Source organism: Bufo gargarizans, chromosome 3 (assembly GCF_014858855.1).
Source record: "Bufo gargarizans isolate SCDJY-AF-19 chromosome 3, ASM1485885v1, whole genome shotgun sequence".
Taxonomy (NCBI): domain Eukaryota; kingdom Metazoa; phylum Chordata; class Amphibia; order Anura; family Bufonidae; genus Bufo; species Bufo gargarizans.
Genome location: NC_058082.1, coordinates 160,412,430 through 160,700,787, shown reverse-complemented (window position 1 = coordinate 160,700,787; position 288,358 = coordinate 160,412,430). Strand labels below are relative to the sequence as shown.

The 288,358-nt window shown below is 43.5% G+C and overlaps 1 protein-coding gene across 1 annotated transcript; it reads right to left on the bottom strand.

Annotated features, from left to right (window-relative positions):
- Positions 1-85,798: 85,798 nt before the first annotated feature.
- C1QL4 (complement C1q like 4) lies at positions 85,799-224,784 on the bottom strand. The gene is made up of 2 exons (XM_044286386.1): positions 223,699-224,784; positions 85,799-86,538 (listed from the first exon to the last, which is right to left on the bottom strand). The coding sequence occupies exons 1-2, from the start codon at positions 224,254-224,256 to the stop codon at positions 86,359-86,361; spliced, it is 738 nt and encodes a 245-aa protein (XP_044142321.1). The 5' UTR covers positions 224,257-224,784; the 3' UTR covers positions 85,799-86,358.
- Between the last annotated feature and the right edge of the window lie 63,574 nt (positions 224,785-288,358).

Sequence of the window (288,358 nt, the reverse complement as noted above, 5' to 3'; positions counted from 1 at the left end):
AAATAAAAAATTCTAGGAACTCGCCGTGCCCCTCACGGAATACCTTGGGGTGTCTTCTTTCCAAAATGGGGTCACTTGTGGCGTAGTTATACTGCCCTGGCAATTTAGGGGCCCAAATGTGTGAGAAGTACCTTGCAATCAAAATGTGTAAAAAATGGCCTGCGAAATCCGAAAGGTGCACTTTGGAATATGTGCCCCTTTGCCCACCTTGGCTGCAAAAAAGTGTCACACATCTGGCATCGCTGTACTCAGGAGAAGTTGGGGAATGTGTTTTGGGGTGTCATTTTACATATACCCATGCTGGGTGAGAGAAATATCTTGGCAAAAGACAACTTTTCCAATTTTTTTATACAAAGTTGGCATTTGACCAAGATATTTTTCTCACCCAGCATGGGTATATGTAAAATGACACCACAAAACACATTCCCCAACTTCTCCTGAGTACGGCGATACCAGATGTGTGACACTTTTGCAGCCTAGATGCGCAAAGGTGCCCAAATTCCTTTTAGGAGGGCATTTTTAGGATTAGGATCCCAGACTTCTTCTCACACTTTCGGGCCCCTAAAAAGCCAGGGCAGTATAAATACCCCACATGTAACCCCACTTTGGAAAGAAGACACCCCAAGGTATTCAATGAGGGGCCTGGCGAGTTCATAGAATTTTTTTTTTTTTGCATAAGTTAGCGGAAATTGATTTTTTTTTTGTTTTTTTCTCACAAAGTCTCACTTTCCGCTAACTTAGGACAAAAATTTCAATCTTTCATGGACTCAATATGCCCCTCACGGAATACCTTGGGGTGTCTTCTTTCCGAAATGGGGTCACATGTGGGGTATTTATACTGCCCTGGCTTTTTAGGGGCCCTAAAGCGTGAGAAGAAGTCTGGAATATAAATGTCTAAAAATGTTTACGCATTTGGATTCCGTGAGGGGTATGGTGAGTTCATGTGAGATTTTATTTTTTGACACAAGTTAGTGGAATATGAGAGTCTGTAAGAAAAAACAAACAAAAAAAATATATATATTTCCGCTAACTTGGGCCAAAAAAATGTCTGAATGGAGCCTTACAGGGGGGTTGATCAATGACAGGGGGGTGATCACCCATATAGACTCCCTGATCACCTCCATCATTGATCACCCCCCTGTAAGGCTCCATTCAGACGTCCGCATGTGTTTTACGGATCCGATCCATGTATCCATGGATCCGTAAAAATCATACGGACGTCTGAATGGAGCCTTACCAGGGGGGTGATCAATGACAGGGGGGGTGATCACCCATATAGACTCCCTGATCACCCCCCTGTCATTTATCACCCCCCTGGTAAGGCTCCATTCAGATGTCCGTATGATTTTTACGGATCCATGGATACATGGATCGGATCCGCAAAACACATGCGGACGTCTGAATGGAGCCTTACAGGGGGGTGATCAATGACAGGGGGTGATCAGGGAGTGTATATGGGTGATCACCCCCCTGTCATTGATCACGCCCCTGGTAAGGCTCCATTCAGACGTCCGTATGATTTTTACGGATCCATGGATACATGGATCGGATCCGCAAAACGCATGCGGACGTCTGAATGGAGCCTTACAGGGGGGTGATCAATGACAGGGGGGTCATCAGGGAGTGTATATGGGTGATCACCCGCCTGTCATTGATCACCCCCCTGTAAGGCTCCATTCAGACGTCCGTATGTGTTTTGCGGATCCGATCCATGTATCTGTGGATCCGTAAAAATCATACGGACGTCTGAACGGAGCCTGACAGGGGGGTGATCAATGACAGGGGGGTGATCAATGACAGGGGGGTGATCAATGACAGGGGGGTGATCAGGGAGTTTATATGGGGTGATCATGGGTTTATAAGGGGTTAATAAGTGACGGGAAGGGGGGGTGTAGTGTAGTGTGGTGTTTGGTGCGACTTTACTGACCTACCTGTGTCCTCTGGTGGTCGATCCTAACAAAAGGGACCACCAGAGGAGCAGGTAGCAGGTATATTAGACGCTGTTATCAAAACCTGTTAGGGGTTAAAAAAAATCACATCTCCAGCCTGCCAGCGAGCGATCGCCACTGGCAGGCTGGAGATCCACTCGCTTACCTTCTGTTCCTGTGAGCGCGCGCGCCTGCGTGCGCGCGTTCACAGGAAATCTCGGGTATCGCGAGATGACACGCCGATGCGTCCAGGAGGAGTAAATCAACCACCTCCTGGACGCATCGGCGCGTTAGGCGGTCGGGAGGTGGTTAAAGGGATTCCATCACCCTTATTTTGGGCTATTATCTATATTAATACATGCATAGTACTGCAGATAAGGAGTCAAGATCAGGGAGTTCTACAACTACCATCATTGTTGTTACCTCTACAATACTACAAAGAGAAGATTGCATGTTTATATTCTTTTGAACAGTGCCTTTGATGCTGTATGCTGCTCCCAGGCAGGAGCTCCAATACCAGAGTGTGCCCCGAGGGAAGAAAGGGTGCACCCTCTATTCACTGTGCATAGCCCAGAGAGTGCCAAACTGAAGATTGCGATCATTTTCTCTTATTGTGTCCATACACTTTCAATATCTGTCAGGAAACTGCTCATTATGCTTACAACTATCTCTCCTGACTCCCCCATACACATATACATACAGGTCCTTCTAAAAAAATTAGCATATTGTGATAAAGTTCATTATTTTCTGTAATGTACTGATAAACATTAGACTTTCATATATTTTAGATTCATTACACACAACTGAAGTAGTTCAAGCCTTTTATTGTTTTAATATTGATGATTTTGGCATACAGCTCATGAAAACCCAAATTTCCTATCTAAAAAAATTAGCATATTTCATCCGACCAATAAAAAATACAAAAAAAGTCAACCTTCAAATAATTATGTTCAGTTATGCACTCAATACTTGATCGGGAATCCTTTTGCAGAAATGACTGCTTCAATGCGGCGTGGCATGGAGGCAATCAGCCTGTGGCACTGCTGAGGTGTTATGGAGGCCCAGGATGCTTCGATAGCGGCCTTAAGCTCATCCAGAGTGTTGGGTCTTGCGTCTCTCAACTTTCTCTTCCCAATATCCCACAGATTCTCTATGGGGTTCAGGTCAGGAGAGTTGGCAGGCCAATTGAGCACAGTAATACCATGGTCAGTAAACCATTTACCAGTGGTTTTGGCACTGTGAGCAGGTGCCAGGTCGTGCTGAAAAATGAAATCTTCATCTCCATAAAGCTTTTCAGCAGATGGAAGCATGAAGTGCTCCAAAATCTCCTGATAGCTAGCTGCATTGACCCTGCCCTTGATAAAACACAGTGGACCAACACCAGCAGCTGACATGGCACCCCAGACCATCACTGACTGTGGGTACTTGACACTGGACTTCAGGCATTTCGGCATTTCCCTCTCCCCAGTCTTCCTCCAGACTCTGGCACCTTGATTTCCGAATGACATGCAACAGTCCAGTTCTGCTTCTCTGTAGCCCAGGTCAGGCGCTTCTGCCGCTGTTTCTGGTTCAAAAGTGGCTTGACCTGGGGAATGCGGCACCTGTAGCCCATTTCCTGCACACGCCTGTACACGGTGGCTCTGGATGTTTCTACTCCAGACTCAGTCCACTGCTTCCGCAGGTCCCCCAAGATCTGGAATCGGTCCTTCTCCACAATCTTCCTGAGGGTCCGGTCACCTCTTCTCGTTGTGCGGCGTTTTCTGCCACACTTTTTCCTTCCCACAGACTTCCCACTGAGGTGCCTTGATACAGCACTCTGGGAACAGCCTATTCGTTCAGAAATTTCTTTCTGTGTCTTACCCTCTTGCTTGAGGGTGTCAATGATGGCCTTCTGGACAGCAGTCAGGTCGGCAGTCTTACCCATGATTGCGGTTTTGAGTAATGAACCAGGCTGGGAGTTTTTAAAAGCCTCAGGAATCTTTTGCAGGTGTTTAGAGTAAATTAGTTGATTCAGATGATTAGGTTAATAGCTCGTTTAGAGAACCTTTTCATGATATGCTAATTTTTTTAGATAGGAATTTTGGGTTTTCATGAGCTGTATGCCAAAATCATCAATATTAAAAAAATAAAAGGCTTGAACTACTTCAGTTGGTGTGTAATGAATCTAAAATATATGAAAGTCTAATGTTTATCAGTACATTACAGAAAATAATGAACTTTATCACAATATGCTAATTTTTTTAGAAGGACCTGTATATGTGTTTTTAATGTAGATAAAGACATCTCCTAAGAGAATTATATGATTGGGCAATAAAATTCAACACTCTCGATCCTCGTGACTCACCTGCAATATCATCTGTCGGGGAAAAGTCAAGAGCTTCACAAACACATTATATTATCGTGGTAGGTTCTACCAAAAGTACTTTAATGTGTATGGGGGCCTTTAGAAATGAATGGACTAACCACCTCCTAGGATGCTCGTGTGGGTTTTCTAGTGAGCAAATAAAATAGGTATAGAAAGCATAGGGAATAAGCTGTGAGAGGCAGGGAGAAAAAGGTGAATAAGGAAACATCTGTTTCTTTGCATGCAAGGTATATTTCATGTGAGATCATGTTTCCACTCTGACACTGTCCCTGCTGATTGGACAGTGTCAGAATAATGAAGATGACTATCTCAAGTGAAGACTCATGATAGCGGCCCCTTGACAAATCCCTAACAAATTACATATAGGGCACTAGAGGTAATGGAGACAATATGGCAGTATTGTGGGAGAGGGTGGGCAGATAATTTCGAGTGTAGTTTGTGGTTCTGTTTTTTGGACTTGACAGGTGCATATCCATGAAGCAAACATAATTACAAAAAAACTAAATGGCTGCACACCATTATATATGCAAACAACAGAGCTAAGGAATGGGGGTCATTCTAGTTAAAAGTGGTACAATATCGACTATAAAAGAGTAATGGAAGCTCTTAGCGCACATACGTGTCGGGCCCACCTACTAAGCGTCAAGGTGGCTTCCGCAGATGGGTCCCTATCACTAAAGATACTGCCTCTTGCAATATATTGGGGGTGGCACCCCTTTTAGACTGGACACTCCCATCTACCTGGGACTTCTGAGCAGAGTACTTTTGTAGCTGGTTCCTACACAGCCCTGAATATTGGAGACATTAGTAAGTCCAAAGTGAGGCAGTATCTTTAGTGATAGGGACCCATCTGCGGAAGCCACCTTGACGCTTGGTAGGTGGGCCCGACATGTATGTGCGCTAAGAGCTTCCATTACTCATTTATAGTCGTATTGTACCACTTTTAACTAGAATGACCCCCATTCCTTAGCTCTGTTGTTTGCATATATAATGGTGTGCAGCCATTTTGTTTTTTTGTAATTCTGTTTTTTTTGGACTACCATCTGCTCAGCTAACAATGGATAGAAATAGCACTATTATATTTGCTGAAAAAGGCCGCATAACTGACAGGGTTCTTTCATAGCTACATAGGTTGAAAATAGACATGGGTCCATGGGTCCATGACCAACCTTTCCCAATTAATAATACAACAATAATTGTTAGACTAATTATAACCATCACTGCCATTTGCTATTAGATAAGCTGGTATAGTATCTGCCATTACTTCCTCTTAAGAAAGAACTTTTCATGGTTTGACTGCTGTAGCTGTAAAGAACCTGTCACAGTGTAGGGGGAGGGGAGGAACACCAGAATGACAACAGAAGGAAAATGACCAGGAACTAGGCCTCAAGGCTAGCGAAAGGGAAAAGGTAACCGCCTATGAAAACCGTAAACCTAGCCCTGACACCTGTCAGTATGAATAGACTCTGAAGGTGGGAATAGTCATACACTGTAAACCTTGTAACCCTGAAAATCCCTAGGAGTAGTGACAGGGTCTGAGACTACTGGTTCCTTCCCAGATGAACGAACCAGTGTCTCCCTGAGGCCTAGTAAACAACAAGCAAATGGGAACAACAAAATAGTAAGAGAGGTACTCTTATCTTCAATAGAAAATGGAAGAGCAGGAACTCAGATCAGGACCACACACCAGCTCTTCAAACTCCAGGCAGAGAATATCAATTGCATGTAAATAGAGGAGCAGTAATGACCACAAGCTGCACCTGAGACAAGAGGTGTGGTCATTACCAACAACAACACTGCAACACGTGAAAACAGAGAGACTGTCACATAACCTCACGTGCAGCCAGTCTCTTAGATCTTCTAACCTCTGTCATGGGAGGGATCGTGACAGTACCTCCCCCTTCTACTGGTGACCTCCGGACTCCCAGGACCGACCATATCTGGATGATCCCTGTGAAAGGCTTTCACAAGGCGACTAGCATTAACGTCGGCCGCTGGAACCCACATTCTCTCCTCTGGACTGTAACCCTTCCAGTGAACGAGATCCTGAAGGGATCTACAGAGAATTTGTGAGTCCACTACCCTGGCGATCTGAAATTCAAGATTATCGTCCACCATGACAGGAGCGGGAGGCAAGTAGACGGTTCAGCAGGTTCGACATATCTCTTCAGCATTGATTTGTGGAAAACATAATGAATTTTTAAAGCCTGCAGAAGTTCAAGATGAAAGGCTACCAGGTTAATAATGGCAGAGATCTTATATGGACCAATAAACCTTGGACCCAGCATCCAAGAATGTACCTTCAACTTAATGTTTCTTGTGGACAGCCACACAGAATCACCCACTCTCAGGTCCGGACCACTCATACGTCTCTTGTCAGCCATACATTTATACTTGCTGCCTATTTTTTTAAAAATGTTTTACATTTTCCGCCAAATAGATGACAAAGAAGATCTTTCCTCTTCAGGTATACCAGAAGTCTCAGTACCAGAAAATGTGCCAAACTGCGGATGGAACCCATATGCCCTAATAAACAGCGACTTATCAGTGGACTCTTGCATATGGTTATTTATGGCAAACTCGGCCAAATACAAAAATGAAGACCACTCCTCCTGATTCTCCAAGACAAACATGTCAAATAAGTGTCCAGATTCTGGTTAGTGCGTTCAGTCTGCCCGTTCGACTGAGGATGAAAGGCTGAAGACAAGGACAATTGTACCCCCAGGCGAGTACAGAACGCCTTCCAGAATCTGGAAACAAACTGAGTCCCCATATCCGACACCACATCAGAGGGAATACCATGTAGCTTCACGATGTTATCGACAAACACTTGTGCAAGAGTTTTAGCATTAGGTAGACCTGATAATGCTATAAAGTGCAACATCTTGCTGAAGCGATCAACAACCACCAGAATCACAGCAAATCTATGATAAAGTCCATGGATAAATGAGTCCAAGGTCGGGACGGGATAGACAACAGAAGTAGAGATCCTGAAGGCCGAGTATGTGTCATCTTGGCATGTGCACAAGTCTCACAAGCTGACACATAGCCCTCAACACATTTACGCAACCCAAGACACCAGAATCTACGAGAAATGATATTGACTGTGTATCTGCTCCCAGGGTGTCCTGTAAGAACTGTACGGTGATGTTCCTCAAACACCTTGTGCCATAATTCAGAAGGAACAAGCAACTTCCCCGGGGGAGAGGAATCCGGGGCTACTCCCTGGGCCTCCAACACCTCTGCCTCAAGTTCGGGATAAAGGGCGGATATTACCAACCTTCCAGTTAATATCAGACCAGGATCTTACGAATCACCCCCCGAGGAAAGCTACGCCACAAAGCATCCGCCTTGACGTTCTTAACCCCAGGGCGATAGGTGACAACGAAATTAAATCTGGTTTAAAACAACGACCATCTGGCCTGCCTTGGGTTCAGACATTTAGCTGACTCAAGGTAAGACAGATTTTTATGATCGGTAATTACCGTAATGGGATGAATCACTCCTTCCAACCAATGACTCCATTCTTCGAAAGCCAACTTAATGGCCAGCAACTCTCTATTACCTACGTCATAATTTTTTTTCAGCAGTTAAGAGCTTCTTAGAGAAGAAAGCATGGGCGCCATTTACTAGGCAAAGGACCCTGCAACAAGATTGCTCCTACCCCCACCTCGGATGTGTCAACTTCCACAATAAATGGCTGTGACACATCAGGTTGCACCAGTATAGGAGCAGAAGCAAAACATTTCTTCACAGCTGAAAAGGCTTGTAATGCCTCATCAGACCAGACAGATATCCGAACCTAGTCATGTCCGTTAAAGGTTTAACAACAGTAGAGTAGTTCAAAATAAATTTACGGTAGTAGTTGGTGAACCCCCAATTTTTTTATTTTTTTTTATCGCATAAGCACTTTCAGATTTTCGGGTCGATCTCAGTCCAATACAGCCAGAACCTTTTCAGGATCCATACGAAAACCTGAAGATGAGAGTAGGTAACCCAGGAATTGCACTTCCGGAACTGCAAATAAATGCTTCTCCATCTTAGCATACAGTTTATTCTCTCTTAGGATCTGTAACACTTGTCTCACGGGATCCTGATGCGTCTTCATGTCAGGAGAATAAATTAGAATATCATCCAGATACACAACAAACCTGCCCACCTGCCCACCAAACCTGACCATATTCTCAAAATGACCTTCAGGGGTATGAAAGGCCATCTTCCATTCGTCCCCTTCTTGATCCATAAAAGATTATATGCCCCCTCAAATCCAACTTAGAGAATACCTTGGCACCGACAATCTGAACAAATCCAGGATCAAAGGAAGGGGATAAGGATCACGAACAGTAATGCGATTAAGTTCATGGAAGTCTAAACATGGCCTAACAGTTCCGTCTTTTTTCTTAACAAAGAAGAACCCTGCATCCACTGGTGATTTGGATGGTCTAATATGACTTTTAGCCAAACTCTTGGTGATATATTCTCACATGGCTGCTCTTTCGGGTTCACAAAGATTATACAACCGAGACTTGTGCAACCGGGCTCCGGGAATAAGGTTGACAAGGCAATCATACTCCCGATGTGGAGGTAACTCCCGGTCTCCACTTTCAGAAAAATCTGAAATAAACAAAGGTACAACTTTTGTGGTTACAACAAAAAGCGACGTGCTAAGACAGTTGTCTATGCAATAATCTCTCCAATCAAGAATCTGTCTCGCTTGCCAATCAATGGTAGGATTATGTTTGCTTAACCATGCTAAACCTAGCACCAAGAGAGCAGGAAGACCCTCCAGCACAAAACACGAAATGGATTCTTGATGAAAATCACACAACTTTAAATGAATGTCCTGCACCATTTGTGACAAACATTTCTGTGAAGCGGAATCAATTGCAAACACCAAAATATTTTTGTCTAATGCACTTGTTGTCAACCCATGCATACGGACGAACTGACCATCAACTAGGTTAACCCCTGCCCCACTGTCAATAAAACACTTCAATTCTCACAGTTTTGGAATCTAGCGCCACCTCGGCAGGCAGGAGAAATAGGTTTTACCGGCAAATCACAAAAGTAAATTCTCAGATTCCCCACCCCCACCAAGATGAGGACAAAACATATTTTTTTTTCTTTTTCACCTTGACGCTGAACATAAGGACATATGTTTACAAAATGTCCCCTTTTTCCACAGAAAAAGCAAAGTCTCTTCTTAAGCCTAAAGTTCTTATCACCAGGTCCAGGGGTAGATCCCCCCAGCTGCATTGGCTTGTCACCAGACATGAGCTCAAGTGTCTCTCTACCTAAAGTGTTGGAGGAGGCCGCCACCCCATATAATAGTACGTCCTGAGTGTGAGGAACCTTAGATCTCCCTCAGCCATCTATCAATACGTACAGCAAGAGACGGCTGCTTCCAATGACTCAGAATATTCATGAAATGCCAACGCGTCCTTCAGGCTCTCGGATAACCCTTGACAGAATTTACTACGGAGAGCTGGGTCATTCCACTCCATATCCAATCTCCTAAATTGAGAGCAATAGGTCTCCCTGCCATAGGCCACGCAACTTAGTCTCGGCCAGGGAGATCCGATTTGGGTCATCATAGATAAGCTCTGAAAAATTCATCTACCGACCGGAGGGACTGTGATCCGGTTGGCAACGAAAAAGCCCAAGGCTGAGAATCACCTTTAAGTAACAAAATGATTATACCCATTCTTTGACTCTCGTCCCCAGAAGAGTTAGGATGTAGTTTAAAATATAATTTGCACGACTCCCTGAACCGAATAAAGTTGTCACTTCCCCTGGAAAATCTATCAGGGAGAGCGACCTTAGGTTCAGGACAGGTCTGGTTCCCGCTGCCGGAACCAGACGTCTGTGGATCTAGATCTGTGAGACGGTCGTGCGGAGGTCAGCTACCTCCAAAGACAGCCTCTGCAGTTGTCCGACCAATACAGAAATAGTATCTATCGCTGCACTGACACAAACAAAATGGCGTTTTTTTTGGGCGGTTGATAATGTCACAGTGTAGGGGGAGGGGAGGAACACCAGAATGAAAATGACCAGGAACTAGGCCTCAAAGCTAGGGAAAGGGAAAAGGTAACAACCTATATAAACCCTAAACCTAGCCCTGACACCTGTCAGTATGAATAGACCCTGAAGGTGGAAATATTCATACACTGTAAACCTAGGCCCTAGTAACCATTAAAATCACTAGGAGTAGTGACAGGGTCTGAGACTACTAGTTCCTTCCCAGACAAACGAACCAGCGTCTCTCTGAGGCCTAGTAAACAACAAGCAAAGGGGGACAAAATACAAAGAGAAGTACACTTATCTTCAATAGAAAATGGAAGAGCAGGAACTCAGATGAGGCCCACACACCAGCACTTTCAACTCCAGGCAGAGAATATCAACCGCATACTATGAAGTGTGAGTCAAGACTAAATAGAGGAGCAGTAATGACCACAAGCTGCACCTGAGACAAGAGGTGTGTTCATTACCAACAACAACACTGCAACAAGTGAAAACAGAGAGAGACTGTCAGATATCCTCACGTGCAGCCAGTCTCTCAGATCTTCTAACCTTTGTCATGGGAGGGAGCGTGACAGAACCCTTTCTTGTATTGATGGCTAAATCACCTCTACTCCACATGTTCTCCATCCATATTTCAGTACCAACCAAACTGATATCTATCATGTGCTGTACATATAACTGATTTTAGGTGCACAATGACCATTTTATTGTGTAGATGGTGGACCACATGTCCAGTTTGGTGGCTATAGACTTTTCAGTAAATTAGTTTTGAATGTTAAAAAACACAAGCCTTGTAATGTGGAAAAATAGGTCAGGAAAATAACGTGGGGGCAAGATGTCCTGTCCTGTGGGTATGAGTATGATGATATAGAGCAGTACTTGAAAGTCATATCATTTTTAGCTTTGCTATTGGGCTTCGTGTCCTCAGTGTAAGCCACCTGTAAAGCATTGTGTAACATTGGAAGGCAGTAGAGCCCATACTATTACAACACAACAGACTTCTGCTTCATCTTCCTCTTGTTAGGCTTGTCTGAATCTCTTTCCATCCTCTACTTTCTTTATGTGTGGTGGTCACTCTTATCTGTCACTGTCTTTTTTCTGCACGCTGTATCGAAAGACTGTGACTTTGCAGTGACATAGCCCTCAGATCAGAGAAGTGTTCCTGCATTTCTTATCCGTAATCAACATGAGCATATTGAGTTACAGACTCGTTGTTTCAGATAGCATAGCAGCCACAGTGAATCTCCCCATTATACAATACCCTTCTTCCCAGTCTCCAATTATTTAATCCTTTGTTGTGGCTAAAGGGTTAAGTGCTCCTGTTATGTTAAATATATTAATGGAGGTCATGTCTTTTCTTTGGCGTGACTTATTCTGTACATTTTCTTTCATGGACCAATTGATCTTCATTACCCATTGATTTTTATAAATCAATGCATTATAAAGCAATGCATGCTCATACAGCTTTACTATGGAACAAGAGTCCGGAAAATCCTCAGGTTGCAACCTGTCCTAATAACCTGGATATTTTCTTTGCTGGCTTGAATATTGTTGGTGGAGAATGAACAAGATTTTTATCCCAGTCACAGTTTTCACTAAGCCTTTGTTGCTGTTTTAAAATCATTGCAGGGAAAAAAAATGTAATTAATAATTAGACACAATTCTTGCGGACTAAGCTTTTCAGTTTCATTGGTGCAGAAATGCTATTTTTTTTAGAACGTTTGTTCCTGGCCTGACCCAAAATATCAGTATCATCAGAAAAAGTTTCACTGACTATATTTCTGTAGGGTCAAACTGGCTTTACTGTACATGGGAGGATTTGCGTTTTCTATATTCACTTCTATAGTATGGTCATAGAAAATAACACACTAATACAATAGATGAAAACACTATAAATGGACTAAGCCCTGACTCTGATATGATAAAATCTGAGACTCTCAGCCAATTTATTTTGATCAAAACACATCTGTGCCCGCCTACCAGCACCAAGGTGGTCTCAGTCAGGCAGGTCCTACTCTAAACCTATCTATATCTACATTCAGAAGAGCAGACCCTGCAGCCCACTATATGTCTCAGTCCTGCCTGACTGAGACCACCTTGGTGCTGGTAGGTGGGCACAAAATATTTTGACTGAGAGTCTCAGATTTTATCATATCAGAATTAGCGCTTAGTCCATTTATAATGTTTGCATCTATTGTGTTAGTGCATTATTTTCTGTGATTTTTCTTATATAAATGTAGCCATGCACATCCGCATATTAATTATTAACATTTTTGATCAAAATTGTGTCTGACCCATCTACCAACGGCAAGGTGACTTCTGTAGATGGGACCTACACTAACAGACTTGCCTCTTCTGGGCCTAGGCTGAGATACAAAAGCAAATAAACACTATATGAACCAGCAGCGGCCTCTCTGTACAAGGCTTTTTATTTTTCCATTGATAGACCCCCAGCTCCTGCTTCTGATCTTATGGGTTTAGTGGTAGTAGCTGTGAGATCACCATGACATACAGATCAGTCACAAGGCACAAAAAGCAGACCTTGCTCATGACCATATATATATATATATATGTGATGGAGTGTGAAGGCTTTAATAGAAGTGTCCCCCTACAGTAAGGCGTTTGCACTGGTGCCTCTTTGCTGGGTTTCTGGACAAGTTCAGTGTATGTGCTGGAAGTAACTACCAGTGCATTCATTCAACGTGCACACCAAACGCAGTATGAACATAGCCTTATTGAGTATTTGAAAATAGTCGTTCTAAACAAGAGATTTATAAATATGGTTTGGCGTTTATCCAATGAGATCAATATTTTTAATTTGGGGGCAAATGAAACCATAAATTATTATGATTTTTTTTTGCCTTTATCAACAAGGGTAAACAAGGATTCTTTTTTTCTGTAACACCCCTCCCCAGTCCTGACTGAATGCGAGGAACATGTGTTTTTTTTTTTTTCATTTTATCTGTCATGCCATCTGTCAGGACAATATTACACTGCCGTATACAGTCCCTTCAATCAATTAGTTTTCACATACTGTCAGATAATGTGTGTATTTAGTTGATGTTACCCAGAAGTAAGTAACACTGCAGCTATTTATTGCTCTAAAAGGCATTGTGGCACAGTCAAGCAAATAACAAATGGTTCCTTTTTTAATGAGAGAATTCTATATAGTGCAATAGTAATGGAGAGGAGGAAGAGAGTGGTCGTAGTGGCAGGTCTTAACCATGGTGGAAATCTTACCCACGGGGGTGGCAGTACCTCTCCAACAGCATTCTGGGGCCTTATAGTGAAGAGAGAGTGTACCTGTCTCCCCTGGGGCACACCTTGGTTTGGGAGTCACCTGCCTGTTGGGAGGTGGTGTGCTCTTGATGTAGCATGTTGGTGAGATGCTAGGCAGGAAATGACCGAAGATAGAAATGGAAAATGGAGGCTCAAGCAAATTGTGCAATTCAACACAGTTTTTTACAGAAGAAACAGCAATTTTCCACATACACTCTCTTTTAAATAGGTACACTTAAACATTGACAATCAATTACTAGGTCAATCTAGAGAATTAGTTCCATGTACCCCATCCAGATTCATTTTCTTTTATAAAGCTATGCTTCACTCTAGTCCAGCCTGGAAGTGCAATGCTCACAAAAATCTTGGTTTCTACAATGCCCAGTGTAGATCCTAAAACAGACCTGTAACCTGTCTTTCTGATATAACTGGGGACCTGAGACTGTTAAAACCCAGCCAAAAAGAGTCTAATAGCAAACACACAAGCGTTACCTCCACAGTCTGTTCCCTCGCACCTTTCAATTTGGCTGCATAGCCTTCAGAATAATAATCATTTTCTTCACTCAGTCTGGTAGGTTTGTGGAGCTCCTCTCTGAGTCACAAAATCTGACTGTAGATGCTCACAGGCTGCTCACATCCACTAACTACAGACTCTCTGCTTACACACACACAAGAAGCAGCCAGTTCCAGGGGGTTGGGTCCACCCCTGCCAGGTGATAGTTACCAAGGTTCTGGATCTGGAGTTAACTTTCTGTTTCAGCCATGACTTAAATAACATTGCAATAACATAGTGGTATACCTAACCATAAATTAGAAAACATTAGCAAAACTCTTATTACCAGTAGACTATGGGTCACTGCAAGAGTAATATAAAGCAAAAGTTTCAACATTTCTTGAAATCCCCCGAACATGTAAAGTGTTACTGCAACAAGTCTCAGTGTAGTCCAATTCCAGAAATCGAGAATAGAGATACCTATGTTATGTACTTTTATGCATAGTAACCTTTAGATAAGGAGATGCTTGTCACCAGCACTTCCAGTGCACTCCATATAATTTAGGGTATACAGACTTCTTCTTAGAGTAACTGTCAGTCTTTCTGGCAGGACTGGTACTGTCATCCTATGCTCAGTGTTTAGAGAGACACACTTCAGTGCTTCTTTCTGTTCCAGCAGACAAAAGTGATAGCTCAAATAAGAAATGTTAGTCATCTGCCTGCAAGCACCCGGCATGGAAGAATGGGGATGTAGGGATAGGAAAATTGTCAGGCTAGTTGTGAGTAACGGTCAGACATTAAGTCTTGCACCCCTTACTAGCCTGTCTGTCCCATAGTCTAAGTTTAATTAGTGTAAGTATAAAGCTGTAGCCTGCTCTCCCTGCATTCACTGGAAGCCTTTTAGCACCAGGAGAGGTATAGAGTGGGCTCTCATTGCATTCATTGGAAGCCGTCTGGCACCAGGAGAGGCATAGAGTGGGCTCAGCATGCATGTTGGTACCTGCATCCCTTGAATTTAATGGAGGCCATTTTGACACCAAAAATAAAAAAAGAAGAGTGGAGCCAGCATGCATGTGGAACCTGCACTCCCTGAATTTTATGGTGGTCGTTATGGCACATAACAGGTAGCATTTAGGGTTAGGTTCCCGTCTTACAGAGATCACCTTGGCATGTGGCAGACGGGTCCAAATAATTTTGTACAAAATGTATTTGCAAAGAATCTCAAATTTACAAAATAAGCGTACCATTAGCACCAGAATATTTTTTTATTACTATGGCATTATTCTACTTTATTTGGTTTGCAGAGTGCTGTTGCATTTTTTTTTTCTAATGGTCAGATATGTCATAATAGCTGAGGGGAAACATGACTGAAGAGAAATCCAAAATGGTGCCATGACTTTCCTCTAGGGCAGGTACGCCAAAAAATTAGAAGCGGCCATGAGGCTAGGGCTGCATGGCCAGGGACGGACTGGCCGTAGACCCTACAGGGAATTTTTCTGGTGGGCCGATGCCCCACAGGGCCAGTCGAGTCCTCCTCACTGCCACTGGCTAGGTTCAGTACATACTATTGGGGGCACTATAGGGGTCATTATTAGAGGAAATCCAGGCAGCATGTAAAAGTAGGGCTGGCTTAGTGCTGTGGAACACATCTTACCTCCTAGGCCCCCTGCTACATAACTTAGGAGGAGGAGGAGGAGGGGGACAGAATGTGGCAGCTATTAATGACCACCATATATGGACAAGCTTCTGGGGAGGTATTTTATGCTGCACTGTGGTATTCGGTTCTTTAGGATGGTATTCTGTGCTGCACTATGGTAGTGCTGACCCAGCCAACTTGCATTGGCCCGATCTACTTGTGTTGCCCCGCCAGCCAATTTGGATGCACCTACAACATTTGGGCCACTTTATGTTCCCAGTCCGCCCTTGTGTATGGCAACTTTGGGCACATGTTCCTATGCCATAAGTAGACAAGCCTGGAACATGCAAGTCAACAGAAAGACATATCTGCTGGATTTGAAACATCGATTACAAGGAAACGAAAACCAAATATGATGTATAATGGTGCAATAGTAAGTTCCAACAATAAAATCAAGAAGACATCAATCCCTAAAACAGGTCATGTAAGAATATAGTAAAACATATAGAAGGTATAGCTCCATCAGGGCATTACCTTTTCATATGTCTTGTCAAAGGGGTATTCCCATCTTATACATTGGGGGCATATAGCTAGGATATGCCCCCAATGACCGATGGATGCGGGTCTCCCATTCGTTCTTGGATATTTTTGGAAGTCCAATTAAAATTAATTGGTAGCACACCGCACAAGCAAGGCCCTGCTACTTTGGCTTCTGTGTGGCCTATTGAAATAGCTGTGCCAGCGCTTGGCTATTCTTGGCAGTCCCATAGAAATGAATTGAGGGCGGCCGTGCATGCGCAATGTGTCCTCCGGCACTTTGTGGACTCCTAGTGATATATCCCCAGTGTCCAAGATGGGAATACCCCTTTAAGGCTTATCTACAGCTTGTGTTCAAACACGAGACACGCTGCAAAGATTGAATCCTGTTCTGATGAACTCGACACAACCATGTTAGAAATGCCGGACCAATGACCATTCATTGTCCAACTTCATTTTAAGAAACAAAATCATATTGTTCTATAATATACTGTATAGGCAACCAGTCCAGTGACGTGGAGACATTGGAGTAGTGGCTAGACAGATAGGAGAGATTGAAGAGGGGAGAGTTTAGTGAGGGGGAGACCTATTAACAATGACTAGTCAAGATGAGAACGGGTCAGGAAAACAGAGTTTTTGCTGTTTCCACAGTAAGAAAAGGATGAATTCTAGAGCTGTTTTTGAGGTGTAGGCGGCATGAGTGGGCAAGCAATAAAAAAATGGTGGTGAAGGAAAGATCAATGTCAAACATGACACAGACAGCTGGTGTGCTTCCCAGGAGTTATAGTAGTGCCACACACACACACACACACACACACACACACACACACTGAGAGGGGGTTATTAGGTTTAGGTAAGTTAGTAGATGGAACAAACACAAGTAGTTCAGTTTTACAAAGATTCAGTTTCAGATAGAGAAAGGACATGATATTAGAGACACGTGCAGCAAGGCAATAAAGGCCAATAAAAGCAAGGGAGATTAAAACATTCATTACCAGGTGGCTTTCCTAGAATTCTTCCAAAAACCACCAGACTTCTCAGTTTTGGTTTTAAATTGGTAACTCATAGCATGTTTCAATATAAAAAAATCCTCCAGACGACCGGTCTGATCAGATTAGATCCAGCTCTGACTGCCTTTAGAATCATTTCATTATATTAGATATTACAAAGGATTTCTGTTGGGAATTCAGAGACTTTTATGCAGGAGTAGAACAAACAAACAAGTTGATATTCATTTTATATACAGTCTTTTGCGCTTGTTTTTGTGAATTTATGATGTACCTCAGGAGATTTAATTATTATAAGTACAACAATTTATTAACCTGTAGCTTTTCACAGTTCATAGGAACAGATTTTATCTAAATTTAAAAAATCTGTATTTGGAATTTTCCAGACAAAGTAGCTAACTATCATGTTTATATAATATAACAAAAACAAAGACAGGTGCACTCTGCGGTCTTACTAAGACCTCAAACTGGTGTTAAAATTGAGAGATTAGCCAACATGTCCTACGTGGCTATCATGTGTGCTCTGGACTAGATATATACCTATAGTCAAAGTAAGCCTGTGCCTATAGGCAAAACTATTGGGGGAGGGGGGGGGGGGGGTGCCAGCTGAAGATATGACAGTGTGTGTTCATATGAAAATATGTATTATGTGTTATATATTGTTGAACTGCATCTCATGCGCAGGTACTCTCTTTTTATATTTCCTGGCTTCTGCACATGCCCCTCACGTCCTTTCTTGGACTGCGGATACTCTTGACTGAACTGGTCCCAGTCATGGTCGTGTCCTGACCCTTTCTCTTTTGCTTTGGGGGCTCTTTAAGCAGAGCAGGTTTCTTACGACTTGCTCCTTTTCCACGCATCTGGACCACTTTCCCATTATTCTTAGCAGGGGTTTCTTCAAGGTTTGGGGCCAGCTTCAGAGTCTTCAGTGGCTTTTCCCACTTCGGCAGTCGCTCCTTTCGCCCTAACCTTGGTTTTTGGAACATCCAAGGATTTCTCCCATTTCAAGAACTCGGCCTTAGCTTCTTCGTCCTCTATTTCTTTGGAGTCTCCATTTACTTTATTAGCCTTTTTATCCTTCACGGACATGGCATCATATCCTTGCCTTCTTAACTCCTCCTTTTCATCAAGGTTGGAGGCACTGGGGACATCAGGATCTTCACCAGACTCGTTGCCTTTTGGCAAACCTTCCAGAGGTTCACTCAGGATATTGTTCCCTAATCGTTTAGGCTCTAGGAGAGCCATCTCACAGTAGTAGACACCATCTGCATTCTGGTCATCTGTCTCCTGGTATTTCTTCTCCAGCAGACGCTATCTTTCTGTAAGGCGCTAATGGCATAGGGAACATCTTTCATGACCAGGTCCTGGCTACTCATTGCCACAAGTCTCTTGGCCTCTGCATTCACATCAGCCCTATCAGCGGGCTCAGCAGAAAGATCTTCCGTCTTCTCCGCCTCGGTCGGCACCACCATCTCCAGACCCATTCTTAACAGGCTCTGGCTTAAACTTGTTCAACTCATAGACGTTCTTCCCGACATCATCCTTTGAGCTCATGAGATCTTCCATCCCTGCTCCGAGTTGCTTGTTCAGCCTCTCATATTCATCTAGCTCCTCAAGCGCTTCTTCAAGGGATCGAGCCAAGGAGAGGGCCTCCTGTTCCAGATGCTCTTCATTCTGCTCCGCTGCAGCCGATGTAGGAGTATCACCATTCTCTTTCGGCCGCCCTGTGGGGGTTCCACCCCGGGTCCCTTAAAACACTTTGTTTGTGTCTACTGCAGTCTTCTTCGGTGACTCTGTGAAGACAGCTAGTCCCTTCTCTATCATATCTAGGGACTGTGTGGAGAGAGAAAAATCTTCAGGATTGCAGCTGTTCTGACGTGTCAGGTCATCTACCCCTGCCTGGGTATGGGTCTCAGACACTAGGCTGCAGTCTCCCTACTCAGCTCTCGTCACGTCATGTATAACTGTCTGGTCGGTACTAGTGACCGCCTGAATTTCGCAATACCTTGACCTGGTAGCTTCCCTCTCGGAGTTGCTAATGGTCACAGCACATACATCGCCTATGTCACTCGTGTCATTATTAACGCTGACCTATAGGGGCACTGTGAAGTTAATTCCTACATGGGACATTACTTTATTGACCATAAAACACTGTGGAGACTGCATGTCCACTTCTGGTACGTGTGATACACCCTCTAGGACTGCTACCCTTTCTTGCACGTTCATCAGCGTAGGATTGCTCCACTCAGTGCTCACGACATTTATCTGCACTTCTGCATCCTTCACATGTTTTCCACCCGGGGGCGCTATTCCCCTGACTATATCCTGCAATGGAAAATGCATGTCATCATCACATATGTCATCTGTCATCACCTTTTCATTATGGCTTTCCGCAAACTTGGCACAATCGCTTTGCACCTTATCAGCACCATTGTTTTCAATAGGCAATATTCTTTCCCAATGGTGGCAAGTACAGGTTCTGCAGGAGTTTCGTCACTATCTGCAGAAGTGTCTACCTTACCCCACAACAACGAAACAATATCACAGCCCAACATCACATCATATATGAACATATTTGTAACAACAGGTCCACAAGACCCAGTTCTCACTGGAGACTCCCCCTCAGTGAGAACCACCTGAACTTGCTCAGGCTCTCTTTTAGATGCCTGGTTCACATTATAGGTCACACCACTTTCATCTATCTTGCACCCAAGCTCACTAACCATAGAACCCTGTTGAGACTGCTTATTTGTACCTAGTACATGTGGTACCACTTCTAGCATTGCTTAATTTTCCTGTACGTTTATCACAGGGGGTGCCTTCACCATCAATCAACATCCCTACCACATATACAATGAAACCAGCAGGGGTAGATTTTTTCCTGATCACAGCCTGCAAAGGAAAAGGAGTGTCATCCTTATCACCTAGGTTACATAACTTCACATTTTCATTAGGCAATGCAGGTAACTTGGCAACATTGGTTCTAGTTGTCACCATAGTCTCACGTCCGGTGGGAACTATCTGACAGTCCTTTATAATCACATGTCTGTCCAGCATATTTACCATTATACCAGTCTTAGTTTTCAGCATCGTGCTACTCCTTACCCGGACTAGCATAGGGTCTCTAACTTTCACGACCCCAAGCCTAGCCTTGGTCACGGGCATTTTGGGCCTTACAATACCCTTCTTCCCTGCGGATTTCCGCGAGGGAGCAACCGCAACAGGCTTACCCGCCTGTTCAGATGCTGTGGTTTCCACAGAGACACATCCCCTTGTGACAGTTCCTTGCCTCTGGTACTTACCACTTGCCGGCCCAGCAGGTAGCAACTGTCGTCGGCGTACTGTCCTGGGGTCTGCCAGCTCAATAAATACAGGAACGTTCTTACCGCATGACCTCGCGGATTCGGTAGTCTCTGGAGATGAAGATATTCCAAGATCACCTCTACCGAGATCTCCAGCCTTCTCTGGGTTCCTGGTACCACGACCACTGGCAGACTCCTCACTGCAACCGTTGATACCGAAAACCACATGGCCTGGAGTCCGGACCTCTCCCGGATGGTCACTCCAGGCGCACCCTTTAGGACAGGCACTCCTAAGAGCCGCACCACTCCCCACCTCTTTATCTTCCTGACGGTTGCCCTTGGCAACAGCATATATCCACTTTTCCTCCGGCACTCCACTCTCAGCCCAGTTCAGAGCAGCCTCTCCAAGTACCGCACTCAGCTTCCTCAACAAGGAATTAGTTTCCCGCACCAGCTGCACTATTACTTCCTTTGTGGCCTTGGTTGTCGCCAAACCAGGCCACCTTTTACCCCGGTCACCATTTTGACCAAGAAAAATTCCACAGGTCAGTCTCTTTTACTCGGCTACTGGCCCTTAAAATCCTTCATCGTTTGCACCACAGAAAAATAAAATCCAGATTATCACCAGCAGGCTTCTGTGTGCAGTCATTGCTCTCAACAACCACTTTGCCTCTTTTCAGCCGGGACTCTTGTCCAATTGTGGGGGGTTAGCTCTTCTCCGGGGGTCATTCACACGAGTATCGTCGCCAGACACCAAGTTTAAGGTCCAAGCATCTCTTTTACAACAGTATCTCTGATAAAACGCATAAAACAATAGTATGCACACTTCGGTATCCCCCGACCCGGGTTTCGCTGTCACGCTTTGTCAGGAGGAATGCAATATCCCTACAGGAGCTACTCTGAGGTGTTCACTCCTCAACAGTCAGCCATTAACTCCAGAATCTTCCTACTAGAGAGGAAGGATGGAGCCATCCCTGTCTAGACCCATGGGACCTCCAACTCCCTATTCAACCTTATGGGATTTATAGTACATGCACATAATACATGAAATACAATGAGATTAAAACTTTCAATGCTTTGCAGTGTATGTTATGATGCTGCAACAGTAGTATAGGATATACGATACGGTCATGTAGTTAGTCACTTCCTGTACATTTTCCCTATGCTTTTCTGTCAATGTGGACTCTCCTAACCCATTTTCACCATGTTAACCAATCATTGTGGTTTGATTCCATCCTGTGTGTAGCACTTCCTGTTGCTGTATCCAACCAATCCCATAGTGCATTTTCTCTGCTGATTTATAGCTCCTCCCACCCAGCTAGTTACAAAGACACTCCCCTATCACTGTCCCTATCTATGCCCAGCTAGTTTATAGCCCCTCCCACACAGCTAGTTACATAGTCATTCACCTCTGTTGCTCTTTTGGGACATAACATCACAAGAAACGAGAAAGAGCTGTATTGACATGGTTCGGAAACAAAAAAGATAGGAGCAATAAAGTAAAAAACAAAACAAAAAAAATTACAAAATTATGGCTACCCTTATAAAAGATTATTATAAAGGACATTGATGCAAACTGCAGTTGTGACCTGCTTGATGGGTGGAGACTAGGACACCTATAGATCCTTGATATGTAAATCTGGTACAGGATGTGGTTGACTTGCAGTCTTCCACATGAGCTGTACTGTGATCAGTCCCAGTGTCCACTGTACAGTATAAATTCCTAATTAACCTATCAGTATGATATTTGGACCCCAGTGCTGCTAGAACTGTTCTAACCACTAAGCCGACATGCTGCCTAGATTGTAGATGTAAGCAAAGACTGCTGCCCCTACAGTCACTGTCCCTAAAAGTTATTTGCAGTCTGTATGAGGGATTCATGACCTGTCCTCAGGATAGGCCACCAATATCAGATCAGTGGTGGCAGACACCAAGCACTCCACCTATCAGAAGTCCCTGAGTAGCTCCAGCATGACCTTATCACATTTACAACCATTGTGCAATAGATTTAGCCAGTTCCTATTCACTTAAATGGGAGCAGTGCTGCAGTAACCATTTCCGACCACTACACATTCCGACCACTACACAGTGGATGTAGCTGTGTAGAGCTTATCCTAAGGATATGGCATCAATATCAAAATATTGTAAAACTCTTTTAACCCTTAGGATACCAGAGGCTTTTTTTTTTTTTTGTTTTCATTTTTTGTTCCTATCTGCCTTGAGCCATAATTTTTATTTATATTTTCATTCACATAGCGTATGATGGCTTTTTTTTTTGCGGGACATTTTCTCTCTTTCTAATGCCTTCATTTATTATGGCATACAATGTAGTGGGAAGCGGTAAAAAAATTCCAAATGGGGTTTCCTTTACCGTTTTACGGGTTTGGTTCCAACGGAGTTACGTTTGTGGAAAAAAAATGACCCATGCCCCTCCTTCTCTGGGTCAGTATAATTAAAACAATATTCCATATGTATATTTTTTTTTTAATGTCTAAATAGTGTAAAAATAAATGTAAACCATATTCTGACCCCCATAACTATTTTATAGTTATATCTACCGAGTTGTGTGGGGCTCATTTTAATGCGGGACAAACTGTAGTTTTTATTGATATCATTTTGGAGTGTGTGTAACTTTTTGATCACATTTTTTAAAATTTCTTTTGGGTAAGAGAAGCAATGAAAAAAATGGCAAATTGACCATTTTTACACTTTTTTCTGTTACGCCATTCACCATATTGGAAAAATATTTGTATATTTTAATAGTATGGGCGTTTCTAGTCACATGGATACCCATGATGTTTATATTTTTTGTTATTTATGTATTTATTTTTTTATTATACAGGAAGGGGTGTGATTTTTAACATATATTTTTTACATTTTTTATATTCTTTTTACTTTTTTGTTATTATTTTGAAGCTTGTATTTGAGCGTACAAAATCCAATTTTTATTTTTTAATTCTGAACAATCTTGGATTTTTAAAATCCAGTTATTATTGCTTATTCCTTATGTTGGCCTGCTACCTGGTGGCCAAAATAAGAATTGCAGCTTTAATGCCCTAAGAAGCCTCTTCAGGAAGGCTGAGTGTATTAAAATCAATTACCGGCATCCTCAATGGCCTCAGAGGATGCCGGTAAGAAGCCTAGAAGTGCGAGCTTCCGGGTTTTACATTCTTTAGATCACTTGATCACGGCATCTAAAGGCTTTAATCGGCATTATTGCTGGTTGCGGTAATTAGCCGCGGGTCTCAACAGAGACCCGCTGGCCATGATGCCCACTGCACGTGCAAGCGCGTTCAATGTTTACCCATCGCTCCAGCGCTGTACATGTACGGTGCTGGTAGCGAAAGGGCTGTGAGTAATTAATAGCCCTAATTATAAAAAAATAAATTTTTTTGTCAAAAGTAGAAAGTTATGACAAAAAGAACCTGACATTTGTTGACTTTTAATTCAACCAGTATTTTATTGCAGTCTCTCTCTTATCCCAAGGCACCTAAGTCTGAAAACTCTTTTCAGATTTTTCATATACTTACTGTTTGTACTTCCATGTATATGTTCTGCTTATGTTAGTTATTACATTTCTAAATCCTAGTATAGTACAGTAATATTTGAGTGCTTTTGTTCTTCCTTGTGGGTGTAGTGATATATAAATGCTCAGTTCACTTTTTAGAACAGTTTTTTTTTTTAACTATAAATCATATGTTTTAAATTATAATTGTACAGATTTTAATAATCTACAATACATAATACATCACTGATAAGCATGCCGATTAGCTCCGTTCATAGCTTAAGGCTAGGTTCACACTTGAGTGTATTTGATACGCGCGTTTTACGCGTGTTTTTGTCGGACGTTTTCGGGGCGTATCCAACGTGTTTTTAGAAATAGGAAACGGGAGTCGTACCTTTTGTGATTGACCACCCAGGCGTCCAATGAAAAACAGCCATGTCTACACTGAGGTGTCCAATGAAAGAGACTTCCTGCGGAGCAATTACCTGTGTGTTTATGTACAGAGGAGAGTGTGTTGGTTGCAGTCTGTTAAACCATGGATCTCTGCAAACGACGACGAACTGCAGCAATAGTTGCAGCAGTGCACATACAGGTCCTTCTCAAAAAATTTGCATCTTGTGATAAAGTTCATTATTTTCTGTAATGTACTGATAAACATTAGACTTTCATATATTTTAGATTCATTACACACAACTGAAGTAGTTCAAGCCTTTTATTGTTTTAATATTGATGATTTTGGCATACAGCTCATGAAAACCCAAATTTCCTATCTCAAAAGATTAGCATATTTCATCCGACCAATAAAAGAAAAGTGTTTTTAATACAAAAAAAGTCAACCTTCAAATAATTATGTTCAGTTATGCACTCAATACTTGGTCGGGAATCCTTTTGCAGAAATCACTGCTTCAATGCGGCGTGGCATGGAGGCAATCAGCCTGTGGCACTGCTGAGGTGTTATGGAGGCCCAGGATGCTTCGATAGCGGCCTTAAGCTCAACCAGAGTGTTGGGTCTTGCGTCTCTCAACTTTCTCTTCCCAATATCCCACAGATTCTCTATGGGGTTCAGGTCAGGAGAGTTGGCAGGCCAATTGAGCACAGTAATACCATGGTCAGTAAACCATTTACCAGTGGTTTTGGCACTGTGAGCAGGTGCCAGGTCGTGCTGAGAAATGAAATCTTCATCTCCATAAAGCTTTTCAGCAAATGGAAGCATGAAGTGCTCCAAAATCTCCTGATAGCTAGCTGCATTGACCCTGCCCTTGATAAAACACAGTGGACCAACACCAGCAGCTGACATGGCACCCCAGACCATCACTGACTGTGGGTACTTGACACTGGACTTCAGGCATTTTGGCATTTCCCTCTCCCAAATCTTCCTCCAGACTCTGGCACCTAGATTTCCGAATGACATGCAAAATTTGCTTTTATCTGAAAAAAGTACTTTGGACCACTGAGCAACAGTCCAGTGCTGCTTCTCTGTAGCCCAGGTCAGGCGCTTCTGCCGCTGCTTCTGGTTCAAAAGTGGCTTTACCTGGGGAATGCGGCACCTGTAGCCCATTTCCTGCACAGGCCTGTACACGGTGGCTCTGGATGTTTCTACTCCAGACTCAGTCCACTGCTTCCGCAGGTCCCCCAAGGTCTGGAATCGGTCCTTCTCCACAATCTTCCTCAGGGTCCGGTCACCTCTTCTCGTTGTGCAGCGTTTTCTGCCACACTTTTTCCTTCCCACAGACTTCCCACTGAGGTGCCTTGATACAGCACTCTGGGAACAGCCTATTCGTTCAGAAATTTCTTTCTGTGTCTTGCTTGAGGGTGTCAATGATGGCCTTCTGGACAGCAGTCAGGTCGGCAGTCTTACCCATGATTGCGGTTTTGAGTAATGAACCAGGCTGGGAGTTTTTAAAAGCCTCAGGAATCTTTTGCAGGTGTTTAGAGTTAATTAGTTGATTCAGATGATTAGGTTAATAGCTCGTTTAGAGAACCTTTTCATGATATGCTAATTTTTTTAGATAGGAATTTGGGGTTTTCATGCGCTGTATGCCAAAATCATCAATATTAAAACAATAAAAGGCTTGAACTACTTCAGTTGTGTGTAATGAATCTAAAATATATGAAAGTCTAATGTTTATCAGTACATTACAGAAAATAATGAACTTTATCACAATATGCTAATTTTTTTAAAGGAACCTGTAATGCGTTGGAGGAGAATGAGACTAAGCAGGCGACTGTTCTGGGTCCATCCTGTGATTGCGAACCGACAGCAAAGAGGACGGTTCTGGGCCATGTACGATAACCTACGTGAACACAAGGAGAATTTTTTTTTCCGTACACACGGATGTCCATAAACAGGTTAGTACATATACAATGCTTATTGTTGTGGTGTCCCTTATGATGGTAGCAGGCAATAGCCCGGGCACTCTCTGTTGATAATTCGGGCGTCCCGGCACTGCAGCGCCCGCCATACCCGGCGTATAAGACGACCCCCGACTTTTGAGAAGATTTTCATGTGTTAAAAAGTAGTCTTATACGCAGGAATATACAGTACTATAACATAACATAAGATAAGATGCCTTTATTGTCACTGTACAATACAATGTAATACAATGTACAATACAATGAAATGTTGTTTGGAGAAATCCTAGATGCCATGGACAGGGGAACAAGAACTGACATTTAAACTAAAGCATTACACTAGAAAAAAACAAAACATTGCACTAGAAGGCATTACTATTCACAGCATATATATAGCAAGAGCAAAGTAGGAAGGGCTTATGAGTATATATACACACTGATTCAGACACCACTGCAGACAAGAGATCATCATGGGGTCATGAATGCAGCAGTCACTTTCAGTCTGTGGTAGTTTCTATCCTAGGAAGGGGCAATAATCTCCGAGCATTTAGGAGACTGATTGCTTTGGGGTAAAAGCTGTTCTTCAGCCTAGTGGTGCAGGCATGTAGGGCTGTAAGACGCCTACCAGAGGGTAGGGGAGTGAAAAGGCTGTGGCCGGGGTGAGTTGGATCCCTGCAGATCATTTTTGCCCTGTTGCTGCAGCGAGCAGTGAAGATGTCATCCAGTGATGGTAACTGAGTACCAGTGATTCTGCCAGCCATTCTGATGATGCGCTTGAGGGTCTTCTTGTCCTCAGAAGAGCAGCCGGAGTACCACACTGTGATGCAGTATGTGATAACAGATTCTATGGTGCACCTGTAAAAATTGACAAGCAGTTGTTTTGGGAGTTGTGCTTTCTTCAGACTCCTCAGAAAATAAAGCCTCTGAAGGCCTGTTTTGGTCATTTCTGTTGTGTTTTTTTATCCATGATAGGTCCTGACTAATATGAACTCCCAAGAATCTGAAACTTTGAACTATCTCCACGTTTCCACCATTAATGCTAATGGGATGGTTTCCATTTTGTTTCTTCTTCCTAAGATCCAGAATTAGCTCCTTTGTTGTTCTTACTCCATCTCTCTAGGTTCTCAACCTCTTTCCTATAGGCTGTTTCATCATTGTTGGAGATTAGGCCTATCACGGCCGTGTCATCTGCAAATTTTATAATGGTATTGGTATTGTGAATAGGTTTACAGTCATTTGTGAAGATGGAGTAAAGGAGAGGGCTCAACACACAGCCTTGCGGTACCCCAGTGTTTAGTGTTAAGGATGAAGAAAAGTGCTTGCCCATGCATACGATTTGTGGTCTTTTTGTAAGGCTACTTTCACACTAGCGTTGTTTAAATCCGGCGTTTAATTCCGACACGGGAACTGCCCGCCGGATCCGGAAAAACGTGTGAAAACCGATTACATTTGAATCCTGATCAGGATTTTGATCACAATGTAAAAATGCATTGGAAAAAACGGATCCGCCATTTATGGACTTTAACTTTTTTTTCACATTTTTCTGGTTTAACATGCAAAAGCCGGATCCGGTTTGACTGAACACACAGCGCCGGATCCGGCGTTAATGCAAGTCAATGGGAAAAAGGCCGGATCCGGCGTTCAGTCAAAGTGTTCAGGATATTTGGCCGGAGGTAAAAATACTGCATGCTACGGTTTTCTGAAAAGCCTGATCAGTCAAAAAGACTGAACTGAAGACATCCTGATGCATCCTGAACGGATTACTCTCCATTCAGAATGCATTAGAGTAAAACTGATCAGTTCTTTTCCGGATTTGAGCCCCTAGGACGGAACTCAGCGCCGGAAAAGAAAAACGCTAGTGTGAAAGTAGCCTTAGAAAATCCAGTATCCAGTTGCACAGGTGTGAGCTGAGACCCAAGTTGTTCAGTTTCATTGCCAACTTGTTGGGAGGGATGGTGTTAAAGGCCGAGCTGTAATCAATGAACAGTATCCGCACATAGCTGTCTCTCTGCTCCAGGTGTGACAGCGCAGTGTGAAGGGTAAGTGAGACAGCATCCTCAGTTGACCTATGTGCCCTGTAAGCAAACTGGTATTGGTCCATGGAGGTGCAGATCTTGCTCTTCATGTGCCTGAGGACAAGGTGTTTAAAACACTTCATAGCAATAGGAGTGAGAGCCACCGGGCGATAATCACATACAGTTGGCACACATGTGCACACGTGGAGGAATATATTGAACCATTTCAAAACCTTACGTATGGTAGGTAACACATGACACTGCACACATGTCTCTACCTTTTGCTTCTTTGACTATATTTTGCATCCTGCATGTCGTAGAGGCAGCGCTTCTCCTGCACCAACCGAATCAGTGATTCATTGTCAATGCCTCATACATTAGAATCCTCCATCTTGTTGGCCGAGAAATGTGGCTGAGGTCACCTGGGTGTGGTCTGTGTGCCTGTTGCCATGTGCGAAACGCGTGTCCGTACGCACGTTTTTTCAGACGGAAAACGCGCAAACGTCCATTTTGCCGCGTTCCCGTTGAAGTCTATGGGCGCGAACGCGGGACAATCTGCCCCAAAGAAGCTCCTGTACTTCTTTGGGCGTAGGGCGTTTTACAGCGCATTCGTACGCACTGTAAAACCGCTCAGGTGAGAACCATGCCTATAGGGAAACATGGGTTTTTCCCTGTTGAGCGTTTTACAGCGCGTAGGAATGCGCTGTAAAACGCTCAGGTGTGAACTAAGCCTAAAATGTATGGCCTACGATGGGGCCCCTTTAATGTGGCAGCCGTTAACATGAGACCTTAAGTAGTCTCGTGCATGTGCCATTACTGTAAATAGCCGTGCATGCATTAATGTATTACATTATGAATCCGAATACGTATTCGTGGTGTGCGCTATGATCATTAATAGAGATGAGCGAATTTTTCCAAAAATCAGTATGACATGAAGTCAGTATGACATGCAGATGACAGGCAACCTCTTAGAATCACTGCACACTTCACTTATTTGGGCAGTCAAGGGGCCAAAACTGACCAAAAAACTCAAGTATGAACTCAGTCTTACAGGTCGATGTTAGCGCCAAGAAGAAGCGCACTCCTTTTACACTGTCGTCAGCTGATTCCACATAGATGTCTACAGAACCTGTTCTATTAAACGCTTATAAAAGTAGAGCCCCCAGACAGAGTGGAGAGGGTGTCAGCAGTAAGTTTGTGTTGACGTCACTGATTATTTTGCCTTTCCTCTGATCCGTCAGAACAATAACCCCAAAAAAACTGAACCTGTCTGTTGAGCATCCGCCTTCACTTGGTCAGTAATCCATCAGTATTACTAATGCCCAAAAAAAATGAATGGATCCAAAACAGAGAGGACATGTGAATAGAATATTTGCATGTCTTCTGTGTTTTGTACCCACTCCTGCTTTTGGCTACCAAATCACAAGCCAATTCTGATGGGATCATACAGGCCTTACAGCTGCTACACAGACAGGATCTGTTGTGCATCTCATTTTTCCTTCCTTCTGACAGATCAGAAGAAGGGTCAAATAATTGATTATGTCAGCCAGGCTGAAAGGCAAAATAGTGACCCAGTCATGAAGTGGGGAGGGTGGGAACAGCATGAGAAGTCCACAGAGTGGCCCTATGACATAGTGGTGAGGTGGAAGCAGCATGAGGAGACCACAGAGTGGCCCAATGACATAGTCTAAAGGTGGAAGCAGCATCAAGAGGAGGCCACAGAGTGGCACAATGACAGTGTGGAGGTGGCGGCAGCAGCATCAGGAGGCCACAGAGTGGTAAGGGGACAAAGTGTGGAGGTGACAGCAGTATCAGGAAGCCACAGAGTGGCACAATGACAGCCTCTGGAGGTGGTGGCAGCAGCATCAGGGGGAGGCCACAGAGTGGCACAAAAACAGTGTGGAGGTGGCAGCAGCATCAGAAGACCACAGAGTGGCAAGGTGACATAGTATGGAGGTGACAGCAGCATCAGGAAACCACAGAGTGGCAAGGTGACATAGTGTGGAGGTGGCAGCATCAGAATAGTAGCTAAGGCAGGTAGCCAGAAGAAACCGGTCTCTTTTGTCAAAGTGTTGGTGTGGCACCATGGATGATCTAGTCTGATGCATCAGGCATTGGTGGGTGGAAATCCTGGCTGATCCACACCTGATTCATCTTGACAGAGTGCAGAGGGCCCCCCGGTCAGACCTGCGAGAGGATGGACGAGGATGCAGATAGGCAGCGGCCAACTGACTACATAGGATGTCTCTATAGCAGTTCAGTTTGTCCTCCCTCTCAGCGGGTGTAAAAAAGGCCCCCATTTTGGACCGGTAGCGAGAGTCCAACAAGGTGGAGAGCCAGAAGTCATCCCTCTTCCGAATGGTGACAATTCGTCTGTCACTAAGCAAGCAAGCAAGTGAGCATGCATCGAGCAATTTGTGCAAGTGTCTCGGAGGGACTCCCTGCCTCCATCTCCACTGCATACTGCCATGGTGTGTCTGGGTCCTCTGACTTGTCTTCCTCATTTCCCTGTAGCTCCTCCTTCTCCAGTTCAGCCCCCTCAGGGCTCATGTGGCCGTGAGATCTAGGTGCCACGTCTCCAGTCCACTGACTAGCCAGATTTATCAGCATCTGTTCCAGGACATGAAGCATTGGAATGATGTTGCTCATCCCATAGTCCTGGCGACTGACAAATAGCGTGGCCTCTTCAAAGGGCTTGATCAAACGGCAGGTTTCACGAGTGATCTGCCACTGGCTGACATCGAAGTTACACAGAGAAGTACTCCTGTCCACTTGGATCATCAGGAAATTGTTTATGGCTTTTCTCTGTTCGTATAGTCGGTCCAACATATGCAGGGTGGAATACCAACGGGTGAAAACATTGCATATCAGCCTATGTTGGGTGATACCATTCTGCCGCTGCAGCTCAAGAAGGGTGTGCTTTGTGGTGTACGAGTGCCTGAAGTGCATGCAAAGTTTCCTGGCCATTTTTAGGATGTCTTGCAGATGGATGGAAGACTTCACGAACCGCTTGACAACCAGATTGAACACGTGTGCCATGCAGGGCGCATGGCTCAGCCCTCTTTGACGCAGTGCCGACACCATGTTCTTCCCATTGTCGGTCACCATGGTTCCGATTTTAAGTTGTCATGGAGAAAGCCAGGATTCAATTTCTTGATGAAGGACACGGAGCAGCTCCTCCCCTGTGTGACTACTTTAGCCCAGGCAAACCAGATGCAGAACAGCGTGACACCGCCGTGCACTGCACATGTGGTATGCTGGAGGGGAACTGTGAAATGTCCCTGCAGTGGAGGCTCAGGACATGGTGGAGGATGAGGAGGCAGAGGCGGACATTTTCGCAGGACCAAAGGCGTGACAACGTAGAGGCGGAAGTGGCGTCACCTGGCCAAGTTGCTGGTGTGGCTGTGCAGGAACCACATTCACCCAGTGGGCCATAAAGGACATGTATTGTCCCTGACCGTAGATACAGCTCCACACGTCAGCGCTACGTGCACTTTGGCAGACACAGACAAGCTCAAGGACTGGCCCACCTTCTGTTCTATATGTGTGTGCAGGCCTGGTACTGCCTTTTGGCAAAGAAATGATGGCTTGGAGCTCTCCACCTCGGCTCAGCACAAGCCATTAGTTCTCTGAAAGGTGCAGAGTCCACCACTTGGAAAGGGAGGAACTGTAGCACCAGCAACTTGGACAGGAGCACGTTCAGCTTTTGCACCATTGGATGAGTGCACGCATACTATTGTCTCTTGGCAATCTCTTTGGTGATCAATTGCTGACAGAATGAATAACCAGGAGTAGGAGGAGCAGGATCATCAAGACCGGCAGATGATGGAAAGGACAGACAGCTCCCTTGGGCTGAGGTGGTGGAACCTTGACTGCCTGAAACCGGGTGCGTGCCACTGGGTGATGCATCGAAGCCACGCTTCTCCCAGGCCACTTTATGGTTACGCTGCATATGTTGACGCAGGGCCGTGTTGCCAACATTGGCATCCTGACCACGCTTTACCTTCTGCCCACAGATTCTACATATGGCCATGTTCACCTCCTCGGGCGGCGTAACAGAAACACTGCCGAGTAGGTGAATTTACCCCCAACATTGCGCACTGACTGACTGCTACCGCCGCTGCTTCCGTGAACCTGTGCACTTCTACTTTCTGGGCAGGTAGGCTCCTGCGTAGCGGGTGGTCTACCCCGAGCATGTTTGGCTACCGACCTCCCATTGCTGCCACTCTGCTGACTCCCCGCCACGCTAGCAAGTTGCTGGCTCCGCCGCTGCCTCACAGGCAAGCTGCCAACCTCTTCTCCCGATGATGATAAAGCCCCTAATTCACCCGGCTCCCAAGTGCGATCAGCTACATCATCATTATCGAGTACTGTCTGCATGTCACTGATGTCATCCTCAACGGTCTCTGGGTCAGGAGCCTCACCGCTCGCAACCCCAGCTCCACGCCACTCTCCTTATCACTACTTGCCCGCCTAGTGGAGGAAGCGGCGGATGTCTCCTCCACATCTTTGCTGGCCAGTAGCTGCTGACTGTCCTCTAGTAGCTCGTCCTCACTGTATAAGGGAACAGAAAAGGACAGAGGCAAGTTGAGGACAGTTGAGGGCACAGGGCCTGCTCCCGGACCATGCCAACTAAGGGTTGTGTCTGACGAACCCACGACTCTTGGCTGGGGGTGTCTCATGTCACTTGTGACGAAGTGGATGACCGAGTCAACCATTAAAGAACCGCTGGGTTGCTGGTCAAGAGTCAAGACACGACCGCTAGATGACACCGGGAAAACGGCAAATATATTTTTCCACTTATACACTCCACAAAATGCTTTAGAACATATAACTGCACTGCTGAACAGGATTTTATTTATTTTTTTCACTTATACACTCCACAAAAGGGTTTTAGACTTTTTGTGTGCCACTAATACACGCAAAAAAGGGCTTTAGAACATATAACTGCACTGCTGAACGGCAAATATATTTTTCCTTTTTTCACTTATACACTCTACAAAAGGGTTTTAGATTTTTTGTGTGCCACTAATACTCGCAAAAAAGGGCTTTAGAACATATAACTGCACCGCTGAACGGCAAATATATTTTTCTTTTGCCACTAATACATGACAAAAAGGGCTTTAGAACACATAACTGCACCTGAATGGCAAATAGGCCCTTATTTTTTTCCACTTATACACGGCACAAAAGGCTTTAGAACATATAACTGCACCGCTGAACGGCAAATAGGCCCTTATTTTTTCCACTTATACATGACACAAAAGGCTTTAGAACATATAACTGCACCGCTGAATGGCAAATAGGTCCTTATTTTTTTCCACTTATACACGACACAAAAGGCTTTAGAATATATACCTGCACCGCTGAACGGCAAATATATTTTTCTTTGTTCCACTTATATACTGCACAAAAGGCTGTAGAATACACAACTGCACCGCTGAACGGCAAATATATTTTTCTTTTGCCACTAATACACAACAAAAAGGGCTTTAGAATATATAACTTCACCGCTGAACGACAAATAAAAAAATTATTTGTTCCAGTAATACACGCCAAAAATGGCTGCACTTTTCACACTTCACCACACTAATAAGCCCTTTTTTTCCACACTAATACAAGCCAAAAAATGCTTTAAAACATATAATTGCACCGCAGTCACAGTTCCTCAGTTGACTGATGTCAGGAAATTAAGGAGATTGGCTGAGTGTGGAGGAATCTAACAGCCTCCTTGATTTCTCTTGATTCAGTGTTGATAGGGATAATGACCACTTCCCTTTTCTCAGCTGTTGCTCAGTGGTCATCACTTCTACCCTTTACAGTCTCACCCCACCCTTCTGACCATGCAGTTGATAGCTTCATTTGGGTTTGGCTGAGCTGGTGTGAGATCCTCTCTGGTGTTCCTGTACTTCCATCTCTACAGAAGTTAAGTGTTGCGTTTGTTTGTATTTGTTATACTCTCTGTTGTTGCATGTGGGCCTAAGACAGAGACTTCAATTCGTCCATCTGGGGAGGAATGGGTTGCCTCTGGTCCTATACTTATTCCAGGGCCTTATAGGGAAATCAGGGGCTAGGTATCGTGCTTATGAATATTCCTACCTTCAAAGTCTATTCATATTGATAGGTAGTCATGGCCCGGATTAGGGTTTTCTAGGAGGTGACCTGTTTCTTTCCTAGTTTCCAGGCCCAGTTACTCTTCCCCTTCCCTCCTGAGTTCAGTGTCGAGTCCACCCCCACACTGATCGTTACATTATCAACCGCCACAAAAACCGCCATTTCGTTCAGGTCAGTGCAGCTATGGATTCTATGTCTGTACTAGTCAAACAGCTGCAGGAACTGTCTTTGGAGGTAGCTGACCTCCGCACAACAGTCTTGCGGATTCAGAGACCACAGGCGGCTGGTTCCGATGGTTTGCACCAGGCCTGCCCTGAACCTAAGGTTGCCCTCCCGGATAGATTTTCTGGGGGTAGTCACAATTTCAGTCGCTTAAGGGAATCGTGTAAATTGTACTTTAAGCTGTGTCCATACTCTTCTGGGAATGAGAGTCAACGTGTAGGTATGATCATTTCTTTGCTTAAGGATGACGTACAGTCTTGGGCTTTTTCTCTGTCGACCGGATCACAGTCTCTCCAGTCGGTAGATGAATGTTTTAGAGCCTTGGGTCTTATTTATGATGATCCGTGAAGATCTACTGCTCTGAATTTAGGAGATGGGCTACGGATACAGAGTGGAATAATCCTGCTCTCCGTAGCTAGTTCTGTCAGGGTCTATCTGAGAGGATGCAGGACGCGTTGGCCTTTCATGAAAAACCTGAGTCATTGGAAGCAGCCATGTCCCTTGCTCTATGTCTGGATAGACGCCTGAGGAGGAGATCTAAGGGTCTTCATCCTCAGGACATACTGTCTAATAAGGTGGCGGCTTCCTCTGACACTTATGGTAAAGAGACACCTGTGGTTACGCCTTGCAAGGAGCCTATGCAGTTGGGGGGAGCTACTCCTGGGACTGCTGGTAAGAGCTCTGGTCATATAAAGGGAGTCTATTTTTGTTGTGGACAGAAGGGACATTTCGTGAATATTTGTCTGTACATTCAGTGTCAAGGTGTAAACAAAAAAAAAAGCTTAAACCCCAAATTACTATTTGTCTTTTTCTAGTAGTACCCGATTTCTCCTGTCTGCCGAGGTGGCGCTAGATTCTAGATTCCAAAACTGTGGAAATCGAGGTATTTATCGACAGTGGGGCTGGGATTAACCCGATTGATGGACAGTTTGTTCATATTCATAGGTTGACTACTAGTGCACTAGAGAGAAGCATTTCTGTCTTTGCAATTGATTCAATTGGCCCATCTAGTCTGCCCAATATACTATGGATAGCCCCTGACCCTATCTTATATGAAGGATGGCCTTATGCCTATCCCATGCATGCCTAAACTCCTCCACTGTATTTGCAGCTATTCCATGCATCCACTACTCTCTCAGTAAAGTAATACTTCCTGATATTACTTTTAAACCTTTGCCCCTCTAATTTACAACTACAGAAAGTGCAGAATTATTAGGCAAGTTGTATTTTTGAGGATTAATTTTATTATTGAACAACAACCATGTTCTCAATAAACCCAAAAAACTCATTAATAACAAAGCTGAATATTTTTGGAAGTAGTTTTTAGTTTGTTTTTAGTTTTAGCTATTTTAGGGGGATATCTGTGTGTGCAGGTGACTATTACTGTGCATAATTATTAGGCAACTTAACAAAAAACAAATATATACCCATTTCAATTATTTATTTTTACCAGTGAAACCAATATAACATCTCAACATTCACAAATATACATTTCTGACATTCAAAAACAAAACAAAAACAAATCAGTGACCAATATAGCCACCTTTCTTTGCAAGGACACTCAAAAGCCTGCCATCCAGACCAGATATTCCACTAAACCCAAGAAGGGGATATAAAGACATGTCCAGCCTGTCCATATGTAGCATTTCACATTTGCCTACTGAGGAAGGAACTACGGTTCTGAAACGCGTCTAGGATAAATCAGTGTGAACTGGACCCAGCCAGTGGTGCGTTATTTCCGTCTTAGCGCAAAAAAGGATCCTTGCTATTTATCATCTAGAACCACCCGAGAAGAATCTACGCGGTAACGGCAGCGATTTAATTCACAAAAGAGGACTGACTTAATTACCATCTAAACAGTTCCAGTGAAGGGGAATTGAACCCCGTACCGGCATAGCTCTGCTACACGAACCCCCGCTACTCCGATCGGCGCAGGTGGATGTCATCACCGACCAGCGAACCATCTTCAGGTCAGGTCACGTGAGACGCCGAGAAGGAGAAGCGGTGATACTACCTCGTGGCAGGAGGTAGTCAGCGAATACCGCTACGAAAACAAGTACAAAGTACCTTCTGGACGCTATAAAAACATACCGTGGACCGCAGGGTGGATATCTTCTCACCGACTGGTATGTTGAGCACTTGGCAAGTTATTTCATGACTATCTGAACATTGTCAAAGTACGGATTCAATGCGCTATTGACCGACACCACACAGCATAATCAAGTGGTCCTATTATCCCTTTGGAGTACTCCTGTTGTTTGGGTATATGCGTGAGCTCCGCATTTAAAATACCCACCTATTTATGCTATTTTGATATACTATTAGGATATGTCTAATATCTAGTGGGCAATCTATTTTTTTTATTATTTTATAACTGCAATAGTAACTAATTGTGATTTTTATTAAGTGTAATAAATGCAAAAATACTGTGAGCCAGTCTGATTGTTTCTTCAATATTCTTCGGTTTTCAGCTGGTATCTGAAAGACTGGGCTCCAGTAGGTTGCTGGTGAGCTCCTCTAAACTGTCTATTGCTATTTTTCCACTATTACCGAAAAGAGGACTGCTCCCAGCAGTTTTGCATTTTTTTCTTATATTTTGTTATATTTCTTGTTATAATTTAAATTTACACTGTGAGACATGGATATTTGGCAATTTATGTTATTGAAACAAGAGACCATTGAGAAATTTGTCTTCATGGATTCTCAGGGAACTATGTCCAAACAAGCTGAATTATCCCAACCGAATATGTTAGACACATTTAAAACACTAGAAAAACTGTTGGTGAGAAAATTGCGACACCAGTGGGAAATCAGATCGTTAACCCAATATATAAAAGCTGGTATAACGCCACAAGGGCTAACACTATTCAAACCACCAGCTTCTGATTTATGTGGGGAACGCTTTGATTTACAATGGGAATGTTTTTTTAAAATACAGTCTACAGCACTGGTACAACTAGTGATACAAAGAAGGGAGGAATTAGTGCTAGAATTAGAACAGGCAATAAAAGAAAAAAGGGTAATAATGGATACCTTTAGAAAAGACGATGACTATTTGAGATTCCAGAATGAATTATTTACAAAATTAAACAAAATGGAACAAGAAATTATTGAGAAAAAAAACAAAAAAAATTTCTATAACATCTAGAAAACAAACAAACATCCAAAGACCCTCCACAGTTAAAAATGGAGATTGTATAACAAGAGCCAATGATGTTATAAAAACAACTAGAAATCCCTTTAATACCATCGATAATCTAACGGTGGGGGATCAAAACAAAAAGAATGGAGTCGAAAACTCATCGTCTTTTTTAGTAGGAAGTCAGGGATCCAAAAATCAGGATCGAATAAAATACAATCCCAGATCCAATCACCAATATTTGAAACAACAACAGAAAGGGGCCTATTCACAAACACGACATCAGAAGAACACACCAGACAAACAAATATCAAAATCAACCATTCCTTGGTCGTTTTCCCTATCCAAGGAAACACATTTTCCAGCAGTCTCACACAAGGAGTTAGAAGTAGAAACACAGAAGACAGATGTAGTATCCAATATGAGACCAAAGATTTTTACAGCACAAGCACAAATACACAATGTGTTCACACCGGTGAACACAGTCACAAGAAAAAGAGAACACGAAGGAGTAGAAATAAACGAAGGGCCGAAGTTAAAAATGGGCAAAGCACAGGAGACAATATAATTAATTTGAGCACGAAAGAATTAACTCAATCACAGAAGTCACTATTATCAAAAGGTTTGAAATTTGCCCCTAGTACTCAGCTTAGCAAATTTGACTGCTATATTGGTATTGAAAAATATATTAAAAAAACTATGCTGTAAAAAATATTATATGAAGAACAACCTTGACCAACTAAATCAAGTATCACCAGAATACCAACATGTTGATGTCAAATTAAAATCTAAAATGTATCCAAAACAAGAACTAAGCAATGAAATGATTACATTTAGAGGGGCAGTAGAGGCAGACCTCAGAAAACTTAATCCAAAACAGAGAGATAATACAAATCTCTCTAAACAAGAAATACAGGCGATAAAAGAACTTCAGAAAGACCTAGAGATCACAATACGCCCAGCCGATAAAGGAGGGGCGATTGTGATCCTGGATACTGAATTATATAAAAAAGAATGTCTTAGACAATTGTCTGATACTACAACATATATACAATTAAGTGAGGACCCTATAGATACATACTTTAAAAAATTGTCACTATTATGCAATAGAGCCAAAGAACAAGGCATTCTAAATGTAACAGAGTGCAATTTCATCTTAGGCACTCAGAAAAGACTGCCTATGTTCTATTGTATCCCCAAGATACACAAGCACTCGGTCAATCCTCCTGGAAGGCCGATTGTCTCTGGCATAGGATCGCTGACATCTAATCTGTCTCAATATTCAGACAGATTTTTGCAGCCCTATGTCAGAGACATTCCTTCGTATCTTGGGGATACCTCAACAGTTGTTGCCCTTTTGGAAAACATGTATTGCCACCCAGACTGGATACTTGCCACGTTAGATGTGAGCTCTTTATATACGAGCATTAATCATAGGCAAGGTATACAAGCAATATCGAAAATTTTGTCCCAAGAAAATAATTTAGCAATAGAACAATTACAGTTTATATTAGATGGGATTGGTTTTGTGTTAAGTCATAATTATTTTCAGTTTGAGTCTAATTATTATTTACAGACGACTGGCACCGCCATAGGTACCAGGTTCGCCCCGAGTTATGCCAATTTATTTATGGCAGCATGGGAACAGGACATCATTTCCCCCAAACTCGGGGCGGACCTGGTCCTATGGCGGCGCTATATTGATGACGTTTTACTAATATGGAGAGGCTCATATGCCTCACTGATGCAGTTTATACAAGAAATTAATGATAATGAGCTCAATCTGAAATTTACGGCAAATATCAATTCACAAACTGTTGAGTTCTTAGACTTACATATACATAAAAAACAGGAAACCTTTGTCTGTAGCACGTTCCAAAAAGATGTAGCTAAAAATAGTTTCATTTTAAGCACAAGCTGCCACCTCCCAAGGTGGCTTCTAAATGTCCCTTTCTCCCAGTTTAGACGCTTAAAACGAAATTGCACAGAACAAGAACAATTTGAGGCAGAGGCAGAACACATGAAAATACAATTTTTAGCTAAAAAATATCCTAATGGACTATTGGAGGATGCAATCAAAAAAGAAAGACAATTGGACAGAACTACCTTTTTCAAATCTAAGGCAATATCTAAAAGTACTAGAGACAAAGAACAAACTGCAAAAATGATTCTCCCATTCAATAAAGATTATTGGATGGTGAATAACATCATACATAAACATTGGCATCATTTAAAAAATGATAAAATCTTGGGCCCTATACTTCCGGCTCTTCCTCCAATTGTCTATACTCGGGCTCCCAATTTAGGGCTTCAGGTAGCCCCTACGATAAGAAAAAAGAGCATAGAACCAATGATAACTCCATGGTCCAATCTAAAAGGTTTTTTCAGGTGTGGTTGCTGTCACAATTGCAGACAGACCCACTTTGAGAGAAATTTGAGAATTATACCTTCAACATCCAATGATTTCAAGTGGGAGATCAAAGAAATTCTATCATGCAATAGTAAGGCAGTCATTTATGTCATACAATGTCCATGCCCAAAACAGTATATAGGACGGACTAAAAGAGTGTTCAAAACTAGGATCGCAGAACATATTAATAACATTAAAAAACAATCAGAAACACACCCCCTGTCAAAACATTTCAAATTACATCATGCAGGAGATTCTAGTAAATTGAGATATTGTGCTATCCAATCAGTTAAACCAGACTGGAGAGGAGGGGATTTCTTGGCAAAAATGTCCAGACAAGAATCAAAGAAGATCTTTGAGTTTGGATCCCTGATGCCGCAGGGGCTGAATTCAGAGATCGAAATTTTTGGTTTCCTATAGGGGAGGGGGGTGGGACCACATGGTTAGTCGGTGTTGGGCTTTGTAGCGACACGCCGACTTTCCCTGCGTTCCTCCCTCCCTCTCCCTTTCACGTAAATCAGTCTAGGACCTTCAAACCTAAGATCCATCTATAAAATTGTCAATACCATACCATCATTGCTTATCCATGTCCGATTTTTAATTTTATTCTTATTTATTTATTTATTTTTTTTTTTTTCTGTATCTTGTATTTATTTTCTGTATCTTGATTTTATTTTTATGACAATTGTATTCTATTCTATTTTTATTGTCTTTTTTATTGTTTATTTCACTTATTGTCCATCTCTATTTTTATTTTCATTTTTTTTTTTTATTTTTTTTTTTTTTTATATAGAAGGATTTCTATTTTAAAAAATGTCTATAGTTCTTTTTATATTTGGTACTATATAGTATATATATGTTGCCCACTAAGCATGGCACATGTGTGTCAAAATCCCCTGTCTGGATCTATGATAAAATCAGGCTACAAGTGGCAAATCCTTTGCAGCCAAACAATTAAGAATCCAGACCAGATATTCCACTAAACCCAAGAAGGGGATATAAAGACATGTCCAGCCTGTCCATATGTAGCATTTTACATTTGCCTACTGAGGAAGGAACTACGGTTCTGAAACGCGTCTAGGATAAATCAGTGTGAACTGGACCCAGCCAGTGGTGCGTTATTTCCGTCTTAGCGCAAAAAAGGATCCTTGCTATTTATCATCTAGAACCACCCGAGAAGAATCTACGCGGTAACGGCAGCGATTTAATTCACAAAAGAGGACTGACTTAATTACCATCTAAACAGTTCCAGTGAAGGGGAATTGAACCCCGTACCGGCATAGCTCTGCTACACGAACCCCCGCTACTCCGATCGGCGCAGGTGGATGTCATCACCGACCAGCGAACCATCTTCAGGTCAGGTCACGTGAGATGCCGAGAAGGAGAAGCGGTAATACTACCTCGTGGCAGGAGGTAGTCAGCGAATACCGCTACGAAAACAAGTACAAAGTACCTTCTGGACGCTATAAAAACATACCGTGGACCGCAGGGTGGATATCTTCTCACCGACTAGTATGTTGAGAACTTGGCAAGTTATTTCATGACTATCTGAACATTGTCAAAGTACGGATTCAATGCGCTATTGACCGACACCACACAGCATAATCAAGTGGTCCTATTATCCCTTTGGAGTACTCCTGTTGTTTGGGTATATGCGTGAGCTCCGCATTTAAAATACCCACCTATTTATGCTATTTTGATATACTATTAGGATATGTCTAATATCTAGTGGGCAATCTATTTTTTTATTATTTTATAACTGCAATAGTAACTAATTGTGATTTTTATTAAGTGTAATAAATGCAAAAATACAGTGAGCCAGTCTGATTGTTTCTTCAACATCCATGGATTCTGTCAGTGTTTTGATCTGTTCACCATCAACATTGCGTGCAGCAGAAACCACAGCCTCCCAGACACTGTTCAGAGAGGTGTACTGTTTTCCCTCCTTGTAAATCTCACATTTGATGATGGACCACAGGTTCTCAATGGGGTTCAGATCAGGTGAACAAGGAGGCCATGTCATTAGATTTTCTTCTTTTATACCCTTTCTTGCCAGCCACGCTGTGGAGTACTTGGACGCGTGTGATGGAGCATTGTCCTGCATGAAAATCATGTTTTTCTTGAAGGATGCAGACTTCTTCCTGTACCACTGCTTGAAGAAGGTGTCTTCCAGAAACTGGCAGTAGGACTGGGAGTTGAGCTTGACTCCATCCTCAACCCGAAAAGGCCCCACAAGCTCATCTTTGATGATACCAGCCCAAACCAGTACTCCACCTCCACCTTGCTGGCGTCTGAGTCGGACAGGAGCTCTCTGCCCTTTACCAATCCAGCCACGGGCCCATCCATCTGGCCCATCAAGACTCACTCTCATTTCATCAGTCCATAAAACCTTTGAAAAATCAGTCTTGAGATATTTCTTGGCCCAGTCTTGACGTTTCAGCTTGTGTGTCTTGTTCAGTGGTGGTCGTCTTTCAGCCTTTCTTACCTTGGCCATGTCTCTGAGTATTGCACACCTTGTGCTTTTGGGCACTCCAGTGATGTTGCAGCTCTGAAATATGGTCAAACTGGTGGCAAGTGGCATCTTGGCAGCTGCACGCTTGACTTTTCTCAGTTCATAGGCAGTTATTTTGCGCCTTGGTTTTTCCACACGCTTCTTGCGACCCTGTTGACTATTTTGAATGAAACGCTTGATTGTTCGATGATCACGCTTCAGAAGCTTTGCAATTTGAAGAGTGCTGCATCCCTCTGCAAGATATCTCACTATTTTTGACTTTTCTGAGCCTGTCAAGTCCTTCTTTTGACCCATTTTGCCAAAGGAAAGGAAGTTGCCTAATAATTATGCACACCTGATATAGGGTGTTGATGTCATTAGACAGCACCCCTTCTCATTACAGAGATGCACATCACCTAATATGCTTAATTGGTAGTAGGCTTTCGAGCCTATACAGCTTGGAGTAAGACAACATGCATAAAGAGGATGATGTGGTCAAAATACTCATTTGCCTAATAATTCTATGTCCTCTTGTAGCAGTTTTTCTTCTTTTAAATATTCTCTCCTCTTTTACCTTGTTGATTCCCTTTATGTATTTAAAAGTTTCTATCATATCCCCTCTGTCTCGTCTTTCTTCCAAGCTATACATGTTAAGGTTCTTTAATCTTTCCTGGTAAGTTTTATCCTGCAATCCATGTACCAGTTTAGTAGCTCTTCTCTGAACTCTCTCCAAAGTATCAATATCCTTCTGGAGATATGGTCTCCAGTACTGAGCACAATACTCCAAATGAGGTCTCACTAGTGCTCTGTAGAGCGGCATGAGCACCTCCCTCTTTCTACTGGTAATTCCTCTCCCTATACACCCAAGCATTCTGCTAGCATTTCCTGCTGCTCTATGACATTGTCTGCCTACCTTTAAGTCTTCTGAAATAATGATCCCTAAATCCCTTTCCTCAGATACTGAGGTTAGGAGTGTATAACTGATTTTATATTCTGCTCTTGGGTTTTTACGTCCCAGGTGCATTATCTTGCACTTATCAACATTACATTTTAGTTGCCAGATTTTTGACCATTCCTCTAGTTTTCCTAAATCCTTTTCCATTTGGTGTATCCCTCCAGGAACATCAATCCTGTTACAAATCTTTGTGTCATCAGCAAAAAGACACACCTTACCATTGAGGCCTTCTGCAATTTCGCTGATAAAGATATTAAACAATATGGGTCCCAGAACAGATCCCTGAGGTACCCCACTGGTAACAAGACCTTGGTCTGAATATACTCCATTGACTACAACCCTCTGTTGCCTGTCCCTCAGCCACTGCCTAATCCATTCAACAATATGGGAGTCCAAGCCCAAAGACTGCACTTTATTGATAAGCCTTGTATGTGGGACAGTATCAAAAGCCTTACTATAGTCTAGATAAGCAATGTCTATTGCACCTCCTCCATCTATTATTTTAGTCACCCAATCAAAAAAATCAATAAGATTAGTTTGACATGATCTCCCTGAAGTAAACCCATGCTGTTTTTCATCTTTCAATCCATGGGATTTTAGATGTTCCACAATCCTCTCTTTACGTATGGTTTCCATTAATTTCCCCACTATTGATGTCAGGCTTACTGGCCTATAGTTGCCCGATTCCTCCCTACTACTTTTCTTGTGAATGGGAACAACATTTGCTAATTTCCAATCTTCTTAAATTTAGACAGTTGACTTAGAACCTCTTTCTCTGTAAAGACACATGCATCAAAAGATTCATTAGTCTTATTTCCTAACTGAGGTCCTTCTCCTTCATTTTCCTTTGTAAAAACTGAACAGAAGTATTCTCGGTTGTATAATCTTTCGGAGCCCGAAAGAAAGGCTATGCGAGAGTATATCACCGAGAGCTTGTCGGAGGGTCATATCAGACAATCCAAATCCCAAGTGGCTGCTGGGTTGTTCTTTGTAAAAAAAAAAAAGATGGTACCCTTAGACCATGTCTGGACTTCCGTGAGCTCAACCGTATTTCCGTCCGTGATCCTTACCCCCTTCCTTCGATTCCGGATTTGTTTAGTCAGATTGTTGGTGCCAAGGTGATCTAAATTGGATCTGAGGGGGGCATATAATCTGGTAAGGATCAGGGAGGGGGATGAGTGTAAGACCGCATTTAATACCCCTGAGGGTCATTTTGAAAACCTGGTCATGCCCTTTGAGTTAAACAACACTCCAGCGGTTTTTCAACACTTTATCAATGACATCTTTCATCATCTGGTGGGGAGATTTGTTGTTGTATATCTGGATGACGTACTAATTTATTATCCAGACATGGAGACTCATAAGGATCATGTGAGACAGGTGTTACAGATCCTAAAAGAGAATAAATTGTATGCGAAGATGGAAAAATTTGTTTTTGCTGTTCAGGAAGTTCAATTCCTGGGTTACCTGCTCTCACCCTCAGGTTTTTGTATGGATCCCGAGAAAGTCCGTATGGTGTTGGACTGGGATTGACCCAAAAATCTAAAAGCGCTTATGTGGTTTTTGAGATTCACCGACTACTACCGTAGATTTATCTTGAACTATTCAACTGTGGTTAAACCTTTAACAGACCTGACTAGAAAGGGGGTCGATTTCTCTGTTTGGTCTGAGGCGGCATTACAAGCCTTTTCTGCTGTGAAGGAATGTTTTGCTTCAGACCCTATTCTGGTGGAACCGGACGTGTCTCAGCCATTCATTGTAGAGGTTGATGCATCCGAGGTAGGGGTGGGAGCAGTTTTGTCGCAAGGTCCTTCACCTAGTAAATGGCGCCCATGAAATTATGACGTGGGTAATAGGGAATTGCTGGCCATAAAGTTGGCTTTTGAAGAATGGCACCATTTGTTGGAAGGAGCAATTAATCCTATTATGGTAATTACTGATCACAAAAATCTGGCTTACCTTGAGTCGGCGAAACAACTGAATCCAAGGCGGGCCAGATCGTCGCTGTTTTTCACCAGATTTAACTTCATTGTCACCTACCGCCCTGGGGTTAAGAACGTCAAGGCGGATGCTTTGTCGCGCAGCTTTGCTGGGGGGTGGGTGATTCTTAAGATCCTAGTCCTATTTTGTCTGAAGGGGTAGTCCTATCTGCCCTGTATCCTGATCTTGAGGCTAAGGTGCTGGAAGCCCAAGAGGATGCTCCGGACTCTTGTCCTCCAGAGAAATTGTTTGTTCCTTTTCCTTCAGACTTACGTCACAACTCATAAGGTATTTGAGGAACATCACTGTACTGTCTTGGCTGGACACCCTGGGAGTAGATCAACTGTCGATCTCATCTCGCGCAGATTTTGGTGGCCGAGGCTGCGTAAGTGTCTTGAGGACTATGTGTTAGCCTGTTGTACTTATGCTCGTACTAATGTGACACATACTTGGCCTTCTGGATATCTTCTTCCGTTACCCATCCCGTCCAGACCTTGGACGCATTTGTCCATGGACTTTATCACGGATTTACCGAATTCTTTGGGAAAAAACGTGATCCTGGTGGTAGTTGATCGGTGTAGCACAATGGGGCATTTTATAACATTGTCTGCTCTACCTAATGCAAAGACTTTTGCACAGGTGTTTATCGATAACATCGTGAAAGTACATGGCATTCCCTCTGATGTGGTATCTGATCGGGGGACTCAGTTTGTTTCCAGATTCTGTAAAGCGTTCTGTACTCGACTAGGGGTACAATTGTCCTTTTCTTCGGCTTTTCATTCTCAGTCGAACGGACAGACGGAGCGCACCAATCAGAATCTGGAGACTTACTTGAGATGTTTTGTTTCGGAGAACCAGGAGGAGTGGTCTTCATTCTTGTCGTTACCTGAGTTTGCCATTAATAACCGTAGGCAGGAGTCCACTGATAAGTCGCTGTTTTTTGGGGCATATGGATTCCATCCACAGTTTGGAACATTTTCTGGTTCTCAAACTTCCGGTATTCCTGAAGGGGAACGAATTTCCTCTTCTTTGTCTTCAATTTGGTGGAAAATTCAAAATAATCTGAAAAAGATGGGCAACAAGTATAAGCCTGGGGCTGACAGGAGACGTATGAATGGTCCGGACCTGAGAGTGGGTGATTCTGTGTGGCTGTCCACAAGAAACATTAAGCTTAAGGTACCTTCGTGGAACTTGGGCCCAAAATTATTTGGTCCATATAAGATCACTGCCATCGTTAACCCTGTAGCCTTCCATCTTGAACTTCCTCAGGCTTTGAAAATTCAAAATGTATTTCATAAGTCGTTGAAGAAATGTGTCGAACCTGTTGAGCCGTCCTCCTTGCATCGCGCTTCTGTCGTGGTGGACGGTAATTTAGAATTTCTAATCAGCAGGATTGTGGACTCCCGAGTTCTCCGTAGATCCCTCCAGTATCTCGTCCACTGGAAGGGTTACGGACCAGAGGAGAGGATGTGGGTTCCAGCGGCCGATGTTAATGCGAATCGTCTGGTAAAGGCCTTTCACAGAGCCCATCTGGATAAGGTTGGTCCTGGGTGCCCGGAGGGTACTGACTGATGTCAGGAAATCAAGGAGATTGGCTGAGTGTGGAGGAATCTAACAGCCTCCTTGATTTCTCTTGATTCAGTGTTGATAGGGTTAATGACCACTTCCCTTTTCTCAGCTGTTGCTCAGTGGTCATCACTTCTACCCTTTATAGTCTCTCACCCCACCCTTCAAGCTATGCGGTTGATAGCTTCATTTGGGTTTGGCTGAGCTGGTGTGAGATCCTCTCTGGTGTTCCTAGTCTTCCATCTCTACAGTTAAGTGTTGCGTTTGTTTGTATTTGTTATATTCCCTGTTGTTGTATCTTGGCCAGAGACAGAGACTGACATTCATCCATCTGGGGAGGAATGGGTTGTATCTGGTCCTATACTTATTCCAGGGCCTTATAGGGAAATCAGGGCCTAGGTATACTGCTTATAAATATATTCCTACCTTCAAGGTCTATTCATATTGATAGGTAGTCATGGCCTGGATTAGGGTTGTCTAGGAGGTGACCTGTTTTTTCCCTAGTTTCGAGGCCCAGTTACTGTTCCCCTTCCCTCCTGTGTTCAGTGTAGAGTTTTCCCCCACACTGATCGTGACAACGGCACTAATGGCAAATAAGACATAGAAATATTTCCTTGCAATAAACCTCTTTAATGGCTGTATCAAACAGCACTTGCACCACAATAACAAGAATAGTCTGCTGGAGTTACAGAGCTTATGATGGCAATTTGGATCCCCAGTCAGTGCAGCAAGGTGTAATAGGATTGTTCCTATTATCCGGGCTGTAACCTCCCCTACTGAACCCTGTTCTACATAAATGCTGTGGAATGATTCCTCCCTATCCTTTGCCTACACCTTGAATAATCTTTCCCTGAACTTGTAAATAGTTTTTTTTAGCACAATGAATTCTTTCCTCACACTGTCCCTAGCGCCTGCTGACGTCTCTCCCTGCACTAAATACACTGGAAAATGGCAGAATCCAAGATGGCTGAGACTATTTATAGGGCTGTGACATCACAGGGCTGGTTTGTTGCTTATTGGCTGCATGCATGGCATTGTGGGTGATTCCGTGTTCTCAGAGTTCCTTGCTCCATGTCCTCACAAATGCAGCAGCCATTTTAGGAAAAAATGCGATTCGTTTCCATGAAGCGTGAGGAAATTCGGATTCAGGGCGAATCAAATTTTTCCTGAAATTTTGATCGAATTCCACTTTGTCAACTTCAATTTGCTCATCTCTAATTGAGGGCACTATGGGGGTTTGGGGGCTTATTATTACAGGGACATTACAGGGGGGTGTCGGGCAGAGCTTGGCAAACACAATATAACTTTGCTTGGGGCACTAGAAATGCCAAATCTGCCCCTGTACATTATTATTATACATTACATTCCATGGTTAAATTACAAAGAGTAGAAGATTTTACTATCCAATGGCAGCCTCACCAATGCCTATGTCTATTCCCTGTAATAAATAGAAGGAATGGAAAGAAGAACCAGAGGACAACAACAATTGTACAGGACCAATGTATTTGGAGACATTTCTTCTGGTAAGGTTCCAATTTGACAAATTCTGCTATAGAGCTCTATAGCTGAGCACAACTAGACATAGGCGGATAGCTACAAGATGGATCTCTGGGTTTAGCAATTCCTGAGCTATATCCACCTAATATACTCGGTTTACACACACAAAATGCTCATTATTTCCAGCTATTTCCTTTATTCAGCATTACACAACCATTCTACAGTATCTAGTGTTGTGCTTCACGCCTTCATTTTCATTCTATTTTTTTTTTTTCTCGCCTGGCTATTTTTCAGACTTGTATAATGAAGTCACCTCATTACCATACTCTCTGAGACATTTGCATATTTCGCACAATTTTTGTCTACACTTTGTGCTTCTTGTACTGAAAGATTCCAATGGGAACCTAACTGTTTAGCTCATGAATACATTTAGATGTGTCTTTATCTTTACCTGTCTGTGTATTTGCCTTTCAGTCCAATAGATAGTAATTTTATATTGTTATGGGACTTTTGGAGGTTTTCATTTTTATTCTTTTTAACATAAAATATAGTATTATGTTTATTTGGTGAGCAGTCAAATATCTCGTCAAATATTGCTGTGTTGCTTTGTGTGAGTTCTGGTTTCCGTTTGTGACTGAGGGTACAATCTTGCCTGGGATATTGGGTTAAGGACCAATTTATGTTGTAGGTTATAGCACTGTATATGTATTATTATATTTTCGGGTAAGGAACACAAGAAATTCATTGAATATGCTTGTTTCATCCCTTACACTTACCACTGACTGAAGGAGTTAAGCAATGAAGCAGGCAGAGCATATTGAACCCATAGGCCTATTAAGATGGCTCTCTTGGGGGAACATTGCAGACAATGTCTTTGTTTAGTGGCAGCTACTAGAGAGAGAGTTACATTGAGAAGCAGCCGCACTAATCCTCAAACACTCTGATCTTAGCCGCTCCGTCCTATATTGATCCACAGGGTTTTATGGACGATGCGGCGTGTGGTGAAAATATTACAGATGATTAAAGAGTGTTGACTTGTAAACAATTCAACCCTTTCCCTTCTGCAGGCCAGAACATGACCAAGACCTTTGATTTCTCACTTATGCACATCCTACCAGCCCGATAGAGTGTTTGCACATATTCCTAGTTAGCTGTAAGTGAGAAGTGAAGCAAAATTGATTAAAAGAGAATGAAAACCAATTTTATTGTGCCATCTTACGGTCAGGTAGCATGACTTCCTCCTGAGAGACACAACCTGTCTCAACCACTTGCGTCTGTTGTGCAGCAGGAGTCATAAATGTAAAAGAGCAGTGAATGTTATTTATTAGCCTCCATTATGTGTATAGAATTGATGTATACCACACACATACTGGTCCTGGAACATAGTAACATAGGGGGTCATTTATGAAACAGAAATACACCTATATTAGGTGTATTTCTGGTGCAGATTGCAGTGCAAAGGTCTTTTGCGCTGCAATCTGCGACTTTTCCCCGCTCACGCCAGGTCTAAACAGTGGGCTGGGAGGCCCGTCTCATTTACCATTTTCTACGCCTGTTTTAGACATTTAGAAGTTGTAGAGGATACGCAAAGTTATGTAGAGGCACTGGTGTAGGAATAAAAAAATCCTCAAATATGGCAGTCAGAATACCTCTCAGGATTAACAACCATCTATAGAAATATAATAACTATAGCCTGTAATATTATTACACTCCAGAAATACATCCAGGCCCCTCTTGAATTCCTTTATTGTACTCACCATCACCACCTCCTCAGGCAGAGAGTTCCATAGTCTCACTGCTCTTACCGTAAAGAATCCTCTTCTATGTTGGTGTAGAAACCTTCTTTCCTCTAGACATACACATAGAGCCGTGATCTCCAACCAATGGCTCAACAGATGTAACAAAACTACAACTCCCTTCATGCCATGATGGCCATGTTACCCAGTGTTTCATAATTTAGTATGTACTGGTGACTTTCCTTTCCCATGTGCGTAACCTTACATTTATCAGTGTAATGCTACATCAACACTACCATGTGCCCCTGTTGCGGATGGCCATGTGTACTCCGCAACACGGTGGGGACCTATTGACTTAAATGGGTCCGCAATCCACAAGATGCAGTGAAAGATAGCCATCTTTGGCGGCACCTCCACATGGCAAAAGATGAAGCATGTCCTATCTTTTGCAGAATCTTGCAGATCGTGGACGATTGAAGCAGTAGCAGTTTATCTGTTGATTCCACTTTAGTTGAAAATATCTAGCAAACTCCAATCACAATTATTTTGTCTTCCTCCTTATCTATCCATGGGGACTCCACATTTTCATTTTCCTGACATAATGACTCTTAGGGTACATGCACACGTTCAGGATTCATGTGCGGAGCATCCGCACTGAAATCTGCAGGTGTTCGCAGGCAAATCTGTGTGGTCAATCCGCATCAATTGGTGCAAATTTGCATGCGGATTTGGTGCGGATTTTACTAAGTGAATAAAGAAAATCCGGTCAGGAAAAATAAAATAAATTGACATGCTGTGGATTTTAAAATCCGCACTGCAGGTCAAAATCCGCGTGGAAAAAATCAGCATCGTGTGCACTGAGAATTTCAAATTCTCATAGAATACAATGTACATGACCTACAGTGTGGATTTTCCGCACGCAAATCCGCGCTGAAAATCCACGCGCAATCCCGATTGTAAGATTTAACATGCACTAAGGGCTGGCAGGAGGATGCAAACTCTGATTGGCCCTGTCAATCATGACTTGGAGGGCGGTGATAGGTGGGAGAACAAAAAAGGGGGTTGGTCAGCACCTCCCAGTGTCAAGGTGCACACTGCCATGGAAAGCCTAGAGGAAAAAAAGACAATGCAGCAGCACCCTGCAAATCAGATAAAGTACAACAATGCCATAGTCACAAAAATTATGATTACAAAAATTATAGTGCTACTCTTATTGATAAAGTGAGATGCTTGGAAAATGCATTTTGTACAAAACCATCTGAGCCCGTCTGCCGTACGTCAAGGCGATCTCTGTTAGACGGGTCATAACACTAAATACTACCTGTTATGTGCCATAATGGCCGCCATAAAGTTCAGGGAGTGTTGGATCCACATGCATGCTGGATCCACTCTGCCTTTTACCATTTTTGGTGCCATAATGGCCTCTATTACAAGGGATGCAGGTACCAACATGCATGCCGAGCCCACTCTATACCTTTCCTGGTGCCAGACAGCTTAAAAAACAATGCAGCAGCACCCTGCAAATCAGATAAAGTACAACAATGCCATAGTCACAAAAATTATGATTACAAAAATTATGGGACTGTCTGGCACCAGGAAAGGTATAGAGTGGGCTCGGCATGCATGTTGGTACCTGCATCCCTTGTAATGGAGGCCATTATGGCACAAAAAATGGTAAAAGGCAGAATGGATCCAGCATGCATGTGGATCCAACACTCCCTGAACTTTATGGCGGCCATTATGGCACATAACAGGTAGTATTTAGTGTTAGGACCCGTCTAACAGAGATCGCCTTGATGTACAGCAGACGGGCTCAGATGGTTTTGTACAAAATGCATTTGCCAAGCATCTCACTTTATCAATAAGAGTAGCATTAGCACTATAATATTTGTAATCATAATTTTTGTGACAATGGAATTGTTGTACTTTATCTGATTTGCAGGGTGCTGCTGCATTGTCTTTTTCTCTTCTAGGTGGGAGAACAGAGACTCTAAGAGCAAACCCACCTCCCCCCCTGCTCCTAGAGGCTCATTTGCATATTATAAAAGTTACATTTATGGAGTAACGGGGACATGGATAAAACTAGGAATAGGCTAGTTAGGTTCAGCTGACATTAGCACATTGCTAATGTCATCCAGTTTAATTTAGGTATTTCTAGTGATATTTTGCATGGCGTCTGAAAATGTACACATTAAAAGAACAGAATGAACATTATTAAACAGCAATGCATATTAACTAGAAGGACACTCAAAATTTGTTATGTTGAGTTTAAAGGGAACCTGTCAGGTTAAACATGGTGTTTGACTTGCAGGCAGCATGTTATAGAGCAGGAGGAGCTGTGGGAAAAGTAACTTGGATTTCATTAATTTACATCCCTGCTCATTCTGGGCTTTGAAGTCCAGAAGGCGGTCCTATCAGTGATTGACAGCTATCTCTGTATGCACAGTCATAGAGGGAAGGCTGTCAATCACTGATAAAACTGCCTCCTTGACCTCAAAGCCCAGAATGAGCATAGCTATAAACGGATATCTATCTAGTTTTACTGATATTTAGTTTTACTGATATTAAATTACACCAATCTTCTCAGCTCCTCCTGCTCTATAACATGTTGACTGCAGCATGCATTGCATTTTCATTGTAATAGGTTCTCTTTAATAGAATTAATAAATGGAAACTTTAATTTATGCCATGTATAAAACCCATATGCCAACATTTTCATCATGCTGATTCTGGAAAAAAAGGTTAGATTACAAATGTTCCAAAATATAATTTTGCACATAAACAGTAATGTACAATGTTTTTGCGTTTTGTTTCTTTTTTTTGTTTTGCTAGTATTGCTGTTATTTAATATGGCGCTGCCAGAAACAAGCAAATTCTTGACGATAAAGCTGTAGACAGAAGATACGCAACATCCCACCACTGATGTTACAAGATCTTCTCACTCTGACACTTTCTACCAGGATGATGAACTGTTACTGTAGAGACTCGTGCTGTCATTCCTTAAAGCCGTTTTTCCAAAGTCATGTACATTTTTCAGCATCAGTGGAGAAAACCACTTAAGGTTTAAACCAAGTCTAGGAAGGGTTTGCCTACAGCATCATTCTGTCTTGAGTAGCCAGGCTTATGGTACAGTAGTTGTTGATTGTCTTGTTGAACATGACCACGGTATCACCATCTGTAGGGCAATAACCAGTCACAAGAGGCTACGGCCTCCTCATCAAACTGAATTCCTCCAGGCAGTTCTTATGTATGACTAATGTATACTAATATGTTTCAGCGGCCATTATCCCAGTTTTCTAGTTTTATATAAGCTGGAAGGCTTTAGTCCTCTGGAAACAAGAAATTCCTGGCGTATAGCCAGAGCATGCTACATAGTGTACAGAGGTATTATGTAGAATGGGGAATCGCAGCAAGTGGGCTAACCTCAGCTGCATATCCCAGTTGGCCCCATTGTGTCATAGACAATAAATTCACAATTTCCACGTTGTTGGAATGGAGATAACAATTTAAAACCACATCTTGTGCTTGACTTAAAACCTCTCCATTGTATTATGTGGCACACAAGCATGTTATTTTTCTCCTTACTTCAACTCCCTTTGTGACAGTCGTGTGGATTTCTCCAAGCTAGCACTGATGTCAGTCAAGAGATACATGACGTCTTGGAAGAGCCTTTAGACTAAGAATATTACTCTGTGAATGGCAGTTATGCAGCTTGTTGAAAGAGATATATGCCTGTGTGAAAATCTTACAAATGAAAGGGTAACATTTATTATGTTCTGTGCAATTTGTGTAATTTACTTCAAATAATGCAGTTAATTATAGATTCTTATATTATTTTCATCTACGGGTACTTTCACACTAGCGTTTTTCTTTTCTGGTGTTGAGTTCCGTCCTAGTGGCTCAGTACCGGAAAAAAACTGATCAGTTTTATCCTAATGCATTCTGAATAGAGAGCATTCTGTTCAGCATGCATCAGGATGCATCAGTTCAGTCCCTCTTATGTTTTTCGGCCGGAGAAAACTTGCCGGAATGCCGGATCCGGCATTAATTTCCTGTGAAATGTATAAGTTCCGGCATTAAGTGTTTCAGCAAAACGGATCCGGTTTTACGGTCTGCGGATGCGCAGACCTTTAAAAATGCAAAAAAAATAAATACAATGCCGGATCCGTTTATCCAGATGACACCGGAGAGACGGATCCGGTATTTTAATGCATTTGTCAGACTGATCCGCATCCTGATCCGTCTGACAAATGCCATCCGTTTGCATCAGGATTGCCGAATCTGGCAGGCAGTTCTGGCAATGAAACTGCCTGCCGGATTCCTCTGCCGCAAGTGTGAAAGTACCCTAACACAGCAAGCTATGCACAAACTATAAACATACAATAATATATGTCTATTTCTATTTATGCTTTTTAATTTTTACTTATTCGCTTATATCACGAATTACTTAGTACTGTACTTTCTCAGTGATGCAGTGGGTATTTGACCAGCCTGAACATTTGATCTCATGGACCAAACCACTTCCTGGTTCTGCTGGGACCGGAAGTGACAGGGAACAGGGCATAAGCGTGGGCCAAGGGACCATGGACAGGTGAGTGTAAGACCATTGGGGTGGTTGGGTCCTAGGTAATGTGTAATTTCTAGCATGTTCATAATATATCTTTATTTTCTTTCATGCCTTTTTTTTTAGTTATTCACTTATATCGTTATCAAATCACTTAGTACTGTACTTTCTCAGTGATGCAGTGGGTATTTGACTGGTCTGAACATCTGATCTCTTTCTCTGCTTACTTGGTAACTCTGTATTCTCACATGGGTCTTTTTTCAGGATTAGTATTTTTTAGATATTTATTTTGGATAGTAAGGCCCCGTTTACGAGGTAGATTTAGCAATGCCAAATTTTGGCAACATTCCACAGAGGAAACTGCCACAGTTTCTGACATAATTTTTCAATTTTAATGTCAATTTTGGAACCGCTTGGATTTAGCCCCATTAAATGGAGCTAAACTCTGAACAGACCTCCCCATTATTATTTAGAGTTGGGTCTATTGCCTGAGAAGGGTTTTCAACTTTTTGTTATTGGAGACTTTCTTATTAGGTGTGGTTATTTCTAATACATGGTGGACTTGACAGTATCACTTGATCTGGGATGCATTAGTTTAGGTGTTAATAGTTTTTCGTTCCTGGAAACACCTAAAATGTTTCAATATTGTGGAAAAGCATTTTCATTTACAATGTTCCATTTATAGTATTGGTGACCTAACATAAGAAATCATAAAAAGGGGACCTCAACAAAAGCCTGTTATCTTTCCATAAACCATTATTCCTACTAGAACTTTATGACTTAATTGTCTAAAGTCTGCAATAAGTCCAAGTGGGTGTTCCCTGCATAGTCTAGGGCAGTGATGACTAACCTCCGGCACTCCAGCTGTGGTGAAACTACAACTCCCATTCATTTCTATGGAGTTCTGAGAACAGCCAAGCAAGGCGGCATTTTAGGAGTTGTAGTTTTAACACAGCTGGAGTGCCAGAGGTTAGCCATCCCGGGTCTATAGGGCTATCAAATATGTGCAGGAACACCCCCCAACTGGCAATACCCAGCTGGCCCTATTGCAGACTTTTGGTAATTCATTCATATACAGTACAGACCAAAAGTTTGGACACACCTTCTCATTCAAAGAGTTTTCTTTATTTTCATGACTATGAAAATTGTAGAGTCACACTGAAGGCATCAAAACTATGAATTAACACATGTGGAATTATATACATAACAAAAAAGTGTGAAACAACTGAAAATGTCATATTCTAGGTTCTTCAAAGTAGACACCTTTTGCTTTGATTACTGCTTTGCACACTCTTGGCATTCTCTTGATGAGCTTCAAGAGGTAGTCACCTGAAATGGTTTTCACTTCACAGGTTTAATAAGTGGGATTTCTTGCCTTATAAATGGGGTTTGGACCATTAGTTGTGTTGTGGTGAAGTCAGGTGGATACACAGCTGATAGTCCTACTGAATAGACTGTTAGAATTTGTATTATGGCAAGAAAAAAGCAGCTAAGTAAAGAAAAACGAGTGGCCATCATTACTTTAAGAAATGAAGGTCAGTCAGTCTGAAAAATTGGGAAAACTTTGAACGTGTCCCCAAGTGCAGTCACAAAAACCATCAACCGCTACAAAGAAACTGGCTCACATGCGGACCGCCCCAGGAAAGGAAGACCAAGAGTCACTTCTGCTGCGGAGGATAAGTTCATCCGAGTCACCAGCCTCAGAAATCGCAGGTTTATAGCAGCTCAGATTAGAGACCAGGTCAATGCCACACAGAGTTCTAGCAGCAGACACATCTCTAGAACATCTGTTAAGAGGAGACTGTGTGAATCAGGCCTTCATGGTAGAATATCTGCTAGAAAACCACTGCTAAGGACAGGCAACAAGCAGAAGAGACTTGTTTGGGCTAAAGAACACAAGGAATGGACATTAGACCAGTGGAATCCTGTGCTTTGGTCTGCTGAGTCCAAATCTGAGATCTTTGTTTCCAACCACCGTGTCTTTGTGCGACGCAAAAAAGGTGACCGGATGGACTCTACATGCCTGGTTCCCACCGTGAAGCATGGAGGAGGAGGTGTGATGGTGTGGGGGTGCTTTGCTGGTGACACAGTTGGGGATTTATTCAAAATTGAAGGCATACTGAACCAGCATGACTACCACAGCATCTTGCAGCGGCATGCTATTCCATCCGGTTTGCGTTTAGTTGGACCATCATTTATTTTTCAAGCGGACAATGACCCCAAACACACCTCCAGGCTGTGTGAGGGCTATTTGACCATGAAGGAGAGTGATGGGGTGCTGCGCCAGATGACCTCGCCTCCACAGTCACGGGACCTGAACCCAATCGAGATGGTTTGGGGTGAGCTGGACCGCAGAGTGAAGGCAAAAGGGCCAACAAGTGCTAAGCATCTCTGGGAACTCCTTCAAGACTGTTGGAAGACCATTTCAGGTGACTACCTCTTGAAGCTCATCAAGAGAATGCCAAGAGTGTGCAAAGCAGTAATAAAAGCAAAAGGTGGCTACTTTGAAGAACCTAGAATATGACATATTTTCAGTTGTTTCACACTTTTTTGTTATGTATATAAGTCCACATGTGTTAATTCATAGTTTTGATGCCTTCAGTGTGAATCTACAATTTTCATAGTCATGAAAATAAAGAAAACTCTTTGAATGAGAAGGTGTGTCCAAACTTGTGGTCTGTACTGTACCTCTAGTAAGTATAATACAGGAATGGCACAACACAGAGTCATAAGAACAGATGCTCCAGAATGGTTATTATATGGGGAATGGAAGTAGTTGCTAAAACAGTCAGGAGAGGTGACATCTCCTCTTTAAACCCCTTTAGTACTGAACATACATTTTTGTTCCTGAAAATCTGACACAACAATCTATGGCCTCTGAAAAAATGGAAGTTAGTTTAGGATGTGAGGCCAGAAATCTATGAAAAGCAACAAAAGAGTTCAAGCAATATATGAAGCTGTCTCTTTCTGGAAATCACTTCTAAACTAAAATCATTTACCGTACTTCATCATTGCAAACTTCTGACATTTTAGATATATCAGATAATTTTTTTACCAGTTTTTTTTCCTTGTGGTACCACTAACCTGCTCAATGACGCTCCACTTCCACGAATACAGAGAGAGAGAGCGCTATGTAGGTGTTTTTGGTATACTACAGAAGTGGAATGCTTCTATATACTGTGTAAATTTGTTTAGGCCGAAGTATCGCAAGACTTCGGTGAATGAATTCAGTAATCATTTCTACATCTTTAAAAACATTTTAAAATAGCAATCCGAAGTGAGTTTTAAATGTTTTTAAGGCCTCGTTCACATTTCTGTGTCAGTGTCACATCTGTAAAAAATAGCGTACGCGTTTCATCCGTCAGGATGTCAGTGAAGGATCTGTGGTTGGTCTGTGTGTCTGTTTTTACCATCTGTGTGTCATCCGTAATTCACTGACGTTGCTCAGCTGAAAATTAATTTCCAAAGAATCTCCTATTAGTCTTCAGTGACAAATGGACACAACACGGACACAACACAGAAGCCATCCATGTTGTGTCAGTGATTTTCACTGACCCATAGACTTCAATGAGGGTAGTTAGTCAGTAAAAAAATACTGAAATGTGAACAGACGTTACTCAGACGTGATGACGTAGACTGGGCGCGTCATGCCCTCTCCTCCTGCCTCGCTCCACCGCTCCACCGCTTCATCGCATCTCCTGTTCCGCTTGCTCCATGGTATTGTGAGCTGCTCCCGAGCCCTCTGGTCTTGGTCAGAACCTCTCTCCGATGTGGCGCTGCTCCGTCTGACTGCGGGGACCTGCTGAACTTGGCGTCCCTTGTGTTGCGGTTTGCGATTTCTTCCGTCCTGCTTGCTGCCTATGTGATTCCAATGCCGGTTTCTCTCCTCCTCCCTTGGTGCTCTACTTTTAGAGTTTGTTTGTCCTGCCGAATTTCATTGTTTTTCCTTGAGAAGATTGGTGAGATCCTTTCATTTTAGATTGGAGTTTTGTGCTCTTTTTGTTTATGAACTCAACAAACTAACAATTTACAATTAATAACTTATAACAACTTACAACAAATTAATTGAATAACATATAAGTGGGCTGTTTCGTACTGTTTGATACCACTGTTTGTCTGCTGTGGCCGCAGCTTTTCTAGCCCTGCTTGTTTTCCAACGTGGAGCCCTTTTGCCTTCTATTTCATTTTGGTTTGCTGGTAGCCTCTCAAATTAACTGATTATTACATAAACAGCTTATTTAGGGGGGAAGAAGGAAAGATAGAAGGAAGAGAAAAAAAAGGGGGGCCCTGAGCAAAATAGGCGCTCAGTGGATTTTTCTAGGGTAAAATCAGTCCCCAGATCTCCTGAAGTAGCAAAAATAGACCAGTTCTTAAAGATTACTACGAGAGGGTTGCAGGACACTAGCTCCAAACGAAATAATAGTTCTGCGGTTATGGAGGAGGAAGTAATAAAAGAAACTGCTCAACCTCAGGAGATAGAGAGGGTGGAGGATGGAGAATTATCTAATGTTGATTCTTCCCTGTTAAAAGAAATATTGCCGGCAGTGAAGCAAAATGTGGAATTAATACAGGACACCTCAATCCAGCTTGTATCAATTCAGACTGATATAGTTCTGATAAGGGAGGACGTATCTTAGATTCAAGATAGAGTTAATATTGTGTAGAACTCCCTGGGTATTCTACAGAATGAATTTAAGATCGCTACTTTAAAGATGTATTTTAACACCCGTAGAAAAAAAAAGTGGTGGACCTGGAGGACAGATCAAGGGGATGTGAGAATTTTAGGGCTACCTGAGGGTGCCGAGGATAAAAATCTTACTCAATTTCTACAAACGTTGATTTTGGAGAAGTTTGGAAGAAAACATTTTTCTTCATTGTTTCTAGTGGAAAGGGCTCACTGGGTCCCCGGAGGTAAACCAATCCCTGGGAGACAGCCACGGACACTTCTGATTAACCATTTTTTTTTTCCTTTTCTTGTTTAGTAGTAATGGTGGGGATGGGTAGCTGTGAGAGGGGGAGGAACAGTCATAGTTGAGAGATCTGTTGCAGAATGTGGTGGATCAATTGGATTGGGGACGGTGGGTTGTGATTCGACTCATAGGATAGGGCAGGAGTAGGCAACCTCCGGCTCTCCAGCTGTTGTGAAACTACAACTCCCAGTATGCATACTTGCTCTGCTCTTCTAAGAACTCTCATAGAAATGAATGGAGCATGCTGGGAATTGTAGTTTCACAACAGCTGGAGAGCCGCAGGTTGCTGATCCCTGGGATAGGGGAAAGGAGGAAGGGTTTATTAAAAATTTCCATAGGTAGGGAGTTTTGTTTTTTGATTTGATGTTGATTAGATTTCTTACTTGGAATGTTCGGGGGTTGGGGGAAAGGCTAAAGAGACAAGAAGTCTTTGACCTTGTGCAGAGACATCTACCAGCGATTGTCTGTCAGGTGGAAACCCATCTGTCTGAGGATACTTCCCTAAAAGTCGCCAGGTGTGGGCTGCGCAGACGTATCACTCCACGTTTACCAGTCATTCTAGAGGAGTGACAGTCTTTATTCATAGGGCGATTGATTTCGTCTATGAGGCATCCTCTGTTGATGAGCAGGGGAGATTTGTTTTCCTATATTGTAAACTTGGCGGAACATTGTATGTATCCTAGCATTTGTTTATATTCCACCTCCTGTCACGGTGGGGAGTGGGGGAAACTCCCCACCATCCAAAGTCTGAAATTAAGGAAAGCCACTAGGCCTGGATGATTTCGTCTATGAGGCATCCTCTGTTGATGAGCAGGGGAGATTTGTTTTCCTATATTGTAAACTTGGCGGAACATTGTATGTATCCTAGCATTTGTTTATATTCCACCTCCTGTCGTGGTGGGGAGTGGGGGAAACTCCCCACCATCCAAATTCTGAAATTAAGGAAAGCCACTAGGCCTGGAAACCAGGATAAGGGAGAAGGACACCTCCTATAACCATCCTCATCCTATCCCTAACCTTCTGACTGTATGAGCCGCCCTCGATGGTAGGGGGGCTCATACTCTCGAACCTGGGCCCTACTGACCCTATCGGTCCCTGCAATATGGAAGTCAGGAATAAGAGATGGCCGATTCATCCACGACACGGATAAATTGGAGTCTCCCACAGGCCTAGTAACAAGGAGGAGACAGCAAGCAACAACTGAATGTCAGGTAAGTATCCTGTGGCCAGATGACCACAGACAACAGAACGACAACATCACTTACCGGAAGCCACAGCTTGCTGTCTTGTAGTTCCCCCCTCCGGGGAACCCCAGGGACCCCCTTCCGGAGGTACAACAAACAGGACATGTCTAGCAACCATGCGGGATCAACCACACCATAGACAAACTACACATGAAACAAACAAACAACTAGACAAACATCAACCCATAAGTGCAGCACCACACATAAAAACAGTGGAGAAGGTTAGACATAGGCAAGGACCTCGATGTCCAACAAGGTGGCCCTCAAAGACTGGGCAGATGGAATAGCCACAGAATGGAGCATAGCTTCCAGCCCACAGCAAGGCTAGAGCACAACTAAACTCCAAGCTACAAAGTCAGGATATTAACCCCACGCACACCACACAGCAGGGAGACACAACTTAAAGGGAAAAGTGCACATGTAAACCACAAACTACATGTTGTCACAAGCAACGAGTCTGCACGGCAACCGCGTCACGGTCAAACACCAATATGACCGTGACACTCCCACCCCTCAAAACCCCCCCAACAGAAAAGGGAAAGCTCGTGGGGAACACAAAAACAACAGGGGAGGGGGAAAAATAAAAATAAATTGCAGAATCAGTGTCAGTGCAAGCAAGTCTCCCCCAGACTACTGCCAGCACCCCGGAACCACCAACTAGGAACCAGGAAACCAGCCAACGAACAGCCAGGAGGGACCGCACTGACCACTGCGTCCACACTTAGACACCGGGTAGCAGCCAGCAAACATCCCCTAACGAGCATACACCACAGCCAGTACAACAGGAATGCAGCCAGTCACCACAAAACAAGCGACTGAACCACTGAGAAAAGGACGAGGGGAGACACAAACACAAGTGACAGTTCACACCTACTGCAACCTCTGTTACAGAGAAACGCACTGTTAACAGGGTTCCCCTTTCACCCTCCCTCCGGAGGATAAGCATGTGCGCCAGAAAATGGCAGGCGACACATGCTGGACCCTCTTTCAAAGGAAAAATAGAGTGGCCATTGTTGGACATACTGTCACGGTGGGGAGTGGGGGAAACTCCCCACCATCCAAAGTCTGAAATTAAGGAAAGCCACTAGGCCTGGAAGCCAGGATAAGGGAGAAGGACATCTCCTATCGCCATCCTCATCCTATCCCTGACCTCCTAACTGTATGAGCCGCCGTCGATGGTAGGGAGGCTCATACTCTCGAACCAAAAACCACAAACTACACGTTGCCACAAGCAACGAGTCTGCATGACAACCGCATCACGGTCAAACACCAATATGACTGTGACACCTCCGTTCTCTCTTTATGTGCTTAACTCCTTGCTATCTTTTATAGATCAATGGCCTGCATGTCCTTCATTAGTTATTGGGGATTTTAATTGTGTTATCAATCCTACTATAAACAGGGTTTCAATGGAGGGGGACAGTCATACTTCTGTTTAAGGGTCTCCGTTGGCACGCCTTTGCCAGGAATCTGGTTATGAGGATGTTTGGGGACATTTAGGGCATGGGAGAAGAGCATACTCATGTATAAGTAAATTTGGTAAATCTATGTCTACGATAGATCTTGTCCTAATGAATATAAAACATATGACTTATGTAAAATGGATGAAATATGAGACAAGGTCGCTCTTGGACCATGTGCCTATGTCCCTTGAACTTTGTCTGGCCTATGACAGGAATATAGGAAGACCCCCATTTAGATTAAATCCCCATTGGATGTCAGTAATGGAGAATCATGAAATAATACAACAGGAGATTGAGCGCTTTTGGGATATTAATTGTAATTCAGCTAAAATTCAGGTAGTGTGGGATGCCTTTAAGGCCTTCATGAGGGGAATTTTTTTCATAAATATTGCTAATTTGAGGAAGGGGTATGGCATCAGTGAGAAAAAGTTAAAATAATTAGCAGAATTAGCTACCCAATCTTTCTATAGGAGCAAGACAGAAGAAAATAGGAAAGTTATGCAGAAGGCTAGTCAAGCCTATTCAGACATTTTATTGGTGAAGGCTCAATAGAAGTTATTCTTTAAAGGGGTTGTCCGAGTTATGAAAAAAAATAATATGGCACTGAAAATCTGATATATAACTGAGCTAAGCAAGTTTTATGCAAAATATATATATATATATTTCCTCATTTCCCTGGTTCTTTTCTGGCCCTTTGTTTACATGCAATAAAAACAATATCTGCCCCTCCCCCTGCTCTACTAAGGGAGTGAATACAAGAGCTGCCCTGAGTGACATGTCTGCCTGCTGGGAGACTCTGCAGCATGTTGTATGTGTAGGACTACAAGTCCAAGCTGTATAATGACACTGCTAAGGGAGTGGATACAAGAGCTGCCCTGAGTACTGGGAGAATCAACAGCAACTTGTAAGTGTAGAACTACAAGTCCCACTTGTATAATGACACTGCTAATACACATAGGATCTTCCCCCTACCTTCTTGTGCAATGCTCTCTCTAGTATGTCAGCTCCAGTGCCCAGCATTGTCTCCTCACTGACTGCCTGCAGAGCTGTGCAGCTGAAGGGGTTAAGAATCCTAGCAGAGAGTAGACGGCAGTGAAGGGGGGCGTGGCCAGCACAGTGACGTCTCGTTTACAGGCTTGTAAACAACCTTTATCAGAGCACGGAGAGAAGCTGACATCACAGGTCATGTGACCCTCAGTGAAATCTGAGAAACCAGCCACTGGCGATAAAGTGAGTTAATTGGAAAGCTGTTACATTTGTTTAGTTAGGAACATAAAAAGAACAAAAACATAGCTCGGATAACCCCTTTAAGGGTCAAAAATATTCAGGGCATCCTGGAAAACTGTTATCCAGAGTGATTTTCAATCAAGAACAAAAAATATATATAGATAATATTCGTCTAATTAATGGCAAAATTGTTAATGGACAGGATTTATAGAGAGAAGCTTTTTGGATCATTTCACCAAATTATATAAAGCAGATACTAATATTACGGATGAAATAATGGATTCCTATTTGGATGCCATCTCCTTACCAGTTATTACTGATGTCCAAAGGGAAGCGCTTGAGGTGGATTTTTCTATCCAGGAATTGGAAGCGGCTATTAAAGCATGTTCTGGTAATTAATCTCCTGGATTAGATGGATTCCTATATGAATTTTATCGTAAATATAGGGAAACTACTCTTTCTAGGTTTTTGAGGGTATTTGCTGAATCGCTGGAGGATGGGAGTCTACCAGAATCAATGATAGAAGCTGTAATAATATTAATCCTGAAAAAATGTAAGGACCCCTTAGATTTGGGGTCATGTAGACCTACAGTCAGGTCCATAAATATTGGGACATCAACACAATTCTAAGATTTTTGGCTCAATACACCACCACAATGGATTTGAAATGAAACGAACAAGATGTGCTTTAACTGCAGACTGTCAGCTTTAATTTGAGGGTATTTACATCCAAATCAGGTGAACGGTGTAGGAATTACAACGGTTTGCATATGTGTCTCCCACTTGTTAAGGGACCAGAAGTAATGGGACAATTGGGTTCTCAGCTGTTCCATGGCCAGGTGTGCGTTATTCCCTCATGATCCCAATTACAATGAGCAGATAAAAGGTCCAGAGTTCATTTCAAGTGTGCTTTTTGCATTTGGAATCTGTTGCTGTCAGCTCTCAAGATGAGTTCCAAAGAGCTGTCACTATCAGTGAAGCAAGCCATCATTAGGCTGAAAAACAAAACAAACCCATCAGAAAGATAGCAAAAACATTAGGCGTGGCCAAAACAACTGTTTGGAACATTCTTAAAAAGAAGGAATGCAGCGGTGAGCTCAGCAACACCAAAAGGCCCGGAAGACCATGGAAAACAACTGTGGTGGATGACCGAAGAATTCTTTCCCTGGTGAAGAAAACACCCTTCACAACAGTTGGCCAGATCAAGAACACTCTCGAGGAGGTAGGTGTATGTGTGTCAAAGTCAACACTCAAGAGAAGACTTCACCAGAGTGAATACACAGGGTTCACCACAAGATGTAAACCATTGGTGAGCCTCAAAAACAGGAAGGCCATATTAGAGTTTGACAAACAGCATCTAAAAAAGCCTTCACAGTTCTGGAACATCCTGAGACCAAGATCAACTTGTACCAGAGTAAGGGGAAGAGAAGAGTATGGAGAAGGAAAGGAACTGCTCATGATCCTAAGCATACCACCTCATGAGTGAAGCATAGTGCCAATGGAACTGGTTCTCTTGTATTTATTGATGATGTGACTGCTGAAAAAAGCAGCAGGATGAATTCTGAAGTGTTTCGGGCAATATTATTTGCTCATATTCAGCCAAATGCTTCAGAACTCATTGGACGGCACTTCACAGTGCATATGGACAATGACCCAAAGCATACTGCAAAATAATGAGGTGGAAGCAGCACGAGGAGACCACAAAGTGGCCCAATGACAGTGTGGAGGTGGCAGCAGCAGCATCAGGAGGCTACAGAGTGTCACAATGACAGAATGTGGAGGTGGAGGCAGCAGCAGCATCAGGAGGAGGCCGCAGAGTGGCACAATGACAGTGTGGAGGTGGCAGCAACAGCATCAAGAGGCTACAGAGTGTCACAATGACAGAATGTGGAGTTGACGGCAGCAACAGCATCAGGAGGAGGTCACAGGGTGGCATAATGACAGTGTGGAGGTGGCAGCAGCAGCATCAGGAAGAGGCCAGAGGGTGGCACAATGACAGAGTGTGGAGGTGGCGGCAGCAGCATCAGGAAGCCACAGAGTGGCACAATGACAGAGTGGGGAGGTGGCGGCAGCAGCATCAGGAGGAGGCCACAGGGTGGCACAATGACAGTGTGGAGGTGGCAGCAACAGCATCAGGAGGCCACAGAGTGGCACAATGACAGAGTGTGGAGGTGGCGACAGCAGCAGCATCAGGAGGAGGCCACAGGGTGACACAATGACAGTGTGGAGATGGCAGCAGCAACATCAGGAGGAGGCCACAGGATGGCACAAAGACAGTGTGCAGGTGACAGCAGCATGAGGAGACCACAGAGTGGCACAATGACAGAGTGTGAAGGTGGCGGCAGCAACAGCATCAGGAGGAGGCCACAGGGTGGCACAATGACAGTATGGAGGTGGTAGCTAGTGTTGAGCGGCATGTCCCATATTCGAATTCGCGAAATTTCGTGAATATTCGAAAGAATATTCGTAAAATATTCGCGAATATTCGAATTCGTTATTATTTCGCATATGCGATAATTCGAATTTTCGCATCACATAATACATATTATGAGATGCAAAATTCGCATGTGCGCTAATGAAATCGCCTTACGAAGATTCGCAACTCAATTCAATCACTAATGTAAGAATGCAAAGCCCTTTGCCTCTGTTCTGGGACAAGTGCCGATATTCGCCTGTGCGCTAATAAAATCGCCTTACAAAGATTCGCGCCTCAATCACTTTCTAGGCAATGTGAGTAAGATCTGAGCTTTTGGACTTTTGTGAATCAATCGAGATACAGTGGGGGGTGATGACAGTAGTTGACAGAGTACAGATCAATGTAATCTGTAAGGTGGAAACTAAAATAAAAAATACGAATATTCGTAAATCGAATTTTACGAAGTTCGAAGTATTCGCGAATATGGTGCTATACTATATGAATGCACAGGCCTTTGCCTCTCTGTTCTGGGGACAAGTGAAGATATTCGCCTGTGCGCTAATAAAATCGCCTTACAAAGATTCGCGCCTCAATCACTTTCTAGGCAATGTGAGTAAGATCTGAGCTTTTGGACTTTTGGGAATCAATCGAGAAACAGTGGGGGGTGATGACAGTAGTTGACAGAGTACAAATCAATGTAATCTGTAAGGTGGAAACTAAAATAAAAAATACGAATATTCGTAAATCGAATTTTACGAAGTTCTACGTATTCGCGAATATGGTGCTATACTATATGAATGCACAGGCCTTTGCCTCTCTGTTCTGGGGACAAGTGTAGATATTCGCATTTGCGTTAATAAAATCGCCTCACGAAGATTCGCAGCTCAATTCAATCACTAATGTAAGAATGCAAAGCCCTTTGCCTCTGTTCTGGGACAAGTGTAGATATTCGCATGTGCGCTAATAAAATCGCCTTACGAAGATTCGCGCCTCAATCACTTTCTAGGCAATGTGAGTAAGATCTGAGCTTTTGGACTTTTGGGAATCAATCGAGAAACAGTGGGGGGTGATGACAGTAGTTGACAGAGTACAGATCAATGTAATCTGTAAGGTGGAAACTAAAATAAAAAATACGAATATTCGTAAATCGAATTTTACGAAGTTCGAAGTATTCGCGAATATGGTGCTATACTATATGAATGCACAGGCCTTTGCCTCTCTGTTCTGGGGACAAGTGTAGATATTCGCATGTGCGTTAATAAAATCGCCTCACGAAGATTCGCAACTCAATTCAATCACTAATGTAAGAATGCAAAGCCCTTTGCCTCTGTTCTGGGACAAGTGTAGATATTCGCATGTGCGCTAATAAAATCGCCTTACGAAGATTCGCGCCTCAATCACTTTCTAGGCACTGTGAGTAAGATCTGAGCTTTTGGACTTTTGGGAATCAATCGAGATACAGTGGGGGGTGATGACAGTAGTTGACAGAGTACAGATCAATGTCATCTGTAAGGTGGAAAGTAAAATAAAAAATACGAATATTCGTAAATCGAATTTTACGAAGTTCTACGTATTCGCGAATATGGTGCTATACTATATGAATGCACAGGCCTTTGCCTCTGTTCTGGGGACAAGTGTAGATATTCGCATTTGCGTTAATAAAATCGCCTCACGAAGATTCGCAGCTCAATTCAATCACTAATGTAAGAATGCAAAGCCCTTTGCCTCTGTTCTGGGACAAGTGTAGATATTCGCATGTGCGCTAATAAAATCGCCTTACGAAGATTCGCAACTCAATTCACTAATGTATGAATGCAAAGCCCTTTGCCTCTGTTCTGGGACGTGCCGATATTCGCATGTGCGCTAATAAAATCGCCTTACGAAGATTCGCGCCTCAATCACTTTCTAGGCAATGTGAGTAAGATCTGAGCTGTTGGACCTTTGGGAAACAATCAATTATATGTGTACTGTAATTTTGTGAAAAAAACAAAAAAACGAATATTCGTTTTTACGAATATATAGCACTATATTCGAAATATTCGCGAAATCGCGAAGTTGCGATATTCGCGAAAAAAATTCGCTTTTCGAATATTCGCGCTCAACACTAGTGGTAGCAGCAGCATCAGGAGGAGGCCACAGGATGGCACAAAGACAGTGTGGAGGTGACAGCAGCATGAGGAGACCACAGAGTGGCACAATAACAGAGTGTGGAGGTGGCAGCAGCAGCATTAGGAGACCACTGAGTGGCAAGGTGACATAGTGTTTAGGAGGTAGCAGCATCAGGAGACCACAGAGTGGCAAGGTCACATAGTGTAGAGGTGGCAGCAGCACCAAGAGACCACAGAGTGGCAAGGTGACAAAGTGTTGATATGGCAGCAGCATCAGGAGACCACAGAGTGGCAAGGTGACATAGTGTGGAGGTCGCAGCAACATCAGGAGACCACAGAGTAGCAAGGTGACAGAATGTGGAGGTGGAAGCAGCATCAGGAGACAACAGAATGATCCAGTGACAGAGTAGGGAGGTGGGTGGCAACACCAGTACTAGCTGAAGATGGTGGTTGAAAGAAGAAGCACTTGGCATCAGATGTCTAGCATCAGACGGGTGGCAGCATCAGAATAGCATCTGAGGCAGGTAGCCAGAAGAAAGCAATCTCTTTTGTCAAAGTGTTGGTGTGGCACCGTAGAGGATCTAGTATGATGCATCAGGCATTGATGGGTGGAAATCCTGACTGATCCACGCCTTATTCATCTTGACAAAAATCAATCTCTCCACATTTTGGGTGGACAGGCGAGCTCTTCTTGGGGTAACTATGGCCCCCGCCGCACTAAACACCAGCTCTGATGCCACACTACTGGCCGGGCAGGACAGCTTTTCCAGGGCAAACTCTGCCAGTTGCCATAACAAATCCAGTTTGGCTGCCCAGTAGTCCAGCGGATCTTCAATGTGGGGTGGCAGGGTCCAAGTATGCCACCACCTGCTGGTTCAGGTCCTGCTCCAGGTCTAGCTGCTGCTGGTGAGTAGTTACTTCACTAGGCGGGTAAAGAAAACTACTTAGCAACTCTAGACTCAAGTTGCTGCTGAAAGAGCTGGAGCTGCTCCTAACTCCCCCCCCCCCCGCCACAGCAGACATGGCAGAGGAAGGTGAGCGCAGAGGCCCCCCCGGTCAGACCTGCGAGAGGCTGGGCGATGACGCAGATAGGCAGCGGCCAACTGACTACATAGGATGTCTCTATAGTAGTTCAGTTTGTCCTCCCTCTCAGCAGGTGTAAAAAAGGCCACCATTTTTGATCTGTAGCGATGGTCCAAGGTGGAGAGCCAGAAGTCATCCCTATGCCAGATGCTGACAATTCGTCTGTCACTACACAAGCAAGTGAGCATACATTGGGCCATTTGTGCAATTGACTCTGAGGGACTCCCTGCCTCCATCTCCACTGCATACTGCCATGGTGTGTCTAGGTCCTCTGCCTCGTCTTCCTCATTGCCCTGTAGCTTCTCTGGCTGCTCCTGCTCCTCTTCTCCTGTCACCTGTGTCGAAAAACCACCCATTTGGCTACACATTGCTTGTGCTCCAATGTCCTCCTCCTCCAGTTCAGCTCCCACAGGGCTTATGAGGCCCTGAGATCTAGGTGCCACGTCTCCAGTCCCCTGACCAGCCAGATTTACCAGCATCTGTTCCAGGACATGAAGCAGTGGAATGACGTTGTTCATCCCGTAGTCCTGGCGATTGAGAAATAACTTGGCCTCCTCAAAGGGCCTGATCAAACGGCAGGTGTCACTCATGAGCTGCCACTGGCTGACATCAAAGTTACACAGGGGAGTCTGCTTGTCCGCTTGGATCATTAAGAAATCGTTTATGTCCCTTCTCTGTTTATATAGTCGGTCCAACATATAGAGGGTGGAATTCCAACCGGTGAAAACGTCGCATTTCAGCCTATGTTGGGGATGCCATTCTGCCAGTGCAGCTCAAGTAGGGTGTGTTTTGCAGTGAACGAGTGGCTGAAGTGCATGCAAAGTTTCCTGGCCAATTTTAGGATGCGTTTTCGCGGAGAAAGCCAGTATTTTTTTTCTTGATAAAGGACAAGGAGTAGTTCCTCTCCTGTGTGACTCAGTTTGCCCAGGCAAACGAGGTGCAGAACAGCATGACACCTCCATGCAATGCACATGTGGTATGCTGGAGGGGCACTGTGAATTATCCCTGCAGTGGAGGCTGAGGACACAGTGAAGGATGAGGAGGCAGAGGCGAACATTGTCGCAGGACCAGCAGCATGACAACGTGGAGGCGGAAGCGGTGTAACCTGGACAAATTGCTGGTGTGGCTGTGCAGGAACCACATTCACCCAGTGGGCCATAAAGGACATGTATTGTCCCTGACCGTAATTACAGCTCCACACGTCAGCACTGCTGTGCACTTTGGCAGACATGACAGGCTCAAGTACTGGCCCACCTTCTGTTCTACATGTGTGTGCAGGCCTGGTACTGCCTTTTTGGCAAAGAAATTATGGCTTTGGACTCTCCACCTCGGCTCGGCACAAGCTATCAGTTATCTGAAAGGTGCAGAGTCCATCACTTGGAAAGGGAGGGACTGCAGCACCAGCAACATGGACAGGAGCACATTTAGCTTCTGTGCCTTTGGATGAGTGCACACATACTGTTGTCTCTTGGCAATAGCTTTGGTGATCGATTGCTGACGGAATGACTAGGAGGAGCAGGAGCATCAAGACCAGCAGATGATGGGATGAACAGACAGCTCTCTTCGGCTGAGGTGGTTGACTGCCTGAAACCGGGTGCTTGCCACTGGGTGATGCGGCAGGCTGGACCACTACTTCGGAACCACCGTTCTCCCAGGCACCTTTATGGTGATGCTGCATATGTTGACGCAGGACCATGGTGCCAACATTGGCACCCTGGCCATGCTTCACCTTCTGCCCACAGATTCTACATATGGCCATGTTCACCTCCTCTGGCAGCTGAACAAAAAACTGCCCCACCACTGAGTAAGTGATTTTACCCCCAACACTCCACACCGACTGACTGCTAACTCTGCTGCTTCTGTGAACCCCTGCACCACTACTGCAAAGCGGGTGCTCTACCCCAGGCAAGTTTGGCTCCCGACCTCCCACTGTTGCCACCCTGCTGACTCATGGCCACACTAGCTACTTGCTGGCTCCGACGCTACCTCAGAGGCAAGCTACCACCCTCTTCTTTCGATGATGATGAAGCCTTTAATTCACCCGGCTCCCAAGTGCTATCAGCTACATCATCATCATCGAGTACTGTCTGCACATCACTGATGTACTCTTTAACGGTCTCTGGGTCACGAGCCTGATCGCTCGCAACACCAGTTCCAACGCCACTCTCCTCATCACTACTTGCCCACCTACCGGAGGAAGCGGTGGATGTCTCCTCCACATCTTGGCTGGCCAGTAGCTGATGACTGTCCTCTAGTAGCTTGTCCTCGCTGTATAGTGGAGCTGAGCCCACAGCATATAATACTTCTCTGGCTAAGGGAACAGAAAAGGACAGAGGCAAGTTGAGGACAGGTGAGGGCACAGAGCCTGCTCTGTGGCCATGCCAACTAAGAGTTGTGTCTGAGGAACCCACCGACTCTTTGGGTGTCTGATGTCACTTGGGACGAAGTGGATGACCGAGTCAACCATTCAAGAACCGCTGGGTTGCTGGTCAAGACACAACCACTAGATGACACAGGGAGCTCAGTCCTCTCGCTGCTAATCCTGCTGCCCCTTTACCCTGATGCGACCTGTGCCTGCGCCAGAAACATTTAGGCCTCTACCACTCCCCTGTGCAGTGCCTAGCACTTCTCTGTCTAACTTACTGTTAAATCAAATCAATAAATAAAAAGGAAATTAAAACACCCCAAAGAAGTCTGTAATTTTCTCACTTCACCACTCAATAGCTATTACATCCTTTTTTTCCCACTAATACATGCCAAAGAAGACTTTAGAACATATAACTGCACTGCTGAACGGCAAAAAAGCCCTTACTTCTTTCCACTTATTCACGCCACAAAAGACTTTAGAACATATAACTGCACCGCTGAACTGCAAATAGGCCCTTACTTTTTTCCGCTTATACACGCCACAAAAGACTTTAGAACATATAACTGCACCGTAGAATGGCAAATAATATATATTTTTTGCAACTAATACACGCCACAAAGGGCTTTAGAAGAAATAACTGCACCACTAAACGGCAACTAGGCCATTACTTTTTTCCACTTATACAAGCCACAAAAGGCTGTAGAACATATAACTGCACCACTGAACGGCAATTAGGCCCTTACTTTTTTCCACTTAAACACGCCAAAAAAGGCTTTAGAACATATAACTGTACCGCTGAATGGCAAATAGACCCTTACTTTTTTCCTCTTATACACACCACAAAAGGCTTTTGAACATATAACTGCACCACAGAACTGTCACTGGGTCACTGTCACTAGTGGGGTACCTCAGGGTCAGTATTGGGCCCTATTCTCTTCAATATATTTATTAATGATCTTGTACAAGGCTTGCATAGTAAAATATAAATTTTCGCAGATGACACTAAATTGTGTAAAGTAATTAAAACTGAAGAGGAAAGTATACTACTACAAGGGATCTGGATAGATTGGAGGCTTGGGCAGATACGTGGCAGATGAGGTTTAACACTCGCAAATGTAAAGTTATGCACATGGGAAGAAATAATGCAAGTCATCCGTACATACTAAATGGTAAAACACTCGGTAACATTGACATGGAAAAGGATTTAGGAATTTTAATAAACAGCAAACTAAGCTGCAAAAACCAGTGTCAGGCAGCTGCTGCCAAGGCCAATAAGATAATGGGTTGCATCAAAAGGCGTATAGATTCCTGTGATAAGAACATAGTCCTACCACTTTACAAATTGCTAGTCAGACCACACATGGAGTATTGTGTACAGTTCTGGGCTCCTGTGAACAAGGCAGACATTGCAGAGCTGGAGAGGGTCCAGAGGAGGGCAACTTAAAGTAATAACTGGAATGGGGCAACTACAGTACCCTGAAAGATTATCAAAATTAGGGTTATTCACTTTAGAAAAAAGACGACTGAGGGGAGATCTAATTACTATGTATAAATATATCAGGGGTCAGTACAGAGATCTATCCCATCATCTATTTATCCCCAGGACTATGACTGTGATGAGGGGACATCCTCTGTGTCTGGAGGAAAGAAGGTTTGCACACAAACATAGAAGAGGATTATTTACGGTAAGAGCAGTGAGACTATGGAACTCTCTGCCTGAGGAGGTGGTGATGGTGAATACAATAAAGGAATTCAAGAGGGGCCTGGATGTATTTCTGGAGTGTAGTATTACAGGCTATAGCTACAAGAGAGGGGTCGTTTTGCCTTCCTCTGGATCAACTTGCAGGATGATAGGCCGAACTGGATGGACAAATGTCTTTTTTTGGCCTTATGTACTATGTTACTATGTCACTTATACACGCCACAAAAAGATTTAGGACATAAAACTGCACTGCTGAACGGCAAATAGGCCCTTACTTTTTTCCACTTATACACGCCAAAAAAGGCTTTAGAACATATAACTGCACCGCTGAACAGCAAATAGGCCCTTACTTTTTTCCACTTATACACGCCATACACGCCACAAAGGGCTTTTGAACACATAACTGTGCTGCAGAATGGCAAATAATATATATTTTTTCCCACTAATACACGCCAAAAAGGGCTTTAGAACATATAACTGCACCGCTGAACAGCAAATAGGCCCTTACTTTTTTCCACTTATACATGCCGCAAAAAGAATTAGAACATATAACTGTATCGCTGAACAGCAAAAAGGGCCTTACTTTTTTCCACTTATACACAACACAAAAGGTATTAGAACATATAACTGCACTGCTTAACGACAAATAATATATATTTTTGTGCCACTAATACATGCCAAAAAGGGCTTTAGAACATATAACTGCACTGCTGAATGGCAACTAAAATATTTTTTGTGCCACTAATACACGCCAAAAAAGGGCTGTAATTTTCTCACTTCACCACACAATGGCTAATAAGACCTTTTTTCCCCACAAATACAAGCCAAAAAATGCTTTAGAACATAACTGCACCGCACAAGGGCAAATAAGACAGAAATATTTCCTTGTAATAAACCCTGTTAATGGCTGTATCAAACAGCACTTGCACCCCAATAACAAGAACAGTTTGCTGGAATTACAGAGCTGTATAATGGCAATTTGGATCCCCAGTCAGTGCAGCAAGGTGTAATAGGATTTATCCTTTTACCCAGGCTGTAACCTCCCCTACTGAACCCTGTTCTGCCTTAATACTGTGGAATGATTCTATCACTGTCCATAGTGCCTGCTGATGCCTGCTGATGTCTCTCCCTGCACTAAGTACACTGGAAAATGGCTGAATGCAACAGACATTTTAGGAAAAAAATTGATTCGTTACCATGAAGCATAAGGAAATGCGGATTCGGTGCAAATTGAATTTTTCCTGAAATTCGGATCGAATTCCACTTAATCAACTTCAATTCGCTCATCTTTAGATACCATCATAGAAACATAGAAAAATTGTCTTACCTGCAATTTTACTTTCTTTGAGTCGGAAGGCAGCACATACATATACCGTTCTGTGCTTCCTGAGGACGATGAGAAAATATATAATTCCTGTGTTGTAAGTGTCATAGACACCTGCAAGATATTTCTGCCACAATCAGAAGAGTTTCTTTGTTTTGTCATAAGAATCTCTTAAAGGGGTTACGAATATAATTAGGACCTGACCTGGGTAAGGTAATTTTACTAGTTTATTTACAAATGCCTATCCAGGCAATAGAACCTGTCTTGACCCAGGTATAAATTAATACTTCACTTTTATTTGTGTAAATAAAATGAAGTATTGATTTATTAAAGGGGTTACGCCATGATTGAGGTAAAATACAAAAATCAGATAACATATAGTACCAGCCCTGTGCCTCACATGGATCCAGTAATCTCCCCATTCATCGCTCCAATTGTTCTGCTAGATTTATTTCAGGCTGGCAGTTTAGGGACATGTCCTTTCTTGGGGGGTAGGGAGAAAGGGACGTGTCCTTTTGCAGTAAACTGGATTGGGACTAATGCACACTGGCGCACTAAGATATGTACTCACAGCTTGGCTCACAGGGAATGCTTCTTCCTGGAGGCTGGAGGTGGCTGCTTGCTTGTCAACCAGCTGAGGCTGTTGGCTCAGGCTGGGAATGTCCTCTGGTCTCAACCGAGACAAGGTCCTGATTTGGGATCCCTATTTCTGGGAGCTCCTACTAACACAGCCTTTCCCAAGCATGGGTGGCTGGTACACTACTATAACTTCCTTTCCTCCCCATGAGGCAGGATGTGGGAACATTCCACACCTCCTCAAAGTGGGGGGAGCTAAAACTGGAATGAACTATTCCAGTCTAGCAATACTAAACTGTCTAAGGTCCTGCTATATATTGCTGCCACCTGCTGGTGTACATGGAAAACTACAGCATAATACATGAAACAGGCCTAGAAAATGCATATAATGACAATAGATTATACAAGATGACAATACACGTACACTTAACATGTGGTAGCGGGGAAAAAGAGTTTGGTATAACTCCGGGATGTTACACTTTCTGCTGAAGCTCTCTATCACAGCTCATGGGTGTATCCTTTCTACTGTATCTCTCTCCCTGTAACTGCCACAGCTTCAAACAGAAGGTATGAAGATTCAGACTGATTTTGTGAGGTGAATCGAGATATAAGGAAAAGAACAAACAGCAAGTATAGCTATACAGATACATGCTATGGAATAGCTTTGTGGCTCTACTAATTTTTATTTACATGCAATTAAAAAAGCATTACGATACAGGTGCTGGTTTGAAAAATGTAAAGTATTTTTAGTGTCGGAAACCCTTTAAAAATTCCACACAAAGCTAAATAAAAGCCCACAAACAACAACAAAAAGGTCTGCAGGGGTCACTACTACTCAAACATTGATGGCATATCCCAATGTTCTAGTCCCAGAGAAGTCATTTAACATACAATATATAAAAACTTTACATGTTAACATGTTCCTAAGACATCATAGACAACATACAGTTGCAAGAAAAAGTATGTGAACCCTTTGGTTTTTAATATGGATTTCTGCACAAATTGGTCATAAAATGTGATCTGATCTTCATCTAAGTCACAACAATAGACAATCAGTCTGCGTCAACTAATAACACACAAAGAATTAAATGTTACCATGTTTATATTGAACACACCATGTAAACATTCACAGTGCAGGTGGAAAAAGTATTTGAACCCTTGGATTTAAAAACTGGTTGAACCTTCTTCAGCAGCAATAAGTTCAACCAAACGTTTCCTGTAGTTGCATATCAGACGTGCACAACGGTCAGGAGTAATTCTAGACCATTCCTCTTTACAGAACTGTTTAAGTTCAGCAATATTCTTGGGAAATCTGGTGTGAATCCCTTTCTTGAGGTCATGCCACAGCATCTCAATCAGGTTGAGGTCAGGACTCTGACTGGGACACTCCAGAAGGCGTATTTTCTTCTGTTTAAGCCAGTCTGTTGTTGATTTACTTTTATGCTTTGGGTCGTTGTCCTGTTGTAACATCCATCTTCGGTTGAGCTTCAGCTGGTGGACAGATGGCCTTAAGTTCTCCTACAAAATGTCTTGATAAACTTGGGAATTCATTTTACCTTCAATGATAGCAATCCGTCCAGGCCCTGATGCAGCAAAGCAGCCCAAAACCATGATGCCCCCACCACCATAATTCACAGTTGGGATGAGGTTTTGATGTTGGTGTGCTGTGCTTCTTCTCCACACATAGTGTTGTGTGTTTCTTCCAAACAACTCAACTTTGGTTTCATCTGTCCACAGAATATTTTGCCAGTACTGCTGTGGAACATCCAGGTGCTCTTGTGCAAACTGTAAATGTGCAGCATTGTTTTATTTGGACAGCAGTGGCTTCCTCTGTGGTATCCTCCCATGAAATCCATTCTTGTTTAGTATTTTACGTTTCGTAGGTTCGCTAACAGGGATGTTAGCTTATGTCAGAGACTTTAGCTGACACTCTAGGATTCTTCTTCACCTCATTGAGCAGTCTGCGCTGTGCTCTTGCAGTCATCTTTAAAGGATGGCCACTCCTAGGGAGAGTAGAAGCAGTGCTGAACTTTCTCCATTTATAGACAATTTTTCTTACCGTGGACTGATGAACAGCAAGGCTTTTGGATATACTATTATAACCCTTTCCAGCTTTCTGCAAGTCAACAATTCTTAATCGTAGGTCTTCTGAGAGCTCTTTTGTGTGAGGCGTCATATACATCAGGCAATGCTTCTTGTGAAAAGCAAACCAGAACTGGTGTGTGTTTTTTATAGGGCAGGGCAGCTATAAGACACACTCCCCCCCCCCAAAAGTGGGAAAAATAGCAGTGCGTCTTATGGGGCGAATTCTGCGACTGTTGGGTGTATCGGCTGAGAAGGAGGAGGGGCTGGGGGCCGGCATCTGCTTCTGTAATGGCAGCGGGGCCTGGTGCAGTCACTGTATTCTTCTAGACCGGGCACCGCTCACTGTAGTATAATCATATCTAACTTGTGGGTATTGTTAAAGTATTCAAATCATTTAAAATCCAGCGCTTGTACTACTTACTACTAACTTCTTGACAGTCAGGAGGCCGGGCGGGCGTTTGCTCGCAGTGTAGCTCATTACATCACGTGCCTGCTCCGCCCACTTTATGAATGAAGCAGGCGGCACAGGTGCATGATGTAGTGAGCGCCCGCCCGGCCTCTTGCCTGCTACGAAGTTAGTAGTAAGTAGTACAAGCGCTGTATTTCAGATGATCTGAATACTTTAACAATACCCACAAGTTAGATATCATTATGCTACAGTGAGCGGGGTCCGGTGTAGTAGAATACAGTGACTGCACCGGGCCCCGCTGCCATTACAGAACCAGATGCCGGCCCCCATTCACTACACAGGGACACTGTTATGGGGGATCTGTGGATGACACATTAGATAAAATGCTATATATGTGTCATGCACAGATGTCCCCATAACAGTGCAATCCACAGATGCCCCCACAATGATCCCACATAACAGTGCCATCCACATATGCCCCCATAAAAGTGCCATCCACCTATGCCCCATAACAGAGCCATCCACATATGCCCCCATAACAATGCCATCCACAGATGCCCCCATAACAGTGCCATCCACAGATGCCCCCATAACAGTGCCATCCACAGATGCCCCCATAACAGTGCCATCCACAGATGCCCCCATAACAGTGTCATCCACAGATCCCCCATAATTGTGTCATCCACAGACCACCATTAGTTCAAAACCCACCAAAAGCACACCTTTTGGTCTAAAATATTTTTTTCTTATTTTCCTCCTCAAAAACCTAGGTGAGTCTTATGGGCCGATGTGTCTTATAGGGCGAAAAATATGGGTATGTATATGTATCAACACTATCATTATTTTTACACTATATGCACTTTATATGTATTATTATGATTGAAGAATCATGATAGTATTATGTTTTGATCCATATAAAAACAAGACGGGATGTCCGGCTTCCAAAAAAGACGTTGTTCTTTATTCCAAAATGACACAGGATAAAAACAATCCAACACGGCAAGCAGGTCTACATGTTTCGGATGCTCTAATACTGATCCTTATTCATGACACATTGGTTGCTTAATGGCTACATACTTAAATAGCTGAACTTCCTAGCACTCGCAGGTGGTTTGGATTAGCAGGAGTGGACACACAAATTGGGTTGTGAATGCCATGTGAGTATGAGGGCAAGGATACATATAGAAATAAAAAGTTGGATATGTCAAAAAACACAAACTGTTTTAAAAGTATATATGAGCAAAGATCAGTAATGCAGGATTAAATCATGTTTGCGATTTAACCCTGCTGGGATTCGGGAACCCATGCAAAAAATCCAATAGGACTCACTGTTAAGGAGTTTTCGCTTGTAGTCACCACCTCTAGCAGGAGGATTACCCTTTCTAAGGCCTGCACTTGAAAACCTGCGGTATCTCCCTGATGAGAGACCGCAAAGTGTAGACTGGCTGCTGAAACATTTCTTACTCTGGTATATGGGATGTCTGAAAGATGTTTACAGATTCAGACTTTTAAACTATTGGTTGTGCATCCAATATATTGCAGACTGCATATAGAGCAGGTAATGCAATACACCACATAGTTCATATTGCAATTTACATATTGTTTGTTATTAAAGGAATTGTGAGTTGCTGTTGAAAAAACTATTATGTTTTGATAGATTAATTATATCTTTTAAGGTCATTTTTATATTTATATAGCACTTTATTAATTAATCATGGAATTTTATTGTGTAAATTGCTTGCCCTATTTATGTGTGACACTGTGCACATGCTATTCAGCTGGACAAAGACTCCATTGAGAGAGCTGAAACGTTGCTTTTAGATGGGTTAATAAACCATCCACTAATTTTTTCATCACAATTCTGGAGTGCTGCTGTCTTTCTTTAACATATTTATATGGGACCTTGGTCACAGGTCCTTGAAAGGATTTGTACCGTTTTTAATCTGTGCTGCTTTTTTTCTTTTCTTTTCTATTTATTGGACCATAAAAAGCCTAGCACCTGAAACATGGATCATACAAATGGACGTGTTAACCCAGATGTGTTTTCCTACACGTTAGAGGATGAGGAGCGAATACTGCACATCTCTCACATAGGATACCGAGAGGGATGCGCTCTAATTTAAGACCGGATCTATTCCTCAATAATACTGACTTTTGTGCAAGATTCATCCAAATATCGAATAAATATGCCTATGATATTATTCTGCTGAATGTGGAATTGATACAAAAAGAAAAGGCATTAGTACAGGCCAACATTGGTGACATCACTGAAAAGTTGAAAAATTTGCTATCTGTTGAAGACTTTGAGACCTTGTTTGTCCCATCTAGATAAATTTAAAAGTGATCTACAGAGCAAGAAACTACGTAAATGGATGAGAGACATGGATGATTATACTACTGGTTATATATACAACTGACCTGAAGAGAAACCGGAAGACAGGAGGAGACAAACATGGATCTTGAACTCCTTCTACACCAAAGAAATCCCAAGGCCGCTTCCAAAGAGAGCCTGCTACAGTTTCCAGAGAGGACTCAAACCCCACTATGGTATCAGCGGCTTTTTTAGGGAGAGACCCCGACTTGGCAGAACTCGTTGAGGGGGCAAACGACAGCACAAATGGAGGAAAGGGGAAAAACATGAATCCCCAAAGTGGCAGGACTTTGAGACGCAAGACTTAGTGGTAAATATTTCCTCTGTTGACCTTAATGCTGCTCAGATGTCTGTGTTGAATAAGGGTCTGTCCTACTGTCCCGTAACCGCAACTAGATGGTTTGATCTGGAAATGGACCTTCAGAGATTCCTACGTTCAATTAAATTGAAAATTTGGTTTGCGGAACAGCAGGACAGACCACAATCTGAGATTGTCCAAACTAGTGAATTAAGTCTGAAAGATACAGGTTTATTCTTAAAAAGTGAGTTTTCCCCAGTTATAAATCATCCTGCTATTGAGGCTTTCAGCATCGCGGTCAAACGCAATATCGAAAAAACTCAAACAGGAGACATTGAACCAACCACTCGAATTGCAAACATGACATCAGTAGAAATTAAAGCACTTAAGAATCTAGCTTCGGACCACAGCTTCACCATCAAGTCAGCTGACAAAGGTGGTGGGGTTGTGGTCATGGACACCAGATCCTACGTGGAAGAGATCAGACTCCAGCTAGCAGACACCAAAGTGTATGAAAGAATTTACAATGATCCGAAATTCATGTTACTTAGAGATGGGGGTATTATTGATGACAAATTATTTGCTTTTCTATATTGTGATAAACCAGTTACACCGATATTATACACCCTGCCAAAGATTCACAAGTCACTGACCTCCCCCCTAGGACGCCTATAGTTTCGGGTAGAGACTCCTTGTTTTGTAATATAGCGGTCTCTCTGGATAAAATCCTGCTTCCATTTGCAATGTCAGCTAAATCCTACATAAAAGATTTTTTGTTCATGATAAACAGTTTAACAATTCCTTTTGAGGCCTTGTTGGCATCTTTTGACGTGGTGAGTCTATATACCTCTAAAAAATACGATTTGGGTCTACAAGCAATACAAGATCCCTTACAGAGGACACAATACAGTACTGATTGCAAGGATTTTTTGATTGCCCTGTTGAGATTCATACTCACACGCAATAATTTTTTATTTCAGGATGATTTTTTTCTTCAATTTCATGGGACCGCGATGGGGTCCAATGTGGGACCGACCTACACAAATCTTTACATGTCTCATCTTGAGTCTGTCGTCTATGTAAGCCATTACTTCAGCCATGTGCTGGGGTGGTGGCATTACATAAATGACATTTTCCTGATTTGGGTCGGCGCCGCAGAGGACCTCATGGCATTCCACAATTTTCTTAATACTATTGATCCTAGTGTCAAGTTTACCTTGACCTATTCAAGTGAAACAATACAGTTTTTGGATACTCAGGTCAGTATTTGTGAGGAGAGGCTAGCTACTGATTTATACGTAAAGCCAACTGATAAAAACACTCTACTACGCTATGAAAGCCATCACCCTAGACCCATGATCAGATCTTTACCTTTTAGCCAGATGTTGCCGGTTAAAAGGATTGTTCAGGACACAGCTCTGGTAGAAACCAGATTACATGAAATGGAGTCCAAATTTCAGACAAGAGGATATCCAAAAAAAGTATCCTAGAAAATCTAGAGAAAACTAAATCTTTGAGCAAAGAAGAGATCATGAAGGGGTCAGGTGGCTCTAAACAACCCAAAGTGAGAATTCCCTTTGTGTCAGACTACAATACAAATAGTGGCAATATTTCTGCCTTCTGCTAGCAAATATATAAATTCAACATGAGAGGATCCAGATGTTCTTACAGATATTGAAGACATTTCACAATGGAGATGACCACTGTATGTGAAGCACTACATTTGAATTCTGTCAAACCATCTGGCTTCCTGCGTGTACCTTGTGACGTGTCATATTGTTATAATGAAAGACGACTATTTCTCCAAGAATGTAGCATTGGTTGAAGAGCATCATTGAGGACTGTAGATTATCTCTTCCAAGAAATTCAAGCTAATCAAATAAAAGGTTAAAGACCATCATGGCTCTCAAAAAATCAAAAAATATTGAAATAAAACTTCTGGATCTAAATCTGGATCCAAACAGGGTTTTCATTTTTTATTTTATTTTTTTCTGGTTGGCAGTGCACATACTATCACACCACAAAAAAAAAACCTCATGAACCCAAATAAATGTGGTACCTCGGAACTGAAGCCAAGTTCGGATCCAAGTTTTAAAGTGGTTTTCCACTTTAAAGATCAAATACCGAAGTCAGGGGCGTACTGGAAACTTGGTGGCCCTGGGAAAAAAAAAAAAAAAAAAGTGGCCCCATTTTGTAGGCAGATTTAAATTAACAGAAGGCAGGACAACACAAGTAGGCAGGGTCAACAATACTATAGTGCAAAATACCAGCCCATAAGAACCAAATAACACAGTGTAGCACAATATACTGCCCCAAAAGCTGGCCTTCTGTGGTGGCCATCAATAGCAACTATCTTCTGTCCTCCTCCTCCAGTTGTCTGTGGAGCAGTGAGCTTAGGAGGTGAGGTGTGGGCCACAGCAGTTAAATTCAGGAGGGCATGTGCTGTCCTTTCACGTGAATGTGGCTGAAGAGCAACTAGGCCATGTCACTGATGAACAGTGATGTCACTGACCTAGGAAGAGGCTGTGGCGCTCAAGGCCTCTTCTAACAGCTGATCAGCAGGGGTCCTGGTTGTCGCTCCTTCGCAGATCTTATCCGGATGACCTCTCCTGTGGATGTCATAAATATCTTTTCCTGGATAACTCCTTTAAATATTGCAGCAATGCAATTAAAATTAATCCATATATTCAATGCATGTAGAGTTCTGATGTACTGTATCTTTTGTGCTTGTACTTAGTTCACTACTCACATATGCATGCTTCTTGTTTCCTGATGTCATACCTTCTCTAACCTATTTTAAAGATAACAAAATCTATTTTTTATTAGAGGACCCCTTAAAAGGGTATGTCATTAAAACATATTCTACATTTTTCAAACCAGCCCCTGGATCTGAATACTTTTGTAATTGCATTTAATTAAAAATGTAGTATAGCCAGTGAGTTATTCACCAAAATGTATCTGTACAGCGCCACCTGCTGTTTGTTCTTTACCTTGTCTCAGTGAGCTGGTCAAACATGCTCAATTTAAATCTTCAACTGCCACCACCAGGACACGCCCCCTGAGCTATCAGGCTGAAGATAATCTAGCAGAGCAATTGGAGCAGTGAATGGGGAGATCTCGACCAATGGGCAGGACAGGGCTGGTTCTAGCTGTTAGAAAGGTATTGTCATGTACTATATGTTGTCAGATTTTAATTTTTACATCAATCGTCTCATACCCCCTTTAACTAACAAAGTGCAGACTGCAGAAAGTTGGACACATTGAAAGGAATGAAAGGTAAACAGGTTAATTTATTATTTTATATTATCTTTCTTAATTTGTAGTTGATACATTGCACACTTTTAGCATGTGTTTGAGCTTAGACACATTAATGCCTCATAGATGGTTTGGGATCACATGTGTTTTATTCTTATTAGTACAAAACACTCCAATATTTCACGCTGCACAACACAGAGACATAGGACAGAGAGGTGGAAGCTTGAACCCAGCAGCATGCACAGCCAGAGCACTACTCAAGGCCAGAGTCAATACAACACTTGGTGCCTACCCCTTCACTATCTCACTTTTTAGGAGTGGGACTGGGTGCTCACGCTCCACTGTGTGCATTACACGCAACCATTTATTCCCAAACACCATATATACAGCAAATATGCAACAAACGTAATTTATGTAATTTATGTAGCGTATTTGGGCTTTCGATACCAAGGCTCAGGTTTACAAATGGATCTGTGCCAAAATTCTGTCTAAAAAAGTGGCATAAATTAGCGCAAGGTTTCAACTCTTTCTTTCCAACATGCTCCACAAGGTGGCAGGGACTTATCAGAAAGTCATGGGGCTTCAATGGAAAGGGCCCAAGATGCAACATTTTGTGCCAAGATTTTGGCAAGATTCTGGCATAAAAAGTAAGACTTAGGCCACCAATAGTTAGGATAGTCAGAGAAAATTGTCTATCCCTGCACCAGATTTATCATTCAGCCTGAGCCACTGTGATAAACCTGGTTCAGGTCTAGATCTAGACACCTTGTCTAAGCTGACACCATCTTTATGATTAGTAAATCTTGCCTAAGTATGACCACACTGTCAGGTTTTTGCATGCATTTTTGGTAGTCAAAACCAGGAGTGAATTTAAAAAAGGAGGAGAAGTTGTAACTATCATTTATACTTTATCTTATTTTATAATCCACTCCTGGCTTCCAAAGCTTCATCAGGAAACCCAACCTTTCTATTGTGTTGAAGAACTGCACACAGATTGAGTTTAATGAGAAATCACATGTCAAAATGAGCTACTGTATGTTGCTTTAGTACCCCTGCAATAACTTGTCTTTGGCACATTGATGGTCACATGTTGAATACTTTGGCTCATGTAACAAGCCAAGAAGAAGATGAAGTTAGTGTTTCTCCTTACAAATATACAACCTTGAAGTCATATTGTGGACAAACTAACTTTTGAACTGTAAGGATTTAGATATTTGTACAGAATGAATTCCCTTAAGAGCTATGACAATATCTACCAGTCAACTTGAAACGTGGAAAAATGTATTGGTCTTTAAGGTTTTAAGCAAAATATACTGCATCAGCTCATAACTGCTACATTGTGTCACATAAAGGGTCCAGCAGTCATATGTTTATGATTATGGTTTCTGCATATTGATAAATGATGGCACACAATTAAATACACACAATATTCACCTTAGGCTACTTTCACACTACCGTCTTGGCTTTCTGTTTGGGAGATCCGTTCAGGGCTCTCACAAGCGGTCCAAAACAGATCAGTTTTGCCCTAATGCATTCTGAATGGAAAAGGATCGGCTCAGAATGCATCAGTTCCATCTCCAATCTGCTTTGGAGGCGAACACCAAAACTCTGCTTGCAGTGTTTTGGTGTCTGTCTGATGAAACTGAGCCAAATGGATCCGTCCTGGCACACAATGTAAATAAATGGGGACGGATCCATTTTCTATGACACAATCTGACACAATAGAAAACGGATCCGTCCTACATTGACTTTCAATGGTGTTCAAGACGGATCCGTCTTGGCTATGTTAAAGATAATACAAACGGATCCTTTTTGAATGGATGCAGACGGTTGTATTATCTGAACGGATCTGTCTGTGCAGATCCATGACGGATCCCCACCAAACACGAGTATAAAAGTAGCCTTATTCATATGTGATATTTGCCCCAGGTTTAGTCCCCCATGCCCCCATATCCTGCAAAGACAACAAAAGATGGGACACTCTTTATGATCCCCAACATGAAAAGCTGATAACCAGCAAATATAAATAGGTTCTGCAGACAAAAAAAATAAGTCCTGATCTCTGGCCACCTGTGGTAGAAGCTTCTGTGGTCACTCAGATGAAGGGAAATTATTTTTTTAACATCTCCTTTGCTAGATTATTCACCAGTGTCACTGGGCATAATAGCCATTTCTAGCAGAAAAGGGTTTAACATATGTCCATATGTCCTGCAGTTCACCACTGAGGAAAGTAATATGGAGCAACACTGTAAGTCTTGCAAGTGAAGGGTTACTGTAGCAATGCTCTGCAAGTTTCTGGCAAGGAAAGGGTTCATGAAGATATTGTCTGAAGCACTTTCTATTCCTCAGTCAGGATAGATAATAAATCCAGAGAAGGTACTGTATTTGTTTGTGTTTCCACCATGAACTTTCCCACCATCCAACTTTACGTAGACTTCATCCCCCACATCTAAATGAAGTATGACGCTGTTGCTGGCATAGTCATAGTTCTGATCTGCATCCTGAGCGATGGCACTGGCTCGAACCTACAGGAGATGAATGAAAAGAAGAACAATCATAATCCGAAATAGAAACCATGTTAGACTCTGCAAGATATTAGGAATGTATGCAATAAAACCTGGATATAATGGCAGCACACCTGGTTCTAGGTGGTAGCATATACACTACTCACAAAAAGTTATGGATATTTGGCTTGTGAGTAAAATTTTAGTAAAATTTTAGGATGAACCTAAAATGCACTCCTAACCTTTCCTAACCTTTACAGGTGAACTCAATGTGATCTTCTCTAAACTTGCACATGTCCAATGATTCAATGATTGTCATCAGCAGGTTTTAACAGAGATACTGGAAGAGTCACAGAAAGGCATAGAAGTGGATGTCCTTTGGCCACATCCCAATCTCCTTGATTGTGAGCAATGCTCTGCGGAACCAGATGATGAATGCCACACAACTCCAGGCATTCAATACCGTTGACATCAGCGTGGTCTGCATGCTAGATGCCCTGCAAAGGTACCTAACCACACCACCAGGCACAGGTGTCATCGTATTGCATGGGTCAGAAGGCATCGGCGCTGGTCGAGGGACCAGTTGGCCTCAGTGCTGTTCATTGATGAAAGTCGATTAACGCTGAGCAGAAATGATGGCCGCCAATGATGTTGGAGACGTCAAGGAAAGCACTATTCATCAGCCACTGTTGTCACCAGACAAGCCTTGGTGGTGGTGGTGGTGTTACAGTGTGAGCAGGTGTGCGTGGTCAATACAGAACTGCCCTACACTTTGTGAATGGCGCAGTGACAAGCCCATACTACTTGAATAACATCATTAATCCAGTCATTGTGCCTCTGCATAAACAACACTGATCTAATTTCATCTTCGTGTACGACAATGTGCCAGCTCTTCGAGGTCGCATTATTAGGGAACGGCTGCTGGAGACTGCGGTACCTCAAATAGAGTGTTCTGCACTTTCTCCAGACTTGAATCCCATTGAAAACCTATGGGATCAGCTGAGTCGCCATGGAGGCTCGTAATTCTATACCCCAGAACCTCAATAACTAGAGATTAGCTAATCAAATCCCACGAAGTGGAATTTGATCCGAATTTCAGGATAAACTCGATTCGCCTCGAAGCCGAATTTCCTCGTGCTTCGTGTCAGCGAATCGATTTAACCTGAAATAGTGTAAAAAACAAAAAAAATCAAACTTACCTCCTACATTTGCTCACGAAGGGCCACCAGCCTCCATCTTGATTGAAGATCTCGGGCGAAATTCAGTGCGTGGTGATGCATGACGCCACCACGCCGGCCTGCGTGATGACGTAATATTACGCCGTGCGATATTTCGCTGCAGATCTTCAAGCAAGATGGTGGTGGCAGGCCTGTCGCGAGCAAATGGAGGCGGTAAGTTTGATTTAATTTTTTTTTTATTGTTAGCTTTACATATGTATGAACGTGGCATCTGAGGGGTACAATGATGGGGGTCATTGTACCTGCTACTTGCAAATAAAAAATGCTCTTCGTGACTGATTTTTTTGTAAAATTTGCCGAATCAAACATTTTAATTATTCACTCATCTCTATCAATAACCTGAGGGCTGTGTTTCAAGAAGAGTGGGATGCCATGCCTCAGCAGACAATAAGTTGAATTGTGAACAGCATGAGACATCCTTGTCAAGCTATAATTGAAGCTCAAGACCACATGACAAGTTATTGAGACATTGAGATCTTTTGTGAGGGTATACCCACCACTGTTGTTCGCTTTTGTTTCAGTAAATTGTTTGAGATGAGGAAATCACCATTGCATGCTTCTACTTAAATGCCCAACTTTCATGATATAATATCACTGTAGCGTGAACATTTTCCATAAATTTCTCCCGAAAGTAGTGTATAATATACAGTATGTGTCTTCTGAGTGAATTAATGAACAGCCAAGTTACAGATATGTAATCTTACACAGTGGTGACCACAATTTGGTTATTACAGATAAAGGAGTGGTTACCAGAAAGTAGGTGTCTTGTAAAATGCAGTTTCCCACCATTTATCACAGGATAATGGCAAGGACCTTTAAAAAGAGAAGATACTGAAAGAAAGTATCTGAGAAGATGACAATGATGCTCTTAGGAGTACACTGTTGAACAGGGATTGTCAGTTCACAGTGTTCACCAGTGAACACATGCGGGCTGCCATCTTTAGTAAGGTAGACTCCCCCGTCCGGCGATGCACAGGTAAGCCCTTACCTGTGCCGGGAGCCGGTCTAAAATCAAATGCAGTCACCGGGAGTAGGCAGTTCTGAGAACAGCCCGATGAAGGCCCCCGGCAGCTGTTCTCGGAACTGCCTGCTCCCGTTGACTGCATTTGATTTCAGACCGGTTCCCGGCACAGGAACAGGTGAGGGCTTACCTGTGCATCGCCGGACGGGTGAGTCTACCTTACTAAAGATGGCAGCCCACATGTGTTCGCTGGCGAACACTGCGAACTGACCATCACTGCTGTTGAATATTAAATGTTTTTTTTTCCTATTTACTAAAGACTTTTAAGTGTATATTAAAGGGAACCTGTCACCATGAAAATGCAAAGAAATCTGCAGGCAGCATATGATATAGCAGGAGGAGCTGAGTAAAATTATATAGTTTTATGGGTAAAGATTCAGTAAAATTTGTATTTCATTCATTTAAATCCCTGCTCATTCTGGTCTTTGAAGTCAACAAAGTGCTCTTATCAGTGACTGACAGCCTGAACTTGAATTTAGATTTAATACAAGTGATACTGAATCTTTCCCCCATAAAGCTATATATCAATCTGCTCCACTCCTCCTGCTCTATAATTTAATGACTGCAGCTCACAAGCCATGTTCAATGTGTCAGATTTCCTTTAAAAACCTAGAACTTTATTTAAAAAAAATTCTGTATGCTGAAAATATATATTGAAAATATATATTGATAACCTATTGTCAGGATAGGTCATTAATAGTGTTGAGCGAAGCAAAGCATCCAAAATGGAATTTGATCCAAAGTTTAGGAAAAATTTTATTTGCAAAGAATCCGATTTTCTTTGTGATTCGTGGTAACGAATCTTTTTTTCTTAAAATGGCGGCTACATGTGTTACAAAGTGAAAGTAAGAAGGCGAGGAATGAAAAAACACCCATAATGCCATGCAGGCCGCCAATAAGCAGCTAGCAGCTAGCCAGCCCTTGTGATGTTACAGCCTTTTAAAAGCTTCACAGCTTAAGCTGAACATAGGGAGAAACTGTCACCGCCAGTTATGTGAGAAGGTCTGACAGACGTCCTTCTCTACCTCTTGCATGATGTTCTTTGTTTTGGTTTCACTTTCTCATCTCATTTCCTTCTCCCAGGTGTCACCTATTTAGACTAATCCTCTTTCCTTTATATTCCCTTCCATACTGCCTCACTTTGCGGTTTATACTACTTCCTGGATTGAAGTGTTCACTGCTGGAGCCTTCTGCTGCTGCTTGTTCAGATAAGTCCTTTCATGTATTGTGTTTCCTTGCTGGCTTGATTCTAGGTGACCCTGACTCCCTCCGTATGAAGTGCAGGGAGTCGGTGGTCGTGTCCCCTCACTATTATAGGGTTTTCAGGTGTCACACAGTCTTAGGTACGTGGGCATACAATCGTCTACCTTTGAGACCCTTGTATGTGCTTATCAGTCAGGGTGAGCTCTTAGGGTTTTATAGGGGTCACCTATATGCTCCTTAGTTTGGGATCAAGCCAGTCGGACGTTTATTCATAACTTCCAGCTATCTGCAACATCATCCGTGACAGAAACATGACAAGCGCTAGGGACAGTGTTCAAGAAACACTATAATTTGAGAATATTGGATAGGGAGACTGCAGGGACAGTGTAGGAAGATCATAGGGAGAGTTTTCAAACACTGTAGGGAGAGTATAGGGAGACTACAAGGACAGGGCAGGGATAGTGCTTGAACTGTAATCTGAAGCTGAAAGCATCCATAGGAGGCAGAACAGTTTGGATCAATCCCTGTGTAGGGAACAGAGCTATCTAACTGAATGATGTCCACCTTGTTTAATAGATCAGCAATTTAATTCTCAAATTGGGGTGAATAACCTGTCTTATTCTTCTGTTATTGGAGTGTCCACCTTTATTAATAGATAAACAATTCTATTACGCCTTGATTCTCAAATTGGGGTCATTAACCTGTCTAATTGTACTGTCATTGATGTGTCGATCTTGTTTAATAGAGAAACAATTCCATTAGGCCTTGATTTTCAAATTAGGGTGATTAACATATGTTGTTCTACTGTTATTGGGGTGTCCACCTTGTTTAATACATAAACAATTGCATTACGCCTTGATTCTAAAATTGGGGTGAATAACCTTTCTTGTTCTACTGTTATTGGGGTGTCCACATTGACACATTGACATTGAATGACTTATTTTACATATGCAAAAATGTTGCTGTAGCCGGCATAAGTAGCAGCAGAAGAAGGGGAAGGGGGGCAGCAACAGGCCAGAGCTGCCACTGTCATCCAGCGGTTGTGTTTTGATGACCAATCCCATTGTCCTTGAATGATTGACTTGGTCTTCATCTCAACTGACATCAGACACAAACACAGCCAGGAGTTGGTGGGTTGCTCTGACACCACACTTAGTTGGCATGGCCCAGGAACAAACTCTGTGTTCTCACCTGTCCTGAACCTGCCTGTTTCCTTTGCTGCTCCTTCTGCCAGGCAAGTAATGCATGCTGCAGGCTCAGCTCCACTTTTCAGCAAGGACGAGCTTATTAACAGTATTGATATTCAGCAGCTACTGGTCAGCCCAGATTTGGAGGAGAGGTCTGCTGCTTCCTCCTGTAGGCATGCAAGTAGCGACGATGAGAGTCGCGTGGGAGCAAGTGAGGCGAGTGGTCAGGGACTAAGCCATGAGACATAAGTGACAAACAATAGTAGTGGATGATGATCACACATGGGAGCAGGTTAAAGAGGGACCTTGTCTGTGAGACAGTGGCAGGGTGGCAGCATGCTGCTGAGCCAGCAGGGTGCAAACGTTGCCATGAGCCAGCAGGGTGGCAGTAGTGTGAGATCTGGAGCCAAATGTGCTGGGGCTGGACCGTCTGCTACTCAGGAGCCTACCTCTCTGGAAACATCTAGTGGTGCACGGCTTCATTAAGGCAGCGGCAGGCAGTTATCATGGAGTGGTTGGGGTAAAATACCATACTAACTGGTGTGGGAATTTTTCATCAAGTCGCTGGAGGACATCAGTGTGTCTGTATGTAGGATCTGTGGGCAGAAGGTGAAGTGCGGCCAGGGTGCCAATGTTGGTATCATGGCCCTGCGTCAACACATGGAGCATCACCATGAAATGATCTGTGAAAACTTTAGCGCTACTGTAATGGCACAACCTGACACATTTCCCAGTGGCTTGCCCCCCTCTCCAATAGTCAAGCCTACACCACCTCAGCAGAAGTGACCTGTTTTTCCTTCCCATTTTCTTTTGGTCCTGATGCTTCTCCTCCTGATCCTTCTCCTAGTCATGCTTTTCACCAGCAGTTGATCACCCAGGCGATTTAAAAGAAACAACAGTATGTGTTCACTCATCCAATGGCGCAGAGGCTGAACATGTTCCTGGCCAAGTTGCTGCTACTACAGTCACTCTCTTTCCTTCACTTTACACATTTCATAGAACTGATGTCTTGTGCCGAGCCAAGGTGGAGAGTCCCAAGCCGTCACTACTTCTCTCAAAAAGCTGTACCAGCCCTGCATACATACGTACAGCAGAAGATGGGTCAGTCCTTGAGCCTGTTGGTGTCTGGTACAGTTCATGGCAGCACCGACTTGTACAGCTATAACTATGGTCAAGGACAATATATGTTCTTTACGTCCCACCAGGTAAATGTGGTTCCCGCTCAGGCACACCAGCAACTTGGCCAGTTAATGACGATCAGTGATGGCCAGTTTGTCCTCGAACACATGGGAGCTGCCATCTTAACTGACAAGTCCGGCGATGCACAGGTAAGTCCTTACCTGTGTCTATGCGCGAGCCGGTCTGAAATGAAATGCGGTCTCTGGGTGCAGGCAGTTCCGAGAACAGCACGATGAAGGCCCCCGGTGGCTGTTCTCGGAACTGCCTGCTCCCGGTGACCGCATTTCATTTAAGACCGGCTCGCGCACAGGTAAGGACTTACCTGTGTATCGCCGGACTTTTCAGTTAAGATGGCAGCTCACATGTGTTTGCAGGCGAACACGGCGAACTGGCCATCACTGATGACAATGCCACGTCCGCATTCTCATATTGTGAATCCAGCACCAATGTCCTCCTCTGCCTCCTTATCCTCCAACTTGTCCTCAGCTTCCATTGTAGGCACAGTTCTGAGTGGTCCTCCAGCATACCACCTTTGTGGAGCACTGCGATGTCACACTGTTCTACACCTGGCCAGCCTGGGCACACAGAGTCATACTGGGGAGGAACTGCTCTTCATTCTTCATCAAGAAATTGAATGCTGGCTGTCTCCTTGCCAACTCAAGATTGGAACCATGGTCACCGATAACGGGAAGAAAGTTCTGCCGTTGCAGCATTAAGGAGGGCTAACCCATGCGCCTTGCATGTTTAATCTGGTTGTAACTCGGTTCCTGAAGTCTTTCACCCAACTGCAGGATGTCTTAAGAATGGCCAGGAAACTACATGCACTTCAGCCACTCTTACCGAGCAAAACACACCCTCCTTAAGTTGCAAAGGCAGAATTGTGTTCCTCCTCATATACGACGCTTCCACACATTGGAACTCCACATATTGGACTGACTATATAAGCAGAGGAAGGCCGTGAATGATTTCTTGATGAAGTAGGCGGACAGGAGTACTCCCGTGTGCAACTTCAATGTTAGCCAGCACCAGCTCATGTGTGACACCTGCTATTTGCTCAAGCCCTTTGAGGAGGCCAATTTATTTGTAAGTCACCAGAATTATGGGATAAATGATGTGATTTCACGTGACTCCTTCATGTCCTAAAATTTGACTGGCCAGGGTAAAGGAGACATTGTGCATACATCTCTCGGCCACCTGAGCCCTGGTGGGGCTGAACTGACTGAGCAGGAGGATAAGGATGATGAGGAGGACATTACTGCCCAGGAATTGTATACAGAAATATGTGGTTTATTTGCCAAAGCAACATGAGAGGAACAGGAGGATCAGGGGGGAGCATGAGGAGCTGGAGGGCGATGAGGAAGACCAGGCAGATGACCTTGACAGACCGTGGCATTATGCACTGGAGATGGAGGCAAGGATTCCCTTGCGCAAATGGCCAGATGCATGCTGAGTTGCTTGTGTAATGACAGCCTCATTATCACCATTTGGGAGAGTGATGACTTCTGGCTTTCCACAATGTTAAGCCCTCACTACTGGCCCAAAACGGACACCTTTTTTACATCTGCTGAGAGAGATAATAAACTTAACTACAATCAAGACATCCTATGTAGTCAGTTTTGCGTCATGGGCTGATTTTAATTAGCATGAGTACATAGTTTTCTCAGCATGCATGCTGGTATTTGTTGTCCATGGATTCATTGGAGGCCATTTTGGCACCATAGAGATATAAACCAAAAGGGGCCCAGCATGCATGTGGGACCTACACTTCCTGAGTTTCATGGTCGCTGTTATGGCACCCAACAGGTGAGTTTAGTGTTAGGACCCGTCCTATAGAGATCGCCTTGGCGTGCGGCAGACGGGCTCAAATAATTTTGTACAAAATGTATTTGCTAAGCATCTCTAATTTATTAGCATAGCTTTTGCAATACAATACACCTTTGTACTTTATTTGGTTTGTAGAGTGCTGTTGCATTATGTGTTGTCCTATGTAGTCAGTTGGTCGCTGCCTATGTGCGCATTCGCCCATCCACAGAAAGGTCTGACTGGGTGGACTCTCTGGGCTTACACTCCATTGCGATGACTGCTGGAGTAGGAAGGAGGGTGGGGAGCCGGAGCAGCAGTAGCTCTGTTAGCAGTAACTTGAGTCTCAAATTTCTGATGAGCATGTTTCTTCACCCGTCAACTGAAGAAACCAGCCAGCAGCAGGACATTGAGCAGAACCTGAACCAGCAGGTGGTGGCATACTTGAATTGCACCCTGTCACCCCAGATCCAAGATCCCTTGGACTAATGGGCAGCCAAACTAGAATTGTGACCGCAACTGTCTGAGTTTGCCTTGGGTAAGCTTTCCTGCCCAACCAGAGCGGGCATTTAGTGTGGCGGGGTGGGGGTGGGGGGGCATAGCCCCAAAGAGAATTCACCTTTCAACACAAAATGTTAAGAGATTAAAAGGTGAATCATCCAGAATTTCCACACACTGGTGCCTGATATATCAGACTAGATCATTCTGGCAGTAATGTTCTGAGTGCAGTGTGCCTTTCACTAGAGATAAGCAAATTAAAAAAAAATACGATTTGCCGGTTCGCCAAATTTTTCGTTAAAAAACGTCTATTTCCCTGCTGCTGAGAGCCTTTATAGTGGTGTAGAACACTGTGCCTTGTAAGAAAAAAGAAGAGTGTAGCAGCTCTCACCTGCCCTTCCTTTGATTGTGAGCACGGACAGCCCGTGTCAGGTGCGGGCGGCAATAGAAAAAAGAAGTTGAGAAAATCCAGCTCCACTTAAATAAAGGAATAGGCGTTTATTCAGCTTGCAGTTAAAAACTCATCCACGGATTACAAAATAGCAGTCTTGTCTAAGCTTTTCGGCAGTCTTGTCTAAGCTTAGACAAGACTGCTATTTTGTAATCCGTGGATGAGTTTTTAACCGCAAGCTGAATAAACGCCTATTCCTTTATTTAAGTGGAGCTGGATTTTCTCAACTTCTTTTTTCTACTGTGCCTTGTAGTAACATGCATAGGGAGTCTGCTTTGGTAGTGAAATAATACTGTGAGTCCGTTTGACACGCAGATGACAGGCGTCGCTCTTAGAATTACTGCACACTTCACTTATTAGGGCAGTCACAGGGCCAAAACTGACCAAATAACTCAAGTATGAACTCAGCCTCACAGGTCGATGTTAGCGTCAAGAAGAAGCACACTCCTTTGACATTGTCGCCAGCTGATTCCACATAGATGTCTACAGAACCTGTTCTATTAAACGCGTATACAAGTAGAGCCTTCCCGGACAGAGTGGAGAGGGTGTCAGCAGTAAGTTTGTGTTGACGTCACTGATTAATTTGCCCTTCCTCTGATCCGTCAGAACAATAACCCACAAAAAACGGATCCTGTCTGTGGAGCATACACCTTCACTCGGTCAGCATTTGAGTTTATGTAAAACAGAGATGACACGTGAATGGAATATTTTTATGTGTTTTGTACCCACTCCTGCTTTTGGCTACCAAATCATAAGCCAATTCTGATAGGACCATAAAGGCCTTACAACTGCTACACAGACAGGATTCGTTGTGCGTTTCATTTTTCCTTCCTTCCAACAGATCAGAAGAAAGGGAAAATAAATCACGATGTCATCCAGGCCGAAAGGTGGCCCAGTCATGAAGTGGGGAGGGTGGAAACAGCATGAGAAGTCCACAGAGTGGACCTATGACATATTGATGAGGTGGAAGCAGCATGAGGAGACCACAGAGTGGCAAGGTGACATAGTGTAGATATGGCAGCAGCATCAGGAGACCACAGAGTGGCAAGGTGACATAGTGTGGAGATGGTAGCAGCAGAAGGAGGATACCACAGATTGGCAAGGTGACATAATGTGGAGATGGAAGTAGCAGCAGCAGCATCAGGATACCTCAGAGTGGCAAGGTAGGTGACATAGTGTGGGTATGGCAGCAGCATCAGGAGGATACCACAGAGTGGCAAGGTGACTTAGTGTGGAGATGGCAGTAGCAGAAGCAGCAGGAGGATATCACAGAGTGGAATGGTGACATAGTGTGGAGATGGCAGCAGCAGGAGGATACCACAGAGTGGCAAGGTGAAATAGTGTGGAGATGGCAGCAGCAGAAGGAGGATACCACAGAGTGTCAAGGTGACATAGTGTGAATATGGCCGCAGCATCAGAAGACCACAGAGTGGCAAGGTGACATAGTGTGGAGATGGCGGCAGCAGCAGCCGCCGCAGGAGGAGGATACCACAGAGTGGCAAGGTGACATAGTGTGGAGATGGCGGCAGCAGCAGCCGCAGGAGGAGGATACCACAGAGTGGCAAGGTGACATATTGTGGATATAGCAGCAGCATCAGGATATCACAGAGTGGCAAGGTAACATAGTGTGGATAAGGTAGAAGCAGCAGCAGGAGGATACCACATAGTTGCAAGGTGACATAGTGTGGAGATGGCAGCAGCAGCAGGAGGATACCACAGAGTGGAAAGGTGGCATAGTGTGGATATAGCAGCAGCATCAGGAGATCACAGAGTGGCAAGGTAACATAGTGTGGAGATGGCAGCAGCAGCTGCATCAGGAGACCACAAAGTTACCCGGTGACAAAGTGGGGAGGTGGGTGGCAATGCCAGTACCCGCTGATGAAGGTGGCTGAAAGAAAGAGCACTTGGCGACAGATGTGTATCATCAGGCGGGTGGCAGCATCAGAGTAGTAGCTGAGGCAGGTAGTCAGAAGAAACCAGTCTCTTTTATCAAAGTATTGGTGTGGCACCATGGATGATCTAGTCTGATGCATCAGAAATTTGTGGTTCAAAATCCTGGCTGATCCACACCTGATTCATCTTGACAAAGGTCAGTCTCTCCACATTTTGGGTGGGCAGGCGAGTTCTCCTTGGGGTAACTATGGCCCCCGCCACACTAAAAACCTGCTCTGATGCCACACTACTGGCCGGGCAGGACAGCTTTTTCAGGGCAAACTCTGCTAGTTGCAGCCACAAATCCAGTTTGGCTGCCCAGTAGTCCAGCAGATCTTCAATTTGGGTTGACAGGGTGCTGTCCAAGTATGTCACCACCTGCTGATTCAGGTCCTGCTCCAGATCTACCTGCTGCTGCTGCTGGTGAGTAGTTTCTTCACTATGCGGGTTAAGAAAGCTACTCATCAGCGACTGTAGACTCAGGCTGCTGCTGATGGAGTTGGTACTGCTCCTGCCACCCCACCCCTCCCCAGCAGCCATGGCAGTGGAACGTGAGCGCAGAGGGCCCCCCCAGTTAGACCTGCGAGAGGATGGACGATGGCGCAGATAGGCAGCGGCCAACTGACTACATAGGATGTCTCTGAAGTAGTTCAGTTTGTCCTCCCTCTCAGTGGGTGTAAAAAAGGCGCCCATTCTGGATTAGTAGCGAGGGTCCAACAAGGTGGAGAGCCAGAAGTCATCCCTCGGCCGAATGGTGACAATTCGACTGTCACTACGCAAGCAAGTGAGCATGCCATTTGAGCAAGTGACTCGGAGGAACTCCCTGCCTCCATCTCTACTGCATACTGCCAAGGTGTGTCTAGGTCCTCTGTCTCGTCTTCCTCATCGCCCTGGGGCTCCTCTGGCTGCTCCTGCTCCTCCTCTCCTGTCATCTTAGTAGAAAAAACACCCATTTGGCTACACATTGCCTGTCCTCCAATGTCCTCCTCCACCTCCTCCTCCTCTTCCTCTTCCAGTTCAGCCCCCACAGGCTCATGTGTCCGTGATATCTAGGCGCCACGTCTCCAGTCCCCACACCAGCATCTGTTCCAGGACATGAAGCAGGGGAATGACATCGTTCAGTCCGTAGTCCTGGCGACTGGCAAATAATGTGGCGTCCTCAAAGGGCCTGAGCAAACGACAGGTGTCAAGCATGAGCTGCCAATGGCTGACATCAAAGTTACACAGGGGAGTACTCCTATCCGCTTGCATCATCAATAAATCGTTGATGGCCTTTTTGTTTGTATAGTCGATCCAACATATGGAGGGTGGAATTCCAACGGGAGGAAACGTTGCATATTTTGGGGATACCGTTCTGCCTCTGCAGCTCAAGAAGGGGAGGGTTTGCAGTGTACGAGTGGCTGAAGTACATGCAAGAGGACAGGTGAGGGCACAGGGCCTGCTCCCGGGCCATGGCACCTAAGGATTGTGTCTGACAAACCCACTGACTGTTGGCTGGGGGTGTCTGATGTCACTTGGGATGAAGTGGATGACAGAGTTAACCAATCAAGAACTGCTGGGTTACTGGTCAAGACATAACTGCTAGATGACAACAGGAGCTCAGGCCTCCCGATGCGACTACTTCTGCCACGCCCCCTTACTCTGCTGCCACCTCTGCCTGCGCCAGAAACATTTAGGCCTCTTCCCCTCCTCTGTGCATGGCCTGGCACTTCTCTGTCTGACATGCTTTTAGCTGAACTAAATAAATTAAAAGCAAATTAAAACACCCCTAAAAGCGACGAATATATTTTTCTTTCTGTACTGAAATAGGACCCTGACCCTTTTTACCACATATAACTGCAGAAGTGAAATGTGTATATATTTTTCCTTTTTGTACTTAAATAGGCCACTAAACTCTTTCACAAATAAATGCAACAGTAAAGTGTGTATATTTTTTTCCTTTAAAATAGGACACTGAATGCTTTCACCACATATAACTGCACAAGTGAAATGCATATATATTTTCCCTTTTTGTACTGAAATAAGCCACTAAACTCTTTCACAAATAAATGCAACAGTGAAGTGCATATATTTTTCTTTTTTGTACTGAAATAGGACACTAAACTTTTTCACAAATAAATGCAACAGTAAAGTGTGTATATTTTTTTCCTTTGAAATAGGACACTGAACGCTTTCACCACATATAACTGCAGAAGTGAAATGCATATATATTTTCCCTTTTTGTACTTAAATAGGCCACTAAACTCTTTCACAAATAAATGCAATAGTGAAGTGCGTATATATTTTTCCTTTTTTGTACTGAAATAGGCCACTAAACTCTTTCAACACAAATAACTGCAGAAGTGAAATGCGTATATATTATATATAGGTGTATATATTTCACATAAGCCACTAAAGGCTTTACAATATAGCACTTGCACCCCAATAACAAGAACAAATGGCTAGAATGCCAGAGCTGAATAATGGCTATTTAGATCCCCAAATAATAATTAGGTTTTTTTAGCACTGTCCCAAGCGACTTCAGACATCTCTCCCTGCACTAAGATGCTGTGAAATGATTCCTCCTTATCCTTTCCCTGCACTTGTAAATCACTTTTCTGGAACTGTCCCTAGCGCCTTCTGACGTCTCTCCCTGCAGTAAGTTGCTGTGAAATGATTCCTCCCTATCCGTTCCCTGTACTTATAAATTGTTTTTTCAGGTTTTTTTTCACAATGAGGTTTTTACTATTGCTGTCCCTAGCACCTTCTCACGTCTGTCCCTGCACTCTGAACGCTGGAAAATGTCTGACTCTAAGATGGCCGCCGTATTTATAGGGCTGTGACATCACAGGGCTGGCTGGCTGCTGATTGGCTGCATGCATGGCATTATGGGTCAGCCCGCCTTCCCAGAGTTCCTTGCCCCATGTCCTCACATGTGTAGCCGCCATTGTAGCCGTCATTTTAGGAAAAATTGTGATTCATTAACATGAAGTGCGAGGAAATTCGCATTTGTTGCGAATCAAATTTTTCCTGAAATTCTCATTGACTTCCACTTCATCAGCTTTGATTCACTCATCTCTACCTGTTACTGCTGGCCACGTGTTTCAGCCACTATTCTTATGTTGCCACCTGCCTGATTCCACACACCTGCTGCTTCTGCTGCCATATTCAACTACTGCCACTATCTTGTGCTGTTACTGCTACTGCTGTTGTCCCCCCCACTCTGTGACTGGGCCACTATGTTGACTCCTCATGCTGTTGCCACCCTCACCACTCTGTTCTGGGGCCACTAGTGTCCCTATTTGGCCCTGTTGACATCCCTGTGTATTTCACCCTTCTTCTGGTCTGTCAAAAGAACTGAAAAATGGAAAACACTACGGATCCTGTCCTTGGAGCATCCATAAGGCCTCGAACACATGGTCAGTATTTTGCATCAGAATTTCAACATGATTTGGAAGCCAAAATTACATGCAAATATTTCCATCACATGTCTCGGTTTTGGGCCCACTTCTGATCAATTACTAACCAAATACTGACCGTGTTAAGGCGGATGCTCAAAATACAAAATACAGGATCCTTTTTTTGTTGTTCTTTTGACGGATCAGAAGAAGGGATAAATAAACAGTGACATCAATACAAACTTACTGCTGATACCCTCCCCACTCTGTCATGAGGCCACATCCATCGCTAACTTGTAAGGCTGAGTGCACACTTTAGTTATTTCGCCAGTTAATTCCAGCAGTTACTGTATAGTGAACCAAAATCAGGAGCCAATCCTACTGTCAGAGAAGGTATCATGAAAAGATCTTCACCTGTTCTGTGTTTTTGAGCCATAATTGACCAAATAAGTGAAGTGTGAACTACCACTAAAGAGTCATCTCCTGCAGGGGTGCATGGTGTTTTTTTGTTTTCCTTTACTAAAGGCTGCTGTATGCTTTAATTTTGTTTAGATGGGGATTAGCTATCAGTGGGGTTCCAACACCTGGGACTTCCAACGATGGACTTCCAACGATCAGCTTATTGAAGAGGGGGCGGTGCTCCATGTGAACGCCGCTTCCTGGTCATTAAACTACATGTCATCTCATCTCCTGTGGAGTGGCAGTGTAGTGTTAGTACAAATACATGCCCCATTCAAGTGAATCGAGCGAGTACTTGTGATTACACTGCACTTCCGAGATGACATGCAGTGTAATCAAGAGGAAGCAGTACTTGCATAGAGCGCTGTCTCCTATTCAAACAGCTGATTGGAAGTGGTGCTGGGTGTCACGGTACTGATCAGATCAGGGCCGGCGCAAGGATTTTTGCCGCCCTAGGCAAGATAAAAATTGCGCCCCCCCCCTTATCAGACGATCTGCCCATATCATGTTCCACCCCTTTCGCAGCATTTAAATTAAAAGAACTGCTATGTTTCCCTTAGGGTTAATCAAACTTCTTGTAGCTGTCTCCCTGACAGCCGCTAGAGGTGCTTCCGCGATTCTCACTGTGAAAATTACAGTGGGAAGACGCGGAACATAGTTTTGAATGCGTGCGCATGCGCATTCGCAGCTGAGAGGAGGATCAGGGAGAAGAGAAGTGGTAGCTGCAAATACAGTGGAGGAGTTTAAGCATGCATGGGATAGGCATAAGGCCATCCTTCATATAAGATAGGGCCAGGGGCTATCCATAGTATTTAGTATATTGGGCAGACTAGATGGGCAAAATGGTTCTTGTCTGCCGACACATTCTATGTTTCTATGTAAGAGTTCCCAGTGCCGGCACTGGAGAAAGGTAAGTGGCTGAAGGGGTTTTAACCCCTTCAGCCCACTGGGAGGGGGACACGAGGGTGCCCCACTCCTAACAACTATATAGTGCCAGGAAAATGAGTTTGTTTTCCTGGCACTATAGTGCTCCTTTACCACCAGTACTGCACAGTGTCTGTTCTCTGCAGGAACAGGCTATAGACACCAGTACCACTACATTAAACCGTACTGGTTCTGGGACTATAGTGTCCTTTTAGGCTCCATTTACACGTCCGCAATTTCGTTCTGCATTTTGCAGAACGCAATTGCAGACCCATTCATTCCTATGGGGCAGCACGATGTGCACTTCCGGGTCCGCACTTCCTTTCCGCAAAAAAAATGAGAATGTCGAACACCTAGATGTTCGGGTTCGACAGGTTCGGCCGAACTTCACAAAAAAGTTTGAGTTCGGGACCTGAACTTGACCCGAACTTGACACCGAACCCCATTGAAGTCAATGGGGACCCAAACTTTTGAGCACTAAAATGGCTGTAAAAAAAGTCATAGAAAGTGCTAGAGGGCTGCAAATTGAAGCAAAATGTGGTTAAGAGCATGGCAAGTGCTCTGCAAATGTGGATAGGGAAATTTTGTTTAAATTAGGGTACACGGTACACCCCAAAACATTGGTAAATATAACCTGTTATAACCCCCTCCAGCCGTGCTAAACCAACGTTCAGACAATACACTGGCTGCAGGGCAGGCCAGCACCTTCAAGGCGTAAAGGGCAAGCTCAGGCCATATGCCCAATTTGTAGACCCAGAATTTGAAGGGGGCAGACCCATCAGTCAGTACGTGTAGACGTGTGCACACATACTGCTCCACCATGTCACATGTCTCTGTGAAGTCCACGATCCAATTGGATATCTGCTCTATCAACTTTCGATGTTCTTTTCTGCACCTACCATGTTTATCACGGTTAGTGGCGAATCAGGGTTCCACGCCGGAGAGGGAGCATGAGAAAGGGAGACCACATCCAAGGGAGGTCAATGTATGAAATTAAATGTGATTGAGTGGAAATGTGGGAGAAGTTGTCAAAGCGGAAGGATCGAATGAAAGGAGGGGGCGCAAGGCAATTGCCCACTCCCGACTCGGGGAGGTAGTGACGATAAATAACAATACAGGAATCTTAAGATGCCCTGTTATTGGAATGATTAATAAAAAATTATAGGGAATGTCACTGGGGTATTTTGGATTTGGAAACGTTAGACAGGAGAGGCCCTGCTGCCGCTTTGTTAACTCTAGATAACTTCTGCCTGATCGCACGTCCCCGTGACGTCCACGATCCAATTGGATATCTTCTCTATCAACTTTCGATGTTCTTTTCTGTTGATCATGGTTAGTGGCGAATCAGGGTTCCACGCCATAGAGGGATCGTGAGGAAGGGAGACCACATCCACATCCAAGGGAGGTCAATGGCTGCAATGTGATCGAGCAGAAATGTGGGACAAGTTATTAAGGCAGAAGGATCGAATAAAAGGGCCAATTAGACAAATTTTCGTCCCTGTCACCTATGCAGAGCAGGGGGTTCTCATAGTCATAAATGGGTTAATGTCACCCACCAATGGAACAGATGATTTTGAAACATTTTGGTCCCTGTCACCTATGCAGAGTAGGGGTTTATTCACGGCAGAAATGGCAAAATGTCACCCCAGAATGTAACAGAAAAATTAGTGAAATTTATTAACCTGTCAACTAGGTAGAGCAGGGGTATATCACAGCCAAAAATTGGTGAATGTCACCAAAAAATATAACAGACAAATTAGTGAAATTTGTTTACCTGTCTACTAGGTAGAGCAGGGGTATATCACAGCCGAAAATTGGTGAATTGGTGAATTTCACCTGAAAACGTAGCAGACAAATTAGTGAAATGACATAAAATAAAATGAAATAAGTACAAACTAAAAAATAATAATCTTGAGGTGGAGGTCTATATGGAGTAGGAGGTTGAGGAGGCAGTGGACGTAGCAGTGTAGGTGGAAGCGGCGGTGGAGGAGGACGAGGTAGCCAACACTGGTTTTTGGTTTAAATTATTATTTTTTTAAAATTAGGGTACACCCCAAAAGAGTGGGAAATATCAAAAATACAATAATGAGCAATTGCGCTGTAGTATAACAATGGCCGGTATACATGTCTATTCTGCACAAGGTGCGGACAAGTCCTGTGGGATCCATGCCTGGTTCATTTTAATGAAGGTGAGCTTGTCCACATTGGCTGTGGACAGGCAGCTGCACTTGTCTGTGATAACGCCCCCTGCCTTGCTAAACACACGTTCAGACAATACACTGGCTGCAGGGCAGGCCAGCACCTCCAAGGTGTAAAGGGTAAGCTCAGGCCATGTGCCCAATTTGGAGACCCAGAAGTTGAAGGGGCAGACCCGTCATTCAGTACGTGTAGGCGTGTGCACACATACTGCTCCACCATGTTGCTGAAATGCTGCCTCCTGCTAAGACGTTCCATATCAGCTGGTGGTGTTGGTTGTTGTGGCGTGCTGACAAAGCTTTTCCACATTTCGGCCATGCTAACCCTGCCTTCTAAGGTGCTTGTGGTGCCCCAGCTGCGTTGATGACCTCTTCCTCCTCCTCTGCCTTCGCCTTGTGCTTCCACTGTGCCCCCGCTGTCAGGTGGGAATGCCACCAGCAGCGCGTCGCGCTCCAGTGACGGAATTAAGGACGGTACATTGTCCTTGTAATGGGGATCCAGCAGCGTTGCCACCCAGTAATCAGCATAATCAGCACAAGTTAGAATGGGGGCAACTCGCTGGTTGTTGCAGAGACACTGCAGCATGTAATCACTCATGTGTGCCAGGCTGCCCAGAGGCAACGACAAGCTGTCCTCTGTGGGAGGTGTATCGTCTGTGTCCTCTGTATCCCCCCCAGCCACGCACCAGTGATGGCCATGAGCTGGGTTTGTTGCCACCCTGCTGTGAACACAGTTCCTCCTCCTCCATCTCCTCCTTCTCCAGAACTGTGCCCTAGCTGGACAATTGTGTACCTGGCATTTGTGGGTGCAGGAACCCACCCTCGGAACCACTTGGGAATGACTGGCCAGAAACCCTATGAAATAATCTCTCTTCCTCCTCCTCCTGCGCCACATCCTCTTCCATCATCGCCCAAAGCGTTTCTTCAAGGAGGCATAGTATTGAGATATTAATGCTGAGAATGGCGTCATCGGCACTGGCCATGTTGGTGAAGTACTCGAAACAGCACAACAGGCACACAGGTCTCGCATGGAGGCCCAGTCATTGGTGATTAAGTGGTGCTGTTCCGCAGAGCGACTCACCCGTGCGTGCTGCAGCTGTAACTCCATTATTGCGTGCTGCTGTTCGCACAGTCTGGCCAGCATGTGCAAGGTGGAGTTCCACCTTGTGGGCACGTCGCATATGAGGTGGTGAGCAGTAAGGCCGAAGTTACGCTGCAGCGCTGACAGGCGAGCAGCAGCAGAGTGAGAACGCCGAAAGCACGCACAGACAGCCCGCACTTTCTTCAGAAGCTCTGACATATCGGGGTAATTTTTAAGGAATCTCTGCACCACCAAATTCAGCACATGCGCCAGACAAGGGATGTGCGTCAAACCGGCTAGGCCCAGAGCTGCTACGAGATTATCGCACACCACCAGGCTGGGCTTGAGGCTCACTGGCACCAACCACTTATCGGTCTGTTGTTCCATGTTGAAATGCTGGCATTCAGGGCCAGGGTTCGCGGGTGGGTAGGGGGGTACTTCCTCTTCCGCTCCAGTGTTTGGGAGATGGAGAGCTGAACGCTTCCGTGGGACATTGTGGAGATGCTTGGTGACCCAGGTGGTGGTGTTGCTGACAGATCCTGTTTGCGGGGTGGCAGGTGCCACTGTCACTCCAGAGGTGGATGAAGAGGCCGAGACTACAGCAGAGGAAGCAGGAGGAGCCAGAGACCTTTCTTGGTTTTTGAGGTGTCTACTCCACTGCAGCTCGTGCTTTGCACTTAGATGCCTGGTCATGCAGGTTGTGCTCAGGTTGAGAACGTTTATGCCTCGCTTCAGGCTCTGATTGCACAGCGTGCAAACCCCTCGTGTCTTGTCGTCAGCACATTGTCTGAAGAACTGCCACGCCAGGGAACTCCTTGGAGCTGGCTTTGGTGTGCTCGGTCCCTTGCTGCGTTGGTGTCATGGAACCATGAACCAGACGTACAACAAGAGATGAGTGGAAATAAGAAGGCTTTATTGAAAATAAAGCTGTAAGGCAAAAGTCCAAACGGATGGCTAAACCGAAGCAGGGTCTTGTGAAACCAGAGATCAGGAACCAGAAGGGTAGTCAGATGAAGCCAGGATCAGGAACCAACAGGGTAGTCAGACGAAGCCAGGATCAGGAATCAGCGGGGTAGTCAGACGAGGCCAGGATCAGGAACCAGAAGCAGCAGCAGTCTTAGAAGCATGTGAGCACAGGAGGACCAAGCAGGGAACTGAAGCCACAGACCTCCTATATATATGAGCTAGGCATCCAGCTCCTCCCAGTGGGAAGGAGGAGCCGCAGGGTGGGAGGCTACAAGAAACCCAGAAACCAAGATGGCCGCCAGCACATGTCAAACGAAGGAGAACAGCAAGGAGGTAAGACCATGACAGTACCTCCCCCTCAAGGGCCCCTCCTCCGCGGAGTAAGGAACGGTTTCTGAGGGAAGCGTGCGTGGAAGGCTCGGAGCAAGGCAGGAGCATGGACATCTGCGGAGGGAACCCAGGAACGCTCCTCTGGACCATAACCACGCCAATGGACCAAAAACTGCACCCGGCCGCGGACCAGGCGTGAGTCCAGGATATTGCTCACCTCATACTCCTCACGATTGCCCACTTGGACCGGACGAGGCCGAGGAATCGAGGAAGTGAAACGATTACACACCAGTGGCTTCAAGAGGGAGACATGAAACACGTTGGAGATCCGCATGCCAGGAGGAAGCGCAAGGGCATAGGCTACCGGGTTTACCCTGCGAAGCACTCGGAAGGGACCAACAAAGCGAGGCGCCAGCTTGGGAGTGGGCACTCGAAGGTTGAGGTTGCGGGTGGACAACCATACGCGGTCTCCGACCTGGTAGGAAGGAGCGGGCGCTCGTCTGCGATCAGCCTGGAGTCTCTGGCGCTGCGCAGAGACCTCAAGGGACCTCTGGATCTGTACCCAAGAAGCACGTAGGACGGAAAGGTGATCCTCCACAGCCGGAATATCCTGGGGAGAGAATACCTCCGGTAACACGGCAGGTTGGAACCCATAATTGGCCATGAAGGGAGACGTCCCAGAGGAAGAGTTCACCGCCGTGTTCCTGGCAAACTCAGCCCAAGGCAGGAGGTCAACCCAATTGTCTTGGTGATCGGAGACATAGCAACGAAGGAATTGCTCCAAGGCCTGATTGGATCGTTCTGCGGCCCCATTGGACTGAGGGTGGTAGGCCGATGAGAAAGAGAGATGAATCCCCAACTGGGAGCAAAAGGCGCGCCAGAACCTGGACACAAACTGACTCCCCCGATCCGACACAATCTCCTTGGGCAAACCGTGCAACCGGAAGACCTCCCTGGCAAAAATCGAGGCCAACTCTTGTGCAGAGGGTAACTTCTTGAGAGGTACACAGTGGCACATTTTGGAAAACCGATCCACTATCATGAGAATGACCGTATGGCCTCGGGATGCAGGGAGGTCCACAATGAAATCCATCCCCAGGTGTGACCATGGACGCTCCCCGGTGGCTATGGGTTGCAAAAGGCCCAACGGAAGGTGCCGAGGGGACTTACTCTGGGCACAAACGGAGCATGCCGCTACATATGCGGCGATGTCGGAACGTAGAGAAGGCCACCAGAACAGACGTGAAACAGCCCAGGACAGCTGATTCTTTCCAGGATGCCCCGCGGCCTTGGAGTTATGGTAGGTTCGCAACAACCGAGTGCGCAACTCCTCAGGCACAAAACACCTGCCGTTGGGTCTCCCAGAGGGAGCACTAGATTGAGCCGCCAAAATCTGCTCACCCAGGGGAGAGGTCAGGCTGGTGCGAATGGCGGCCAGGATCTGATTCGGAGGTATGACCGAAGTCGGAATCGACTCCTCCCCGGACAGCTCGGAGTACTGCCGTGATAAGGCATCCGCTCTGATGTTCTTTGAACCGGGTAGGTAGGAGACCACGTAATTAAAACGTGACAAGAACAGAGCCCATCTGGCCTGACGTGGTGTCAATCTCTTGGCCTCAGAGAGGTAGGTCAGATTCTTGTGGTCCGTCAGGATGAGAACCGGAACCACCGAGCCCTCGAGCAAGTGCCTCCATTCTTTAAGGGCCTGCACGATGGCCAATAACTCCCTGTCACCAATCTGATAGTTGCACTCCGCGGAAGACAGTTTCCGGGAGTAAAACCCACAAGGAAGCAGACGACCCTCTGGTGTTCTACGCTGAGACAGGAGGGCGCCTACTCCCGTCTCAGACGCGTCCACCTCGAGGACAAACGGCAACCCAGGGTTGGGATGCGACAGAATCGGAGCCGACACAAAGGCGGACTTTAGAGCCTCAAAAGCTCGGATGGCCTCGGGCGGCCAGACCTGGGGATTACTGCCCTTCCTGGTCAGATCCGTGAGAGGCTTGGCTAGCATGGAAAAGTCTCTGATGAACTTCCGATAATAATTGGCGAAGCCCAAAAAGCGCTGCAGGGCACGAAGACCACTGGGCTGGGGCCACTGTAAGACAGCCGAAACCTTCTCAGGATCCATGGAGAACCCCTCAGCGGAAATGATGTAACCTAAGAAGGTTACCTGGGATCGGTGAAATTCGCATTTCTCAAGCTTACCGAACAGCTTGTTCTCTCGTAACCGTTGCAACACTCGTCTGACATCCTGAATGTGGGCCTCCATGGATTCAGAATATACCAAGATGTCATCCAAATAGACCACCACACACTGCTGCAACAGGTCACGGAAAACATCGTTGATGAATTCCTGGAAGACTGCGGGCGCATTGCACAACCCAAAGGGCATAACCAAGGATTCATAATGACCGGTCCTGGTGTTAAACGCGGTCTTCCACTCATCGCCCGCCTTGATCCTTACCAGGTTATATGCCGCCCTCAGGTCGAGTTTGGTAAAGACCGTGGCCCCTTTGAGGCGATCGAACAGCTCGGAAATCAAGGGTATCGGGTAAGCGTTCTTGATCGTGATGCGATTGAGACCCCTGTAATCGATGCAAGGCCTCAACTCACCGCCCTTCTTTTTCACAAAGAAAAATCCAGCCCCTGCCGGGGACGAGGATTTGCGAATGTGTCCGCGTGAAAGCGCCTCCCTCACGTACTCCTCCATGGCCTCATTCTCCGCTACCGACAGTGGATAGACTTTGCCACGAGGAGGAACGGCACCAGATTGTAACTCTATGGCACAATCGTATGGGCGGTGCGGAGGTAGGGCAACCGCACGCACCTTATCGAATACATCCCGGTACTCCTCGTATTCAGGAGGCAACAGAGAGTCCGAGGAAGTACACAGCAACTTGACAGGCCCATGGATGCAACTAGCCCCACACTGCGGTGACCACGAGAGGATCTCGGCCGATCTCCAATCGAAAGTCGGATTATGCTTCTGGAGCCAGGGGTACCCCAAGACCACCGAGTAGTGTGGAGACGAAATAACCTGGAGACAGACCGACTCTCTGTGAACGGCACCAATGGCCATCCCCACTGGAAGGGTCTCATGAGTCACGTGTGGCGGCAGAAGGGGTCTGCCGTCTATCGCCTCAAGAGCCAGTGGGGAACCTCGAGGCTGCAGAGGAATGGAATTGGCGGCAGCGAACACACTATCAATGAACAAACCACCAGCACCAGAGTCCACCAACGCCTGGGTCGTCACCGAGCCCCCGACCCAGGAGAGGACAACAGTAATCAGTGGTTTGTCAACACGGGAAACCGGGGACGAGGAGACTCCACCCAAGATCTGCCCCCGACAGGATCTCAGGTGCGAGCGTTTCCCAGACGGTTCGGGCATGCCAACCGAAAATGCCCACCGAGACCACAGTACATGCATCGGCCCTCGCGTCTCCGGAGTACCCTCTCCCCCTCGGACAGGCGAGCAAACCCCAGCTGCATGGGTTCACCCCCAGACAAGTCATCCCCAGGAGGCGTGGGAGGAGAGGGAGGCACGGGTGGGACAGCAAACGTAGGCGCCAATCTGTTAGTAGGCCTCCGCAGGCTCTCCTGAAAGGAAGGTCTCTCCCTGAGTCTGGTGTCAATCAAAATCAGGAAAGAAATAAGAGACTCGAGCTCCACAGGTAGGTCCTTAGCTGCAACCTCATCCTTCAAGGCATCCGAGAGACCATGAGAGAAAGCAGCGACCAGAGCCTCATTATTCCAGCCCACCTCTGCTGCCAGGGTACGAAACTCAATGGCGTATTCAGCTACGGATCGTGAACCCTGTCTGATGGACATAAGGAGCTTCGCAGCAGAGGCAGCACGAGCCGGCACATCGAATACCTTCCGAAGAGAAGCAACAAAACCGGAAAACTCGGCAACCACCGGATTGTTGTTCTCCCATAAAGGGCTGGCCCAGGCCAAGGCCTTGTCCGAGAGCAGCGAGATCAAGAAGCCCACCTTTGATCTCTCAGTAGGAAATGCGTGTGGCAGCAACTCGAAGTAAATGCCCACCTGGTTAAGGAAACCTCGGCACTGAGTTGGCTCTCCCCCAAAGCGCTGTGGAAGGGGGGCAGAACCGGTCATACCCCGAAACACCGCAGGCGCAGCAACAGGTGTCGGGGTAGACTCTGGCGCAACAACCGGAGCGGCAGTAGGAGCGGGCCCAGGAGCGACAACCGACCCATCGGCAACGGAAGCTAAATGAGCCGTGCGTTCAAGCAGGGTTTGCAACGCCACAGCGAACCGACCCAACAGGTGATCCTGCTGATCAAGTCTGGCAACCAGCGTAGGTAGCGAGGATGGCCCTGTACCGTCAGAATTCATGGCTTGGTCCTAATGTCATGGAACCATGAACCAGACGTACAACAAGAGATAAGTGGAAATAAGAAGGCTTTATTGAAAATAAAGCTGTAAGGCAAAAGTCCAAACGGATGGCTAAACCGAAGCAGGGTCTTGTGAAACCAGAGATCAGGAACCAGAAGGGTAGTCAGATGAAGCCAGGATCAGGAACCAACAGGGTAGTCAGACGAAGCCAGGATCAGGAATCAGCGGGTAGTCAGACGAGGCCAGGATCAGGAACCAGAAGCAGCAGCAGTCTTAGAAGCATGTGAGCACAGGAGGACCAAGCAGGGAACTGAAGCCACAGACCTCCTATATATATGAGCTAGGCATCCAGCTCCTCCCAGTGGGAAGGAGGAGCCGCAGGGTGGGAGGCTACAAGAAACCCAGAAACCAAGATGGCCGCCAGCACATGTCAAACGAAGGAGACCAGCAAGGAGGTAAGACCATGACAGTTGGGCAGTAGCAGGCGTACTGTCTAGGGGACGGCCGCTCCGCTTTTGCATCCTGCTCCCTCTTCTGCTGTGTTGGTGGCTCTGTGCGACCACCGCCTCTTCCTCCGAACTGCACAGGTCACTCGCATGACCTTGATTCCATGTGGGGTCGAGGACCTCATCGTCCTCCACATTATATTTCCACCCAGTCTTCACCCCTGCCTTCCTTGGGCTGCACACTGCAGAAAGCCACGGCAGTTGGCACCTGTGTTTTGTCATCATCCAAGACGTGCTGCGGTGGTCCTCCCATGTACTCATCTTGAAACATTAGTGGTTGGGCATCGGTGCACTCAATCTCTTCCTCTTCTGGGGCAGGGCTATGTGGATGGCCTTGGGAAACCCTGCTAGCAGAGTCATCAAAAAGCAGAAGAGACTGCTTGGCTGATTTGCAAGGGGGTGAGGTGAAAGACTGATGGACATAGGCTGCAGGTGCTAACTCTGATCTTTCAGAAGGAGACTGGGTGGGAGACAATGTGAAGGAACTGGAGGCACTGTCAGCAACCCAATCTACTATCGCCTGTACTTGTTCTGGCCTCACCATTTATAGAGCCGCATTAGGCCCTACCAAATAACGCTGAAGGTTCTGTCGTCGCACCTGAGGAAGGAGTTTCACTTGTGTGTGTCGCTGGCACAGATCGACCACGTCCTCTCCCTGCAACAGGAGCTCCACCAGCAGCACCACAACCGGGGCCACGTCCCTTATTCAACGCTCTCCTCATTCTCTGCACATTTTGGATCTTGCCCAAAATGGGTGTTTTTTTTAATAACAGAATAGAACAACAGTATCTAGCGCGTGTATTTTACAAAGACAGATGCAGCCTAGGCCACAAATTTAGTATTTGGCCCAAAATGGGTGTTTTTTTAATAACAGAATAGAACACCAGTATCTAACGTGTGTATTTTACACAGACAGATGCAGCCAAGGCCGCAAATTTTGTATTTGGCCCAAAATTTGTGTTTTTCTAATAACATACTAGAACACTAGTATCTAACGCGTGTATTTCACACTGACAGATGCAGCCAAGGCCACAAATTTAGTATTTAGCTCAAAATGGGTGTTCTTTTTTTATAACAGAATAGAACACCAGTATCTAACGCGTGTATTTCACACAGACAAATGCAGCCAAGGCCGCAAATTTAGTATTTATCTAAAAATGGGCGTTTTTTTAATAACAGACTAGAACACCAGTATCTAACGCGTGTATTTCACACAGACAGATGCAGCCAAGGCCGCAAATTTAGTATTTGGCCCAAAATGGGTGTTATTTTAATAACAGACTAGAACACCAGTATCTAACGCGTGTATTTCACACAGACAGATGCAGCCAAGGCCGCAAATTTAGTATTTAGCCCAAAATGGGCGTTTTTTTTAATAACTGAATAGAACAACAGCATCTTACGCGTGTATTTCACACTGACAGATGCAGCCAAGGCTACAAATTTAGTATCTAGCCCAAAATGTTATTTTTTTTTAAATAACAGAATAGAACAACAGTATATGACGCGTGTATTTCACACTGACAGATGCAGCCAAGGCCGCAAATTTAGTATTTTGCCCAAAATGGGTGTTTTTTTAATAACAAAATATGACACTAGTATCTAACGCTTGTATTTCACACTGACAGATGCAGCAGGCTTTTTTAAACACAGAAAATTATTGCTGTATTTCAAGCTCGTATGTAACAATGGCAGATGCAGCAAACGCTGCAAATTTAGTATTTTTCCCAAAAAGGGTGTTTTTTAAAACTCAGAAAATTATTGCTGTATTTCAAGCTTGTATTTAACAATGACAGATGCAGCAAACACCGCAAAATTAAGATTTGACAGCAGTATATAACGCCTGTATTTCACACTGACAGATGCAACAAGGGCTGTAGAATTTAGTATTTTGCCCAAAAAGGGTGTTTTTTAAAACCCAGAAAATTATTGCTGTATTTCAAGCTTAAATTGCACACTGACTAATGCTGCATAGACCCCAGATGGAGGGTATTGTCAAAACGGGTTCCTATTTTAAACCCAAAGAATTATTACTGTATTTCAAGCTTGTATTTAGCAATGATGCAAACGCCGCAAAATTTTGATTTTGCCCTAAATGGGTGTTTTTTTAATAACAGAATATGACAGCAGTATATAACGCTTTTTTTTTCACACTGACAGATTCAGCAAGAGCTGGAAAATTTAGTATTTTGCCTAAAAAGGGTGTTTTTTTAAAACCCAGAAAATTATTGCTGTATTTCAAGCTTGTATTTAACAATGACAGATGCAGCAAACGCCGCAAAATTAGTATTTTGCCCTAAATGGGTGTTTTTTTAATAACAGAATATGACAGCAGTATATAACGCTTGCATTTCACACTGACAGATACAGCAAGGGCTGTAAAATTTAGTATTTTGCCCAAAAAGGGTGTTTTTTAAAACCCAGAAAATTATTGTTGTATTTCAAGCTTAAATTGCACACTGTCTAATGCTGCATAGGCCACAGATGGAGGGTATTGCCAGGAAGGGGCGCTTTTTTAAACCCAGAAAATTATTGCTGTATTTCAAGTTTGTATTTAACAATGACAGATGCAACAAACGCCGCAAAATTAGGATTTTGCCCTAAATGGGTGTTTTTTTTATAACAGAATATGATAGCAGTATATAACGCTTGTATTTCACACTGACATATGCAGCAAGGGCTGTAAAATTTAGTATTTTGCCCAAAAAGGGTGTTTTTTTTTAAAACCCAGAAAATTATTGCTGTATTTCAAGCTTAAATTGCACACTGACAAATGCGGCATAGGCCCCAGATGGAGTATTGCAAAAAATGGGTGTTTTTTAAAACCCAGAAAATTATTGCAGTATTTCAAGCTAAAATTGCACACTGACAAATGCGGCATAGGCCCCAGATGGAGGGTATTGCCAAAAATGAGTCCTTTTTAAAACCCAGAAAATTATTGCAGTATTTCAAGCTTAAATTGCACACAGACAAATGCTGCAAAGGCCACAGATGTTGGGTCTTGCCAAAAATGGATGATTTTTTTAAACCCAGAATATAATTGTAGTATTTCAAGCGTCTATTTGACTGTCACAAATGCACATTTGCTGTTGCACATAACTTGCATAAAATGGCCACCACCGCGCACCTAACTAACAGACGGATAAAAGTTATTTTTCTGGGTCACTGGGCTCAGGGCAAGGTAAAAAGATTGTGCCCTGCACCGCACCCAGAAAACAGGTAGATCGCCGAGTTAGCAAGCACTTCAGATTAAAGATTCTCCCCTTTTCTCTCCCTCACAGCAGCAGCATCCTATCCCTACACTAATCAGAGCAGAGGGACGTGCAGGGCTACATGACTCCAGCTTATATAGAGGCTGGGTCACATGCTGCACTGGCCAATCACAGCCATGCCATTAGTAGGCATGGCTGTGATGACTTCTAAGGGCACACAAGTTAAACAGTTCGGGTTCACTCAACCCTACATATGACATCGCTATACTAAAAAAAATACCCCAAATTAGTTCCTAAACTGAAAAATTTGGTTGCCAAATTTAAAATACATATAAATTATAATAAAAAAGACTTGGAGGAAAATACAGCACCACATACCAGACTGTCATGACAAATACATTTTTTCAGCCACATCTCGTCTCTACAGAGTTTGTAACACAGACACGTTAGATTTGTACATTTTTCCATCAACCTCCCCATCCTGGTGTCCCGACAGTGTCATCCTGCTGTCACTTCCAATACTGTACCCGTTGTGCTCCCCAATGTCCCAATAGGTACTATACTGCTGAAAAAATAGTGACTCCAGTAGACATAATTGGGGTCATTTATCAAACTGGTGTAAAGTAGAACTGGTTTTCCAAAAGAGCTGTCAAAAATGAAAGGTGGAATCTGATTGGCTGCTATGCAACTAAGCAAGTTCTACTTTACACCAGTTTGATTACCCCAAATGTCCCTATAGTGTCCACAGCAGTTATAATGTCCCCTAGAGTGCCCCCAGTAATAATAACACCCTATATTGTACTCCAGGTAATCTCTGTATAGTGTCCCAAAAAATAACAGTATTGCCCCTACAGTGCCTCCCCAATAGCAACACCCCCACGCTGCCCCAATATAGTAATTTCCACCACACTGCCCCCACATAGTAATCCCCCCTTAGTAATTTGCCCACACTGCCCTATATAGTAATTTTTGCCCCACATAGTGATTTTCCCCACACTGCTCCACACAGTAATTCCCCCAACCTGCCCCCACATAGTAATTTCCCCCACACTGCCCCATACAGTAATTTCCCCCACACTGCCCCCATACAGTAATTTCCCCCACACTGCCCCCATACAGTAATTTCCCCCACACTGCCCCCACACAGTAAATTCCCCACACAGTAATTTCCCCCACACAGTAGTTTCCCCCACACTGCCCCACACATTAATTTCCCCCACACAGTAGTTTCCCCCACACTGTCCCCACACACAGTGGCGTACATAGAGAAGTAAGGGCCCCATAGCAAGAATCAAACCAGGCCCCCCACACAGTACAGAAGGGTTTCCACCTAAACCCCTTTCAATGACACTTGGGCCATTTTTTCCACTGCTTCATTTGGTAAACGTTGTTTCTTTAGAGGGTAGAGTCCTGACCAAGTTTTCACCTCCAGTAGAAGAGGGGATGATCCCAACTGGGCCCCCTCTTGCCCTGGGCCCCATAGCAGTCGTATGGTCTGCCGCTATGTTAGTTACGCCCCTGCCCGCACAGTAGTTTCCCACACACTGCCCCATATAGTAATTTCTCCCCAAACAGTAATTTCCCCCACACTGCCCCCACAAATTAATTTACCCCACACAGTAGTTTCCCTCCGATAATAATTTGCCCCCACATAGTAATCCCTCCCATAATAATTTGCCCTCACAAAGTAATCACACCATAATATTTTCCCCTGTATAGTAATTTGCCCCCATACTGAAATTCCCCCCCGATGTACTGTCTCTTCACATGTCTTCTTGTGTATTCCCCAAAGTAGGCACATAAAATAAAAAAACAAACAAAAAAAAAACAGGCGCGCACACTTCACTGTGCTGCCTGAAGCCTATAGCAGTGATCGCTGGTGGGGCAGGGAACTATGCGCTCCCATGCCCCGCCACAGTATTTGGGCGTTCGGGTCGGTGTTAGGCCCCCCAGCAATGCTGGGCCCGGGGCTGCTGACCCAAAAGCTGCTATTGTAGTCCTCCATTGGCCTCAGGTGATTATATTTCACATTTTAAATGTGAAATAAAAAGCCTTTTGGATTTGTTAAGGTTGTACTCTGTTATAAATTTTATTAAAGCTTCAACATGATTCTTAACTGTCTACTAAAATATATAGCAAGATGAAAATTATTAACACACATACACACAGAAAAAAATCTGTGAAATGTAACGTGTAAAATTCTAAACTGACAAAAAAACATCACAGCAACCTCTGGATTATATAAGCCTTTCATTCAGTCTGCTAACATATAGCTTGTAATTGCAAACAATTTAGCCATTACAAGCTTGACTAACAGTGACTATACAACAAGTGGGAGCTGTCGTACAGTATATTAATTATCAGGGCCTCGGAGTATGCCAACTGTAGCCTAATGACTGTCTGATGATAATCAGTGGCACAATTAATTAAAATATGTCTTCATTTTATCTTGAACATTAATTCATATTGTAAATGATAATGAAGATTTTACCAGCATCATAAATATTAGATTGCTTTGATTTTATCTCATTGCTTTATTCATGGTTTGCATATGGGTTGGCAGTGTGTGTGATAGTGGGGAGGCATGTGTAACAGGAGTATTTGATATCATTTTAATGTATACTTTTCCATTTTCCTATGTATCATATGTTTCAGATTATAAGATGCACCAGACTATAAGACGCACCGCATACACAGCAGTGTATGGATTGAAAAGCTGTACAGGCACCTGAATTTCAAGTGCTGATTTTGCATGGAAAACGTAAAAAAATAAAGTATATTAGAAAAATTCAGTTTAGGATATTTAGAATATGTTATAATAAAGGTGATTTTAAAGTTTAGTTACACCTTAAAGGAAAATTATTTTAAACTTGTAAATATTTTCTGGATGGTCTTGCCTACACTTTGAGAAATTCTTGTGAAAAGCCTGTTGGTATACAATATGCATCAGAAAACAAAATGGTAGATTTCAATAAAACCAAACTCTTCTGTACAAACAACATAATACAGTGTGGATGGTATATGATGGTTTGAATTGGCTCTGCAAAGTCAGGACTTAGGCCTCATGCACACGGCCGTTGCCCGGCCGTGGCTGTATTGTGGCCCGCAAGCAGCGGGTCCGTAATATGCGGGCACCGGTCGTGTGCTCCCCGCATCACAGATGTGGACCCATTCACTTGAGTGGGCCCGCAAACCGGAGCTGCGGTGAGGAACGGAGGCATGGAACCCCACGGAAGCCCTACGGAGTGCTTCCGTGGTGTTTCTATCCGTGCCTCCGCACCGCAAAAAAAATGTTCTATTTTTTTGAGGTGCGGACGGATCACAAACCCATTCAAGTTGAAAAGGTCACGATCCATCCCAGCCGCCGCGCGGACATTGCCCGTGTATTGGGGACCGCAAATTGCGGTCCCCAATGCACGGAACGGCTGCACAGCGGCCGTGTGCATGAGGCCTTAATCTCCATGTTATATCTTACAAGTCAACAAAAAATGCAATATACAGGTGTCTGTCCATGAACTGAAAGTTAGCAGAATGTAGGTCATGTAACATGACAGTGATCCTAAAGACATCATTTTTCTGAGTGACAAGAGCACAAAAAATATGTTCTTTTGTGAAATTGAAAACTTACTGCCTTGACCTGATCTGATGGAATCTGAGGGACGTTTCAAATACGACCTAAAGTCACCAATTCTTAAAGCATACGTAAAATATCAATATGTTGCTATTAAGAACTGACGAATCAATGCAGAAATGATGGTGAAGTTGATAAATCCCTTGACACTACAGGGGTCTCAGCTGGTGTTTGTTGATTTTCCTGTGTTACATACCATACACCACTGCAGCCAATTACTGGTCTCAGTAGCCTTGTACAATACCATACATGCCAGCATCATCGCTGCATGTACCATATTTCAACAAAGACAGTGGGGCTGGAGTGGTGGAGAATTTATCATGTAAGTACCGTATTTTTCGCTTTATAAGACGCACATGATTATAAGACGCACCTAGGTTTTTGAGGAGGAAAATAAGAAAAACATTTTTTTTAACCAAAAGGTGTGCTTTTGGTGGTTTTTGAACTAATGGTGTTCTGGGGATGACATTGTTATGGGGGAACTGTGGATGACAATGTTATAGAGGATCTGTGGCTGATGCACTGTTATGGGGAGATCTGTGGCTGACACACTGTTATGCGGGATCCGTGGCTGATGCACTGTTATGGGGGAACTGTGGATGACAATGTTATAGAGGATCTGTGACTGATGCACTGTTATGGGGAGATCTGTGGCTGATGCACTGTTATGGGGGACCTGTGGATGACACACAGTTATGGGGATCTGTGGATGACGCACTGTTATGGGGATGTGTGGATGACACACTGTTATGGGGAATCTGTGGATGACACACTGTTATGGGGAATCTGTGGATGACACACTGTTATGGGGAATCTGTGGATGACACACTGTTATGGGGATCTGTGGATGACGCACTGTTATGGGGATGTGTGGATGACACACTGTTATGGGGGATCTATGGATGATGCACTGTTATGGGGGATGTATGCTGTGACACATAGGGCCATTAGGGGGACCAGCATAAGATGCTATATGTGTGGATGACACACATATAGCATCTTATGCTGGTCCCCCTCATGGCCCTATGTTTCACAGCATTACTTTATGTGTCCCATTACACTTGACCTATTAGTTTAAAGGGATAATTTGTTGGCTCCAAAACAGCTCCCAAACTAAAGTAAGCAAGGTATAGTGCAAGTAACGCTGAGTCTGGTTATGTAATTTTTATCTTCATATCCTGCTCTCAAAAACCAGCAGAAAATGCATAGGGAGGACTCTTCTCCATTATGTGCATGAGCGGGGGAGTCCTCTCAATGCATTTTACTGCTGGTTTGTTGGAACACAGTGTTGGAATACAAGTGAAAGTGAATATGAAGATAACAATTACATAACCGGACTTGGCGTACCTTACACTATTCACCACTTACTCTTGTCTGTTTTGGAGCTGAAAGATTTCCTAAGCTCCATTCAAGTGAACAGAGCTTAGCCCAGCCCAGGCTAATGATACTAGTGGTGATGTCACTGGGCCTCAGGGAAACAGAAAGAGAAGGCTGCGGAGCTCTTGGAGCACCACTGTCTTCTCAAATAACTGATTGGCAGAGGTCCTGGGTGTCGGAACCCCGCCAATCAGATGCTGATGATCTATCCAGTGGTAGATCATCAGTAAAATAACACTGCAGAACCCCTTTAAAGGGAACCTGTCACAGGGATTTTGTGTATAGAACTGAGGAGGACAGGACTCATCTCAGGTTAATTTGCATATGTATCAAATCGTTTTTTTTTACACAATGGGTATTGCGGATGTGCTAGCGGCCATGTCCCTAGCTCTATACACAAAATCCCGGTGACAGGTTCCCTTTAAGTTCAAAAGAGCATTGGAAAGATTGTGTACTGCCACACGGGCAGAAATTAAGCTACAGATTCTTCTGCAAATTTTTAATGTAATATTGCAAAGGATGAAATCGACTGTGGATATTTTGGAGCATGTGTAAGAGATTTCTAAAATCTCATCCATTTTGCTGGTACTGTAAACTGCTACAGATTTGCCATACGCAAATCCGTGGTATATCCAACCATTGTCAATATGCACTAAAACTGAACTACAGATAACATTTTGGAAATGTTTCTCAAGTAACTGTGGAATTTTTCCTTAATATGTCTTTATGTCATGTATCTATTATTAATGACAGTGAAAATAGATTTTTTTTTATTTCTGCGTAGTCTAAAAATAATAATATATTCAATAATACTAGAGTGTAGTGATCCCTCAGGTTATTCTGAACTTGGTATGATACAGGCAGTGCCAATCTTTTGGGCAAGCATTTGGCAGGAAAAGCTAGCCAATTAGGGCTAAACACTAAATGGTGATTCATGGTTGCCACTGTTCCGCATGTACTTGCTTTGTCTTGGTGTGATTTGTGTCCACTGTGCCTCTACCTAGGTACTGCTAGGGTTAACTTTCCCTGGCTTGTTGTGTGCACCTGTTTGACTAATGGGTTTGTTAAGCCTTCTAGATATTATGTTCTGTGTGTCCCGCCACTGGCCTGTGCAACATATTCTGTTTGGTTCTGTTCTTGTTCCATGCTTGATCTGTGAAGGAGCTTCTGATCTGTTTGCCTATCCATCTGCTTGGCATATTGTCATGGTCTGTTCATTTGCCTGTGTTCTTTCTTCTGCCTGTTGTCGAAATTCTGACCTAGTTATGTCTGCCATGTCCCTGTGTTTGTTCCGTGAATTCACATTGCTGACCTCTGCCTGATTCTGTCCATGTTTTGTCTTGAATCTGCATATGTTCTGCCAGCCACTCTGCCTGGTTCTATCTGTGCTTTTCCTGAGTGTCAGCTGGAAAAGGAGACTATTCCAAAAGATATTGGCCTTGTGGTCTCCACCCCTGCATAGGGGTTAAAGGGTGAAAACCAGTGGACCACCAGGACAATGCTCTCAGCACTAGCCCAAAGTCAAGCTGATTAGTTGGCACAGTGGTTCCACAACTTCTGTTCGTAACAATGTGAGTATTCCATGTATTTTATCATAAAAAAAACAGGGTATGGTTTCTATATATTATTTTTTAATTAGTAATCTACTTCCTGTCCTAGCTCTTTATAACCTCCTCTTTGTTTGGACTTCTAGCATGGCAAACGGTCTTGCTTGGCTTTTTCAGCTAGTCCATTATTTCAGCCAGAGAGAGACCACCTGTGGGTGGTTCATCACACATTGCAATAATAGAAGCAATGTTTTTCTTTGGGCATCTGTCACGGCTGAGGATGGGGAAAACCCTCAGCCGTGCAATGCCAGAAGATGTTAGGCTGCACGGCCAGGACGACAGGATTAGGGAGCAGGTCACCTCCTAAAGCGTCCCTAACCTGACCCTAACTCCTAGCTGCATGGGCCGACCTTGAAGGTAGGAGGGCCCATACTCAGGAACCTCGGATCCCTAACTCACCCTCCGAGCGGTCCCTGAACTAGGAGTCAAGGTAAGACGGCCTGTTCCTTCTGGACACGGAGGAACAGGGGTCTCACTGGCCAAACTACAAAGAATGGGGAAACACATACAACATACAGATATGACAGGGGAACAACTAGTTCCACACGTACCTGTCACAGCCACGCTGACTGGAACTCATGCATGCACTACTAATGTCCACAGAACAACTAGAGGACACAGCACACATAACACACAGGTAACCAGGACATCCGTAGTTGCGAATAAACAGAGACAAAGGAAAACATCAACTGAACATCAAGACATAAACTTCACAGATAAACCTATGACCACAAGGGTGGCCCCCACTGGCAGATGATATACACAGGAGGCTGCTCCAGCTAAGCATGGCTGAAGCAACCCACTGACACATGCCAAACACTGAGGCTTTATAGGCCTAAGAGGCCACACCCACACAGACACACCCAGTGTCTCACACACACAGAAAGGGAGTTAACCCTTCCAACACCAGGGAAGAGAAAACACCACTAAAGGGGAAAGTGTCCAACCCAAGATCACACTGTGGCTGTTGCCGCAGGCAACGACATGGGTGGCAACCATGTCCTGGGAGTCAGCCCGAAGGCCGGGACACTGCCACCACATGTACACATCCAACCAAACGTTGCCACGGGCAGCCACAGTGAAGGGAAGAGTCCTAGTGCACACACAACACAAAACGCAGTACACACCAGACAAACAAACACAACACCCAACATGAAGGTTGTTAGGTGCAACCGCATGCCATGCAGCAAGCTGCCCAGCACTGCTCAGGCTGCTCTGCTGAAACCAACACCATACAACTTGTTGCCCGCGGCAACCACAAGTGAGGCCACACACCAGCGGCCCTCACCTGTGATTGAACACCAAAACCAAACCGCAGGCAACCGCATGCGGTTGAGGAGTCACGACCATAACCGTGGCCGTGACACTCCCACCCCTCAAAGCCCCCCCACCAAAAAAAAAAAAACTAGTGAGGGACTCACACAAGGGGATAGGAGAAGGGAACGTCCACTCTCAGGAAATGGTTCCCACAAAGTCGCTGCCAGCATGCATCCTCTCCCAGCACACACTAAAGCTAGTCCAACGAGGCCTGCAGCCAGCCACACCGACACAGGGAAGAGAACCACTGAGACGTGGACGAGGGGACTCTCCACTGACGTCCCCACTCCAGTCGCTGCCAGCAGACACTCCTAACCAGCATGCAGCCGGACCACTAACGGAATGCTGCCAGCAAACGACCAGAGATGGGAACATGGAGAGGGACGAGGGATCACCAACACGGACGGTAAGGTGGTGGGGAATAAGCCACCAACCGTGCCGTTAATGGTGATCCCCTTAACGCTCTCCCTCCGGAGAACGCGCATGCAGGCCACAAGCAGATGGCACTGCATGCTGCACCCTCTTTCGAAGGTGTGCCACCGCACACCAAAAAAAAACACACGTGCAGTATAAAATCAGGGGACGCCAAAAGCGAACACGGTGAAGGAATGGCGGGGAAAAGCCAGATCACCGCGCCGTCATCGGCGAAATCCCCACAACGCTCTCCCTCCGGAGAACGCGCATGCACCCCTTCCGCAGATGGCGGTACATGCTTCACTCTCTTTCGAGGGAAGGCCACGTGAGGAGCCTTTGTGGTCATACTGTCACGGCTGAGGATGGGGAAAACCCTCAGCCGTGCGATGCCAGAAGATGTTAGGCTGCTCGGCCAGGACGACAGGATTAGGGAGCAGGCCATCTCCTAAAGCGTCCCTAACCTGACCCTAACTCCTAGCTGCATGGGCCGACCTTGAAGGTAGGAGGGCCCATACTCAGGAACCTCGGATCCCTAACTCACCCTCCGAGCGGTCCCTGAACTAGGAGTCAAGGTAAGACGGCCTGTTCCTTCTGGACACGGAGGAACAGGGGTCTCACTGGCCAAACTACAAGGAATGGGGAAACACATACAACATACAGATATGACAGGGGAACAACTACAGTAGTTCCACACGTATCTGTCACAGCCACGCTGACTGGAACCCATGCATGCACTACTAATGTCCACAGAACAACTAGATGACACAGCACACATAACACACAGGTAACCAGGACATCCGTAGTTGCAAATAAACAGAGACAAAGGAAAACATCAACTGAACATCAAGACATAAACTTCACAGATAAACCTATGACCACAAGGATGGCCCCCACTGGCAGATGATATACACAGGAGGCTGCTCCAGCTAAGCATGGCTGAAGCAACCCACTGACACATGCCAAACACTGAGGCTTTATAGGCCTAAGAGGCCACACCCACACAGACACACCCAGTGTCTCACACACACAGAAAGGGAGTTAACCCTTCCAACACCAGGGAAGAGTGGGTGGCAACCATGTCCTGGGAGTCAGCCCGAAGGCCGGGACACTGCCACCACATGTACACATCCAACCAAACGTTGCCACGGGCAGCCACAGTGAAGGGAAGAGTCCTAGTGCACACACAACACAAAACGCAGTGCACACCAGACAAACAAACACAACACCCAACATGAAGGTTGTTAGGTGCAACCGCATGCCATGCAGCAAGCTGCCCAGCACTGCTCAGGCTGCTCTGCTGATACCAACACCATACAACTTGTTGCCCGCGGCAACCACAAGTGAGGCCACACACCAGCGGCCCTCACCTGTGATTGAACACCAAAACCAAACCGCAGGCTACCGCATGCGGTTGAGGAGTCACGACTATAACCGTGGCCGTGACAGCATCTTTATCTAGGCCTATCAAAAAAACAAAAAAGCTGTCATACTTTAAGCACAATTCTACATCTACTATTATCATGAGAATTGACAATGTATTACCTACCTATATAGGAGGCTTCACAATTTGTTTACTGCTACAAAGGGCAATATTTTGTATTTAGTAATCAGTAGCATAATACTACTGAAACGTCTGATTATGTCAGACACTATGATTTTCCAAAAGAGCTGTCAAAAATGAAAAGCGCAATCTGATTGGTTGCTATGGGCAACTAAGCCAGTTCTACTTTACACTAGTTTGATAAATGACCCCCTATATTCACAAATCTTAAATATATGTACACATTCCAAAGGTGGGGGTAAAACTCACTGGGTGAGAGGCTATAGATTAGACAAGATGAGGAATGTTTGGGTAATGGATAGCAGATGTTGGCTAAGAAGAACATGAAGCAAGGATGCATGGATATAACCAATAGCGTGGCAGAGGGAGTTTAACCCATCCAATGAGGATTAAAGATGTATGTATAGTTTAGGATCGTCATGTAGAAGATGGACCTCTCCCCCTTTGATCATTTTCCTTTGTGTGATTGAAACTGTTAATACTCCCGGCTAGCCGTTATAAACCTTATTTTTCCTGAAGATCGCATTTTCTGAGTGGTATTCCACAACACTACCAAAATAAAACAGAAAAACAGACAATTCTAAAACATGTTTTCTATGAATATTGGAGTTTTAACCCCTCAGTTGCCAATGTGACTACAGCATCTAAGCAGTGCACCACACTCCCAGGGCCTTAATGGCAACTCTGCGCAGAAATTGAGGGAGCCATGTGGTTGATATCGCAGACTTGGGCCTTCTGAAGGCTCCAAGGCCTGTCATAGTGATGTTCATATGGAGCCCTGCCATAATGAATCTCCCATAGGCTGCAATGTTAAATCATTGCAGTCTATGGGAGGAGCGATCAGAGAATTGCATGGTAAAGCCTCCAAGACGGACTTCCTTTCCCCATGTTAAATATAAAAATAAATAATTAAGGAATGTGGCCTGCTGCCGTGCGTGATGGCCGCTTAGAGAAAGAGCTCCACACCAACAGCAGCGACTATATAGTAACTTGACAGCAGAGAGTAATCATTTCCCCACTTACAACCATGTCTCATGCAGCCAATATGATGAGGGGCAAAAGATATATTAAAGCCAAGGGAAAATCAACTTCTTTCTGGAGAAAGAGCGCGCGCAAGATGACGGAGGCAGCGCTCCCTCCTCACCGACAAGACGCGATGCGCATTCACCCGACATAGAGGCTCAGAGAGCAGGTAAAGTCCCTCATCCACAATCCCCTCCTCTCACAGCAAAACTTTTGAGCAGTGCTGGCTCCTCTCCAGCTCCCCTGCTTCACAACAGCCTTGGGGGACGCTCCAGCATCAAAGACCACGTGCACAGGCTGTTCGCTGAACCTGGCAGTCATCACCATAATTCTCAGCTCTCCCTGCAAGAGCCACATACCACCCCTACTGGCTCTCCTCCTGCTCCTATATTTAATCTGGGAGACAATTGTCCTACACTGCAAGATTTCCCTACTGCAAATGTGCCAGTCTCAGAGTCACTCTTAAAGGACATATTGTTAGCACTAAGCAGATCTCTGCAGGATAATATTGCCTTACTCAATATCCCTTTGCAGACCTCCATATCGGATTTAGTGGGTAGAATGTCACATGCTGAAACAAAAATGGGAGAATTTGCTTCCTCACATAACTAACTTATTGATGCCCATAATGACCTCACAGAAGAAATTGAGATAATAAAGCACAAGCTTGTGGATCTTGAGGACAGGTCACGCCAAAATAATGTCAAAATCAGAGGAATTCCTGAAGAAGTCCAGTTGCAAGAACTGCAATCCTATTTACAGGGACTAATGCAAGCTCTGATTCTTTCAATCTCTGACGGGACCTTCTCATCGATACAATACACAGAGTAGCACGTCCCAAACATCTCCCCCTACAGTACCTAGAGACGTTTCTAGCTCGGATCCACTTATTTCAGATCAAAGAAGCTCTACTTCAGGCTAGCAGGAAAAGAAACACCCTGCCTACTCCTTATGACGAGATCAAACTATTCGCTGACCTATCTGCAGCCACCTTGCAGCAAAGAAGAATACTAGCTCCCATAACCGCAGCCCTGCGAGACCACGCCATGCCTTACAGATGGGGTTTTCCCATGAAGATTCTAATCCAGCGTTGAGGTGCCTTACAATCAATCTCTACTCTTGAAGAAGAAAAGTTATTGCTGCAACAATGGAACATTCCAATTTCAGAAACTTTCCAGAACCCAAAGTCAGCACCAACCCATCTATGCCAAGAATGGCAAGTAGTATCCTCCAAACGCAAGTCCAGAAACCGTAATCCCGACTAGCTGTACAAGACGGAGCTCTAAGCTGAACTGTTCTACCTGATTCCTAACCGTGAGTTTTCTGGTTCCCCCCAGACACAAGTGTCAGCCTACAATAGGCTGACAGCGCATCTATGTTTTATAAATGTTTATGTTTTGTTAATTGTTTTGATGAGTGCACATTTACCTAGGTACAGTAGGTTTGTATTTGAATTGCCTATACATACATACACTAAATACCATATAGTAAGGATCTCCAGGAGAATTATGATGCCAATATATTATACGTACATTCCCAGTAGAAAAGATCAAGACCCCCCTGGCATGCCCCCACTGAAGAGGGCTGGTTTCCTGGGCATTCTGAGCATTTTACACTTACCTATCAATGGTGCTTAAATTTGCATCGCTCAATGCTAAGGGGATAAATAGCCCTCACAAAAGAGCAAATATGTGGAGAGAGATTATGGGCCATCAGTGTGACGTTTTCAGTGTACAGGAATCACACCTTAAATCCGCAGACGCTAGCCGGATTCATCACCGCTCCTTTCCGGTCATTTACCAATCTCACTTTCATAAAAAACAAAGAGGGGTTATCTTGGGAATCAGGGATACAGTAGCATTCAATCTCTCCAAAATGATTTCAGACCCAAATGGTAGATACATTATTGTAGTGGGATCTCTGAACAATGTCACGTATACCTTAGTGGCAGTATATGCCCCAAACAGACACCAACCCACATTCCTCAACAGACTCTCCAGGAAGGTGGAAAAAGTTAGGCAAGGACAAACATTATGGTTTGGAGATTTCAATGGTAGGGTGGATCCTTTCTTAGACTCCACCTCCTCGGCAAACAAGACATCCTGGATGAGAGAATTTCTCTTATCAAACGACCTACTGTATATGATATTTGGAGAATTCTTAATGATAGTGAAAGGGACTACTCTTTCTTCTCTACAGCACACAATTATTATTCAAGAATAGACTTATTCCTTCTAAATAGATAGCTGATCCATGCCGTGATAGCGTCCTTGGTAGAAGTGATCACATGGTCAGACCATGCAGCCATCACACTCACCCTACAAGATATGTGCCCTCCTGGACACAGTTTTTCCTGTCGCCTAAACCCCTTTCTTTTAGAGCATACCACCTAAAAAGAAGAAATCAATGCCGCTATTCGGGAATCAGTTCGTTTAAATTCAATGACGGTTCAGTTTCTAACCCCTTTTCCCTGTGGAATGCTCACAAAGCCTACATAAGGGGAATCATCATGGAAATTGAGAGCAAAGCAAAAATAGAAAGGGAGAGGAAGTTCTTGGAAATAATGTCCAAAATCAAACCCCTAGAAACTCTTAATAAAATAAACCACTCCCCTACACACACCTCACAACTGAAAACCCTGAGACTTCAACTTAAAGAACTCTTATTATACAAATACGAACAAAATCTTAGGAAGACCAAGGCAACATATTACTCGCAAGACAATGAAGCAGGCAAGATACTTGCACATAAGATTAAAAAGAAAGCAATAAAATCTAAAATTCCCTTCATCAAAAAACAATCCACTGGAGCTCAATTATATGACCCAGATAAAATCGCTAATGAATTCAAAGCTTATTATGCATCACTAAATAATCTAGAGGGAGACAATCCCTCGATCCAACCACATCAGACATCAATAGATGAATATTTAGAGCCCCTCCATCTCCCTAAATTGAGCAAATCCCAAATGGAATCTCTAAACTCACAGCTAGACCAAAAAGAAGTCCTAGCAACCATCCGATCCTTACCCTTACACTAGGCTCCAGGACCAGACAGGATATCAAATGCATATTATAAGTCATACAGAGACATTTTGACTCCTTACCTAACCCGTACGTTCCAACAAGCCATAGAGGAAGGAAAATTCCCAAAAGAAATGCTATAAGCCACCATTGTAACTATACCCAAACCAGGCAAAACCCCTGATGTCCCTCAAAACTTTAGGCCAATTTCCCTGCTGAATTCAGATGTAAAAATATATGCCGAAATCCTTGCTAACTGCCTGGCAGTACTGGTTCCACATCTTACATCCCCTGACCAAACAGGTTTTATAAAAGGCCGACAGATTCATGAAAACACTAGGAGAATTGTTAACATAATAGATACCTTGGAGAGACAAAATTCACCAGCAGTATTGGTGACGCTAGACGCAAAAAAGGCATTTGGCCGCGTGACTTGGACATTCGTTTTCTCTGTCCTGAGACACATGGGATTTGAGAGAGTGTTTTAAGGCCATTTCAGCACCCTATTCGACCCCCTCTGCCAGAGTACTAGCTAATTCTACATTATCAGAACTCATTACCATAACAAATGGAACAAAACAGGGGTGCCCCCTATCCCCCATTATATTTGTGCTATTGATTGAACTACTGGCTCATGCTATCAGAACACATTCCGACATATACGGAGTGACCATAGGTAATCGTACACATCACATTTCACTATACGCGGATGACATAATTTTATCTTTCACTCATTCTAAAAAATCCCTGAGCATAGCTATGGAACTTATTAACGCTTTCGGAGGACTCTCCTTTTATAAACTAAACAAAACGAAATCCCAAATTCTACCCCTTAATGTCCCTTCTTGTCATGGAACCATGAACCAGACGTACAACAAGAGATAAGTGGAAATAAGAAGGCTTTATTGAAAATCAAGCTGTAAGCAAAAGTCCAAACGGATGGCTAAACCGAAGCAGGGTCTTGCGTAAACAGAGGTCAGGAACCAGAAGGGTAGTCAGACGAAGCCAGGATCAGGAACCAGCAGGGTAGTCAGACGAAGCCAGGATCAGGAACCAACGGGGTAGTCAGACGAGGCCAGGATCAGGAACCAGAAGCAGCAGCAGTCTTAGAAGCATGTGAACACAGGAGGACCAAGCAAGGAACTGAAGCCACAGACCTCCTATATATATGAGCTAGGCATCCAGCTCCTCCCAGTGGGAAGGAGAAGCCGCAGGGTGGGAGGCTACAAGAAACCCAGAAACCAAGATGGCCGCCAGCACATGTCAAACGAAGGAGAACAGTGAGAAGGTAAGACCATGACAGTACCTCCCCCTCAAGGGCCCCTCCTCCGCGGAGTAAGGAACGGTTTCTGAGGGAAGCGTGCGTGGAAGGCTCGGAGCAAAGCAGGAGCATGGACATCTGCGGAGGGAACCCAGGAACGCTCCTCTGGACCATAACCACGCCAATGGACCAAAAACTGCAACCGACCGCGGACCAGGCGTGAGTCCAGGATATTGCTCACCTCATATTCCTCACGATTGCCCACTTGGACCGGACGGGGCCGAGGAACCGAGGAAGTGAAACGATTACACACCAATGGCTTCAACAGGGAGACATGAAACACGTTGGAGATCCGCATGCCAGGAGGAAGCGCAAGGGCATAGGCTACCGGGTTTACCCTGCGAAGCACTCGGAAGGGACCAACAAAGCGAGGCGCCAGCTTGGGAGTAGGCACTCGAAGGTTGAGGTTGCGGGTGGACAACCATACACGGTCTCCGACCTCGTAGGAAGGAGCGGGCGATCGTCTGCGATCAGCCTGGAGTCTCTGGCGCTGCGCAGAGACCTCAAGGGACCTCTGGATCTGTACCCAAGAAGCACGTAGGACGGAAATGTGATCCTCCACAGCCGGAATATCCTGGGGAGAGAATACCTCCGGTAACACGGCAGGTTGGAACCCATAATTGGCCATGAAGGGAGACGTCCCATGTTCCTGGCAAACTCAGCCCAAGGCAGGAGGTCAACCCAATTGTCTTGGTGATCGGAGACATAGCAACGAAGGAATTGCTCCAAGGCCTGATTGGATCGTTCTGCGGCCCCATTGGACTGAGGGTGGTAGGCCGAGGAGAAAGAGAGATGAATCCCCAACTGGGAGCAAAAGGCGCGCCAGAACCTGGACACAAACTGACTCCCCCGATCCGACACAATCTCCTTGGGCAAACCGTGCAACCGGAAGACCTCCCTGGCGAAAATCGTGGCCAACTCTTGTGCAGAGGGTAACTTCTTGAGAGGAACACAGTGGCACATTTTGGAAAACCGATCCACAATCATGAGAATGACCGTATGGCCTCGGGATGCAGGGAGGTCCACAATGAAATCCATCCCCAGGTGTGACCATGGGCGCTCCCCGGTGGCTATGGGTTGCAAAAGGCCCCACGGAAGGTGCCGAGGGGACTTACTCTGGGCACAAACGGAGCATGCCGCTACATATGCGGCGATGTCGGAACGTAGAGAAGGCCACCAGAACAGACGTGAAACAGCCCAGGACAGCTGATTCTTTCCAGGATGCCCCGCGGCCTTGGAGTTATGGTAGGTTCGCAACAACCGAGTGCGCAACTCCTCAGGCACAAAACACCTGCCGTTGGGTCTCCCAGAGGGAGCACCAGATTGAGCCGCCAAAATCTGCTCACCCAGGGGAGAGGTCAGGCTGGTGCGAATGGCGGCCAGGATCTGATTCGGAGGGATGACCGAAGTCGGAATCGACTCCTCCCCGGACAGCTCGGAGTACTGCCGTGATAAGGCATCCGCTCTGATGTTCTTGGAACCGGGTAGGTAGGAGACCACGTAATTAAAACGTGACAAGAACAGAGCCCATCTGGCCTGACGTGGTGTCAATCTCTTGGCCTCAGAAAGGTAGGTCAGATTCTTGTGGTCCGTCAGGATGAGAACTGGAACCACCGAACCCTCGAGCAAGTGCCTCCATTCTTTAAGGGCCTGCACGATGGCCAATAACTCCCTGTCACCAATCTGATAGTTGCACTCCGCGGAAGACAGTTTCCGGGAGTAAAACCCACAAGGAAGCAGAGGACCCTCTGGTGTTCTACGCTGAGACAGAAGGGCGCCTACTCCCGTCTCAGACGCGTCCACCTCGAGGACAAAGGGCAACCCAGGGTTGGGATGCGACAGAATCGGAGCCGACACAAAGGCGGACTTTAGAGCCTCAAAAGCTCGGATGGCCTCGAGCGGCCAGACCTGGAAATTACTGCCCTTCCTGGTCAGATCCGTGAGAGGCTTGGCTAGCATAGAAAAGTCCCTGATGAACTTCCGATAATAATTGGCGAAGCCCAAAAAGCGCTGCAGGGCACGGAGACCACTGGGCTGGGGCCACTGTAAGACAGCCGAAACCTTCTCAGGATCCATGGAGAACCCCTCAGCGGAAATGATGTAACCTAAGAAGGTTACCTGGGATCGGTGAAATTCGCATTTCTCAAGCTTACCGAACAGCCTGTTCTCTCGTAACCGTTGCAACACTCGTCTGACATCCATAATGTGGGCCTCCATGGATTCAGAATATACCAAGATGTCATCCAAATAGACCACCACACACTGCTGCAACAGGTCACGGAAAACATCGTTGATGAATTCCTGGAAGACTGCGGGCGCATTGCACAACCCAAAGGGCATAACCAAGGATTCATAATGACCGGTCCTGGTGTTAAACGCGGTCTTCCACTCATCGCCCGCCTTGATCCTTACCAGGTTATATGCCGCCCTCAGGTCGAGTTTGGTAAAGACCGTGGCCCCTTTGAGGCGATCGAACAGCTCGGAAATCAAGGGTATCGGGTAAGCGTTCTTGATCGTGATGCGATTGAGACCCCTGTAATCGATGCAAGGCCTCAACTCACCGCCCTTCTTTTTCACAAAGAAAAATCCAGCCCCTGCCGGGGACGAGGATTTGCGAATGTGTCCGCGTGAAAGCGCCTCCCTCACGTACTCCTCCATGGCCTCATTCTCCGCTACCGACAGTGGATAGACCTTGCCACGAGGAGGAACGGCACCAGATTGTAACTCTATGGCACAATCGTATGGGCGGTGCGGAGGTAGGGCAACCGCACGCACCTTATCGAATACATCCCGGTACTCTTCGTATTCAGGAGGCAACAGAGAGTCCGAGGAAGTACACAGCAACTTGACAGGCCCATGGATGCAACTGGCCCCACACTGCGGTGACCACGAGAGGATCTCGGCCGATCTCCAATCGAAAGTCGGATTATGCTTCTGGAGCCAGGGGGACCCCAAGACCACCGAGTAGTGTGGAGACGAAATCACCTGGAGACAGACCGACTCTCTGTGAACGGCACCAATGGCTATCCCCACTGGAAGGGTCTCATGAGTCACGTGTGGCGGCAGAAGGGGTCTGCCGTCTATCGCCTCAAGAGCCAGTGGGGAACCTCGAGGCTGCAGAGGAATGGAATTGGCGGTAGCGAACACACTATCAATGAACAAACCACCAGCACCAGAGTCCACCAACGCATGGGTCGTCACCGAGCCCCCGACCCAGGAGAGGACAACAGTGATCAGTGGTTTGTCAACACGGGAAACCGGGGACGAGGAGACTCCACCCAAGATCTGCCCCCGACAGGATCTCAGGTGCGAGCGTTTCCCGGACGGTTCGGACATGCCAACCGAAAATGCCCACCGAGACCACAGTACATGCATCGGCCCTCGCGTCTCCGGAGTACCCTCTCCCCCTCGGACAGGCGAGCAAACCCCAGCTGCATGGGTTCACCCCCAGACGAGTCATCCCCAGGAGGCGTGGGAGGAGAGGGAGGCACGGGTGGGACAGCAAACGTAGGCGCCAATCTGTTAGAAGACCTCCGCAGGCTCTCCTTAAAGGAAGGTCTCTCCCTGAGTCTGGTGTCAATCAAAATCAGGAAAGAAATAAGAGACTCGAGCTCCACTGGTAGGTCCTTAGCTGCAACCTCATCCTTCAAGTCATCCGAGAGACCATGAGAGAAGGCAGCGACCAGAGCCTCATTATTCCAGCCCACCTCTGCTGCCAGGGTACGAAACTCAATGGCGTATTCAGCTACGGATCGTGAACCCTGTCTGATGGACATAAGGAGCTTCGCAGCAGAGGCAGCACGAGCCGGCACATCGAATACCTTCCGAAGAGAAGCAACAAAACCGGAAAACTCGGCAACCACCGGATTGTTGTTCTCCCATAAAGGGCTGGCCCAGGCCAAGGCCTTGTCCGAGAGCAGCGAGATCAAGAAGCCCACCTTTGATCTCTCAGTAGGAAAGGCATGTGGCAGCAACTCGAAATAAATGCCCACCTGGTTAAGGAAACCTCGGCACTGAGTTGGCTCTCCCCCAAAGCGCTGTGGAAGGGGGGCAGAACCGGTCATACCCCGAGACACCGCAGGCGCAGCAACAGGAGTCGGGGTAGACTCTGGCGCAACAACCGGAGCGGCAGTAGGAGCGGGCCCAGGAGCGACAACCGACCCATCGGCAACGGAAGCGAAATGAGCCGTGCGTTCAAGCAGGGTTTGCAACTGCCACAGCGAACCGACCCAACAGGTGATCCTGCTGATCAAGTCTGGCAACCAGCGTAGGTAGCGAGGATGGCCCTGTACTGTCAAAATTCATGGCTTGGTCCTAATGTCATGGAACCATGAACCAGACGTACAACAAGAGATAAGTGGAAATAAGAAGGCTTTATTGAAAATCAAGCTGTAAGCAAAAGTCCAAACGGATGGCTAAACCGAAGCAGGGTCTTGCGTAAACAGAGGTCAGGAACCAGAAGGGTAGTCAGACGAAGCCAGGATCAGGAACCAGCAGGGTAGTCAGACGAAGCCAGGATCAGGAACCAACGGGGTAGTCAGACGAGGCCAGGATCAGGAACCAGAAGCAGCAGCAGTCTTAGAAGCATGTGAACACCGGAGGACCAAGCAAGGAACTGAAGCCACAGACCTCCTATATATATGAGCTAGGCATCCAGCTCCTCCCAGTGGGAAGGAGAAGCCGCAGGGTGGGAGGCTACAAGAAACCCAGTAACCAAGATGGCCGCCAGCACATGTCAAACGAAGGAGAACAGTGAGAAGGTAAGACCATGACACTTCTGCAGAGGAACATTATCTTAAAGCTAGTTTTGCTCTTGATTGGCAGACTCAGCAGATAGATTACTTGGGTCTAAAACTCACCAAATCCATGAAAACCTTATATAAGCATAACTATATACCATTGCTAGACACCCTAAAATCTGACCTGACATCCATGGCCTTGAAAGAAATTTCTTGGTTAGGCAGAATAGCTGCCTTTAAAATGATGGTACTACCGAAACTCTTGTATATCTTCAAAATTCTCCCGATTTCATTTCCCAAATCCTTCTTTACAAAAGCAATTCAAATAATTAACAACTACACATGGGAAGGTCGGAAACCAAGGGTGTCCGCCTCCCTACTATACAAACAGAAAGCATATGTGGGTGTAGGCCTACCTAATATACATGACTCAGGTGCAATGCAGGATTGGTGGCAGGGAGACCTCAGTAAGCAATGGGTTAATATAGAAGCGGCTGTGGTCCCTCGGTCATCCTTGAAGTCTCTACTATTGGAATCTCTCCTCCCTTCTTTCTCACACAATCAATTTCCTTATCTTGTAAACACAACTATTAAACACTGGAAAGAATTCCACGTTGCATCAGGAGGTGATTCTGGAACTCCTGCCCCTGGATGCCTCTCGTCTTTTTGTTCCTAGCTTGGATTTGGGTGACTGGATAAAAATGGGCATAACAAAAATGACCCAAATAGCTTCCGAGTATAACCTACATCTTTTCCAAAACATATGCGACAAATACAAAATTCAGCCTAAAGAGGTATACAACTATTTCAGATTAAGACATCTGGTCCATGCAGACCTCCGTGTCTCTGTTGTTCTAAATCGATCAATTCTGAAGTTATGGTCAATCTCCAGAACAAAAAATCTGCCCCTCAAGCCTATACAGGTCCTTCTAAAAAAATTAGCATATTGTGATAAAGTTCATTATTTTCTGTAGTGTACTGATAAACATTAGACTTTCATATATTTTAGATTCATTACACACAACTGAAGTAGTTCAAGCCTTTTATTGTTTTAATATTGATGATTTTGGCATACAGCTCATGAAAACCCAAAATTCCTATCTAAAAAAATTAGCATATCATGAAAAGGTTCTCTAAACGAGCTATTAACCTAATCATCTGAATCAACTAATTAACTCTAAACACCTGCAAAAGATTCCTGAGGCTTTTAAAAACTCCCAGCCTGGTTCATTACTCAAAACCACAATCATGGGTAAGACTGCCGACCTGACTGCTGTCCAGAAGGCCATCATTGACACCCTCAAGCAAGAGGGTAAGACACAGAAAGAAATTTCTGAACGAATAGGCTGTTCCCAGAGTGCTGTATCAAGGCACCTCAGTGGGAAGTCTGTGGGAAGGAAAAAGTGTGGCAGAAAACGCTGCACAACGAGAAGAGGTGACCGGACCCTGAGGAAGATTGTGGAAAAGGACCGATTCCAGACTTTGGGGGACCTGCGGAAGCAGTGGACTGAGTCTGGAGTAGAAACATCCAGAGCCACCGTGTACAGGCGTGTGCAGGAAATGGGCTACAGGTGCTGCATTCCCCAGGTCAAGCCACTTTTGAACCAGAAACAGCGGCAGAAGAGCCTGACCTGGGCTACAGAGAAGCAGCACTGGACTGTTGCTCAGTGGTCCAAAGTACTTTTTTCGGATGAAAGCAAATTTTGCATGTCATTCGGAAATCAAGGTGCCAGAGTCTGGAGGAAGACTGGGGAGAGGGAAATGCCAAAATGCCTGAAGTCTAGTGTCAAGTACCCACAGTCAGTGATGGTCTGGGGTGCCATGTCAGCTGCTGGTGTTGGTCCACTGTGTTTTATCAAGAGCAGGGTCAATGCAGCTAGCTATCAGGAGATTTTGGAGCACTTCATGCTTCCATCTGCTGAAAAGCTTTATGGAGATGAAGATTTCATTTTTCAGCACGACCTGGCACCTGCTCACAGTGCCAAAACCATTGGTAAATGGTTTACTGACCATGGTATTACTGTGCTCAATTGGCCTGCCAACTCTCCTGACCTGAACCCCATAGAGAATCTGTGGGATATTGGGAAGAGAAAGTTGAGAGACGCGAGACCCAACACTCTGGATGAGCTTAAGGCCGCTATCGAAGCATCCTGGGCCTCCATAACACCTCAGCAGTGCCACAGGCTGATTGCCTCCATGCCACGCCGCATTGAAGCAGTCTTTTCTGCAAAAGGATTCCCGACCAAGTATTGAGTGCATAACTGAACATAATTATTTGAAGGTTGACTTTTTTTGTATTAAAAACACTTTTCTTTTATTGGTCGGATGAAATATGCTAATTTTTTTAGGAATTTGGAGTTTTCATGAGCTGTATGCCAAAATCGTCAATATTAAAACAATAAAAGGCTTGAACTACTTCAGTTGTGTGTAATGAATTTAAAATATATGAAAGTCTAATGTTTATCAGTACATTACAGAAAATAATGAACTTTATCACAATATGCAAATTTTTTCAGAAGGACCTGTATATGCCAAGCTGGGTAGCAAAGAGACTTTCACTAAATCCATACCCTTTCTTTCTTGGGAGACAGAATTAAATAAATCCTTTTCAATTGTTCAATAAACAACAGCCTTGAGACTCTCCACCAAACTCCTTAAATGCACTACACATTATGAATCTATAACGAAGTCCATGCTACGATGGTACTACACCCCAGAAAGACTATGTCACATGTTCCCTGGTTCCTCTAATCAGTAGAAAACAAAGATACTGGGCACTCTCAGATTTTGCAACCAATATTGAATTTATTAATTAAAAATATGTGCTAGACAAATGATAAGTACCAGTATACATTAAAGTCTAAACAATTTCAATCCATAAAATCCACTACTTGACACTTATAATAGAATCATACTCCATAAAAATATATAATACTAAAAACAATAAATATAGCTAGTTGGATTATTCGCAAAGATATTTCCAATCACTAGCAGCATTCAAGGGTGTAAGTCCATTAATTCGAATCAGCGATCCAAATTTTACTATATGAAGACAATGCTTTTTGAAGAAAGTTTTACTGTAAATTTTCCGACAAGAGTTCGAATTAAATTTTTCAACAAAAATTCGAATAAATAGTTCGAATAAACAGAAATGTATTTTCCACTAATTGGTTTGTATTAAGGTGCTTGGCCAAAGTTTGTTACGCTACATTGAATTCTCAGTGGCGTCCCACTGAAAAGAATTAATGTGTATTGCCAACACACAATCGATAATACATTCGAACAGTCTTACCATTCGATGCAGCTGAATGCCTGTATGGTACTCTGGACGCTGGTCTTTGTGTATATTCGACCGTGGTCCTGCGAGTTATCTCAAATAATTTAGTCTGTCTTTTCCACGCCGGCCGCTTGTTAGCACATGAGTTTCAATAGCTGTGCACAATCTTTCTCAAGCCTCCAGACGCCTTGTGGATGCAGACGATATCTTTACCAGGCACTTTTCTTACATCAATAGTCCATGTATTGTGGTAGGATCCTTTGGGGGGGTTGGAACCAGATGCGTTTCGGGATCTCATGTTACCCCTTCCTCAGTGGTGCTGGAGGGGGTGTGGAAATAGGGGCACATTGCATATACTATGGTCCTGTCCCAAACTCGAGGCACTTTGGAAGGAAATATTTGAGGTAGCCTCTTAGCTAGCCAGTTACCCATTGTCCCCACCCCCTTTTATAGCCTTATTATACCTTGAAATGGGCGACATCCCCTGCAGAAGTAGAGGAATCTTAGCACCCTTATTTTTAGACACAAAATTGGCGATTACTTCAAACTTGAAGAGTGACATTACTCCTTCATTGTCTGACATAACGTACAGACTCAACTCCATGTATACATATGAGAAAACACTCTTATTCTTATGCAAACATCATGAGAGATCCCTAGATGTATGGGAACACTGGTCCAAATCTAAGTATTGTTCTTTTATATAAAAACTGTATATAAATATGCATAAAAGAAATACAAATATTGCAATTAAAGACATGAAACTGTATCTTTCGTTGCAATCTCATATGTTAGTTTTTTTGTTCAATTTAAACATTGTACAAATACATGCTGGCACTGCGTTACCAATAATGCATACTGAAATCTTTCTGAAAAACTCAATAAAAATTAGTTATAAAAAAAAAATAACAATTAAAAACTAAAGATCATGGGCATTGCCATGTCCAAAAATGTCTGTACTATTAAGATATAAAAGTATTTATCCCATATGGTGAATGCCATAGTAGAAAAAATCTAAATGGCTGATTTGCCTTTTTTTGTCGCTTCACCTCTCAAAATAAAATGTGATTAAATAGTCAAACAAACTACAAAATCAATCAATAAAAACTACAAATTTCCCCACACAAAAAATGAGAAGCAATGAAAAAAATTGTTTTCTTCAAAGCTTTTTTTAAGCATTACAGGAAAAATACAAGAAAAACTATATAATTGTGGTATAGTGGTAATCATACTGACCCAGATAATCAAGGATAACAGGTCAGTTTTACCACGTAGGGAACATCACAAAAATAAACCCCATAAAATTATGATGGAATTGCATTATTTTTTTCAATTTCACCCCATTTGGAATTTTTTTCCAGCTTCCCACTTCATCGTATGCAATATTAGATAGTGCCATTAAACAGTAAAACTTGTCCCATAAAAAGCAAGCTCTCAGACAGCTATGTAAATGGAAAAGATAAAAAAGTTATGACTCTGGGACAGGGAGTAAAAAACAAAGAGCAAGAAAGGAAAATCATTGGCTCCTTAAGGGGTTAAAAATTAAACATAGATTTTCAAAGTAAGTACACAAGCTTCATCAAGTCTAAGATATCTATTTAATAATGTATGCAATTTGTATTGTGACATTTGGTGACAGATCCACTTTAACATAAATTTCCCGTTATTAATTAATACTCAGAAAACCACCAGTCATGGGACAATTGCACTTACCATCACCATGAAAACATAAGTACTAGAAATGAGCAAATCAATTTTACCGATTCAGAATTCATCCCAAGTAAAAAAAAAAAAAAAAAGGTTTGGATACTAAGAAGCCAAAATTTCTTGAGTCTTTTCAGACAAATCATAGATAGAGATACTCACATGTAATACTCTACTAGAAACAAGATATGCAAGCCAGTTCTTCCAAAAGGACACGAGAACTGTGTCTTCCACTATTACAGTTCTCATTCCAAAAGGACACAAGTAATGGGTGTCTCAAGAGAAAATTGGCCTGGTTAGCCGAGGTTCCTTGGGGGTATTCTTGGGGATGCTCTTTCTCATTAGGGAAACCAACAAGTATGCATGAGTAGAGATGGCCTTGCGGTTCGCCGGGCTGTCGTTTTGCGGCAAACTTTGCTTATCATGATTCGCCGAACATGCGAACATATGGCGATATTCGCACGTGCCATATTTTTTTGCATAGCGCTGAACTTTGACCCATGACCCATCCATCAGGTGGGACAGGACAGCCAATTGAGACGCTTCAGCTCATGGACACCCCCCCAACCCTATAACAGAACCCGATCTGGCAGCCATTTTACATTATGTGTTTTGCCAGTGTAGTAAGAGGTTTCATTTTGAAGCAGGGACAGTTATGGACACCAAACGCTAGCTAGTATAGGTGTGCTATCGATAGGTGTGATATAGAGGGGTGTGATATAGATAGTGATGGACGAACATCGGCTGGGACATTTTGGCGGATGTGATCGCGATCAAATGTTCGCGAACTGCAAGCTTGCAGCGGGCCCCATTCACTTTTATGGCAGGCGAACCTGAATAACCTTCAGGTCATTATTGCAGCCACCAAATACCTACAAGAAGTGCACAAATCGTTCCACAACATGGACAGTTACATACCAGAGGGGGATCAATGGCAAAAATTCCTACAAAAAATATGTATTTTATTCAGGGGCCTTTTCTATGCATCTTAAAGGGAAACTGTCAAAAATGTGGCCTGCTATAAAAAAAAAATTTAGGCCAAAGGGAGTACAGGCCCCAAATATTAGGCATTCACCGGACAGAAAACATCAAGGGATTATGTGGCTGGAGGTATATTATACGGTCAATGGATATCAATTTTACTTCAGGTCAGTGGAGTACAGGCCCCAAAAATTATTCATTCAATGTAAAGAAAAGAACAAGTGATTATGTGGCTGGAGGGTATATTAGACGGTCAATGGATATCAATTTTACTGCAGGCCAGTGGACTACAGGCCCCAAAAATTATTCATTCACCGTACAGAAAAGAACAATTGATAATGTGGCTGGAGGTACATCAGGCGGTCACCATATAACAATTTTACTGTTGGCCAGTTAGATTACAGGCCCCAAAAATAATGCATTAACCGTACATAAAAGATCAAGTGATTATGTGGCTGGAGGTATATAAGACGGTCAATGGATATCAATTTTACTGCAGGCCAATGGACTACAGTCCCCAAAAATTATGCATTCACCGTACATAAAAGATCAAGTGATTATGTGGCTGGAGGTATATTAGACGGTCAATGGATAGCAATTTTACTGTAAGCCAGTGGACTACAGGCCCCAAAGATTATTCTTTCACCGGACAGAAAACATCAAGTGATTATGTGGCTGAGGTATATTAGACGGTGATTGGATATCAATTTTACTGCAGGCCCCTACAAATACATGTCAAATACATACAGTATGTTTAAAAGAACAAAAAATATAAAATTGGATTAAAAACATGGCTAACGAAATCTCCCCTCTTGAAAAAACCTCAAATGATAATAGTTAATATTCAATAACACGTGGTCATCACAGGTGTTGAATTCCTCTGAGGTCCCAAACATTAGGCATTCACCGGATATAAAAGTCCTTTTATGCCACTGTATTTACATAAGACAGGAACCATTATTTGTTCTGTGTGGTGGTGGATATGTGTGGGCTGGTATGAGGAAAATCAATTTAAACTTGATCATCACAGGTGTTGCATTCCTCTGAGAACCATGCCTCATTCATTTTTAGAAATGTGAGGTAGTCCACACTGTCTTGAACTAGGCGAGTGCGTCGTTTCGGACAGGACACTTGACTAGGGGCAAGCCAAGAGTTCCATGGCAAATTGTGCCTGCTCAGGCCACAAGTCAAGCCTGCACACCCAGTAGTTAAGGGGTTTCTTGCTTCTCAGAGCGTCCACATCAGGCTGTTACCCGATGTAGTCGGACACCTGTCAGTCTAGGCGTTTCCTGAGGCTGGATCCGGAGGGCGGCTGTCGATGGGTTGGCTGCAAGAATGATCTCATATCCGAAGTGACCAACACATCTTCTTGCATGCACTGTAGGATTGGTACTCACAACTGTTTCTCTGTGGGTGTAAATTCCTCTGCCAGCGCCTGCAACAGCAGAATGCAGCATCTCTCGGAGCAAGGCCTGGAAATGCTGCATTCTGACACCCCTCTGTGATGCTGGTAACATGTCCGCCATTTTGTGTTTGTAACGGGGGTCTAAGTACGTTGCCACAAAGTACTGGTCCTTGCCCTTTATGCTTTTTAAACGTGGGTCCCATTTCAAACACTGGAGCATGAAGGCACTCATTTGCACTATTGGAAGCGGTGGAGCACCCTGGCTCTTGCTCATCGCCCAGGAGAATGTCGTTCTTGGTCTCCTCCCCCATCCACAGACAACACCATGGATCCCAGAAAAGTTTAAAGCCTGCTCTTCTTGCTCCTCCTCCTCCCCCCCCCCAGGCACCATCCTCCTCTGACTCCTCTTCAGACTCCTGCTGACTTGTCTCGAATGGAGTAGCAACCCCTGGGTGGCGGCAGTTGCTACCTCCTCTTCCTCATTTGATGCCAAGAATGGCTGCGCATTGGTATGGTCTGGGAATGGATGGAAAAATAATTCCTCTGATTCGAGTGGAGGGGCTGTGGTGTTGGTGGTGCTGGTGTCTTTGGGGGGTGCACACAGCAGAGAGTGAGGAGGGTGCTGATACAGAGGATGAGGAGGGTGCAGAAGTGGAAGACTGAGTGATCCACTCAACCAACTCTGGTGCGTCCTTTGACGTAATTGCATGCACCTTCTCTAACTTCCCACTTAGGCTCCGGCCTGGTGCACCTGCCCGACCCCTATCACCCCTGCGGAATGGCCTGCATCTTCCTTTGCCTGTCATTTTCAAAATGATCATGTGACAAAGTCACTATGGAAGAGCAGTATTTGTGGAAGCAGGTATATAGAACCCCTTAATGAGTATTTGCTGGAAGGAGGCATATCAAACCCCTTAATCAGTTTTATTTGGGGGCAACTGGTATATCACACCAGTTGCAATTAGCTGTTCCAATAGCGTTGGACCCTCTGTATAGCTGAGATATTTCAGCAGAACGGCACACAAATGCTGCACTATACAAATGCCCTATATACAAATTATATAATAGGTATATCGCACCCCTGCCTCAATCAGTTTTTTTGGGGGGCAACTGGTATATCGCACCAGTTGCAATTAGTGGTTCCAATAGTGTTTGTCCCTCTGTATAGATGCAATATCTCAGCAGAACTGCACAAAAATGCTGCACAAAACAAATGCACTATATAGAAAGTATATTATAGGTATATCACACCCCTGCTTTAATCAGTTTTTTTTTGGGGGGGGGGCAACTGGTATATTACACCAGTTGCAATTAGTTGCTCCAATATTGTTTGTCCCTTTGTATAGCTGCGGTATCTCAGCAGAACCGCACACAAATGCTGCACAATAGAAATGCACTCTATAGAAATCATATTATAGGAAAATCACACCCCTGCCTCAATCAGTTTTTGGGAGGCAACTGGTATATCACACCAGTTGCAATTAGTTGTTCCAATAGCGTTTGTCACTCTGTATAGCTGTGGTATCTCAGCAGAACCGCACACAAATGTTTCACAATACAAATGCACTATATAGAAATTATATTATAGGTATAGCAGACCCCTGCCTCAATCATTTTTCTGGTGGAGAATCTGATATATCACACCAGTTGCAATTAGTTGTTCCAATAGCATTTGTCTCTCTGTATAGCTGCAGTATCTCAGCAGAACTGCACACAAATGCTGCACAATAGAAATGCACTATATAGAAATTATATTATAGGTAGATCACACCCCTGCCTCAATCAGATTTTTTGGGGGGCAACTGGTATATCACAGCAGTTGCAATTAGTTGTTCCAATAGCGTTTGCTTCTCTGTATAGCTGTGGTATCTCAGCAGAACCGCACACAAATGCTGCACAATACAAATGCACTATATAGAAAGTATATTATAGGTATAAAACACCCCTGCCTCAATAAAAATTTTTTTTGGGGGGGGGGGGGCAACTGGTATATCACACAAGTTGCAATTAGTTTTTCTAATAGCATTGATCCCTCTGTACAGCTGCGGTATCTCAGCAGAACTGCACACAAATGCTGCATAATACAAATGCACTATATAAAAATTATATTATAGGTATATCATACCCCTGCCTCAATCAGTTTTTTTGGGGGCAACTAGTATATCACACCAGTTGCAATTAGTTGTTCCAATAGCGTTTGTCTCTCTGTATAGCTGCGGTATCTCAGCAGAACCACACACAAATGCTGCACAATACAAATGCACTATATAGGAAGTATATTATAGGTATATCACCCCCCTGCCTCAATCAGTTTTTTGGGGGGGCAAATGGTATTTCACAGCAGTTGCAATTAGTTGTTCCAATATTGTTTGTCCCTTTGTATAGCTGCGGTATTTCAGCAGAACCTCACACAAATGCTGCACAATAGAAATGCACTATATAGAAATTATATTATAGGTATATAACACTCCTGCCTTAATCCGTTTTTTGGGGGGCTATTGGTATATTACCAGTTGCAATTAGTTGTTCCAATAGCGTTTGTCCCTCTGTATAGCTGCGGTATCTCAGCAGAACCGCACACAAATGCTGCACAATACAAATGCACTATATAGAAATTATATTATAGGTATATCACACCCCTGCCTCAATCAGTTTTTTTGGGGGGCAACTGTTATATTACACCAGTTGCAATTAGTTGCTCCAATATCGTTTGTCCCTCTGTATAGCTGCGGTATCTCGGCTTAACCGCACACAAATGCTGCACTATACAAATGCACTATATAGAAATTATATTATAGGTATATCACATTCCTACCTCAATCAGTTTTTTTGTGGGGCAACTAGTATATCGCACCAGTTGCAATTAGTTGTTCCAATCCCTCTGTATAGCTGCAGTATCGCAGCAGAACCTCACACAACTGTTGCACAATGCAAATGCACTATAATATACTTTCTATGTTAGAAAATATTGTCACGGACGTTCCTGTGACAGGAACCAGGAGATCGGAGACACTGGCATCTTGTGGATTAAATTGACAAGTTCACTGTGGATCTTATTGTGTCTGTGTTTTGGTGAATACCACACCCCTTGCTTTAGGTGTTGCTGGTTGATAATTTACTTTTACCATAAGTAGCCGCTTCTCACTCTTAGAGGTGCGGTTTATAGATTTTCTTCTTGCCTTCTAACTAGCTGGTTGGTTGTACTATGTGGTGCTTCTGGAGTTGCCAGTTTTCTACTTTCAGATAAGTCTTGTCTTTTCTTATTGTTTGGTTTTTGTTATATTCCCTGTTGTTTGTATCTGGGCCTGAGACAGAGACTTCTATTCGTCCATCGGGGGAGGAATGGGTTGCCTCTGGTCCTTACCTCATTCCAGGGCCTTATAGGTATATAAGGGCCTAGGTATACTGCATGTGAATATTCCTACCTTCAATGTCTATTCATATTGATCGGTAGTTGGGCCCGGATTAGGGTTGTTTACGAGGTGACCTGTTCCTTCCCTAGTTTCCAGGACCAGTTACTGTTCCCCTTCCCTCCTGTGTTCAGTATGGAGTTTCCTCCACCACACTGATCGTGACAAGTATATTATAGGTATATCACACCCCTCAGTATGTCACCCCTATCGATAGCACACCTATACCAGTCCTTAAAAGGACTTTTGAGGCACTATTATTTAGCGTTTGATGTCTCTAACAGTCTGTCCCTGTTCCATACAACAACCTCTCACTGGCAAAAGACTGAATGTAAAATGGCGGCCAGATTGGGTTTATTTATAGGGTAGGGGGTGTGTCCATGTGCTGAAACATCTCAATTGGTTGTCCTGTCCCACCTGATGGATGTGTCAAGGGTCAAAGTTCGGCACAATGCAAAAGGCTATGGTGCCAGCAGACATTGCCATAAGTTTGCGGCAAAACAACCGCCGAGCAAACCGCAATGCCATCTCTTCTTATAATATACTTTCTAACATTGAAATTATATTATAGTGTATTTGTATTGTGCAGCAGCTGTGTTCGTTTCTGTTGCGATACCGCAGCTAGATAGAGGGACAAACGCTATTGGAGTAACTAATTGCAATGGGTGTGATATACCTGTTGCCCCCCCCAAAAAACTGCTTGAGGGCTGCGATATACCTTCTTCCACAAAATCCTGATTGAGGGGTGTTATATACCTGTTTCCGCCTAATACTGATTGAGGGGTGCTATATACCTTCTTTTACCAAATTCTGATTGAGGGGTGCCATACACCTTCTTTCACAAAATACTAATTGAGGGGTGCCATATACCTGTTTTCACCAAATTCTGATTGAGAGGTGCTATATACCTGTTTTTGCCAAATACTAATTGAGGGGTGCTATATACCTGTTTACGCCAAATACTCATTGAGGGGTGCTATATACCCGTTTCCGCCAAATAATAAAGGGGTGTTATATACCTTCTTCCACAAAATACTGATTGAGGGCTGCGATACACCTGCTTTCACAAAATACTGATTGAGGGCTGCAAAACACCTGCTTTCACAAAATACTGATTGAGGGGTGCCATATACCTGTTTCCGCCAAATACTGATTGAGGGGTGCCATATACCTTCTTCCACAAAATCCTGATTGAGGGGTGCTATATACCTGTTGCCACCAAATACTGATTGAGGGGTGCTATATACCTTCTTCCACAAAATACTGATTGAGGGGTGCTATTGATATATACCTTCATCCACCAAATACTGATTGAGGGCTGCGATACACCTGCTTCCACAAAATACTCATTGAGGGGTGCTATATACCTGTTTCCGCCAAATACTGATTGAGAGGTGCTACAGTATATACCTTCTTCCACAAAATACTGATTGAGGGGTGCTATTGCTATATACCTTTTTTCACCAAATACTGATTGAGGGCTGTGATATACCTTTTTCCACAAATACTGCTCTTCTCTACGGACTTAGGCACAGGGTCATTTAGAAAATGACAGGCAGAGGAAGAGGCAGACCGTTCCGCAGGGATGGTAGGGGTTGGGCAGGTGCACCAGGCCGGAGCCTAAGTGGGAAGTTGGAGAAGGCGCGTGCGATAACTTCAAAACCTTCCGCTTCTGCACCCTCCTCATCCTCTGTATCTGCACCATCCTCTCTGCACCATTCTCTCCGCTGTGTGCACCCTCAAAGACACCATGACCACCTTCACGATAGCCCCTCCACTCGAGTCAGAGAAATTATTTTCTCATCCACTCCCAGATCTTACCGATGCACAGCCATTCTTGGCATCAGTTGAGAAAGAGGCGGTAGCAACGGCCGCCACCCAACGGTCTGACGACAGTACCCAGATCAGCCTAAGGAGGTTGGTCCCCACTGTTGCTGCCTACTTCGAAATCTCTAATGTCAGTGGTGGTGAAGGTGACGATGATGACAAGTCAATGGACGTCACGTGGGTGCCCACAAGAGAGAAAGAGGAGGGGAGTTAAGAGGGAGAGACGGAGCAGCAGATAGGGAGGAGAAAGAGGAGAAGCAGGCAGAACTTGCAGTGCACAAGAGACAAAAGCAGACTGCAAGCGAGCCATCCACCATGCGTGGTCGCATCTTGCACTCCCAGGATGCCGGAACATGGCTCCACAGTGTGGGAGCTTTTTTACTGTCAGCTGCCGATAATAGTGTTGTCATCTGCAACCTGTGCTGTCAACGCATAAGTCGCGGTAAGCCCAAAACTCACCTAGGAACAACCGTCTTAAGAAGGTACCTGGCCTCCCATCACCTAGCCCAGTGGGAGCAACGTCGTCAGAACCTGCAAAGCCACACTCTCGCGCTCCACGTCCTGCCTCTTCTTCTCCACTCTCCTCCCATTTGTCCTCCACTCCACCTCCCACCGTGCTGTCGTCGTGTTCATCTAGCACAAGGCAGTCTTCCGTGGCCCAAATGTTCGATTGCAAAAAAATGATGACGCCGGATAATTCTCTTGCCCAACGACTGACCGCTGGCTTGTTGGAACTGCTAGCCCGCTAACTAATGCCATATAAACTGGTGGACTCAGAGGCCTTTAGAAAATTTTTGGCCATTGGCACACCGCAATGGAAGGCCCCCGGAAGTAAATATTTCTCCCAGAAGGGCATCCCAGAGCTAAGTAAATGTATCTCTGGCACACAGTGTCGCTGCCAAGATACATCTGACCAGACACGTGGTCTAGCAAACATGGGCAGGGAAGGTACATAACTTTTACTGCCCACTGGGTGAACCTTCTGACGGCCATTAAGTATCTAACCCGTGGCACCCGTTTGGATGTGGTGTTACCGCCACGGATTGCTCTTGGAAGCCAAGAGCCAGACCGGTCCAGCACTGCTTCCAGCTCTGAGGTCACAGGCTGATCAGTGGCTAACCCCGCTCAATTTGATAGTTGGTAAAGTGGTGTGCGACAACTGTGCCAATCTGCTGAGCGTGCTGAAGCAGGGCAAAATGATACACGTGCCGTGCATGGCACACCTCATGAACTTAGTCGTGCAGCGATTCGTTGCCAAATACCCCAGGGTCCAGGACGTCTTGTGGCAGGCCAGAAAAATCTCTGGCCATTTAGAAGATCTTACACGGCATGGCTCGCCTTGCTGATGTTCATCTGATTTGTGACTCCCCGACGTGCTGGAACTCCATCTTGTATATACTTGATAGGCTGCTGCAGCGGAAACGTGCCATTAAAGACTACCTGTACGAACTCTGCGGCAGGACAGGTTCTGGGGAGTTTGGTTTCTTTTCACTGCGCCAGTGGCTGCTCATGCGCAACGCATGCAGACTTCTGTGGCCATTTGATGAGATCATCAAACTGGTCAGTCGCAGCCAGGGCGCCATCAGTGACATTGTACCTTAAGCCTTCTTTCTGGAGTGTGCATTGCGTTGTGTCATTGATCAAGCTGTCGAGGAGCAGTAGCTGGAAGATGAGGAAGTTGCAATGCTGAATGAATTACCAGGGGGGCTACTTCATCTGAGACAAGTCAGCAGGAGTCTGAAGAGGAGTCATAGGAGGTTGGTGGCTGGGGGGCTTTAAACTTTTCAGGGATCCTTGGTGTTGTCCGTGGCTGGGGGAGGAGACAGAGGACAACATTCTCCTGGACGATGAGCAGAAGCCAGGGCGCTCCACCACTTCCAATTTAGTGCAAATGGGGGCCTTCATGCTCCAGTGTTTGAAGAGTGACCCCCGTATAAAAAGCATAAAGGTCAAGGAACTGTACTGGGTGGCAACGTATGTAATTTCCACCCACAGCGAAACAGTTGCAGGTACCAATCCTACTGCGCCTGCAAAAAAGAGGGCGGTCTGAAGATATGGATATGAGATCATTTTCGCAGCCAACCGACAGCCGCCCTCCGGATCCAGTCTCAGAGAACGCCTAGACTGACGGGTGTCTGACTACATTGGGTTAGCGGCCAATGTGGACGCTCTGAGAAGTGAAGAACCCCTTGACTACTGGGTGTGCACGCTTGACCTGTGGCCAGGGCTGGCACAATTTTCCACGGAACTCTTGGCTTGCCCCTCGCCGAGTGTCCTGTCCGAAAGGACGTTCAGCGCAGCAGGTGGGATCGTGACCGATAAGCGCACTCGCCTAGCTCACGACAGTGTGGACTACCTCACATTTTTTAAAATAAATGAGGCATGAATCTCTGAGGAATTCAACACCTGTGATGACCACGTGTAATTGAATTTCCTCATGCCAGCCTACACATATCCGCCACAACCCAGAACAAAGAATGGTCCTTGCCTTATTTATATACAGCGGCATAAAATGACTTTTATGTCAGGTGAATGCCTAATTTTTGGGGCCTGTACTGACCGACAGTTACATATTAACCTGTGACCCCCTAATGTAACTCCAGCCACATAATCCAAAGTTCTTTGCTGTCAGGTGAATGCCTATTGGCTAATGTTTGGGGCCTGTACTTGCCGACAGTTATATATTTATCCTGTGACCACCTAATTTACCTCCAGCCATAGAATCAAAAGTTCTTTGCTGTCAGGTGAATACCTATTGCCTAATTTTTGGGGCCTGTACTGGCTGACAAATACATTTTTTATCTCTAGCCACATAATCACACCCCCGTCTCACTCCTCTGCCTCTCATTATGGTGGTGTATGAACTGCTTTCACCATAAGGATCTTCTAATGTCACAGGGTCATGTGACTGTGCCCCCCACCCTGTACTGTGCCCCTCACCCTGTACTGTGCCCCTTTATACCCTGCATTGTTCCCTATTACCACAGCCTATGCGGTGCCGCTTGTCATTCCCTGTACTATGCCCTCTTATACCCTTTTATCCCGTCACGGTATGACGATGTTATCCGGTCACTGTACAGAGGTGTTATCCAGTCAATGTATGATGGTGGTATCTAATAACTGGATGGCCATAACTGTATCCCTTTTCCTGCCCATGCCATCATTTTTTTTAGACCTGGCATGAGCGTTAAAAATATGCAGATTGGAGGACCTTTACAATCTGTTTCAGAAATACGCCTAATTAGGCTACTTTCACACTAGCGTTCGGGGCTCCGCTTGTGAGTTCCATTTGAAGGCTCTCACAAGCGGCCCCGAACGGATCCGTACAGCCCCAATGCATTCTGAGTGGATGCGGATCCGCTCAGAATGCTTCAGTCTGGCACCGTCTGTCCTCCGCTCCGCTCAGCAGGCGGACACCTGAACGCTGCTTGCAGCGTTCGGGTGTCCGCCTGGCCGTGCAGAGGCAAACGGATCCGTCCAGACTTACAATGTAAGTCAATGGGGACGGATCCGTTTGAAGTTAACACAGTATGGCTCAATTTTCAAACGGATCCACCCCCCATTGACTTTCAATGTAAAGTCCAAATGGATCCGTTTGCACTATCATGAACAAAAAAAAAATTTTTTTTTTTTTGTTCATGGTAATGCAAACGGATCCGTTCTGAACGGATCTAAGCGTTTGCATTATAGGTGCGGATCCGTCTGTGCAGATACCAGACGGATCCGCACCTAAACGCAGGTGTGAAAGTAGCCTAACATAGACGTATTTCTATATAATAAATTAACACCTAATTGTATTATTATTCGGGGGTATGGCTAATATCTTTATATTATATAGATTCTAGTGTATTATACTCTTTCCTTTTTAACACTGTCCAACTACCCTGTACATTTAGAACCTTAGACAACCTGTCACGACCTATCGCTGACCCTGATGTGCCTGGGGTCAGAAGGTCGCAGCAGGTGGCTGTTCGCTCGGTTTCAAGAGATCGCTCCATGACCTAGTGGTGGGAATAGATTCCGGTCTAGGTTTGCGATCCTTTTTGTCCCATTTAGGCTAGGTCTACACGACGACATGTGTCACGCGACAATGAGTCGCACGACACATAGGGCACAACTACACTGCAACATTTGTTGCACAACATTTTGTCGCACCAATGTCGCGCGACAATTTTTATAATGATAGTCTATGGTGCCGCAATGCGACATGCTGCGACTGCGACACGCCAGTTGCAGAAAAATCTATTTCTAATGGATTTTTTGCGACTGTCGCGTTGCAGTCATAGACAAAATGTTGTGCAACAAATGTCGTTGTGTAGACCTAGCCTTAGGAATCTGTAGCTTTTTCTTTCAGCTGTTCTCTGTCAGCTACTCCCAGCTACTATATATTCTCCCATTCTGCTTCCCTTGTTGCCAGATATAGACCTTCCTTCCAGATCTTCTATTCTGACCTCTGGTGGAGTTGGAGTTGCTGTGGAGGTGCTGTTGTCTCCCTTCAGGGATTGTGTTTGTGTTGTTTGCCCTTTCCCTGTGTTTGTTCCCTAGGTGTCAGTGGTGAAGACTAGTGCTCCTACCTCCCTATTCACTACCTAGGGCTTATTTTCAGGGTAAGCCAGGAACGAGGCACGTGATTGGTGTACGGGTTAGCAGCCTATTTAGGGACGTCAGGGCAGCCAGGTGCCAGTGCTAGGTGAGTTTTTTTTTTTTTGCATGTAGACATTAAAGAATCAGTAGTCTAGCAGTGTAATTTGCTTGATCTCAGCTCAGCTGTATCCATACATTTGAATCCTTAAATTTTAGGCAGCTGTGTCTTTTGATCCCCAGTCTGACCAACAGTCCAGAGCTTGCTGTCCTGTGTAGACAGAGATCAGTCTCTGCTACGTATCTACAGCATATATTAACCCCTTCCCGACCTATGACGTTTATACTCGTCATGGAGCACTGCTACTTAGTGCTCCATGACGAGTATAAACGTCATGGCATTAAACTGTCACCATGTCTGCAGACATGGTGACAGCGCTGAGTGCCGGCTGTTACACACAGCCAGGCACCCAGGGTCAATGCCGAGGGGGGTCCTGTGACCCCCCCCGTATCGGCGATCGCGTCAAACCGCAGGTCAATTCAGACCTGCGTTTTTTTAGCGCTTTATGTAGTTTCTGATCCCTGCGGTCCCTGACCGCGGGGATCAGAAACTTTAAAATTCCCAAAATAACATTTTTTTACCCCCCCCCCTGCACCCCTGAATGGTATTATGTGGGCGGGTGGTGCAGGGGGAGGGTTGCGGGCGGTGCGGGCAGTGTGGGAGGCGGGCGGTGCGGCAGGCGGGATCGTGATCCCCCGCCCGCCTCCCCTTGAATAATCGTTGGTTTCTAGTGGGTATACCAGGGTGCCAGCACATTGCTGGCACCCTGGTATAAACGGCTGACATCGTTGATGCGATGTCAGCCGTTTAACCCTTTCCATACAGCGGTCCATACGGACCGCTGTATGGAAATGGTTAACAGCGCAGGGAGCTCCCTCCCTCTCCGATCGGGGGGCTGCTGTGCCTTTGCAGCCCCCCGATGGGAGAGGGAGAGAGCCCCCAGACAGCCCCCCGACACCCCAGTCCTCACCCTTCCCCGTCTGCGTAGTTGTGACAGACGGGGAAGGTTCCCATGGCAACAGGATGCCTTCTCAGCTGAAGGCATAGATCTGTTCAGGCAAACTGTAAGTAAAATACAGTACAGTACTGTATAGTATATTGTACTGTACTGTATTATACAGACATCATACCCACTGTATCTTCAAGAACCAAGTGGGTCTGGGTCAAAAAAATGTAAAAAAAAGTGAAAAAAGATAAAAAAAAACATTTATCACTGAATAAAAATTAAAAAAATAAAATACACTACACATATTAGGTATCGCCGCGTCCATAACGACCTGGTCTATAAAACAATCATGTTACTTTCCCCGCACGGTGAACGCCATAAAAATAAAAAAATAAAAACTATGAGGAAATAGAAATTTTGCCCACCTTAGGCTACTTTCACATTAGCGTTCGGGCGGATCCGTTCTGAACGGATCCGCCCATAATAATGCAGACGGAGGCTCCGTTCAGAACGGATCCGTCTGCATTATATTAGCTAAAAAAAGCTAAGTGTGAAAATAGCCTGGGACGGATCCGTCCAGACTTTCAATGTAAAGTCAATGGGGGACGGATCCGCTTGAAGATTGAGCCACATTGTGGCATCTTCAAACGGATCCGTCCCCATTGACTTACATTGTAAGTCTGGACGGATCCGCACGCCTCCGCACGGCCAGGCGGACACCCGAACGCTGCAAGCAGCGTTCAGCTGTCCGCCTGTCCGTGCGGAGGCGAGCGGAGCGGAGGCTGAACGCCGCCAGACTGATGCAGTCTGAGCGGATCCGCCTCCATTCAGACTGCATCAGGGCTGGACGGCTGCGTTCGGGTCCGCTCGTGAGCTCCTTCAAACGGAGCTCACGAACGGAAACCCGAACGCTAGTGTGAAAGCAGCCTTACTTCCCAAAAAAGATAATAAAAGTGATCAAAAAAGTCGCATGTACGCCAAAATAGTGCCAATAAAACTGTCACCTCATCCCGCAAAAAATGAGCCCCTACATGAGACAATCGCCTAAAAACTGAAAAAACTATGGCTCTCAGACTATGGAGACACTAAAACATGATTTTTTTTGTTTCAAAAATGATATTATTGTGTAAAACCTAGATAAATTAAAAAAAGGTAGACATATTAGGTATTTCCACATCCGTAAGAACCTTCTCTATAAAAATACCACATGACCTAACCCCTCAGATGAACACTGTAAAAAAAATTAAATAAAAACGGTGTCAAAAAAGCAATTTTTTTGTTACCTTACATCACAAAAAGTGTAATAGCAAGCGATCAAAAAGTCATATGCACCCCAAAATAGTACCAATCTAACCGTCATCTCATCCCGCAAAAATGATACCCAACCTGAGACAATCGCCTAAAAACTGAAAAAAACTATGGCTCTCAGACTATAGAGACACTAAAACATGATTTTTTTTTGTTTCAAAAATGATATTATTGTGTAAAACCTAGATAAATTAAAAAAAGGTAGACATATTAGGTATTGCCACGTCCGTAGGAACCTGCTCTATAACAATAGCACATGATTGTACCTGTCAGATGAACGTTGCAAATAATAAAAAATAAAAACAGTGCCAAAACAGCTATTTTTTGGGAAATTTTCCATTTTAATCAATTTTTTCCCTCAACAAAGCAAGGGTTAACAGCCAAATAAAACTCTATATTTATTGGCCTGATTCTGTCGTTTATATAAATGCCCCATATTTGGTCGTAAACTGCTGTATGGCCACACGGCAGGGCACAGAAGGAAAGGAATGCCATATGGTTTTTGGAAGGCAGTTTTTGCTGGACTGGTATTTTTGACACCATGTCCCATTTGAAGCCCCCCTGATGCACCCCTAGAGTAGAAACTCCAAAAAATGACCCCATTTTGGAAACTACGCCACTCAAGGTATTCAAAACTGATTTTACAAACTTTGTTAACCCTTTAAGTGTTCCACAAGAGTTAGTGGCAAATGGAGATGAAATTTCAGAATTTCTATTTTTTGTTACTTTGCCTCACAAAAAGTGTAATATAGAGCAACCAAAAATCATATATACCCTAAAATAGTACCAACAAAACTGCCACCTTATCCCATAGTTTCCAAAATGGGGTCACTCTTTTGGAGTTTCTAACCTAGGGGTGCATCCGGGGGGCTTCAAATGGGACATAGTGCCCAAAAAAACTGTCTAGCAAAATCTGCCTTCCAAAAACCGCATGGCATCCCTTTCCTTCTGCGCCCTGCCGTGTGCCCGTACAGCAGTTTGCGACCACATATGGGGTGTTTCTGTAAACTAAAGAATCTGGGCCATAAATAATGAGTTTTGTTTGGCTGTTAAACTTTGCTTTGTAACTGGAAAAAAAAATTGTAAAATGAAAAATGTGACCAAAAATAGAAATTCTGAAATTTCATCTCTATATGCCAATAACTCTTGTGGAACACCTAAAGGGTTAACAACGTTTGTAAAATCAGTTTTGAATACCTTGAGGGGTGTAGTTTCTTAGATGGGGTCACTTTTATGAAGTTTCTACTCTAGGGGTGCATCAGGGGGGCTTCAAATGGGACATGGTGTCTAAAAACCAGTCCAGCAAAATCTGCTTTCCAGAAACCATATGGCGCACCTTTTCTTTCTGCGCCCTGCCGTGTGCTCGTACAGCAGTTTACAACCACATATGGGGTGTTTCTGTAAACTACAGAATCAGGGCCATAAATAATGAGTTTTGTTTGGCTGTTAACCCTTGGTTTGTTACTTGAAAAAAAATATTGAAATGGAAAATCTGCCAAAAAAGTGAAATTTTGAAATTGTATCTCTATTTTCCATTAAATCTTGTGCAACACCTAAAGGGTTAACAAAGTTTGTAAAATCAGTTTTGAATACCTTGAGGGGTGTAGTTTCTTAGATGGGGTCACTTTTATAGATTTTCTACTCTAGGGCTGCATTAGGGGGCTTCAAATGGGACATGGTGTCAAAAAAACTGTCCAGCAAGTCCCACCACCAAGCTATACCCTCCATGTTTCTTTCAAACATAGTCCCTTCATACATAGTGTGCTTCTAACAATATCATTTGTGCCTTACCTAAGGAGCCAGAAGTTAAACTATCCTGGCTAACACTGTCTATACTATCTCTGTTTGATCTAGGTGGACTCTCCACTGTAAGTCTATATCACAGTGAGGTTCACTGTGACAGTTGTGGTCGTGTAGGCTGGCTGCATGCCCTCTCGTGTACTGGCTGCAGGCTGACCCCTGTGCAGGCTGGTTGCTTGGAGCTGCATGTTGGCTGTGGTGTAGTGTGGGAACTATGCCTGTAAATGTGTGTACTCCCTGTGTCTGCATCTCGGTGCACTTCTTGTCACTGTTGCCTTGCAGGCTGGCTTCATGTTCTCTTGTGTTCTGGCTGCAGGCTTTCTCCTGTGTATGCTGGTTACTTGAGAATGTGTGCTGGCTGCGGTCTTTAGTGTGTGAACGGTGCCTGAGTAGGTGGATGCTCTATTACTTTTTGGTGTCTGGTGGGGTTAACATTCCCTAGTCTGTTCCTGGGTGTGGCTTATCAGGTGCTCTCTTATTGTAGCTATTTCTATCTGTGAGCTGTCAGTCTGTCTCGGGCCTTGCTTGGTGAAGCCCCTTTCTGCTGACCCAGGGGGTTTTGCCATCTGCCCTTCTGTGTGGTATCTGTTCCATGTCTTGTCTGGCAGTGTAACTGCTTCTGATCCTATCTTGTCTGTACCCTAGCAGTATTTACTGCTTCTGATCCTATCTGTTTCATGTATAGCCTGGAAGTGCTCCACTGCATCTGATCCTGTTTGTTTTATGTAGAGCCTGGCAGTGCTCCACTGCTTCTTATACTGTCTGTTTCATGTAAAGTCTGGTAGTGCTCCACTGCTTCTGATCCTGTCCTGTGTATGTCCTGCCTTCATGAGAGGGCTCCTGGGTTCTCTGGAGGGAGGACACCTAGTCTGTGTACAGCTCTGTCTGTGACCGCCATGCTTCCGCTCTGCATGGGGTCCAGGCATCTGCTTGTGTGCTGGTCCCCTTTTTACTTGTCTGATGCATGTCCTGAGTTTGTTTTGGATTCCAGTCCTTCTGTTGTCTGTTCCACTGGTGCTTGCACCAGAGTGGTTCTTTGCAGGTAGTGGCCAAGTGTACAGGGACCATCCTGGAGGTTCGACCAGTGAGCCCTCAGCCAATTTCCTCCCCACCACCAGGGGCTCTGTAAAGAATGGGGCTCACTGGCTCTTCACCCTCTGGGGTTTGCCAGTGGTCTACTGGTGCACTTGGTTCAGTGGTAGTGCTACAACTATTGCTTAAGCTGCTTGTTCTGCTCTACTGAATGAATACCTGTGGTAAGTCCTGATGCACTGACACTAATTATTTCACCTGCTGAATGCTAAGGAAATTCTGAAAACATGACCGGCAGGTGGGTCCTGAAGACTGGAGTTGAGGAACCCTGTTATAGAGGGTGAAGTGAGAAAGGAGTATTAAAGCACATGTGGTGGGATTGTGGTATAGTAGGTAGGTTCTGGAAAGATATTTTCTGGAAAGATGCTGTATAAGATAGTAGGAATATGAGTTACCTTGTCCCTTGAAGTTTATCTATTGGGAATGGACTTTGATAGGGTTCCCAAGAAAACTAATATTTTGGTACCTATACTGGCAGCGAGTAAAACATCCTTGGCGAGGAATTGGAAGAGTTCTGTTCTTAAATTAGAGGATTTGATAGAGAGGATAAAATTAATTAAATGTGGGAAAGATTAGATGCCGTTAGATAGGATAAATTGGCAAGATTTGAAGAAATATGGGGAATGTGGGACATATTATTGATAAATGAACAGGTTTAGGTTCCAATGTAATTGACATGAGGAATGAGAGAGATTATTAAATTATTAAAAGATTTAATTAGGATTTTTTTAGGTGGGGGGAGATACTATTTGCATAGTCATATTTATTTATGATAATGTTAGAAGATTTTCTGTTTACTTTTCATTTGTCTTTTAAAAAATAAAATAAAATTATATGGAAAAATGAATCCAATGTTGTCTAAAAGCATGAATCAAGCAGTCCATGGGCGGAAACCCACCAATATTACAGTTGAAGCTGTTTTGTACAGAGGAATTCCTCCAAGCCGATGAACTGAACTAATTACCGGAAATGTCACACCAGATACTGAGAGGAAAATGTATACTTTTACCATTCACAGACATGTCAATAAATGAATGATCAAATCTAATATTTTTGACTTGTGTGAAATAGTTTTAGGTCAAATTTATGCAGAAATATAGAAAATTCTGAAGGGTTCACAAACTTTCAAGCACCACTGTATTTTATAATAATTAAATACACAATTGTCTCATAAAGAAAGTGGAGCATATCACAAAACCAAATCTAGTTGCTCTTTTTTTTGTTTTAAATTTTCATTGCTTTTATAGGACCAACATATACTGCCACGCTGTACAGAAATTGGCACCATTTACACCATTCTCGCAATCTAATTTACCTATATCAGACACACAGATACTAAAACCAATTTTATAGAAAACCAATCAACCTCAAAATATTATTGGAGGGTGGGAGGAAATTGGAGATCCAAAAGAACCCACACAAGTACTGGCAGAACTCCATGGAGATGCTTCAAGGCCAGGACCTCAGTGGTGCATTTCGTCAATATATATTACTTGGAATTGAGAATTATTATGGATATCTCCACTTAATGATGTCACTAATGAATTATAATGCCATTATTTAACAAAGGATCATTTATTCTAGAAATTGCGACACTTTTGCATTATGATACAAGTTTCCGTATGTGTCAGAGAGCAAAATACTGAATAATTTTCTGCTGCACCTGGCTAGATTGCCTATTATTCTCTACTAAAAAGTCCATATTTAATAACTGCAAGATTTTATCAGCCTTTCCTTTGTTATGAGACTTCATAAGCAGACCTGCTGGTTTTAATATGCAGACACTGATCCTCCACAAGTCTACCTTTCAGAGAATGTCCTCAGGGATGGCACCAGAAGTGAACCTTTAACCTGGTCTACAAGCAGACTTGATGCATGTAAAGGTGGAGGTATCCCACTGCTGACACTCCTCCCCTATCCCTGGACAACAAGGGTGTGTTGCCCTGGTAACGGGACCACTGGGATGGTTACGGTGTGTGCCCTGCCAGATGGTCAGTTGAGAGAATGTTCAGCCTGCACTGTCTATATGACAGCCGCATCTCCAGCTAATCTCCTAGTGTAAGCTTCCTGCCTCTAGACCTTTTGTTCCCTCCATGTATTATAAAACAAAGCTATTCAGCACAGGACACATTTCTTGTAATAGTCAGTAATTAGTTATGATGATTAAGAAATTAATTAGGGGAGACATTTATAATAAAGTCAAAGCATTAATTCAAAAATGTGTCTTACAGGAATAAGAAATGCAAGCAGAAGTTTTAGAAATGTTTGTAGCATGGTGTTACAAATTTCTTGTACAGTAGCCCAATAACTTGCTACTCAAAAGTAAGGAATTGTGGTAATCATATCTAAAAAGCGGCCCCTTCACATGTATCAGGTGATCCGGTTTCAGTGTGAAAAATGCTGGAGGGACACCGAGGTGGCTCAGTGGTTGGCACTGGTGACTTGCAGTTCTGGGGTCCTACGTTGAAATCCGACCAAGGACAACATCTGCATGGAGTTTGTATGTTCTCCCCGTGTTTGCGTGGGTTTGCTCCAGGTACTACGGTTTCCTCCCACACTCCAAAGACATTCTGATAGGGAACTTAGATTGTGAGCCCCAATGGGGACAGCAAGTAAAGATTATATCTGTAAAGCACTGCAGAAGATGTCAGCTTTATATAAGTGTGTAAAATAAATTGATCCTAAAGTTTTCTATGGGTTCGTTCTCATACATTCAGTGCATCAGTTGTGAAGCTGGATGTCAAATAGTGCCAGACAATAAAAAGCTACCTGCTCAGCTTTTCTGTATGGCGCTATCATTGTATAGACGCTGGATCTGTGCACTGACATGCAGTACGTATATATCAGTTGTGTCCGGCTCCCACCCTGAAAGTGGCCAGACACAACTAATATACAGTATTTTACAAAAGTGAGTACACCCCTCACATTTTTGTAAATATTTTTTTAGGACTTTTCATGGGACAACACTAAAGATAAGACACTGTGATACAATATAAATAATCAGTGTACGGCTTGTATAACAGTGTAAATTTGGTGTGCCCTCAAAATAACTCAGCACACAGCTATTAATGTCTAAACCACTGCCAACAAAAGTGAGTACACCCCTAAGTGAAAATGACCAAATTGTGCCCAATTAGTGTCATGTGACTCATTACTGCTACTGGCACCTCATGGCAAAGAACTCTCCGAGGATCTGAGAAAATAATTGTTGCTCTACATAAAGATGGCCTAGGCTATAAGAAGATTGCCAACACCCTGAAACTGAGCTGCAGCACGGTGGCCAAGACCATACAGCGGTTTAACAAGTCAGGTTCTACTCAGAACAGGCCTCGCCATGGTCAACCAAAGAAGTTGAGTGGATGTGCTCAACGACAATGTGATTGTTCATATTGCCTCTTTTGCTGGCTTGATTTATTTTTCCCTCACATTATACACTGCTTGTTTCCATGGTTACAAGCACCCTGTAATCCAGCAGTGGTGGCTGCACTTGCACACTATTGGAAAAGGTGCTGGACTCTCTGGTGGTCAGGACTGCGGGAATGTGAGAGTCCAGCACCTTTTCCAATAATGTGCAAGCACAGCCACTGCTAGATTGCAGGGTGGTCGTAATCATGGAAATGAGCAGTGTATAATGTGATGGAAAAATAAATCAAGCCAGCAAAGGAGGCAATATGGACAATCACAATACATTAGTAAGTACCTTGTATTAACTTTGTCTACATAATAAATGCAATTTGCTAAAGTGAGACAACCCCTTCTTGTTCTTCTCATCAGGCAAGCCAAGTTCCCAATACATAATTACAGCATCCTAAAGGTTATTATTATGTACTGTGCCATCTATAAATAAAAAGCATACCATGCCAGTATAACTACCGCTAGATACACCCTTTTGGATGCACATACCATATTTTGAGACCTTAGTTTATTTTGTAGCTATTATGGACAGAGAGGGGGGGTAAAAAAAAGATAGACTGTTACTCAAACCACCAATCACAGAACGTTGTGCTGCCATTATTGCATAATTTCACAAGCTACATTCTCTATTTTGCTAATATTACTGCACCTGTGGAGACCACATCCATGTACCGGTTCTCACCACCAGGGGCTAAAGGCTCATGGACCCTGGTGCAAGAGTTCAGCTTGGGCCCCCCTTCCCTCAGTACTTTGTGGCAATGGGCAGGGATGCACCTAGCCTTTCTGCTACCTAAGGCAAAAATTTTAACAACATCCCCCACATGCCAAATCCTCAACCTAACCCCTTCTCTCCAGCCCTACTGTTGAAGAAATACTTGGAAAACATTACATACAGGGTAATATAACACCAGATACTGTACCTCTTACATCATGTAGGCTGATACTGTGCCAGGGTGCCCACCACAGTAATAGTATTCCCCACTCTGCCAGACTGCACAGCATTTCCAGTTCCCCTAATAGTAATAATGCTTTCATTGTGCCCATACTGGTAATCATGTTCCCCATAGCCCCCCCCCCCCCAGTAGTAATAATTATAATGTGTGCCAGTACAAAAATACCCCCTTATAATGTGTGCCAGTACAAAATACCCTTTTATAATGTGCACCTGTACAAAAATATCCCCTTACATACCTCATTACCTTTCAGATCAGACCCCCATATGAGATCCTCAGATCAGACCCCCATATCACACCATAGAACAGAGCCCCATATCAGACCCCCATATCAAACCTCAAATTAGACCTCCATTTTAGACCCCCCATATCAGACCTTAGATCAGACCCCCTTTAGACCTTCATGTCAGTCCCCTATATCAGTCCTCAGATCAGACCCCCATCAGACCTCAGAGCAGACCCCCCCAAAAATGTACTTACCTTTCCTGCCCTGCTGCTACTCTGCAGATCCGGCGTCATTCTCTCTGCAGTCATACTTCCGGGCTCACACTGCACTTTGACCTGTCTGGCGGCCCAGAGAAGACCAGGTAGGGATGAGTACAGTCACAAATAAACTCAACCCCAATAAAACATGCTTAGATTGTCATGAAAAGTTATATATGACACTCTGAGGTCTCCTAGGACTGTTTCCAAAACCTTTCAAGCTCCTTAATGCCAAAAAATTCCTACAAGCATTAGAAATGTCAAAGTGACAGAGACATATATGTCTACAGGTAAACGAATGGCAGCTGGTGGTTGAAAACAGCCAGTTTAATAACTGAAAAAAAAGAAGTTGCTCCCCAGCACTCACCAATGCTTATCAGTCCTTTCCTTTATTATAAATCACAAAGTGCATGATGCTCAGGGGACACAGCAGATGTCAGTCTGGCCTGTTTAATAACACATTGCACTGTCCGATTTTATTTTTAACTTAAAAAATGGTCCACAAATTATCTGTTTTTGGTGGCAGATGCCTTCTGATCTGTAAAATGGTGGCCACCATTTTGAAAGATTCATCAGAATCAATTTGTAAAAGATCTGGTTTCGGCTGGAATCTGCATTTTTGGCAAATTCGAGACAAGTTTAAATTACTTTAGAATTGATTTCTTCTGGATTTGGCTGGAATCAGAATTTTTGGGAAACTCGAGACAAATTTGATTACTTTAGAATTGATTTGCTCATCTCTAATTATATTCCCACTACCATTCTAATATTTAAGCATATTCCTTATAGTTATGTGGAAAATTCTGTGGCACTCCAAATTATTTTAAATGCTTTTAATCCAGAAATTTACACAATTAGTTAATATCCAGAAATTTCAAATAATCATCAGGCCTTTTGTACTGTCCCAACGTTTTGGTCTAGAAAGACCCTTGTCAAGGGATTTATCTCCGAGATCTATAGTTTACATTGCTTGGTGTGGTTAAATCCCTTGACAAAGGTCTTTCTACGCCGAAACGTTGGGCCAAGACAAATGGCCTGATGATTATTTGAAATTTCTGGATATTAACTAATTGTGTACATTTCTGGTTTAAAAGCATTTACAATAATTTGGAGTGCCATAGAATTTTCTACATATTCTATATGACATTTTTCCTCTATGAGCACCCAAAATTGATACGTATGGAGTGCAGATCTCATAATCTTCACTATTCCTTATAATTAAACCGGTATTCACATTTGGACTTTTATGACATACCCACAGTATATGGGTCCCGTCGTTACTTCGAGAACAGGGCCCATCAGCTAGCAGCACTGTATGGAAAGGTGGACGCACATGTTTGGCTCTTTCCATTCACTTCTATGGGAGTTACGAGGACCGCCAAGCCAAGCACAATTCTATATCTTCTGTATAGCTTAGCCTCTTCATTACAGGGATTTTCCAGTAATATTTTTTTTTTATTAATTGCCCACAGCATGCCCCCTAACACAGAAGATTCATACTCCATACTCTGTGCTGCCTCTGCTGTCTCCATATTCTGGTCCCTGTGCTGTTGACATCCTGCTGGCCATGAGCTCCAGCCAATGTTTGGCTTCAGTGGTGATGTGCTGCTTGTGCCAGCCAGATGTAAAGAGTGCAGGGACTGGAAGATGGAGACCACAGTGGCAGTGCAGAGTATCAAGTAGGAATCTTCTAGGTTGCATGCTGTGGGCACTAGATAAAAAAATTATTATTACTTGAAAACCTGTTTGGGCGAACTGCCCCTCCAGAAAACCATTTATCATTGCAATTTTGAGTGGTTGTCTCAAAGAGGTTTCACTGTATACAGAAAATATGGGAATCGGCAATCCTGCACAGGCAAGTCAGATGTAGATTGCATGGGTCTTCTCAAAGATGTAGTCTTTTAGAGAGGTTTCACTGTAAATATATGAAACTTTGCCATATATGTAATAGGTATTTCCTTAGCATTTACGCTACCCATAATGCTCAGAAGTCCATCTAGTGTAAAATAGTAAATAAAAGACAGGGAATATGTGGATTCAGCTTCAGTCCCTCACACTCAGTGTTTCCGTGAAATAGCATGAGCGCAAGGCAGCAAAATTGCTATGTATAAACATGGGCTAACTGCTAGTTATAGGCTCTGATATGAAGGACCACACAGGCAGATGTCTTTGACTTCCTCAGTAGGCAAAGGGATGTACTGCACTCTCTAGCAATGTAACTAGCATCATACACTGATACCTAAGGCCGCATTATTTAGGTATCATACACAGAGAATGAGTGGATTAGCGGAGTAGTTTCAAATTATTTTTTTAATTTATGACACTTGAAAATAGCTAGCAAATTAAAGGTTTTTTTCCACCCTAATAAGTAATTTTACACCACTGGATATGCCAGACGTGGGACCCACACCTATCTGACATTGCTGGCATATCCTGGCGATATATGCCCCCAATGTATGAGATGAGACAAGCCCTGTAAAGGAGACGTGTGCACTTTTTTTTTGTTTGTTTTTTTAACTATTTATTTTACTTTCTATTTATTTTTTACATTTATTTTTATTTATTTATTTTAAATTTTACTGTATTAATTAGTTAATTATTTTGTATTTACTGTATATAAGTAATTTTTTACTCTGCAGCATACTGTAGGTTAGCAGGAAACATGTTATCTATGTGTTCCCTGCTGTCTCCTATATACAGATCACTGTAAACAGCTAACAGCCCATAAATAACAGTTACCAGTGCTCTGTATACATAACCATGCAGAGAAGACATAGATCATATCTTCTCTGCATGCCTCTGAGCCAGTGGCGTAACTATAATTATATGGGCCCCAGGGCAAACTTTGAATCCCCCCCACTATATGTTTGAATGCGTTGTAGTACAATATTAAATAGAAGAGGTAGGTGTTTTTTGCCCCTTCTCTGTATATATTTCATGATTTTGCCCCTCTCTATATATATTTCATTGTTTGAATCATGGCCTTGTACTCTGGTCCCACTGCTCGGGTTCGTGTCAATGGTTGATCCCTTCCCTATCTCAAATGGAACGCGCGACAGGGATGCCCCCTCTCCCGTTTCTTTACATTCTTGTGATGGAATCCTTAGCTAATGCCCTGCGAGCCAATGATGCAATAAAAGGCATCCACATTGGCAACGTAGAACACAAACTATCACTGTTCGCCGACGATCTCTTGTTATACCTAACATCACCTGGAATTGGACTCCCCTCAGTTCTGAAGGAATTTCAGATTTTTGGGACAACGTCAACATCCAAAAATCTGAACTTCTAAATGTCACCCTCCCTTCCAGAGAGGTTACCACACTTAAAGACTCATTCTCTTTTAAATGGGCCCCAAATAAGCTTAAACACCTGGGAACTTACATCTCTTCTGATACTTCCCATTTGTTCAAGCTCAATTACCTCCCTATACTCCACACCATTGCAAATAACCTGAGTTCTTGGTCAGCCTTAAATGTCTCCTGGTTCGGTAGAATAAACACCTTAAAAATGGATGTTCTACCCAGACTCCTATATCTGTTCCAGACAATTCCCTGTCGGATCCCAGCCTCTTACTTTACATGACTAAGAAAGCTTGCTTCCCGCTTTATTTGGGGAAGGTCCAAGGCCAGACTGAGCTACAATCTTATGACTAGATCCAAGGACCACGGGGGAACAGGTTTACCTGACTTCCTATCATACTACAGAGCGGCGATTGCCAATTGCGTGATTGATCTTACCCACAACCTTGAGAGGAAGCTCTGGGTCGAACTAGAACACGCTCTAGCCCCTGGGCTAATCCCAGGCATCTTTTGGTTTCCGACAAACACCCTGACCCATATACCCATCCAAAGGCTATCTCCTTTCCTTAGTAGATATTTGGACTAGGTTTGCCTCCGCGGCCCGATTGGCCACGATCCCTGGCCCACTCACAAACATATCTGGTCACCCGCTGATGCCTGCCACACTGTCAGCCCTACCATCTCTTGGGTTACACTCCAAGCCTCAGATCAGGGTCAAAGACATATATTCTGACAGAGGGATTAAGGAACTTAAAGACCTAGGGCATCTTATCCCTGACTCACCAGGGCGATGGTTCCACTACTTACAACTACGCAGTTTCACTGGATCTCTGGCACCCGGTACGCAACTACAATCCTCCTTATCTGATTTTGAGAAACTATGCCTAGCTACTTCTGCTCCCGGGCACTCTATATCTCTCATATATGCCATTCTGAACTCGGGAGAGATCGGGGACGACACAGGAAGAATTCCCTGCTCCGGCTAAGAAAATTATGCAGTCATGGGAATCTGAGTTGGGATGTACCCTAACGCCTGATCAATGGAGGAGATCTCTTCTATTCACTCATAAGTCCTCTATCTCCTGTAAGATTCAGGAACTCAATTACAAGATCTGGTCTAGGTGGTATAGGACCCCAGTCAAGCTTAGCCAATTTTACCCCACTGTTCCGGACACTTGCTGGAGGTGTTTGAACTCTAGAGGCACTATGATACACATCTGGTGGGAATGCCCAGGAGTAGCAACACTTTGGCGCGATGTATTCTCGCTTTATGACCATTTACACAAAGTCTGTACACCTATCGCTCCTCAGTTAGCTCTTCTTTCAGTTTACTCGGGCAGAATAAAGGGGGTCAGGAAAGGCATCCTCAGATTTTTTATCATAGCAATGCGCCAAATAATTCCTCGAGTTTGGCGCTCAACAGAAACTCTCCTCAGAGTGACCTGGGTTGGGGCTTTGGATTCTCTGGCGCACCTGGAAGAGTTGGGTGCCGAAGACCAGGGCTCTGGCGTGGCACACGCTAAACAATGGGAAGCCTGGTATCAGTTCCGTGCTTCGTCGGGTTTCTCGGGTTGGCTAACCTCAGGCTCTATTACTTAACTTACTCTGTTTAGTCTGGTTGCAATAGATCTTGTCTGGACTACTAGTATACTACCCCCCCCCCTTCCTACCCTCCCCCCGATCCTTTGTCTTGTCCCCCCCCCTTCCTTTCATCTTGTATTGATGATTGTTGACTTTATATCTGTACGCTGATGTGATATGTAATTCAGAAGCTTTCATATGTTACATATGTCTAAGCTTACATGGTTTTCAATAAAAACAAATTGAACCATATTTCATTGTTTGCCCCTCTCTGTATATATTTAATTTTTTTGCCCCTCTCTGTATACATCTCATGATTTTGCCCCTCTCTCTATATATATTTCATTTTTTGCCCCCTCTGTATATATTTCATTTTTTTGCCACTCTGTATATATTTAATTTTTTGGTCTCTCTCTGTATATATTTCATTTTTTGCCCCTCTCTGTATATATTTCATTTTTTTGCCCCTCTCTGTATATATTTCATGATTTTGCCCCTCTCTGTATATATTTCATGATGGAGGATTTGCTGCCAGTGGGCCTGCCCTCATATGGCTGGCGCGGTCTCCTCTTTCGGAATTCAAGGGGATTCTCCATGTATGAAGCGTGGGTGTGTGGGCATACATAAATAAAAACAAATACTTATCTACTCTGCTCCTCTCCGGCAGTCTATCAGAACAATCCCGTCATACCAGGTCTCGCGCTGTCACAGCTGGTGGCGCAGCACTGTAGAGGGTATGGGTAGGTGGGTATGGGTTATTTAATGTGCGCACTGCGCAGGTAGCACAGCTGGCCAGCAGCTCTGAAGGCATAACAATAAATTGCACAGAGAGGCCCGAGCCCGACTGGCTATTAAAAGCACTTACGGGGCTGTTGGCCCCCCATCCCACCGGGCTCGGTCAGCGATCGTTACGCCCCTGCTGGTTACGCCCCTCTCTGCACAAGGAATCCCTGTGATGTCATCACTGACATCCCTAGTAACCACCTAAATATGGAAGCAGAGCTTCTGCAATTAGAAAACAGTGCTTAATATGACCACTGTTTCTAGAGGTTATCTGTAACAGGGAACTGATTCCTTGTCACAGTACAGGATTGAGCTGTCAGTATGATTGCATTATCCTGACAATGGCATTGCATACAGGCGTGCAGAGTGTCATCGAACACAGCATATAAATTAATCGGCTGCCAGCATCAGGGCTATGCTATTAGACCATAATTGACATGGGATCATTCAGAAGGGACTAATAGTAGCCATATCTTCCCCCTCAACATCATAGGCAGGAACCCATAATCGAGGAGAAAAGGACGTCTCTAAATATATAAAAGTTGTTCAAAATGGCCCTCGGCATCCTGCCATATTCTTATATGGCATGGTTAGAAATGGGAAAAGGAATTCTCAGTAATGATAAAAAAATTGTCCCAAGCAATCCATCCTACAATTTGACTAGGACAGGATGCCTACACTTGCAGAGCTTCCTAGGAGGTGAGGGGAGTTGGACCTCACTAAACAGTTCACGCCTCTGCCTGCATATACTCCACATTGGTGAGTGTTCCTGTCCGGCAACTCAACGTGACTGCATACTGCATACAGGATCACTCCAATACTAGCTATTGTACTATAAAGCCAGAACTCTGCTCTACAGTAGTGTCAGAGTGGTTCTGTTGAGGCAGAGTTTGATCAATTATTACGGCCGAGAAATCACAGACAGATGCAGAAAGATATGTCTGAGGAGATCTGGTTAGACCGCCCTCATTATAGGAGTAAGTTACAAGATAATTAAGATGTTTACAGTACTATGATTGGACAATACAAGTTATATAATCACACGTGATACATATTGGCAATAAAGAACCTTACATAATAGGGTAATACATCAAAGTGACAAGGCTCAAAATTCAAAAGGTCACATTCCCACCATTGGTTTGAACACATCTCAATGTTGGCTCATCAATATCCACAGTTCTTGGAATTTCAAGTACATTGTCACAAGGCCTATTTGATAATTATCCAACAAACAGATTTGCACAATAACCTAAAAATCTTCCTAAAACTCCCTTCTTCCTGCAAGTGACAAGGCTCAAAATTCATAAGGTCACATTCCCACCATTGGTTTGAACACATCTCAATGTTGGCTCATCAATATCCACAGTTCTTGGAATTTCAAGTACATTGTCACAAGGCCTATTTGATAATTATCCAACAAACAGATTTGCACAATAACCTAAAAATCTCCCTAAAACTCCCTTCTTCCGGCAGTTATTTAGAGAGGTCGTACTCCCCCCTTCTATTCACAGACTGCTGTCTCCATTTATATTCAGATGACCTTAGTTTCAGTAAATGTGCTCAGTGGAATATATGATAAAGTTTACACTCTTCTTGAATCATCACTATTATAAGTATATTAAATATGCATATATTTAATAGGAAAAGGATATACCTTAAGCAACACCTTACAATTACTCTCACAATTCCGCTCTTTTTATCACTATTCCACTGTCTATACAAAGTCAGAGCCCTGACTCCCTATGTTATAATAAGAGAATAGGCCAGAAAATCATCCTTCTTACACAAAGTACAAGAATACTAATTCCTGTAGATTGTGGGATGCCCTGCATCCATCCAGAAGACTTTCTTACAAGGCCCTCTCTCACTACATCCTTTCAATGCATAGTCAATGGAATAATGAATTATGAACAGTTTAGTGTTGCTCGATTGTGGAATTTCCACAATATATACAATCAGTTATATTCTTAACAATCTTTTGATTACAATAAGTACAATGATCTGCAGGCACTCCTGGATTTGGGATTGGTGCGACAATGATAGATTCTGGTTCTTTAGATGTTGAAACTGGAGACATCATAACCATAACTTGAGAAGGATTATCTTTTGGTTGTATTATAGTTGTTGTTGTAGTTTTCCCTGAAAAACACTTAGACTTTAATACCTTCTTGCAAATTAACAAGAAAATCTTTATTACTATAAAGATAATCAAGATAAGAAAGCATCCTTGCAACAACATATGGAAATATCCCTGAAAACCATCCTATTCCTTGGAACCAATTAAGCGGGCTAAGCCACGATAACCATCCAGGCCATCCAACATCAGGTGGGGTTTGATGTGTCTCCCGGTATCCTTCCTTTAATTTATTTGCCTGTTGCAAATCATGTGATACCCGAAACATTCCCTGTGGTCCTACTACTTGACACAATCCTCCTTGTGCTGCGGTAAGATAATCTAGGACAACTGCATGCTGACTTTCAACAATGATTACTTGCCTTAAATATATTGAATTTATCTCAATTGCATCAAACAAATAATCAGTCACATTATCAAACAATTCTCCAATATTTTCAATTTGCTTAGCATTTTTTTAAACTCCGGTAGACATATAATATGTGCTCAAATATGGGAGATACATTCCCACCTTGTCCCAAGCTGAAGGTTCAGCATGAATTAATTTATTAGAATGATTTAAATATGGTCTGCCAGGGATAGTTGGTAATACCATAGTATCAAGATCCCGCTTTGCCAACATATGCCTGGGAATATGCTGATAAGGGAGATCATTTGTAATGTTGCTATCCTGTGTGTGATATGCCATCATGGCTGAGCAGGCTGACAGGAATGTGGAGGAGGGATGGTTGGCCTAAAGTTTTAATCATCTACAGCAGGCATGCTCAACCTGCGGCCCTCTAGCTGTTGTAAAACTACAACTTCCTCAATGCCCTGCTGTAGGCTGATATCTGTTGGCTGTTCGGGCATGCTGGGAGTTGTAGTTTTGCAACAGCTGGAGGGCTGCAGGTTGAACATGCCTGATCTACAGTATATTTTTCATTCTCCAAACTGTGCTACTAGACCCACATTTATTAAAACTTTGTATCTAAAATTGTTGCACTGGCTTGTTTAAAATTTACTCAAAGGCGCATAAATAAATTTGGTGCATTTGGGACTGCCTGAAAGTCAAAAAATAATGAAATCCATGCCTGTTATGAGCAGACAATTTAATTAATTTGTACTCTGTACTGATGAAAGCCAAAAACCCTGAAACATTGCTTCAGAGATTATAAATAAACCTTATACAGTATATTGGTTCCTATGGGGCCAGAGGTTATGCCCTGGAAGAAGCTCCACTGAAGGAAAAGGCTGAGTTTAGAAAGCATTTGATTTAAATGCTACGTACATGCATCAATTTTATTGCTGCTTATGAGTATGAATACACACCTTTACACATCCTTTTCATCAGTTGGTAGTTCTTTACACCATGATTGCAAAAAATATAAATAATAGGGGGGCACTCAAAATATCCAGGACCACCAAGATACAAATGTCTATTACCACATTTAATATAAAAGGTTACTAGCATAAAATAGTACATACATGAAATAAAATACAATATAATACGGTACAAACGTGGTATAAATGTGCCCTCATGGGCATAAAACGCCTCAATGGCACAAAGCAAGCAATATAGTGTAACCACACACGTAATATAGTGGCCGCTCTTGCAAGCTGTGAACCAAGTCCTGAGTAGATAATCTGGATCCCAATGTGTTGTCCTCTGGGAATGTGTATTGCTGTTGGTCTATAAATTAGACCGCACTGCCATAAGTAGCGTAGCAATTGTATATCGATAAATATAGCCCAATGGGGCAAAGTACATTACCCCTCTTCTCTTGCTTGGCAGAGATGGGGAATAGTCCTTGCTTCGCTGCCTGGACTCACTTCGGTACCGCTGAGGAAAGGGTGTGATCCCTGAAACGTGTCCGGTTTGAGACAGCAAAGTTCTTCCTCTTTACCCAAGTCCCCCTGTCGAGTTCCTAAGGTGCTGATACCAACAGGCAGCCCCCTGGATCCCTATCGACTGGATTTGTGGACAATCCCATGGTCCGGACTCTAGGACCCAACACAGCATTATTCGGGCTGTTCCCTAACGAGCCGCGTGTATCACGTGGTGTGCCGCCAGGTCACGTGGGATGCCGCGTATCAGACCTAGAGACCAAATGGGACGCCGAGGTGAGTCCGGGTGGCGAAGCAAGGACTATTCCCCATCTCTGCCAAGCAAAAGAAGAGGGGTAATGTACTTTGCCCCATTGGGCTATATTTATCGATATACAATTGCTACGCTACTTATGGCAGTGCGGTCTAATTTATAGACCAACAGCAATACACATTCCCAGAGGACAACACATTGGGATCCAGATTATCTACTCAGGACTTGGTTCACAGCTTGCAAGAGCGGCCACTATATTATGTGTGTAGTTACACTATATTGCTTGCTTGGTGCCATTCAGGCGTTTTATGCCCATGAGGGCACATTTATACCACGTTTGTACCGTATTATATTGTATTTTATTTCATGTATGTATTATTTTATGCTAGTAACCTTTTATTTTAAATGTGGTAATAGACATTTGTATCTTGGTGGTCCTGGATATTTTGAGTGCCCTCCTATTATTTATACTTTTTGCACCACTTTCTCTGGATTCGGGTGGATCCGTGGAGTGAGCACCTGGCCTTTTGGGAGCGTTTGGGGTGAGCCGCCGTTCTCTATTTTCCAAGCTCTTGTTTTTACACCATGATTGCCTGCTTGTCTTTCTCCCAAACAGGAAAAATGATGTGTTGAATTTTATTGCAGAGGTGAGGTGTTTAAAGGGCTTCTGTCACCCCACTAAAGTGATATTTTTTTTTTTGGCTAGTTACATTCGTTATAGTGCGATATATGAGAATATAATGTTTTCACTTACTTTCATGCGGCCGTTTCTTGAGAAAACTAAGTTTTATAATATGCAAATCCGGTCTCTACCAGCAAGTAGGGCGTCTACTTCTTGGTAGCCGCCGCAAAAAACCGCCCCCTCGTCATGTTGATTGACAGGGCCAGCCGTGATCTCCTCCTCCGGCCGGCCCTGTCAGTATTTCAAAAATCACGCGCCTCTGTTCATTCGGCGCATGCGCTCTGAGATGAGGAGGCTCGTCTCCTCAGAACTCCCTCAGTGCGCCTGCGCCGATGACGTCTTCTCTTTCGCTGATGTCGTCGGCGCAGGCGCACTGAGGGAGTTCTGAGGAGACGAGCCTCCTCATCTCAGAGCGCCTGCGCCGAATGAACAGAGGCGCGCGATTTTTTAAATGCTGACAGGGCCGGCCGGAGGAGGAGATCACGGCTGGCCCTGTCAATCAACACGACGAGGGGGCGGTTTTTTGCGGCGGCTACCAGCAAGTAGACGCCCTACTTGCTGGTAGAGACCTGATTTGCATATAATAAAACTTCGTTTTCTTAAGAAACGGCCGCATGAAAGTAAGTAACAACATTATATTCTCATATATCGCACTATAACGAATGTAACTAGCCCAAAAAAAAAATATCACTTTAGTGGGGTGACAGAAGCCCTTTAACCTGCTCACGACCGCCGTACGCAGGATTGCGTCTTCTCGGCGGTCGTGCTCTTCTGGGTGGACGCGCCGGTGCGTCCTCTCGCGAGACGCGAGATTTCCGGGGAGGCCGGCCAGCGCATGCGCATCGCGGGCCGGCAAAATTCAAAGAACAAGTTCGTCATCAACCTGCCAGCCACGATCATTGGCTGGCAGGTTGATGATTTTAAAAAAAAACAATCAGAAGCCACATAACCCATCATATTAGTAAATATGATGGGGTTATATGGCTGCTGTGCTCCTCTGCTCCTTCTTTTGGTCGGTTGGTTCCAGCAGAGGAGCAGAGGAGCACACATCACTGTGAGTACCCACCAACACCACATTTAGCCCCCAGATCACCTCCCAGCACCCAATTAACCCTTTGATCACCCCTTCTTGCCCCTGTCAATCACTAGTGAAAAGGAAAAAAGTGATCAGTGCAAACTGTCACTTTTTTTTTTCCACTGGTATTGACCGTTAGGTTTTAGGTATAGTTTAGGCCCCTTGGTTAGGTAGTTTAGCGATCAGTTAGCGCCCAGCCCACCGCACCGCAGTCCGTTATTCGCTGATTAGCGTATCGCTAATCAGCATTTGTACTTTTATAGTATCTGAAAGTGATCAAAACTGATCACGGTCAGATCTATAATTGTATTAGTGTCACTTTAGTTCTCCCTCCACCCAAAACGCAGTGTTTGCCCGATCAGGCCTGATCGGTCGCCTACACGTGCGTTCGCCCACACCCGCCCCACCGCAGTGACAAAAAAATTATTTTTTTTTGATCACTGCACATTCACTTTACACGCACTGCGGCGATAAAAAAATCTGTTTTGATATTTTTTATCAACCGCAGCGGCCTCCGGTACTTCGCTAGCCTCCCCTTTGTAAGACAGGCTTGCTTTTTTTTTCTTGGGTAGTCTCAGGGAATACCCCTAAATTTAGTTGCCCAAATGTCTAACGGGGGGTATTCTTCTGAAGAGGCCTACAGGCTTCTGACCCAGTCGGATGAGGAATGGGAACCCTCATCTGATGAATCCAGCGGGTCAGAATACGAACCTGTAGAAAGCAGTGGCTCTCTGACCCAAAGTTCGGACGAGGAGGCTGAGGTCCCTGATAGCACCAGGCGTAACCCGGCCCCGTGTCGCTAGACCGCAGGTTGCGCAGGATCCGCTTCAAGAGCAGAAGAGTGGGGCTGGTGCTGTCGGATTACGTGGTGAGGCATACACCAGCAGCCCAGCCCTTCCTGGACCTAGTACCAGCACTGCCGTACAACCTGGTGAAGTGGCGAGCACCAGAAGGGCAGTTGAAGCTGGTACGGTGGCACGAGCAGTAGTGACCCCGTCGCAGCCACCGCAAAGACGTGCCCGTAGAGCCCCTAGAATCCCTGAGGTGCTGGCAAACCCTGATTGGCAGTCCCCAACTTCAGCCGCACCTGTAGTTTTCCCTTTCACCGCCCAGTCTGGAGTTCGGGTTGAGACAGCTCAGATCGGTTCGGCCCTGGGATTTTTTGAGCTGTTCTTGACTGCGGAGCTCTTGGACTTAGTCGTGGCCGAAACAAATCGGTATGCCACACAATTTATATCCGCCAACCCGGGAAGCTCTTATGCCCAGTCTTTCCGGTGGAAACGAGTCCAAGTTTCCGAAATTAAAACTTTTCTGGGCCTCCTCCTCAACATGGGTCTAACTAAAAAGCATGAATTGCGGTCATATTGGTCCACGAACCCAATTCATCACATGCCCATGTTCTCTGCTGCTATGTCCAGGACACGATTTGAGACCATCCTGCGTTTCCTGCACTTTAGTGATAACAGCACCTCCCGTCCCAGAGGCCACCCTGCTTTTGACCGGCTCCACAAAATTCGGCCCCTCATAGACCATTTCAACCTGAAATTTGCAGATTTGTATACCCCTGAGCAAAACATCTGATACATTTTACCGGGCGCCTTGGCTTCAAACAATACATCCCAAGCAAGCGCGCCCGGTATGGGGTCAAATTGTATAAGCTCTGTGAAAGGGCCACAGGCTATACCCACAAATTTCGGATCTATGAGGGAAAAGATCAGACCCTGGAGCCGGTCGGTTGCCCTGACTACCTGGGGAGCAGTGGGAAGACAGTTTGGGACTTGGTGTCACCCTTATTCGGCAAGGGGTACCATCTTTATGTGGACAATTTTTACACAAGTGTGGCCCTCTTTAGGCATTTGTTTCTAGAACGGATTGGCGCCTGTGGTACCGCGCGAACTAGTCGCACGGGCTTCCCCCAACGGCTCGTTACCACCCGTCTTGCAAGGGGGCAGAGGGCCGCACTGTGTAACGAAGAACTGCTCGCGGTGAAATGGAGAGACAAGCGTGACGTTTACATGCTCTCCTCCATTCACGCAGACACGACAATCCAAATTGAGCGAGCAACCCGTGTCATTGAAAAGCCCCTCTCAGTCCACGACTATAATTTGCTCATGGGAGGGGTGGACTTCAATGACCAGATGTTGGCTCCGTATTTAGTGTCCCGCAGAACCAGACGCTGGTATAAGAAGGTGTCTGTATATTTAATTCAATTGGCTCTGTACAATAGTTTTGTTCTCTACAGTAAGGCTGGGAGAACTGGATCCTTCCTCAAATTTCAGGAAGAGATCATCGCGAACCTCCTGTACCCAGAAGGTTCTGTGGCCCCATCCACCAGTGTAGTTAGCCGTCTACACGAGCGACATTTCCCCAGTGTCGTTCCTGGCACCTCAAACCGACCGCCACCCCGAAAAAAATGTTGTGTCTGTAGCAGGAGTGGAATAAGGCGTGACACCCGCTATTTCTGTCCTGACTGTCCTGACCACCCTGCCCTATGCTTTGGAGAGTGTTTCCGGAAGTACCACTCACAGGTACACTATTAGCATAGGGATCATCTCACCAGGACAGGCACACAGGGCTATTAGGGCCCATTCACTTACAGTTGCTGCAAACGTCTCCTTTCACATGGGACAAAGTGCATAACGCACTTCGCCACATCTTTGGGCGATTTGCGCTTTGCACATTGACCCATGGGGAAGGAGAGGTTTGTTCTATAAAGGTAAAAAAAACAAAAAAAAACACCAGTAAGCAAACAGGTTAATGTTTAGTTCAAAAAGTTAAAGTTTATGTATTCTGTTCCAAAGTTAATGAAATTATTGCGTTGTGGCCTGTTTTTTTTTTTTTTACCTTACAGGTGGACCAACCGATCTACTAGCTGCAGCACTGATGTGCTTTCTGACAGAAGCATTGCGCTGCTGTCAGATTAGTCGGTGTATGCGGCGCTTCAAGACGAGATTTCTACTCTGCAGTAACAGATACGTTTGCCAAGGCATACGAGCTGAGGAGGAGGCGGCGTTCCTATGCTTTGGCAAACACTTTGTATATAAAAAAAAATAATAAAAAATCCCGGCAATGATTTATTCATCCACATCGATTGATGTGAATGGAGAAATCTGGTTTGCCAGGGCATACGAGCTAAGTGGGTATGGATGTTGGGCGGAGCTCCTATGTCCTGGCAGACGCCTTTCCCCTCCTTTTTTTGGGCAGAGATTTTTTCATCCACATTGATCGATGCGAATGAAGAAATCTGTGCCGTTCATTTTTTTCTTTCAGCCCAGAGGCTGAACGGAAAAAAAAATCTCATTACCTGTATGCTCAATATAAGGAGAATAGCAGAAACTCCTAATGCTGGCCATACATGTAATGATTGCGGAGACCCTCAAATGCCAGGGCAGTATAAACACCCCACAACTGACCCCATTTTGGAAAGAAGACACCCCAAGGTATTCGCTGAGGGGCATATCGAGTCCATGAAAGATTTAAATTTTTGTCCTAAGTTAGCGGAAAGTGAGACTTTGTGAGAAAAAAAAAAAAAAAAAATCAATTTCCGCTAACTTATGCCAAAAAAATTCATTTCTATGAACTCGCCATGCCCCACATTGAATACCTTGGGGTGTCTTCTTTCCAAAGTGGGGTCACATGTGGGGTATTTATACTGCCCTGGCTTTTTAGGGGCCCTAAAGCGTGAGAAGAAGTCTGGGATCCAAATGTCTAAAAATGCCCTCCTAAAAGAAATTTGGGCACTTTTGCAGCCTAGATGCGCAAAAGTGTCACACATCTGGTATCGCCGTACTCAGGAGAAGCTGGGGAATGTGTTTTGGGGTGTCATTTTACATATACCCATGCTGGGTGAGATAAATATCTTGGTCAAATGCCAACTTTGTATAAAAAAAATGGAAAAGTTGTCTTTTGCCATGATATTTCTCTCACCCAGCATGGTTATATGTGAAATGACACCCCAAAACACATTGCGACAAAAAATAAAAAATTCTAGGAACTCGCCATGCCCCTCACGGAATACCTTGGGGTGTCTTCTTTCCAAAATGGGGTCACTTGTGGCGTAGTTATACTGCCCTGGCAATTTAGGGGCCCAAATGTGTGAGAAGAACTTTGCAATCAAAATGTGTAAAAAATGGCCTGCAAAATCCGAAAGGTGCTCTTTGGAATATATGCCCCTTTGCCCACCTTGGCTGCAAAAAAGTGTCACACATCTGGTATCGCCGTACTCAGGAGAAGTTGGGGAATGTGTTTTGGGGTGTCATTTTACATATACCCATGCTGGGTGAGAAAAATATCTTGGTCAAATGCCAACTTTGTATAAAAAAATGGGAAAAGTTGTCTTTTGCCAAGATATTTCTCTCACCCAGCATGGGTATATGTAAAATGACACCCCAAAACACATTCCCCAACTTCTCCTGAGTACGGCGATACCAGATGTGTGACACTTTTTTGCAGCCTAGGTGGGCAAAGGGACCCACATTCCAAAGTGCACCTTTCGGATTTCACCGGTCATTTTTTACAGATTTTGATTGCAAAGTACTTCTCACACATATGGGCCCCTAAATTGCCAGGGCAGTATAACTACGCCACAAGTGACCCCATTTTGGAAAGAAGACACCCCAAGGTATTCTGTGAGGGGCATGGTGAGTTCCTAGAATTTGTTATTTTTTGTCGCAAGTTAGTGGAATATGAGACTTTGTAAGAAAAAAATAAAATAAAAAAATAATCATCATTTTCCGCTAACTTGTGACAAAAAATAAAAAGTTCTATGAACTCACTATGCCCATCAGCGAATACCTTAGGGTGTCTACTTTCCGAAATGGGGTCATTTGTGGGGTTTTTCTACTGTTTGGGCATTGTAGAACCTCAGAAATCATGACAGGTGCTCAGAAAGTCAGAGCTGTTTCAAAAAGCGGAAATTCACATTTTTGTACCATAGTGTGTAAACGCTATAACTTTTACCCAAACCATTTTTTTTTTTTGCCCAAACATTTTTTTTTATCAAAGACATGTAGAACAATAAATTTGGCGAAAAATTTATATATGGATGTCGTTTTTTTTGCAAAATTTTACAGCTGAAAGTGAAAAATGTCATTTTTTTGCAAAAAAAATCGTTAAATTTTGATTAATAACAAAAAAAGTAAAAATGTCAGCAGCAATGAAATACCACCAAATGAAAGCTCTATTAGTGAGAAGAAAAGGAGGTAAAATTCATTTGGGTGGTAAGTTGCATGACCGAGCGATAAACGGTGAAAGTAGTGTAGTGCCGAAGTGTAAAAAGTGCTCTGGTCATGAAGGGGGTTTCAGCTAGCGGGGTTGAAGTGGTTAAATGGTCCCCGAGTTTTCAAAGACTTCTAGCAATCGCTAGAATGAGGAGAGAGATGCATTCACATTCCATGCTCTGTCTCCACGCTGCAGGAGATGGAATTGAGATGGGTCCATAAACTTCCTATTGAGTCTGTATCTCTTCCTCTCCTGCTGCAAAGAGTCCGTCATATGAGTTTTTCTCTATCCTCATTATAGCAATCGGTGCACCTCGCAGGTGGACCTCAGCACTCAGACCACCACTGATCAAAACTACTGATATGTACATTTTCTGAAAACTCAGTTAGCCTTTACTGGAATTGGCTGGTGTGAATTGTCAACTATGCTTGTAGATCAGACGGAAGAGGCAGTTCCTCATTGATTTACTGTACAGTATATATGGATCCTTATGATGATGCAGAAAAATTGTTGGTCAACTTGTTGACTTTAGACACGTCTACTTATTATTTGTTTCATGTGAATAGACTCAGCCCTACTCACTCTGTAACTTGTCTTAGCCATGGAGACCACATCCACTCTATAGTGACCACGGCCACTTTTTCTACTTTCAGTCTGAGTGACTTGGGCAATTGTGGCGCGGATTTTGTTACATTGATAAACGCTGGCCATAGTTCCTTGTTCTCATAAACACAGCAATGTGTCTCTTGCCTTCTATGGATATACTTATTTATCTTCTGCTGCTATACACACCAATGTTTGTAACTTCAACATATTGCCAAAAATCTTTACAGATTCTGCTCCCTCCACTCCTCATGTCTGTTGCCCCATAAAGAAATGAAGTTGCCAGTTCCAACTTTTTATACCTTTAACTCACTAATCATCACATAGCTGGCATATCATAATAATGCTATCAGTGTCTGATATGTGGGTGTCTGACTGCTGGGACCCCTGCAATGGACACTAAAACGTGGGGTTCATTTCCTCTTAGACCTTTCTTTTAAGTTGGTCCAATGAAACATAAAATCATAATGTAACTTTTGGGGCCACTGTATTTTAAGAAATCTGATATCTTGCAGTTTTCACACTGGTCGCTGAGGCTCACAATAGGCCGACACTTCCTGTTCTCCACAAATCACTTTGTAGCAGTAATTTCATCATCGCTGGCAGGATTATAATGAAAGGTAATACCTCTATTATAGAGCTGAAGGTAGATAACACCATAGATCCACCATATAGGCAATGGTTGATGGACACATCCTGCCTTCTTCCCCTTTCCTAATCGAGGATTCATATGTCCAAAACTGTTTTATAAAGTCAGTCTTACTGTTGTTCACAGACCGAAGTAGCAGCTCAGACAAGATGACAGGTCCTATAATCATGTACATAAAACTGAATTAAAAAAGCACAGTGTATAGTTTCATATTTTAATATTCTATATATCTAATATATAAAGCTGAGTGTATGTATGTGTGTATGTGCGCTAAAGGAATCTAGCTCTCTAGCACGCACTGTTCCTGAGATATTCCCAAAAAATGCATTAGCCAATAGAAGCCTGGTTACATGACCCTTATCAGCCAATAGAAGCTTTTTTTTTTTTAAGAGCCCTTAGTCTCCACATACACACAGTTTTACACCAGGTTTCCATAACAACCCAGCCATTTTTATTCACTGCTGCAGGTCAGCTTTAAAGGGGAAGGGCGTTGTGAATGACTCTGTTAGGGAAGCGGAGTGCTGTGGAGGTCAGGGGCAGGTAGGGTGGCCATTCACCCTTGGTAAAGCCTTGCCCCCTTCCACTCCTGAGCCGACAGGGATTGAAAAAATGAAGGTAAAAATCAACTTCTGTCCACTGCAGGGGTGGGAGGGAGGGTGACTTTCTCAATGCAGCTCACGCTCAAACAGCACAGTGCTGCTGTCTGAGAGTAAGCTGTCAACCCTTTGTTCTTTATTCAAAAATCTATAAAATATAAAAATAAAAAAAAGGACATCCCTGTGTCCGTCAAGGCCCTGCACCGGACGGAGGACAAGGAGTCTGAAAGCTGGACTGTCCGGCCTAAAACTGGACCTCTGGCCACCCTAGGGGCAGGCTCCTGTGGAGGTCACAGTTAAAGGCACGGTCCGCTATGGAGGTCAGTGTTAAGGGACAGAGTGCTGTAGAGGCCACTGTTAAGGGGACAGGGTGTTGTGGAAATCACTGTTAAGGAGATGGGGCACTGTGGAGGTCACTAATAAAAGGGGCAGCCGCTGTGGAGGTCACTGTTAAAGGGGCGGGCTTCTGTGGAGGTCACTGTTAAGGGGCGGCATGCTGTGGAGGTCACTGTTAAAAGAGAGGGCTGCTGTGGAAGTCACTGTTAAAGGAGCTGGTTATTGTGGAAATCGCTGTTAACAAGATGGGCTACTGTGGAGGTCACTAATAAAGGGACGGCTGGCGTGGAGGTCTCTGTTAAAGGGGAGGGCGCTGTGGATGTTACTGTTAAGGGGGCAGACTGCTGAGGAGGTCACTGTTAAAGGGGCAGGGTACTGTAGATGTCACTGTTATAGTAGATACTGTGGATATCTTTTAACGACACACACAAACAGTAAATCAAATAGATGAAATCTATTCGTGCAAAGCCGGGTCCTTCTGCTAGTATAAATAAATACACAAACATTTTTTAATACAGAGCTAACCTTACTACTATACTATGTATCACTCCCTTGTATGCATTAAATCTTTACTACTCATTTTAGTTTATTGTTCTTTAAGTGTTTGCCTTATTATTTCAATGCATCTGTCCTTTTTATGTCTCTTTTGTTTTCCTCCACGCTCCTGTAATGTAATGGTTTCCAGGATTTATTGCTCCTCACCTTGTCATATCCTTCTGGCATTGATATAAACACTGGAAGGCAGAATGCCAACACCTTAACCATCTGTATCTCGCCTAGTAATAACAGCATACACTGTTGATAGGAAGGGACAGATTCAACCATCGCCAAGCCAGACATTGCAACACTACAGCAAAGGATTGGAAACAGAAGGTGGACTAGCTATAGGGGAAGCAACACTGTAGTAAACCAGAGGCTGCAGAGATTTCTTGCGTCCACTGTGCTGCATATAACATGTTCAACTACAAAAACATAGGACAATTCAAAAACAATACAATTCAGCAGAAATTGCAACACACCTGCAAACATGTGTTCTATTAGGTAAAGTCTAACAAACTAGTGGTATCATACAGATGTCTTTATGTTTGGCACTGGCAAGAAAGGAAAGGCTATAATTCCTAGCTAGAAAAGTTGTAAGAGTGCATTTGGCCATAATGCCTCACCATTATAGTCAAGCCATTGCACAATTGTACACCATACTCTTGGACATGTTTGGAGATCTACAGGCGAGCATGCCTTTACTGCACCACTCTTGCAATGAGGAATTTTAAAGGAACACTTCCATCAAAACAATTTTTTTTAAAGAATATTTGGCTGTTTTTATTTTACATTTTGGCAGTACTATTAGATCTGTGGTCCATGTCCGTCACCCTCCTGCTGTCCTCTGTGGGCGCAGATGCCGAGCCATTCGCCTTGCCATCAGGAGTCCTCGTCGCCGGTGCCCTCTCCATGTTATTGCTTCCAAATCCTTCCATGATGCTTCCAAATCCTTCCCCAGAAAATGGATGAAGGTCCCTGGGTATTTACGGCTCCCTCTCCAGGCAGAAGGTGCCTGAGATTTAGGTTCCCTGGTAACCAACAAATGTGTTTGATAGTCTAGTGCTATTGTGATTTACCTGCATTTGTCCTGTGTTATTCCTCCCTTTGTTCCTGCTAATAGTCCGGTACCCATCCTGCCTATGTGCTCCTGCACTTTTGTTCAGTTCATTTCTGTTTGTGCTTTAGCTCTATAGCCAGTCTGTCTACCCATTCTGTGCTCCAGTCTATTTTCCAGCCCGCCTACCTGGTGTGTGCTTCACCACTGTCCAGTCCACAAGTTTATCCTGTGTCTAACCTAAACCATGTTAACCACGTGTTCTGCCTGGATCTCAAAAAACAACTTTGAAGCCTTAGTGACTGTTCAGACTGTACCTGCTGTTTTCCTGAGTTTCTGGTGTGTTTTCTATATCCTGAGCTTCTGGTGCTTGCATCGGAGTCCCTGACCACAGTGGGTCAGCTGCCAACTACACTGGGACTATCCCAGGAGGTAATGTATCCCTGTATAGGGATTAAAGAGTGAATACAGGGAAAGCGCCAGAATAACATCCTTATAGTTAGTCCTATGCCAAACTGGTTAGTTGGCACACAGAGCCCACACTCACTGATCCATAACAAATACTATACCATTGAAAATGAAATACAAAATATTGTCCTTCTGTAGCAGTCAGCAAAGAGAGACAAAACTCCTATATAGATAGGAAAGCCATTGTCAGTTTACCGCTGCTGTGAGGGAAAGATGTTATCTGCTAGAATAACAGTAAATCAGAATTGGGACGACAGTATACCAGCTCTATTGTTTTCTTTATAGGCCTAGATAAAGATGCCCACGAAAGAGCACTGTACTTATCAGTATAATGTGTTAGAATGGTCTGAGTGAGAAAGTCAAGCGAGGCTGTTTGCCCTGCTAAAAGTCAAACAAAGGAAGGAGTTAAAGATCCGGAAAAGGAAGCAAAATACATGGACAGACTTAAAATATATATATATATATATATATGCAGAAAACCATCCCCATGTTTTGTATAAAAAAAAAAATGCATAGAATATTCAGATTTAGGTTGTTAATATGTGATAAAAAAAAAATGGATTGTAGTGTCCCTTTAAACACAAAGCTTCTGATCTTTGGACATTATGGAAAATGTCAAGGATTCAAGTCCATTGTCAATCACTGGGCACTAAGCACTTATAATCAATTCTAGTCACCAAAGAGGCCAGACACTGAATATATCATCGATTTCCACTATAGCATATATAACATACCTGAAGAATCAAGGTAGGAATTCTGTAAAAATGGGGGAGGGGAGGAGTAAAGCATAGCATTCCATGTGTTCTGAACATTGGTATATTAAACTATTTATAAACTAATACATTCATATTACTACATGTGGAGCATACCTCTTTAAAGTGCAAATTATATATTCCTTGTGATATTACAGATGTATGACTGATAACTTTATAGTTACACTAGAGCTACCTTGGTGTACTTTATACTGTATTTATGTACTCTATATATGTACGTATATAGGGAGAGAGTTATATATGTATTACATAGTGAGTTAAATCTCAAGCAAATCTGGGTAAAATCCACAAATTTGCAAGCCAACAGCATGCCTACAATCTATTGTGTATACAGTACACTGCATGTGAATGTCATGGCTGTGTCATGGTCTGGTATCGTGGACTATGACACTTTTGCCGTGCATGCTTGTTGCTGGTGGTAACATGTTTTTTCATGTTTTGAGACTTCCCCTTTAAGTTGTGTGTCCCTTCCCATCCTGGTGTGCACGGGGTTAAGGTGTGTTTGCTAGGTGTGGTGGGTGCAACCTCAGGCCTCCTTAGATGTTGGGGTGGTGGAACCTGAGGTCAGTTTGATTTTGCTTGTCTCTGTAGGAGCTCTGCTCCCTGGCTGTATGTAATAGTCTGTGTGAGCCACCCTTATTTGTTATATTGTTTCCCTTGCTCTGTCTGTGTGTCCCCTCCGGCGTGTTTCTGTTTTCCCTCTCCCACCTAGTGTATGTTGTTATGGTGTGGGCCTTGTTTGGAGGTTATTATGTTGTGGTGTGTTTCCTCCGAAAGGGGGTTGCTTTCCAAGAGGGGTTTAAGCAAACATCTAGACAGTGCGTTTCTGGTCCATCTCGTCGGCGGCAGGTAAGTTCTGGTAACCTAGGTTGTCTATTGCCTTTTGTTACCTGTCGTTCGGTTGTGAACCCTGTCTAGTTGGCGGCCAGCTGCTGGGCTTCTGGAGACACCATGCATCTGTTGTGTAGGATGAATGGGTGGTCTCTTCCCTGTCTTCAGGCTTAGGGCATAGCTGGTATAATTAGGGTTCTAGGTTGGTGAGCATGAGCCTCCTAACTTCTGAGGCGGCTCATGCATTAGGAGTTTAGGGAGATTTTCAGGGTCGCGTTAGGAGGTGACCTGCTCCCTGTTCCCTGCTATCCGGCATAGCAGCGACTGATATTGCACGGTGGGGATTTCCCCCCCTCCCCGCCGTGACAGTGAAGGAAGTTTTGTAAAATCTGTCAGAGTGGTTCTATCAAGGTAGAGATTGAGCAATTATTTCGGCCGAGAAATACACAGACAGATGCAAGGGATATGTCTGAGGAGATCTGATTAGACCGCCCATAAGGACTTTATTTTATACACATCTGATTATAGGAGTTACAAGATGAGTTAAGATGTTTACAGTATTATGATTGGTCAATACAAGTTATATAATCACACGTGATACATATTGGCAATGAAGAGTGTTACATAATAGGGCAATATTTCAATATGACAAGATTCAAGATTTAAAAGGTCATGTTCCCATAACTGGTTTGGATGCATCTTGATGCTGGCTCATCAATATCCACGGTTCCTGGAATTTCAAGCACATTGTCAAAAGGCCTATTTGATAATTGTCCAACAAATAGCCTACAAAATCTCCCTAATACTCCCTTCTTCCTCTGGTTATTCTGAGAGGTCATACTCCCCCTTCTCTTCACAGACTGCTGTCTTCACTTATATTCAGATGACCTTAGTTTCAGTAAATGTGCTCAGTGGAATATATGATAAAGGTTACACTCTTATTGAATCATCATTATTATAAGTATAGAATATACAGGTCCTTCTCAAAAAATTAGCATATTGTGATAAAGTTCATTATTTTCTGTAATGTACTGATAAACATTAGACTTTCATATATTTTAGATTCATTACACACCAACTGAAGTAGTTCAAGCCTTTTATTGTTTTAATATTGATGATTTGGGCATACAGCTCATGAAAACCCAAATTTCCTATCTCAAAAAATTAGCATATTTCATCCGACCAATAAAAGAAAAGTGTTTTTAATACAAAAAAAGTCAACCTTCAAATAATGATGTTCAGTTATGCACTCAATACTTGGTCGGGAATCCTTTTGCAGAAATGACTGCTTCAATGCAGCATGGCATGGAGGCAATCAGCCTGTGGCACTGCTGAGGTGTTATGGAGGCCCAGGATGCTTCGATAGTGGCCTTAAGCTCATCCAGAGTGTTGGGTCTTGCGTCTCTCAACTTTCTCTTCCCAATATCCCACAGATTCTCTATAGGGTTCAGGTCAGGAGAGTTGGCAGGCCAATTGAGCACAGTAATACCATGGTCAGTAAACCATTTACCAGTGGTTTTGGCACTGTGAGCAGGTGCCAGGTCGTGCTGAAAAATGAAATCTTCATCTCCATAAAGCTTTTCAGCAGATGGAAGCATGAAGTGCTCCAAAATCTCCTGATAGCTAGCTGCATTGACCCTGCCCTTGATAAAACACAGTGGACCAACACCAGCAGCTGACATGGCACCCCAGACCATCACTGACTGTGGGTACTTGACACTGGACTTCAGGCATTTTGGCATTTCCCTCTCCCCAGTCTTCCTCCAGACTCTGGCACCTTGATTTTCGAATGACTTGCAAAATTTGCTTTCATCCGAAAAAAGTACTTTGGACCACTGAGCAACAGTCCAGTGCTGCTTCTCTGTAGCCCAGGTCAGGCGCTTCTGCCGCTGTTTCTGGTTCAAAAGTGGGTTGACCTGGGGAATGCGGCACCTGTAGCCCATTTCCTGCACACGCCTGTACACGGTGGCTCTGGATGTTTCTACTCCAGACTCAGTCCACTGCTTCCGCAGGTCCCCCAAGGTCTGGAATCGGTCCTTCTCCACAATCTTCCTCAGGGTCCGGTCACCTCTTCTCGTTGTGCAGCGTTTTCTGCCACACCTTTTCCTTCCCACAGACTTCCCACTGAGGTGCCTTGGTACAGCACTCTGGGAACAGCCTATTCGTTCAGAAATTTCTTTCTGTGTCTTACCCTCTTGCTTGAGGGTGTCAATGATGGCCTTCTGGACAGCAGTCAGGTCGGCAGTCTTACCCATGATTGCGGTTTTGAGTAATGAACCAGGCTGGGAGTTTTTAAAAGCCTCAGGAATCTTTTGCAGGTGTTTACAGTTAATTAGTTGATTCAGATGATTAGGTTAATAGCTCGTTTAGAGAACCTTTTCATGATATGCTAATTTTTGGAGATAGGAATTTTGGGTTTCCATGAGCTGTATGGCAAAATCATCAATATTAAAACAATAAAAGGCTTGAACTACTTCAGTTGGTGTGTAATGAATCTAAAATATATGAAAGTCTAATGTTTATCAGTACATTACAGAAAATAATGAACTTTATCACAATATGCTATTTTTTTGAGAAGGACCTGTACATACATTTAATATGGGAGAAGATATACCTTAAGCAACACCTTACAATTACTCTCACAAATCCCATTCACTTACACTATAGTCTACTTGACTTGAACAAATACACTGTCTGTGAACTTAGCCTAAAACCATATTCACACAACCGTAGGACGGCTGGGCCTGTGTTGCGAAAATATGGGCACTGGCCATGTGCACTTCGCTTCACAGTGTGTACACATTGACTTCAATGGGTCTGTGATCTGCAAGATGTGGTGAAAGATAGGACATGTCCTATCTTTTGCAGCCTGGAGGCATGGACCTGGAAGCACATGGAAGCCCTTCGGTGTGCTTCCTGGTCTATGTCTTAGTTTGCAGTCTGCCACACGCACACTGCCGTCCAATGATCGTGTGAATGTAGTCTAAAAGTTTACCAAATATTGAGATTGTAGTATAATAATATAAAATTGGTAATTTGCTTAATATGTGCCACTTGTAAAGCTGACATCTTCTTTTGTGACAGAAGACCATATGAGCCGTCAGTGTCACCAGGGAACCAGCACAGCTGCTACCTATGGACTCTTTGATCTCTTTCTGGATGGGAACCTACTCTACTTAAAAACCTCTCTCTATGCCAACAGGCCTCAAATTAATTATGGAAGAGCAGGCTCCACATATATACTGAATTTGCTCTATATAATATCTCTGAAGTTTGTTAGGAGCGCACAACCAAAATGGAGGCAGCCACACCTACACATATATACTCATGGGCGGATTGGCCATAGACCTTGCAGGGAAGTTTCCCGGTGGGCTGATGCTCAGGGAGCTGCCTGAGTCTTCCTCATAGCCAGCCAGTGGAAGTTTTTGGGGATGTATTTTGTAATGGACTGTGGTATTTTGCTCTGTTGGGGTGGTATAATGTGCCACAATATGGTATATGGTAAAATGGGGCCACTTTTAATATTTTTTGCAGGGCCACTTTAAGTTCCCAGTCTGCCCCTGTGTATACTGCAAAAACAAAAGACCCAAACTAAAGTAAGCAGTGTATAGTGTAAATCGAATATGCAATTTTTATCTTCACACTCACTTGCGTTTCAGTTCTGAACTTCCTCAAACTAGCAATAAAATGTTTGAGAGAACTCCTCTTTGAGTCCTCTCCATTGTGTGTGTGAGCTCAGGAGTCCTCTCAATGCATTAACTGCTGGTTTGTGGGAGCGCAGTATCAGAATGCAAATGAGCATGAAAATAAAGATGACGAAATTGGACTTGGTGTCACTTACACTATACTGCGCTTCCTCTAATTTAGGGGGTGTTTCAGAGCTGACATATTGGGCCAGATTTATCATTAGCTCAGGTCTGAATAATGGAGTGAAAAAGTCCCTAAAAAATGCGCAAACCTCTAAAACGGTGCACAAATTAGCGACTTTTTTCTGCTCTGCACTATGCTCGCCAGTTTTCTGAAAGTGGGCGTGTTTTCTTATGTAAATGAATCTCTAGACAGATTTACTATTGGGACTATTTAAAAAGTTGCAAAAAAGTCGCAATTTCACTCCAGTGAGGACCATGCTTATCTTATGCAGCTTTTTAATAGAACATGTGACTTTTTCATAAAAACGTGCGACCTTTTCGTAAAGATGTGCGACTTTTGTAAAGCTGCTTACTGACGGATAAACTGCTACCGTCAAACCACATTTATTACAGTCTTAAAGGGCCGATCATAAATCTGACTTGGCTAAAACTGACTTTAGCCATATGTGAAAGTGGAGTGAGCTGTCAGAGTCATGATAAATCTGGCCCATTCCTTTTAACCCATAGGATACCAGCACGTACATGTGGCACGCTGAAACCAATCCATCAAAATCTGCTCTGCAAAAGCCATATGGTGCTCCTTCCTTTCTGAATCCTGCCATGTGCCCCCCCCCCCAGCAGTTTACCACCACATATGGGGTGTTGCTGTATTCAGGAGAAAGTGGGTAACAAATTATGGGATGCTTTTACTCCTGTTACCCCTTGTGAAAATGAAAAATTTGGGTCTGAAGCAACATTTTATTGGAAGAAATTAAACTTTTCCTTTTCACAGCCAAGTGTTTCCAAATTCTGTAAAACGCTTAGGGTGTCAAGATGTCCGTACCCCCCTTTATATATTCTTTAAGGGGTGTAGTTTCCAAAATGGGGTCACTTTTTGAGGGTTTATGCTGTAAGGGTACATCAGGGTCTCTTCAAATACAAAATGGTGCCTAAAAACCATTCTAGCAAAATCTGCCTCCAAAATCCATATGGCACTCCATTCCTTCTGACTACTGGCACGTGCCCATAGAGCAGTTTACCGCCACATATGGGGTATTTCTGTAAAATGCAGAATCAGAGTAATGTATATTGAGGTTTATTTTGCTGTTAACCCTAACATAAAAAATATACCAAAATCTAAATTTTCTTTTAATTCTTGTGGAACACCTCAAGGGTTAACAAAGTTTGTAACATCAGTTTTGAATAATTTGAGGGGTGTAGTTTGTAAAATGGGGTCATTTATGGGTGGTTTCCATTACGTAAGCACCTTAAAATCACTTTATAACTGAATTGGTGCTTAACCACTTTACATCCGTCTATAGGATATAAACGTCCTATAAGTGGATGTTTATCTCTGAATGGATTGCTCTGAAACATCCATTCAAAGATCGCAGCTGCACGCTAATCGTAGCTAATCGTGCAGCTGCCGAGCGGGGGGCCCGTTGTCAGTGATAGCAGGGCAACCCAGAAAAAGGCAGGGACAGTTCCCAGGTGTCCTTGCCTTCTAGATCACTGTAAACACAGCGCTCAGTGCTATGCGCTTCCTGTTCCGGCCCAGTGGCCATGTGACCGCCAAGGCCGGGAGAGTGCAGGAGCTGTCGGGTCTTCTACGGACCTCGATCAGCCCTGCACTGAGGCTGTTCGGCACAGTACTCTGCCGTACAGCCTCTCTGGGGGCTGTATTTCCCCTGCAACTGGGGCTACGATGTCAGCCCCAGTTACAGGAGAAATCAATGGTGAAAAAAAAAAATAAGTGAAGGTAAATGTCCCCCAGAGGTCTTGTATGACCTTATGGGGGATGCAAAGTGTAAAATAAGAAATAAAAAAAATAAATCAATAAAGTGTTTAAAAAAAAAATGTAAAAAAATTTCACATGTAAATTTTTTTTCTCCAATTGATTATTTTAGTTTATTTTTATTACAATAAAATAGACATATTTGGTATTCCCGCGTCCATAACGACCGGCTTTAGAAATATATCACATGTTCCACCCCGTCCGATAAACACCATAAAAAAATGCAATTTTTATCACCTTACATCGCAAAAAGTGCAACTTCAAGTGATCAAGAAGGCATATGTCCCACAAAATGGTACCAATAAAACCGTCACCTCGTCCTGAAAAAAATGAGCCCCTACATGAGAAAATCGTTTAAAAAATAAAAATAATTATAGCTCTCAGAACATGGAGACATTAAAAAACAATTTTTTTGTTTTAAAAATGCTATTATTGTGTTAAAGTGAAATAAATTAAAAACGTATACATATTAAGTATCGCTGCGTCCAGAACAACCAGCTCTATAAAAATATCACATGACCAAACCCCTCAGTTGAACACCATAAAAAAATTAAATAAAAACAGTGCCAAAAAAGGCATTTTTTGTCACCTAACATCACATAAAGTGCAACACCAAGCGATCAAAAAGGCGTATACCCCACCAAAAGCAATCAAACAGTCACCTCATCCTGCAAAAAATGAGTTCCTAACTAAAACAATTGGTCCAAATTTTTTTAAAAAGCTATGGCTTTCAGACTTTGGAGACACTAAAACATCATTTTTTTGGTTTAAAAAATGCTATTATTGTATAAAACTTAAATAAATAAGAAAAAGTATATATATTCGGTATTGCCACATCCGTAACGATCTGCTCTATAAAATGTCACATGACCTAATCCCTCAGGTGAACACTGTAAAAATGAATAAAGAAAAACTGTGCTAAAACAACCAATTTTTTTGTCACCTTGCCCCAGAAAGTGAAATAATGAATGATAAAAAAAAATCATATGTACCCAAAAATGGTACCAATAAAAATATAAACTTTTCCTGCAAAAAACGAGACCCTGCACCAGACGATTGGCAGGAAAATAAAAAAATATGGCATTCTCTCTGATAGTGACAGCTCTTTGGATCTCATCTTGAGAGTTGACAGCAATAGATTCCAAATGCAAATAGCACACTTGAAATGAACTCTGGACCTTTTATCTTCTCATTGTAATTGGGATAATGAGGGAATAACGCACACCTGGCCATGGAACAGCTGAGAAGCCAATTGTCCCATTACTTTTGGTCCCCTAACAAGTGGGAGGCACATATGCAAACTGTTGTAATTCCTACACCATTCATCTGATTTGGATGTAAATACCCTCAAATTAAAGCTGACAGTCTGCAGTTAAAACACTTGTTCGCTTCATTTCAAATACATTGTGGTGGTGTATAGAGCCAAAAATATTTGAATTGTGTCTATGTCCCAATATTTATGGACCTGACTGTATGTTCCTGACTAGGCCTGAGCAAAACGAACTTCAGATCATAGATTCGAAGTGGATTAGTTCAAAACCTTAAATTTTAATGCTGTTTCTGTAAAGCATTTAAATGTATTGGCTACATGTAGGCAAAGTTCGTATCGCCCAAAGTCGCGAGAGACTTTGGTGAATTATTACTGTATTTATATCTACATATTTTAAAACAGTTTAAAATAGAAATCCGAAGTGGACTTTGGTACTGGCTGGTACTTTGCCTACACTGAGCCAATATATTTTAATGCTTACAGAAACAGAATTTAAAACAAAGGTTTTGAACGAATTAACTTCAGATATATGATCTGAAAGTCGATTCGCCCAAGCCTATTTCTGACCATTAATTTATTCCCCAGTGGAAACTCCCTGTCTTTCACACACATAAGCATGCTGAGAAATTTTTCAGAAATGATGAGCTGAGCAAAAATATATTTACAGACTTTAGCAGAAAACTGAGGTTCTAAAAAGATACTCATGTAAGCACGGGGGTTTAAACATCTCAGAAAAATATAACAAAAATTTGCATGAAGGTTTCATCCCCTTCCCATAAGCTGTCTATGAATTCTCTAGTTGGGCATATGATGTGGGTAATCTTCCAAACATTCACTGTCAAGAGGGACTGAGGATTAAAACCTCCAGCCTAATGTTGTGTAGCTTTCCCTCATGCCACAAAAACAGCTATGATCCATCTAAGCATGGACCTCGATGGGTCTTCAAAATGTTAGGTGCAGATCCTTTAAAGGGCTTCTGTCACCCCACTAAACGCATTTTTGTTTTTTTGTCTACTTATAATCCCTATCCTGCCATATTGCCATACATTATGTTATTAATAATTTTCGTTCAGTAGATTTAGCCAAAAACTTACTTTTATGATATGCTAATTACCTTTCTACCAGCAAGTAGGGCGTCTACTTGCTGGTAGCAGCCGCAGAAAACCGCCCGGTCCTTGTGTTGATTGACAGGGCCAGCCGCGATCTCCTCCTCCGGCTGGCCCAGTCAGCATTTCAAAAATCGCGCGCCTGTGTTGATTCGGCGCAGGCGCTCTGAGATAAGGAGGCTCGCCTCCTCAGCACTCCCTCAGTGCGCCTGCGCCGATAAGGTCACCGAAAGAGAAGACGTCATCAGCGCAGGCGCACTAAGGGAGTGCTGAGGAGGCGAGCCTCCTTATCTCAGAGCGCCTGCGCCGAATCAACACAGGCGCGATTTTTTAAAAGCTGACAGGGCTGGCCGGAGGAGAAGATCGCGGCTGGCCCTGTCAATCAACACAAGGAGGGGGCGGTTTTCTGCGGCTGCTACCAGTAAGTAGACGCCCTACTTGCTGGTAGACAGGTAATTAGCATATTATAAAAGTACGTTTTTGGCTAAATCTACTGAACAAAAATTATTAATAACATAATGTATGGCAATATGGCAGGATAGGGATTATAAGTAGACAAAAAAAAATGCATTTAGTGGGGTGACAGAAGCCCTTTAAGCCCTGTAAATTGGGAGTTGGGTCCCCCATAGATCAGATGTTTTTTCACCACATCCCACAGATTAAACTCTATCAGATTAAGATTTGGGAATTTTGGAGGTCAGGTCAACACTTGAATGTTGTGCCATGTTCATGAAACCATTCTTGAGCAATTTCTGAAATGTGGCAACTGGCAATTGTCTTATTGTACAGAAAGAGGCCACTGCCATTAGGGAATACTGTTTCCATAAGCTGTGTACTTGTTTTATAGATGTTAAGGTAGGATATGTCAAAATAAGGCTAGTTTCAAACTGTGTTTTAGCCCTCTGCTGGGAGAATACGCGTGAATACTCAAAAATGGTATTCAAACTATTATACTGCAGTGGATTGATTCAATTCAGTGAGGAAAACTGAGTCCAAAGGATTCATTTTCGGTCTCTGTTTGACCATCCATTTCCTTGTCTTTTTTTTGAGCGACAGAATAGAATGGTAGACTGCATTCTACTTTGTCCAGCAAAAAAGACAGATATGAATGGAAAACAGGTCAAACAAGTACAAAGATGCCTCACTGTAGAGAATGGATCTTTTGTGCCATGGGTTTACATACTGTTTTGGGTGTTCAATCATATACCCCCGATGAAAAGCTTGAACCCAGAGTTCTTGTCAATTTGTTCTACAGTGGCTCTTCAGTATGATTGGACCAGAGGGCTAGCCTTGTATCATTGAGCTTAGACAACCGTGTTCCTGTCACTGTGTCACCCAGTGTCCTTCAATGGACCATATTTGGTAGGTTCTAATGACTACGTTACACTGAAATCTATGTCAGCTATGGGCTGGTGTAGATTTAAGATATTATTTACTACAAGTGCGATTTACACAAAAATATGCAATGTTTTGTAGTGACCAGCCGGAGGAGTGCTGTGAGGAAGACTGGAGTGGTGGTGATGGAGAGGATGGGTGCAGCAGTTCAGTGGCGTTCCCCACCCTGTGCTCCCTGGGTCCGTGCAGTGGTTGGAGGCCGGGGCATAACCTTTCTTCCCGTCTGGGTATACCCTAAACTTGGAGCTCCTGTCTGTTGGTGTGCCGTGGTGCCCCTGATGTTGGTTGTGTGGGTAACTGGGTGCAAGACAGGATAATAGCTAGGGGCTGGCAGATGGATGGTGGAATCAATGACCAGGTCGTTTTGTTGCAATAGTTTCTCTTTACTGAATGAATTATGGGAGTAGTAGTACGTATAGCAGCAAAAGGCACAGTTCTGAGATATATTACAGAGTATAATCTTCCCTACAGTTGTATATACTCTATTTTTATTTGGTGCCCTTTTTCAAGCTGGTCCGATTTGCGGCTATTAGTCTGGTGGGCAAAATGCACATGGCCGTACATCGGACCAGCTTGATAAAGGGCACCAAATAAAAAGGGCCTGAAATGTTGCACTGATGTATATTTGATACTGCTGGTGTTGAAAAATATCTGAAAGAAATTAAATAAAAGAAGCAATCAAAAACTTATTGGTGTGCTGTCTCCTCCATGTCTCCTCCACTGTGAATATCTGGGTGCTGATGTGCAATAATTGGGGAGGCCCTCACTCCAACAGTCTAAGAAAAACAGATGTAGCCATCACCATTTCTTTGTATGTTATTGTTGGTAAAAAAAAAAAAAAAAGAACATTGAACGTTGATGTTGTAGATTTCTGGAATATCCTGAGTTACAATCTGTAACACAATTAAGGACTGGATTAACTTTTTTTTTTGGTTTCAGAGCTGAAATCCACCAGCACCTTCTGCCTATTCAATGTCTTCACAGAACTTACTCTGTTGATTTGCATTCTGGTACGTGTCACTTATCCATCAATCATTGTACAATGACTAAAGACTAACTGTTCCACAGCACTACAGAAGCTCAGGTAAACTGTTAGAGGGGGGTACAATATGATGACAATGGGTTAATAAGTAGTGATGAGTGGCATAGGCAATATTCGAATTTGCGATATTTAGCGAATTTTTGGCTGAATATTCGCCATAAATTCGAGATCTCCAGTCACTATTTACTTGATTGCGAAAATCGGCAATGTATTATATTTGCGATAAAAAATTAGCAATTAGAATATTCACGATCAACACTAAGGGGTAGGCAACTTTCCTATTGGTTGCTAGGTATGTTGCTAAGTGCCGATATTCTCGATAAATTCACGATTAGAATATTCACGATCAATACTATTCGCGAATACGTATATATAGTACTATATTCAAAATATTAGCGAATTCTCGAAGTGGCGATATTCGCAATAAAAATTAGCGATTCGAATATTTGCGCTCAACACTATTAATAAGGTGTCTGACAACCAACAAAATTGTAAATGTAGCTCTTAGCTATAAGTTACTGTAGGTGGTACAGTGGATCAGCACAGCAAAAGTAATGCTATATATTTGCAACGTTACTCAACTTTTTTTTTAGGTTATTTGTATAAATTAAATGTAACACAGAAAAAAAAAGTTGAATATGCACTAAAAGTAAAAACAAAAAACTGACTGAAATAAGATCAACCAATTAATTATTTAGGAAAAAATTGCAAACCGAAGTAAATAATAATACATGGTATTAAAGATGTGAAATACCATTAGATTCCATTCCAATTAGATGTACCTAGAAAATAATGAGTACCTCCTTAAAGGGGTTGTCTCACTTCAGATATTCCAATTAGATGTACCTAGATAATAATGAATATCTCCTTAAAGGGGTCGTCTCACTTCAGCAAATACCATTTATTATTTAGAGGAAGTTAATACAAGCCACTTACGGTCCCGGCCACCAGAGAGTTTTTTCCTATAATTTGGAAGCATGACCACCATTGGATTGCAGGGTGGTCATAACCCCTGGATATTAGCAGTGTATAATGTGATGAAAAAATGAATCCAGGCAGCAAAGGAGGCAATATGGACAATCACAATACATTAGGAAGTGCCTTGTTGAGCGAAGCAAAGCATTCAAAGCGGAATTCGGTCTGAAATTTACGAAAACTTTGATTTACAACGAAGCCAAATTTCCCTGCGATTCGTGGTCACGTATCAGGTTTTCCCAAAATGGCGGCTGCACGTGTTACAAAGTGAAAGTAAGAAGCCCAAGAACGCAAGATCACCCATAATGCGGTGCAGCTGGTCATTCCTGAGGTAACCATTCCCTGTGATATCGCAGCCCTATGAAAGGATCATCCCGCATGGCCTCCACCATTGTCCTGTGAGCTGAGCTCAGGGAGAGACGTGACAAGCGCTCATGCGCTATATTTAAAAGCAAAATACCATTAAGTTCATAGTAGGGAGGGATCCTGGACCTTATGGAGGGATCCACATGGGAATATGGTCTTCCCTGTTGTGAATCCCTCAATTTTATTGCTTTGAGGAAGGTTTCCCCACCTAAATGCTGTGTTCCATCTCTGGTACCATCACACAGGAGGAGCGGGGCTGCTGCATACACGCTCCGGCTCTCCCGATCCCCGCCGGGGGGAGCCGGAGCACACCCAGATGACCACGGCATTTAAAGTGTTAAAAGTCTGCAAACGTGCAATACCGTCAGTCATGGACATTAATGCCAGATGTCTGCTCTTTAAAACAGCAGACACCCAGTGGCCATGGCCTCCGCTGCTTGCACCAGCGGGCGCCCTTTTTAAATGTCTGGCTGCCAACATAAATTTACTGTCAGTGGTTTGGAAAGGGTTAAATTCCAAGTCTTCACACTGACATTGGGCTACCAAGTGGGAACAATATGATTAGGCAGAGTGGCCTGGGTATACCTGATTTATAGCAATTCGTCTATCGGTGCTGCAAATGCATTTGTCATAGCTTACAATAGTTAAAACACTTATCATTATTTGAAGCACCAAGGACGTGATGAAATGCTGTATGAACCATATTCATTTTGTATTTTTAAACCTGCATAAACTGGTGTTGAACAAGGTGCCACCTAAACCTCCCAGCACCTCCCAGCTCTAACAGTGAGTAGACTCAGCCCCATCATCCATACATACAGTGGGGGTGCAGTAAGGGTCACAAAAAGAGGTGCATAGCATATAACAAAGATTTCTGCAGTGCGCTTTTCATGCTGCACTCAGGGCCGGTGCTACCATAAGGCAGACCAAGCGGCTGCCTTAGGGCGCACCCTGGGGGAGGGTGGAAAAATGTGACATGGAGGGGGAGAAATGTGACATGGAGGGCTGATGTGACATAGGGGGGGGGGGGGGTGATTTGACATGGAGGAGGAGAAATGTGACATGGGGGCATGATGGCTGACATGGGGACATGATGGCTGACATGGGGGGCTAATGGCTGACATGGCGGAATGATGGCTGACATGGGGGTCTGATCTGAGGTCTGATTAACATTGGGGGTCTGATTGGGGCTGTGAGCTGAGGTCTAATTAACATTGGGGGTCTGATTGCTGGTCTGACCTGAGGTGGGCGCCCCCCCTCGCAGGTGAGCTGCGAGGGGGGTGCCAAAATGTAGTTTCGCTTGTGTTGGCAAAAATCCTTGCACCGGCCCTGGCTGCACTCGCCAACCTCCCAGATCCCAACTCTGAATAGTTGGCAAGCCTCATAATGTGAGGCCATGTAGGCGCTAATGCTATTGCCATTTTGATGCCAGCATTGACATCTCAAGAATAAGGTGGGGAAGGGGATTAAATAGGGAACAGTCTGATTAGGAAATTTGAAAAGCCTGTGTTTTAAGGCACATTTAAAGCTAAGGAAGTTGGGAATTGACCTAATTGTCTGGAATAATGCATTCCAGAGAGCTGGTGTACTGTCCTGCCCATCGTTATTGGCACCCATGAAGTTTAAGTACTGTAGGGATTTGCTCTGGTAGGCAGGGTAAGCGGACACAATACAGAGGCAAAACCACGGTTGAAAAGCAAAAGTCAGTGTTTATTCACACAGGCAGAAAAGAAACACAATACTTGGCAGGGTCCTGGTGTTAATTCACACAGTAAGAGTCCACAGAACAAAACATGGCAGTCCACAGCAGGCTTTAGGGCGCCTGGCTTCCAGCTGGCAGCTCTCAGCCTTGCAGTATGGCAGAACTCCTCAGCTCCCAAAACTCAGAGCTCCACTATCACCTGCAGGTTCATTCCACACCCTGCTGAGCTGCTGGCTGGGTTTTTAAACCCCAGCCAAAAAACCTGGCCTGGAATGTGGGGAACAGCCACCCACCCTGCTCTTTCGCTGCTCCCAATAAGAACTGGCCCGGATCGGCTTTTCAGCCACACTAAGAAAAAAACTGTGTCAGCGAGCACCAGCTGCCACTGACACACAAAATAACCGGTTCCTATCTCACCGAGGCCAGGAACCTCGGTGATGTGTACCTTCTGTCAATGACTGACCCGTGCTCCTTCCTACAGTACATAATGTGGAATATCTCATGAAAAAAATGAATCAAGTGAAACAGCTTTTTTGCATAGCGCACTCATGTTAAATACAAAAGAGCAAATGATAAACAACAATTTAAAACAAAAAACAATGGGAGGGAAAATAAGAAAAACCTAAAGCTTGATGTGACACTGTTATTGGCACCCTTCACATTTAATTAGTATGGAAACACATTTTGACTTGCCTGTGGTAAATCACAAATGAGAATCACCTGTGATAAATTGTCTGTGCCCATGTGACATGAATTAGCCAATGAATGATGACTTCAATGTTTAAAAAAGCCACATGTTAGGCCCTGTTCCTTTGTCACAATAGTAAAGACAAAGATGCTGTCAGAGGAGATCAGAGCTGCTATTATTAGCAAAAGATTTCCAAAGGGTATAAGCCATCTTCAAAGACCTTGGTATCCCAGTTTCAACAGTGTGCTATGTTATTAAGAAGTTTGCCAAGCATGGAAACGTCAAGAACCTACCTGGACATGGGGAAAGAGGAAAATTGACAAGAGATGTCTTCGAAGGTTGGTGTGAATGGTGGAAAAACACCACGTCAAACATCCAATGACCTGAAGGCCAAACTGGAACACTCTGGGGTCATGGTTTCAACAAGTACCATACGCCACATGCAGCGTCCCACTCAGGATACGTGGGAACTGCAAAATAACTTTAAAACTGTATTATCATCTTGCATGTCATTTTGTACTACAACACCTGTAGTATCCCTGTTCATAGGCTGGTCTGGTGTAAGGCTACTTTCACACTTGCGTTCGGAGCGGATCCATCTGGTGTCTGCACAAACGGATCCGCTCCTATAATGCAAACGATGGTATCCGTTCAGAATGGATCCGTCTGCATAACTGTTTTTTTCAGATCTGATTTTTCACTTCGTGAAAACTCAGATCCGACAGTATATTCTAACACAGAGGTGTTCCTCATGGTGATGGGGACGTTTCAAGTTAGAACATACTAAAAGAACTGTGTACATAACTGCCCCCTTCTGCCTGGCAGAACCCGATCTCTTACAGGGGGCTGTGATCCGCACAATTAACCCCTCAGGTGCCGCACCTGAGGGGTTAATTGTGCGTATCATAGCCCCCTGTAAGAGATCAGGTGCTGCCAGGCAGCAGGGGCCAGACCCCCCTCCCTCCCCAGTTTAAAATTCATTGGTGGCCAGTGCGGCCCCCCTCCCTCCCCAGTATTATATTCATTAGTGGCCAGTGCGGCCCCCCTCCCTCCCTCCCCAGTATTATATTCATTGGTGGCCAGTGCGGCCCCCCTCCCAATATTATATTCATTGGTGGCCAATGCGGCCCCCCTCCCTCCCCAGTATTATATTCATTGGTGGCCAGTGTGGCCCCCTCCCTCCCTCCCCAGTATTATATTCATTGGTGGTCAGTGCGCCCCCCCCATCCCTCCCTCCCCAGTATTATATTCATTGGTGGCCAGTGCGGCCTCCCCTCCCCCCCCAATTAAAATCCCCCCCCCCATCATTGGTGGCAGCAGAGAGTTCCGATCGGAGTCCCAGTTTAATTGAATTTGTGTGTTTTATGCTATTTAACCCCTTTTTACCCCATTTTCAGGTTATCAAAGGGACTATGTTAACGTAACGTTTAAAGCATATTGCCCAGAAAGACTTTTCTGTGCTCATCCTTTTTACAACAACATTTTTGCACTTTAAAAAGTTTATACATGTTTTATACCCCATTTTAAGTATGGACTCTGTCTTTTGAACCATATCATGGACTTTACTGCCCTTACGTGAGATCATTATTTAATCACCATTTTTGGCCGTAACACATCTACCATGAAAAATAAAAAGTGTATGCGATATGTTTTATATATTTGCCTAGAATGTATTTTTGTGCATAACCCTTTATTCACAGGAGGTTATTGAAGAGTCATGATAATACATTGCAATGTTTATATCCATATGTGCGTATTTGTCACGGCTGAGGATGGGGAAAACCCTCAGCCGTGCGATGCCTGACCATGGTAGTCACAACTCGGCCAGGAAGACAAAATTAGGGAGCAGGTCACCTCCTAAAGCTTTCCTAATCTGACCCTAACTCCTAGCGGCATGAGCCGACCTTGAAGGTAGGAGGACTCATGCTCTGGAACCTCGGGTCCCTACTAACCCTCTGCAGGTCCCTAAGCTAGGAGCCGGGTAGACTACCTGTTCCTCCTGGACATGGAGAAAGAGGAGCCTAAAATGGCCAAGCTGTAAATAAGGGGAAACCAATACAACTTATGGCAATGGCAGGTATGTGGAAACTAAAACCTCACCTACCTGCCACAGACACACAGCCTGGAACACATGTACAAGTACTGTTGTCCACCACAACAGAAAGGACACAGCACACACCACACATCACACGGGAAACCAGGAAACCATAAGGTGCAATAAACAAGCAACCACATACACATCTACATAACATCAGACAAGGTATTATTTATGACCAGAAGGGTGGCCCCCACTGGCAGTTGGTATTAGAGACCAGGAGGGCGCCTCCAGCTTACTACAAGGTTGGAGTACCCCTCAGACATCAGGTCTCAACTGAGGCTTTAAAGGCAATGTAGCCACACCCACACTCAGACACACCCAGTGCACACACACTAGGAAGGAATTAACCCTTCTCACACCAGGGAAGGTAAGACAACCACTTAAAGGGGAAAGTGCACAAAAAACATGTAACAGCCCGTGCACACCGATAAAAGGCACACCTATAAAGAGAGGTTGCCAGGTGCAACCGCATGCACATAGCAGCAAGCAGCCTAGCACCAGCTCAGGCTGCAATACTGCGACATACAAAATAACATGTTGCCAGCGGCAACCACAAGTGATGCAACATACTAGCGGCCCTCACCTGTGGTTGAACAACGAAACCAAACCGCCGGCAACAGCATGCGGTTCAGGAGTCACGACCATGACCATGGTCGTGACAGTATTTGGTGGTGTATATTTGGTGTATTTCAGGAATCAGCTTAGAAATCCACATCTTCAGATATTACCAACGTCGAGGGCGACTTATATTTTACCATGGGGGTATGCAGCGTCCCACTCAGGATACGTGGGAACTGAAAAATAACTTTAAAACTGTATTATCATCTTGCATGTTATTTTGTACTACAACACCTGTTGTATCCCTGTTTATAGGCTGGTCTGGTGTAATTTATACATCCCACCACTAGATGGGGATAGTACCTAGGTCATATAAATACTTCGGTCAGGCTTAGTGGCGGGGAGGAGAAAAAGGAGGTTGGGGAGTAGTCAGTTGGTAGTTGAAGGAAAGTGAGAGAGTAGCAGATTCAGTGGTACTCTGAGGCTACACACCACACATTAGTGGGTGAAGCCAAATGCAGAAATGAGGTAGAGCCAAGGTATGAGGCGCAGGAGAGCGTTTTCCTCTTGTGACCTTCTTAGATCCTAGATCCTGAAACCAGAGGATAGCTTTTTCGTCCCTGGAAGAAGTAAACCAAGCTAAGGAGAGACATCGGTGATAACAGCCGTTACTAAAGGCTTAATGGACACCTTTGCACATGGTGGAGGACAATCTAGCTACAGGCAGCCTCACCATACTTGGAAGAGTACAGATTAGCTAACTGTTTAAGGGCTTGGAAGTTACAGAAACAGAAAGGACTAAGCATACCAAATCGGTCTTAAAGGCAACCTCACCAAATTACACTGATACAGAACCTTCAAGCTAAGCTAAACCCAGCCAAATCTATTAACAGTGGATCAACAGGATTCCTTTAAATTACAAAGGACTGTATTCTATCTGATGTACATGCTACAACTGGACCCATCATCAGTAAAAGCTGTGAGTTGTATCCTACCACTGTCTACTTTGTTCTTACAATTGGTTGTACCACCATTAACTGGCGTCACGACAAATACCATCAAGGGACTCAGCCGCAACAAGCACCCTAAGCACCCCTGAAATCAAGGGCACCTCAACCACCATCTTGGCTGATGCTTCCCTACCACAGAGCGTGCCCCGGAGGATTTCGTTCTGTCTACCCCAACACTGTGCTGCCAGCCCAGGGAGGCTTTCTGCTAACCGTGAGTAAACTGATGAACTGTGCTGTTATTTGGCTCCTCTTCGGTCCACCGTGCACCTCACGTGTTGCCCCTGCGGTACTGGATGGCTGCACACACACTAAACCAAGCAGAGCTTTATGAGCGAAGGCCAAGGAAGAAATTTAGAGACTTTATCAAGAGACTTTAGAGCAAAATATCCTACCCAGTGTAAGAAAACTTGGTTTGAGTCAAAGGTAATGGATCCTTGAGCAAGACAAGGACCCCAAAGCACACATCCAAAAGTACACAGTAAGGCCTCTTTCACACGACAGTATGTCCATTTCAGTGTTTTGCGGTCCGTTTTTCACGGATCCGTTGTTCCGTTTTTTGCTTCCGTTGTGGTTCCGTTTCCGTTCCGTTGTTCCGTTCTGTTTTTCCGTATGGCAAATACAGTATACAGTAATTTCATATAAAAAATTGGGCTGGGCATAACATTTTCAATAGATGGTTCTGCAAAAAACGGAACGGATACGGAAGACATACGGATGCATTTCCGTATGCATTCCGTTTTTTTGCGGACCCATAGACTTTAATGGAGCCACGGAACGTGATTTGCGGCCAAATATAGGACATGTTCTATCTTTCAACGGAACGGAAAAACGGAAATACGGAAACGGAATGCATACGGAACACATTCCGTTTTTTTTGCGGAACCATTGAAATGAATGGTTCCGTATACGGACCGTATACGGACCGCAAAAAACGGCCCGCAAAACGGAAAAAAAAAACGGTCGTGTGAAAGAGGCCTAAATGGTTGAAAAAGGAAAAATTGACTATTTTAAAATGGCCAGCAATGAGACCGCAATCCCATTGAAAATCTTTGGGGTGAGCTGAAATCTGCCATTGGGAAAAAGAACCCTGCAAACATTCAAGAGCTTGAACAAACTGCAAAGGAAGAGTGGGAGAAAATACCAGATGAGAAGTGCAAGAAGCTTATAGAGGGCTACATAGAGGCTGTCATCAATGCCAAAGGGTGTGCAACCAAGTTTAATTAGGGGTGCCTTTATTGCTGCACATGCTGTTTCTGTTTCTTCTTTGAAATTACAACATGTAAGTTGAAAAATAATATTTTATTGTTTTATTACTTTGGACCACCAATTAAAAAATTATGAGTCTGTAACTTTGGTACATTTCCATTTATTTCTTAAGATATTGTACAGTCTATGAAAAAAATGAAGGTGTGCCCATAATAGTGAGCAGCACTGTAGCTTAAGAAAAGTCTTGAAGATGGGAGAGGGAGATTTGATTTATGGAAAATATTAATCTAAGATCATTTTAGAAGATAGAAGGCGGTCAAAGTAGTAGAAAGAAGTGAGGGGGGATATGTAGGGTGGCATAGCATTGTGAAGAGCTTTGTGGGTAAGAGTGTGGTTTGATTTGTATTCTGTAACGGATAGGCAACCAGTGATGTGACTGGCACAGGCTAGAGACATCTATGTAGTGGCTGCATAGAAAGATGGAAAGATAAGTATAGTTGTTGCATTTAGGATAGTTTGAAGAGGGAAGAGTTTAGTGAGGGGGAGACCGATTTATTTTTACAGTAGTCAAGATTAGAATGAATCAAAGCAACAATAAGAGTTTTGGCAATTCCACCATGAGAAAAGGATGGATTCTGGAGATGTTCTTAAGGTACAGGTGACATGAGCATGTCAGTCATTGAATACAGGGAGCAAATGAAAGATCTAAGTCAAACATAACCCCAAGAGAGTGGGTAGGTTGCCTAGGAGTTATGGTAGTACCATAGAATTAAACTGAGATATCAGGTTTAAGTAGGTTCGTAGATGGGGGAAAGACATGAAGGCCAGTTTCAGATAGAGAGGACATGATATTAGAGACAGCTGACAGTCTTTTGTAGTATTGTTGAAGTGGTGTCATACAGAAAAGTATATACCGTAAGTGGTTGTTATCTGTATAGAGATGGTACAGAAAACCAAATCTGATGATAGTCTGTCCAATAGGGGCTATGTAGAGAGAAAAGAAGAAAGGAAATAGGACTTAATTGATCCGTGAAGAACCTAACAGCAAGAAAAAGACGATATGTCATGCCAGAAAAGGATGCACTAAAAAAGTGTCTAAAGAGCTAGGAAGAAAAGCAAGAGAGAAAGAGAGAGAAAGGAAGCAGCATACTTGAGGACAGTACAGTGGAACATGGCCTACAGTGTCAAAAACTGAAGAGAGATGCAGAAGAATGATTAAAAGTAATTGCCATTACTTCTAGCTGTCACGAAATCATTAGACGCTTTAGTGAGGCCAGTTTCTGAAGAGTGCAAAAAAATTATTATAAGGGCCTAAGAAGAGGGTAGAGAGGTAGCTTGTTAGGCGAGAGTAGACCAAGCATTCCAGTTGTTTAGAAATAGGGACATAAGAGACAGGTTGGTAGTTTGCAGCATAGGACGGAATGAGAGATGGCCTGTCCTATGCCAGAAGAAAGAGAGGTTAAATACTTTGGTTAGGTGACTAAATGGCAGCATGATGGAAACTGGAGAAGGTGTGAGGGAATATGATCACTACTGCAGGTAGTTGGGGGAAGAAGAAGAGAGGAGCTTGGAGACTACTTCTGTTATATGGTCAAATGAGGATAGAGAATAAAAGGAAGTGCAGGAGGGAAGGGGATTCATGTTGGGGACTTGGAGATTATTTGCTGCTGGATGATATCAATCTTATCTTTGAAATACCACATCTTTCGCTTTTGTAAGATGCACCTGATGGTAAGACAGATCTAGAAGGAAAATAAGAAAAACAATATTTCTCATCAGACCTCAAACACAGACCCCAATCTTCATCAGACCTGTATATCAGATATCTGATCAGACCCCCCCCCCCCATATCAGACCTCAGATTAGACCCTTATATCAGACCACAGATCACCATATCAAACCTCTGACCAGACCTCCATCAGAACTCAGATCAGACCCCAATATCAGACGCCCAGATCATACCCACATATCAGACCTAAATCAGACCCTTAAGTCAGACCTCAGATCAGGCCCTCATGTCACATCCCCATCAGAGATAAAATTAATTATTTTACCTCTCTTGCTCTGTCACCAGTCTGCAGATCAAGCGGTCTCTCCTGCACTCATCAATCCTTGGTCTTCTCTGGACCCGCACTGCACTGTGACCTGACTTCGCACAGCATCAGGTCATAGTGTGAACACTACATCCTGACACTGTATTCAGTCAGGACACATGCTGCTTGGGGCCCGGAGGAAGACCAGGGTGCGGTGAGTACAAGCAGAACTGCACTCACTGCTCCATGCACCTTCTGCATACTGAAAGCGCTCACTAGTATTCACTTTCTAAGATGCACTGGCATTTTTCTCCCACTTTGAGGGGAAAAAGTGTATCTTATAAAGCATAAAAATAGGGTAAGTGGCCAGATCTTCAGCACAGAGGTCAGTGATGAGCTTATATACTTTAGGGCTAAGGAGGGAGTTAAAATTATCAAAGGGTCACTTTCGGTTATTGGATAGTCAGGAAATGAGAGAATTTGTACATGCCAGTTCAGTGGGATTTCTGGACTGAAAGAAACCAAACCAATGTGTAGATAACAAAGTTTGCACATCATTTGTGTAAGCCAAGTTTAGTTTGCGCAAATACCGTAGCTGCATAATAAAATGTTAGAAGTATGGCAACAGTCTGATGGTTTTGCCACAACCTATTATTATAGCCCCAGTTTTCTGTCAAAGACCTTCGGATATACTATATACGGAAATTACATACTCTGCAGTTGAGATAGTTGGTTGCACTTAAACAGCACATGTATCCTATAGGCCTTTGTAATAGATCAAACAAAAATGTATAAATATCAATGACGCATCTCTCTTTGCTAATAATCCACCATGTCTACACTTAATGATTCGTTTAGGGCGCGAATATTTGAATTGCAAATTTTAATCGCAAAATTTTAATCGCAAATATCGTTACTTTGAGAATTCGCAAAGATTTAGAATATAGTTCTATATATTCGTATTTGCGAATATTCAAGATTTCTTTCATCTGAACCCATGATCCCTCCCTGCTTCTTGCTTGTGGGCCAATGAGAAGGCTGCAATGTCTTTGTCTGAGCTTAGCAACATCCCTAGCAACCAATAGGAATGTTGCCTACCCCTTACTATATAAGAACCTTCCCAGCAGCCACTTTCTACAGGTTTTTGCAGTTCTGAGAGAGAGCAGTGTCATTGCTGTGCTCTGTGCTTTGCTGTCTCATTACATTAGATAGTTAGTTAGTTAGCTTATATATACAGGTCCTTCTAAAAAAACTAGCATATTGTGATTAAGTTCATTATTTTCTGTAATGTACTGATAAACATTAGACTTTCATATATTTTAGATTCATTACACACCAACTGAAGTAGTTCAAGCCTTTTATTGTTTTAATATTGATGATTTTGGCATACAGCTCATGAAAACCCCAAATTCCTACCTCAAAAAATTAGCATATCATGAAAAGGTTCTCTAAACGAGCTATTAACCTAATCATCTGAATCAACTAATTAACTCTAAACACCTGCAAAAGATTCCTGAGGCTTTTAAAAACTCCCAGCCTGGTTCATTACTCAAAACCGCAATCATGGGTAAGACTGCCGACCTGACTGCTGTTCAGAAGGCCATCATTGACACCCTCAAGCAAGAAGGTAAGACACAGAAAGAAATTTCTGAACGAATAGGCTGTTCCCAGAGTGCTGTATCAAGGCACCTCAGTGGGAAGTCTGTGGGAAGGAAAAAGTGTGGCAGAAAACGCTGCACAACGAGAAGAGGTGACCGGACCCTGAGGAAGATTGTGGAGAAGGACCGATTCCAGACCTTGGGGGACCTGCGGAAGCAGTGGACTGAGTCTGGAGTAGAAACATCCAGAGCCACCGTGTACAGGCGTGTGCAGGAAATGGGCTACAGGTGCCGCATTCCCCAGGTCAAGCCACTTTTGAACCAGAAACAGCGGCAGAAGCGCCTGACCTGGGCTACAGAGAAGCAGCACTGGACTGTTGCTCAGTGGTCCAAAGTACTTTTTTCGGATGAAAGCAAATTTTGCATGTCATTCGGAAATCAAGGTGCCAGAGTCTTAGGGAAGACTGGGAAGAGGGAAATGCAAAATGCCTGAAGTCCAGTGTCAAGTACCCACAGTCAGTGATGGTCTGGGGTGCCATGTCAGCTGCTGGTGTTGGTCCACTGTGTTTTATCAAGGTGCAGGGTCAATGCAGCTAGCTATCAGGAGATTTTGGAGCACTTCATGCTTCCATCTGCTGAAAAGCTTTATGGAGATGAAGATTTCATTTTTCAGCACAACCTGGCACCTGCTCACAGTGCCAAAACCACTGGTAAATGGTTTACTGACCATGGTATTACTGTGCTCAATTGGCCTGCCAACTCTCCTGACCTGAACCCTATAGAGAATCTGTGGGATATTGGGAAGAGAAAGTTGAGAGACGCAAGACCCAACACTCTGGATGAGCTTAAGGCCGCTATCGAAGCATCCTGGGCCTCCATAACACCTCAGCAGTGCCACAGGCTGATTGCCTCCATGCCACGCCGCATTGAAGCAGTCTTTTCTGCAAAAGGATTCCCGACCAAGTATTGAGTGCATAACTGAACATAATTATTTGAAAGTTGACTTTTTTTGTATTAAAAACACTTTTCTTTTATTGGTCGGATGAAATATGCTAATTTTTTTAGATAGGAAATTTGGGTTTTCATGAGCTGTATGCCAAAATCATCAATATTAAAACAATAAAAGGCTTGAACTACTTCAGTTGGTGTGTAATGAATCTAAAATATATCAAAGTCTAATGTTTATCAGTACATTACAGAAAATAATGAACTTTATCACAATATGCTAATTTTTTTAGAAGGACCTGTATAATACAGATAGTTAGTGGGAGATAGTCAGTTAGATCCTGATATAGTGTAGCTGCTAGGTTCCAGTGCAGGGTGTTAGGTAGTGTGATAGGTCCGGCTGTCCATACACACATGCTACATACAGTACAGACCAAAAGTTTGGACACACCTTCTTATTCAGTTTTCTTTATTTTCATGACTATGAAAATTGTAGATTCACACTGCAGGTATCAAAACTATGAATTAACACATGTGGAATTATATACATAACAAAAAAGTGTGAAACAACTGAAAATATGTCATATTCTAGGTTCTTCAAAGTAGCCAAAGTAGCCAAAGTAGCCACCACTGCTTTGTACACAATTGGCATTCTCTTGATGAGCTACAAGAGGTAGTCAAACTGAAATTGTCTTCCAACAGTCTTGAAGGAGTTCCCAGAGATGCTTAGCACTTGTTGGCCCTTTTGCCTTCACTCTGCAGTCCAGCTCACCCCAAACCATCTCAATTGGGTTCAGGTCCGATGACTGTGGAGGCCAGGTCATCTGGCGCAGCACCCCATCACTCTCCTTCATGGTCAAATAGCTCTTACACAGCCTGGAGGTGTGTTTGGGGTCATTGTCCTGTTGAAAAATAAATGATGGTCCAACTAAACGCAAACTGGATGGAATAGCATGCCGCTGCAAGATGCTGTGGTAGCCATGCTGGTTCAGTATGCCTTCAATTTTGAATAAATCCCCAACAGTGTCACCAGCAAAGCACCCCCACACCATCACACCTCCTCCTCCTCCATGCTTCACGGTGGGAACCAGGCATGTAGAGTCCATCCGTTTACCTTTTCTGCGTCGCACAAAGACACGGTGGTTGGAACCAAAGATCTCAAATTTGGACTCATCAGACCAAAGCACAGATTTCCACTGGTCTAATGTCCATTCCTTGTGTTCTTTAGCCCAAACTAGTCTCTTCTGCTTGTTGCCTGTCCTTAGCAGTGGTTTCCTAGAAGATATTCTACCATGAAGGCCTGATTCACACAGTCTCCTCTTAACAGTTGTTCTAGAGATGTGTCTGCTGCTAGAACTCTGTGTGGCATTGACCTGGTCTCTAGTCTGAGCTGCTGTTAACCTGCGATTTCTGAGGCTGGTGACTCGGATGAACTTATGAACTTATCCTCCGCAGCAGAGGTGACTCTTGGTCTTCTTTTCCTGGGGCGATACGCATGTGAGCCAGTTTCTTTGTAGCGCTTGATGGTTTTTGTGACTGCACTTGGGGACACTTTCAAAGTTTTCCCAATTTTTCGGACCGACTGACCTTCATTTCTTAAAGTAATAATGGCCACTCGTTTTTCTTTACTTAGCTGCTTTTTTCTTGCCATAATACAAATTCTAACAGTCTATTCAGTAGGACTATCAGCTGTGTATCCACCTGACTTCTGCACAACGCAACTGATGGTCCCAACCCCATTTATAAGGCAAGAAATCCCACTTATTAAACCTGACAGGGCACACTTGTGAAGTGAAAACCATTTCAGGTGACTACCTCTTGAAGCTCATCAAGAGAATGCCAAGAGTGTGCAAAGCAGTAATCAAAGCAAAAGGGGGCAACTTTGAAGAACCTAGAATATGACATATTTTCAGTTGTTTCACACTTTTTTGTTATGTATATAATTCCACATGTATTAATTCATAGTTTTGATGCCTTCAGTGTGAATCTACAATTTTCATAGTCATGAAAATAAAGAAAACTCTTTGAATGAGAAGGTGTGTCCAAACCTTTGGGCTGTACTGTACATAGTGCTGTGATGTCGCAAGTTCACAACAATACTTAGTGCACCAATCAGTAATATGTAGTCAGAACTGCTAAAATGTGAAGTTGCACGTATTGCGCCAAAATATACCCATCAATAATTGCAGATTTGCGCAATCGCAAATATATTGGAGCACTCTATCTGCATATGAAGCTATTGTAATGTTCTGCCGTGCCAACCATTTTCTCCAGTCTCTGGAAACTTCTAGCAGCTTGAAAAATTTTGCAAAAGTGACCCACGCCTGTATTGCGCATGCAATATGTGCATATTACATTGCCAATTTTCGCAATCAAGAAAATAATGGCGAATTCTCGAATCCGCAAATTTATGATGAATATTTGCCCAAATATTTGCGAAATATCGCAAATTCAAATATTGCCCCTGCCTTTCATCACTATTAATGATTCATGATGTCCGTGTGCCAGTAAGCTGCAGATCTAGCCTGTCTAATTACATAGTGATCACAATTACAGTGTGTGCAGCCTGTCATGTCCCTTGTATAAAGAACCAACTTCATAATAACATTTATTTTCAAAAATGTCACAGATCTTATGAGTCTTTTCATATCAGAAAAAGAGAAATATAAATGAAATAGAATAGTATACAGTCTGCACAGACTGAAAAGTCCATCAAGATCAACCTTCTGTGTATGTTAATGTCTTCATCCTGATACAGTTAGGGTCCATTCAGACGTCCGTAGTGCATTGCGGATCCGCAATACACCCGGCCGACACCCCCATAGGACATGTTCTATTTTATTCCAGAGCCGCGAACCAGAAGATCGGGGACGCGCTCCAGAAATTTGGATGCGAAGAGCACATAGTGTGCTCTCCGCATCCATTCCATCCCCATAGAGAATGAATGGGTCCGCACCTGTTCCGCAATTTGCAGAACTGATGCGGACCCATTATACGGACGTGTGAATGGAGCCTTAAAGGAACACTGACAGACCAAATCAGCATATTTAGTTATATATATGACATTACAGGTCTTATACAGTCTATTAAAATCATCTAAGTATCCCCCCGTCCACCTTATAAATACCGAAAAATAAAGTTTTATAACCTGCCTGTCTCGTCACCAATCTGCCCAAGGGGCGGCGTCTAATCTCAAATTGCGCCCAGCCAGCCGCTCCCAACTGCCGTTCTGAAGCCCCGCCAAGCTCATCAATATTCACTTCACTGGGCGGCGGCTACAACTCTCTCCAGTCAAGATCCCGCGCATGGGCAATTGAATCCTCTTGGTATCGTCCTCGTCTAATCTTCTGCGCTTGCGCCCAGCAGTGGTTACATCGCGCCTGCGCAGGATCTTGACTAGGGAGAGTTGTAGCCGCAGCCCAGCGAAGTGAATATTGATGAGCTGGGCGGGGCTTCAGAACGGCAGTTGGGAGCGGCTGGCTGGGCGCAATTTGAGATTAAACGCCGCCCCTTGGGCAGATTGGTGAGGAGACAGGCAAGTTATAAAACTTTATTTTTCGGTATTTATAAGGTGGACAGGGGGGATACTTAGATGCTTTTAATAGACTGTATAAGACCTGTAATGTCATATATATAGCTAAATATGCTGATTTGGCCTGTCAGTGTCCCTTTAATGGGGTTGTGCCAAGTTTGAAAGTTATCATCTACCAACAGGACAGGGGATAAGTAAGGTCCCGTTCACAGTTATATTTGAATTCCAGTATCCTGATCCGGCAGAGGATCAGGCTACCGAAGCTCACCATGGCCGGATATGACCATGTACCGCCGGATACCCATTGACTATAATGGGATCCAGCGGTGATCTAGCCTAACTGACCAGTGAGGAACACACAGGATGCTTTGGTCTTGGTGTCTCAAGCATCAAGAAACCATATACTGTCTTTTAGCACATTTTTAGGGGGGGTTTTATTGCATTTTTTTAATAGGAAAGTAGGTGCCTCCTATAATGTCACTTAATCTGTAGAGCTGTATGGGAAAAAAGCATTGGCAAAAAAAAAAAAAGCCATGCAAAAACGCTTGTACAACACACATTGAATGTGCATTTAAAAATAAATAAATATTGGAGGTGTATGGGAGAAAAACACCAGGCACTGAGGGAAAATTCCAGCGACAGAGCAAGCTTTGATTTGAAAAAAATAAAATAAAATGGCACAGCCCCAATAAAGACACCTCAAGGATGAAAAAAAATGCCAAGACAGAAAACAATCGTTTGTCCTGCATTTAATATTTCCAATTTCCGTGCAACAACTACAGGGAGTGCAGAATTATTGGGCAAATGAGTATTTTGACCACATCATCCTCTTTATGCATGTTGTCTTACTCCAAGCTGTATAGGCTCGAAAGCCTACTACCAATTAAGCATATTAGGTGATGTGCATCTCTGTAATGAGAAGGGGTGTAGTCTAATGACATCAACACCCTATATCAGGTGTGCATAATTATTAGGCAACTTCCTTTCCTTTGGCAAAATGGGTCAAAAGAAGGACTTGACAGGCTCAGAAAAGTCATAAATAGTGAGATATCTTGCAGAGGGATGCAGCACTCTTAAAATTGCAAAGCTTCTGAAGCGTGATCATCGAACAATCAAGCGTTTCATTCAAAATAGTCAACAGGGTCGCAAGAAGCGTGTGGAAAAACCAAGGCGCAAAATAACTGCCCATGAACTGAGAAAAGTCAAGCGTGCAGCTGCCAAGATGCCACTTGCCACCAGTTTGGCCATATTTCAGAGCTACAACATCACTGGAGTGCCCAAAAGCACAAGGTGTGCAATACTCAGAGACATGGCCAAGGTAAGAAAGGCTGAAAGACGACCACCACTGAACAAGACACACAAGCTGAAACGTCAAGACTGGGCCAAGAAATATCTCAAGACTGATTTTTCTAAGGTTTTATGGACTGATGAAATGAGAGTGAGTCTTGATGGGCCCGTGGCTGGATTGGTAAAGGGCAGAGAGCTCCAGTCCGACTCAGACGCCAGCAAGGTGGAGGTGGAGTACTGGTTTGGGCTGGTATCATCAAAGATGAGCTTGTGGGGCCTTTCCGGGTTGAGGATGGAGTCAAGCTCAACTCCCAGTCCTACTGCCAGTTTCTGGAAGACACCTTCTTCAAGCAGTGGTACAGGGAGAAGTCTGCATCCTTCAAGAAAAACATGATTTTCATGCAGGACAATGCACCATCACACGCGTCCAAGTACTCCACAGCGTGGCTGGCAAGAAAGGGTATAAAAGAAGAAAATCTAATGACATGGCCTCCTTGTTCACCTGATCTGAACCCCATTGAGAACCTGTGGTCTATCATCAAATGTGATTTACAAGGAGGGAAAACAGTACACATCTCTGAACAGTGTCTGGGAGGCTGTGGTTGCTGCTGCACGCAATGTTGATGGTGAACAGATCAAAACACTGACAGAATCCATGGATGGCAGGCTTTTGAGTGTCCTTGCAAAGAAAGGTGGCTATATTGGTCACTAATTTGTTTTTGTTTTGTTTTTGAATGTCAGAAATGTATATTTGTGAATGTTGAGATGTTATATTAGTTTCACTGGTAAAAATAAATAATTGAAATGGGTATATATTTGTTTTTTTGTTAAGTTGCCTAATAATTATGCACAGTAATAGTCACCTGCACACACAGATATCCCCCTAAAATAGCTAAAACTAAAAACAAACTAAAAACTACTTCCAAAAATATTCAGCTTTGATATTAATGAGTTTTTTGGGTTCATTGAGAACATGGTTGTTGTTCAATAATAAAATTAATCCTCAAAAATACAACTTGCCTAATAATTCTGCACTCCCTGTAGTACTGGCATTTTTTTTTACTGAAAACAAAACAATAAAAACCACAAAATACCTCAAAAACACCAGAAAAAAACTATGTATGACACTTGCCCTGGGATCTGATGCTTTTTCTAATTGACTCCTTATAAAAGATGTCCCATAAATAACACTTAAAGGGGTTGTCTCATCATGGACAATGGGGGCATATCACTAGGATATGCGCCCATTGTCTTATAGGTGTGGGTCCCACCTCTGTGACCCGCACCTATATTGAGAACGGAGCTCGGCAAGGTGGTGGCTGGAGGACTCCGGCCACCACCAAGCCGGCTCCCCATACAAGTGAATGGGAGTGTACTGCGGATGACCGGCCACCGCTCCCATTCATTTCTAAGGGCCCGACGGAAATACTGAGCTATTTTTGCCGGCCCCATAGAAAATGAATGGAGGGAAGCTGAGCATGCGCAGTGTGCCCTTCACTTGCGGGGCTCAGTTCTCGATATAGTTGTGGGTCCCAGCGGTGGGACCTGCACCTAGAAGACAATAGGGGCATATCCTAGCGATATGCCTCTATTGTCCATGATCAGACAACCCCTTTAAAGGGAACCTGTCACCTGGATTTTGTGTATAGAGCTGAGGACATGGGTTGCTAGATGGCCGCTAGCACATCCGCAATACCCAGTCCCCATAGCTCTGTGTGCTTTTATTGTGTCAAAAAAGATTTGATACATATCCAAATTAACCTGAGATGAGTCCTGTATGTGAGAGGAGTCAGGAACAGGACTCATCTCAGGTTAATTTGCAAATGTATCAAATTAGTTTTTTTTACACAATAATAACACAGAGCTATGGGGACTGGGTATTGCGGATGTGCTCAGCTATATACACAAAATCCTGGTGACAGGTTCCCTTCAACCCTAAATTCAATAATACAAATGCTGCAACACATGAATATACTCAAAATGACTATACCGGTATGCTAAGTCTTAGTTTGGGCTCACATATATCACTTGTGCCCTGCTAGTTGCCTTATGCTGCGAGACAGACACAACTGACATATGTATATGTTCATTTTGGTCACCAGTCTGGCATTCAAGACCGTTACAAGGCCCTTAAAGAAGACCTGTACCTTTGCTCGACTTTTAGTAAGTACAAGCATGTGCCTTGCAAAAAGAGTTCTGGAGCATCTACTCTCATGACTCCATATTCTACCATTGCTTTATTATTCCTTCTAGAAGTTATGAATGAATTGCTAGCAGTCTAAAATGAAGGTCCAGATGGGTGTTATCAGTTGAGGGTGTGTGCCCATGCACAGTCTGACCCTAGCAGCACCAATTGGACAGTGTCAGACAATGCAGTGACACTCCCCAACTGGTAACACCCATCTGGGCCTTCATTGCAGACTGCTAGCAATTCATTAAATACTTCTAGCAGGAATACTAAAGGAGTGGCACAACACCGTCATAAGAATGGATGCTCCAGAGTTGTTGTTACATGGGGGAACACAAGCAGTTACTAAACTCAACTCTTTGATGTTCCTCACATAGAAATGTTGACCAAGAGCTGGAGAGGGTCCAGAGGAGGGCAACTAAAGTAATAACTGGAATGGGGCAACTACAGTACCCTGAAAGATTATCAAAATTAGGGTTATTCACTTTAGAAAAAAGACAACTGAGGGGAGATCTAATTACTATGTATAAATATATCAGGGGTCAGTACAGAGATCTCTCCCATCAGATATTTATCCCCAGGACTGTGACGAGGGGACATCCTCTGCGTCTGGAGGAAAGAAGGTTTGTACACAAACATAGAAGAGGATTCTTTATGGTAAGAGCAGTGAGACTATGGAACTCTCTGCCTGAGGAGGTGGTGATGGTGAGTACAATAAAGGAATTCAAGAGGGGCCTGGATGTATTTCTGGAGTGTAATAATATTACAGGCTATAGCTACTAGAGAGGGGTCGTGATCCAGGGAGTTATTCTGATGCCTGATTGGAGTCGGGAAGGAATTTTTTATTCCCCTAGTGGGGAAAATTGGCTTCTACCTCACAGGGTTTTTTGCCTTCCTTTGGATCAACTTGCAGGATGACAGGCCGAACTGGATGGACAAATGTCTTTATTCGGCCTTATATACTATGTTACTATGTTAAGATTATCAAGTACAAGTCAGCGTACTTTCACACTTGCGGAAGAGGATTCCGGCAATCCTAAGGCAAACAGATGGCATTTGTCACACGGATCCGGATGCGGATCCGGATGCGGATCCGTCTGACAAATGCATTGAAATACCGGATCCGTCTCTCCTGTGTCATCCGGAAAAAAGGATCCGGTATTTATTTAGTTTTAAAGGTCTGCGCATGCGTAGACCGGATCCGGCACTAATACATTTCAATGGAAATTAATGCCGGATCTGGCATTCCAGAAAGTGTTCAGGATTTTTGGCCAGAGAGAAAACTGCAGCATGCTGCAGTATTTTATCCGGCCCAAAAAAGTACGAGGGACTGAACGGATGCATCCTGAACGGATTACTCTCCATTCAGAATGCATTAGGATAAAACATTTTTTGTTTTTTTTTCCGGTATTGAGCTCCTGTGAAAAGAAAAACGCTAGTGTGAAAGTAGCCTCACAGTGACCAATTTGATAAACACTAAAAGTGAAAATGACTTCAGTTGATCACATTTCATTCTTTTGGATTCTTAGATTAAATATTATTATTATTATTAGCATCTTATTGATTTATTGTTTCTTCTAAGGAAAGTTTAAACCAGTTACCCAAGAAAGTAATCTTCCAGTCTAGAGTTCCTTGTAAAAATATTTACTCCGTTGGTGTTTTCTTATTTTGTGCATTACAACCTGGAAGTAAAATGGATTTTTGGGGGATTGTGCCATATGATTTACACAACATGCCTACCACTTTGAAGGTGCAAAAGATTTTTTACTGTGCCATAAAAAATAATTAAGGTAAAAACCAAAAATAATAACTTTAATGTGCCTATGTATTCACATGCTGAAAGTCAGTACTTCCAGTGTAATTAGAGATGCAAGTCTCCTGGGGAATGTCTCTAATAGCATATCTAGACACTGGGGGCCAGATTTATCATTAGCTCAGGTCAGAATAATGGAGTGGAAAAGTCCCAAAAAAAAAGTCCCAAACGCTAAAACTGCGCACAAATTTGTGACTTTTTTCTGCTCTGCACTATGCTCGCCAGTTTTCTGAAAGTGGGCGTGTTTTCTTATGTAAATGAATCTCTAGACAGATTTACTATTGGGACTATTTAAAAAGTCGCAAGAAAGTCGCAATTTCACTCCAGTGAGGACCATGCTTATCTTATGAGACTTTTTAATAGAACATGCGACTTTTTCGTAAAGACGTGCGACTTTTTCGTAAAGATGTGCGACTTTTGTAAAGCTGCTTACTGACGGATAAACTGCTACCGTCAAACCACATTTATTACAGTCTTAAAGGGCCGATCATAAATCTGACTTGACTAAAACTGACTTTAGCCATATGTGAAAGTGGAGTGAGCTGTCAGAGTCATGATAAATCTGGCCCCCTTTCTTCCAGGCAAAACTGCTCCAACTCCTTCAAATTAGATGTGTGTTGGTGTACAATAGTCTTCAAGTCACGCCACAGATTCTCAGTTAGACCATTCCAAAACAGTTCAATGTTTCCCCTTAAAGGGAACCTGTCATCCACTTTACGCTGACCTCACTAAGGACAGCACAAAATGGTGACAGAAATGCTGATTTCAGCGGTGTGACACTTATGAGCTAAAAGTAAGTGGTTGCTGAGAACCAGCATCACAATCATTGCAGCCCAGGCCTTGAGAAGAGTCAGATCTACCTGAGAAGAGTCCTGGTTATTCATAATCTCCTGCTCTCTCACCCAAATGCTGATGGTTGGCAGTTCTCTCCTAGAGAGAAAGGGAGAAAACGAGGTAGAAGACTGTCAGCCATCACTAGGTAGAAGACTGTCAGCCATCACTAGGTGGGCGGAGAGAGCAGGAATTCATGAATAACCAGGACTCTTCTCAGGTGGCCAGGACTCTTTTCCAAGCCCAGTCTGCAATGATTGTGATGTTGGTTCTCAGCAACCACTTACTTTTAACGTTAGCATGGGCAGCATAAAGTTGATGACAGGCTCCCTTTAAACCTCCTCAGTGAAGCTTTAGCAGTATGTTTGTGTTAGGTGAAACTCCATCCCAGTCTCAAATCTCTTGAGAGACTGAAAGAATTATACTCAAGAAATGTCCTGTATTTACTGCCATGCATCTTTGCTTCAATCTTCAGCATTTTTTTAGTTCTTGCCAATGAAAATCATCCCTCAACATGATGCTGCCATCACCATGCTTCACTGTAGGCTTACACCACACATAGCTTTTCCCATCATGGTCTCATCTGACCAGAGAACCTTTTTCCATGTGATTGGTAAGTCTGCCACATGCTGTTTGACAAACTCCAAACCTGTTTTCTTTTAAGCAATGGCTTTTATTCTGACGTCTTGCACATAATGCCTCACTCTTCACCCTGGTATGTTCAACTTCTAGTGGTCCTGTGGAAAGAGACTTCCATCTCTGCTCTGGATCTTTGGAGCTTCTTATGTGTTACTGATTGTGGCTTTCCTTGCCCAGTCTGTGAGTTTTGGTGGGTGGCCTTCACTTGTCAGGTGTGTAGTTGCACCATTTTCTTTCTATGTTGTCATAATAGACATAATGGTGCTCCATGGAATGTTCAAAGTTTAGGATATTTTTTTGTAATCGAACTCTGATCTCTACTTCTCCCTAACGTTGTCTCTGACCTGTTTGAAGAGCTCCTCGGTCTTTACGTTACTCGCTTCGTAGTGCTGCAGACTGAGGGACCTTTCAGGACAGGTGTATTTATACTCACATCATGTGACAGATCATGTGATACTTTGTAAACAGGCTTATTCTACTAATTATGCTTCTTTGGAAGTTAACTGGTTGGATCAGACCTTATTTTTAACTTTCATAGCAAAGGGGGTGAATATATATGCACTCACAACTTTTCAATGTTTATTTATTTGTTTATGTATTTATTTATTTATTTACAAAGTGTCTTTTAATTTCACTGAAACTATTTTGATTAATCTTAAAGGGGCTGTGCCAAGTTTATAAATGATCCCCTATCCAATGCACTGTATTTGGCTATATCCAGCGCTTCCATAGAGAATGAATAGAGCCATAGTGTGCATGTATGACCTGCTGCTCTATTAGAACAGGGGAACGGGATCTCTGTTCTCAAGATCGCTGGGGTCCCTGCAGTTGGACCTCCAACAATCAGCTAGATATCCTCTATCCTGTGGATAGGGATTAACATAGAAACTTGGCACAACCCCTTTAATTAAAATCAATTTAAGTTCCAGGTTGAAATAATTTTTCAGGAAATTTTTTGAAACCATCAACCTGATATGGAGGTGTATTGTATCTAAACAGAAATGCAAGAGATATGGTGGTATCTCCCTTGTATTATGTTCCTATGCCCCTAGCATTTGGTGATATGCCTGGCTGCAGTCAAGTACTCCTGGTCACCACTAGATGCCTGCTTTGTGTTTATCTAGAATTCTTGTATTTTAAACATGTATATTGGTGCAATTTAAGCAAAGCGATTTACATATTTATAAGGAGCCTTCCCACTGCTACCTGTTACAGTAATTGGGCTCTATAATGTAAGACCAATAACAGCTGATTTTAAGAAGCCAGGACTGTGTGTCCTGTTAATTATGCCTGTCTTGTATGGGGATTAAAATACAAATAATAATAATAATAATGATACACAAACGTATGTTTTAATTATCTTCTTAAAAAAATTAAAATATTACAATTCTGCTGTGATTTTGCAGACTGCTACATGATACTTTGTACATTGTTGCTCAGGCTGTCTGCTAGTCTCTGCCCTGCAGTCATTTTGCCTTATCTTTTATAATTACCCAGTCACTAGTGTACCTGTGTGTATTTTTCTATATTAATATTCATAAACGTAAAATGCCATATTATAGCTGAGGTTTATTTGTCAGATATACTTTAGATTAGACAGTTTTATGTCAGCCTGTTATGTCCCAGTAGCATCTCTTCCCTAACTTTCAATCCTAATAACAGTAGCATATTTCAGCTTTTTCCTGCTGATGGTGGAGTCCACAGATTCCTGCGCAGCAGCACATACAAGACTGCTATGACTGCACAGGATTGTCTCAATTAGTGGAGCTCCTTTGTTGTAGGCATTCCGACTGGGGCTGGAAATGCAGACAAGAAAATCAAGTGGATTGTCCTTCTTTTGTCATGGGTAACCCATGGGCTCCTTGATAAATGATCCCCACGCTTCAGCTTCCCAGTCCTCCACCTGCTGAGCTGACCTCCCAGGCTGCAGTACCATTAACCCTCTGGCTGCTGGCTCATTTTCAGCCAGGATCTTTCATCATGTCATGGTTTACCTTATCCATTTGAGTTCACCTGCTGTGATACTGAGCTGTGGAGAAACCACCCTTTAAATGGGCATAGACATTTAACACAACCTGTTCAGCTCCACAGCTAAACCAACTATAAGTCTATCTATCTATCTATCTATTATATTATATAGTACTATATTGGAGGAAAGGTTGCCTACCTTTTAAGAGGATTTCCACCCTAACTACGTTTTTTTCAATGTGCTGCTGTTGCTTTTTGGGTTTTTATTATCTATCTATTTAATTATCTATCAAACCCCTGTGCAAGAAAAGTATATGGACATGTTTTATGTTAGTTTGTTGAGAGAGAGGTGCTCATCTTGGGGCTTCTTTCAACCAAGCTACTTATCCACCAATAACAGCTATGACTATCTATCTATCTATCTATCTATCTATCTATCTATCTATCTATCTATCTATCTATCTATCTATCTATCTAATATCTATACTGAATATCTCTTTCTCTCTACATACTATATATATATATATATATATATATATACTATATATATATCGTATTTCTCTCTCTCATATATATCAATCAATCTATCTAAAACACCAGACAGTAGCATTCAGAATATAACCAGCAAACAAAAATCTGTTAAAACTGAATGACTTCCATTGGATCTAAAATCTTTAAAAAGTTAATCACCATAGACTGATGATGGGAGTCTGGTTCTGAAGGCTATATGAGGTGGAGAATGATAATATAGATCACCTTCTGTGCTCTCTATAAAATATTCACCAGCTCCAACTGCAGGACAAACATTTCCCTGTAATCTGTGTTGATGCTCCTGTGCTGCACAACATGTCATTCATTGTCCACACACCCAACCTTGTTGTCACTTCACTTGAAGACTCCTCTCCTGCCTGGGGATGTTACAGAGACATGAAGGTGAGGCTGGCACAATGCAGGGGCAGAGGGCACTTTTACCAGGACCTAGACTAGGAAAGCTTATGAAGTGAAGAGCAGCACAGACCATGTCAATGTAGACATGAAGCTTAAACAAATAACAGGAGTAAAATATGCAATTTAATGAGCACCAGGGGACAGGCAGCAGCTGGTGCCCCCTCCCTAATGTCACACAGCTCATGCCTGGTATCACAAAAGCAGCACATGTCAGAAGAAGGACACTTTAATAATAAACATCAATATTATGGTATTTAATTAGTATGGAAATCCTACGATAGATAAGATAGATAAGATAGACATGATAGATAGATATAAGGTAAATAGATAGATAGATAGCTAGATAGATAGATAGATAGATAGATAGATAGATACAAAGATAGATTGGAGGTAGATAGATAGATAGATAGATAGATAGATTGATAGATAGATAGATAGATAGATAGATAGATAGATAGATAGGAGGTAGCTAGATTGATAATAGATAGATAGAAGGCAGATAGATAGATAGATAGATAGATAGGAGGTAGATAGATAGATAGATAGATAGATAGATAGATAGATTGATAATAGATAGATAGATAGATAGATAGATAGGAGGTACATAGATAGATAGTAGATAGCTAGATTGATAATAGATAGATAGAAGGCAGATAGATAGATAGATAGATAGATAGAAGGTATATAGATAGATAGTAGATAGCTAGATTGATAATAGATAGATAGATAGATAGATAGATAGATAGATAGATAGATAGATATAAGGTAGATAGATAGATAGATAGATATTCTAAAATAGAAAGGTAACATCATATTTATCACATGCTCTGTACCTCATCCAGGTGTAATATATTGATGGCAAACTTTAATAAACCAGTAATAAAATGCCCCTTGTCACATGCACATCTAGTCCTTTGGTGTAGTTTAAGGAAAACAGGAGACATTGGGAAAGTAATTTGGATTCACAGGAATGGTCCTGGTAAGTTGGGGACATCACATGAGATCAACCAGAATGATTATTCGTTAGATTGTAAGCAGAGGGGCATGTCAGTGTGACTTTTAGGTCAGTGATCCCCATCTAATAAGTCTCCATGTAATGTTAGTGCATAGTAATGTACTAATGTCTGTGCAGCAGGGAGGACCCTTTACCCCCTGACATATCGTTATCCTATTAGTTACATTGTAGTGAGTTATGTCCTAATGAAACGAATTTAAACGACTGACTGCTTACAACGGGGTCCCCGGGGGCAGTAATCCCATATCCTCCAAGGACCTGCTTGCAGGGGGTGGATATTCTCCAGACACTGTCGGCAGCAAGAATGAGAGACAATTGATGGAAATTGCCCCTTCACAAACTCCTCTGTTGTGATATAATTGCCACTGCCCAAATCCTTCTGTAGGAGACAGATAAATAGCAGATATAGGGACATCCACCCCTGTATGTGTGATGTACACCATTAAAGTACAGGCAGGAACAGGCAAGTCACATCTGTGGCATAAGGAGTGAGGTTAGTTGGTCCTTATAACCTACTTATACTATTACTGTATCTGTGGCTGTATTTAATACTGAAATAAGCTTTTTTAAAGCTTCATATGGATAATAGATAGAAAATCAATGTTAATTAAATAGGGAGAGATAGATAAAAAGACAGATATAAGATAGATAGATAAATAATAGATAGACAGATAGATATGAGAGATATAGATAGATAGATAATTGATATATTTGAGAGAGATAGATAAATATGAGATAGATAGATAGATAATAGATGGATAGATATGAGAGAGAGAGAGAGAGAGAGAGAAAGATGAAATAGACAGATAGAGCAGATAGATAGATATACAATATATACAGAGAATACAGTTGAATAAACAATTGGATTATAAAGATATTAGATACATGTAAATAGTAGGACAGATAGATAGATAGATGGATAGATAGATATAGATAGAAGACAGTAAATAGATAAAAGATGTATTGATTATGGAAATACAGATAGATCGATAGACGTTTTATCTAGAAAGTGCATTTGATATCATTTATATAAAATATATAATACAGAGTGGAATACACTCATCATCCACCTGTTGCCAGTACATTACACTGTGCTTAGTTATTACCCATTTCTTACAGAATAAAGTACTATATAAATGAACCTCACAGTTCTCTATAATACTTCATGTCACTATATTACTAGTAAATGAGTAATATCACATATTTCTGAACTTGCCCACCGGGCACCGCATGCAGACATTACTTCTTCAGGTACCTGCTGGAGACCAGGCGCTGCCGGAATGTTATTGTTGAACAGGTTGGCATTATTCTTTGGCAGTGATGGTACCACAAACAAACTAGGGGGCATACATGACATATATACATATATAAGTGGGATAGGTATATATAGATTATATATATATATATATATATATATATATATATATATATTGCTGGTTTCCTCTCACCTGTGTGTTTTTCATGAGGTCAGCCCACATGCTGGTGCCATCCCCCCCTCTCATCAGCACGTGGTAGGCGAAGAAGTAGATGCCAGGCAGGGGGCAGGTGAACTTGCCGGTGGAGGGCTCGTAGTAGTTCCCCACATTGGTGACGACGTCGTCGAAGCGCAGGACCTCGTAGCCTTCATGTGGCTTCCTCAGCCCGGCATAGAAGGCGATCTTTGGGCTGTAATAGGACGAGACATAGCCTCCTGGGCCGGGTCCTGGAGGTCCCGGTCGTCCTGGCTCCCCTGGAGGTCCTTTAGGACCAGGTGGCCCAGGAGGTCCCGGTAATCCTCGGAGCCCTGATTTCCCCTTCTTTGCCCCTTGGTCGAGTTTGCCCCCTTGTAGGTGGGGTGGGGGGGAGATGAGCCCATACTCCTGGCTGGACTCGACAGAGGACGCCCCTTGTGTCTGGGGGGTGTAGGGGTCACATACCATCCTGCAGCTGCCCAGCATCTCATAGTGGCTGCTGGTCTTAGAGCTACTGACCAGTAAAGGGATGGCTACGAGAAGGATAAGAACCATGGCCACCCCTATGGCCACACCAATCACCCTCTTCCTGCGGCTCAGCCTGGACGCTGCCAGGGCTAGGAAGTCTTCTTCACTTTTTGAAGTAATGGTGAAAATTTCTTAAAGACAAACCCAGAGAGAAAAGCCAAGCTCCAGTGCCAACTTCACTATGACGCTCCCTTAGACAGTTCCACCTGTTGCCAACCTAACAGGTCCTGGTCCCTCCTGTGTCACTTCTCCTAGAGTTCACTGGGTTCCTAGGATGATCTGAGGAAGCCAAAACTTTTTCTGCCTTGGATCGTCTTCTTTTGCTGTAGTCTAGATTGTAGATGCGTTGCTCCAAGGCATCTATCTTTATGCCAGTTCATATGGGCATGATGTGTGCATCACCTCCTAGCTTCTGTGAAACTCTGCTCAGATGCAAGTGATAAGGGAGGTCTGTGAAGGCAAAGATGTGTGAACTGTCTTTAAGAAAATAAGAGCGACCTCTGGTGCCACGAGGAGGAGGAGAAGCTGAGAGCTGAGCTGCCTGCAGGCTCAATGTCTGATCCCATCCCATCCTCTGCAAACCAGCTCTCTCCTCATTTACATGAGAAAAAAGCAGATTGGCACAGACAGGGTACCTTTCAGGGCACAGAGGAGGTGGGGCTGTATCCTCTCTATTATGTTACAAGGGAAACCACTATATGTTAACATCCTGATAATATCCTCAGTGCCTTCAGAGTCTGTATTTCATCCCTAGGGTTGTTCTTTATTTTATCATCTGGTTATTGGGAGACAGAAGTCTGCCAGGAGCAGATCTACAGCATTGTTTAAGAATGTGTTTTATATGCTGAGCTGGTATCATCCTAGAGCAATTAAGTACTTTCCCTATGTCTCCCTGTCTCTCTTTCCCTGTAGAGATTGATTAAGAGCTGACAAATCCAGCAGGAATCACCTAGGGGTGCAGCAAAAGATCATAAACCCCATCTCATTGCAGCCCAATCAGCAATTAATCAATTAAAACGCCTTCTCTGGACAGATGTGACTTCAAGGGTTGCATACAAAAAGGTCAGAGGCCATTCAGTCAGTGCCCAATAGAAAATGCTTTTATAGAGAGATAAATACATATATACACACACTCTGTGTGTGTGTGTAATAAATATATATATATAATATATATACATTCTACATATATATATGTAGAATGTATATACATTATATATATATCTATATATATATAACAAAATATAAAATATATATATACAGTATATGTATATATTTAATTATTTAATTATTTATTTTTTAATTCAGACATTGCTAGGATATGCCATCAATGTCAGATAGCTGTGGTTCCCTATGGGCCCCCCAAAGTGAAAGAGAGTGCACTATGTCAGCACTGGCTCAGCTATTTCTGGTGGTCTGTCCCACAGAGGTGAATGGACAGGTGTCTGTACATGTGCAATGTGCTCTCCATTCACTGCTTTGGGACTTCTGAAAATAGCAGTGAGTGGGGCCCTGTTCTGGTGAAAAGACATATCCTAGCGATGTGCCTTCAATATCTAAGATAAGACCTGGAACTGGATAAAGTACTATGGAGAGCAACTAAACTGATAAGGGGCATGGAGGGTCTTAGTCATGAGGGAAAATTTTTAAAATATGTTTACTTAGTCTTGAGAAGTAGTGTCTAAGGGGGTAGGGACATGATTAATCTATACAAATATATAAATGGGCCGTGCCAAAAATATGGTGAAAAGCTGTTCCATGTAAAACTCCCTCAAAAGACAAGGTGGCACTGCCTTCATCTGTAGAAAAAGTTCAGTCTCCAGAGGCATCAAGGCTACCTCCGGACATAGTCACAGCAGGAACAGTGGACGGTTTTAAAAAATACTTGAATGACTTGATGAATTCTTAAAACTAAATAATGTTAATTCTTATGAAAATGTGTTTGGATCTCACTCTTCTTTTTTAAAATTTACATCCCCACCAATCCCTTGAAGTTGAACTTCCTTTTTCAACTGTGTTAACCATGTAAATAGTGTTGAGCGAGCATGCTCGGCCTAACACCACGTGTGTTCGAGTAAGTGTATTTAAATGTAATTTAGCATCAATTTCAGAAAAGATTCTGAGGATCTGAACTCACAACCCCTTGTATATTAGAGGTAAGGACCTTATCCACTCAGCTATAAAGCTGAATGCTAAACTATCTCAGAAAAACCTCATAGTAGTTTCTGATTTAGTGAGTATTCCTATTCAGCAGAAGACTTATTTTATATTTCTGTGTAGGTTAACATATAGTTGTATAGTGTAGTGGTTAATGTCCTTGCCTCTAATGTATGAGCTTGAGATCCTGGCAGAAACATTTTACATTTTTTTCATATATAAGTTTTTAGTCATAAAATATTTACATATATTAAGAATATATTTAGAATATATAATCAATTATAATATATGTAAATATATTATGGCTAAAAACATCAGTAGTATATATTATTATTATTTATTATTAAAGCGCCATTCATTCCATAGCGCTATACATATGAGAAGAGGTATACATACATAATACAGACAATTGCACTAATCATAGACAAGACGAGTTACAAACTGGTACAGAAGGAGAGAGGGCCCTGCCCATGAGGGCTTAAAATCTACATGATATGGGAGAAGGACACAGTAGGTGCGGGTGAAGTTGGTCAAGTATGATTTTATTTATTTATATATATATATATATATATATATATATACAAGCAGAGCCCTTGTAGCACTCGGTGGATATTTCTGCTGGCGTAAGGTTCCCACCCCTTTTACAATAGATACAAAGACTCCAGCCAAGTCGTATTTTGATGCAACTTTTTTTATTTGCGTACAGAAGATAGTTGCTGCGGCGGTGTGATGTTTCGGCACCTCCGTGCCTTCATCAGACTAGTGCCGCTGGTGGAGGGAGAAGTCACATAGATGTGGACGCAATAGGAGTAACGTGCGGAAGTACCGCTAAGAGGTGTAGGCGCCTACACCTCTTAGCGGTACTTCCGCACGTTACTTTTTTGTAATTACACATTTATTTTGTGCCATACATTTTTTACAATTACTAAAAAAAAATATAAAATATATAAATTTTATGTCTGTTTCTGCCAGGCTTGTATATTAAAGGCAAGGATGTTAACCACTACACTATACAGCTACATCTTAACCTACACAGAAATATAAAATAAGTCTTCTGCTGAATACGAATACTCATTAAATCAGAGACTATTATGAGGTTTTTCCGACACAGATTAGCGTTCAGCTTTATAGCTGAGTGGATAAGGTCCTTGCTGCTAACGTACAATGTTGGGAGTTCAAATACCAGCAGAAACTTTTAAAAAATTAGATTTAAATACACTGAGGTGTCTCCACTCACTGACTCTATATATGGAGTCAGAGCAGGGACTCCTAAGCCAAACTAGAGTCCTGACACCCTCTCCCTCTTCCGAGCAGGGGGTGCCTGGGGTTCTCCCATTGACTTCCATTGTGCTCAGGTGCTCAGTAGGACACCCGAGTATCGCAAAGTGTTCTACTCGAGCACACAAGCACTTTGGTACTCGCTCAACACTACCATATAACACTTATGTATCTCAATAAATATATATTACAAGTAATGCCACCTTGAGTATGCAATAGAGAAATAGACACGTCATAATGTATCATTCATATTAAGAAATAATGTTGTGCAATAACGTTCCATCAGAAATAATGTAGCATCAAACAAGTCACAAAGCATGAGCCAATCAAAAACAAGGTAAACATTTATAAATTAGGCAAAAAGTGGTCTGGGGTTGTCTCTGGAGGTTACTATGTGGGTATGAGAGACGTGTTCTGTACATGGCTGTGATAGTGTTGGGCGCGAATATTCTAATCGCGAATATTAATCGCGAACATCGGCACTTCGAGAATTCGCGAATATTTAGAATATATTCTTTTTTTTTTTTTCATCTGAACCCATGATCCCTCCCTGCTTCTTGCTTGTGGGCCAATGAGAAGGCTGCAATGTCATTGTCTGAGCTTAGCAACATCCCTAGCAACCAATAGGAAAGTTGCCTCCCCAGCAGCCATTTTCTGCAGTTTTTTCAAAGTTTTGAGAGAGAGAGGAGTGTCATTGCTGTGCTCTGTGCTTTCCACACTACATTAGATAGATAGCTTAAATATATATATATATTACATTTAGTTAGTGGGAGATAGTCAGCGTAGGTTAGATCCTGATATAGTGTAGCTGTTCTAGTGCAGGGTGTTAGGTAGTGCGATAGGTTCTGCTGTCCATACATAAATGCAGACCTGCTAAAATGTGAAGTTTCCCATATTGCGCCAAAATATTCACATTAATAGTGTCGATTAGCGCAATCGCGAATATATTGGAGCACTCTATCTGCATAAAAAGCTATTTTTAATGTCCTGCCGTGCCAACTATTTTCTCCAGTCTCAGGAAACTTCTAGCAGCTTGGAAAATGTAGCAAAAGTGACCCACGCCTGTATTGCGCGCGCATTAAGCAAATAATACATTGCCGATTTTTCTTGCAATCAAGAAAAGAATCGCAAATTCTCAAATGACGAATATTTTACTAAATATTCGTGAAATATCGCGAATTCAAATATTGCCCCTACCGCTCATCACTAGTGATAGAGGGTGGGGTCCAGATCCCAGAGATGTGATGGGGACCTTTACCAACTGTAATCTGGTTCTGACTCTAGACAGATCGACTGCATCTGAAACCCTCCATTTTATTAAATCTACATCTTCATGAGAAAAGATGTTGAGGGTAAAGTGGCAAACACCTCTCTAAATACAAAGAAAACTCATAACTTTATTTCTTAGTACAGTAAATCCCAGGGAGCTCTGCAGAATAATTAAGAGTTCACACACATTCTATGTGTTGAATGCTGCAGATGCCAAGCTAAGAGCACCTGACAAGTGGAGAGATGTGTGGAGGATATGAATATGTGAAAATTCATAGAACCTTCCTTTTAAGCCTGCTTTATTCAGAGATAAGCATACATTTCCTCACATGCAACCATTAAGATGCTCAGGCCAGGGACATGTACAATTTGGTTATCGCTTGATATACTGTATGTATATAGATGTATATAACTATGATATAAATCCATAGAAGAACAATGCTGCTAGAACTACTGGCCCTTCAGCACTTGGACAGCTACCAACAGGCAGAAGACTGTTTTGTCTGTCACCAGAATGCTTTACACTGATTTCTTAGGTCACAGGACCATGGACCACTGACTTGCAAGCACTAATAATCTAATATCCAGGGATGGGATTCCCAATCTGAAACAAATATTTACTCCAATACATGTAGACAACTAGCTATTAATGCAGAGTGTGCTTCTAAATTCATTTTGCAGAAGCGGAGGTATTATTTTAAGTAATGACTGGGATTATGCACTTTTGTCAAAGCAATTATACAAAACGACAGTGAACGTGATTGATTTAGAAATTAAATTGTGATGTCCTATTAGCACTGTTATGACAACAGCGGAGCTTTACTATGTATAATGCAGGAGCATCAGACGGTAGAGAAGGTGGAGGAGGAGGGGGAAGGAGGTCTACAGTCTCCCAACTAGACAAGACCTGCTGATTAAAATATTACAAGGAACTCTTCCATTGCCCTGCTAAACACTTGAAATCATGTTGGGAAAACCCCGGTCTGCAGATCACGCATATTATTTGCTATTGTAATACAGCTAAAATACTGTACATAGTATACAGTGCATACAGTATGGTGAAAGGCAGGAACAGACTCTTCCAAAATCCACTTGTCTTTATGTTCTTTTGTCTGGAAATGTGCAGTCGTAAAGGGCCTTTTTTTTTTTACTGTGTTGCACCTGTTGATAAAACAAATCACACCAACCTGTTCTCAGCCTCCCCATTCCAACTCAGTTCAGTGATCTTCTGGTCCTCTGTAAATTTACGGATAGATGGGATCACGTGCGCCACTGCACCTAGTGGTGACATTTCCCCAAGTGGCACATGACTCAGCAGTGACATGCCACTTTGGCCAGTCAATGGCTGCTGCAGCACGTATGGCCCCATCAATATGGAAGTTTACAGGTCAGAAGATTGCTGAACGGAGCCAGGGGGCCAAAAACTGTGCTGAGCAGGTGAGAGTTATTTTATCAACAGATACAGCATACTGCTGTGTATAGTTAAAGGGGGTGCCCATCTTAGGCATTGGTGGCATATTGCTAGGATATGCCATGAATGTCAGATAGGTGTGGGTCCGAACTCTACGACCTGCTCCGAACAAGAATGGGCCCCCAAAATGCACAGCCACCCTCCATTCACTGCTATGTAAGTTCTGAAAAAAAGCAGAGTGCTGGCTCGGTTACTTCCAGCAATCTTATAGCAGTGATGTGTTTGTGTGGTACGCTCTCTATTCACCGCTATTGGACTTCCAAAGATAGCATGCCTGCGCAGCTATTTTTGTAATTCCCATAGTAATGAATGAAGAGCACGCGATACAAGCGCTCGGCCGTGTGTGTTCCGCATTTTGCGGAACAGAACATCCTGCCCTCTGTAGAACTGTCTTATCCTTGTCCATAAAACAGACAAGAATAGGACATTTAGGACAATAGGACATTCTATTTTTTTGCGCGGCCATGGAACGGACATATAGACATGCCTTATTGAAAGGCAGTAATAGAAGCGCTGTGAGCATGTGCGTCCTACATTAACCCTGTAGTACATAACCAACAGCAATGGAATTTCAAAACAGATTTGACACAGGGTGCAATGGTAGATGAATAACCTTAGAATGAGACCGTTTTGATCAATGGGGTAATTGAGGAAGTGATATAGCAGTTATATCTGTTAGCTGGGATACATTTATATTAATGGTACAACCCCTTTAATTATTTTTCAATTTTTCTGGTAAACATTTTGTGAGATTATATAGACGTGGGAGTCTGTCAGCAGTTTAGACAATTCTGGTGAGAGCAGTACAAACATTTGTGAAACGTTTCTCATCATGGGTAGTGTGAATATGAACTTTTATTCTGCCAAATTCAATTATCCTGCAATTTCAAGTTCTCAGGAGTGCCAAGTGCATTTTGCTCTCTATATTGAGCTGCTTCACAGCTATTAAAAAGAAATGGCACCCTTTTGACTTGCATCTAAAAAAATGAAGAGGGAAATTAATATTTTGCAGTCATGGGATTCAGACACTTTTTTGATCAGGTAAATTAATATTTTGCAGTCATGTGATTTAGCCACTTTTACTTTAAATTCCAAGAACACATTTTTGTGTGATTGTAAATGTGGAATATAACAATGGAAATACAAATGAACATACAGTACTTACTTATTGAACTATAACTTTTTGTGTATTACGAAATCCTGGAAATACTTTGCTTGTCAGGGGCTTCAACCTTCCCACCTGGAGGAATTAATGTGCACACTGTAAATCTAATAAATAACCCTAATAAGTCTTCAATAGTATCCCATCTGTAAGTATGTTCTTGCTCTGCAGCCCTGTGTTCTCTCACCGTAGGGCGCATTTATCAAGCTCAGTTAAGGATAACACAAGGCGTTTGGCTGTACTGTATATACCATTAACGTGAATGGGAGTTACAGCCAGAACGGCCTCGTTATCCCTAACACAGCTTGATTAATCGCCCCCTCTGTTTGCTCTTGTCTCTCCTTCTGCATCTATATCACTTGGTTCTGCTTTCTCTCTCCATGTATATCTCTCTATTAAAACCAAGTCAAATCAAATCAAGGTTTATTGACGTGACAGGACATTTTCCATCTTAGGTAAAGAAAGAAGATGCCGGCCTTGGTAATATGTCTAGAAATACGGGGAAGAAATCAAAGCGAAATGTGCAAGGTGGAGGCAATAATTCTCAACGGAGATTTGAAGTTCATTGAAAAAGATGCAGTACTTTTATTTAAATGTGAAAGGAGGCCATTTACTATGATGAATGAAAGCACCGTGCAAAAACGTACTCAGAAGAGGGGCATATTAATATTAGGAATAGAGGTAATTTCTTAGCCTATGCCTAGCCCCATGTATAAGGCTGGTTGACCTGCTACATAAGAGAACGGCAGCACTGTAGACAGAACTAAAATGCCATAGTTCACCAAGCTTAGGCTACTTTCACACTAGCAGCACGGACCTCCGACAGGCTGTTTCGTTGGGTGAACAGCCTGTCTGATCTGTCCTGCCGCTAGTGAATGTGTGCCCCCGGACTGCCGCTCCGTCCCCATTGACTATAATGGGGGCGGGGCGGAGATCCGGCGGAGACATGGCAGCACACGGCGAAAGGCTGCCGGAATAAATGTCGGACATGTCGTAGTTTTATTCTGGCAGCCTCTCCCCGTACGCTGCCGTGCCTCCGCTGGAACTCCGCCCCATTATAGTCAATGGGGATGGAGCGGCAGTCCGGGGGCACACGTTCATTAGCGGCAGGACGGATCCGACAGGCTGTTCACCCGACGAAACAGCCTGCCAGAGGTCTAGTGTGAAAGTAGCCTTACTTGGTAGACAAAAATACATTATAGACACTGAACACTTTATATAGATAATGTATTTTATCAAGCATTGTGTCATTATATATGGCAGAACGTGACACATTTCAAGGTTCCATAGTAATAGCACAAGGACCTGTGGGTTTCTTTATAGGTTCTTCAAGAAGACTGTTGGCCATATGATGATTTTAGATGTCTTGAATGGGTTTCCCTGTATTCCATAGTGAGGCTTCTGTATTCAATTTTGAAATGTTTGATTTTAGCTTCTAAAACTGCATGCAGAAACCTGACCATGTGGCCATACCCTTAGACTACAGGGAGTACCTAGAACTTTTTTTATTTTTATTTTAGACTGCATGGGTTTTTTAGCACCCTACTTGCTAATGATTATATTGAAGGGATTGTCCATCTATTCAGATACAGTATTTGTTAAAAAAAAAAAAAATGTAAATGCTCCGCATGGTGTAAGGTACTGTATTTTTCGCCCCATAAGACGCACTTTCCTACCCCCCCCCAAAGTGGGGGGAAAAGGCTCATGCGTCTTATGGGGCGAATACTAATGAGCGCTTTCATTATGGAAGCGCTAAGTAGTACCGGAGGACCAGGAAGCAGTGAAGACTCTGTACTCACCGCTTCCTGGTCCTCGACTGTTGGCTGCGAAGGCTGCACACAGCGTGAGGGCGCTCTGTGACCTCACGCTGTGCGTGCTGGTTCTCAGCACAGCCGACAGCAGGAGGAAGAAGATCGCGGGCGGTGAGGAGGGGCGGCATCCAGGAGCAGTAGAGGTAAGTGGGTTTTTTATTTTGTGATCTGAGGCTGAATTATATGCTCACATATGGCTGGGGGCTGCTCACATATGGCTGGGGGCTGCTCACATATGGCTGGGGGCTGAGTACATATGGCTGGGGGCTGAGTACATATGGATGGGTACTGAGTACATATAGATGGGGGCTGATCACATATGGCTGGGGGCTAATCACATATGGCTGGGGGGCTGATCACATATGGCTGGGGGATTTTATGAGGCATGGGGGTCTCATCTGAGGTCTAATTGGGGGTCTTTATATTGGGCTCTGATCTAAAATATGATTGGGGGTCATTCACATTGGGGTCTAATCTGAGAATCTTATTAACATTGGGGATCTGATTGGGGCTGTGAGCTGAGGTCTGATTAACATTGGTGGTCTAATTGCTGATCTGAGGTCTAATGAAAAATATTTTTTTCGTATTGTCCTCCTCTAAAACCTAGGTGCGTCTTATGGGCCAGTGTGTCTTATAGGGCGAAAAATATGGGTAAAATAAGTCAATACTTACCTTACAGTGATGGAAGTCACACAACAAATTGTCATAGCGAAATCACAGTTCTTAAATAGTTACGTGAAAGCAACTTGCACATATTTTGTGTCACATGACTTTTCTGCAACTTGGAGTTGCATGACACATGTTGCCGTGCAGCCGGATCCTTAGCCCCATTGTCAGTTCATAAGTCTAATCATCTGTGTTTCTGTCTCAAATAAAAAGCATGCTACTTATCTCTACACCCGTTTTTTACCACTACACAGAAAAAAATCTGCATGGAAATTGCATGTGAATGAGATTTCAAAAACTGCATTCACATGCATAGAATGCTGATTGTGGTAGGATATTGTGTTCCGAAATCTGTATTAAATTCAAGATGTGTGAACACTTCAGCCTACTGCATGAAGGGCATGGATTCTCCAGAATGAGAATAGGTATTGGTAATTTGTCTCTGTAGTAGCTAATAGATGACGGTCCTGAACAGAGGAACCCAAACTGGCCAGAAGAAGCGCTACACATTGCGCGAAACGGCCGTAGCCGCCATTCATCTGCAGGAGCGTGTCCGCCTCACAACCCCACTTGTTTGTCCGAATGTTGAGGATTGAATAAAGAGATACATATTCACGAGCCTCGGTGAGTGCCGCACACTTCTTTTACCTCCGCTACATTGTTGCAATTGTTACCGTCTCCTGTCTCTTTGCTGAGCACCACGTATGAAGCAACCAGCTACAATGCTGTCACTTTAGCCTGTATCAAGGACCGAAGCTTATACCTGTTGCCAGCAGTGCCGCCGTGTTCTACTCCTGTCCATGTGTATCACCCAAACTGAGAATTCCCAGTGTATTTTATATACTAGGCAAATGGAGTAGTAAATAGGTACAGTAGGAAAGAGACTGTGGTATTAAAAGAAAAAATGCTGTAAGGGCCACCATCTTATAGTCCTGCAGTGGACATCTGACTAGAAATATATAGGGATATTTATCAAAACTGGTGCCAAGGAAAACTGGCTTAGTTGCCCATAGCAACCAATCAGATTCCACCTTTCATTTTTCAGAGCTTCTCTTGAAAATGAAAGGTGGAATCTGATTGGTTGCTATGGGAAACCAGGACAGTTTTCCTTGGCACCAGCTTTGATAAATTTTCCCCATAGAGTTCAGTGTTCAATGGAAACATGTGCTATCCATGCAGAACACGGATGTGAATTACTGACATGTGAATAAGCCCTAAAACATTCTTTTTTTTCTCCGTAAATCAGTGGCAGCTAAATGTTTCATTTTCACAGATGCAGATAGGCAGCTGCACAGTACTTGGCATTGAGCGTGCTAATACAAGGGAGAACGATCTATCTCCTTAATTGGTGTAGAATACCTCATAAAAATTTTAAAACTCTTTTTTCTTGACCCTGGGGATTCTGGGCACCCCGAGCCATGTTGTTACCCAGTGGTAATAGACACTATTAAATGGATGTTAATCTATCAGGATTGTTACGCGGGCAGATTTATGGCAGTTTTATGTTCCAGATCAATGCAATTCTGCAAAACCAAGTGATGTTTCTTCTCCAATTGTTCCCACCTATTGTATCGATGACAGCAAAATAAATTGCCCCCTCTCTCATTTGTTTTCACCCTCTCATTTCTAAATTCCCAAAACATGAAGGGGGAGAAAAAAAAAATCTCTTGTCTTCTAATCAAGGGCTGATTTCTGGAAAAAGCAGTAGAGTAAGCTTTCAACCACTAGGTTGTAGGCTAGGCATAACGGAGTAACCCCTTGTATTCCTTATATCTGATTATACAAACTACTGCAATAAGTGACCTTATACAGATGAGGCTAATTCCTTACTACTTACAGCAATTTTACAATTTTAAAGAACAGCTCTAATCTCCGGCTGTATAGTGTATACTTGCTGGGAATTATAGTGCAGAGAAATAAGCTATCCCAGGAGTAGATGAGACCTGATGAGCCAGGTTTATTCTTCTAGGTAATGTCTCTATTGTGGTATGTTCCCACGATATGGAGATTTTCTGCGGCTGGGTTACAGCCTTTTTCAAGCATTATAGGGGCAGTTTAGGGACAGTGGGGCAGGTTTATGGATGCAATCAAAAAATGTCTTTTGGCCTGAACAATATTGTGACATAATAGAAATTGTATATTCTGTAGAGGTAATTAAAGTAATGTTTTAGATAAAAATGCCATCTGCACAAAGCTATACTATGGCTGTATGTTGTACGGAACCGTATCAAGCTGCCTATAGAATTCTATTGGCCCTTACTGCATCTACAACTTTGATTTTACCTGCAGGCATATAGAGGTTTATTTCTCACAAACTATGGGAACCCTCATGAATAAATGTTTGAAACTCAATGAAAAGAATAATATATATATATATATATATATATATATATATATATTAAAAATTGTTGCATGTTTTATCTCTTGCCATATAGAGGTGGTATTTTGCACAGCATTTGGAAAAACACTTGGTTCTCATAGTGTTTTTCCTGGTGTTTTTTCATTTTTTCCTGGCCGAAATCATTGTGGCCAGATGTCGGAAATCTACAGTAAAATATAAAACAAACTATAGAACAAGTATTTTTTATTTGCAGCATTTTTCTGTCCTTTTGCTAAGAATTTTGATTTCTTGCCATTCTTTTCAAGGCACAGTATACTTCTACACTGTCATTTTTTCTAGCATTTTTCCCATAGGATCCTCTATAAGACTTGAAAAACAAAATACAACATAATATTGGTATATAAAAATAAATTACGTAAAATATCATTTAAACAATATATTAAAAAATATAATGAATAAAATGCTTGTAAAAGAGAATTAAAACTTTAAATTCATTGCATTTTGTATTCTGGCTAATAGAAGGTAGGGCTGAAGAAAGTACCCGCTCCCCTCCATTGCATCTTTGAGGCCGATATGACTCTATAAAGCATATGGAAAGCGTTTGTTTAACTTGTTCTCTAATTTCTTTACTATTAAAGTCCGTAATTTTTCCTGATCATGTCCCACAATTCTCTTTGTGGGAGAGGATCATAGGATTTTACCCCTAAAATAACACCTCATCAACTGTGTTTCATTAACCCTTCACGTGTGTTGATGTCACAGGCTTCTTTCTCTTCCTTTTGCTTGTGCCTTAAAGTGTTAGCCAGGAAGGAGGGGTAAACTGACAGTTTGATATGCCAAGAGGCTGACACCAGGACGCTCTCGGAATATCATTTATCATTTATACTGCAGGAAAACCAGACAAGGAAGATAAAGGCGGGTAGGATTAGGTAAGATTAGGGATATAATATTAGCACGATAATAAGAAGATTTAGGGTCGGGGATACTATTAGGTGGAATGCTAAGATGTCTTGGGTAAAAGGTATTGTGTAAGAGGATCATTGAAATATTAGGTAAAAAACCAAGGTTATGGAGAGGGCTGGTAGTGGCCGGACAAGATTGTGAATACTGATGTGAGATGCTAACAGTGAATGCAATGCAGAGGGGGCATTTTCTGAAGCCAGTCAAGCAGTGCAGTTGCGAAAGCCAGGACAAAAAATTTGAAACTTTCACAAGGAAGCCCCTTCTTTTCTACAAAATGCATGTATTTTAGGTCTTGCTAAATATATTACAAGAGGAGTAAATGTATTGCCAATTTGCCAACATAATACGCGACATAATGTGCAATAAAATACAAAACACACAGTGTCTGTACAGTTTTCTGTGAGAACATGCAAGAGATAATGCAGATGAAGCCTGGGATGCACTTTCCAAGTCCAGAGGACCATTCCATCAGAAATGGGTGAGGTGGCCACTGTTCCCCTTAAAGGGGTTTTCCCATGACTAATGTAAAAAATGAAAATCAGACATAATATTGTACATGACAATCTCTTTCTAACAAAGCTAGAACCCGCCCTATACCTCACATGGATCCAGAGATCTCCCCATTCATTGCTCTGCTAGATTTATATCAAGCTGAAAGCTCAATGGGGAGTGTCTTTTCTGCTGCCGTTCAGGAGGCGTGTCTGTGATCTCCCTATCACAGCTCAGGAGGCAGTTGAAGGGTGAAACTGAGCATGTGCGGTCTTCTCAGTAAGCAGGTCAAAGAAATAAGAAAAAAACAAACTGCAGGTGGCGCTATACAGATGCAATTTATTGAATAACTCAGTGGCTATGACAAATTTTTAATTACATGCAATTACAAAAGTATTCAGATCCAGGTGCTGGTTTGAAAACTGTAGAATATTTTTCGTGGGACAACCCCTTTTACTTGCGAGGTTGCGCTGCCACGTAGCGTCTATAGTGCTCCTGCTCAAGGGCTCTGCAGGCGTACTCACCGCCACAGCCCTCAGACTTCAAGTCACACTGTGTCTGTTCTGAATTCTAGGACTGCCCACCCCAGCAATGCACACCATTTTTACTGTGTACATTGCCAGGGTGGGCAGCCCCAGATCTCGGAATAAACCCAAGCTATGCTACCCAAAATGCCCACACTAATGTCCTGACACAGCTAGGACATTCTGTGAGGGACCTTGCTGCTGCTACCAGAAGATCAGAAGGATAGAACTGCAGCGTGGCAAGAAGAAGGAGGTGGCTCCAGCATGTATTCTCATGGAGCAGGCACAGGGATCAAGTCATCTTTTGTATTGTACCTTTGATTGCTGCATTTTACTATATATGCAATGATATGTATTATGTATTTTTTATGCTATGTCATTTTATCCAGCAGGGGAGGTAATGGTTGGCTATAACAGGGTTAACCACCCTGTTCCTCCCCTCTTGGTACGAATGGGCTGGTCCGACGTCCTGCCAGAAGAGGGAAGTCCGGAGTAGTGAGTGAGTGTTAGGAGGAGAGGGGACGTGAAAGGTCCTGTCCCGGTAGTGGGAGAGTTGGAAAACAGCTCGTAGAGTACCCAGTCCGATGAACCGTATCTTTTCCCCTGTAAAGGAAGTTCAGGAACCAGATACCCTTCTCCTGCCAAAATCACAGCTAAAGACAGCCTCCAGTAAAGCCTTGATATTCCAGAAAGCAGAGTGATTGGCGAAATACAGCTCTAAAGACGCTGTTGCAAGGTGAGGGACAACAACCAAACCACACATCACCAGACAACCATTAGACCAGTATCACCTAAGTACTTATAGTATTAATTGCAACCAACCAACCTGCCTCTATATCCTTGCTGGTGCCATAGAAGAATTGCACGAAACGCCTGCTGCTACTGTATGTATTTAAAGTTCTACGTTGCACTTAGTAAAAAAGACTTTGTTACATTATACTGTGGTCTGATTCTTCAGTACTATATTTTCACTTCAGCGAACTGCAGGGAGCGATGGTCTGAGGTAGCACACAGTGACACAACAACATCTTCATCAGGGCCACTACCACTCCCAACTAGAGATGAGCGAATTTCTTAAAAGTTCGATTCAGCTGATTTGCCGAATTTTACAAAACAATTCGCTTTGTGACGTATTACTTCGTCACAAAGCGCATTTTTTTGTAAGTAGCAGGTGCAATTACAGGGAGCTGCGAAAGCGTCTCCCCCATCATTGTATGATTCATACATGATCGCGGTATCTGGAGTGTAAAATTAAAATTTTACCCCCTCCATTTGCTTGCGACAGGTCGGCCGCCGCCATCATGCTAGAAGATCTCGGCTGAAATCCTGTGCGGCGCAAGATTACGTCATCACGTCGGCTGGCGTGGTGACGGAAGATGTCATCACTCCGGCCGGTGTAATGATGTAATATCGCGCCGCAAGGGATTTCGGCCGAGATCTTCAAGCAAGATGGAGGCTGGTGGCCCGTCGCAAGCAAATGGAGGTGGTAAGTTTGATTTTTTTCGTTTTTTATACTATACATACACACACTTTCATATATGCATGTACTCATACATAGACACACTTTCATACATGCAAGCACTCTTACATACACACACTGTCATACATGCAGGTACTCTTACATTCACACTGTCATACATGCAGGCACTCTTACATACACACACTGTCAAACATGCATGTACTCTTACATTCACACTGTCATACATATAGGCACTCTTACATACACACACTGTCATACATGCAGGCACTCTTACATACACACACTGTCATACATGCAGGTACTCTTAGGGTACTTTCGCACTTGCGGCAGAGGATTCCGGCAGGCAGTTCCGTTGATCCGGCAATCTAGACGCAAACGGATGCATTTGTGAGATGGATCCGGATGCGGATCCGTCTCACAAATGCTTTGAAATACCATATCCGTAGTTCCGGAAAAACTGATCCGGTATTTTTTTTCTTTTGCATTTATAAAGGTCTGCGCATGCGCAGACCGGAACACTTAATGCCGGATCCGGCACTAATACATTTCAATGGAAATGAATGCTGCACCGGCATTCTGGCAAGTGTTCAGGATTTTTGGCCGGAGAGAAAACTGCAGCATGCTGCGCTATTTTCTCCGGCCAAAAGACATAAGAGGGACTGAACTGATGCAATATAATTATAGCAAATACAGGTGCACTCTGCAGACTTACTAAGCCCTCAAACTGATGATAAAATTGAGAGATTAGCCAACATGTCCTACTAGGAGGACATGTCTCAGCCTGAGCACCGCGCCAAGGTTTCCCAAGTAGCTCGGGTCCTAACACTCACCTACCTGAACCGTATGGGCAATACCAGGAGCCAGTGGGCAAATTACAGGAGCGTAAATATCCGACTCACAGACAACTCACCAGTTACCTCCAGCATGAAACGCTAGCAATGGGAGGAGGGAGGAGTCTGCGAGTCCCACTCAAGACTGGCTGGTATGGCCCAGGCCTCACAGGTGCACCTAAATGTAGCCTGTGGATGGAAAACAGGCACATTTAAATTGGAGTTTATACACCTCCAGGCATCTCTATATGCAAAAAATAAAAAAAATGGTGTGGTTTTAAACAAGCAGGAAGTGCCCAAACCCATATGCAGTTGTGCATATATAAACAGGGGAGCAAATCCTGCACTTCATGCTGGAGGTAACTGGTGAGTTGTCTGTGAGTTGGAAGTTTATGCTCCTGTTTTGGACTGGGGTTCCTGGGGTCCATCAGAAGAAATTTACTTGAGGCCAAACCCTTACATCATCGATCCCTGGTATTCTGGTGGGCTAGTCCAACCCTGGCTTGAAACATTGTTTTCACAGTACCTAGCTCACACTGCCTATATCTGTGTCTCTGTGTGCAGAATTTTCTGTGTATTCTATGAAATGCAGCTTCACACTGCTCTCCCCTGCCTCTTGCTAAAGATTGATACATTTCTTCCAGTCAGCTCTCAAAGCAAGAAGCAGGGGAGAGCTGTCACGGCCTATGGTGTGTGCTGTGACACTGTTGCTACACTTGCGGTTGCCCGCGGCAACGTGTTGCTGTGTGTGCATGCGGTGGCAGAGTCTCGACCTTCTGGGTGATTGCCGTGACATGGTTGCCACGCATGTTGTTGCCTGTGGCAACGTGTAGCTTTCTTTGCTTGTGTGTGCACTTTCCCTTTAAGTGGCTTCCTTTCCTTGTCTGGTGTTGGAAGGGTTAACTCCCTTCCTAGTGTTTTGTTAACACTGGGTTTATGTGTGTGTGGGTGAGGCTGCTTGGGCTATTTAGCCTCTGCTGGATGCCTGAAGCTGAGGGGGTATGCTGGAGCTATCCTCCTGGCCTTCATATTCCATCTGTCCAGTGAGGGCCACCCTTGTGGTCATAGATGTTTTTATGGTGTCTCACGTTTATTGCAGCTATGGGTTTACTGGGTTCCTGTGTGGTTGTGGTGTGTGCTGTGTCCTTTACTGTTGGTGTGGACACCAGCACTTGTGCACGGGTTCCAGTCATTGTGTCTGTGGCAGGTGTGTTACTGGTTTCACTTACCTGCCATCTCCTTATAGCTGTATGTGTTCCCCTCTCATTGCAGCTTGGCCAGTGGAGACTCCTGTTTGTCCATGTTGTCGAGGAACAGGTAGTCTTTACCCTGCTCCTAGTCCAGGGATTTACTGAGGGTTAGTAGGGCCCCGAGGTTACGGAGTATGAGCCCTCCTACCATCTGGGTTGGCTCATACGGTTAAGGAGTCAGGGCCAGAATTAGGGACGCTGTAGGAGGTGACCTGCTCCCTTATTCCTCCTCCTGGCCTTGTAGCCTCCTCACCACACGGTGGTGGTGGTGGTGGTGGGGGGGGGGGGTTCCCCCACTCCCCGCCGTGACAAGAGCAGTGTGAAGTTGTGTCTCATAGGAATACACTGGAGCAGGGGCGTAGCTGTAGGGGGTGCAGAGGTAGCAGTTGGGCCCAGGAGCCTGAGAGGGCCTAAAGACCCTTATGCCTTGTTGAGGAAGGGTTAAGACGTATGCATATATATCCATGCATGCCTGCAAACACGTGCGGGCATGTATGGTATATATGTGCATACATTAACCACAGCATCATGGGACGATGTGCGCAGATGTGCCCAGCATCTGCGCACGTCTGCCCATGGTGATCCCCAGGGGCTCATGGTGGCCCCTGTGGGAAATATGTGCCTCCTTTAGACTGTGCCCCTTATAATATATATATGGCTGTGGCCCCTTATAACATATATATATATATCTATAATATACATTATGCCCCTTGTATATGTGTATATATATTATCAGGAGGACATATATGTGTATCTGCCATGGCTCTCCCCCAGGTGTGTATATATATATATATATATATATATATGGGCCTATAACTGCCCATGTATGCCCCCAGGTTTATAATGAGTATATATATGTATATAGATGCGCCCCAAGTATCTATATACATATATATATACTTAAATTTCCCCGGGGTCTGCAGGGGGGTGGATATGTCTCCAGGTGGCTGGTGACTTCAAAGGCTAAGGGATAAGTTTATCAGCCTATTTACTATGCGGCCCCACTTTGTGTTTGTGACATGGCTGGGCGTGTGGTGCTGCTAGCCTCAGGGGGCCAACTAGCATGCATATGTCACAGTCACACTATGATGTCACACCCCTGAGAAGGGGGGAGGTGGGGGTTTCTGAGGCTGATATAGGAGCCTGAAACCAGGAAGAGGGGCTCTTGCAACCAGACTAGAACCAGAGACACATGAGGACTGCTGCCTGAAGGAAGAGAGGCCCATTTGGCCCTGGAGATGGCTGAGTATACGCTGGGATGGCATTGTACCTCCCTTGCAGTGCCAACCATATTCACCCCCCTTATTTCCCTACCACTATCCCACCAACGATTTAACCCTTTGTATCCCAGACCCCATGCTGCCCCTTGGTACCCCTGATTAACCCTACTGTTTAACCTCTTCCCTGCCACCCCAGCTCCCCTGCTGGTCTCATAACCCCTGGTGGTAACCCCTGCTTAAACCCTGCCACACCCCCCCCTCACTGTACACTTGCAGGGTATTTATCCCCTGCATTGCTGTACAGTTCTGATATCACCACCCCATTGTTAATGCTTTGTGTTTGTGGTCGGCTTACACCCCTGTAAGACCACCGTTAACCCTCGGTGTACCCCGTAGGGACAGAACAGACGGGTGGGTTATTGTTAATATACTTGTATGTGTGAACTTTATAGTTAGTTTATGGGTGGAATTTGGGAACGTGTAGTGTAGTTTAGGATTGTATATGTGTAGTGCTGTGTAATTACTGTATTGCGTGCTTGGTGTATTAAATACCGTTATATTTGTACCCTTTGTGTAGTGTGTACTTGTTAGCGGTAGTGAGTAAGGCGCATGCAGCTAGCATTAGTATAGTGATTAGTGTAAAGCATAGCGAAAGTATTGTGTATTTATTATATAAAGGTATAAATAGGCGGAGTCATCACTAGACGGTTCCTCCTATTTAGGAATATTAATTATCGATATTCGCATAATATTGGTGATTAATATTCCCCCTTTACATGCCGCATAGGAAGAAACCAGTATTATAGAAAGTGCATGCACCTCTGGCTGGAGGGAAGAGGTTAGGTCAAGAATTTGGAATGGGGGAAGGGTTGCCATTTCTATTTTTGCCTCAGGCAGCAAGAATGCAATGTTCTTCTCTATCCCTTGCCACAAAGTACTGAGAGAAGGGGGGCCCTAGCTGAACTCTTGTACCAGGGCCCATGAGCCTTTAGCTACGCCCCTGCACTGGAGACTTTGCAGCATGTCACATATCACTGAGCTCTACTACTAGCTGCTCTTAGATAGGATTGGTGAGAGCAAGTACAGTGTTATAAGACTCTGTCCTCTCTGCCTTTGAAATGCCAGAGGCTGCACATGAGGGGAACCACATCAGACTGGAAGAAAGAACTAAGATGGCAGTCTGCTTCTAAATTGCACTTCAACTAAAACAGGTATATGCAAGGCATAAAAGCCTTCCTAAGAGCCTTTACATTGTGCTTTAATAATAGCCTTTGCTGCATTACATATGCAAAAAATGCAAAACAATTACAGAGAAAAGACAATTGTAGATGATGTGATGTAAAGTATGAAGCTGAACATATGACAAGATTTAGAAGTGGTGCTGGATGCACTGAAGTTATGTAGAGGCCGGTCTTAATAAATGACCCCCATAATTTTAAAAGCAAACATCACAGGTCCCTTTCCATCTCCTTCCCTCCTTTATGCTGGCTGAATGTCGATATTGTGAATTTGCTTCTATTCGGACTCGCATTTACTTACTCTCTTTTAGGACTTCTCCACAATAAGATAATAAGAGCAACAAATCTTATGTCACCGGAAAAGTTAATGCTTTAAAGAGGTTTTCCCACGACAAAAATGTATCAATAAATGTATGACTGTTTGATGTCTGACCACTGAGCCCCCTGTTTTGGAAGCTTTTGAATTGAGTGGGGGTCACGCATGTGTCCTGCTGTTCCATTTAATGTCAGTGGGACTGATGGAGATAGCCAAGGACAGTACTTGACTATCCTTGTTTGTCCCACAGACTTTGAATGGAACAGAAGGGTATACACATAGTAACTGGTCCTTTAAAATGCTTCCAGATCGGAGGTGCTCAGGACCCCCATTCTAGTAATTGGTGGCGTCCCACGGGTTGTACTCACAGTAATCATACATATATCACCTATCCTGTGGATTGATGATAAATGTTTGTCATGGGATAATACCTTTAAAGGGGTTAGATCATGAAAAGTACTGTATTTATCACTTATCCACAGGATAGGTGAAAAATCTCCGATCACAAGGATCCAGACTCTAGGACCTCTAACGATTTGGGGGACAGGACCCCTAGAGTTCCATCTCTGAATGGAACACTAGTGCATGTCGATCCACCTCTACATCAGTCCCATAGAAGTGAATGGAGCTGTGGACCAGTAGGCACCCTACAATCCTACAATTCCATTCAAGGAGGGGCCTCAGGGACCCTGTTCTCGGGGAATAATTTTCAATATGCTATTATCTTTATACTAAATGTAAGAATTCATTACTATGGTAGTGCAAATGTGCACAGCTGTGCTAGGATGCCAAGAGCAGTTAAAATGAACTGTATCAATTCCTATAAACTGAGCCCCCCCCCAGTGGTGGCTGTAGGCGGTCAGTTTACTTATATAATGCATGAAAGGACAGTGGTGAATGATTTTGTCGTGCACTAGACCACCTCAGCAATGAGCATGTTGTTTCGAGGTCAGACAGTGGCAGCTAATCAGAGATACCTGTGGCATACTCAGGCCCTTCAGGGAGGCTACCAGATTTGGCAGTATGGACAACTACAACATCAACTATGTCATATACCTAATATTTATCTTACAGCAGACGCTCACCCTGAGAAAGTCCTATGGAGCAGGAGGATGGTGAGGAGCTACCACTGGAGAAGGAGGAGAAGTCGGCTGAGGATGACGATCATGACATCTAATCATGATAGTGGTGGTGGAGCACGGCTTCTCGGGCACGCTGGTTAGAATGGCAAGCTGTATACTTGCTTGCATAATGACAGCAGTATCCTTACCATCAAGCATCTATGATTATTGGATAGCCATGCTTTTAGACCCTCACTATTAAAGGGGTTGTCTCACTTCAGTAAGTGACATTTATCATGTACAGAACGTTTGTACAAGCCACTTACTAATATATTGTTATTATCCATATTGCTTCCTTTGCTGGCTGGATTCATTTTTCTATCACATCATACGCTGCTCGTTTCCATGGTTACAGACCACCCTGCAATCCATCAGTGGTGGTCGTAATAATAAGTGGCTTGTATTACGGTAACTTCCTCTATATGATAAATGCAACTTAATAAAGTGAGACAACCCCTTTAAAGCAAAATGGGGGAATATTTTTTTGTTGCTGAAAGGGAGGCCAAATTGCTTTATTGCCAGGAAACACTGTGTAAGCAGCTTGCAGCAATTTTTGGTGGGCAGACGCCTGCCACCTGTGTGTCTGAGGCCCCACTCTGCTTCCTGCAGAGTCACCAATTTGCTGCCATCTCCACTACCACAAGCAGCAGAACTTGCAGCAGCTAGTTAAGTATCATCAACATAATGGAACAATTTTTCCATTTGCTGTGCCAGGCTGGCGTAAATCATCAAATGGAGATATACCACATCAACACCTAGGTTCAGTCCTAGCTGGACTCTGGCTTTTCTCTGGCGCATAGGCTTCTTGGTAGGCAAACTGGAAAAGTGGCCTGAACGGGTCCAGTATGCTCTCTCTATATTCTGTCTTGCCCAGCCTCCAGTGTCATCTCAGAGAGGGTTTTTTAGCACGGCAGGGGAATTATGGCAGATACAACGACTAAGTTGTCCTGCTTGCCTGCATGCTTACCATCATGTTTGGCCCTGTATGGCTGCTGCCTCCATGCCACTGCAGCTGTCTGCCTGCCTACCATTGAGTTCTGTACAGTATAGCTGTCACTGCTGCCACTGCAGCAGCTGATGCTCCCTGCTGCTATTTATCCTACACTTCTATTACCCCTATTGCCAATACTATTACTGCTACACAGCCACCACTACTAATACTACTACCCCTAAACAGCCACACACAAATCTACTGTCTTGTCTGTCCCTTTCTATGCTGCTATTGCTGCCAAGGAAGCTTTGTAACATGAAAAAGCATAAGGCTGCGTTCACACGGGCGAGATTTCCGCGCGGGTGCAATGCAGTAGGTGAACGCATTGCACCTGCACTGAATCCTGACCCATTCATTTCAATGGGGCTGTGTACATGAGCGTTTTTTTTCATGCATCACTTCTGCAATGCTTTAAAATCGCAGCATGCTCTATATTCTGCGTTTTTCACGCAGCCCTGGCTCCATAGAAGTGAATGGGGCTGCGTTAATAACGCATTGCATCTGCAAGCAAGTGCGGATGCAATGCGTTTTTCACTGATGGTTGCTAGGAGATGTTTGTAAACCTTCAGTTTTTTATCACGCGCGTGAAAAACGCATCAAAACGCATTGCACCCGCGCGGAAAAAACTGAACAACTAAACGCAATTGCAGCCAAAACTGACTGAACTTGCTTGCAAAATGGTGCGAGTTTAACTGAACGCACCCTGAACGCATCCGGACCTAATCTGTCACGCTCGTGTGAACTCAGCCTAACACATGCAATGGCGCAGTGTGTTTTTAAGCAGGCTATTTGTTAAAACTGAATTTTATCACATAACCGGGATGTATACTAGTCAATAATTTGTCATATTACCGCACCCAATAATTAACAGTGAAAAATAACTTGAAATAAAGGGGTAACCTTAAAACTTAACTTTGAATAGGCAATCCTAATATAGTAGGCCTAAAGCGTATAAACAAGTTAAAACATGCATGCATCAGTGACCACTGACCATGCATAAACCGAATGGGCTGGCATAAATCCTGCTTTCTAATCCACAGGGTGAAGTATTCCCTAGTAAGTTGTGGTCTTTTGCTCACTCAAGACTGAATTACTTCCTCCTAGAGAGGAAGGGGTAGTGCCAGCCCTGTCTAGCAACATATATGTACCATGACCCAAGGGGAGTGGAGGATAGGAGTGGTAGTGGCTCTGTCTACAACAGTTATTCACATAAATCACTGTAGCAGTCCTCACAACGATGCTCCTTAGGGCTGAGCAGTGACAGAAGGATGCATCCTTTCTTCCAGGCTCCTGTCTGATGGCATTCAGGGTGTCCTTGGTGTTTTGAGTTTGGTATGGGTGAAAGGCAGGAGATGTAGGTGCTGTCACCAGAGAATGGCACTAGAGTTAGTAACCAAGCCAGTTGTAGACAATAGGCAAGTCTCTCTTTACTAAGGTACAGAACAGGAGTACATCTAATGGGACCATAACACAATTTCATACAATTCACACTGCAAATCTTCCCCAATAGCAATGTATGGATATGAGCAATGATGGGGGAAGTAGTATTTCTCTCTATCTTTTCAAAGTCTCTCTCTGCAGAATCTAAAGCTGCAAATAAGGTTCTTGCAAACGTGTCTGTAATTCCCAGCTGAGTGGTACAGGATTAAGATATAGCTGGCTAGGACATGTCAAAATGTGGAAGAATGTATTAACAATGTTCATCTCACTGCAGTAAATTCTTTATCAGCCTTAGACAGTCAATACCTTACTGACTGACTCCAATGCTCGACCATGCAAGTTTTGGACCTTTGGCTATTTTTTCTCTCTCCCTGCAGTACAGTAAAATAGAGATGGCTTTTTTGGTGTAAATATCTCAGAGATATTGATTCTCTGGGACTTAGGACTAGTCTTCTGAGGAGTGAGCACATGTGCAGTTGCCGGTTTTGGGGTGGCCCCAACACTATGCTGGGTCACCTGAACACCGTCAAGGTGTCATCATGTGTTGCTGTTCTCTGGAAGGGAAGGGAAGGCGTGGTGCACCCCAATGGGAAATAAGTCAAGAGAGTCAGAGTCTGTAGTAAAACTGTGTGCTTATTTTCTGGAGGAATTCAGGTCCAAAACATTACAAGTGATGCATAGGGATGGCTTCTCCAGTCTCCTCCCTGGCAGAAGAAGGGTTTGATGCTGAGGAAAGGTCTGAGCTAGCTGCCCCCTCTCTCTCTCTCTCTCTCTCTCTCTCTCAGAAGGCTGGTGCCCTGGAAAAAGGTTGGTGATCCATGGTCTTTTGCAGATATCCCTGTCAAAGCATCTTATTCTGGTCACTCAATAGTATGCCATAGTTTCCTCATCTAAGAACTGTTCGATAACACTAGGAACTCTGACTGCTCTCCTTATATACAGTTTCTGGTTAAACTAGAATGTTCTAGTGGGAGGGGTGGAGACTGGAGAGGAGAAACTAAGCACAAACAGTTATAATGTTACAACTCCTGTCTATCAGTGATAATCAATGGCAATGACAGAGCTGTTTTTCTAGACAAAAACATGTTTTCAGACATAATAATATACCGTAGCTAAACCAGACATTCAAAAGATCAGTCTGTCTGGTTTTGGTGGTAAACAAATCTTGCCTTTTCCCTTATGGTAGCTTTGGAAGATTATCAGCTTCTCATTATTAGATAGAAAGTCCCAAAAGTCTCTCAGTGTTCATTAACCCTTTCCACAGTGCTGTGCAAACAGTGCAGATGAAAAGGATATATATCACAGCAAACATATAAAATGCACTTAAACAATATTATGCAGTATGTCAGTGTAAGTTAACCGTATAAAGTGAAATAAAGTGAGGAGTTGATGACTTTACATAGAGGAAACAGGGGCAAATGTCTAATGATTGATTGTTAACCCTGACTGATCCATATAAATAGGGTGCAGTATACCCTATTCTAGGGTACTGTAAATGATACAGTAGAAAACTAGGTAGTGACTTGGTATTTCCTAAATACCAAAAATAAACTGACACACCGAGAAGAGAAAAAGAATATGTGTTTTGCTTTATGGCCCTGCTTTATTGTTCTGTTGTTAGTTTCTTGTACCTAAAAAATAAATGCATGTATATTAGGCTCTGTTTACATTTCTGTTGGAAGGTCAGTTAAAGGGCATCGGAAAATTCAGTTATTTTTAATACGAAATATAATGCAGCTTGCTGCAGTATTCTTGATATTGCAACAACAGACACCATGACACACTCATTATAAGTCAATGTGGTCTACTGGGCAATGTTGTCCATAACTGGCTTGATCCAGGACTCCATTTTTGTTTTTCTGTTCCTATGACAGAACAGAAAAACTTAAATTTTAATGGAAGTGTAGATAGACCAATTCTAGGTCCTGGGTTGCATGAACTGGCAAGTTGTGATATGCGGAAGTGTTGCCATGTCCTGTCATGGTAGATGGCAGTGAGAATGCTAGCTATGTAGCTCATAGCATTTAATGTAATATAATCCAGAGTGTCACGGCGCGGTGTGGGTTATAAACTCCACACCGAACACAGGAGGGAAGGGAAGAGGTACTAGGCCTGGAAACTAGGGACAGGGGAAAGGTCAACACCTAGAGAATCCCTAAACTGAGCCCTGACTACTATCAGTATGAACAGACCTCGAAGGTAGAAATGTTCATACGTAGGAACCTAGAGCCCAATCTGACCCTAAAGGACCCTGGAAATAGTGTCAAGACAAAAGACGACCTGTTCCTTCCCAGCTGAAGGAACAGGGGACTCCCTCAGGCCTAATACCAAAAAATAGGGGAATACAACAAACTAAAAATAGGGAAAAGACACTTAACTCCGAAGTACGCGGACGAGCAGGAACTCAGGGGAGAACCAAACACCAGCACTTCCACAACCAGAAGGAGCTATCAACCACATAGCATGATGGGTGAGCCCAGACTAAATAGAGGAGTGGGAATGACCACTTAAGCTACACCTGAGACAAGAGGTGTGGTCATAACCAGCAACAAAACAGAAACAAGTGAAACCAAAGAAGCTGTCAGATCACATGACATGCAGCCAGTCTTTTAGATCTTCTAACCCCTGTCACGGGAGAGACCGTGACACAGAGGCTACAGTATCTAGACAAAGACAAATCGGTCATCTCCAGAAGAACTCAGCACTCCCTGTATATAAGGCTATATATTATTATTATAAGGCTATATATTACAATATGTATATCTTTCAGGGCAGATTTTATTTTCCTCAGAGTTAATATATTGCCCCATGTTCCATCAGCAGGATCTCCAATGCACCAATCAATACACTCTGATCATAGCTAGTACCTTCCAATCTGAAAGGATGTAAAAATAGTATAGAACCTCTGATTATTAGACCATTTATTGATATACTCACAAAAAATCTCCCTATATTAAAACTACTGAAACATAATTTTAAAAGTATTTTAGCTGTTATTTTGCTGCTATTTTGGTATTAAAAAATTATGAAATGTGAAAAACATACTATTGTTTCCCTTTTCTTTTAACATTTTGCCAGTTAAAAAATAAATAAAAAAATGCTAAAATAAAAATGACATACAAAAAAAGTCCTATGGATCACCCCCCAAAAAAGGTGCTAAAATTATTGAAATAACAAGAAAAAAAGTTATTGTTTTCAAAGACACATGTACAAAAAAAAAAAATAGAAAATGCGCCCGGTCAGAAAATGGCCCAATCCTGAGCTAGTTAAGAAAATAAGTAAATGAAAACAAATCAGTGCAAATTAGCGGGAAACTTAGAGTATCTGTCATTTCATTTATATTTTCATAAAGAGTACAGTTGAATATAGGAAACATTGCAATATACTGTATATTATCAGAGAAAGATGCTTCCTTCTCCTCTTATAAGAATTCTTTCCTCTTCATTAACTCTCAATTCACTGGTCAGATATGTCTTGAGTGAAGATGGCTGCCTACTACTGGAAGGATCTGATTACATAGAAGACTATGGAGAAGGGAGGGGGAGGTTGAGAAAGGAAGGGCAGCTCCATACAGGTAGAGGTAAAGAGACTGACACAGAGACTGTTGCTAATTTGAGTTTAACTGATGGATGTACACAGGTGCACATAGCCTTTCTGCTGCCTGAGGGGAAAATTGAAACTGCGCCCCTCCCCCCATCCCCATGACAAATTCTCAACATAACCTCTTCCTGCCTAACATTACATGTAGCACTACAAAACATACAGGGTAATACCTCTTACATCCAGTGGCGTCTCTCTGATGTAGATATTCTGTTTCCTCATCTTCTCCTTTCAGACCAGACCACCATGATGATTTCTTTCAGCCATCTCATCTCTGCAGAGTTTGAGAAACAGACATTTTAGTTTCCTACTTTTCCATCCTCCCATCTTTTCAACACTCCATTCTGCCATCCCCAATACTGTCCTCACTGTGCTTTCCAATACTATACTGCAGAAACGGTCCATATGAAAATATTAATACCACACAGATAGTGTTCCCTTTAATAATTATTGGCACGCCATACAAGTAACTGCATCAAGCAGATAGTGCCCATGAAACTAATAGTGTAGCAAGCAAACATAAGGTCCCTTAAAAATAATTGTGCTAAGACACTGTGCCAGTGTGCCCCCCCCCCCTTACAGGAATAGTGGTCCCAAAAGTCCTACCAATAGTAAAAATTGCCAAAGTGCACTTAGCAGTAATAGTGCCTCTAAAGTGCCCCCAACGGTACTAATGTCCCCACTGTGCCCCAGGAGTAATAATGCTCCCTTAATGCCCATACTAGTAATCATGTTCCCCATAGTCCTCCAGTAGTAATAAAGCTCACCATAATGCCCCCCAGTAGTAATAATTCTCCTTGTCTGACAGTAGAAAAATGCCCCCTTATCTGTGCCAGTACAAAAATACCCTCTTATAATGTGCACCAGTTCAAAAAAATGCCCCTATAATGTGTGCCAGTGCAAAAGATTCTCCCATGTGTGCCAGTACAAAAATGCCCATATTCTGTGTGCCAGTACAAAAAATACCCCCTCTTAGTGCCCCCAGAAGAGCCACTGTCCCCATTGTGCCCCTATAATGTGTGCCAGTATAGAATTCCCCTATATAGTGCCCCCAGTAGATGCCCCCATAGTGCTCCTCATAGTGGCCCAACAGCATGGTGACAAATGAAAAAACAACAACACATACTTACCTCCATGCGGCTGTCAGCAATGCGGTGCAGACCTGTCTCCCGTGCTGTATGCCGCCCAGCTCAGGTTCATCTTGCAGCCTGCGGTGGCCTCTGATAGGCTACAGGCACTACCTGAAATGTAATTTACACTTTAACCCTTTCCCCACGTATCTCCTATGTCCTTTCAGGGTGGCAATTCACTAACCAGGTCTTGTTTTAAAGGTGATAATCCCATCTCTAAAACAAGTTAAGGATTGTGGTACTAGCCATGATAAGTCACAAATTACAGTGCTTAGAATGTGGTTTCAATACTCTCTTCATATACCTGCAGTTCTGAATCCTGACCCAGTTTCTAAGTGCTCTACCTTGTGATTTATCATGGATAGTGCCACGGTCATCATCTGGCTTTAAAGATGAGATTGGCAGCTTTAAAACAACACTGGCATGACTCTCTAGTTATTACAGAGCCCAAAATATGTCTGGAGAAAACATCCCTCTGTCTTTAGGTGACTGAAATGTCAACCAGCATGGAGGAGGAGAGGGGAGGCCAGTAGGGGACATACCGACAAGCTGCACAGAGGAGATACATACATCAATGACATCAATATTGGAAATTGGAAAAGTTGCTGCTTAAGTTTTTATAATAGCAATTTGCATATACTCCAGAATGTTATGAAGAGTGATCAGATGAATTGCATAGTCCTTCTTTGCCATGAAAATTAACTTAATCCCAAAAAAACCTTTCCAATGCATTTCATTGCTGCCATTAAAGGACCTGCTGAGATCATTTCAGTAATCGTCTTGTTAACTCAGGTGAGAAGGTTGACGAGCACAAGGCTGGAGATCATTATGTCAGGCTGATTGGGTTAAAATGACAGACTTGACCTGTTAAAAGGAGGTTGATGCTTGAAATCATTGTTCTTCCATTGTTAACCATGGTGACCTGCAGAGAAAAGCGTGCAGCCATCATTGCGTTGCATAAAAATGGCTTTACAGGCAAGGATATTGTGGCTACTAAGATTGCACCTCAATCTACAATTTATAGCATCATCAAGAACTTCAAGGAAAGAGGTTCAATTCTTGTTAAGAAGGCTTCAGGGCGTCCAAGAAAGTCCAGCAAGCGCCAGGATCGTCTACTAAAGAGGATTCAGCTGCAGGATCGGAGTGCCACCAGTGCAGAGCTTGCTCAGGAATGGCAGCAGGCAGGTGTGAGCGCATCTGCACGCACAGTGAGGCGAAGACTTTTGGAAGATGGCCTGGTGGCAAGAAGGGCAGGAAAGAAGCCGCTTCTCTCCAAAAAAAACATCAGGGACAGATTGAGCTTCTGCAGAAAATATGGTGAATGGACTGCTGAGGACTGGGGCAAAGTCATATTCTCCGATGAAGCCTCTTTCCGATTGTTTGGGGCATCAGGAAAAAGGCTTGTCCGGAGAAGAAAAGGTGAGCGCTACCATCAGTCCTGTGTCATGCCAACAGTAAAGCATCCTGAGACCATTCATGTGTGGGGTTGCTTCTCATCCAAGGGAGTGGGCTCAAAAACACAGCCATGAATAAAGAATGGTACCAAAACACCCTCCAACAGCAACTTCTTCCAACAATCCAACAACAGTTTAGTGAAGAACAATGCATTTTCCAGCATGATGGAGCACCGTGCTGTAAGGCAAAAGTGATAACTAAGTGGCTCGGGGACCAAAACGTTGACATTTTGGGTCCATGGCCTGGAAACTCCCCAGATCTTAATTCCATTGAGAACTTGTGGTCAATCCTCAAGAGGCAGGTGGACAAACAAAAACCCACTAATTCTGACAAACTCCAAGAAGGGATTATGAAAGAATGGGTTGCTATCAGTCAGGAATTGGCCCAGAAGTTGATTGAGAGCATGCCCAGTCGAATTGCAGAGGTCCTGAAAAAGAAGGGTCAACACTGCAAATACTGACTCTTTGCATAAATGTCATTTAATTGTCGATAAAAGCCTTTGAAACGTATGAAGTGCGTGTAATTATATTTCACTACATCACAGAAACAACTGAAACAAAGATCTAAAAGCAGTTTAGCATCAAACTTTGTGAAAACTAATATTTGTGTCATTCTCAAAACTTTTGGCCACGACTGTAGATTGTGCATGTCATTCTTGCTCTCTGATTGTCACGTATGGTGTTATTTCTTTTCCCAGAAAATGACTGTGAAGATGAGTGCTTGCTCATCTAATCACCCCCTGCATCTAAGTAGGCCATTCATGAACCTGTCTTGCTGACAATTGCATAATTTCAAGTTTGGATACTTTAAATAAAGACTTTAAGGTGATAATTACACTTCAGTGGAGGTGATAACTTTTACACTTTAATGAAGGTGATAACTACACTGTAATGAAGGTTAATAATATAATTTTATTAAATACAATAGCATATATTTTGTAATTATTATGTGCAAAAGGCTAAAAAACTTACATCACCAATTGATTAGGCATCATCTGGTGACACATCAACTGGGGAATCCCTTTTCACAGCGAAAGTCAGAGACTTAATTGGAACAACACAGAGTTAGGCCTCATGCACACGGCCATTGTGCGTCCGTTCCGTGCATTGGGGATCACAATTGCGGTCCCCAATGCACGGGCAACATCCATGCAGCGGGGCAGACCCATTCAACTTGAATGGGTCCGTGGTATGTCCGCACCGCAAAAAAATATGTGACCGCATTTTTGCAGTGCAGAACCACGGAAAGAAACACAATGGAAGCACTCCGTAGTGCTTCCGGTGTTCCATTCCGTGACTCCGTTCCGCATCTCCGGAATTGCGGACCCATTCAAGTGAATGTGTCCGCATCTGTGATTCGAGGTGCACACGGTCAGCGGCTGTGGATTGCCGACCTGCCGCTTGCGGGTCACAATACGGCCACGGCCGCCCAACGGCCGTGTGCATGAGACCTGCATTCTACCTGAGGTGTCCCTCCTTGGTGAGCTTCTTCTGGTCACGCCTTGAAGAGTCCCAATTTGTATATCATTTTAAACTTAGAGCTATGCAACCTAATGTTGCAATTAGCACAGATATACTGTAAAGGTCATTGCATATGTGTTATTCACTCCATTCACTCCCGCATCTATGAGTGGCTAGCTCCCATACCCGAGATGTGTTGGAGTCACAAGACTATTACTAGACACGGCTGGCTATATGCTTGCCTAACCTTGTTCAACACAAACATGAATATGGAATGAATATGGAATGCAATGAGTGAATTAAAAGAGTTGTATCATCTCAGACACTGGGGGCATACTGCTAGTATATGCCCCCAATGTCTAATAGGTGCAAGTCCCACCTCTGGAACATGCACCTATCTTTAGAACGGAGCCTGCAAAGTGAAGGAGGGCATACGTGAAAATTACAGAATGTCGCGCTTGGCTATTTTCAGCAGTCCTATTGAAATGAATGGGAAGCGCACTGCACAAGCATGGCCACCAGTCCATTCACTCAGCTTGGCTATTTTTGGCAGTCTCATGGAAATGAATTGAGGACGGCTAGGCATATGTGGTTCGCTCTCCTTCCTAAAGACAGGTGCGGGTCCCAGAGGTGGGACCTGCACTTATCAGACATTGGGGACATATCCTAGTGATATGCCCCCAATGTCTGACATGATACAACCTCTTTAGGGTCATTCTACTGTAAAATGAAAACTGAATACAAAATGGAGTCTAAATGATCATATGTAAACATTCACATATTAACACCATGATCGAGATGTTTACCAGTGTGGAGATTGAGCATAGACATGTATGGTTTGTATGAACTCCTCACATCTTACATCTTTTTGCAGATTACATTTCATTTGCAAAAGGTATATTTTATTTACATAAGGAATATGCATTTTAGTCACAATTTAGAATTTTTCCTAATAATTACTGCATGTTGCAAAGTTGTATAAAGGTGGTTGTGTGCATTAATTAGTAGGTTATATTTTTATATAGGTTCTGGGGCACACTTACTTTTTTTAAATAATTGTGGGGACTCTCACTAGTAGTCAGGACAAGCGGACGCAGTGTAGAGGCAAAGACCAATTTACAATTCAAACACTTCAGTGTTTATTCACACTTGTTGCAAGTACATAGTACGACAGTTCATTTGCAGTATTGGTGTTAGTTCACACCCAGATAGCTCAAAAACGATCTGTTAATCCACACCCGACCGGCATAGCTCAGAACAGAGCAGTCCTCCCGTATTCAGGCCTCCAGCCTGGCACAAGGCTCAGATCCCAGTACAGAGATTGTCAGAGCTCCAATGTCAGAGAGAGATAATTCCCCACAGCTGACACTGCTGGCTGTTTTTTATATGCCTGAAAAAACCAAGCCTGGAACGTAGGGCGTAGTCACCCACCCAGCACTTTGACTACTTCCAGTAAGAGCCGTCCCGGATGAGCTATTTACAGACTAAATAGCAAAGTGTCAAAAAGCAACTGCTGCTGACACATGAAAACTGGCTCTTACTTCACCGAGGCCAGGAACCTCGGTGACACATACCTATCATCCGCGATGATTCCTTGTACCTTCTTACATAATGTAATCCCTGTGTTTTATAGGATTTTTTTTGCATTTCCAGTTTTAAACCAGACTCTATTATTATATATTAAATAGATCCACGGCACACTCAAATAGTAATATGTTTAAAAGAATATTTTATTGTTGTGTCCAACACCAACTTGGTTATATTATAGCAAAGAAGCAGGGCCAACGTTTCGGTCCAAACCGGACCTTGATCACGGCCTATAGACAATACAAAGATATTTATATACCATCAGTGGGTTGTTGGATCACAATAGTCAAGTAGAAAATTTAACAAAATAAAGCAAAAAAGGTCCACATATTAGAGAAGGGCTCATATGTAATGAGAAGCAGCTGAATAGGTATTACTCTAGCAAAAAGTGGAGAGGATGAACCAAAAGGTGAGAGCTAGTCAAGTCCATGTCATATATCGATATTTTTAGTAGAAAATTATTGACAACAGAAAAGAATTATTTTGTGTAAGCAATCCAATGTTTACTTAATTTTAAACGTGGCAAAAAAGGAGGCATGGATGACCAGCTATCACCCATATAGTTCAAGCTATCCACCTTAGAAGTGTCAGACAATCAATAGATCTATTATTTCTATAGAACAAACAATCAATTATAGAAAGAGCAGTGTTATGCAACAAACGATATATGCAAAATTTCAAGCTATATTAACATTAAGAATAAGGCCCAAGATGCAAGTCAAAAAAGGAGAAATTAGAAAACTAGTCAAATCCTTACCTGTGTGCTATGGAGCCAATGTGTGATCGTTGGTGGTATAGGAAAGACTGGCGCTGTGCAGTCAATTTATAGTGGGCAAGCTCGTGGAGAGCGGCGTCTGACATAATCAGTCAGCGTCTAGTTTGCATGTGGAACGCAAAGCGCACGATTAAGACGTCATAGCTAGGCGTCTGGTTCTAAGTTGGAACGCAGAACGTCATGACTGCGAAATTGCGCATGCGTTGGTTTGTAGTATCGCAGGAGCACACATGATTCCAAAGCAACAGGTATAATGATGAAAATTTGGAACAGGTTGTAGCATCATGATGTTAATGGTAACAAGACATATAGGAAATGGACAATCACATCCAATACAGAGAGTTATGGGGAAGATACATGCATGGATTATTATCGAACCAAGATCGACATATAATTAAATTTGGTAGTGTTATTCATCGCGGACTGTTCGTAGTGTAGGTCATCGCATATCTTGTGTCATGAATTTTTATGATATATATCATCGGTCTAAATTTCCAATTTCGATCTTCATAAATCCCATGGGATGTCTGGATTAGTTACAGAGTTAAATATAACACGGATTAGTATATGTTAGTATAAGATGATGAATTTATGAAAATACAAAGATCATTAAATAAGTGATGGAAGATTATAGTAAACAGATTCGTACAATCAATAGGAGCAGTTACACTCATCAATTATGAACTTTATCGAGATTTCATAGTAACGGTCATCGTAATTCTGTTAAGATGGCACCAGACTCTCGCACATTCAGAGAATATATAGGTATGGATGGATTAGTGTGATTTTTTTAATTTTATTTTGTAATTTAGGTTTTTGTTTGTAATGTCAAAAATGCAAACATTTCTTTTAAAAAGGGTTAAAAGAAAGCTTATTTGGAGCAGGTAGAGAATCCTGTAACAGTGCACAAGTTAGAGGTCACTAACACCAGTTTATAGCATACAGGGAGTGCAGAATTATTAGGCAAGTTGTATTTTTGAGGATTAATTTTATTATTGAACAACAACCATGTTCTCAATGAACCCAAAAAACTCATTAATATTAAAGCTGAATATTTTTGGAAGTAGTTTTTAGTTTGTTTTTAGTTTTAGCTATTTTAGGGGGATATCTGTGTGTGCAGGTGACTATTACTGTGCATAATTATTAGGCAACTTAACAAAAAACAAATATATACCCATTTCAATTATTTATTTTTACCAGTGAAACCAATATAACATCTCAACATTCACAAATATACATTTCTGACATTCAAAAACAAAACAAAAACAAATCAGTGACCAATATAGCCACCTTTCTTTGCAAGGACACTCAAAAGCCTGCCATCCATGGATTCTGCCATCTGTTCACCATCAACATTTCGTGCAGCAGCAACCACAGCCTCCCAGACACTGTTCAGAGAGGTGTACTGTTTTCCCTCCTTGTAAATCTCACATTTGATGATGGACCACAGGTTCTCAATGGGGTTCAGATCAGGTGAACAAGGAGGCCATGTCATTAGATTTTCTTCTTTTATACCCTTTCTTGCCAGCCACGCTGTGGAGTACTTGGACGCGTGTGATGGAGCATTGTCCTGCATGAAAATCATGTTTTTTCTTGAAGGATGCAGACTTCTTCCTGTACCACTGCTTGAAGAAGGTGTCTTCCAGAAACTGGCAGTAGGACTGGGAGTTGAGCTTGACTCCATCCTCAACCCGAAAAAGCCCCACAAGCTCATCTTTGATGATACCAGCCCAAACCAGTACTCCACCTCCACCTTGCTGGCGTCTGAGTCGGACTGGAGCTCTCTGCCCTTTACCAATCCAGCCACGGGCCCATCCATCTGGCCCATCAAGACTCACTCTCATTTCATCAGTCCATAAAACCTTAGAAAAGTCAGTCTTGAGATATTTCTTGGCCCAGTCTTGACGTTTCAGCTTGTGTGTCTTGTTCAGTGGTGGTCGTCTTTCAGCCTTTCTTACCTTGGCCATGTCTCTGAGTATTGCACACCTTGTGCTTTTGGGCACTCCAGTGATGTTGCAGTGGCATCTTGGCAGCTGCACACTTGACTTTTCTCAGTTCATGGGCAGTTATTTTGCGCCTTGGTTTTTCCACACGCTTCTTGCGACCCTGTTGACTATTTTTAATGAAACGCTTGATTGTTCGATGATCACGCTTCAGAAGCTTTGCAATTTTAAGAGTGCTGCATCCCTCTGCAAGATATCTCACTATTTTTGACTTTCCTGAGCCTGTCAAGTCCTTCTTTTGACCCAGTTTGCCAAAGGAAAGGAAGTTGCCTAATAATTATGCACACCTGATATAGGGTGTTGATGTCATTAGACCACACCCCTTCTCATTACAGAGATGCACATCACCTAATATGCTTAATTGGTAGTAGGCTTTCGAGCCTATACAGCTTGGAGTAAGACAACATGCATAAAGAGGATGATGTGGTCAAAATACTCATTTGCCTAATAATTCTGCACTCCCTGTACAACTACCATACCACATGAACATCCACCTGCAATGACTTAGGCGGTAGTAACTTCACAAAGGCTGTAACATCAACCCCCATAATGTTATCACATAATCTAGAACATTAAAAGTAATTTTCCAAGTCTGCAGCCATAGCGGCCTGGAAGCAGCGGGTCTCAGAGCTTAAATTATAGGGCTAACAACCCTAATGCTTTCATCATTCAAACTTGTGATATAATCTCACCTGTGATATCACCAACCATGGGCGTACACAGAAATCATTGGGCCCCATAGCAAGAATTTAAATTGGGCCCCCATGTCCGTTCCTAGTCCCTTCTACTATGCGCACTGGCTCCTCTCACTATCCTCCCTAACTTCTCCCCTGCCCCACCTCATGCAGAAGTATTTTGTTCTACAAAATGGCAGTACTCATGCCGGAACCCAACAGACCCATTATAGAAAATGAGATCTGATAGGTCCCGGCGCTGTTCAGCATATATTGACAAGAATCTGGGGTATTACATGATGTAATACCACCCAACTTTCCTGCTGTCCAGCATTGCACATGCGCAGAGACATGAGAAAAGTGTGAGGAAGCGAGTGCCCCCCTTCCCCCATCCTCTGTGTCATGCAGGACAGCTGGGAGACACTGACATTACTTGCTACTCTGCATGACACATGTGCAGAGACAGGAGTCTCTGGGAAAGCTGGGTGAACCCCTCCCTCCTGCATTTCCATGTTCTTATTATCTGCATTTATGCCTTGCAGGATAGCAGGAAATCTGAGTGACATTACATGATGTAACAGCACCCAGCTTTTCTGCTGTCCTGCATGGCACACGTGGAGAGACATGAGAAAGCTAAGTAACACAACTCCCACCTACCCTCATATCTTCTCAAGCCTCTGCACTTGTGCCATGCAGGACATCAGGAAAGCTGAGTCACATTACATAATAGCACCCAGCTTTCCTCCTGTTCTGAATGGCATATGTGCAGAGGAATAGCCTGGGAAAGCTGAGTGACACACACACACCTCAGCACTGTCCTCACCTACAAGTCATCACTTACTTCACTACTGGTGGGGTTGTGGCAAGCCAGAGGAATCAGGCATGATGGAGCTAACAGGCAGGAGGCAGAGCTAGAAGGCGGGGCTAGGAGGCGGGGCTAGCAGACGGGAGACAGTTAGGAAGATAGATGGGAGCGGGGACTCTCCTCCACTGCGGGCCCGCCTTCCTCACGGGCCCCATAGCAGCTGCATGGTCTGCCTATATGGTAGGTACGCCACTGTCACCAACAGTGCTGAGGTCTTAAAACATGCACTTACAAGGACCATTAAAAGAGTTATCCAAGATATAATGTTGATTACCTATTCACAGGATGGGTCATCAATATCACATCAGAGAGGTTCCAAGTCCCAGCACCCCATCTATCAGCTGTTTCGGGAAGCTGTGGTGCTAACTGGAGCTCTGGTAAGTGCTGCAGCCTACCGGATGCTTACCACGCACAGCGCCGTACATTGTATAGCAACTGTGTTGGGTACTGCAACTCAGCCCCATTGACTTGAATGGACCTGAGCTGCAACCAGGCCATGTGACCGATTTACAGTGACGTCACATGGCCTAGGAAAAGACTTCGGTGCTCATGGAGCGCCCAGCCTCTTCTGACAGCTGATCAGTGGGGGTGCCAGGAATCAAACCCTCGCCAATCTGATATTGATGACCTATCCTGAAGATAGATCATCAGTATTAATTCCCGGATAACCCCTTTAACAATGATATTATGACATCATCACTTCCTGATGTCATCACAATCACCAGTGCCCAACCAGGAACCTTTAGTATCTGCTTATATCTGTGATGACCCCTCCAATGACAACATTAGCTGTCGTACAAATGACAATTGTAAGAACAGCACCAGTGTCTGTCACCCACTGCGGTCAGAAATGCAACAGGAAATCTGCAATGGATCCTAACCAGTCAATTCAGACAATAAAAAGAGCAACTTAGGACACCAGCATTTCTTTCAGGCTATTCTTTATTGAGCTACTCCATAGTACACAGATGAAATTTGCAATGTTTCGGCTATATCCTAGCCTTCTTCAAGCCGATTGAAAAAGCAAAGGATATAGCCAAAATGTTAGGGGCAGTGCTGGAGCTGTGTCAGAGGAACGTGAAGTGCATCATGGGTTTGGTTGGAAGTGCCGCATACAGGATGGAAACATGTTCACATTGTGAAAACAGGTCAGGAGAGTCTACATTAGAGGTTATAATGAGCAAAGCAACTAAATAAGCAGAAAACAAAGTCATCCCAGAAAAAAACTTTAAAATACAGTTTTCAAGACTGTTTCAAATCTGTCCGAGAGCAGGGCTGAAGTGTTCATGTGAAAGGTGGTGGAGGGGTGGGGACCAAAGCGGCGGTGCTGGAACAGTGGGACATTTAAAAGGTGAGTAAGGATTTTATTATTTTACATAGCCCTCTGTTCTTTGCAAGATTTTAAAAAAAATCTTGCAAAACCCCTTTATAGGGGACATGTTATGCAATGCCACTGATATTGCCCAGCAACACAGTTCTCCTCCCAACAGTAGAGCATTTGGTTTTGTTGGTATAATATAAAGCCAGTGTATCACTTTCTCCAATGCACAAATGTGATAGGGACAATATGCAGGGCTTTTCGCCTCATTCACACGTCAGTGTTTGGTCAGTGATTTCCATCAGTGATTGTGAGCCAAAACCAGGATTGGAGCCTCCACAGACATAAGGTCTGCACCTGTTCTGTGTTTAGAGTGCAGTGGCCGGGTTTGGGGTTGCCTCAACGCTACGCTGAGTCCCCTGGACACTGTCAAGGTGTCACCACGTGTTTCTGCTCTCCGGAAGGGATGGTAGGGCATGGTGCACCCCAATGGGAAATAAGTCCAGAGAGTCAGGGTCTGCAGTAAACCAGGGTTCTTCTTTACTGGAGGACTTCATGTACAAAACAATACAGGCAAGGAAATGGGATGCCTACTCCAGTCTCCTCCCTGGCAGAAAAAGCATCTCCTCTGGCCCCTGCTTTTTTTGGTTCCTCTTGCAGGAGCATTATGAAATGCACTCTCTGTCTGTAACAAACTGTCCTAAATTCATGACCTCTTAATCATTTGAAAACTTTCCTTTCTGGGTTTCACAGAAACATGGCTGACACCCTCTGACACCTCCTCCCCTGCTGCACTCTCTTATAGTGGATTTCATTTCACCCCCCCCCCCCACACCCCCACCCGGCTGCAAACATGGTGGAGGAGTTGGTCTTCTCTTATCTTACTTATCAATATGCTCACTTCATTTGAAGTACACTCTGTTCGCATCAACTCTCCCTCCAACCCCTCCAAGTAGCTGTCATTTACCGCCCTCCAGGCCCAGCCACCATCTTTCCTTGACCTGTCCTCTGCCTTTGACACTGTCGACCACTCCCTTCTGTTGCAAACTCTCTCATCTCTTGCTATCACTGATCTGCCCCTCTCCTAGATCACATCATACCTCACAGAAAGAACATTTAGCGTCTCCCTCTCTCACACCACCGCCTTGTCTCATTCCCTCTCTGTTGGTGTCCCGCATGGCTCTGTCCTAGGACCCCTGCTCTTCTCTATCTACATTTTTGGCCTAGGACAGCTCATAGAGTCCCATGGCTTTCAGTATCACTTTTATGCTGACGACCGACACACAAATCTACCTCTCTGGCCCAGATATCACCACCCTACTATCCAGAATCCCACAATGCCTATCTTCCATATCCTCCTTCTTCTCCTCTCGCTTTCTAAAACTTAACATGGATAAAACAGAATTCATCATATTTCCCCCATCCTGCTCAACCCCCCCAACAGACCTATCTATCACGATCAATGGGTGCACACTTTCCCCGGTCAACCAAGTCTGCTGCCTTGGAGTGACATTGGATTCTGCCCTCTCCTTCCGACCACACATCCAAGGCCTTTCCACCACCTGTCGCCTCCAACTCAAAAACATCGCCAGCATCCATGCTTTCCTCAACTTTGAGTCTGCGAAACGAATTCTACATGCCCTCATCATCACCCACCTAGACTACTGCAACATTCTCCTCTGTGGCCTTCCATCTAGCACTCTCGCACCCCTCCAATCTATCCTCAACTTTGTTACACGACTGATCCACCTCTCACCCTGTTACTCCTCTGCCTCTCCCCTCTGCCAATCCCTTCACTGGCTCCCCATTGCCCAACAATTTCAGTTCAAAATATTAACACATAGATACAAAGCTGTCCACAACCTGTCCCCTCCCTACATCTCTGAGCTACTTTTACGATATATCCCCACACGCAATCTCCGATCCTCACAAGACCCCCTTCTCTCCTATCCACTTATCACCTCTTCCCACAATCGCCTCCAAGATTTCTCCCGTGCATCCCCCATCCTCTGAAACTCGCTACCCCAACATATCAGACTCTTACCTACAGTGGAATCCTTCAAAAGAAACCTAAAAACCCACCTCTTCAGATAATCCTACAACCAATAACTCTTCTGCCTATATACCGCCATGACCAGCTTCACCCTCACCTACTGTGTCCTTCTTCCATACCATGTAGATTGTAAGCCCTTATGGGCAGGGCCCTCTCTCCTTCTGTACCAGTTTATAACTTGTCTAGTTCATGCTTAGTGCAATTGTCTGTATTATGTATGTATACCCGTTTTCATATGTACAGCGCTATGGAATGAATGGCGCTTTAATAATAATAATCATAATGCTGAGGAAAGGCCTGAGCTAGCTGTCCCTCTTTTTCTTCCAAAGCCTGATACCCTGTTCCAAAGCTGGTGATCCAGGGTCTGTGGCAGCGTATCCCCGTCTCAGCGTCATCTTCTGGTCACTCAGTAGTCTGGTAGTATCTCCTCTTCCAAGCACTGTTTCCTAACTGCAGCACACTAGGGGCTCTGACTGCTCTGCTTATATACAGTTTTTTGCTAAACTAGAACCTTCTAGTTGGACGGATGAAGTGGAAAAACTCAGCACAAACAGATACATTGTTTCATCTCCCGTCTATTATAGACTTACATTAAAGCTTCAGTGATACTTAATGGCAATGATACAGCAGGTTTTCCAGACAAAAGCAAGTTTCCAGACATACAGTTACAAGAAAAAGTATGTGAACCCTTTGGAATGATATGGATTTCTGCACAAATTGGTCATAAAATGTGATCTGATCTTAATCTAAGTCACAACAATAGACAATCACAGTCTGCTTAAACTAATAACACATAAAGAATTAAATGTTACCATGTTTTTATTGAACACACCATGTAAACATTCACAGTGCAGGTGGAAAAAGTATGTGAACCCCTAGACTAATGACATCTCAAAGAGCTAATGTCATGGTCTTACCTTCTTGCTGTTCTCCTTCGTTTGACATGTGCTGGCGGCCATCTTGGTTTCTGGGTTTCTTGTAGCCTCCCACCCTGCGGCTTCTCCTTCCCACTGGGAGGAGCTGGATGCCTAGCTCATATATATAGGAGGTCTGTGGCTTCAGTTCCTTGCTTGGTCCTCCTGTGTTCACATGCTTCTAAGACTGCTGCTGCTTCTGGTTCCTGATCCTGGCTTCGTCTGACTACCCTGCTGGTTCCTGATCCAGGCTTCGTCTGACTACCCTGCTGGTTCCTGATCCTGGCTTCGTCTGACTACCCTTCTGGTTCCTGACCTCTGGCTTCGCAAGACCCTGCTTCGGTTTAGCCATCCGTTTGGACTTTTGCCTCACGGCTTGATTTTCAATAAAGCCTTCTTATTTCCACTTATCTCTTGTTGTACGTCTGGTTCATGGTTCCATGACATTAGGACCAAGCCATGAATTCTGACGCTACAGGGCCATCCTCGCTACCTACGCTGGTTGCCAGACTTGATCAGCAGGATCACCTGTTGGGTCGGTTCGCTGTGGCGTTGCAAACCCTGCTTGAACGCACGGCTCATTTAGCTTCCGTTGCCGATGGGTCGGTTGTCGCTCCTGGGCCCGCTCCTACTGCCGCTCCGGTTGTTGCGCCAGAGTCTACCCCGACACCTGTTGCTGCGCCTGCGGTGTTTCGGGGTATGACCGGTTCTGCCCCCCTTCCACAGCGCTTTGGGGGAGAGCCAACTCAGTGCCGAGGTTTCCTTAACCAGGTGGGCATTTATTTCGAGTTGCTGCCACATGCCTTTCCTACTGAGAGATCAAAGGTGGGCTTCTTGATCTCGCTGCTCTCGGACAAGGCCTTGGCCTGGGCCAGCCCTTTATGGGAGAACAACAATCCGGTGGTTGCCGAGTTTTCCGGTTTTGTTGCTTCTCTTCGGAAGGTATTCGATGTGCCGACTCGTGCTGCCTCTGCTGCGAAGCTCCTTATGTCCATCAGACAGGGTTCACGATCCGTAGCTGAATACGCCATTGAGTTTCGTACCCTGGCAGCAGAGGTGGGCTGGAATAATGAGGCTCTGGTCGCTGCTTTCTCTCATGGTCTCTCGGATGCCTTGAAGGATGAGGTTGCAGCTAAGGACCTACCAGTGGAGCTCGAGTCTCTTATTTCTTTCCTGATTTTGATTGACACCAGACTCAGGGAGAGACCTTCCTTTAAGGAGAGCCTGCGGAGGTCTTCTAACAGATTGGCGCCTACGTTTGCTGTCCCACCCGTGCCTCCCTCTCCTCCCACGCCTCCTGGGGATGGATTTCATTGTGGACCTCCCTGCATCCCGAGGCCATACGGTCATTCTCATGATTGTGGATCGGTTTTCCAAAATGTGCCACTGTGTTCCTCTCAAGAAGTTACCCTCTGCACAAGAGTTGGCCTCGATTTTTGCCAGGGAGGTCTTCCGGTTGCACGGTTTGCCCAAGGAGATTGTGTCGGATCGGGGGAGTCAGTTTGTGTCCAGGTTCTGGCGCGCCTTTTGCTCCCAGTTGGGAATTCATCTCTCTTTCTCCTCGGCCTACCACCCTCAGTCCAATGGGGCCACAGAACGATCCAATCAGGCCTTGGAGCAATTCCTTCGTTGCAATGTCTCCGATCACCAAGACAATTGGGTTGACCTCCTGCCTTGGGCTGAGTTTGCCAGGAACACGGCGGTGAACTCTTCCTCTGGGACGTCTCCCTTCATGGCCAATTATGGGTTCCAACCTGCCGTGTTACCGGAGGTATTCTCTCCCCAGGATATTCCGGCTGTGGGGGATCACCTTTCCGTCCTACGTGCTTCTTGGGTACAGATCCAGAGGTCCCTTGAGGTCTCTGCGCAGCGCCAGAGACTCCAGGCTGATCGCAGACGAGCGCCCGCTCCTTCCTACCAGGTCGGAGACCGTGTATGGTTGTCCACCCGCAACCTCAACCTTCGAGTGCCCACTCCCAAGCTGGCGCCTCGCTTTGTTGGTCCTTTCCGAGTGCTTCGCAGGGTAAACCCGGTAGCCTATGCCCTTGCACTTCCTCCTGGCATGCGGATCTCCAACGTGTTTCATGTCTCCCTGTTGAAGCCACTGGTGTGTAATCGTTTCACTTCCTCGGTTCCTCGGCCTCGTCCGGTCCAAGTGGGCAATCGTGAGGAGTATGAGGTGAGCAATATCCTGGACTCACGCCTGGTCCGCGGTCGGGTGCAGTTTTTGGTCCATTGGCGTGGTTATGGTCCAGAGGAGCGTTCCTGGGTTCCCTCCGCAGATGTCCATGCTCCTGCCTTGCTCCGAGCCTTCCACGCACGCTTCCCTCAGAAACCGTTCTTTACTCCGCGGAGGAGGGGCCCTTGAGGGGGAGGTACTGTCATGGTCTTACCTTCTTGCTGTTCTCCTTCGTTTGACATGTGCTGGCGGCCATCTTGGTTTCTGGGTTTCTTGTAGCCTCCCACCCTGCGGCTTCTCCTTCCCACTGGGAGGAGCTGGATGCCTAGCTCATATATATAGGAGGTCTGTGGCTTCAGTTCCTTGCTTGGTCCTCCTGTGTTCACATGCTTCTAAGACTGCTGCTGCTTCTGGTTCCTGATCCTGGCTTCGTCTGACTACCCTGCTGGTTCCTGATCCAGGCTTCATCTGACTACCCTGCTGGTTCCTGATCCTGGCTTCGTCTGACTACCCTTCTGGTTCCTGACCTCTGGCTTCGCAAGACCCTGCTTCGGTTTAGCCATCCGTTTGGACTTTTGCCTCACGGCTTGATTTTCAATAAAGCCTTCTTATTTCCACTTATCTCTTGTTGTACGTCTGGTTCATGGTTCCATGACAGCTAATTGGAGTGAGGTGTCAGCCAACTGGAGTCCAATCAATGAGATGAGATTGGAGGTGTTGGTTACAGCTGCCCTGCCCTATAAAAAACACACACCAGTTCTGGGTTTGCTTTTTACAAGAAGCATTGTCTGATGTGAATGATGCCTCGCACAAAAGAGCTCTCAGAAGACCTACAATTAAGAATTGTTGACTTGCAGAAAGCTGGAAAGGGTTATAAAAGTATCTCCAAAATCCTTGCTGTTCATCAGTCCACGGTAAGACAAATTGTCTCTAAATGGAGAAAGTTCAGCACTGCTGCTACTCTCCCTAGGAGTGGCCATCCTGTAAAGATGACTGCAAGAGCACAGTGCAGACTGCTCAATGAGGTGAAGAAGAATCCTAGAGTATCAGCTAAAGACTTACAAAAGTCTCTGGCATATGCTAACATCCCTGTTAGCAAATCTACGATACGTAAAACACTAAACAAGAATGAAAAAAACGGTATATTAGTTAGATGCACAGGGTGGTTGATACACCAAAAAGGGTGCTCTCAGTCTTGCAGCGTCACCCCGCTGCTAGAAAAGACAGAAATATAAAAGGGAATGACTGGGCACACCTAAGATATTTGATAACTAATATGTATTATAATGGTTAAAATATTTTGAATCACAAAACAGCAATATGAATTAACGTAACTTCCACCTAATTGGGCAGCATTCAAGGTGAGAATTCTGCATATTTGTGGCCGAAATGAAGCTCAAGTTGGTCATTCACAGGTGGTATTATTACCTAGCAGCCTCATTGCAAACACAATTCAAAGCAGACAGGTGGAATATATAAAATCCAATGGTGATAATTCAAATAGCAATAATTTCAGCAATTAAAATGCAATATAGATAATAAAAATCTGAATGTCTAGATACGACAAGTTGGAGTCCCTCAGATGTTGTAGCCAACTTGAGGTGGCAGGATAATGTTATATAGTAATTGCAATGTGCACAGTTAAAAGTTACAATGTTCAAAAGTAAAGGTTGCTCCGTCACTGACCCAGCGGCGTCCCACTTTCAGTCAGAGATCGATCCAGCAGTAAAGCAACAGTTAATTCAGGAACGCTCTTACCAATGTTGGAGGGTTCTCCTATTTAGGAGAAACCTCAGCCGTCTGTCAAAACTTACTCCCGGTTTTTCTCTTTGCGGTTAGGTGAATCCAACAGTTGATAGTGTGGGTCACTTGTTGGCAGAGCGGTTGCTGCACGTGGTCCCGCGTGTTTGGATCCAAATCGAATATACCAACCTTCCGGGCGAAGGTTTCAGATCGGCTACGTTGAATACGTTGGTTTAGAGTAATCCTTAAGTAGATTAGATGCGGTGCACTCGCATGAAGTTGGGGGGTCAGACCAGACGCGTTTCGGGGCTATAGTGTCCCCTTCCTCAGTGGCTGGAGCCATATTGCTGTTTTGTGATTCAAAATATTTTAACCATTATAATAAATATTAGTTACCAAATATCTTTGGTGTGCCCAGTCATTCCCTTTTATACTAAACAAGAATGGATTTCATGGGAGGATACCACAGAGGAAGCCACTGCTGTCCAAAAAAACATTGCTGCACGTTTACAGTTTGCACAAGAGCACCTGGATGTTCCACAGCAGTACTGGCAAAATATTCTGTGGACAGATGAAACCAAAGTTGAGTTGTTTGGAAGAAACACACAACACTATGTGTGGAGAAAAAGAGGCACAACACACCAACATCAAAACCTCATCCCAACTGTGAAGTATGGTGGTGGGGGCATCATGGTTTGGGGCTGCTTTGCTGTGTCAGGGCCTGGACAGATTGCTATCATTGAAGGAAAAACTAATTCCCAAGTTTATCAAGACATTTTGCAGGAGAACTTAAGGCCATCTGTCCACCAGCTGAAGCTCAATAGAAGATGGATGTTGCAACAGGACAAAGACCCAAAGCATAGAAGTAAATCAACAACAGAATGGATTAAACAGAAGAAAATACGCCTTCTGGAGTGGCCCAGTCAGAGTCCTGACCTCAACCCGATTGAGATGCTGTGGCATGACCTCAAGAAAGTGATTCACACCAGACATCCCAAGAATATTGCTGAACTTAAACAGCTCTGTAAAGAGGAATGGTCAAGAATTACTCCGGACCGTTGTGCACGTCTGATCTGCAACTACAGTAAACGTTTGGTTGAAGTTATTGCTGCTAAAGGAGGTTCAACCAGTTATTAAATCCAAGGCTTCACATACTTTTTCCACCTACACTGTGAATGTTTACATGGAGTGTTCAATAAAAACAAGGTAACATTTAATTCTTTGTGTGTTATTAGTTTAAGCAGACTGTGATTGTCTATTGTTGTGACTTAGGTGAAGATCAGATCACATTTTATGACCAATTTGTGCAGAAATCCATATCATTCCAAAGGGTTCACATCAGTGGTGTAACTACCGGGGAAGCAGCTGCTTCGGGACCAGGGCTGCCAAGGAGGCCCGGCGCCACGGCAGCGTGTGTGACAGTTTATTTTCAAGTTAGTTAAAGATTGATTCTTGTCTTAATGTTCAGGGCCCCTTCACAGCAGCAGCAGACCAGGCCCCCTCACTAATGTGATCTAATCTTACTGTCTCCTAATGTGTCTGGGATTCAAACCCACAACCACCAATGTATCAGTGGCAAAGCATTTACCCACACAGCCATAAAGGCTGCCTTGCAACTGACTGAAAAAAATATGAGACTTCTACTGTTATAGCTGGCTAAGTGTACATCTATACACATGACAGCTGCCCCAACACACCCAGCACTGCTATATCTCTATATGACAGCTGTCCCAGCACACTCAGCTCTGCTATATCTCTATATATGAGCAGCTGTAATATGTATAGATGTACACTTAGCCAGCAAAAACAGTAGAAGTCTTATATTTTTTTCATTCAGCAGCAAGGCAGCTCTTATGGTCTTGTGGTTAAGTGCCTTGCCTCTGATACAGAAGGTCGTGGGTTCAAATCCCAGCAGAAACTTTTCTGAAATACAAGCACTGACTCCATATATGGACGTACTGGCCTGTATTGCTGATATGGAGGTAAGTATAAGTGTTTATTTATTTTTTTATACCCGACTGTTACTGCCATGGGGGGAGCGGGAGGCACTTGATACTGGAACATGGGGGGAGGGGGGTTGGCACCTGATACTGGCACCTGGGGGGAGAGAGGCACCTGATACTGGCACATGGGGGGGAGAGGGGTTGGCACCTGATGCTGGCACATGGGGGGGAGGGAGAGAGGTACTTGATACTGGCACTTTTTTTGTGGGGGGAGATGGCACTATGATACTGGGACATGGGGGAGGAGAGAGGCACTTAATACTGGCACCTGGAGGGGGGGTTGGCACCTAATACTGGCACATGGGGGGGGGAGAGGCACCTGATACTGGCACTTTTTTGTGTGGGGGGGGGAGATGGCACTATGGTACTGGGACATGGGGGGGAGGAGAGAGGCACTTGATACTGGCATGTGGGGGGGGGGTTGGCACTTCATACTGGCACATGGGTGGGTTTGGCACTATGATACTGGCACATAGGGGGAGAGAGGCACTTGATACTGGCACTTTTTTGGGGGGGAGATGGCACTATGATACTGGGACATGGGGGAAGAAGAGAAAGGCACTTGATACTGGCATGGGGGGGTTTGGCACTATGATACTGGCACATGGGGGGAGAGGCACTTGATACTGCCACTTTTTTTGGGGGGGAGAGATGGCACTATGATACTGGGACATGGGGGGGAAGAGAGAGGCACTTGATACTGGAACATGGGGGGTTTGGCACTATGATACTGGCACATGGGGGGTGGAAAGGAGATAGGCACTTGATACTGGCACATTGGGGGGAGATGGCACTATGATACTGGGACATGTGGAGGGGAGGAGAGAGGCACTTGATACTGGCACATGATGGGGGGCATCTATGGGGACACTTACTGGCACATTATTGGGGGGCATTATGGGGGACACTAGGCCGACAGCCTATCAGAGGCCAGACACTGAGGGGCATCTACTGGGGCACTATATATGGGGCATTTTATACTGGTACATTATGGGGGGCACTAGCAGGAAGGGGGGAGACGAGCACTATGGGGGAATTTACTGGGGACACTATATAGGGGTATTTTATACTGGCACATTATGGGGGCACTATGGGGACATTAGCTCAACTGGGGGCATTACAAGGGGGTATTTTTGCACTGTCACATTATAAGGAGAATTATTACTACTGGGGGGGGGGGGGTATGACCCCCATGGTATGACCCCCTAGTAGCAGCACCAGCCTCTCCCTGTTCTGCTATCCCTCTGCCCCTTCTCCAAATCCTGATTATGAAATCTTTCTCATTAGGATAAAGCACAACATCAGCTCCGACGAGCCCCTGGCCAAGTGTTGAAGTGGTGTCCGAGATCTCCAAGGGCCAAGTAACTGTAAGTTTTCATATGAAATATGTTTATGTTATACACATATAGCCTACACTGTGTCAAAGGAGTGGGGTTTACACAGGAGGAGGGAGGTGCAAAGCGCGCTGGAGGGGCCCTTACAAATATTTGCTGTGGGGCCCAGTCACTTCTAGTTACGCCCCTGGTTCACATACTTTTTCTTGCAACTGTAACAACATAGCTAAAACCAGATATTTAAAAGGTCAGGCTGTCTGTTTTTGGTGGTAAACAAGTCTGGGTTTTCCCTTCAAAACATGGTATTCTTTAAACCCTATGGCAGCTGTGGAAAATTACCAGCTTCTCAATCAAAGTTCTAACAGTCTCTCAGTATTCATTAACCCTTTCCACATAGGCATGTACATACAGTGATAATGAACAGGATCTATATCACAACATATAAAATGCAGGTACACAGTGTTAAACATTATGAGTTAACCCTTTTTAAGAGAAATAAAGTAAGAAGTTTGAACTTTGCTTAGGGGAAATAGGAAAATGTCCACAAATGTCCAAATGTCAAAGTACTCCCTTCTCTAGGGCACTACAAAAGCTGCACCTGGTTTTGGCTCACAATCACTGATGGAAATCACTGACCAAACACTGACTGTGTGAATGAGGCATTAGAGCATGACTGATTTATCAAGTATTGTTTTGGATGGTGCGCCCATATTGATAAATCTCCCTGACTCTCACACAAATTGTTAGAATGAAATTCCCCCCTTCCACCCCAGCACCACATCCTCCCCATCCAGACCTACTGCAGCAGCACATGACCTCTTCTATTTCCTGGCCACTCTCCAATGCTGTCAGTAGTAACTGGCCATCAGCCAATCAGAATGATGTTTATGTTTATTCTTTCTGGTTCACTGTAAGTGTAGCCTCTTACCATTGGTTACTTTCACTATGAAGTACAGAGAACAGGCTTCACTGTGGTACACAGCCTGCAGAGAAAAGTATGGGACAATTGGCCATTGAACAGTAGTCTTTGCAGTGCAACTGTGCTAGAAAATGGGTGGAAATATAATGATAAATATGCTCCAACATTTCTAATAAATTATTTTAATTATAACAATGAACTCTCTTCAACAAATTATTGCACAGAATAGAGAACTGAAGGCAGCAACTAGTCAGCTTGCCCACATGGTTTAGGATGTACTATGACATTTGGTGTGACATTCAAAGAATGTGGTGTAAATATGTCTGTATATCACGTGCTTGGAATTCTAGTATAATATTCTCTTATATTGGTAGTGAGACTATTTTAAGGCAAATGCCCTATGTGCTGTCCCAGCTAATGGTTTCTAATTTAGAATTTGTATTTATTGCATTCAGTGTTATGTCTGTTATTCACTAGACTTAGTCTACTTTGCTACCATCTAGTGGCCATTGTTATATTTGGTTTATGTAAGTTATATATGGTTGTAATTCATTGTGTCCTTCATCGTGTAACTCCTCCTCTTCTGTTTGTCAAACATGCATCATAGAGCTGGAGAGAGTTTTTTTTTCCCTTTTGACTTCTGTTATCATTTCTCAAGGTACATCCAATACATTTGGATATCTATATAGTGGCTCTACCCTCTACCTACCTGTCTTTCTGGAGTCGGGTGCACTGTCAATGGGCTAACCCTCTGCCCAATAGAAAAAATGGACTTATAGTAATCAGTTTGACATGTACACTTGCATCTGAAACATATCAAAGCCTCTCTTATGAACCACATGTCAATTTATTTTTGTACAATTCTTAAAATACATAAAACATAAAAACAATTCTAACATATAGTAATATTTCCGTTCACTCAGCTGTTGATGTACATCAGTTATATATCTCAATAACATCCATCTTATATCCTTTAGCAGGGTAGTAATGAAGTTAATAGTTTAGTAATTAGTAGTTTAGTAGTTAATTATTGAACTGTCCCAACCTTAATTAATAAAATGACATTCTTGTTAGATGAAAGATATATTAGCTTATAGCAAAAGCCACTTATAATACAGCTCCTGAAGTATACTTCAGCTTCCCATAGATGTATTGGGGCTGACTGACCAACACTCTATCTCCACAGTGTCTCACATGTGCGGTGCTTTCCAGCTCTCTGACAATTATGCTGTACTGCAGGGACGCGGTCTCCTGTGTGCTCGCTCTCCTTGCTGTTCGGTGTCCCACTTGACTCAGCGTCCCACGCGGTAGATGGACTTTCTGCTTGCCGGCCTAGGATCTGGTAAAGCAATGCTGATTCACTTCTTTAGTCCAGTGTTGTTGCCGTATAATCTGTAATTCATTTCCAAACGCGTTTCGGAGCTTCCTGCTCCTTCATCTGTGGCCATATGTGATATGACTTCCTTGCTCATTTATAAAGCCTCCAAAACAATATTGATATGCCACAATTCAACTATATATATATGTGGCTTGCTTTGTAGGTGAATTGCCAATAGGCAGATACAAAAAAAGGTATTGCGGTTTTTATGCATTTTTTATGAGTTTTTTTTCCTACTTATGCATTTTTCTAGCAGTGCAAATTCACCTTGACATATATTCTTAGGTCCTAAAATCAAACAATATGCTCAAATAATCACAATAATAACAACAATATTAACAATTCTACTTGCCAGAGAAGGGATATACTCTAAAACAGTTAAATATAGATTTTAAATAAAGGATATTATATAAAGCATATCATGCCCCCCAAAATCAAAAAGGGTCAAGAAAATATCAAATAGTATAATTAAGTTCACAATTTCCAATTTTTCTTTTATTATTCATAATTCACTAATTTTTTATTCACCGTTTTCTCTTCCAAGATTTATTTGATACTCCAAACGAATATATGGACTAATGTGGAAAATGTGAAGATGACATTAAGCTACATACTGTATGTTCCATGCAGTTCATACAAGTATATGCAGATCATATACCTATAATAATATATATGATAATAATTATATATCAGTTATGACTTCTGTTGTCACAGCCTGATGAACGTCTTAACTTTATTGTAGTCTGTTTAAAAAGAGGGCAGAAACCTATATGTCACAATCTGTGACCATCAGGCAACCAGACTTGAAGAGTGCAGAAAGGGACTTAGGAATAACCCTCTGCACAGTTGCAAGTCTGGACTAAATTCCTGGCTTGCTAGCAAGGTGCTGCTAATATACTGCAAGCAGGACAACAGGACGCGGTCCAATCTGCTTATAGACACAGGTGTGCCGCGAGTGAACCTCTGAGATAATTACTGACATATGCAGCTGCATCAACTGACTGTTAGCTGGAAAGGCTATATTGTATCAGCCACACTGACTGTACTGGGCAATAGGTGTCTGGTCTATGATTCAACCAGTACTCCACACTAAAGGCTGTGCTAGAGTTGTCCTACTTATAATAGACAGCACTCACACACACCACACGGCTATGTCTGGAACGGTTTAATTGTAACACCACTCATCCAGAATATAATGCACCGTGTGATTCACGTTCAATGTATGTGGAAACATGCATACCCTCATACACGTCAGTGCTTATAGGCCAGCCTCTCAGACAGTCACTATCTGACGGTCAGTATCACCTAGCTAAGAGGTAAACTCTCACAGCTAATGCACACTCTGCCTAGAGAACCGTGTCCTGAACAATGACATAGGCTCTACGCGTTTCCACGTGACATGTGTTCGTCACGTATCTTCAGGAGCTAATTAAGAGATGCCTGTATCAAGACAAGTGCCCCGCACTGTTGTGTGCTAGGGCTCCAGCGCTATGGTGGCCGTACGCGGCCAAAGAGACGCCGAATACATATAGCAAAAGCCCCACCTCCCAGGGGAGGGTGTGCCAGTATCCGCGCCAATCAGACCTAGGGGCGTGTTCCAACTCGCGCCCTCTGATAAGTACAATGATAAGCCATAACACTCCCGGGAGCTAAAATCTCTGCCAAAAAAAAAAAAGGAGGGTAAAGGCGTCTGCCAGGACATAGGAGCTCCGCCCAACATCCATACCCACTTAGCTCGTAAACCATTGTGACAGAATCTGCACTTTAAATATGCCAAAAAGTGGCATATACAGTGGATATAAAAAGTCTACACACCCCTGTTAAAATGTCAGGTTTCTGTGATGTAAAAAAAATGAGACAAAGATAAATCATTTCAGAACTTTTTCCACCTTTAATGTGACCTATAAACTGTACCACTCAATTGAAAAACAAACTGAAATCTTTTAGGTGGAGGGAAGAAAAAATATAAAAATAAAATAATATGATTGCATAAGTGTGCACACCCTTAAACTAATACTTTGTTGAAACACCTTTTGATTTTATTACAGCACTCAGTCTTTTTGGGTATGAGTCTATTAGCATGGCACATTTTGACTTTGCAAGATTTGCCCACTCTTCTTGGCAAAAACACTCCGAATCTGTCAGATTGCGAGGGCATCTCCTGTGCACAGCCCTCTTCAGATCACCCCACAGATTTTCAATCGGATTCAGGTCTGGGCTCTGGCTGGGCCATTCCAAAACTTTAATCTTCTTCTGGTGAAGCCATTTCTTTGTTGATTTAGATGTATGCTTTGGGTCGTTGTTATGCTGAAAGATGAAGTTCCTCTTCATGTTCAGCTTTATAGCGGAAGCCTGAAGGTTTTGTGCCAATTTTGACTGGTATTTGGAACTGTTCATAATTCCCTCTAGCTTAACTAAGGCCCCAGTTCCAGCTGAAGAAAAACAGCCCCTTGGCATGATGCTGCCACCACCATGCTTCACTGTGAGTATGGTGTTCTTTTGGTGATGTGCAGTGTTGTTTTTGCGCCAAACATATCTTTTGGAATTATGGCCAAAAAGTTCAACCTTGGAATACGGGATATTGTTGTCACATGTACCACACAGCCAGTACTTGCTAGATATTCTTGCAGCTCCTTTAATGTTGCTGTAGGCCTCTTGGACGCCTCCCAGACCAGTTTTCTTCTCGTCTTTTCATCAATTTTGGAGGGACGTCCAGTTCTTGGTAATGTCACTGTTGTGCCATATTTTCTCCACTTGATGATGACGACTGTCTTCACTGTGTTCCATGGTATATCTAATGCCTTGGAAATTCTTTTGCACCCTTCTCCTGACTGATACCTTTTAACAATGAGATCCCTCTGATGCTTTGGAAGCTCTCTGTGGACCATGGCTTTTGCTGTGGGATGCGACTAAGAAAAATTCAGGAAAGACCAACTAGAGCAGCTGAACTTTATTTAGGGTTAATCAGAGGCACTTTAAATGATGGCAGGTGTATGCTGACTCCTATTTAACATGATTTTAAATGTGATTGCTTAATTCTGAACGCAGCTACATCCCCAGTTATAAGGCTTTGAGCTCTGCGCTGCGATTGGCCAACGCTACAGCCTGGGAGAAGAAGACGCCCAGGAGAAAAAGGGCAGACTCCGCCTACTATAACCAAGTCCCCTAAGTCTCCGCCTACTATAACCAAGTCCCTGAAGATACCGGAGGGCATAGCAGGAGAAAGGAGCGGCGCCCAGGGATAATAGTAAGTGCAGTGAGATCCCTGGGCGCCGCTGTACAGATCATGATACTTAGTTCACAATGTTTGGACCGATAAAAGGTGCTCTTTAACAGGGGTGTGTAGACTTTTTATATCCACTGTATTTTTGAATAACTGACCCCCATAGTTTGTTATTCAATTTTACCTGATGATTGTATGTTTTTGTTTAAAATCATCTGTTTTATCAATTTTAGACCAATGTATATGGCAACCACTAGGCTTTATATTTGCATGTGTTTGTATGCTTGCATCATATTTTTATGAAGTCATGATCTTTGGAAATGACTGATAATGGTGACATTATAAAATTATTAAAGAAAAAACATATGAAAACTAATGCCACAGAGCCAATTCAGTATTGACTTAAAGAGGAAGTGTAAGCTCTCTCGGCACGACTGTTTTGAGCAATTACTTGCATTCCCCATATAATAACTATTCTGGAGCATCTATTCTTATAACTCCATGTTGTGCTATTTCTTTATTATTCCTGCTAGAAGTTATGAATCAATTACTAGCAGTTTACAATGAGGGTCCAGCTGGAGGTTACCTTTTGGGGGTTTATCTCTGCACAGTCTGACTCTATCCAATCAGTGCTGCAAGTATTAGACTGCGCAGGGACACCCCCCCTAACTAGTAACAGCCATCTGGACCTTCATTGCAAACCACTAGCAATTCATTTATAACTTCTAGTAGGAATAATAAAGGAATGATCCAAAACAGAGTCGTAAGAATAGATGCACCAGAATTGTTATTGTAAGAGGGATGCAATTAGTTTCTAAAACAAACATAGCAGGAGAAGAGACGGGTCCTCTTTAAAAATGGTAGAAAGCATTGTGAACTGTAGCTGTGATAGAAAATGCAGACATGTAAATAAGACATACACAGATGTCTGTAAGTATTGCGCTGGTAAGTTGCTATTGTCACGCTGGAGGCTGGGGAATAATAGAAGGAATGGGTGCATTGTGAGCAGTTTGCTGGTGATCCTGGCGGCAGATATGTCATCCTTTTAGAAAATTCACATACACTCAAAGCATTGGACTACTGGAGGATGCTTCGTCCCTGGGGAAAGGGGAAAGACAAAATCTTAAACTGGAATTGTAAGCAAAACAAGGTCTGAAAGGGAAGCTGTACACCGCTGGCGACAGGAAAATTGACTTGAGTGTTAGCGAAGCGTGCAGCCAGTTGTGGCGCGCGGAGGTTTGCTAGCGTTATCAGAGGAGATCTGGCAAGGCTGACAATCTGGTGCAGACAAGATCCAGGTTGCCACAGGCACAGATGCCCTAACACATTGCATGGAGCCATGAAAACGTGCAAACAGACTGAGATCGACACTGTCTAGAAAATATACAAACTGGATCAGCCAATGAGGCAGAAATGTGAACGGAGCTAAATGGTGGCAAGTGTTATAATCTAGAGAGACATGATAACGCAGGGAATAAAGTGATATTACAGTTACATTGTTTTATCTCTGCCCAAATACTATGCAGATAGATAGGGCTACACAGGTGTATGCGATATATACGATCTATATGATAATAAGCAATGAAGGATAAAGCACTTCACCATGAGAATGTCAGTGATAAATTGATGACTTAGTGTCAAAAAGCAATAGGGGGAAAAAGGCAGAAAAATCAGAAACAGAAAGGATAGAGAAATTGACCTTTAGACTTGGCACTTTCATCAGGATTGTCTCAGTGGAATCTTGTAGGTGCATGCAATGAGTGAATGAAGGGATTGTACACTTTCCACTACAGTAGCTTTCTGGCAAAGCAAATTAGAGGGAACTAGATATACAGGGAATTGCAAGGACATATTTTATGTATTTTATTGTAGTCTTTGCATCTTTAGCTTCAGTGGTGCACAATGAAAACTTGTACTATCGCATCCATCTGATAATGATTAATGGAAATAATGACAGTATTATTTATGCAAGTACGCTAAGAAAACGTCTGCAAAAATGACATTTTGACCCATCTATATACACACACTTATAAAAAAATAATAATTTAAAGGTGCTCAAAGGCTTTAACCTCTTCTGACCTACAGGTGAAACTCGAAAAATTAGAATTTCGTGCAAAGTTCATTTATTTCAGTAATGCAACTTAAAAGGTGAAACTAACATATGAGACTCATTACATGCAAAGCGAGATATTTCAAGCGTTTATTTGCTATAATTTGGATGATTATGGCTTACCGCTTATTAAACCCCAAAGTCACAATTTTGAGGTCCCCTTTGCTCAGGGGGTATGGATTAATTAGCTGACTAGAGTGTGACACTTTGAGCCTAGAATATTGAACCTTTTTTTTTTTTTTACAAAATTCTAATTTTAAGCTACATTAATGCAATTCTTTTTAATTTGCATTAATGAAATAAATGGACTTTTGCACGATATTCACATTTTTCGAGTTTCACCTGTATATGCATTCCTTGTGTAATAGCAATTCTGGAGAATCTATTTTTATGATTCTATGTTATGTAATTTCTCTATTATTCTTGCTACAAATTGTGAATGAATTGCCAGCAGTTTGCAGTGAAGGTCCAGATGGGTATTACCCAGTTGGGGGTCCCTGCACAGTCTGACACTTGCAGCGCTGATTGGATAATAACTGGTAACACCCATGTGTACCTTTGAGGCAGACTGCTAGCAATTGATTCATAACTTCCAGCAGGAGTAATAAAGGATTTAGCACCACATAGTCATAAGAATAGATGCTCCAGAATTGGTATTACATGGGGAATGCAAGTAGTTACTAAAACTGACATTACATGGCGCTAGCATGTTTGGATTGCTTAACTCATCCTTATTGTTTCATTTTAGAATTTCTATGTAATATACCCCTCTAAAGCCTGTTTCACACTTGTCTTCTTAATTCCCGTATTGAGATCCAGCAGAGGATCGCAATACCGGAATTAAACAGATCCTTTTAGATTTTGATCAGGATGCATCCGTTCTGTTAGGTTGCGGTTGTGTGAAATCAAAACAAAGAGAAATGGATCCGTTACTAAATACATTGAAAGTCAATGGGTGACGGATCCGTTTTTTAGGCTCCTAAGAAAACGGATCCGTCACCATTGACTTACATTGTTTTTAGAAAATTATAAATTTTTTCAGTGTTTATGAAGGAACACAAAACCGCATCTAGCAGCAGTTTTATGTCCAGTCAAAAACGGAATTCTAACGGAACGGAAGAAATCCTGATGCATCCTGAACGGATCTCATTCCATTCAGAATTCACAAGGACTAAACGGAAACATTTTTCTCCAGTATTGAGATCCTGTGCCGGATCTCCAGAAAACAACAACACAAGTGTGAAACAGGCCTGAGAGTTGTACTACTTTGCTTTCTAACACGTTAAACTTTAAATTTTTTAGCTATTGGAATTAAGTTTCTTACGTTTTTGGAAACTTTAAGTATGAAACCCAAAGCATATTTCTCTCCTATCAGAATACTTATGCTTTTATTAGGCAATGCATAAACAGGGCGGTATACACTGGAATTCCTGCAGTAAGTCCTGCACCATGGACAGTGGATGGGACAGGAAACACCTGCAGTTTTTTTATTCATTTCATAGAATGAAACGCGGCAGCAGTGCTAGAAGAGCCTGGTCCTTTGCCCATGGTCCTAGAGAATGAATGATTCTAAATAATTAATTGGAGGAGGTAGATTTTCTGTAGTGCATACATTCCATTATTTTTCGGCTTTCTAAAGAACAAGCTGATAAAAGGCTTTTACGACTTAAATCCTTGTTTGCACAAAGCACCACATGCAATATTATTATCAGTGACATTACAGATTAGGTCATAAATGCACAAGGAAAATGGAAATGCCATAGGATTATTTATCCACATTACATAGGACATAACAAGGGAGAGAAGTCAGAAATCTTTGGTAGAGGTGTGATGTCCTTGTCATAGATTTACTAAATCTTTTCTGCTTGAGATTGGCTTGGCCTCAGTCGTGTATTGTGAGCAAACAGAAATGTACCAGCTTGTAATTAAAGGGAACCTATCACAGTGAACATGCAGCCTGAGCGACAGACAGCATGTTATAAATCAGGATTAGCTGAGATTGATATATACTTGTAGAAAAATTCAAATAGTCTAATTAGGGTCTTACCTTATAGGGCGACCCCCACTGATGACATTGCCCTCTTTTTTTTTTTTTTAAAAAGACCGGCAGTTGCCCCCCGTTGATTTCGGCGCCTTATATTCTAATTCGCCGACTTGGTTATACTAGGTGGAGACTGGAGCGGTTCTCTTCTCCCTGGCTGTGAGCGCATCCAATCAGAGCGCACCGCTTATAGCCAGGGAGAATGAGCTCCGCCTTGGCTATGAGCGGTGCGCTCTGATTGGTAGATCTGACTCTTCTCAAGGCCTGGGCTGCAATGATTATGATGCTGGTTCTCGGCAACCACTTACTGTTATCAATTACTTTCGCTAACATCAGTTTTTCTGTCACTATTTTACTCTGCCCTCGGTGAGGTCAGCATAAAGTGGATGACAGGTTCCCTTTAAATGGGTTTTCTGGTAGTTTAAGGCCCCTTTTACATGAGCGATTATTCCGCACGGTTGCAATGCGTGATGCGAACGCATTGCGCCCGCACGGAATTCGGACCCATTTATTTCAATGGGGCTGTGTATGTGTGCGTTGGTTTTAACGCATCACTTGTGCGTTGCGTGAAAAAAACAGCATGTTCAATATTCTGCAATTTTCACGCAACGCTGGCTACATAGAAGTGAATGGAGCTGCGTAAAAATCGTATCCGCAAACAAGTGCGGATGCAATGCGTTTTTTCACGGATGGTTGCTAAGAGATGTTGTTTGTTATCAGTTTTTATCATGCGCGTGCAAAACGCATTAAATCGCATTGCACCCACACAATAAAAACTGAACAACTGAACGCGATCACAGACAAAACTGAATGACTTTGTTTGCAAAATCACAAATTTTTCACTCAACGCATTCGCAACGCATCCAGACCTAATCTGCACACGCTCATCTGCAAGGGGCCTAATACTGATGGCCTATCGTCAGGATAGGCCTCAATATCTGGTCGGTGGCCTCAGACATCCCACACCCCTAATGATCTGCAGTAGCTCTGGTGCAGGAAGTCGGCACAGCTCTGTCCATTTCTGTAGTGGATGGAGCTAGCTACTACAAAAATGGAGGGAGCTGTGTGGTCCCAATGCCAACCGGAGCTACTGCAGCTATGGCGCAACAGCTGATGAGCGGCAGTTCGGGGTGTTGAACCCCTGGCAATCAGATATTGATGGCCTATCCTGAGGATAAGCCATCAATATTAAAGTACAGTACCAAAAAAACCTTTAATATATTTCCTGACGTACCTCTGACCTGATATCATTTAATATCTGAAATCAATTACTTTCACAAAACACTAGTTAAAATTTTTAGAAAAAATTATATTTGTATGTGAAATTCCCATTTCATTTGTAATAGATGGTATAACAGGCAGTCACCGGTTACCCTTCCATATCTATCAATTCTGCTGTGACCCCCATCGATGAACCAATATACAGCAGCTCTAGACTGACATATCTCCGACAATTTACCATCTGTCTGCAGGATATGCTTTACTGCTACTGAATTTCATCTTCTATATTTTAACATTAAGATTACAGTAGCCGTTCTGTATGTTCTTCACATATTTTCTTAGTCCCTGCAATGGATTGTGATGGCATTTCAAATATCAATGATCAATAGGATTTCAGATTTTGTATTTTATAGTGTGTGGTGGATTCATAAAATAAACCATAACTGCGCTCGATTATTCTACTTGCGATGATCAAAAACGAAGGCTATAGTTAGAGTTTATAGTTACTACAAATAGTATATAAGGGCATTGATGACTGTAGTCAATTATTGTTGCCAGACCAATGGGAATAATGTAGATAGGTCACTACCAGCCAGCATAAAATAAAAACCAAAGATACAATTAAAACAGATTAAATGCAAATGAAAAGCTTTAATGATACATTCCAATCCCAGACGAGTTGTCTGGGATGTTAATATTGATGACCTATCTTTCAGACAGGACACGCATATCAGATCAGTGGGGGTCTGACTCTCATCACAGGTGCCAATCAGCTGTTTGAAGAGGCTTCAGTGAGAATTATTTTATGATACTTTGTGTGCTCAGCACACCATACGTATAGCAGACCATATGTTATATTTTTCTGTTTAATGGCATATAATTGATTGTAAAAACAATAGGTTTTGGTTTCCCAGTTCAGCATTTTACTCTTTGTCTGAGTTAAAGGGGTTTTCCCATGACTAATGCAAAAAATGAAAATACGACATCATATTGTACAAGACCAGCCCTGTACCTCACATGGATCTCCACATTCATTGCTATGCTAGATCTATATCAAGCTGAAAGCTCAAGGGAAGCGTCTTTTCTGCTGCAGCTAAAGGGGCGTGTCTCAGCATGTGCGGCTTATTCAGTGAGCAGGTCAAGGAAATAAGAAAGAAAAGAAACAGTAGGTGGCGCTACACAGATACATTTCATTGAATAACTCAGTGGCTTTGCTAAATTTTTATTTACATGCAATTAGAAAAGTATTCAGATCCAGGTGCTGGTTTGAAAACTGTAGAATATTTTTAATGGGACAACCCACGAAAAAGCAATAATTGCACTTGGTGTCTGAGGGGGGCCAAATACCCAACTGTTCCATAAGAAGACACTAGTATTATATATGGCACATGAGAGTCAGTGAGAAAGTTACAGATTTTACATTGGGACTCTACTACAAGTCTTACCTCTGCAGCTGCACTAGACTGTGGTACTCTAGAGACTTCAGGATTATACATGCCACAAGTGGGACAACTTGTTGCTGGCCTCTAGTATTGAGAGATATTTTCCATCATTAAAACCATACAGAATGTTTTTTTTTTTTTGGGGGGGGGGGGGGGTCTATATCCTGTGAATTCTAGTTATGCAAATGTTTTTCTTAATGTGGGGCTGAAACCTATCCATACTATTGGTGGCATGTCTGTAGCATCAACCTTATATCCTGACCAGATACTTTATCTTGGTAGAGTATTTGCTGTCTTGGCACCAGAGGTCACAGACATAGTATATTAAAGGGACACTGTCATCTGGATTTTACTTACTGAGCTAATAACATCACCACATTAGTCTCCACGATTTACATTAAAATATACTAGTATTACTACCCTGTGTCATTTATTTGGTCTATAAAATCAGTTTTATTAATATGTAAAGTACCTCAATAAGGAGCCCAAGGGGAAGTCCCTCCGGCAGTTGGAGCCCAGCCGCTCCCATTGCTTCGGAGCCCAGCACTGCCCCACTGCTTATTTATTCACTGCTCAGCGCTGATGTAATGTTTGTGCAGCGCCCGTTTGTGCAACCTGGCGCATGCACAATGAGTTCTGTGAGGCCGATGCCATATTTGAATGTAAATCGTGGAGACTAATGTGGCTCAGTAAGTAAAATCCAGGTGACAGTGTCCCTTTAAGGACTCTCAAAAGATTATTCTTTGTCAAGAGACTTTCAAGATTTCTATCTACTTGGGTAGATTATTAGAGATTTGATACATTACATTCAAAAGAAAATATAGATTTCACTTTATTTATTTTTTATATTATTATCTTTTCTAAATTGGAAGTTTAGTACAATTAGGAGGATGAGATGTTAAAGACAGTATTCAGTTTCCAAGGCAAGCACCGGGCAACAGTGTTTAGAGATAACAGTTTGTCTTTGAAACACTTCAACTATCTTCCAAACCATTGTAAGCAATGTTTGGATCTCTTTGATGTTTGAGTGATGTTTAGCATCACCATGGAACAAATTGTGTCCAACTTAATAGATATCTATGCAAAGACAGGAGATCTGCTGAAATTATCTTAACTGGGAAACTTCATATGGATCTCGAGAAGTTGCTTAGCACCTTCATTTGACTCATTCACCTTGCTTTAAAGCTGTAAAGGGCATCATTGGATTTACTTGTTATCAGGTTATTGACAACTACTCTACCTTCATCTCTTCTTTATCAATCATTGCTCTCACAGACCAACTTCTCCTTTGCTCCACTCCTCAAATATTCAGATCATTCTCTGCCTTTAATACTGAAACCTATGATATGTCCCAAAAATAAAAGTTGCCACCTTGATTGATTTAACTAAGCAAATAGTTATGAGGCTCCTATTGGATAATTACTGCATGGGCGATTATCTTTCAGCTGGCAACAAGTTATTTAACCCCAACTGGTGCAATGAGTTGCTTCTCGTTTCTTAAACAACCATGTTGAAAGACACATCTCGTGGTCGTGTAAAAGATGTTAGTCTGTTTGAGAAGGTTAAAATTATTGGCATCAAGCAGAGAAAACATCTAAGGAGATTGCAGAAAGTACTAAAATTGGGTTAAGAACTGTCCAACGCATTGTTAAAAACTGGAAGAATAGTAGGGACCCATTGTATTTGAGGGAGAAATGTGACAGGAAAAAAATCCTGAGGTCAGCTGACTTCCTGAACATACTGAATCACCAGGTTATTCCATCAATAGATTTTTTCTTCCCTGATGGCACGGGATTCCAAGATGACAATGCCAGGAATCATCGGGTTCAAATTGTGAAAGAGTGGTTCAGGGAACATAAGACATAATTTTCACAGATGGATTGGCCACCACAGTGTCCAGACCTTAACCCCATTGAGAATCTTTGGGATGTGCTGGAGAAGGCTTTGCGCAGCAGTCAGACTCTACCATCATCAATGCAAGATCTTGGTGAAAAATTAATGCAACACTGGATGGAAATAAATCTTGTGACATTGCAGAAGCTTATCAAAAATATTCCACTTTGAATGCATGCCAAAATCAAAGCTGAAGGCGGTTCAATGAAATATTTTTGGTGGCGACTTTTTTTTTTGGACGGGCAGTGTATGTGTAGGAGTTGTTCTCCTTTGGGTATAACAAATTGCAGAGTAGGATTTGCTTACTAGATGCTAGACTGTTCAAAAATCACATCTAAAGCAGTCTTCAAACTGAAAGGACAAATAAGGCGTTAGATAACTTTCTTTCGGTTTTTGTATCCACTGGTGTGAAAAATGCTGGTGTGACATAATATCTTTACATAATTGTCATATAGTAATCATCCTCTATATCATCACTTTTTCATAGTTTATGGATGAAACCAAAATTCCCTCCGCTTTCTCCATACTCAGGAGAGCATTTAGATGGTCTGGTCTGATTTCCTAGCAATTTGTCAAAAAATCTAAAGAATCACTGCACATTCCAAGCAAAGAATAACGTGTGAACAGAAGTAAATGTCTTCTTAGTTTCACCTTACAAGGTCCAATTGTCCACTCCATTCATTTATCTCTGATGGCACCTGGTTTTATTAGACTTTATACCATCCTCAAAGAATTTAATCCAGTTTCCAAACTCCACATCCCAACATCTTCTCAAATCCTTCTTGTGTTCTTTCA

Coding starts and splice junctions, on each gene's coding strand:
- C1QL4 (XM_044286386.1), bottom strand. CDS start 224,256: ATGGTTCTTATCCTTCTCGTAGCCATCCCTTTACTGGTCAGTAGCTCT. Junction 86,539..223,698: donor ACCTCATGAAAAACACACAG/GTGAGAGGAAAC, acceptor CATCTCCTGTAG/GTTCGAGCCAGTGCCATCGC.